The sequence below is a fragment of the Gorilla gorilla genome, chromosome 16, assembly GCF_029281585.2.
Source record: "Gorilla gorilla gorilla isolate KB3781 chromosome 16, NHGRI_mGorGor1-v2.1_pri, whole genome shotgun sequence".
NCBI classification, from domain to species: Eukaryota; Metazoa; Chordata; class Mammalia; order Primates; family Hominidae; genus Gorilla; species Gorilla gorilla.
The window spans coordinates 52,516,055-52,768,772 of NC_073240.2; the positions used below are offsets into that span (position 1 = coordinate 52,516,055).

At 41.9% G+C, this 252,718-nt stretch overlaps 4 protein-coding genes, 1 long non-coding RNA gene, 1 other non-coding gene and 1 pseudogene across 9 annotated transcripts; 4 read left to right on the top strand and 3 right to left on the bottom strand.

Annotated features, from left to right (window-relative positions):
- Window positions 1-475: 475 nt before the first annotated feature.
- On the top strand, window positions 476-65,392 carry TMOD2 (tropomodulin 2). Its single transcript, XM_004056185.5, has 10 exons — window positions 476-904; window positions 15,559-15,753; window positions 17,453-17,609; window positions 22,920-23,042; window positions 26,143-26,229; window positions 30,236-30,366; window positions 31,931-32,038; window positions 47,677-47,820; window positions 55,849-55,993; window positions 57,892-65,392. Exons 2-10 carry the CDS (start codon window positions 15,628-15,630, stop codon window positions 57,924-57,926), a joined length of 1,056 nt encoding a protein of 351 aa, XP_004056233.1. The 5' UTR covers window positions 476-904; window positions 15,559-15,627; the 3' UTR covers window positions 57,927-65,392.
- Window positions 65,393-79,071: 13,679 nt separating this feature from the next.
- Window positions 79,072-164,756, top strand: TMOD3 (tropomodulin 3). Its single transcript, XM_019010835.4, has 10 exons — window positions 79,072-79,306; window positions 115,682-115,881; window positions 122,112-122,268; window positions 140,518-140,640; window positions 141,984-142,073; window positions 146,745-146,875; window positions 149,353-149,460; window positions 153,085-153,228; window positions 154,812-154,956; window positions 161,468-164,756. Exons 2-10 carry the CDS (start codon window positions 115,756-115,758, stop codon window positions 161,500-161,502), a joined length of 1,059 nt encoding a protein of 352 aa, XP_018866380.2. The 5' UTR covers window positions 79,072-79,306; window positions 115,682-115,755; the 3' UTR covers window positions 161,503-164,756.
- Window positions 112,056-114,161, bottom strand: LOC109023360 (U3 small nucleolar RNA-associated protein 6 homolog; annotated as a pseudogene).
- On the top strand, window positions 159,898-160,001 carry LOC115931002 (U6 spliceosomal RNA). Its single transcript, XR_004067577.1, has one exon. It is a non-coding gene; the product is annotated as a U6 spliceosomal RNA (small nuclear RNA).
- Window positions 164,757-170,067: 5,311 nt separating the features above from the next.
- LOC101140352 (RNA polymerase-associated protein LEO1) lies at window positions 170,068-187,768 on the bottom strand. 2 transcript variants are annotated; one of them, XM_055363056.2, is made up of 9 exons: window positions 187,130-187,768; window positions 181,643-181,737; window positions 180,458-180,603; window positions 179,336-179,420; window positions 177,911-178,005; window positions 176,881-177,015; window positions 175,186-175,324; window positions 173,845-174,037; window positions 170,068-170,248 (listed from the first exon to the last, which is right to left on the bottom strand). In XM_055363056.2, exons 2-9 carry the CDS (start codon window positions 181,721-181,723, stop codon window positions 170,187-170,189), a joined length of 936 nt encoding a protein of 311 aa, XP_055219031.1. In that variant the 5' UTR covers window positions 181,724-181,737; window positions 187,130-187,768; the 3' UTR covers window positions 170,068-170,186. The 2 variants fall into 2 exon arrangements, with proteins under 2 accessions (XP_055219031.1, XP_055219032.1); XM_055363057.2 differs by having other exon boundaries at window positions 173,854-174,037; window positions 187,130-187,767.
- Window positions 180,530-182,487, top strand: LOC134757246 (uncharacterized). Its single transcript, XR_010130987.1, has 2 exons — window positions 180,530-180,612; window positions 182,144-182,487. It is a non-coding gene; the product is annotated as an uncharacterized lncRNA (long non-coding RNA).
- Window positions 187,769-189,127: 1,359 nt separating the features above from the next.
- On the bottom strand, window positions 189,128-223,076 carry LEO1 (LEO1 homolog, Paf1/RNA polymerase II complex component). Of its 3 annotated transcripts, XM_055363054.2 has the most exons (13): window positions 222,750-223,009; window positions 216,818-217,573; window positions 213,456-213,560; window positions 211,704-211,798; window positions 210,961-211,106; window positions 209,814-209,898; window positions 205,543-205,637; window positions 204,181-204,315; window positions 202,898-203,033; window positions 200,872-201,058; window positions 198,366-198,463; window positions 192,590-192,687; window positions 189,291-189,363 (listed from the first exon to the last, which is right to left on the bottom strand). In XM_055363054.2, exons 1-13 carry the CDS (start codon window positions 222,805-222,807, stop codon window positions 189,291-189,293), a joined length of 2,067 nt encoding a protein of 688 aa, XP_055219029.1. In that variant the 5' UTR covers window positions 222,808-223,009. The 3 variants fall into 3 exon arrangements, with proteins under 3 accessions (XP_055219027.1, XP_055219029.1, XP_055219026.1); XM_055363052.2 differs by lacking the exon at window positions 192,590-192,687 and having other exon boundaries at window positions 189,128-189,363; window positions 222,750-223,076; XM_055363051.2 differs by having other exon boundaries at window positions 189,308-192,687; window positions 222,750-223,008.
- Between the last annotated feature and the right edge of the window lie 29,642 nt (window positions 223,077-252,718).

Below are 252,718 nucleotides of genomic sequence, written 5' to 3' on the forward strand. Positions count from 1 at the left end.
TATATTCAGGGATGAAGTGAACGGGCTCAACGACTAACAAAACCAGTGGATTTTAACATTTACCCAGCCCAGCGAGGTCCAACTATCTTTAGGTTAGCACGACATATAGGACTTTCCCGGCCCAAGAACTCCCTCGGAACCCCCAAGGAAGGAACTTTCACTGAGTATGCACTAAGTGCCAGATCCTAAGTGCTATGGGTCGCTTAATCCTCACAACACTTTTTCAGGCTTGAAGCCTGTTTTACAGATGAGGACGCGAAGGCTCAGACAGGCTAAGTTGTCCGGTCTCACCTCAGTGAAGCCGCCACTGCGCTTGGGCTCTCCAGCTCCTCACGCCATCACACTAGAGCTTTGCTAACCTCCACCTCTCTTACCTCCTTCCCTCCCTAGGCTGCCAACCCAACTACTCTCTCCTCCCACGCCCCCGCCCAGCCAGGAAAACCTGGGGCGGGCGGGGTCTGTCTGAGACCGCTCTCAACGTGGCTTCCGTGTCAGGATGCTCGCTCACAGGAATGCTCATCACAGGCTTGAAAGCCTTTGCCATCCACGCTCTCCGGAGCCCCGAGCGTCTCCAGAGAGCCTTCCCAGGCTTCTCCCCGACCCAGGTGCTTCCTCCCTTGCAGAGCTGTGGCGGGGTTCAGACCCCGATTCCGGGAGGGGACACCTGTCGGGGAAGGGCGGGGCTGGGGGACTGCGGGGCCGCGGCGAGGCTCAGCCGGGAACTACGCTTCCCAGCCTGCTCCGCTGCAGCCGCGCGCCCCGGCGCCGCGCCCGGCCGGGAGCCGCCTGTTGATCGCCGCGCTCGCCCCGGCCACGGCGCCGCCCCTGTTCTCCCGGCCCCGCTCCACCGGGGCTGACGGACTGACGGCCAGCACAGCCGGCTCCGGGATGAGCGCACGGACGGGTGAGCGCCCCGGGGGGCGGGTGGGGCCTGTTCTGGACAGCCGGTGTCTGCAGCCCCCGGGCCCGCAGCGCGGTGGCCGCCGTGCCCTCCCTGCCCGCGGGAGGATGCTCCGCGACACGGGCGCTCGGCCGGGCGGGCGTGCAGAGCCGGGCCGCCTCTCGCCTCTCGCCTCCCGGCCCGGTCGGCTGCGCGGGGAGACCAGGCGCTGCGCCCGGGCGGGAGGCGCCCTCCGGGGTGTGAGTCCCGCGCCCTGCACTGCGGTGCCGCAGCCTCTGCAGCCCGCTGGGCCGCAGCGGGGAGGGCGCGGTCTCCTGTCCTCCCGGGGCTGCGGGGCTGTGTTCTTCCACTCCGGGCTTTGTTCCCCCACTTTTCCCCTTCCTGTGCATGTTTGATGAGCTCCTGGAGCGGTATGCATCTCCCTGCCTCGTTCAGCAGGCGATGGGGAGGGGTGGACTGGCCGGCGTCTTTCCTGAGATCGCTGGAGCTGTCACTCGCAGGGCGTTTCAGCCTCCCAGTAAGCGGCCTCGTGCGGATCCTCGAGAACCTTATTATTATTATTATTACTTTTCTGGTTAAAGTAATGGTAGTATGTGCTCCCTTGAGGCTTCCTAAATGTTCCCTGTTGACCTGCGGAAATGAAGGTGGATTTTTAAAACAGTAATAAAAGGCTCCTAATGGGAATTTTTAGAGTATTCAGAGGTAGGAAGGTGATGCAGTCACAATGCAAATTAGCAGTGAAGGAGGCCGTGCTTGCTGCAGCTTCGTCTGTGCCCATTACATATCTGAATCACGAGGCATTTAGGACGGGAATGAAAAGAAGATCGGGGGAGGTGTTTTAAAAACCAGGTTCTCCTCTTAGCTTGACCATTCAGGAGCTGAGGGACCCGGGCAAGTCCCTCCACCTCTCTGGGCCTCTGCATATAAAGGGGCGTTTGGGCTAAATGATTTGTAAACCTCTGTTCTTCCAAGATTCTCCCCTCTCAGGGAACTGAAAAGATGAGAGTGTTTCTGTTTAACAGCACTACAAAAAGCCTAATTGTGACAACAAGCGCCTCTGCCCTAGTGAGGAGGAAAGATTTTTCAGAGCTTCAGCAATCTGATTTTTTTTTAAAGATAAAACTGATTTTCTCGATCGACTCTCTTCAGTCTAACCCAATAAATACGCATTGCAATCATTTTAATTTTTGTAAGGTACTGTACATTGGTGGGCAACAAAATGATGGGGTTTGTTTTTGTCTTTAATTTGCTGAAGGTGAAGTGGTGGGATCAGCAGATAAAGGATTAGTGGCTCCCTAGGGCTGGGCACGAGTGGTCAAATGTGGTCAGCATGGAGGTCGGGGAGGAAGCCCCAGCAAGAAGTAACCAGAATGTATATACACAGAAAAGAGAAGATGCGTACTGATGGATCATTGTTTGAAAAAGAAATATGCAATAGAAGGAATGAGAGAATCAGGAACTCGGCGCTCTGCAAACCTAACATATCAGTTGAATAAGGCAAGGACTTACCAACTGGTCCAAAACCTTTGAGTGAAAGGTGGTTGGGGAATAGGATTTTCATATTATTTCAAAGTATCTCACCACAGGTTACTCTGGGAAAATTTGTCCTTACAATGGAGAAATTAGGAGGTCACCACTGGAACCAAATGACCAAGTTTAGCAGCATCTACTGTGAGTCTCCCGTTGTGAAGCAATAAGGAGGCATAATTTCACCTCTGTAGTGTTCCTGCAAAAAGACTTGGCGATGGGGCAGAGCAAATGGGAGCAACTATTGTAGGTTAAAATACTCAAGTGATACAATAGTGAATTGGGATGTGTGAACTTTGAAGCCTAGACGAGAAAAAAAAAGCTATAAAAGACAATTTGGAGATAGTTGGGGATGTTTGAATATGGAATGCATGTTAGATGATATTATGGAATTGGTGTTAATTTTCTTAGGTGCAATAATAGTTCATTCTTGTGGTTACATAGACCAGACAATCCTTATTCTTTGGAGATGTGGATATTGGAGGTGAAGTGTCATGACATCTGCAACTTTCAGCTGTGTCAGAAAAAACAAAAAGGATAGGGGTAGCAGAACAAGTTCAGGAACGTAGCAAATGTGGCAGAATGATGACGGTTGGTGAATCAAGAAGAAAACAAATGTTTATTGTACTATTCTTTTAACTTTTGTATAGATTTGAACTTTAAGAAATGGGGGAAGTCAATAAAATAAATAAGTAAATAAAGAGAAAGTGTTGTAGAAGACGGGGGTGGTTCGTGACAAACAGCTGCAGTGAATCTGTGGGGAATTTCTTGGCTTCACCTTCCCAAAATTGAAATCACCTATTGGAGGTATGAGTTGGGGGGGGTGGGGGGTTGGTGTTCCCATTTTTGGTTTATCTTGGCTACTCTCAATCATTTATGCTTAAGATACCCCATCCTCTAGCTTCAACTTCAAAGTATTAGTAATTCCCCATACCTAAGAAATTCTAGCCCTACCCAAGAACCATCCCGAAAGTGCTGTCCCTTTCCTCTCTGTGTCCGAGATCTGTGTCAGTGTGTAAGGAAGTTTGAGAACATAGGCAGTGGTTCATTTTATTTTGGGTTAGGGTAGTGTTGGGGGAAAAATGATTTAGCTTTGTGATAGGATAGAAGTTTTGGGGTTTCCTCTCATTCCCTTGTGTGTAAATCATATACAACCAAATGTTTTCCTTATAGACTTTAAGTGGTTCAAAGAGGTTCTTAGAAGGCATGTGCAGAAGAGACTTCCTGTTACCAGACCACAAAAACAGAATCAACTCTTACAACACTTAATCTCTTACACGGAATCCCTTGCTGCAAAGATATTTTTGCTTTACCTGGATTATATGTGTTTATGTATACATGAAAATACTAATTTAAGGTATACATATTTACTTGCATGAATGTCTGTGTGTACTTGTGAATCTCTCAGTCAGTATTCCCCAAAATACATAAAATGTTAATGGGTTACAAGAAAAAGAAATTGCCTAGCCAGATGTGGAAAACACTAAACAAAGCTGGACAAGTTGGTTTATTCTTGACTTTTCAGAGCCTTTCATGGGTTAATGATCATTGTATATGGGGATGTAAATGGGGTGGGAATGTCCATAGGATGTGATATGTAATGTTTCCCAAACTGTGTGCAAAAATAAAAAATGAAAAATATCTTGAGGGGCTATCGTTACATGGAACCACCTTTGAGAAACTGCCTTTAATGCATTTTTGAGTGAAAGGTCAGGACATATGATTAAATGTGTAAGTTGTAAGTATTTGTGCTTCACATTACCTACAGATTAGGATTCAAATTTCAGTTTCTGGTTTTAATGGATCATAACAGTTTGACTCCAGTCCACTTTTTCATCCTAAATTTCCCAACTTTCTTCCTATAAATTCTCCTGCTTAGTCCTTTGTTGTATACTATGAACCATTTTTATTTTCAGCACACCAAAAAGTCAATTCTACGTAACTTTAAGGCTTCATGGTTGTGTAAAATGAGATGCGCTCTTCTGCTGTGGCTCTTCCATGGACTGAAATAGCCACCTTTCCTCCCAAAGCCATTTTGAGTTCCTTGGCCTTGGTCCCATGTTTCAGCACAACCTTCCTTAAAGCTGAGATTTCTTGCTATTTCTGCTTTTATGATTTGCCATCCTGTTTTGGCATCAAGGCTGCCCCACTAATTACCTCTTTCACATGTGTCATCACTATTCCTAGGTTCCCCTGGTGAGAGCTAGGTAGGGTGGGGATGAGAAAGTCAACTCCAGGACTGTGAGTGGCAGGAGCTCACGAAACAGGGCACAAGGCCAGCCATGCCAAGCGTGGACATGAGGAGAAAGGAGACAAGCTGGGGCACAAGCCCTAAGAAAGGACCAGGAGGTCCCTCATCAGAGTGGTTAGAGGAGTGTGGAGTCCAGTGAGCTGGGCTGCTATTCAAGCGGTGTGCATGGGGACAACTGTCCTCATTGTTGATAAACAACCATTCTGACTGGGCAGTGTCCCTTCTATACCAGTTGCTAAATGTTTTGCACATCATCTAGGTAAGCACTCACAAGTCAGGGTACATACAGCATCCATAAGTCATTACAAAGCCTGGATCAAAACCTAGCTGGTATAAAATGCCAAAGAAAGAGACAAGATGAGTGAGTCAAAGACCACATAAGCAAGCAGAAGAAAGGAGGGCACATGAATCGAAGGACAAAAAGCAGGAAACCCGGTGCCAATCAGGAAGATAGAAGAAGCCCATAAGTTCCCAAAGGCAAGAGGAAGGACGTGGTTAAAAGCAACAGGCAGTTAAAAACCAGAAAGGCGCAGATCTCCAAGTGGAAGGCAAGGAGATAAATAGAGGTCAAGCAACAGGAACTCCTCTAAAAACAGAAAAGAAGGCCAAACACAGGGACAAGACAACAGCGGGAAATAGGACCCGCCATGAGAATTAGAAACCAAGAGGCAGGCTGGGCAGACAGCAAGACTTTTTGGCTTTTTGACGGCTTCCTACCCAGGTGGAAATCTATCTCATAGCTTGGCTAGCTTACACTATGGTGGCTTTCTACACCTGGCAACGCTGACCCGCAGCTCTTACAGGTTTTGCCTCTTTATATTCAGCAGATCTTGATGGGAAAACGGAGGGAAAGAACACCTAAAACACGAGATTATTCCACAACCAAAGACAAAAGAGAAATAGCTTTGACTGAGGGCTTGCGCTTGCTAGACACTGTGCCTAATATGTACATGGTCACCTTAAGTGTCACCTCAGCCTTCTGAGATAAGCACTGTTCTTTGTGTGTTTTACTGAGGAAGGACCAGAGGTTTGGAGAGGTTGTCACTGCACACATATCTGCACCATCAGACCTTGGGTTGGTTAACTCCAAGGCCCGTGCTTTTAGTCTTCTGTGTTCTTCTAACCTTGGAAAGGAGCAGTCACTAGTGGGCACCTTGTTTTTCAAGTATAATTTAATCTTTGGCAAGTTTGTGTTGTAAGATTGGGAAATACGAGCTCTGCATTCTAGTAAGATCTGTTCCTCTTTCCTCTTTCAGCTTGTTCCTTCCCATTGCCGTACCATATTTCTGACTGAGACTTCTTATCCCGCCTCATTCTGTCCTTCATCCTCTGCAAGTATTTCCCAGAATATGTAGAAGTCTTTTAGTTGTTTAAAATAAAACAAACTGAACTGGCCCATCTTCAAATAGCTACATTACCAAACAGGCGGTTGCTGTGTTATATTTGCCCAGCAGCCAGAAATGAATTAAATATCTAAGATCAATTCATGTTTTGTTGGAGGATACATTGATATGCAGATTCTCTTCTAATTTACTAGTTTTAGAAAATGTGGATTTGGTTCTGGTGAAAATCGGTGCAGTAGTTGTTTAAAATTATGAAATATTGAAGACATATTAAAAAGAATAAAGAGGGCTGAGCATGGTGGCTCACGCCTGTAATCCCAGCACTTTGGGATGCCAAGGCAGGTGGATCACCTGTGATCAGGAGCTCGAGACCAGCCTGGCCAACATGGTGAAACCCCGTCTCTACTAAAAATACAAAAATTAGCTGGGCGTGGTGGCGGGCACCTGTAGTCCCAGCTTCTCGGGAGGCTGAGGCAGGAGAATGGCGTGAACCTGGGAGGCAGAGCTTGCAGTGAACAGAGATCGCACCACTGCACTCCAGCCTGGGCGACACAGCGAGACTCCGTCTCAAAAAAAAAAAAAAAAAGCCATACTCCTTATTTTCCTTCCCAAGGCTTGTATATTTGGATAATAGGAAGAGTTATTTAAGGGCCCAAGTCATGCTTCCATCAGCTCAAGTCTTTAATCCTACTTTCCGTTTTCCTAACTGGCTCCTGTACTTGCCCACCAGGACTCCTGGAAGCCTTGTTAGGCATTTGCTTCACTCCAGCATGTACATTAGCATCGTATTGCATGTTAAATGCTTGCCATGGGACAGACACACCACTGGAGGGGAGGCTGTAGCAGTGCTTTGCTAACTTCCCACGGCAGCACTGCTAACAGGACGGAAGACAAATGGGAGCCCTTGGGCAGCCTTGGTGGGGGCAAAAGCAGACCAGCCATGAGCTGGAAAAGCTTTGATTTGACTTTAAAAGCTATGAGAATACTGCATTCTTCTCCACAGTATTTCTATATTTGCTTTTTAAAAATACAGCCTGGGCAATGTAGCGAGACCCTATCTCTACAAAAAATTTAAAAACTAGCTGAGTATAGTGGCACATACCTGTAGTCTCAGCTGGGGTCAAGGGAGGTGGGGGGAATATTGAGGCAAGAGGTTCACTTAAGCTCAGGAGTACAAGGCTGCAGTGAGCTATGATCACATCATTGCACTCCAGCCTGGGGAACAGAGTGAGACCCTATTTCTAATAATAGTAATAATAATAATAATAACTAGCTTTTCCCCAAATCTTCAGATCAAAGTTGTGCTCCAGGAGGATGCAAGTTTTTTTTTTTCTCCTCTGACTTTGAGATCCCCTGGTACATTGACACAACATAGGCAATTTGTTTTAACAGCTACTGTTACATAGTATTAACATGTTATTTTAATTAATTAATGTATTTTCCTACTGAAGTATGACATGGCACTTATTTTCTGGGAGTTTGTAGTGTAGCTGGAGAGAGAACCATACATGCAACATACATGAAAAGATAGCAAGATACATCAAATTGGTGATGTAGGCATACAAATTTAGAGGAAGGGGCAACTTCTGTGGGCTTAGATGATCTCAGAAAGCTCCATCACAGGGAGAGGAAGCAGCGGATAGAGTGGAATGAGCTCTGGACCTGCGGGTTCATTTGAACTCATTTCTTTCACATGACCTTTGTTACACAATATTTATTGGATACCTACTTAAGATCAAGAACTGTGCTGGGAGTCAGGATTTTATCAGTGAATAAAACTCATACAGTCCCCCTCTCTCACAGAGATTAGCAAGGAAAATAGAGATAAAGCAAGTAGTTGTAATAAAGCCAAGAACAGATGTGATTAAAGGGGTAGCGTGGAGATGGGGAGTGACCCAGACCTTGTCTCCAGGTCCAAACAAGGCTTCCCTGAAGAAGTGAAGCTTGCATGAGACCAGGGGATGAGTAGGACAGCAGTCAGCCAGAGGGGAGTGGTGTGAGAGTGTTCTGAGCAGAGAGAACAACATAAGGCATGATCCAGGCATTGGAATTGGGCCAGGAGGCTGGAGCCAGGAGGAGATGGGGAGTGCAGCACAGGATGAGGCTGATGAAGATGACAGAAGACAGACTGAATTTGAACCTTATCCTCAAGGCAGCAGAAGCCACTGGAGGATTTTAAGTAATTGGAGAAGAGTTGTTTAACTCTGTGCTCACTTTGGCCATTTGTATGGCGAATGGATCAGGAAGGGATAGGGCTGAATGTGGACAATGCAGATGAGTGAAGTGGGTGGATTCTCAACACGTTTAGGTAAGGACAGGATTTGGTGATTGATGGCTGGAAAAGAGACGAGAGAGAGAAGATGTTAAGGATGGCTCCCTGGTTTTTCGGCCAATTTCCTGAAATGGGAGATTCTGGAGGAGGAAAGATGATGAGAGCACTTCTGACATATTTGAGGTGTCTGAGGCAGCCAAGGAGAGATGTGGATTAGGCAGATGGAAATGTAGGGCCTAACCCTCAGGAAAAAAGTCTAGGATGAAGATACAAATTTTGGAATCTCCTGGATATATATTATAATTAAAATTTTGGAGGCAGATGAGTTCCTCCAGAGAGAATATGTAGTATGGAAATAGAAGAATTTATAAGATGAGACCTTGAAGAATGCCAGTATTTAAGGTGGAGGAAGAAGAATTGCTAAAAGAGACCAAAAAGAAGTGGCCAGAGAAATAGAAGAAAAACCATCTATGTTGCTGGATTGAGCAATCTTTAAGGACTCTCTCAGCTCTGACATTCTGTGGTCCTGTAGAACTGGGATCTGAGCCAGGTCTCAAGAGCAGAGCGCATAGATAGGCCGTGAGAATAGAGAGCAGCATTCCAAGTAATATTAATGTATCAGCCAGCATCCCAACAAGAAACAGGGGATACACTCAAACTGAGTAACTCGAGAAAAATTTAATAAAGAGGCTATTTACAAAGATGGGGGGAGGATTTAGGGAATCCAACAAGGCGGAACTCTGGCACCAGCTGCACAAGGACCCCTTACCACCCAAGGCCTGAGGCCAGCCAGGGGCAGGCAGCTGTATGGAGAGGGCTGCCTCTTGGGAGATGTGACCTTCTGGACCCAATCTCCCCCTCCCCTGCTCTCCAGTTTCCTGCTAGTGCCTACTGTGGGCCAAACAGAAGCCAGACAGAAAGGGAACCCATTGATACAGTCTAAATAGATCATCTTCCTGGAGCACAGAGCAGCAGGGGAATGGATGTGGAGGTGCAAACAGAAGACAGCCAGAACAATCATCCTGGAAAACGGAAGTATTTGGTAAGAGGGTGTGTTCATTCCCTATTGCTGCTGTAACAAATTAGCATAAATCCAGTGGCTTAAAACAATGCAAATTTATTCTTACTTTTATGGAAGTTAGAAGTCTGAAACACATGTCACTGGGCTAAAATCAAGGTGTCACAGGACTGTATTCCTTTCTGAAGGCCCTAGGGGAGAATCCATGTCCTTGCCCTTCCCAGCCTCCAGAGGCTGCCCACATCCCTTGGCTCATGGCCCCTTCCACCATCTTCAAAGCAAAAAAATTGCATGACACTGACTCTTCTGCCTTCCTCTTCCATCTTTTAAGAGTCCTTTGGATTACATTGGCACACCCAGATCATCCAAAATGGTCTTTCTATTTTTAAGTCCTTAATCTGGGCTGGGCGTGGTGGCTCACGCCTATAATCTCAGCACTTTGGGAGGCCGAAGTGAGTGGATCACTTGAGATCAGGTGCTCAAGACCAGCCTGGGCAACATGGTGAAACCCCATCTCTACTAAAAATACAAAAAATTAGCTGGGTATGGTGGTGCATGCCTGTAATCGCAGCTACTCTGGAGGCTGAGGCAGGAGAATTGCTTGAACCCGGGAGGTAGAGGTTGCAGTGAGCCGAGGTCGTGCCATTGCACTCCAGCCTGGGCAATAACAGCAAAACTCTATCTCAAAAAAAGAAAAAAAAAATCCTTAATCCTTAATCTAATCACAACTCATTTGTTTTGCCATGTAAAGTACATATAGATGTGAGGAATAGGAGGAGGACATATTTAGGTGGCCATGATTCTGCCTACCACAGAGAGCAAATAAGCCATTTTAGCTGAAGTGGGCTCCCCAGGAAAGTAACGAGAGAGAAAACAGGAAGTGCAGGTTAAAGCCAAATCATGGGAGCTTTGGAGCTAGATTGTCTGGATTTCATTCTGTGGACAAGAGGGAGCCATTGTAAGTTCTTAACCAGGGAAGTGGCTTGTTAGCAGTGTTGAGAAAAATGATCCAGTTATAGTGTTCTGGGTAGCTTACGGGGAAAAACAGAAATCTTTCAAGATGCAATCAGAGTAGTGCAGGTATGAAGGAACAAAAGGCTGAAACAAGAGTGAAAAGAAGGGGTGGTGTGAGAACTGTTGTGCAATAAGGACCTGCAGGAGGTGCTGACCGGCTGGACTCAGAAAAAAAAGTGGGAGAGTCTGAAGCTGGTCTGAGTGTTGGGAGTGTCTGACTGGTAGATTAATCTAGACAGCAACTCTGTTTAGAGAAAAATTGGGAGTTTAGGTTTAGATAGAGAATCCAGCAATAGAAATCCAAATAGAGGCTGGGCACTGTGGCTCATGCCTGTAATTCCAGCACTTTGGGAGGCTGAGGCAGGAGGATTGCTTGAGCCCAGGAATTCAAGACCAGCCTGGGCAATATAGTAAGACCTCATCTCTGCAAAAAAGAAAAAAAAATTTAATTAGCTGGGCATGGTGATACGCACCTGTAGACCCAGCTACTCGAGGGACTGAAGCAGGAAGATCATTTGAGCCCAGGAATTGGAGGCTGCAGTTAGCTATGATCAAGCCAGCCTGGGCAACAGAGTGAGACCCTGTCTTTAAAAAAAAAAAAAATTCAAATAGAATCTTATAAACTCTAAGATACCATTGATTGTAAAACTCTCCAGTATTTTATGTATCACTAAGAAAAAAAGGCTGGCAATCAAAATATAACATGTTTTCTTAAAAATACAAATTTTTGGCCGGGCACAGTGGCTCATGCCTGTAATCCCAGCACTTTGGGAGGCCGAAACGGGCAGATCACGAGGTCAGGAGATCGAGACCATCCTGGCTAACACGGTGAAACCCTGTCTCTACTAAAAATACAAAAAAAATTATCCGGGCGTGGTGGCGGACACCTGTAGTCCCAGCTACTCAGGAGGCTGAGGCAGGAGAATGGCATGAACCTGGGAGGTGGAGCTTTCAGTGAGCCAAGATTGCGCCACTGCACTCCAGCCTGGGTGAGAGTGTGAGACTCCGTCTCAAAAAAAAAAAAAAAAATACAAATTTTTGGCTGGGCACAGTGGCTCATACCTGTAATTCCAGCACTTTGGTATGCCAGGCTGGGAGGATTGTTTGAAGACTGGAGTTGGAGACCAGCCTGGACAACATAGTGAGATCCTGTATCTTCAAAAAATAAAAAAAAAAATAGCCGGGCATGGTGGTGCACACCTGTAGTCCTAGCTACTTAGGAGACTGATGTGGGAGAATCGCTTGAGCCCAAGAGGTCAAGGCTACAATGAGTTGTAATGACATACAACTGAACTCAAGCCTGGGCAACAGAGTGAGACCGTGTCTCAAAAAATAATAATAATTTTTACTTTATTGAAGGAGCTGTTTTCAACTTCCACATCGGTTTTTTGAAATCTTTTTTACTGAAGTGTAAATGACATACAATAAAGTGCACATATTTCAAGTGTACAGTTTGATAAGGTTTGATATATGCATGTATGTGTGAAACCATCACCACAATCAAGGTAGTAAACATATGCAACATCCCCAAAAGGTTCCCCATGCCCCTATGTCATTCCTCTCATCAGCCCCTCCCACCTCTCTCCCATGCCTAAGCAACTGTGATTTCTTTCTGTCATATAAATTAGTTTATGTGTTCTAAAATTTTAGATAAATGGAATCCTGCAGTATACATTCTTTTTGGTCTTCTTTCTCTCATTATAATTATTTTGAGGTTCATCCATGTTTTTGTGTACATCAATAGTTCATTCCCTTTTATTGCTGAGAAGTATTCCATTATGTGGATACATGACAATTTGTTTATTTTTATTTATTTATTTAGGGACAGGGTCTTACTCTGTTGCCCAGGCTGGAGTGCAGTGGTGCAATCATAGCTCACTGCATCCTCGACCTCCTGGCTGAAGCAATTCTCCCACCCCAACCTCCTGAATAACTGGGACTACAGGCATGTGCCACCATGCCCAGCTAATTTTTAAAAAATATTGTAGAAATGGGGTCTCACTGTGTTGCCCAGGCTGGTCTCAAATTCCTGGGCTCAAGAAATCCTCCTGCCTCAGCCTCCCAAAACATTGGGACTACAGGCATGAGCCACTGCACCTGGTCACAATTTGTTTTTTATTCATTTACTATCATTCAGATTGTTTTCAATTTTTGGCAATTACAAATAAATGTGCTATGAATATACATGGATTTTTAAAATCATATATCTCTCCTGTGCATACATAAAAAGGGGAAATGTAAGTGAAATGCATTCATTAGTTGATATTCTTAAAACTTCTTCACACTCAGAGTCCAACATTTTAGATCACTATTTTACTTATCCATATCTGGTTCTTTTCCACATAATAGTTTCCTCTGTGCCATCGAGTGGTAATTTTAAAAATCTGTAAAAAAACAAAACTAAAACTAAAAGCCATTGAACTGGGCACTTAAACTCACTCTGTAATTATGTGGAACTATCCTAATCTGGACCTCTCTTTGGGAGTGCTGCTAAACATACCTGCATTGCCACCTCCCCACGATTGTCTGCTTTCTAAATTTTAAAAGAGTATTCCACAGTTGTCCCTGGGATTTCCTTCCAAGACCTTTACATCCACTCTGCTAGTTTTGAAGCTGGTGCTTTTGATATGTAGGTATATACAAGCAATGACAAGTACATTTTTACTGCTGCTGGGACAACAGTAATTGTAGGACACCATCAATTCTAAGACACATCTCAATTTCAGAATGTTAAATGTGGCAAAGTATGCATTTTAGAATCCATTAAGTAGGGTGTTTCAACCAATTCATTTGATGGATAAGGGCCTGGAAGATGCCATCCTTGTCCTGTGTGATGCAGTAAGTTAGTGGTAGCTGGCACCAGAACAAAGTGTATAGGATCCAATTGGTTTCTCTGACTTTAGTAGGATTTTTGTTTATTTACTAGAATATAGTCATTAAAGCTTTAAAAAAAAAAAAGGAGGGCTGGGAGACCTCATCTCTACAAAAAAAAATTAAAAATTAGCTAGGCATTGTGGCACATGCCTGTAGTCCCGGGCGTGGTGGTGCACACTTGTAATCCCAGCTACTCCAGAGGTTGAGGTGGGAGGATCACTTGAGCCCAGGAGCTGGAGGTTGCAGTGAGCCGAGATGGTACCACTGCATTCCAGCCTGGACAACAGAGGGAGACCCTATCTCTAAATTAATAAATAAGAAGGTGAGCTAATGGAAAAGAACGTTTCATTGCATGTGAAAGGGGTATCGACACAGAAACCACAAACCTGAACATTGTGAGCCGTTGAATTCACAAAGGAAAGGGAACACTATTCCAATAGCCCTTAAGAGGCCCACCTGCAGCCAGTCTCGTTCCATGCCAACTCATTCTTCATTCTTATGATTTGAACTCATAAAAAAAAGATTGGTGTGCTCAGATCACTCCCCTACTTTAAGAAGCTGTGGTGGCTTGCCATTCCCAACAGAATAAAGTTCAGGTCCCTTAGCAAGGCGCAGAAGGAAGGCCCTTCACAGATGTCCCATCCTCGTCTTTAGTTCTTTCCTCTCCCTTCCTCCATGAATCTCCCTCTGTAGCCATGCCGCCTGCTCTACCAGTATATCATTTACTGTCTTATCCTGTACCTCTTTGTGCTGTTCCCTTTTCCTAGAATGACACTTGCCCATTCATGTCCACCTTATGACCTCTTCCTTCAATGTTCAAACACAGCCTCTTTTTCAGTTTCCCCTCAAACTTCCCCCACTTACTCAGTGATTATTTCCCCATGTGTTTTCAAACCTACTTTTTACATTATGTCTAATACTTACGGCATTATTGCTGTTTGTGTGAGAGTCTCACTAAGCTGTGATCTTGGGGAGAGGGGGCATTTTGATAAATATAATTTTTTTTTTGAGACAGTCTCACTCTGTCACCCAGGCTGGAGTGCAGTGATGCCATCTCAGCACTGCAACCTCTGCCTCCCGGGTTCAAGCAATTCTCCTGCCTCAGCCTCCCGACTAGCTGGGACTACAGGCACATGCCACCACACCCAGCTAATTTTTGTATTTTTAGTAGAGATGGGGTTTCACCATATTGGTCAGGCTGGTCTCAAACTCCTGACCTCAGGTGATCCACCTGCCTTGGCCTCCCAAAGTGCTGGGATTACAGGCATGAGCCAACGTGCCTGGCCTCCTCATGTGTTTTTAAACCTACTTTATACGTTACGTCTAATACTTATGACATTATTGCTATTTGTGTGCCTGTCTCACTAAGCTGTGATCTTCTTGGGGAAAGGAGGCATATCTTGTTTATCTTTGTATTTCTGTTTGCTAGAACTATGCCTGGCAAATAGTAGGTATATAACAAATATTTATTGGCCTGGAAGATGTGATTGGTGGTAATACCTCCTAAGGAGAAACACAGTCAGTGAAGTACATTACTGTTTCCTGAATGCGTATTATCTTTCTAAGGAAGATCTGTAGAATCCTCTGCAAGGAGAAAGGGATTGAGTAAAAATTGCATTTTGGGTGAATATTTAGAAGTGAGGTGGTATAAAAAATAAGGGTTGAGAGAAGAACGGTCTGGGGATATAAAGAATGAATACGTAGAACAAAAAGGAAATGGGACTAGAAATAGAATGGAAAACAAAGCAAGGAGAAAAATAGAGAGAGTGATCATGTGGCCAGGATTTTAGAATCGCACTTAGTTTAATTGCAGGGGAGTTACTGGACAATGCTTTCTCACATAGACGTTCCAAACTCTCGTTCCTGAATGAATCCCATTTTGTATTCTTCACATCACTCTCTCCCTGAAAAGACACAAGTATGCTTCTTACAACTGCCTTACAATTAGTGCATTGTTCTCCCCTGTTTTTCTATGGAGAGCCAGGGAAGGCAGAGTAGTATAATGGAAAAGCACCCACTATGCTGGGAATCAGAAGGCGGGGCTCACCCATCCCAGCTCTGTGACCTCGAGCAAGGCACTAGGCCACTTTCACCTCAGAATTGTCATCTATAAAATGGGAATGATAATATCGTCACGGGCTTCCTCACAGGATTGTTGTAAAGATCAAAATAAGTGAAATATGTGAAAACACTTTGTAAGCTGTCAGGTTGCTCTGCAAATGAAGGGAATATTACCTTTTTGTTGAATTATTCATTCAATACAGTAGGCTCCATTGGAGGCATACTTCTGTCTCCTGTTAATAAGTCCTGTTTACAGAACGGAGATTCTTTTTTATTGTGTTTCTTTTTTATTAACAGTATTCTGAAGTCTCAGGAAACTGGACCATTTAAATGTGCATGGCCCATGAGAAAGGCTTATAAGAAGCCATGGCACTCCCCTTTCAAAAAGAGCTGGAGAAATACAAGAACATTGATGAAGATGAGCTTCTTGGCAAACTCTCAGAAGAGGAACTGAAACAGTTGGAAAATGTTCTAGATGACCTAGATCCTGAGGTTAGTGACATGGAACTGAAGCAGAGTGGTTAATGATAGTATGGATAAATGGCATGGCTTGGTCCTTAAACAATGGTAGAAATCCCTTAGCTCAGAATGCACATTTTCTTTTCTTCCTCTGATTGGTTCTGGGTCACCTGTGTTTACAAATTCATAGAGAACCTCATAGCCATTACAGTGTGATACAGCAAATGTATTTCTCAAAAACCAGCCCAATGTAAATGGGGGGAAATATTTTCCGTTGGTTGAGAAAGGACTAGTCTGGTTTAGGGGAAAAAGAAGGAAAGAGGAAAAGAGAGCAAATCTTACTGAGTTTTTTCTGAGTCATATATTTCTCTGGGCACAGAAGCCCTTGAGGTAAACTTTATTAACCCCTAGACATGGAGAGGTAATTTATATAAGATTCCACACTGGTAAGTGTCAGAGATGGTATTTAAACCAGGTTTTTAGGCCCAAATGCAGAATTTTTTTTTTTTTTGAGACAGTCTCACTCTGTCACCCAGGCTGGAGTGCCGTGGCAAGATCTCGGCTCACTGCAACCTCTGCCTCTCAGATTCAAGCGATTCTCCTACCTCAGCCTCCCAAGTAGCTGGGATTATAGACACATGCCACCATGCCTGGCTGATTTTTATATTTTTAGTAGAGATGGGGTTTCGCCAGGTTGGCCATGTTGGTCTCGAATTCCTGACCTCAGGTGATCTGCCCACCTCAGCCTCCCAAAGTACTGGGATTATAGGCCTAAGCCACCACACCCGGCCCCAAACGCAGATTTTTAAAAATAACTCATTTCTTTCAAATGCACAAATAATATGAACTCTTTGATGAACTTATAACAAAGAATAGATTAGACTGACTATAATCATGATACCAAGTTCATTTCAATGGAGTTTCTAATGTTTTTATGAGTTCTTGAAAAGCTAAGTCGCTTGTTGTATTGTTTGATTAGCAATCACTTTCTTCAGACCTGCTGGTATGATCTTAAACTTAGAATTAGCAGTACTTTTATAAAAAAAGATATGCTGGAAATTGCTCCGTGTAATTTTTTAAATAAAAAGTCAATTACGGTTAAAAAAAAAAAAAAGAATCAGAGCCATCCAAAATAGTGATTTTACCATAAATAAAAATGTAACTAAAACAAAATTATGTATATGGTATTCTGATATGTCAGATACTTTGGATATGGTATTTACTTTTAAAAATACAGATATTCTGTTGTTGTTTTTTTAACTTAAGGAAGGAATCTGAAAGCTTTATCAAGCAGGCATTAACATCGTCGTAGTATTTACTTATCAGCTTTACTGCTTCTGCAGGAGAGGGGTTCCCCATGTCAGCTCCTTGTTAGAGTCTCATGTTTCTGCCTGGGAGCACCTTGGGTGCAGCCCTAGCCAAACCTAAGTATGATCTACAAGGAAAGAGGTCTTTTGCCTCAATGTTTTAGGAGGCAGCTTCAGAAACTCAGAGGCTGCTCTAGCCATCTATGTGCTGCTTGAGCTCATTGGGAGACCCCTCTCAGCACTGAACATTATAACAAGTAGGGCCTCAGAGGCGTCCCAGAGCCCCCAGCCCTCAGCTCACATGCACATTCTGCATAGGTATCCTTCCTGCGTCCCCAGCACATAGTGAATGGGGGTGGAAGAGGAAGTAGCAAAGTACAGGCCAGCAGACATCTTCCTTCCTGCTCACACCTCTTTCTTGTCAGAGTGCCATGCTACCAGCTGGATTTCGACAGAAAGACCAGACACAGAAGGCAGCCACCGGCCCCTTTGACCGCGAGCACCTCCTCATGTACCTGGAGAAGGAGGCTTTGGAACAGAAAGACAGAGAGGACTTTGTGCCCTTCACTGGAGAAAAGAAAGGTAAGGACCACAGGCAGAGCATCTTGGAACAGAGGTTCTCTCTTTTTTTTTTTTTTTTTTTTTTTTTTTGGAACAGAGGCACTCTTAATTAAGATTACCTCTTTTTATTTTATTGTCGTGGAGGGTCAAGCAAGGAACTGTCCCAGACATGGGAAATAAGCCCATGAACTGGATTCAGTATTTATTTTATTGTCGTGGAGGGTCAAGCAAGGGAACTGTCTGGGAAATGGGAAATAAGCCCATGAACTAGATTCAGTATTTATTTTATTGTCGTGGAGGGTCAAGCAAGGGAACTGTCCCGGAAACGGGAAATAAGCCCATGAACTGGATTCAGTATTTATTTTATTGTCATGGAGGGTCAAGCAAGGGAACTGTCCGGGAAATGGGAAATAAGCCCATGAACTGGATTCAGTATTTATTTTATTGTCGTGGAGGGTCAAGCAAGGGAACTGTCCCTGAAATGGGAAGTAAGCCCATGAACTGGATTCAGTGTTAAAAAGAATCATGGCTGCTAGACACACGTCATTCTACATTGGGCCAAACCCATAAGATGTGTAACACCAAGAGTGAACCCTAATGGAAACTGTGGACATTGGGTGATAATGATGTGTCCATGATGGTTCATCAGTTGTAGTATATGTATCGCTATGGTATAGGATGCCATTAGTCAGGGGAGGATGAGTTGGGGAGAGTACATTGAAAGAAAAAAGAAACATGATCAAATATGTAGGCTAACTGCTTATGGTGTGATGGTTCTCAAATTAGTTTAGTGAAAACATCTCGAACCCCAAAGAAAGTTTTGAAAATGTGAGGCGGTGTCATGCCTGAGAGTTTCCTAGGCACTGGTGTGTTTCTCTTAGCCTGGTGCTTTACCAACTTCAGAAGTCCCTCAAGGCCTTCTGCTCCATGTCCAGGATGGCTCTGGCACTGCATCCCTAACCTTAGAGGCTACTATTAAAGTCTAGTGCAGTCATTCATGCATCCATCATCTACTGAGTGCCTCCTCTGTGCAGAGGCTTGTGGCCAGATGCTAGAACCACAGGCAAATAAGACCCTGCCCTGCCCTCAAGGAGCTTGTAGTGAGAGAAACAGGATGACAGAGCTAGGAAGGCTGTGAGAAGCAAGGAGTTGTTTTTCCATGCCAGGATTGAGCTCTGAGCCAAGAATAGGAAACCCTCCTCCTTAGCTCCCGACCCTGTGCTCCCCTTGGGAGGAAGAGTGACTATCAGTAGCCTGTCCAGCTTCCCCAGCTATAGACAGTGACTTGAGCCCAAAGATTCTAATGGAATTATTGATAACCTCACAGCAACTACAATCTTTTTATAATACAAATCAGATCATGTCGGCTGGGCGCAGTGGCTCACACCTGTAATTTCTGCACTTTGGGAGGCTGAGGCAGAAGGATCACTTGAGCCCAGGAGTTCAAGACCAGCCTGGGAAACATGGCAAAACCCCATCTCTAAAAAAATACAAAAATTAGCTGAGCATGATGGTGCACCCGTGTTCCCAGTTACTTAGGAGCTGATATGGGAGGAATGCTTGAACCCAGGAGGTCAAAGCTGCAGTGAGCCGTGATCATACCACTGCACTACAGCTTGGGCAACAGAGTGGAACCCTGTCTCAAAATAAATAAACAAACAAACAAACCAAATCTTGGCATTTCCCTTCTTAAAGTCTCAAATCCTTACTGTGGTCTTTAAAGTAGATATAGCCTCCATCCAGCTCTCTACCTGCATCTGGCCTTCCCTTGCTAATCCTCAGCCCCCACTGTCTTCATTCACTTCCCTGAACCTGCTGAGTTCTTTTCCTCTCTCAGGCTGGTCTTCTCATGTACTCTTCCTTCTGACGCATGTCCCCATTTTTCACATCCTAAGGGTCTCAGCTTAAATTTCAGGGCCTCGGGCTTTCTCTGACCTCTCTTCTCTCTATCATGACAGCTGCTTATTGCTTTCACAGCACTGTAACAATGTTCATCACTTTACTTACTTTGGTTTTTGCATGTTTCCATGTGATAGGGTCTTTTTTTTATCCCGGCACAGCAACTGGCATGGGAGGCACTTGATAAACATGGGTTCAAGTGAATGGCATCTCAGAAATCTGTACTGCAGCAGTAGGAGCAGGAGCATCCAGCTCCTAGTTGGCATGAGGCAGAGTGCTACTGCCTTGTCTCACATAATGCCGAGGCTGCCCTCTGTATTGTGCACATTCAGTGGATCACGCATCATTGAGAATGTCATTAAGAAAGTAAAATTGGGCCACATGCAATGGCTCACACCTGTAATCCCAGCACTTTGGGAGGCTGAGGTGGAAGGATCCCATGAACCCAGGAGTTCAAGATTGCCATGAGCTATGATCCTGCCACTGCACTCCAGCCTGGGTGATAAAGTGGATCCTGTCTCCAAAAAAATAATAAATAAATAAATAATAGTGAACAGTGACAAACCAGGCAAATAATCAAGGATTGCTGTGAAAATATGGATCTGTTCCTATAGCAACATAGTTGCTATTGGACTAATTTAATTGTGAAAAAAATTATAATGTCAAAGCTTCAATAAAGTCCCAATTAACATCAAGTAGTGACAGCATAATAAGTTGAAAGCTGTTATCTTTTGTTCTTAGTGTAGAGGTCTGAGGAGTGGCTATGGTAAATTATCTCATGATCAAGATTAATCTCCAGATGGTTGGTGGGGGAGTTAGGAACGTAGGAGCTGTCTGAGTAATAGAGATATAAAAGGGGTATACGGTTGCATAGTGTAGCTTAGGAGAAGGTTGAGAAGTAGCACAACTGAATAAAGTGAGCAGGGAGCAAGTTTTCTAATCAGAGCAGCAGAGCAGAGTGAAGAGTATGCAGGGGCCCCAGAAGGACCAGTGAACCACCCAGGAGCAGCGGGAGGCTGCTATGAGGTCCTCAAGAGAGGCTGCACAACCACAGTTCTGAACACTATGTGCTGGCGCACCTCAGGTTCCTGGGCTACATTTTACTCTGGTGCAGAGTTTTGCTTAGAACTTGTTATTTGGTTGGACCTCCAGGAATGGATCTGCATCAGCAGTTCTCCTGAATACCAATAGCTGTGTACTTCGTGTTTAGTACCAGGAAAGAGGAACTTAGAAAAATCCTATATTAGGTTGGGCATGCCTGTAATCCCAGCACTTTGGGAGGCCAAGGCAGGAGGATTACTTGAGCCCAGAAGGTCAAGGTTACAGTGAGTTATGATTGCACCACTGCACTCCAGCCTGGGTGACAGAGTGAGACCCTGTCTTTAAAAACAAACAAAGAAAGAAAGAAATCTTATTTTGACTCTAGACCTAAGATCATCTTGGCCAGAAAGAAAATGTTTCAGGCCATAGACGCTAGGAATGTTAAGTCTGAGATGAGCCCCAGTATTTGAGATGTTATTGATTAGTTGATTTCTTTTTCCATTTTCTATCTTCTGGCCATCCTCCTAATTTGTTTCCCAGTGTATTTTCCTTCTTTCTGAGAAATTTGGCAGCTAAAGTGATTCCAAGGCAGGAAGTAGGATGCATGTCAGTGATAACGACCTTGTTGCCAGGATGCCCCAGACTGAAGACAAGCAGTGCCTTTCTTTCCTGTCTTTGGAGTGCCCAGCTCTGACACACTCCTGTTTGCTTATCCAGCCATTTAACAATATGGTAAAACAGGAAATACACAGACCTTGTAATCGGGGAAGTCTCCTGGAGAGTTCTCATGCAGGAGGGTTATTGACTTTGGGTTGGACCCTTTCCTTTCCCATAGGAGTGGGATAAACCAGGCTAGCAAAGGAGACCTGGAGAGAACTTGGGTCCCAATGGGCTGAAACTGGAGTGAGATGAGCCTTTAGGGAACTCTACAGATCAAAATGGAAGAGAACAATTTCAAAGATTATGCCCCAAAAGTCAGAGCAGCTTCAAAAAAGAGAGAAACCAAGAGTCAAAAGCTGGGAAGAATTAGAAAGGAATATGAATGCTCTGGGGTGTTTTGATCATGGCTCTAGAATGTCCCTGGTGCACGTGTGGGATGTGGATGTGTTGGCCTGGCTCGAAGTTAGGAGCAGGAACTGTGCCATCCTCCTGGGTATAGCAGTGTTATTTCATCAGTACAGAAGTTTGAGCTGGGAGTTAGGGAATAGATATCAGCATTTTCAGAAGTGAGCAGGGGACAAAATAAATGGAATCTTGCTGATAGGATGAAATGGGAGATGGTGGCAGAGGATGCATCTGTGGGAAGCACAGAATGCCTTGCTGCTCACAGAACCCCACTAGCTCTGAGTATAGTGACCCTGATTTTTCCTTACAATCATGCCTGCTTTGGAGACTCTAGAGAGGTGGCTATGTCCCCAGGTCACTACACTAGCCCACCTGACCCCAGATATGGCATGCTAGTTGTCTGCATTCCCAATTTAGAGGGAGCACTCCAGGGGATCGCCAGTTTGTTACTCAGGAACCCCTGGTGCTGTTTAGATGAATCTGCTCCTAATATTTGCAGGGTCCAAGGCAAGTATACAAATAGAAGCCCACATGCCACATTTTCCAAATATTTAAAAGCTAACAAATCATTAAAATATGTTGTATCCTCCTTTAGATATACCTAGAAGGCCAGTATTCTTGGACTTCCAAGAGTTCCATGCAGGGATATTGATCTGTCCCACACTGCCAGGGCCTCAAACACACATGTTGGACACCCAAGCCCACATATCCAAGCTTCATCCAGGCTCCCCCACAAATAGCCTCCCCTTGACCTGAGGGTACACACCCAGCAGCATGACCTGCCTTCTGGAGGATAGACATGGGAAGGGGCTTGTGGAGGCCCTAGAGGCAGGCTCAGGGCTCTTTGGGCAAGGCATTCCAGGGTCCTAGGTACCTGAAGTGTGGTCTAGAAAGTGGCCTATATGCTGGATGGGCATATCCCTTTGGCCTCATGGTTCCTCCCCTGGAGGGGAGAGGTACAGCCACAGGAAGACTAGTATGGGGTTCTCTAAAGTGCACGACTCAGGGCAGGGCCTCTCCTGCCCAGACCCAAGGGCAGTACTGCCGATAGGAGAGGGGTAGAAGCCACCATTTCCCTCTGTGTTTAAGGACTGTAGTCTCAAATCTCTGTGTGGAAGAATGCAGGATTCCTCCTCCAGTGTTCCTTCCCTCTAACAGTGACTTATTGCTGTTGGTACCATCCTGGCAATCCAGGAATCTCAGTTGGATATGAACTGGCTTAATTATATGGGTCTCAATGGCCAGAACTGCATTCTCTGCTCAGTCTACTTACCCTACCAATAAGGCAGTAGTACTCAATATTTTTGTTTTTCTTCTGATTTAAAGGGAGAGTCTTTATCCCTAAAGAAAAGCCTATAGAAACTCGTAAAGAAGAAAAAGTGACCCTTGACCCAGAACTGGAAGAAGCTTTGGCCAGTGCCTCTGACACCGAACTCTATGATCTTGCAGGTTAGTCCTGAACTCTGGGAACTTTCCTGTCTGGCTCTATGATCTCCGAGCATGCACTGGCACCCATGGCAGCAGGCTTTGAGCTTCTCTTAGGTAGGAGAATGACAGGTTGACACAAGGCATTATGGAGCTGTAAGTCTTGATGCAGGTGACTTAACCTCTCTGAGCAAATGTTATTTTGCTCTATTTCAGCAGCAAATAATACCCATCTCACAAAACTCAAGAGTTACTGTGAGAAATTAAAGCAAACAAGTATGAAGGAGTGTTGAGAATTTAAAGAATAAAACAACAGCTCTTTTGCTTTCTAAGGAGCTTTCACATTTGGCATTTTATCATCACAACATTTCTATAAAGTTCTTGTTCTTCCCACAGTCATTGTTCCATTTTGATTCAGAAAACACTAAGAAGTCCATTAGCCTTCTAGTCTTAACGATAGCAACATGATAATAATTATTATTATTTAAAATGCAGATAGAAAAAGGTCAAAGAGTACAAAAGAATGTGTAATGAAAAGTAAGTCTCTCGACCTTAATTACCTAGGCCCACTCCCATGTCTTGTACAGCCTTCGAGAAAGATTTTCTGCATCTACCAGTAGATTTATACATTAGATCTTCCTTCTACATACACAGGGTTATTAGATGACCACAGGATAGAGGTGCTTTAAAAACCAGTCCACAGCTTTAGCAAGAATTTTTATTCCATTGGAAGACATAGAATAATCACCTCTTTCCTCCCAGGAGAACCAGCCTTATTCTAAAATGTACCAGCCACCCCAATTGCATTTTCATTCCTTCTGTGATGATGTCAGGAAGTTCCCATGTTTGTGAACTTAATATTGACCATATTGACCACTGCAGGAGTTGAGGCGATGGCGTCACCTGGTAAAGAAGGTGTTTTGCACCCACTGGTCTTAGCCCTGGGGTTGCTGTGGAGGGATCCTGTTATGGCTACTGCTCCTCCCAGGGGTTGCCTCATGGTCTCTACCAGAATTGCCCAGAGGGAGAATGCGGGGCTGAACTTGAATTCCCAGGTAATGCCTTGAGAAAGGAAAAAGAGAAAAACACCAATTATTTGGAAGATACTAGATCCTGAAATTCATACAGTAAAACCAGAGAGAGAATCCAAATAGAAAACTGTCCTCGTTCATCCTTACTCAGCTTCCCTCCCTCGTCCTGTGTTCCCTAGGAATTCAGAAGGGAGCCTGGCTGGGGCTGTTGGCAGCATCGTTAGGGTGGGCCCTTCTGGAAGATTGAAGGCAGCCCCATGGGCAGATGGGCTGGCAGCCATTGAGTTTTAGATAAGAAAGAGTGTCGGCATATTGCCCATGTTATTGTGGCAGATAGAGAGCAGACAGAAAGTTCTTCAAGGGAGTGGTAGTTGACCTGCAAAACAGCGCCTCTTTACACTGGCTGGGTGTCAGTGTGGTCACCATCCAGAGTCTAGTTCCCAGCCCTAAACTGTGGGAGCTCTGGACTGGAAATTTGATCTTATCAGTATATATAGAAGCAGTCAGATTGGAGCAAAGTGGTGGGAACTGATCCATTAGCCTATTTCACAGATAACAGATAAAAATGAAAACCTGGCAATGGGAGCCAAATTATAATTAGAAGTTACTTGGTGAGCATAGGGCCAGAGCAAGAAGATATGTTTGTTGTATAGCCTCAGTGTTTATCAAATGGGACACCTTCTCCTTCTCCTGTCCCCGCTTCACAGAGACACAGTGACAAATTCTTTTTTTTTTTTTTTTTTTTTTTTGAGACGGCGTCTCACTCTGTCACCCAGGCTGGAGTACAGTGGCGCAATCTCGGCTCACTGCAACCTGCGCCTCCCGAGTTCAAGCGATTCTTCTGCCTCAGCCTCCCAAGTAGCTGGGATTACAGGTGCCCGCCACCACGCCCAGCTAATTTTTCTATTTTTTGTAGAGACGGGGCTTCGCCATGTTGGCCAGGATGGTCTCGATTTGTTGACCTCGTGATCCGCCCACCTCTGCCTCCCAAAGTGCTGAAATTACAGGCATGAGCCATCGCACCCGGCCCACAGTGACAAATTCTTATTTATTTAACAAGAATTTGTAAAGCACTTAGAATAGTGCCTGACACATAGAAAGTCATTTAATCTTGGTAATAAAGTATAATTATTATCCCTGTTTTACAGATGAGGAAACGGAGACTCGGGCATTTAACAACTTCCCAAGTCACACAGTTTAACGTGGTCAGAGTCAGGATTCTTGACTGCTCCCAAGTCCCCCTCTTCACCGGGTCCTTGCTGGCTCTGACCATTTGCCCTTCCTTGTGCTGTGCCAGCTGCCTCCCTCCTTCAATATGTAGCTTACAGTAGAGCTGATAAGCATCTCAGAGGCACTCCTCTGCCACCTGTCAACAGATTATTATCCCTTCTGGGATCCTTCTTCAGGTGGCCAGTATCACCTGGAATTTTATTAGCAAAGGGAAATCTGCGTAGCAGTTGCAGGTTCAGTCAGCCCCTCATTCATTCTTCCCCAGTGTTGTTTCCTGCATTCTATGCTGCCTCCTGGTGCAAGTTCTGTGTAATACAGGAAGCCGAAAATCTCAGTACGCTTAGCTGACCTTTTCTTTGCTGATGTTGCTTTTTTTCCCCCACGCTGGCATGCTCTAGAGACAATTATATTTGGTACTAAGAGATGAGGAGGCTGACATTGAAAGAGGCCTCTGGAAAAATATATGCAGTAATCTATATAATGTTAGATCTTAAAAACCCTTAGTCTCAGTCCCCCCTTCTCATTTTACAGATGAGAAAACTGAAAGGTTGAGTCTATTTAACTAGGAGGTCTAGGCAGATTTTCGGTAAATTGTGGCCGTAACTAGGCCACTGTTCCTCAGATCCTGAATGATTCTACATGTGGAGATGTAGAAAGACAGGAAGATTACTGGTGGTCTTGAAAGGAGGTTTTTGTAAGTGTATTTAACGCTATACATGTACCACACACTGTGCAAGGAAAGAGGACTCAGGGACTTATCTTTATGATGTAAAGAATTGTTCTTCAAGGGGCAGATTAACAATGTGGACATCCTAATGTGCTTCTCCAAACTTAATGCTCATTTGTTGACTGTCTGTTTTTAGCTGTCCTTGGAGTACACAATTTGCTCAACAATCCAAAGTTCGATGAAGAAACAGCCAACAATAAAGGTGGCAAAGGACCTGTCAGAAGTAAGTTGATGTGCAATCTGTGGTTTTGTAAAGCTTTGGAGCCTCCAGAGTTGCTGGTAGGAGAGAGGCCTGTTGAGTCTTGCAGGCTTTACACTCTGTCATTTTGCTAGGATCACTGGGCTTTGAGCAATCAAACCAGAACAGAGCAGCTGACAATGAGAGCTCCATCTGGCGGTGAAACTAGTACAAATCAGTGTGTGTTGCCCAGAACACTTTCTTGGTAGGTCTGTTTAGTCAGAAGATGAAATTGTTGATATATGGGTCTGCATTAAATGGTATAATCCATATTCATGAAAAAAATTGCTGATATAAGACTGCTTGGTCATCACAAAATGCAGCGTTTCCTGTTCCTAAGGATGTTTTAATCAACTATAGTAGCTTAAATAAGTTCCCTTCTCTATTTGAGTGTCTTTTTGTCTCAATAATAGATGCTTGTCATTAGAATTTGAATGCCCATTTCCCTCAGAGGGCATGAAAGACACGCTGGCATGGACTTACGTGCACAGGACATTCCACACCACTATCTTCTATGTCAACGTTTCCTATAGACGTGTACAATTAATTAGACTTTTTTATTCATTCATTCATCAGTCATCCACTAAATACCTACTATGTGTCAGGAATGTTCTAGGCTTAGGTACAAAGATGAAAATGGTCCCTGCCCCACAACCAAAAAAGAGAATTTTAGACCAATATCCTTGATGAACATTGATGCAAAAATCCTCAATAAAATACTGGCAAACCGAATCCAGCAGCACATCAAAAAGCTTATCCACCATGATCAAGTGGGCTTCATCCCTGGGATGCAAGGAAACAACAGGTGCTGGAGAGGATGTGGAGAAATAGGAACACTTTTACACTGTTCGTGGGACTGTAAACTAGTTCAACCATTGTGGAAGTCAGTGTGGCGATTCCTCAGGGATCTAGAACTAGAAATACCATTTGACCCAGCCATCCCATTACTGGGTATATACCCAAAGGACTATAAATCATGCTGCTATAAAGACACATGCACACATATGTTTATTGCGGCACTATTCACAATAGCAAAGACTTGGAACCAAGCCAAATGTCCAACAGTGATAGACTGGATTAAGAAAATATGGCACATATACACCATGGAATACTATGCAGCCATAACAAATGATGAGTTCATGTCCTTTGTAGGGACATGGATGAAATTGGAAATCATCATTCTCAGTAAACTATCTCAAGGACAAAAAACCAAACACTGCATCTTCTCACTCATAGATGGGAATTGAACAATGAGAACACATGGACATAGGAAGGGGAACATCACACTCTGGGGACTGTTGTGGGGTGGGGGGAGGGGGGAGGGATAGCATTAGGAGATATACCTAATGCTAAATGACGAGTTAATGGGTGCAGCACACCAGCATGGCACATGTATACATATGTAACTAACCTGCACAATGTGCACATGTACCCTAAAACTTAAAGTATAATAATAATAAAAAATTAAAAATTTAAAAAATTTAAAAAAAGAAAATGGTCCCTGCCCAAGGGGATTTATCTGTCCAGGGTAAGGAAGGACCGATAACCAGATCATTTCAGTACAGTGTGATCCATGTGCTTTGAAAACTCATAGAAAATTACAGCTTTTTTTTTTTTTCTTGAGACGGAGTCTTGCTCTGTCACCCAGGCTGGAGTGCAGTGGCACAATCTCGGCTCACTGCAACCTCCACCTCCTGGGCTCAAGCGATTCTCCTGCCTCAGCCTCTTGAGTAGCTGGGACTATAGGCATGTGCCAGCACACCCAACTAATTTTTAGGATTACAGCTTTTCTTAGGTTAATTTTATTTTATTCACTTTAATAGAGACTTGGGAGATGCTTTCTAATCTCAGTAGCATATATATGAAATATTATTTATAGTGGTAATTTAGACACACAATGAGCAATATTCCTTTTATTTTTTGAGATAGAGGCTTGCTCTGTTGCCCAGGCTGGAGTGCAATGGTGCAATCATAACTTATTGCAGCCTCCAGCTCCTGGACTCAAGCAATCCTTCCACTCAGCCTTCTGAGTAGCTGGGACTACAGGTGCATGCCACCACACTCAGTTAATTATTTTTATTGTTATTTTGTAGAGACAGGATCTTGCTATGTTGCTTAGTCTGGCCTTTCTTGTTATGCATATGGATAAAAAATGCTCATCCTTTTTAGCTTCAGCATCAAAGGGTAACGTTCTGACAATGTTTCCTATTAACAATCTGGTGCATAACCTTCTGGACGTTTATACATACACATACAAATATTAACTTGTCTTCTAATTATGGCCTCTTATCAGTACTTATAGGTTTCCTTCATTCTTTTAATGAGTAGATAACTTTTTTTTTTTCTTGAGACAGAGTCTCGCTCTGTTGCCCAGGCTGGAGTGCAGTGGCACGATCTCAGCTCACTGCAAGCTCTGCCTCCCTGGTTCATGCCATTCTTCTGCCTCAGCCTCCCCAGCAGCTGGGACTACAGGCACCCACCACCACGCCCGGCTAATTTTTTTTTGTATTTTTAGTAGAGACGGGATTTCATCCTGTTAGCCAGGATGGTCTCGATCTCCTGACCTTGTGATCTGCCCGCCTTGGCCTCCCAAAATGAGTAGATAACTTTCTTAATGGATAGATAATGAAGATACTTTTTTTTTTGGAGACAGGGTCTCATTCTGTTGCCCAGGCTGAAATCCAATGTCACTACCAAGGCTCACTGCAGCCTCAAACTCCTGGGATCAAGGGATTCTCCCACCTCAGTCCCCTGAGCAGCTAGGACTACAGGCATGAACCATTACACCTGGCTAATTTTTAAAATTTATTGTAGAGGCTGGGTCTCACTATGTTGCCCAGCCTGGTCTCAAACTCCCGGCCTCAAGAAACTCTCTTGCTTCAGTCCCCCAAAGTGCTGGGATTATAGGTGTGAGCCACCATGCCTGGCTCCTGAATAGATTCTTTTAATGAATAGACAATGAGTTGTTACATGATAATGCTATACTTTATTTACCCATTTTCATATTGATGGACATTTTGTTTATCATGTTTTGCTGTCACAAGTAATATATCAGGGAACAGGGAACACCCTTGAATATATATCTTTAAGTATCTGTGCTATTTTTGTAGGTAAGACTTCTAGATATAGAATTGCTGGGTCATAGAACATGCACATCTTAAATTGCGATAGATAATGCCAAATTACTCTCCCAAAACATTTGCATCAGATCACATTCCCACTTATAGAGAAGTATGAAGATGCTTTTTTCTCCACATTGTTGCCAACTCCAAATGTTACCTTGTTTCACACTTGTTTGCTAATGAAATGGTATCTCATTTCTTTATTTTGGAGCTTAGTTACTTTTTATATTTTTTGGTTGAGTGACAGATTCTTCTGAGCGTATTATTGGTTCATTTTTAATTGGGTCACCTTATTGATTTGTAGGAGCTTTGTGTATATTGGGATATTAATCCTTTGTGTCTCTGTTAACTATTTTTGAGAATTCTTCCATTCTTCTTTTTTATTCCTTTCTCTCCCCATGCCTTCCTTAAAACTAAAGCTCCATAATAGAACTCAGAGGAGGGTAGGGTATAATCAAGAGGCCAGAAGGGTATTAAAGTTTGGGAAATGAAGACTTATTGTGGTGTCTGATTTGTATCTCAGATCCTGTAGTCTAGTTAGTATAGTCTGACAGATGTCCATATGGAGCAGCAATAACGGCCCATGGATATTTTGAAAGTTGGAGTTTGCTGCAGGGTCTCCTGAACTTTGGGTCCATGCAGTGTTAGCCCCAGGGAATTCTCATTGCAGTTGAGAAACAACAGCCTTCCAAGCTGTGACTCAGAGCTATACCACTCCCATGCTTGCTTAGCTGAGAATACACCTACTGTCATTGCTATTAAAGTGTTATTGGAATCAGCATACGAAAGAAATGTCATTTTTTGGGAAGTTGCCACTGATTTTGATAGGAGAGACTTTGCATTTTTTAAAATGAAAACTTGTGTTTTAGATGTTGTCAAAGGTGAAAAAGTAAAGCCGGTATTTGAGGAACCACCAAATCCCACAAATGTGGAAATAAGCCTGCAGCAGATGAAAGCCAATGATCCTAGCTTGCAAGAAGTCAACCTCAACAACATTAAGGTATTTCATTGTGATTATCATCAGTCAGTTAATTTATCATGAGGTCAGAAAACTTACCAGAGATGACCTATTGCTTGTTTTCACACCTGTTTGCAGTTCTTTGTAGTCACTGAGTTGGAGTCAAGGTATCCTATTCAAAAGAAGTGGGTTTTGGAAAACAGTGATTTATATAATTATTTGAAAAGAATCACCATACCTGAGTTAAGCATAGTACATTAGTTATATCTATTGCTGAGTAACAAATTACTCCAAAACTTAGAGGCTTCAAACAACAGACATTTATTATTTCACACACAATTTTTCAGTGTCAGGAATCTGGTAGTGGCTAGCTGGATAGTGTGGCTCAGGGTCTCAAATGAGGTGGTAGTGAAGTTGTCATCCAGGGCTGCAGTACCAGGCTTGCCTGGGGCAGGAGGATCCAATTCCAAGATGGCGGATTCATGCGGCTGTTGGCAAGAGGCCTCCATTTCTCACCATGTGGCTCCCCAGAGCGAGTGATCCAAGACAGAAAGATGAGAAAGCAGGAAGCCACAATACCTGTTATGACCTGGTTTCTGAAGTCACATGTTGTCACTTCCACTTTATTCAATTTGATAATAAGTCATGCCACTCTCAAAGGGAAAGAGTAGGGGGGAGAGAGAGAGAGAGAGAGAGTGTGTGTGTGTGTGTGTGTGTCTGTGTGTGTGTAAACATTACCTGAAGTCTCTTTTGTGTATTCTTTTGGGGCCAATTCTTAGCATTTAATAATAACCAACTTTTATTGAGTACTTACTATGTGCCATGTCCTTTACTAAATACTTGGAATTTATTATCTCATTTAATTATTAGTTGGACTTAAAGAGTTGTTAACGTCATAGAGTTAGCCTGTAGTGCAGCCAGGACTCTTCTCCACTTCTAACTGCACCCCACATTGTCTCCTTCCCCAGTGGTCATTACTGTGCTAAATGATCTAGAAAAAGGACTACAAAGATGAATAAGATTTATTCAGTCTTTACTCTGAAAACAATTATACTAGGAGAAAAACACTAAACAGATAATTATAACATGATGTGGTGAGCCACCAAATGTCATTGAATTGCAAGAAAGAAAAATTTTAATGCTACCTAGGAGATCCAGTAAACAAAGGAGATGATATTACATCTGAGTCTTGAAAGAGAAAAGGACAAAAGGAATTTCCAGGCTAAGGGGAAAGCATATATAAAGGTCTGAAAAAGATAAAGACTGTGGTATATTAAAACAGTGGCAAATATGTCAGTCTGGCTAGAATACAGAGTGAAAAATAAAAAGAGGGAAGTATAGTATGTGCATACTTTCTTGGTTAGGGAAAACAGAAAGACGACACTCAGAGGTACCATAGTGGTAGTTTAGATTCCCCTATTGGACACTAAGTGGTGCTGTTGGCTCAGGATAGCTTGGTTGCTGAAGGCTAGGTAATGACCCTCATTTAGAAGGGATATCGTGTATATATCTACACATATCTGGTATTTAAAGGTTGTGGGTTCTTACCTTGGCAAGAGTGTGCCGTACAATGGTTCATCAACTAGCCATGTCTTCTCTGTCTTAGAACATTCCAATTCCAACCCTGAGGGAATTTGCAAAGGCTCTGGAGACCAACACTCACGTGAAGAAGTTCAGCCTGGCCGCAACTCGCAGCAATGACCCTGTGGCCATTGTGAGTAAAATTCTTAGAAATATAACATGAAGTTATTTAATTCACTGGAGGCTCTATTTACTTTGTTTCATTAGCTAACAATTTTTTAGATCTGGAAAACTTACATTCTACACAGTTAATGAGCAAAATTATAGTTACAATGCAATAGTTAAACTTCAGAACTGAACTGTCAGATGCTTTAAGTTATCTGGAATTTTGTCAGCATTACAGTTTTCAGAGAAAGAAACGAGATAAGTTTGGCATTTAACTAACTGAATATTTAGAGTTTGTTCTGTGCTTAGGATACATTTTCTAAAACTTTCGCATCTACAGTCATTGGATATTATGACCCTAAAGCCCTTCAGGAATTAGGCATCTATAGAAATATTGAAGTAGCTGGGTGCGGTAGCTCATGCCTGTAATCCCAGCACTTTGAGAGGCCGAGGTCGGTGGATCATGAGGTCAGGGGTTCGAGACCAGCCTGGCCAATATGGTGAAACCCCATCTCTACTAAAAATACAAGAACTAGCTGGGCATGGTGGCACATGCCTGTAGTCCCAGCTACTTAGGAGACTGAGGCGGAAGAATCACTTGAACCCGGGAGGCGGAGGTTGCAGTGAGCCGAGATCATGCCACTGCACTGTAGCCTGGGCAACAGAGGGAGACTCTGTCTCAAAAAAAAAAAAGAAAAGAAAAATTAAAGTATATTTTAATCTTTGAAATGGATTAATATGTGTCTAAAATATCTTAGACAACAAAATCAGGAAACATTCTGTGTTTGACACCAGAATGTGAAAAAAATAGCCAGCCAGGTGTGGTAACGTACACCTCTGGTCCCAGCGACTTAGGAGGCTGAGGTGAGACAATTGCTTGAGCCCAGGAGTTCTAGGCTGCAGTGAGCTATGATTGCACCTCTGCACTCCAGTCTGGGCAATAGAACGAGATGATAGATAGATAGATAGATAGATAGATAGATAGATAGATAGATAGATAGATAAAAGAAAAATAGCCAACTAAAAGTTCTATTCTTCCTATGCATTTTAGATAATTTAGCCAAATAAGGAAGCCCCTTGTCCCAGGTAAATACTTATACCATCACTATCATGATTTTTATTCTTCCTATCAATAGCCAATTAGTAACTCCTCCTATTAATAGCTACTTTATTGAGGAATTAGTAAATGCCAGTGCTGATCTTCGTGCTTTCCATGCAGCATCTCATCCATTTGTCACTGTAATACTATGAGGTATATACTATTATTAGTTCCAACTTTAACAAATGAGAAAACAGCTTCAGAGAGGTTAAGTAAGCTATCCAAGGTAATACAACCAGTAAATGGCAAAGCCAGAATTCACTACCAAGTCTTTCTGGTTCTATAGCCAGGAAGCTTAACCATCAAGCTATGCTAGATTTACACACAATGCCTGGCTGTCATACATTTGCTAAAATATGTCACTTATCAAAAGCCTGGGCATCAGCCTGTTGTTCTATGGCATTTAATGCTCAGCCCTTGAATCGAGTTAGAAAAACGCAAGTTGTCTGGACTTGATGGTTTGATTTAAAGTAACATGTCTTTTGGAAGATCTAAAATAGCATTTAAAACAGATGACATGAAAGTAGTGACTACCTATCATGGTCCTGGCACAGAATAGATGTTTGAAAAGTACTTGTTAAATAAATGAATGATCATAACCTCCAACCTCTAGCAATAGAGAATATTTCTATGGTGATCACAGCAAACTTGAAATAAGCACTCATGTAAAAGAGGAACCAGGCTACAAAAATCAATGTTTTTACCAGCAGTTATTACATATATAAATTCGTAGATTGAAAGCAGTTTTGAATCTGAAACCTATCATTAAAATAGAAAGATGGCAGAACTAGATAATTGGTAAGGTGAAATGAGCAGTTTAAGGATTCTTATCTCTGTATGATTTTGTACTATTTCTGCCTTTTAATAGATTTTTTTCAGTAAAGCAAAAATATTCACAATATACTTTGTATGTAAATGAATAAAGGGATAAAGAAATGATTTGTCACTTCTGTTTAATATATTATTTCGAGTAAAATTGCAGGGCTGGGGTTAGTTCATAATCAACTCTCAACACTACTGGTAAATAATCTAACTCCTATTCTAGACCAAATAAATAACTTACTAAGTGGATTAAATAAATTCCAAATATAATAATCACTTTGATGCTGTTTTTAATGCAACAACTATGTGTTGAATGCCTATCATGTGAAAAGCACTACACTAGGAGCTGGATTTTTTGGGTAACACTTTTCAGGCAAATTTGACCTTTTGTAACTTGCTTTTTAAAGAATACTTTATTTGGTAACTAATGTTGGCAAAGGTGTGGAGAAAGGGGAACACTTGTATACTGGTGGTAGGAATGTAGAGTAGTACAGCCATTATGGGAAACAGTATGGAGGTTCCTCAAAAAACTGAAATTAGAACTACATGTGATCCAGCAATCCCACTGCTGGGTATATATCTAAGAGAAAGGAAACCAGTATATTGAAGAGATATCTGCCCTCCCGTGTTTACTGCAGCACTGTTGACAACAGTCAAGATATGGAATCAACCTAAATGTTCATCAGCAGATGAATGGATGCCGGGTGTGGTGGCTCACGCCTGTAATCCCAGCACTTTGGGAGGCCAAGGCAGGCAGATCACAAGGTCAGGAGATCCAGACCATCCTGGCTAACACAGTGAAACCCTGTCTCTACTAAAAATACAAAAAATTAGCCGGGTGTGATGGCAGACACCTGTAGTCCCAGCTACTCGGGAGACTGAGGCGGGGGAATGGCGTGAACCCAGGAGGTGGAGCTTGCAGTGAGCAGAGATCGCGCCACTGCACTCCAGCCTGGGCAACACAGTGAGACTCTGTCTCAAAAAAAAAAAAAAAAAGATGAATGGATGAAGAAAATGTGTTATATATATACACACTGAAATATTATTCAGCCATAAAAAAGAATGAAATCCTGTCATTTTCAGCACCATGGATGGGATTGGAGGTCATTGTGTTAAGTGAAACAAGTCAAGCACAAAAAAATAAATATAGCATGTTTTCACTTACATGTAGGAACTAAAAAAAAAAGTGGTTCTCATGGAGGTAAAGAGTAGAATGGTGGTTACTAAAGCCTGGGAAGGGAAGGGAGTAGGGACAAAGAGAAATTGGTTAAGAGGTACAAAAATACAGTTAGTTAGAAGGAATAAGTTCTTGTATTCAATAATTTATTATAAATTTCAAAATAGCTAGAAGAGAAGAATTGTAATGTTCCCAACACAAAGATAAACCTTTGAGGTGATGGCTATTCCAATTACTCCAATTTGATCACTGCAAACACATTGTATAAAGGTATCAAAATATTACATATACCCCCAAAAATATGTACAACTATTATTTATCAATAAAACATTTTAAATTTAACATTTAATTTAAACATTTTTAATTTATTTGGTATAGTCATAGTACAGTCTATAAAAAATAGAGGGACCACAGGAAGATATACATATATATACATATATATATATATTCATTTATATGGATACAGTTTTCAAAATATGATTTTGCTACTGTTTTCTGAAGAGCATCACTCCTAATAGAAATTTTTCGCTTGTCCTTCATTCCAATTCTAAGATGTGGTACACCACCCTCTTCCCCTCCTCACTCCCCGAATCCCCCCTTCTCAAGGGTAAACTGAGAAGAGAGAGGCAGAACCAAGGGAAAGAAGTGATGATTTTAGGAAAGGTTTTCTTCGTTGTCACTGTGCCTGGGTGATGTTTTATTGGGAGTCCTGGCAGAAAGTCTCCATTTTTAGCATTCAAACATGAGATGAAAAGGCGTTTCTTGGTGGATGACATTTGTGGACCTCAAACCTTATTCTGCTTTCATGTTATAAATTATTATTCTGATATATTTTTAGAATCAGTGAAGCCCTGTGCGATTGGCATCCGTTTAGACATGTCCCCATTTAAGGCTGTTTTGCATTCAATCAGAAAACATATTTTGGGGTTTGTGGTGAACACAAGCCGTTTTACAGATGAGGCAGCTGAGACTCAAAGAAGTTGAATGCTGAACTAAGATTACACCACATGTGGCCAAGCCAGGATGCAAATGTAAGTCACCTGTGATTGAGTTTAGTTTACTGTGCCCCAAGCACTTTCATATAACCACATCTATAGCAACTGAGTATTCAAATGGAATTTGTCCCCACTGAATGCCAATAACAGGGCCCAAATATATTTAAAATGCTACTGTTATTTACAATGAGGCCACATAAAAATCAAGAGTTTAGGACAGCACTGTTTATTGGAAATAAAACGTGAGAGGTCACTTCCAAGATGGCCGAATAGGAACAGCTCTAGTCTACAGCTCCCAGTGAGATCGACGCAGAAGATGGGTGATTTCTGCATTTCCAACTGAGGTATCTCGTTCATCTCACTGGGACTGGTTGGACAGTGGGTGCAGCCCATGGAGGGTGAGCTGAAGCAGGGTGGGGCATCGCCTCACCTGGGAAGGGGTTGGAGTTGGGGGATTTCCCTTTCCTAGCCAAGAGAAGCCATGAGTGACTGTATCTGGAGGAGCAGTAAACTCCTGCCCAAATACCGCACTTTTCCCACAGTCTTCGCAACCAGCAGACCAGGAGATTCCCTCCTGTGCCTGGCTCGGCAGGTCCCACGCCCACAGAGCCTTGCTCACTGCTAGCACAGCAGTCTGAGATCCACCTGGGATGCTACAGCTTGGCGGGGGGAGGGGCATCTGCCATTGCTGAGGCTTGAGTTGGCATTTCTGTGCTCACAGTGTAAACAAAGCGGCAGGGAAGCTCGAACTGGGCGGGGCCCACCACAGCTCAGGAAGGCCTACTGCCTCTCTAGATTCCACCTCTGGGGGCAGGGCATATCTGAACAAAAGGCAGCAGACAGCTTCTCCAGACTTAAACGTCCCTGCCTGACAGCTCTGAAGAGAGCAGTGCTTCTCCCAGCATGGCGTTTGAGCTCCGATAACAGACAGACTGCCTCTGCAAGTGGGTCCCTGACCCCCGTGTAGCCTGACTGGGAGACACCTCCCAGTAGGGGCCGACAGACACCTCGTACAGGTGGGTGTCCCTCTGGGACAAAGCTTCCAGAGGAGGGATCAGACAGCAATATTTGCTCTTCTGCAGCCTCTGCTGGTGATACCCAGGAAAACAGGGTCTGGACTGGACCTCCAGCAAACTCCAACAGACGTGCAGCTGAGAGGCCTGTCTGTTAGAAGGAAAACTAACAGAATGGAATAGCATCAACATCAACAATAAGCACATCCACACCAAAACCCATCCATAGGTCACCAACATCAAAGACCAAAGGTAGCTAAAACCACAAAGATGGGGAGAAACCAGAGCAGAAAGGCGGAAAATTCCCAAAACCAGAACGCCTCATCTCCAAAGGAACACAACTGCTCACCAGCAAGGGAACAAAACTGGACAGAGAATGAGTTTGACGAGCTGACAGAAGTAGGCTTCAGAAGGTCGGTAATAACAAACTTCTCTGAGCAAAAGGAGCATGTTCTAACCCATTGCAAGGAAGCTAAAAACATTGAAAAAAGGTTAGACGAATGGCTAAATAGAATAACCAGTATAGAGAAGAGCTTAAACAACCTGATGGAGCTGAAAACCACAGTACAAGAACTTTGTAACTGAAAACCACAGTACAAGAACTTCGTAAAGCATACACAAGCTTCAATAGCTGATTTGATCAAGTGGAAGAAAGGATAACAGTGATTGAAGTTCAAATTAATGGAGTAAAGTGAGAAGACAAGATTAGAGAAAGAAAAGTGAAAAGAAACGAACAAAGCCTCCAAGAAATATGGGACTGTGTGAAAAGACCAAATCTACGTTTGATTGGTGTACCTGAAAGTGACAGGAAGAATGGAACCAAGTTAGAAAATACTCTTCAGGATATTATCCAAGAGAACTTTCGTAACCTAGCAAGGCAGGCCAATTTTCAAATTCAGGAAATACAGAGAACACCACAAAGATACTCCTCGAGAAGAGCAACCCCAAGACACATAATTGTCAGATTCACCAAGGTTGAAATGAAGGAAAAAGTGTTAAGGGCAGCCAGAGAGAAAGGTTGGGTTAACCACAAAGGGAAGTCCATCAGACTAACAGCGGATCTCTCAAGTCAGAAGAGTGGGGGCCAATATTCAGCATTCTTAAAGAAAAAAATTTTCAGCGCAGAATTTCATATCCAGCCAAACTAAGCTTCGTAAGTGGAGGAGAAATAATATCCTTTACAGACAAGCAAATGCTAAGAGATTTTGTCACCACCAGGCCTGCCTTACAAGAGCTCCTGAAGGAAGCACTAAACATGGATAGGAACAACCAGTACCAGCCACTGCAAAAACATGCCAAATTGTAAAGACCATCAACGCTATGAAGAAACTACATCAATTAATGGGCAAAATAACCAGCTAGCATCATAATGACAGGATCGAATTCACATATAACAATATTAGCCTTAAATGTAAATGGGCTAAATGCCCCAATTAAAAGACACAGACTGGCAAATTGGATAAAGAGTCAAGACCCATCAGTGTGCTGTACCCAGGAGACCCATCTCACGTACAAAGACACACATAGGCTCAAAATAAAGGGATGGAGGAAGATCTACCAAGCAAATGGAAAGTAAAAAAAGCAGGGGTTGCAATCCTGGTCTCTGATAAAACAGACTTTAAACTAACAAAGATCAAAAGAGACAAAGAAGGGCATTACATAATGGTAAAGGGATCAATTCAACAAGAAGAGCTAACTATGCTAAATATATATGCACCCAATACAGGAGCACCCAGATTCATAAAGCAAGTTCTTAGAGACCTACAAAGAGACTTAGACTCCCACACGATAATAATGGGAGACTTTAACACCTCACTGTCAATATTAGACAGATCAATGAGACAGAAAATTAACAAGGATATCCAGGACTTGAACTCAGCTCTGGACCAAGTGGACCTAATAGACATCTGCAGAACTCTCCACCCGAAATCAACAGAATATACATTCTTCTCAGCACCACATTGCACTTATTCTAAAATTGACCACATAATTGGAAGTAAAACACTCCTCAGCAAATGTAAAAGAACAGAAATCACAACAAACTGTCTCTCAGACTACAGTGCAACCAAATTAGAACTCAGGATTAAGAACTCACTCAAAACTGCACAACTACGTGGAAACTGAACAACCTGCTCCTGAATGACTACTGGGTAAATAACAAAATGAAGGCAGAAATAAAGATGTCCTTTGAAACCAATGAGAACAAAGACACAGCGTACCAGAATCTCTGGGACACATTTAAAGCAGTGTTTAGAGGGAAATTTATAACACTAAATGCTCACAAGAGAAAGCAGGAGAAATCTAAAATCGACACCCTAACATCACAATTAAAAGAACTAGAGAAGCAAGAGCAAATATATTCAAAAGCTAGCAGAAAACAAGAAATAACTAAGATCAGAGAAGAACTGAAGGAGATAGAGACACAAAAAACTCTTCAAAAAATCAATGAATCCAGGAGCTGGTTTTTTTAAAAGATCAACAAAATAGATAGACCACTAGCAAGACCAACAAAGAAGAAAAGAGAGAAGAATCAAATAGACGCAATAAAAAATGATAAAGGGGATATCACCACTGATCCCACAGAAATACAAACTATCATCAGAGAATACTATAAACACCTCTATGCAAATTAACTAGAAAATCTAGACAAAATGGATAAATTCCTGGACACATACACCCTCCCAAGACTAAACCAGGAAGAAGTTGAATCTCTGAATAGACCAATAACAGGTCCTGAAATTGAGGTAATAATTAATAGCCTACCAGTCAAAAAGAGTCCAGGACCAGACCGATTTACAGCCGAATTCTACCAGAGGTACAAAAAGGAGCTGGTATCATTCCTTCTGAAACTATTCCAAGCAATAGAAAAAGATGGAATTCTCCCTAACTCATTTTATGAGGCTAGCATCATCCTGATTCCAAAACCTGGCAGAGACACAACAAAAAAAGAGAATGTTTAAGCCAGTAATGATGAACATTGATGTGAAAATCCTCAATAAAATACTGGCAAACCGAATCCAGCAGCACATCAAAAAGCTTCCACTATGATTAAGTCACCTTCATCCCTGGGATGCAAGGGTGGTTCAACATACGCAAATCAATAAACATAATCCATCACATAAACAGAACCAACTACAAAAACCACATGATTATCTCAATAGATGCAGAAAAGGCTTTCAACAAAATTCAACAGCCTTTCATGCTATAAACTCTCAATCAACTAGGTATTGATGGAACGTATCTCAACATAATAAGAGCTGTTTATGACAAACCCACAGCCAATATTATACTGAATGGGCAAAAACTGGAAGCATTCCCTTTGAAAACCGGCACAAGACAAGGATGCCCTCTCTCACCACTCCTATTCAACATAGTATTGGAAGTTCTGGCCAGGACAATCAGGCAACAGAAAGCAATAAAGGGTATTCAAATAGGAATAGAGGAAGTCAAATTGTCTCTGTTTGCATATAACATGATTGTATATTTAGAAAACCCCATCGTCTCAGCCCAAAATCTCCTTAAGCTGATAAGCAACTTCAGCAAAGTCTCAGGATATAAAATCAATGTGCAAAAATCACAAACATTTCTATACACCAAGAACAAACAGAGAGCCGAATCATGAGTGAACTCTCATTCACAATTGCTACAAAGAGAATAAAATACCTAGGAATAGAACTTACAAGGGATGTGAAGGACCTCTTTAAGGAGAGCTACAAACCACTGCTCAAGGAAATAAGAGAGAGAGTACACAAACAAATGAAAAAACATTCCATGCTCATGGATAGGAAGAATCAATATCATGAAAATGGCCACACTGCCCAAAGTAATTTGTAGATTCAACACTATCCCCATCCAGCTACTGCTGACTTTCTTCACAGAATTGGAAAAAACTGCTTTAAACTTCATATGGAACCAAAAAAGAGCCTGCATAGCCAAGACAATCCTGGGCAAGAAGAACGAAGCTGGAGGCATCACGCTACCTGACTTCAAACTTTACTATAAGGCTACAGTAACCAAAACAGCATGGTACTGATACCAAAACAGATACATAGACCAACAGAACAGAACGGATGCCTCAGAAATAACACCACACATCTACAACCATCTGATCTTTGACAAACCTGACACACACAAGCAATGGGGAAAAGATTCCCTATTTAATAAATGCTCTTGGGAAAACTGGCTAGCCATATGCAGAAAACTGAAACTGGACCCTTTCCTTACAGCTTATACAAAAATAAACTCAAGATGGATCAAAGACTTAAATGTAAGACCTAGGACCACAAAAATCCTAGAAGAAAACCTGGGCAATACCATTCAGGACATAGGCATGGGCAAAGACTTCATGTCTAAAACACCAAAAGCAATGGCAACGCAACAAAAGCCAAAATTGACAAGTGGGATCTAATTAAACTGAAGAGGTTCTGCACAGCAAAAGAAATTATCATCAGAGTGAACAGGCAACCCACAGAATGGGAGAAAAAAATTTGCAATCTATCCATCTGACAAAGGGCTAATATCCAGAATCGACAAGGAACTTAAACAAATTTACAAGAAAAAAGCAAACAATCCCATCAAAAAATGGGCAAAGGATATGAACAGACACTTCTCAAAAGAAGACATTTATGCAGCCAACAGACATATGAAAAAATGCTCATCATCACTGGTCATCAGAGAAATGCAAATCAAAACCACAATGAGATACCATCTCATGCCAGTTAGAATGGCAATCATTAAAAAGTCAGGAAACAACAGATGCTGGAGAGGTTGTGGAAAAATAGGAACGCTTTTACACTGTTGGTGGGAGTGTAAATTAGTTCAACCATTGTGGAAGACAGTGTGGCAATTCCTGAAGGATCTAGAACTAGAAATACCATTTGACCTAGCAATCTAATAACTGGACATATACCCAAACGATTATAAATCATTCTGCTATAAAGACACATGCACACATATGTTTATCGCGGCACTATTCACAATAGTAAAGACTTGGAACCAAGCCAAATGCCCATCAATGATAGACTGGATAAAGAAAATGTAGCACATATACACCATGGAATACTATGCAGCCATAAAAAAGGATTAGTTCATATCCTTTGCAGGGATATGAATGAAGCTGGAAACTATCATTCTCAGCAAACCATCACAAGATCAGAAAACCAAACACCACATGTTCTCACTCATAAGTGGGAGTTGAACAATGAGAACACATGGACACAGGGAGGGGAACATCACACACCGGGGCCTGTGGAGGGTGGGGTGCTAGGGGAGGGATAACATTAGGAGAAATACCTAATGTAGGTGACGGGTTGATGGGTGCAGCAAACCACCATGGCAAGTGTATACCTATGTAACAAGACTGCGCATTCTGCACATGTAACCCAGAACTTAAAGTATAAAAAAAAAGAAAAAAAGAAAACATGAGCCACAAATGGAAGCCCCATGTATAAATTTAAATTATTTAGTAGCCACATTAAAAAAAATACGTAGTAGACAAAATTAATTTTAGTAGTAAATAGATGCTCCTTGACTTACCATGGGGTTATGTCCAGATAAAACTATTGTAAATTGAAAATCTTTATCTGAACATAGCCTCATCATAAGTCAAGGAGCATACTGAATGAGTATCACTTTCACATCATGGTAAATTCCAAAAATGGAAAGTGGAACCATCGTAAGTCAGGGACTCTCTGTATTGTATTTAAACCAATATATCCAAAATGTAATTTGAAAATATAATGAGGTATTTTGCATTCTTTTTTTCATACTACATCTTTGAAATCCAGTGTGTTTTATGTTTGCAGCACATTTCAAATCAGACTAGCCAGTTTTCAAGGGCTCAGTAGCCACATTTCTTATGGCTACCATTTGGCCAGTGCAGAAATTTGCATTTCCATACAATCCTATAAAGTACAGACAGCAAACCCTTCTCTTTAAAGATGTATTTCTACTGTACTTCAATTACATTTAAAACATCTAGTCTTTGTTTTACTAATGTTATTATTCCCAGCACATGTAATATGCTCAAATATTTGCTGAACTGAAGTGAACCTGGGCCTACAGCCCAGTATTGTGTTTGGCTGGCTCGCCCCTGTTTTGTTCAGCACAAGAAAGTGTTTTCTCAAGTTTAAAAGAAATTGGCAAGATCCTGGCAACTCGCCAGGAGGTCCTGCAACTTTCTGTAAAGGCCTAATTGCTCTGACATTTTGTTGTTCTAATAATGAGAGTAAATCCCAAAGCTTGGAGAGTCCAAAAGGAAGTCCTGGTGCATCCCTCTCTGGTGATCAGATTAAAATGTATAGATTTAATTTTAATTAAGGACCTAGCACAGAATAAATGCACTTTAATTTACATGGTATGCAATAGTGTAAATCCAAATTCTTGAGCTTTCTTTGCAGTACAAGCAACTGCCTGACCCAGATACAGGATTATTCTTCTAGTCCAGTGGTTCTCAACCTAGGGCAATTTTGCCCTCCAGGGGACAATAGGCAGCATCTGGAGATATTTCTGGTTGTCATGATGGGGAGGAGTGCTGTTGACATCTAGTGAGTCTCAGAGGCCAGAGATACTACTAAATATCCTTCAATACACAGGACAGCCTCCCACAACAAAGAATTCTTTGGCCCCAAGTGTCAGTCATGCTGAGATTAAATAACCCTGTTCTCATCCAATATTGGGACTTCTCGTCTTCCTTCTTCCTGTCTTTTCCACTGTAAAAACAATTAAAATAGTTCAGAACTTTTTTGTTGTACTCCCCAGAAGCAATCACTATTAGCAGTTTGTTTTTCATTCTTCTAGATGTTGTCTTTATGACTTTAATTAAAGTGGTTACTGGCTCATGCCTCTAATCCCAGCACTTTGGGAGGCCGAGGCAGGAGGATCACTTAAAGCCAGGAGTTCGAGACCAGCCTGGGCAACATAGAGAGACCTGTTTCTACACCAAAAAAGAAAAAAAAAAAGTGGTTGTCAATCCTAACTGCACATTATTCACCTGGAGAGCTCTTCAGAAATGCAGATGGCCATTCCACAGCCTCAGAGATTCCGATTTAATTCATCTGGGGTAAATTTTTTAAAGCTCCCAGGCCATTCTAATGTGTGGTCAATGTAGAAAACCACTAATATACAGAAATTTATATTTCTCATTTATCATCTTAGAAAATTTTTTATTCTCTATTATAAAAGATGAGGGTAGTTCTATACTTAATTTTCCATTCCTCCTTTCTCTTCCACTTCCAAATTGTAGATATTCCATTATCTTCACACATTTGAGCTTTATACATTTTATGTAATTATATTCTGTGTTTGTATATAGATTGATTCCAAAAATTAACCTATTAGCAGCATTTACAATTATATGACTTATATAAATATAAATCTCCATTCTTATGGGCCTTACAATCTAGTGACTAGTGCTGACCTGATTTTTGATCCTTTGCAGGTAACTTATTTTTCCTTGCTAGAAATTTTTAGTACTCTCTTTCCTCTTGGAATTCTGAAATTTCACTTATCTGTTCACTTAAGAGTCATTTTGGTCCGGGCGCGGTGGCTCACGCCTGTAATCCCAGCACTTTGGGAGGCCAGGGCTAGTGGATCACCTGAGGTCAGGAGTTCGAGACCAGCCTGGCCAACATGGTGAAACCCCGTCTCTACTACAAGTATATAAAAAAAATTAGCTAGGCGTGGTGGCCCATGCCTGTAGTCCCAGCAACTCGGGAGGCTGGGGCAGGAGAATTGCTTGAACCAGGAGATGGAGGTTACAGTGAGCCGACACAGTGCCACTGTACTCCAGCCTGGGCAACATGTCAAGTGAGACTTTGCCTCAAAAAGAAAAAAAGTTTTTTTTATTCATTCTGCTAAGTGTCTAGTTATTTCTTTCAGATAAAGATCCATAACTTTCTCCATCTCTGGGAAATTTATTTTTCCTCCTTAATTATTTGATAACTTCTTCCCTTCTGTTTTCTTTCTTTCTTTCTTTCTTTCTTTCTTTTTTTTATCCTTCTGGAACTCTTCTTAGATGAATGTTGAATCTCTGCATCTTTCATCCACATCTCAAGGTTTTCTCATAGTTTCTATCTTCATCTTTTTGCTGTGTATCCTTGGAAATATCCTCAGTGTTATCTTCTAGATCACCAACATGGTCTTCAGCCATGCTTATTTTGTAATTCTAGATGCCTATTATTTTCTTTTATTTCAATGTAGTTTTTTTAAATGTTCAAAATGTTTTTCTTTTCTCTCTCTCTCTCCGCCGCCCCCCACCCCCCGCCCGACTTTTTCTCTCTTTCTTTCCTTTTCTTTTTCTTGTGGGGCAGGGAGGAAAATAATACATAATTAGAATTTTTAAATTTGTGTCTGTTTCTTCTATGGCATATTGACCTGCTTGGTCAACTTTATTCTTTCATGATGTTGGTTTTCTTAAAATGTCTGGCAATTATTGGTTCCCTGTTTATATTTTTGAATGGAGAGCAAGGTTGGTTTGTATAATCCAGGATCATTTCTCCTGCAGTTGTATCTATCTGTTTTACCAACAGACCTCTCCCTTAAAAAGGAGGCCCCTTTATTTTTCTCCATTTGTCACCATCTGATAAGCTATATATTTTATTTATTAATTTATTGACTCTGCCCTCTTGCTCAAATATAAGCCTCTCTGAGGACAAGGATTTTTGTTTTCTCTTACTGCTAGAGCACAGTAGAAGCCTGACAAATAGTCTTTTTTGAATGTATGAGTGAGAGCTTTTTTTCAGCAGCAGGTGTGCTGACCTGCCACCTTCTCTGCAGTGTGTGTATAAGGAGCTCACAGGCAGCCTGAGAGTCCCCTGCAATCGCTACAGTTAGGAAGACTTCATTCTGGGAGGGGCACCTTTCAATGTATAGTAGTCCCCTTATCTGCAGAGGTTTCAGTGGATACCTGAAACCACAGATAGTACCAAACCCGATATGTGCTATGTCTTTTCCTATACTACACACCTATAATAATGTTTAATTTTTAAACTAGGCACAGTAAGAGATTAACAACAATAACTAATAATAAACAATTATAATAACAATATGCTGTTATAGAAGCTGTGTGAATATGGTCTCTCTCAAATATCTTACTGTACTATCCTCCTCCCTCTTGTGATGACATGAGATGGTAAAATGCCTGTATGATGAGATGAAGTGAGGTGAATGACATAGGCAAGGGGACTGCGTTAGGCTACTGTTGCCCTTCTGACCATTTGTCAGAAGGAGGATCATCTGCCTCCAGTGATCCTGGCTCATCCAGCCATGACGATGTCAATGGTTGGATGTCAAAAGCAGACAGTGTCATTGGTTCATAGGCAGGGACAGCACGGAGATGCTGGACAAAGAGATGATTCACCTCCTGGGCGACATAGACCACAAGATTTCATCATACCACTCAGAACAGCATGCAATTTAAAACTTATGAATTGTTTATTTCTGGGGTTGTCCATTTAATGTTTTCCCACTGCGGTTGACAGCAGGTAACTGAAACCGCAGATTGCAGGGAGTACTGTACTTCATTCCTGGCAGAGCTGCCTTTCCCATTTTCCCCCAACACTGTACTGGTGTGAAGGTCTGGAGGCGCCTCCGTTTCCGCACTGCTTCTGTCACAGGTCGCAGCACCTTCACCAGAGGCTCTTCCTGGGAGACTTCATTGATAGTTGTGCTGGCAGCTGCTCTTTTTCCTGGAAGGTGCTGGGAGGGATAGTATACTCTCCATCTGCCCTAGCTGTTCCATCTGTTCCTAAGGTGGTTCTTTAAGGAATTGCCCCAAATGGGACCTATCTCTAGCAGCTCAGGCAACAACTTGCTTGTGCTAATTTATCTGTGAATCTTTCTATTTTCTGTATTTCAGCAATTTCTCAAGATAATGGCCTTTCGTTTTGTTTTGTTTTCTTGCACTGTGAGAATTCCAGTCTCTTAAAAATTATATTATTTCTTCCTGGTGGTGGGAAACTCTGGGAGTAAAGAGAGCCGGCAGGTGCACATGTGCAGTCCGCTGTCTCAAACTGGAGTCTCCCATGGGTTTGCCACCCTCAGTGGTGATTTTGTTCCAAAAGTTATCTTTTAAAAATTCTGATTTATAGGTGATCTGAAATAATATAACTAAATCACTAGTTTCCAAGTGCTAGTCAATGGTAAAGTTTTTTTTTTAATTAATTCATAGTAAAGGAAAAAAACTGGGTTTTCTGGGATTATGTCCTTTCTACCTTTTTTCTAATGTTAAAATGTGTCTTCTCAAAAAAAAAAAACAGATAGTAGTGGTTTTTTTTTTTAATGTCTCTACTTAACAAAAAAAATCAGTAATCCTATGTCAGTATCTTTTTTAAAAATAGTTTTTGCAAGTGTGTGAAATTTATGTCTAGACTGCTGGACCGAAATATTTTAATTGTGGTTTTAAACTGTATCTTTGTTACTTGGAGGTGAAAGTATGATTTGATGAAGGTTTTCTTTAAGTGCTAGAAAACATCTGTATTTAATTTGGGAGTGAGGGGTTTAGTAAATTAATCTTTAGAAATTCTAACTTAATTCTAAGTTTTTTTCTTTTTGCATCATAAGGCTTTTGCAGACATGCTGAAAGTAAACAAGACCTTGACAAGTCTAAACATAGAATCCAATTTTATCACTGGAACTGGGATCCTGGCCCTGGTAGAGGCACTGAAAGAAAATGACACCTTGACAGAAATCAAGATTGACAACCAGGTAAGGAAGGCCAGAGAATAGGCAAAGCCAACTCACAGGGTGTGCAGTGAGTGGGGGAAATGCCACAAGGAATGAGTTAAAAGACACAGTTCTGTGTATGACTCAATTTGATGTACTGGATTTCCTGTAAGTTTTAGAACCATTTCTGGCCCATGGAGGATGTGCAGAAGAGCATGTTACTAATCAAACAATGTACAGTGGGGCAGCCTGGGACATAAAGAGCCATCTACCCCACAACCCTAGGCTAGTCAGGCTCCAGAAGAGAAAGTGAGGAGGTGGTTGCAGAGGTGTTGACAGCTGCTTTATTCAGTCTCATCATTGTTGCCTTTTGGCATGTATCTCTGCCCTGTACTATCCCAGCCTTACTTTTGCTTCTCACTGGGACTGTTGCTAACAGAGAAAGCAGGGTGGCCGTGGCCAAAGATTCAGATTTCTTTTCCTTGGCTGAAGACTTCTAGAACCAAAAGAGCAGATGCAGGCTCCTGCAGTCTGATGCTGGCTGCAGAGAGCCTATTTAAAGGAATCAGGGTTCTAGAAGATGGTCTGGCTTAGAGTAGCAGGCCACACCCATGAGATTGTGGTCTGATCACAGTCTCATTGATCATGACCACAGCATTTCTCAGGTTCCCATCTGCAGCCAAAGCAAGGTGGTTTTCCCTAGAGCCACCTCTTCCTGCCTGGCGACCTCTTTTTCCCAGCATCAGCCTGCAGTGCCTTCCGAGTTGCTCTGCTGGCTTCAGCTGACTCCTGCCCACAGACAGCAACTCTCAGTGATCAGCCATGATGTAGAGCCCTGCTCCTCTGGCCATGGGGAAGGGTCTGTGATGGGGTTCCAGACACTATATCTTGAAAAGAAAGGGCCCTGGAAAGGAGAGACCAAGGAGACTTGTGGTATGAGCATTCGTTCCCCTGTGGGATGGTGGGAGAGACAGTTGGGGAAGTGACTGCTCAGAGCATCCTTTGCATGTCTGGGGGCCATCTCTGGGAAATTTCCTGGTCCAGACCCTCTAAGATCTGATAAAGCTGCAGAGTGCCATCCAGGACTGTTGCCTAACCCTGGAAACCCTCAACAGTTCCTATGGAGGCTCTATTCTCTCTGTCTTTGCTAACCAGGACAAGCAGACTGTTTTCAGTGCAGGCCCTCTGGCCCTGGACTAATGATGTTTGTTGCCAGGGGAACACAGAAAGCCCACTAGGAGAGAGGAGCTTTTACATTCTCATCCCGCCAGAAGGAATGTGCCACCAAAACAGCTTTCCTAGACACAGAGACGTGGAGGCAGCACCCCAGGGGATGTGCCACACAGGGCCCCGCACACTCAGGAAGTTCGATGCTGTGTATCCTAGCATATGTCCAGCTGCTAGTAAATTAGAAAGTGGCATCAGGGTGTGGGGGAGTAAGGAAACAAGCCAGAGAGAAATATGAAGGGAGAGAACAGAATTGATCACTCAGGGATATTTGTTGAATAGACTCATATCAGGAAGAAGCTAAGTGGGCACTTAGTAAATATTTCCAGGGAAACTAACACAGAAGTGGATACCCTGTTTCAAAGTATGTTTAACTTTGTTTACGGATTTAGGCCATTGTGAAACCCCATATCTGAAATAATATCACACACTCTGTCCCTAGTTCCTTACAAGATACCACCTAGCTAAGGTTGCCACATAAAATACAGTTAAATTTGGCTTTCAGATAAATGATGTATAAATTTTAGCATGTGTCATCAAATATATGGGATACCTTATACTATACTAAAAAAATTATTTGTTGTTTATCAGAAAGTCAAACTTAACTGGGTGTCCTGTATTTTTATTTGCTAAACCTGGCAACTCTATGCCTAATATTGAGTTAGAATTAGCCTAGAATGAGCTAGAATTGTGAAAATTTAGAATAGAGCAGCTTTTGACAATGCATGTAAAGAAGACCCTGAAGTACAGCCTGTAATCCCAGCACTTTGGGAGGCCGAGGCGGGCAGATCACCTGAGGTCAGGAATTTGAGACCAGCCTGGCCAACATGATGAAATCCCATATCTGCCAAAAAATTCAAAAATTACCCAGGCGTGGTGGCACACGCCTGTAATCCCAGCTACTGGGGAGGCTGAGGCGTGAGAATCACTTGAACCCAGGAGGCAGAGATTGCAGTCAGCCAAGATCATGCCACTGCACTCCAGCCTGGGTGACAGAGCAAGACCGTGTCTCAAAAAAAAAAAAACAAAAACCCTGAAGTACAAAGAATTTGCTCCCTAAAATCCCCTCTAAATCAACCTCATCACCCCTCCTCAGCCATCTAGGAATGGATTTGTGTAGTTTTTCAACTTTAGTATTTCATTTTGCTTCTGAAATGGCTTCTCTTTATTTCTTTTTTTTGTTTGTTTTTTGTTTGTTTGTTTGTTTTGAGACAAGGTCTCACTCTATGGCCCAGGCTAGAGTACAGTGATGCAATGTGGTCTCACTGCAATCTCCACCTCTCTGGCTCAAGTGATCCTCCCACTTCAGCCTTCTGAGTAACTGGGACTACAGGCACACACTACCATGCCCAGCTAATTTTTAAATTTTTGTAGAGACAGGGTCTCACTATATTTCCCAGGTTGTTCTCAAACTCCTGGGTTCAAGCCATACTCCTGCCTCAGCCTCCCAAAGTGCTGGGATTACAGGCATGAGCCCCACCACGCCTAGCCTGGCTTCTCTTTATTTGTATATGACAAGGAGGATTAAGATTTTCTAGAGAGGCTGGGTGTGGTGGCTCACACCTGTAATCCCAGTGCATTGCAAGAATGAGACAGGAGGATCACCTGAGCCCAGGAATTCCAGGGTGCAGTCAGTTATGGATGTGTCACTGCATTCCACCTTGGACAACAGAGCTAGACCCTGTATATTCATTCTCTCTCTCTCTCTCTCTCTCACACACACACACACACACACACACACACACACACACACACACACACACACACACACACCCTGTCTCTCTCTCTCTCTAAGAAAAGAGTTTCTAGAGGAATTGGAAAAAATTATTTGCTTTACTTGAGAAATGAGGGAATTCGGGGTCAAAACTTGTCTTGCATCGAAATTGTGTTCATTGACTCATAGACTGTTAGAAGTAACCTCAGTTTCCTTATCTATCTAATGAGGGGTTTGAAATAAAATAATCTGTAAGACAGTTTCCTCAGGCAGAACCAGAAGCCAAGACCAATTTAACAGCACAGCAATGGGCAGCTGCACCGAAACGAAGGCCTGCTGAGAATCCACCACTGGGGGCAGGCTGCTGTGGCTAGGCTCCAGGTCAACGTGCAGTGATTTAATCAGGTGCCCCCATGGGAAGAACAATCAGTGATGCATATTAAAGAAACAGATGGGGAACTGCTAAATAAATTTGAGTAGATGAAAGAGGTCACTTAGAAAAACACAGAAGGCGATTTGAAGATATGCTTAAACATTTGTTTCTATTTTTCCCCCTTTGTGTTTGGTGACTTAAAATATAAAAAGAGGCTGGGCCTCTAGTCCCAGCTACTTAGGAGGCTGAGGCAGGAGAATCCCTTGAGCCCAGGAATTCGAGTCCAGCCTGGGCAACATAGCAAGACCTCATCTTTAAAACATATATATAATATAATATAACATAACATAATAAAAGTTATATAATTTAATACACTACATACTTAGATAATTTAAGTATATATAAAGACTGTATACCCAAATTATAAGAAATTTTGATGCCCATCTATTGTCCTGGGTTTATGTAAGACCTCAAATCCAAAAAAGATGCAGGCTGAGGAAGAAACATAGTGTATGTTACATTGATTCCTCCCCTTTTTTATATGCCCCCCAATTTAATTTTCTTCAGATTCTAAGTCTTTTATGTAGCTATTAGGATCTCCTTCCTCCCCCTCAAAAAAACAAAAATAAAGCTATTATTCTATTATTAATATTTCCTATTTTTGATTCCAGATTATATTAATGGTTTAAGTTAACATAAAAGCAGAGTTGGTGTTTCTGTTTCACTACTTTCCAGAATGTCATCCAAGATTCATTACAAAATAGAGAAAACCCTAAAGAAATTACAGTTGATGTCTATATAATAAATAGAACATTCAAATCAAGGATGAGTAAGTGTGGATTTGTCTTTTATTGCAAAACAAAGCAGCTGTAAGGATGCTGAGCAGAATTTAAACTACTAGGAAAATAGCCAGCTACTTGGAGAGGAGGGACTCAGATACTTGGGAATATAGGTGATTTGGGGTAACTTTTGACCACTGCATTAACACTGCAAGTTATCCAAGTCCAGGACTCAAATGCTCCGGGGGCACAAGCCGTAGTAGTGGCAGCCCTAACCTTAGCTCAGGGCTCATCCCTTGATATGGTCCCACTCTTCTAAACTATGTCATTTGCTAAAGTTGCTCATGAAACTCTGAGGTCAGCATCTCTTACTTTTTTGCTGCCACTCCCTCCCATTTACTCAAAATGCTTAGAGCGTTAATCTCTACCATAATTATTATTGTCTAACTGGAAATACCACATTGTGTTAAGTTCTTGAGGAGAGACTTGTTTGAGGGGTTGCTGGATGACAAGAAAGAGAGAAGCAAAGAGATAAGCCTTAAACTTGCTTGGGACGCAAGAGTTCCTCCATAAACTTTTCTTCTTCATCCACTCCATACTTAAATTTTCCAAATTTAAAAGGTATATGTTTTTAACTTATTACAAAGTAATCAAGATTTTATGATACTGGCACAAAAATATACTAGCAGAGCAATAAAGCAGATTCAAACCAGGGAAGAATGAAATAAAAGATGGTGGGATAATTTGCTAGCATTTTGGAACAAAATTAAATTGGGTCTCTATATCTTCTTTTTTTTTTTTTTTTTTCTTTTTGAGGTGGAGTTTCACTCCTGTCACCCAGGCTGGAGTGCAATGGCGCCATCTCGGCTCACTGCAACCTCCGCCTCCCAGGTTCAAGCGATTCTCCTGCCTCAGCCTCCCGAGCAGCTGGGATTACAGGCGCGTGCCACCATCCCCTGCTAATTTGCATATTTTTAGTAGAGACAGAATTTCACCATGTTCACCAGGTTGGTCTCGAACTCCTGACCTCAAGTGATCCGCCTGCCTCTGCCTCCCAAAGTGCTGGGATTATAGGCGTGAGCCACCATGCCTGGCCCTATCTTCATTCTTATGTTAAAATTCATTCCAGATGAAATGAAGATTTAAACATTAAAATATATTAAATCATAAACCAAATGGAAGAAATCAGGAAGAGTAGAGGGGCTTCCTAAACATGATATCTAGAAGATTGATAAATTTGACCATATGAAAATGAAGAAAAGTCCTGATAGTGATCAAAAAGAAAGTCAAAAGACAAACAGAGCAAAATGTTTTCAGCACATTTGACAAAGGGCTAATTTCCTAACATACAAGAAACCTACGAATCAAGTTAAAAAACTCAAAATACAGGAACCGTAAGCTGATAGGAAAATGGGCAAATGGCATGGATTGGTAGTTCCTGAGAAAAAAGAAATATAAACCTGTAAGAAAATTCATTGTTCTTATTCATCATTTGACAAATGCAAATTAAGGCAGTAAATAAATATAAAAGAAATATAAATTTTCACCAACAGTATAGACAAAGATTAAAAAGGTTAGTAGTATCTTATTTGGCTAGGGTAGGGAAAGCAGTAACACTCATACAGTTAGCAAGAATAAAAGCTGTCATAACCTTTGACAATAAGTCAATAATATATCAGAATTCGAAACATGCTTGCCATCTGACCCAGCTATAATTTGTCCTACAGGCATACTTGCAGAAATGCCCCAAGATGCACTGGGGGAGGGAAGCTCACTGCAGTTTTGTTTGGAATAGTGGAAATAGAATGTGATGTAACAGTAAGTCACTAAGGCCTGGCTAAATACACTATGATCCATCACTGCAATGGGATTTGGCATAGTTCTTTATATGGATGAGGTAAATGTATATTTACCAACATGAAAAGATATCCTTAATGTTAGATGAAAAATAAAAACACACTTCAAAACAGTATGCTAGTATAATCCATTAATGTGAAAAAAAGCATAGATGTACAAGTGATTGTGCAGATACGTGAATGCATAGAAAATGTTTAGAACACTACATACTGCATGCCAGTCTGGCTTTCTCTGTGGGGAATGGGGATGTTGGAGTAAGGAGACTTGCATATTTTATATACATTTTAATTTGTGTTTTCTAAACAAGCCTGTACTTTTTTTTTTTTTTTTTTTGAGATGGAGTCTACTCTGTCACCCAGGCTGGAGTGCAGTGGCACAATCTCAGCTCACTGCAACCTCCGCCTCCCAGGTTCAAGCAATTCTCCTGCCTCAGCCTCCTGAGTAGCTGGGACTACAGGTGCCTGCCACCACACCCAGCTAGTTTTTGTACTTTTAGTAGAGACAGAGTTTTGCCATATTGGCCAGGCTGGTTTCGAACACCTGACCTCATGATCCGCCCGTCTCAGCCTTCCAAAGTGCTGGGATTACAGGCATGTGAGCCACTGCGCCTAGCCTTATTTTTTAAAATGTGATGACTGTGTTATGAAAAAATATACTTTGTCCCTTAAATTAAATTGTAAATTCCCATATTTAAATGCCCCATTTGTTTTTGTTTTTTGAGACAGGGTCTCACTCTATCACCCGTAGGCTGGAGTGCAGTGGCGCGATCTTGGCCCACTGCAACCTCCGCCTCCTAGATTCTAGTGATTCTCCTGCCTCAGCCTCCCAAGTAGCTGGGACTACATTTGCATGCCACCATGCCCAGCAAATTTTTTGTATTTTTAGTAGAAACGGGGTTTCACCGTGTTGCCCGGGCTGGTCTCAAACTCCTGACCTCAAGTGATCCATCTGCCTCGGCCTCCCAAAGTGCTGGGATTACAGGCGGCAGCCACGGTGCCCGGCCTCCCTATTAAAAAAAAAGAAAAAAAAAACCTCTATTTTTTATTTTTTCATTAGTTTATGTCTCAAACAAAAAAATCTTTTCCCACCAACTTAAACAAGTTGGAGATTTTTTTGTAGTCCAGGAACCCCCTTCAGAGTTTGCTGATTTCATCCAAACGTGTACATGGTTCAAACCACAATAAAGCTGCTCAGAATCACCTAGCAAGATTCTGCTGAGAGACAACAGCCCATAGGTTGAGATGTTTAATTATCATTGGATATGGATCCCAGAATTAAAAAATTATATTTGATAGCACAAATATAATGTGTGCATAACACAGTGACAATAGAGTTACTATAGTCAACAATAACATTGTGCATTTTAAAATCAAAAAGTAGAATTTGATTGATTGTAACACAAAGAAAGGATAAATGCTTGAAGTGATGGATACCCCATTTACCCTGATGTGATTATTATGCATTGTATGCCTGGGTCATAATATCTCATGTACCCCATAAATATTATATACCTATGTATCCACAAAAGTCAAAAATAAAAACATTTTATAAAAAAGAAGAAAAAGTATTGGAAATGAATAAAGGTAATGGTTGTACAATATTGTGATTGTACTATATGCCACTGAATTGTGCACTTTAAAATGGCAAAATTTTATGTGTATTTTACCACCATAAGTAAGTAAGAATTCCCAAAGTAAAAAGTAAAAAATAAAATAAAAATTTAGTAATTGGATTGGCTGCTACAAAATTGTTTCATTATTTTTTAAACACCCTTTGTTTAAACCACAGATACTGGGATGAATTCAAAACACCAAATATTAGTTTTGCTTTCATTTTAATTCTGGAATTATCCTTTCCTTCATAAACAATTTGCTTAGTTTTTTTCAGCTGCAGGACACCAGCAAACTCAGCTATCTGTCTGTTGGATTTTGCTTCTAGACAAGGAGCAGGACTCAAATGACTGTGAGAGAAAACATCTCAAGTGACGCTGTCCCTTTCAGTTTGAGACCTTTGCCTCTTTGCCTTTTTGTCCAGCAAGTAGCCTTGTCTTTTTCCTGTGCAAGTAACTGTTTCCTCTTCCATCTTGGTCATCCTGTGCATGTGTCTGCACCTGCAACCAGAGGCAGCAGTTGGGAACAGCTGTAGAGATGGAAATTGCCCAGATGCTGGAGGAGAATTCAAGGATCCTCAAGTTTGGATACCAGTTTACCAAGCAAGGGCCACGAACAAGGGTGGCAGCTGCCATCACAAAGAATAATGACCTGGGTAAATGAGCCATAATATTTGCTGTTAACAATTAGAAGAGCATGAGCATTCACTTCTCCACTTCAGACGCAACATCTCACAGATACCATTCCACTGGCCTCTGATGTCACTCACTTCTTCATATAAGACACATTATTATAATACATGGTCATGGGAGTCTTTGTGGTCCTCGCAGTGTTAAATTTCATCATAGCATTTTCTCAAAAAAGAAGTTTGTTCTATTTTCCAGGCAGTCTTTGATTTTTGCTTGATTTCTTTTGTGTATTTGTTTCTCTTTTACTTACATGTAATCTCCTTCTGTTTTTATCTGCACCAGAAAATGGGCACAAGGACACTGAGATTCCAAATTATGTTTGACTTCTGACTGCTTTGGTACTTAGTTCTAAATCTGGATATGTCTGATACTTTGGCACTTTACATGTGATATAAACATGGAGCTACATTATGAAGTTTAAACTCACAGGTCGCCTTTTCAGTTAGCCCCTTCAGTTTTTCGTGTGGCCACTTGTTGCTGAGGATCCCTGGCATTTCTTCTGTTAGGATGAGGTGGGGCATGTCCTGATCAACCATAGCAAAGAAGAAAGGAACTGGGAAAGCTTGGTCTGAGGATATCCCAGCCACCTGGAGCAGCCTGGCAAAAGGACACCCAGGAGCAGACATCCATTTGGCAAGTGGTCAGTCAGTCAATAGCAGGCTTCAATCCCCAGTTTGAGGTTCAGGGACAGAATGCCAGATCTTGGATGGAGGAACTGGGCAAGGCGTTCCACCAGGTACAGTGCTGGCCTCAAGGAGGACTCAGATGGCAGGCAAGATAGAAGCTAAAGGTTAGAACGGGAAGGGGCAAATAAAGGTTAGTGTCCAATTCCTTGTCCAGACAGTCTTTGCCAAGACCCTGAGGCATAGGAAAGGTGCAGTGTGTGGCATCAGGAAGCTGGCTGGACACGTGACAGTGCTTACCTAGGGGGTGCACAGGGTGAGGCCAAGGGACAGACAGGCAAATAGGGATTTGGGGAAGAGTGGAAGCAGCAGTCAGAAGGCACCTAGGAAAAGCACATTGGGTCCACAACCAAACAATATAGAGACCAAAGGAAAATAGGCAAAATGAGAGGTCTGAAGAAAATGGACAGGGCAGGCTACGTCCAAGAAGCAGCAACTGTGGGCAAGAGCCTAGGCAGGAGCTAGGCTATTTAAAGTGGAGAGTTAGAGCAAGACCACAGCCAGGGCACCTTTTTGCCAAATCCAAGAAAGTTCAAATAGCCCTCTTCCCAGTGACCAGGAGAGCCTGCAGTTGGGAGAGTGAAAGGTGGAAGAAGAGGGTTGCAGGAACTGGGAAACGGCAGTCTCAGCAACTTCTTCGGTTCTAAACATCAGGTTAAAAGAACATTAATCTCTGAGTTTGCTTGCCAAGTGAATCACACCTTCCTGTAGGTTGATATTTAGAAGTTTTTATTTAGAAGAGTTTTAGAAACTTTGAACTATTTGCAGCTCCTTCCAGACTTCATCCCATAATCAGAATTAAAAGATTGTGATTGTGTTGACCTGAAGAGTTAGTTAAAGCCAGTTGGTGACAGAGTTGCAAGTGCCGTGGATAAACGGCCATGAAAATAGTCAAAGTGCACTGTTTCACGGGTCTCTTCTGGAATTTCTATCCCATAGAAATTCAAAGGTTCTAACACTCGAGTACCCAACTATCAGACATATCTGTATTTAAATGTAGATTCCACCAGACACTGGATGATTTTATCATTTCCATTGATTGTCATGGTTAAGTATTAAAATTTAAGATAACTGTATCCTCAAGTGTGTGAGATTGTCATCTTATGTGATTAATGTCGTTTATCTGGAATTTAAGGAATATCCCTTCAATTTGTCTTTTTGTTCCTTTCTTTCTTACCTAGTTCGTAAGAAGAGAGTTGAAGCAGACCGAAGGTAAACTTCCTTGAGGAGAAGTGAAGTTTCACTGTGGTATGGCCATTGAAAAACAAAAACTCTTCTTCTTCCCCATCAGGACCATTTTATCAAAGTTCGTTCATTTCCGTTAACCACATAACTAATAATTTAATTGTTATTCTTTTTTAGCACTACTTATTTATCTTGGATTTTGTAATATATACAATTGTTTTATTTGCTCATGGGCACTTCTGGCAACTTGACAAATGGACCGATGCAGATTTTAGAGAGTGACGACATGGAAAATGAATTTAACCACTTTCTTATTGGGTTGTCTTGCTTTCTTACATGAACCTGTTTTTTTAATCACTGAAAGGAATTTAGTGTATAATATGTGTTTGTAACTGTGATTATGATAGAGGCCTATCTCTGTTTACATGCATAGCTTTGAGTTAGGCTAAATACATCAGAAGTGTTCCACTGACCACATAAGAAGTTAGTATTGCCAATCTTTCACTGCATGTGAAAATGTGACCAACTTAGCACAAATTCTCTCTTAGTTCCAGAAAAATCAGTAAATGCACATGCCCTGTTGATTGGAGATCAGCAGTGTCATCTTCATAAAGCAAGACAACATTATGACACTTTAAAACAGTAGCAAAGAAGTCTATTTATTAACCCACAAATGTAGCATCAAGCCAGACTCACAGGTAGCAAAATGAATTACACACCTACTTTTACTGACTATTCAACATAAATTGAATCTTTAACATGACTTTAAAGGCTATTTACAAAGCTGTTTTAAAGTTTTTCAAACATGATAGAAATTTTCTAAATTTTAGTAAGAGAGAAGCTTTTAAAACAGTACATTCCTGAATAAAACAACAATATTGTATCTTAATCAAGGCTGTCTGATGCAGATGATTGCATTTTTTGGCAAATTTTAGAAGCATTTATTGCTTTGTCTTTAGTGTAACAAGATCACAGGATTAAATATAAACATTCAGGTTAATTATCTAGATTTTTGTCCACAGTATATGATCCATCCAGACATTTGCAAACGTCAGGAGAAAAATGTGAATTATTTATCCAGATGCATGTTATCTCAAGGACAAAGCCTGTGAAAGTACAACTGAGATGGTTGCATTGTAGTATGCATTAATCTTTCAATGTAGTGGTATAAAAATGCAATGCTAAACTAATGAAGCAGGTGACTGCAGCCTTTGGCTCAAGCTCACAACTCTGATAACTGTCAGTGCCTGAGGTTGTGATTGGTGACATTCTGACACTGCCCAAGGCAACTCACCCTCTATTCCTCCTTTCTCCCCTCCCTTTCTTCCAATTCATTGTCTTTTTTTTCCTCTTTTCTCTGTAATTTGTTACTAAACAAATTCCAGAATTTGTTTAGTAGCTGAGTGTTCCTGAGTTGCCTAGTAGCAATAAAACAAGTGAGTAGGAAAATAATTAATATATTATTCTATTTAGCTTGTAAAACACATGGAATCTGTTTAAGATAGCCCTTGTAAAATTGAACATTTATGTGTATTGTAAGTACCCACATCTGTGTCTCTGAAGTCCTTTGAAACATCTCATTATCTTGAAATTTTTTTAATGTTTGAGAACACCATAAGCAGAATATTCTAACACCTTTGGCCCCTAAAAATCCTTTAATTAGTTTATGGCTTCATCTCCTTATCTATTTAAAAAACATAGTAAATAATGTTTTATGGTTTTCAGTCTGATTTTTCCTTCCCTTTCACCCATTTAGGTGTGATGTGTTGGAGTCAACTTGTACAGGCTTGCCAACTGTTATATTTTCAAGAATTTTGCAAACTGGTTGTTCAGTACAGCCATTATTTAAAATTAAATGATGTGCACTTACATTTGAATGAATTATATTAAGGACAGAAGTAACAAATACTATGCTCAAAAATCTTACATTTTACTATTTTCTAACCTCTTAGATTATTTACATCTAGTAGGTATGTATGTAGAAATATTACCAAATAGTGTGCTACTGAACGTATCCTCTCAACTCCATGTTCACTACCTTCTTGTTACTACAGTGGCTTGAAATTGGCCATGGTAGAAATATTTACACCACAGAAATTAGCAATATGTAAGAAATTGGGGTTTTCTCCCCCTCCAGATTGCTGGTTGATAAACATTCATCAGCACACCACTGGGTGAAATTATACATTTTTTTATACATATTTTTTGCTTATCATGTTGCCAAAGGGAAGAACATTTCTCTTAGATGTCTTTTCTCCTCTTTGGATTTGTTACAAACCTGTTTAAGTGCTGAGTCCCTGACCTGCCTCTCCAAGTAAGCCTTTTTCCTTTTTTTTTTTTTTTTTTCTTACTCTCATTCTTGCCTTGACTCTTAAAATCCTGGACCCTATAGAGCATTCCTTGCAGCCCCACAGTGCTGTGGGCTGGGGGCTAAAGCAGTTCTTGGCAAACTCTGCCAGAAAGCAAGAAAAAAAAATCAGAATTCAATCATGGCTCTTTCTTTTGTACAAGCAGTTGTTGATAGTATTAAAGCAAGATAATGGGACATTATCAAAAATATAGCACTGTTTTTACCTTATAAAATAGTTGGGTTGCATGCAACAGAGTCTATGAAATCAAATGTTTTTTACTAATCAGTTTGTTTTCTTATTACCTGTGTTTTTAAAGTGGCTTGAAAGGTGGCATTTCCATGAGTGTGCACATATTGATGATAACCCTTAGAAAAACATACACTTGAGGAGCCTATCCATCATTTAATTAGCCTAGGACTTCTTCTCCCTCTCTGCCCAAAGTGTGGAAGTGGTAGCTCTTTCATGATCATGGGCACAGTTAATCCTTTGCTATTCATTGTGATGGGGCATAATGTATATAAAATATTTTTCTATGTATTTGTTTTGCCAGATACTGTGTTGAGATATTTGGCAATATCTGGATAACTGATTGAAGGGAGATAACTTCTCCCCAGGCCTATCTCCCTCCCCCTTTTAGAGTTGTGCAGGTCCACTTTAAGTGTAAAATCACTCACCTGGACTTGTGGGCTTGTATCACCAACATCTATTATGGCATATGTAGATGACATTTAGGAGAAAAACCTTAGAAGTCTAGAAATCATATGATTAGTTCAGCACTGCAGCTCCCCATCTGCTTATAGTGTATAACTGGAAGCTCTTTCATCCTCATCAGCATGATTAAATGACTTAGTTTCTTTCATCTTTGGAGGGTATAATGTAAATAAGTGTCGTGTGTGTATGTGTGTGTGTACTGTCAGATATCTAACTAGGTATTTGGCTACATCTGGACAACTGATTGAAGGGAGATGCTCTCTCCCCAGTCCTCTTCCCTTGTCCTTTTTAGAATTGCTGCACGCCCAGGTTAAATATGAAATTACTCCCTAGACTTTGCAGTTTATGTTACCAACCACCACATTTTATAGCTATGTAGAGGATGACTCTTAGGAAATAAATATTAGAAGCCTAGAAATCATTTAGTTGTTCTAGCACCAAATCTATCCATTTGCCTGATGTATTTAACATTCCATCCTCATCAACATGATGAAGCCCCTTTCTTCCATCTTTGTAGGGCACATTGTATATAAATATTTTGTACATAAAGATCATCAAATACCATGATGAGGTATTTGGCTTCATCTGGAAAATTGACTGGAGGGAGATGCTGTCTCCCAGCCCTGCTTCCCTCGTCCCTGTCCAAGTTGCTGCAGGCCCAGGTTAGAAGATTACCAACCTGGAGCGGCATGCAGTTCATCTTACAATAAAAGCCCATTCATTTAAAAACTCAGAAATCATCCCAGTGCCTGTACTCCTCAAACCAATTTCCCTAAGGGAAGACTGGCACACCAGCCCAAAGAGCAGGTGCTTCTCTTCCAACAGAAACATGGCCCCTGACAGGGCACCAGCATTAGGGAAACCAATGTCCTCCGAATAGCTGCCATGAGAACATTTCAGATGCTCAAACTGAAAATTCTTAAAACCAATATTAAGCATCAGCATGCTTTAAGTGTAAGATAGCCCTTTGGAATTTACAAACACATGTGCAGCTATTTCCTTGTTCACAGATATGATGTACTCAGCCCCCTCCTAGGCACTACGAAGAAGACAGAGGAAGCATAAAAATTCTGGACTAATATAATTTTATATGTGTTTCTGAGATTGGGGAGTAGACTGAGTGCCTTTTTTACGAAGAAGATCCCATATTTAATTCAAGTATTTATAGCATCAGCAAAAATGGGCAGAGGGCGGGAAGTTGAGAACACTAGGTTCTGTGCTATGTTACCTGTATTCAGTAGAACTGTTTCTGGAGTCAGGTTTTAAGTCATGATCCTGAAGCTTCCTTCCCCTCTTCCACTAATGATGCAATAATAGCTGTTTTCATTTTAACGAGCAGAGAACTAAGAGGAAAGGTCCTAGCTCTGCCTTCCACTCGCAGCTTCCCTTTACCTCCTCTTATTGCTTTCATCTCAAATATCCCTGCTACTCAACCAATCCTAAAGCTAAAGTACTGAGATGCACACAAAGGAAAGGTGTGAGAGTGCTTGGAAGCATCCAGCTGAGCCCACTGGATGAAAATCAGACGATAGGGCCTCCTGTTGTAATATACTAGCCAGAGAAAAGCGCCAAGAACTTCAGGGATATTATTCACTGCTTTCTTGCTCCCTAACCCTAGATCAGATTGGATTTTACTTTGTAGTTCAGGAGTTAAGAAGTCAAATTGCTGACCAAGGTGGGGAAGGATGATGGAAATTAAAGGTTTACATTTGTTTAATGGCAGAACTGAGATTTGCTCAGCTTATCTCTTTCCCATTTGTCTGTAATAGCAATGACTGAATAATCAGTAGACCAATGGAAGAGGAGTTGCAAGTTTAAATTTGTAACCTGACTCTGGGTTCTGTTCTAGGAATAGTGCATGTTTTAGAGGCTTTGCCAGTTGGGATACATTGTTGACTTGGGGGAGGATGAAGGAGAGAACTGATGACCTAGACATAGAAAAGAGTAATTAACTAACTAGATGTTCTTCTGATCTCTTCCATGGTAGACATTCTGAGCACATTGGCCCAGTTAGTTGGTATGGTGAAGGGGCACCGTACTAACAGATTTGGAGACTGAAACCTAATCCCATCACCAACACTTAGCAGGTATATGATCATGGGCAATTCATTCAATTGCCTGCCAATTATAGACTATATAGGGGGAAGAGCACTGGATTTGGAGTCAAGAAACCTGGACACTTGGCTCCACACTTCCTTAGCTGGGTAACTTTGGGCAAACCACTTGGTCTCTCAAGCCTAAGGTTCTTCAGCTATAAAATGGGAATAATACTTCACTAACTACCTCACAGAGTTGTGGTAAGAATATAATCAGATAACTGGATAAAAACACTATATAAACTGGAAAGTGCCGTACAAATGTGAGAGATCAGTTTTATTATCAAATCACTGTTTTCCACTGCCTCTTGAATCGGTTTTATTCTAACCAACCGTTACATCTTCCTCATCTTTTGGAGTATGGGTAATTGAGGCTTGGGTGTGTCATCAGGGACTGGAGTTATTTCAGCTCCCACGTAGAGGTGGGAGAGGTTGTTGATGGGGCAGTGGAAGTTAGATACCAGCGATGTATATGGTAGGACATTTTCCTGGGTCACTTTGACAGTACCTTGGGAAATTGTCAATCCTTGCAGAGGGCCTAGGCTGGGCACAAGGGAGAAAGCGAACAGTTGACTAAGAATTGAGGGGAGGGTCTGGAGCGCTACTGCCCTCCTGTCATTGCTGTGGGTGGGAGAGGCTAAGACTTCAGGTTTGACTGGAGGCCTAGGAGAGAAGAGTGTCCTTAGGGTTTCAAGAATTTTAATGCCTAGCAGCTGAGTAACAGGCATTAGTTCTGATAGATAGTGAAGGGGAGAAAGTGCCACCTGTTGTGAGATCACCTCTCCAGGGCAGCAGCTGCCTCGTTATCTATCACCAGCAACCTTAGCCCTGGTCAGTAATATTTCTGCTAAGAGAGGTTTTGAAGCATGGCCTCCAACAACTTTCATAAGCCCTTGGAGGTAGGACTGTGTCTCATCCATCTTCGTATCTTCAGTACCATCTTGTAAGGTGCCTTGTACATAGTAGGTGCTTAATGAACAAATGTTGCTTGAATTTAGCTGTCGTCCAGCCCCACAGAGTTATGCTCCATTTGCCACCATGTGATATCTTTGAGAAACAATAGTGATTTGGATGCCAGCTCTATGTGACTTTGGGCAAGACTTTCCATCTATCTTGTCTTCATTTCATCTGTAAAATGAAGTGAGTAGATTCGATGCTCCCTAAAGTCCCTTCCAGCTCCAATACTTGACAAGCTTGTGATTCTAAATCGTTTCCGTTGCCTCTGAACATGGGTGAGTAATGCCTCCACTGCAGCTGTTTCTCTCCAGGAGGCTTTGTTCAGAGGAGGTCTGACTATTGCACAGCCAGTTTTTTCTTCCTCTTCAGCAGTTCTTTACTGTCTTCAGAATAGTTCTGGATGAGCGGCCTTTTCTGAAAGGATATTTAAAAATATATACTATTTAGGCTGGGCCCAGTGGCTCATGCCTGTAATCCCAGCACTTTGGGAGGCGAAGGTGGGTGGATCACCTGAGGTCAGGAGTTCAAGACCAGCCTGGCCAACATGGTGAAACCCCGTCTCTACTAAAAATACAGAAATTAGCTGGGCCCTGTGGCAAGAGCCTGTAATCCCAGCTACTGGGGAGGCTGAGGCAGGAAAATCGCTTGAACCCAGGAGGTGGAGGTTGTAGTGAGCCGAGATCACACCACTGCACTCCAGCCTGGGTGACAAGAACGAAACTCCATCTCAGAAAATAAAATGAAATAAAATAAAATATATACTATCTTGCTCCTCAGAACCAGTGGGGAAGAAGAGGGAAGGCAAAGAAAGAAACTGAGCATAGTAAACACAGCATTTTTTTGTAGGCTCTTATTTAAAATGTGTGTGTGTGTTTGTTTCTGAGTAAGTATTGACTGGGAAAAAGAGAGAAGTCAATCAAAAGTATACTGTGCAATTGAGAGAGGCTGGCCCAAGATTTAAAACTTCCTGTGGGTAATCTAACTGTGAGTAGATAGGAATCGGCCATATGGTGAAATGAGATCAATAGGAAATGTGCTTTTTGAGGAAATTTTATTTTAGTACCAAATGTTGCCAGTGACAATCTTCAGTTAAGAAGTAAGTTATTCTGACCTAAAATTCTTATCTCTGCCACTTTGGTTTAAAAACAAAAACCCTTATATACATGGAATAGTTATATTTTAATTAAGCATTTATCTTAGTTTTCATCTGTTCAAATAAAATGAATAAGCAGCATTTTTCATTGCACTTAAAAATGTAAAATACCTGCATGCCACTAATCTGTAACATTTTACCAGTTCAGATGCCTGTAATGTGTGACTTTATGTGTGTCTGTGTTGTTTTGAAGAGAATAAAGGAAATAATACTTTGCAAACTGTTTAAACAAGTGTGTAAACTTCTATTGGCAACATTTATTGGGCTAAGCAGTTATTGAAAACTCCACAGTTTTATTTTCCATTTGAAACTTCAATCAAATCAAGACTATTATATTCATTAGGGAATTAAAGACTAATTTGCTTTTTAAATGTGAAGTTGAACACTGTGTGGAAAGTAAATGTGTGATAAAGCAAAATGTATAAAGTATGAAATATTATACTTTTACCCTGGATAATTATTCAGGACCCCAGTTGGCCCAAATAGGTGCAATTTTTAATCCTTTGAAATTAGCCAGCCAGACCTAATGCTAAGGTAAATGTAAACTGTTTTAATTAAGATCTTTCTGCTTTCGAAGGTATAATGTATCTATTTCTGTCAGGAATGATATTTCCAAATGAAAATGTAAAGAACATTGGGAATTAATAAACTTTCCTTTCAAAGTAAAAGTAAAGACTGGTTTTATATGGCTAATTTTTAGACAGTGTTTCTTTAAAACAAATGGTTGGCATCATGTTCTTAGATGAGCACATTTGCAGAAAACTATTAAATGCCCTTATTATGAAGAAACAAGACAACTGCAAGTAGCCATAACAGAGAGAAATAACTTGCTATCAAACAAAAATGAACACATTTGGCTAAATAGTTAAAAATTGGTTAGAATGAATGGGAACAGGAATACAGAAAGCCCAAACAGGTTGACTATTTTACCCTGAATTTTTTACACTAACCTTGGATTTACATTATTATTCTTTTTAAAGCTCTTCTGATAATTTGTAATACTGAACACTAAAAATGATGAAGTTATGTTGTAAAGGTTTGACCCTGGAAAAACAGGAAAAACTGTTCTTCCTGCCCTTCTGCTGAACTCTGTCCCAACTCTTTGACCCTTGGATTTCAGTTTAGACTGATAAGGTTCAACTGAGAAACATAAAGGGCCAGTGTCTAATTTCTGTATTTGCTGTTTCACACCTTCTCTTGGACAAGAAAGTATAGTAATTATTTTGTTTAAAAGATTCTCCCTTTCAGCCTATTGGATTATAATGAATAGAGTGGTTACAAGTGTGCACCCTGGGGTCACACCTGCCTGGTTCAGATCTCACTTCCATTAGTTATACGAATTTGTGCAAATTACCAAGCCCCAGCTTCATCTGTAAAGTAGTAACAATTATAGCATTTTTCACGGTAGTACTATTATGCAGATTAATGTGTAAAAACACTTAGAACAGTGTCCGAGATATAGAAGGCACTTAGAATTTTTAAATTCTAACGTAAATAAATATCTATGTGAAACAGGAAATGTTCCCTTGTCCCCCTTGCAGGGCATGCGACAGGGGGAGTTGCTCGCTTCTTCAGTGCCCCGCTGCTCAAATGTCTAGGGGAGCATACAGACAGGCAGGCTGTGGAGCTCTGACCCCACGGCAGCGTCTAGGGGTGAATGTTTACAGCTGAAGCCCCAGTGGGCGTGTTGCAGGGTGCTTTCTTAGTTTGCCGTCTATAGGCGGCTTGTGTTAACCACTCAATTAGAACTTATTACCTTGCCTCAAGGACAGAGGGCTTTCTGTATCCTGGGTTCTTGCCTTGGTGTGCCGGAAGAATTGGATCACAAGTGGGCTTGGAGAATGAGTGCAAACTTATTGAGTGGAAGTAGCTCTCCACAGATGGGTGAGCCAGAGGGAGATGGTTTTCCCTTGGAGTTCTGGCCGCTTGGCCGGCTCTCCTCCGACTGCCCTGGCCAAACTCCACCTCATCCCACTGGTGGATGGCCGCATGGCCTGCCTGATGCATGTCAGTGTATTCTTCCACCAATGTGCTCTCCTCAGTGGCCTATCTACAGCCAGCCACTTGTATCTTCTTCCACCAACCCTCTCCTAAGTCCAGCCGCCTGTGTCTCAGCCTTGCCAGTGTCTCAGGTTTTTATAGGCCCAGGATGGGGGCGCGGCGGGCCATGGTGGTCTTGGGAAATGCAACATTTGGGCGGGAAGGCAGGAGTGCCTGTCCTCACCTAGGTCCGTGGGGGTGGACCCCTAGCCAGAGACCACACCGACCTCTGCCCAGCACTTCCCTAACCCCATTCCGTATCATTTAAAGGGACTACACTCTTCCCTTCCCAGCACTCCTGTATCACATGGATATTAACGCCAACAAAGCTCTCCATTTTATGCCAACAATGTCAAGAATTTAAACAGGATCGAGTGAATCTTACTCATTTTTAAATTTCTACTGACCATTCCCCTCTAGCACACAGGCCCTCCCCCATCACTCCAAGAACTGAATACAAATAAGAGAACTGATGCAGGCGTTACTCCTGACCCACCTTCTCATTAGCTCAGTCCTGGTGATTTCCCTCATGTTTCCCTTGTTTAGGCTTGCTCTGCCTTGTGGGTATCCTCTTTTGGATTTGCCCATTTGGCTTCTGGAGTGACTCCTTGAATTTCACATCTGTTTTGTGTTAGACTTGACTTTGTTATGGACCAACCTCTCTCAGCTTGATAACTCAGCCTTTTTTTATGGCTTTCAGAAGTAGTACCCTGTGTCCCCTCTTCTCTGGTTACCAACCCACTGCCTGCCTACTCCCAGCAGTCGGGGAACACAATCAGATACCATGGCCTCTGGCAAATGTCCCACACATCCAAGGACCTCACTAGAACTAGATGTTTGTGTGCTTGCATGAGATTGGGCTATGCTTCCGGCCCCACCAATCTAAGAAGGGAGATTATGTAGGAAAGTCAGGCAGGCGTATGACTCAAAATGTGTGGTGGTGGGGAGGAGATTCTACAAACTGTGGACCACTGGTATATAAATCCAGAGCAAAATTTTAGAAAAGTGTATTCTCCACTTTAGTGGTTTGTAAGCAGTTGGAAGTGAAGCAGTGACCTCTAAAAGCCAGCACAGATTCACTTAAAATAATTGATATGAAATCTTGAGAGCAAAGTCAAAAAACACACTGTGTTTGGATTACAGCAAGACATTTGACAAAGCCTCACAGCATCCTTGAGAAATACGGGCTACGTAACAGAGAGTGGCTAACTAGTTTTGTTCTTTTGTTTGTTTTTTTTGTTTTTGTTTTTGTTTTTTTAGATGGAGTCTGGTTTACACCTGTTTTATTGGCATCTCTTCTGGTTTACTGGTTATCTTGATTTTTTTTTTGGGGGGGGTGGAGTTTCACTCTGGCACCCAGGCTGGAGTGCAGTGGCGCCATCTCGGCTCACTGCAACCTCCGCCTCCTGGGTTCAAGAGATTCTCCTGCTTCAGCCTCCTGAGTAGCTAGGATTACAGGCGGCTGTCACCACGCTCGTCTAATTTTTGTATTTTTAGTAGAGATGAGGTTTCACCATGTAGGCCAGGCTGGTCTCAAACTCCTGACTTTAGGTGATCCGCCCATCTTGGCATCCCAAGGTGCTGGGATTACAGGCGTGAGCCACCGCACCTGGCCCAATGTGGCTAACTAGTTAAATGACTGGTTTAGACAACTGATCATAAGTAAATGCTAATGGATGGATTAATTTTGACCAGGTCTTAGTAGCCACCACAAAGCTCTTTCCTAGACATGTCTTGTTTAGCAGTTGATCGTGTGTGATACTGATAGAACGCTGATGAGGTATTCAGCTGATAGGCACTGGGAGGGACGAGGAATACTTTGATAGGTTCAAAAATATAGGGACAGGCCAAAGTATAAGTCTGTATCTAATTGGATAAAATTTAATAGATGTAATAGTACACTTTTTTACTTTTAATTTTAAAAATCAACTTAAAAAGTAGCATGAGGAGAATATAACTCAACTGCCATCTGTGTGGAGAAAGACTTTGATGTTTTAGTTTATTAAAAGCTTAATGTGGATACACACATGGAGCAATAAATTAAATCATGCCACCAGAGAAAATCACCTTCACTAAAAGGAAGACAGGAAGGAAGGAAAGAAGGAAAAGAAGACCATAAAGTAACTAGAAAACAACAAAATGGCAGGAGTAAGTCCTTACTTAGCAATAATAACATTGAATATAAATGGACTAAACTCCCCAGTAAAAAGACATACTATCTTTTTATTGGGCTGAATAACATTTTTAAAAAAGACTGACTGATCTGTTGCATACAGGTAACGCTTTACCTTTAAAGATACACATAGGCTGAAAATGAAGGGATGGAAAAAGATATTTCATGCTAATGGAAACCAAAAAAGAACAGAAGTCACTATACTTGTATCAGACAAAATAGAGTTCATGACAAAACTGTAAGAAGAGACAAAGAAGGTCATTATATAATGATAAAGGGGTCAATTCAGCAAGAGGATATAACAATTTTAAATACATGTGCCCCCAGTACTGGAGCACCCAGATATACAAAGCAAATATTATTAGAACTAAAGAGAAAGAGAGAGAGACCTCAATGCAATAATAGCTGGGGACTTCAACACCCCACTTTCAGCATTGGACCCATCTTCCAGAGAGAAAATCAACAAAGAAACATTGGACTTAATCTGCTCTATAGGCCAAATGGACCTAAGAGATATTTACAGAACATTTTATCCAAGAACTGCCGAATACACATTCTTCGCAGCATATGGATCATTCTCAGGTATAGATGCTTTGTCACAAAACAAGTCTTAATATATTTTTAAAAATTGTGATAATATCAGGCATCTTCTCTGACCACAATGGAATAAAACTAAAAATCAATAGCAAGAGGAATTTTAGAAACTATACAAATACACGGAAATTAAACAATATGCTCCTGAATGACCAGTGGGTCAATAAAGAAATCAGAAAGAAAATTGAAAAATTTTCTTGAAACAAATGATGATGGAAACAGAACATACACTGTATCCTGTGGGATACAGTGAAAGCATTACCAAGAAGGAAGTTTATAGTGTCTACATCAAAAGAAGAAGAAAAACTTCAAATAAATAATGAGGCATCTTAAAGGACTATAAAAACAAGAGCAAGCCGAACCCAAAGTTAGTGGAAGAAAAGAAATAATAAAGATCAGAGCACAAATAAATGAAACTGAAATGAAGAAAATAACATAAAAGATCAATGAAACAAAAAGTTGGTGTTTTGAAAAGATTAGAAAAATTGACAAACCATTACCCAGACTAAGAAAAAAAAAAAGAAGACCCAAATAAATAAAATCAGAAATGGAAAGGGAGACACTACAACTTATACTACAAAAATTCAAAGGATCATTAGTAGCTACTATGAGCAACTATGTGCAAATTAATTGGGAACCTAGAGGAAATGAATAAATTCCTAGACACATAAACCTATCAAGATTGTACCATGAAGAAATCTAAAGTGTGACCAGACCAATAACAAGTAACGAGATTGAAGACATAATAAGTCTCCCAGTAAAGAAAAGCCCAAGACCTGATGGCTTCACTGCTGAATTCCACCAAACATTTAAAGAAGAACTAATACCAATTCTACTCAAACTGCTCCAAAATAATAGAAGAGAAGGGAATACAAACTCATTCTACAAGTCCAGTATTACCCTGAGACCAAAACTAGACAAAGACACATCAAAAAAAGAAAATTACAGACCAGTGTCTCTGATTAATATTGATGCGAAAATCCTCAACAAAATACTAGCAAACTGCATTCAACAAGACATTTAAAAGATCATTCTTCATGACCAAGTAGAATTTATCCCTGGAATGCAAGGATGGTTCAACATACACAAATCAGGCCAAGACTGGTGGCTCACGCCTGTAATCCCAGCACTTTGGGAGCCTGGACAACAAGGTGGAACCCTGTCTCTACCAAAAAACAAAAAATTAGCCAGGCATGGTGGTGTGCACCCGTGGTCTCAGCTCTTAAGGAGGCTGAGGTGAAAGAATCGCTTGAGCCTAGGAGGTAGAAGTTCCAATGAGCCAAGATTGTGGTACTGCATTCCAACCTGGGTGACTGAGCAAGAATCTCACTCAAACAAACAAAAACAAAAAACAAAAAAAACCCACCAGAAATCAATCAATGTAATACACCGTATCAACAGAGTGAAGGACATAAACCATATGATCATTTCAATTGATGCTAAAAAAAATTGATAAAATTCAATGTCCCTCCATAATAAAAACCCTCAAAAAACTGAGTATACTTTGGGAGGCCAAGGTGGGTGGATTACGAGGTCAGGAGATTTGAGACCATCCTGGCTAACACAGTGAAACCCCATCTGTACTAAAAAATACAAAAAAATTAGCCAGGTGTGGTGGCAGGCACCTGTAGTCCCAGCTACTCAGGAGGCTGAGGCAGGAGAATGGTGTGAACCTGGGAGGCGGAGCTTGCAGTGAGCTGAGATCACACCACTGTACTCCAGCCTGGGCAACAGAGCGAGACTCCATCTCAAAAAAAAAAAACAAAACTGGGTATAAAAGGAACATACCTCAACATAATAAAAACCATATGTGACAGACCCACAGATAGTTTCATACTGAATGGGAAAAAATTAACTCTTTCCTCTAAGATCTGGAACAAGACAAGGATGCCCACTTTCACCACTGTTATTCAACATAGTACTGGAAGTTCTAGCTAGAGCAATCAGAGAGGAGAAATAAATAAAGAGCATCCAAATTAGAATAGAAGAAATCAAATTATCCTTGTTTGCAGATGACATAATCTTACATTTGGAAACACCTAAAGATGCCATCAAACAACTATTAGAACTGATAAAAAAAATTCTGTAAAGTTGCAGGAAACAAAGTCAACATATAAAAATCAGTAGCATTTCTATATGCCAACAATGAACAACCTGAAAAAGAAATTTAAAAAGTAATCCCCTGATGGTGCTTTTCATGTTCTAGTAATGCATGCATTTTGGCCCAGCCTCCTGATACCACAAGTTTCTTTTATGTACTTAGGCTCACTTATGGATGCATCACTTTAAAAGCCAGGAATTTAGGAAAGGTTCATAACATTTTTATAGAACCTTAAGCTTTTTGAAGGGTAAACACTTGTAAAACTTCTCTAAAGAACTGGTTGGGTGCGATGGCTCAAACATATAATCCTAGCACTTTGGGAGGTCATGGTGGGTGGGTCACTTGAAGTCAGTAGTTTGAGATCAGCCTGACCAACATGTTGAAACCCTGTGTCTACTAAAAATACAAAAAAATTAGCTGGGCGTGGTGTTGCACGCCTGTAGTCCCAGCTACTCGGGAGGCTGAGGCAGGAGAATCACTTGAACCCGGGAGGCAGAGGTTGCAGTGAGCCAAGATCGCGCCACTGCACTCCAGCCTGGGCAACAGAGTGAGATTTCATCTAAAAACAAACAAACAAACAAACAAACAAACAAACAAATTAAAAACTTAAGGAGGATAAAAATGAAGAGAGTTTAGTTAATGAGTACAAAAATACACTTGGAATAAGTTTTAGTGGTTCAACAGCACAGTAGGGTGACTGTAGTTGTCAATAATGTATTGCATATTTCAAAATAGCTGGAAGAGATTTGAAATGTTCTCAACACAAAGAAATAATCAATGTTTGAGACGATGACCAATTACCCTGGTTTGATTATTACACGTTGTATCATGTAGCAAAATATCACATGTACTCCCATGCATATGTACAATTATAATGTATCAATAAGAATTTAGTAAAAGACAAAAAGAAACAATTATTTAAGACTTTTAAGCAAATAGGAAAATAAGCTGACAATTACTACAAATATCAAGAAGGAATCCATTGGCTAGGTAACCTAGAAAAAACAATATATTGTTTTCGAGCCAATAAATGTTTATAAAAAATTCAAATAATACAAGGAGGCCAGGCGCGGTGGCTCACACCTGTAATCCCAGCACTTTGGGAGGCCGAGGCTGGAGGATCACTTGAGGTCAGGAGTTTAAGATCAGCCTGGCCAATATGGCAAAACCCTGTCTCTACTAAAAATACAAAAATAAGTCAGGTGTGGCGGTGCACGTCTGTAGTCCCAGCTACTCAGGAGGCTGAGGCAGGAGAATCGCTTGAACCCGGGAGGTGGAGGTTGCAGTGAGCCAAGATCGTGCCATTGCACTCCAGCCTGGGCAACAGAGTGAGACTCTGTCTCAAAAACAAATAATAATAATAAATAAAGATAAATAAAAACAAGGAAAAGTAAGCAGAAGTTAAATCATATCACAACTCTGGTCTTGGTAGAAGGGTTTGGGGCATCTAGCATTTATCATTTAAAGACCTGAATTTAATTCTTATTTAATTCCATTTATGACAGGGATCATATTCATTCACTCACCTGAGCTGAAATTTGGCTTTCTGTAGTGACTGTAGGAGAGTCTAACAATGGACAGCACTGGGAATTTATTGCTTCTATAGTAAATGTTAAACTGAACAGTTTTAGCACTAACATTTTTAATATTATTAAAATAATATTAAAATTTGGGGATAATATTTTAGGTTTGTGTGTATATCCCAGAAGTTTATTCTTTAATAGTGATGTTTGTCATCAACTTTGGCTTCAGCTGAAGAGTGACTTATTTTTTGGCCCTTTTGGCATTTGGCTGAAATGTGTATTCAGTGCACTTCTAATGGAGCCATAATGGGGTATGAAAATATGGGAAAGGCAAAATTAATTCCAGCTGATGCCATTAGTGAAGGTTGAGTGGGGAACAGACATTTGAGATGGACAATGAAACATGAGGAGGCTTCTAACAGGCAGAGATGGGTTATAGAAAACAGGGCATTTGAGGCCAAAAAGTGTGCTTGAATCTTTCCTGTAAAACTGTATGCACACAGGCGTGGTGGCTCATGCCTGTAATCCCAGCACTTTGGGAGGTCAAGGAAGGCAGATCACCCGAGGTCACGAGTTTGAGACCAGCCTGGCCAACATGGTGAAACCCTGTCTCTACTAAAAATACAAAAATTAGCCAGGCATGGTTGTGCACACCTGGAATCCCAGCTACTTGGGAGGCTGAGGCAGGAGAATGGTGTGAACCCAGGAGGCAGAGCTTGCAGTGAGCCAAGATCACGCCACTGCACTCCAGCCTGGGTGACAGAGAGAGACTCCATCTCAAAAAAAACAAAAACAAAAACAAAAAAACTGGTATGTACCCAGCCATGATGTTTGTCTTCTGTGATTCCTACCTCCCACTGCTTCCATAGGATTCCTACCTCCAAGCTTCCATAATGAAATCCTTACCTTTTCGTTTCAAATTTTTGTCTTTAGTTTTTCTCAGCTCTCCTATAAATACACATTTTTACATAACATACACACAAAATATGCTTACATATACCAAAGTAACTATTTCCTAAAGGAACTCTTTGATAACAAGAAAAGTGTTGCTGTTATTAATTAGCATATGATGATTCAGTGTGACATGCTTTCTGAGTTATTCTGGCTGGAAGTTTAGAGATAACACTAATTAGAGCTTGTAATATTAACACGTAAAGTAGAGTTGAAGTGTCATTTTATCAATCACTTTCACTCTAACCAAACCCTGAACACTAATGGGAACAATACTCTGTCCCTTGTTCAAATATTTTACCTGAAGGCCTCAGATTTGTTCTCTGTAGTGTGTTAGCGTGTTGAACTTCAACTGTTTTCCATTACTTGAAGTGGGTTAAATGCAGAAGGTTGGGGGTGCCATACCACTTCTAGTTCAGATCATCATGTTTCTTTGATTAGGCACTATAGTAGTCAGCCTTTGCTAAGTAAGTCTATAGTAACAAACGAACCTAAACCTCAGTTTCCTCTTCGCTCACATTATATATTATGTCAGCTAGTGGCTGAGGCTCTGATCCATGTAATTTCTTATTCTAGAACCCAGGCAGAAGGACCAGCCTCTATTCAGAACTTGTCTCTCTTGGTGGAGGGAAAGAGCAGGCACACTAGTAGAGAAAGGCAGTGACTCTTAAAGCTTCCACCCAGAACTGTCGGATTGTCCCTTCCACTTATATTTTATTGACCAAAGCAAGATTCATGTTTCTAAACTTTGTGATTACAATATGACATTTAACCGAAGAGAGGAGGAAAATCCCATCATGGGATCATAGCCAAGCCTGGAATGCCTGCGGGGCAGCACTGGAAGTCACATAGTAGTGGGCAAGCCTGTCTATTCCTCTAAAGGAGAGCAAATATGTGGGAACAATATTTCAATCTACCACAGGCATTTAGTGGGCTTACCTTTTCACTTATTTATGTAAATATAATTTCCATGTTTTTCCTGTTTGTTTTCCTCCAAGAATTATGTTTCCAACTCTAAGGGAATAGTGGCAACCCTAAATTATAGCCTTTTTAAAAGAGAGCTCTGTCTCTATTTCAGGACTTTCACAGGATCTTATTCTCCTGTGTAGTCAACCCTCTTGCAGCTGGTGTTTACATCCGAATCAGGTCACTGGCTGGCATTTACAGGTGAACCTTCTGGGTCTGTGTCCCAAGAGGAGAGTAGGAGAGAGAGGGAAGAACGCAACATTCATTTATTTACAAATATTTATTGAATACTTTCTGTGTGCAGGCAGTATTGTGGATGCTAAGGATGGAGGAGTAAACAAAGCAAAGCTTGTTGAGCTTCCACTAAGGAAACAAGCAATATGAAGCTATGTGGTAAAAGTGCTATGACGACAAGTAAAGAAAGGAGAGAATGACAGGGTAAGGTGATAAGAGGAAGACTTTCAGAGATAACATTTGAGCAGAACCTTCATTAAAATGAGGGCATGAGCTAGAAGCATCTGGGAGGAAAATCATTCTCCTGCATAGCATAAAGACTCTGAGATGGGGAGAAACTTGGCAGGATTAAGAAACCTCAGGGAGGCCAGTATGACTAGAGCAGTATCAGAGAGAATATGTGGTAGGAAACAAAACAATCATATACAGATTTGTAGAGGTGTTAATTATGGATTTTATTCTAAATGTGATGGAAGCCATGAATGGTTTGGAGCAAGATGGTGATATGATCTGATTTGCTTTTAAAAGATCATTCTTGGCTGGGAGTGGTAGCTCACGCGTGTAATCCCAGCACTTTGGGAGACCAAAGTGGGCAGATCATCTGAGGTCAGGAGTTCAAGACCAGCCTAGCCAACATGGCGAAACCCCGTCTCTACTAAAAAAATACAAAAATTAGCCGGGTGTGGTGGGGTGGGGGGCCTGTAATCTCAGCTACTAGGGAGGCTGAGGCAGGCAGAATTGCTTGAACCCCGGAGGCAGAGGTTGCAGTGAGCAGAGATCACGCCACTGCACTCCAGCCTGGGCGACAGACAGAGACTCCATCTCAAAAAAAAAAAAGTCATTCTGGCTGCTAATATAGAGAATGTTATAGCAAAGGAGTGGAAGAAGTGAGGAAGGTTCTACCTCTTCAGTGCTATCCAATACTAAGGTATTATTCTTAACATCTCTGGCCCCATATGTGGTATTTAATGTGCACGGATTTAAAAGATTCATGTTTATAAGCTTTGTGATAAAAATATGATAATGTATGCCTCAAGAAAGGAAAAAATCCACCATCAAATTGCATTATTTTAGAAAAAGGAACTAAAATAAGATGTATACATTTGTTAGGAAAAATTTGAAATGAATAGCGAAAATATATTTAATATTTGCCTAACAGCCCATATTGGAAGGTGAGAGAGGAAAAGTGTAATAGATTAAGTCAGTCAGACACTGAATTAAAAAGTCTCTCTGACCAAAGCAAAAGAAGCCATATTGCAGAGGAAAGTCCTTCTTAAAATAAACCATATCAGCTGGGTATGGTGTTGCATGTCTATAATTTCAGTACTTTGGGAGGCCACGGTGGGAGGGTCCCTTGAGCCCAGGAGTTCAAGACGAGCCTGGGCAACATAGGGAGACCCTGTCTCTACAAAAAAAAAAAATTAAAAAAAATTAGCTGGGTGTGGTGGCATATGCTTGTAGTCCCAGCTGCTCAGGCTACTCAGGAGGCTGAGGTTGGAGGATTGCTTGAGCCCAGGAGGTCAAGGCTGCAGTGAGCCATGATGGCGCCACTTCACTACAGCCTGGGTGACAGAATGAGATTGTCTCAAAAAAAAAAAATTGTTGAGATTTAGGAGACACATCAGTCTGATCAGCAGTGGAAATCACATTAGAATTTGACTCAAGAGAACTGTGTCTCATCTCTGGATCTCCAATTACTGGCTCTGGGACCTTATACAAATTACTTAACTTTTCTGAGTCTTCATTTTCTTATCTATAGAAATGGAGGATACCAGTTTATTCTTTATAGAGTTTTGAGGACTAGATTAGTTTTGAGGATTAGATGAGATATTACAAATGAAGTGCTGGCCCAGTGGTTGGTATGTATTATAAGTATAAACATTCTTATGAACCTGAATTCTGTAGGAAATTGCTCTCAGAAAGCTGTTATCTCCAAGAGATTGACCCAAAGATGGTATAGAAAATAAAATGCGATGGCCACATGATTGAGTGTTGACTGTCCTCTAAGTATTTGCAATTGAGAAGGGTTTTTTCCTGGCCAGGCACGGTGGCTCACGCCTGTAATCCCAGCACTTTGGGAGGCCAAGGTGGGCAGATCATGAGGTCAAGTGTTCAAGACCAGAATGGCCAACATGGTGAAAACCCATCTCTACTAGGACTACAAAAATTAGCCGGGTGTGGTGGCGCGTGCCTGTAATCCCAGCTACTTGGGAGGCTGAGACAAGAGAATCAATTAAACCCGGGAGGCAGAGGTTGCAGTGAGCCGAGATCACACCACTGCACTTTAGCCTGGGCGGCAGAACAAGACTCTGTCTTGGAAAAAAAAAAAAGGAAGGGTTTTTTTCCCTTAAAAACCTAAACCATCAGTGATCTCCATTGCTGAAATTAGTGGGTGCCAGTTGCATGAAATTCCAGGATGTTTATCTAACCTAGGGTGCTCCCTCCTCTGAGGGGAAGAAGTAGATGCCAGGAGAGGTTTAAATCATGAAGTGGCTCGCACACTGGGTGTAGCTGGAATGTACCTCAAGCAGGCACGTCAGTCCACTTCTTTGGCTGCATTTTTGAAAGGTGTGTCAAAGTTTAGCATTACTCCTGGGGATGGTCTACTCCTGAAGAGCAGGCCAGGAAAATTCCCAGTAAGTGACTAAATGAATAAATGGAAAAATGTCGCAGTTCCCTCTCCTCAGAGCCTCGCACAAAAGGTAGCCATTACATAGGCCACTGTCAAACAGTCCTCTGAGAGATTCCCACACTCTTCCTCTTCCCTCTAGACTACCCATCTGCCCCAATCCCCCCCTTGAGCAGCCTATTCTGTTTTTTCTCCCACTACAGCGGCCAGCCCCACCGCCTGGTGTAGAGCTTGAAGATGGAAAGGGAAGATAGGATGGGCAGAAACTGCCCTGCAATAGCTACATCATCCCCGGTTGCATACCTAAGAAAACCACTAAGGTCACCACACCCTGGAGGTGACATTCGCATGATTTATGCCTCTCTTGGGCTTTAGATTTTATTCCTTTACTTTTCTATAACTCTGTCATGACCAGTTTAAAGGCCCCAATGTCATGTCCTCGCATTAACAACCAAGGCTACAATGCAAGCCCTGCCGTGTGCGCTTCTTTACAAAAGGTCAAAGTAAAAAGGAAATCTATACCAAAGAGCCTCTAGATACTATTTCCAGCTTCGGGGAAGTAGATAGTAGGTACTTCCACGGGTGGAGAACATTGTCTTAGACTGGGATAAGGGTTGGTGTTCGCAGTCCCCTTCCTACGTTCTGTCCATTGTAAAGACCAGGGTCAGCGTTGAGCCTCGCCCTTCTTGCTAGAACTACAACTCCCAGGATGCCCCGCGGCACGGGAGTGCGCACGCGCGTCGGAGGCGAAGGAGGAACCCACCGCACCTACAGGGCGGTCGAGTGAGGGAGCTGCTGGCGGGTGGGTCTGGCAACTCTTTGGGAGGCCGACGCGGGCGGACCGGCGGGTTCTGGGAACCGAGCCTCGGCTTGCGGCCGGCAGTTTCCGTGGGTCTGTGAAGAGGTCGGCGGCCCCTGCGGGCGCCAGTCAGGTAAGCCCAGCCCGGTGCTTTCCAGGAAGTCCGTCTGCGGGCGCGGGTAGGGAGTCGCACCGGCCATGGTGGCTGAGGAGGGAGAGGTTGCTGCCCGCCGGCCGCCCGACTCCAGGCTCCTTCCCGACGGGTCCGTCTCGGGGAGCAGGGGTGCGCGGGGGCTGCTTCTGCGCGAACGGCCCGGGCGGGGGACGTGGGGCGCGCTGGGCGTCGCCCGCCGGTCTAGGCGCCGCCCGCCGGTCAGGGCGCGCGAACCCGGCGTTCCCAGTGAATCACCCGCGGCCCGGGCGCCCGGGTTCGGGACCGGCCCCCTCCCCTCCCGCTGAGTCGCGGCCGAGCTGGCTCCCTGCACCCCACCCAGCGTCGCCGGGACACGATCACACCGAGATGGCACCGAGCCTCCTTCAAAGGCTTCGGCTTGTTGAAAGTGGGGCGGCGGAGTGGGGCAGCCAAAACTTAGGGCACACCCTTTTTGTGATTGAAATGTGGCTGCCCTTGCATTCACCGGTTTGATCTGTCTGCTCTTAGAATTAAGTTCCTAGCTCCCAGGCAGCACAGCTGGATCCGGCTGGGAAGTTTGTGTGTTAGTTTGTTTTGAGGACGTGACTGTGTCGTTATATTTTTGCTTGCGGGGGATGGTGTGTTTCCTCCGCAAGCCTGCATTCTGATTATAAACAGAAATGGGAAACAGCCACAGTTTCTTTCTTTCTTTTTAATGTTTAGTTAAGAATCGCATTTCCAACTTGCCCTTGGCCTCTGTTAAAACCAAAAGTCATCTGGCAATGAACACTGCAGTAAAACTTACCCCAGGAGGCCATACTTCAACAGGAAATAAGCCTGTGGAGATTTAAGTTAGTTATGTGCAGCCTTCCTTGGTTTGTAACATTGTCATGCAGCTCATGTCTCCTCTCCTTTTCTGAGAAACCTTCAGATTAATTTTTCTGGCAGATTAAATTGATTAATTGGCCCGTCAATAATATATTAGGCTTGGAAAAATAGCTTTGCCAAGCCTCATTTACTCTTGCTAGTTTCTTCTTCCTAGGCACCTTTTCACCTTTAAGAGTCTGCAATCATAATAGTTACAGTCCCCTTTCTTACACATTCCTACGAAAGGAACAAAACGAATTAAAATGTCCCAATATATTTTAATTCTTTGAGCTTTCTTTGCTTTTGCAACTCTCAGAAATTGTAGTTTGCTGATCTTTAAAATTAGGTTGTTGGACCAGATGACCCCCGAGATTATTCTGCCCCTAAATATCTCTGGTTTTTAAAAGTTCATTTATTTTGCTCATTCAGGAAACACTGGCGATATGAATTCCAAGTCCTATGCTAGACATGAGAAAGAGCAAACATGAGTTCTTGAGAATGCTGTAGACCTACTGCTCAATTTTATTTAATCATATTTTTTATGACTAATTCCTAAATTTTGTGGTATATCCAATATGCCAACCTACATTGTAATTAATAACTTCATCTGAAATTAAATAGGTACAGGTCAAATCCCATTCAAAGATTTTTCGTGTCTTAATTACTGGCCCATTGAAACAAAACAGGTTTGGTACAACAGAAAGGCCCTGAATGGTGGAGGGCAGTCTTTTCGAACACTTTAGCATGCATAATTCGTTCAGGATATTGTAGGTTTGAAGTAGAGTCCAAAGTCTATATGTCTGATGGGTGATGCTGTCAGAGACCACACTTTGAATGTCAAGTGTGGGGAGGTAATTTTAGAGGTATTTTCAGGTGTTTTTAATGGCAATTTAAATACTGGTACTGATAACTGATATTAGATACATTATTGATGGCTTTTTCAACTCTCAGTTTTTTAAAATACTGTAGTCCTATGAACTCTAACAAGAACAATTGTCTTCATAAGTTTTTCTCTTTCTTTCCTTTTCCTTTCTCTTTGCTAGTTTTTCTTTTTTCTCTTTGCTTTTTTTTCTCTCCTCCTCTTCCTTCCTTAATTGTTTTCATTCATATTAATTTGGCAATTCATGAATTCAAGTATGTGTCTTGCCCCATTCTGTATTCTGTACAAAGCAATGTTTCAGGCTCCTGGTGAATATGTATAAGACATGAGGCCAGGGCCGGACCTGGTGGCTCACACCTGTAATCCCAGCACTTTGGGAGGCCAAGGTAGGAGGATTGCTTGAACCCAGGTGTTTGAAATCAGCCTGGGCAACATAGCAAGACCCTGTCTCTACAAAATAAAATAGATTAGCCAGGTGTAGTGGTGATGCCTGTAGTCCTAGCTACTCAGGAGGCTGAGGCAGGAGGATTGCTTGAGCCCAGGAGTTTGAGGTTACAGTGAGAGACAATGATTGTGCCACTGCACTCCAGCCTGCGTGACAGAGTAAGTAAGACCCTGTCTATCTAAAAAAAGAAATTTTATATATATATATATATGAATGACATGGTTCCTGTCTAGGACCTTATTCTCTTTGGGATTAGGCAGATATACTTATGTATAGTCCACAGCACTTGTAAGAGCCACCTGTAGGGAATGAAAACGTGGTAGATATTCAGGAGAGATATTTTCCAGTTGCAGGAGTGGGGAACAACTAAAGTCAATATTTTTTTCCATTCACTGGTCATCTCTTTCCCCAGGCTATACTGTCTATACTGTTTGAATGTATGTGACATATCTACATAGAGTATAGTGGAATTCTGTAAATTTATTTTATTTGGAACCTGAGATGAGCCAGATACATGAACATAATTAGAACCGGATGTGGTGGCACGCTTCTGTAGTACCAGCCACTTGGGAGACTGAGGCAGGAGTACCACTTGAGCCCAAAAGTTCCAGGACAGCCTGGGCAACATAGCAAGACCCTATCTCAAAAACTAAAACAAAAGAGAAAATCAATTATATCTGAGCAATATCACAGGGAGGATGAGAGGCTTTGCGGATAAAAATATACCTGGATGGAGGGAGAAAGATAAAGAGGAGGATCCAGTAAACAGTAGAGGAAAAAAAGGCTTTTAGTAAGGTTTTCTGGTGTCAGTCTGATGTATACTGATATTTAGGCTGTGTTGTAGCTGGCAAACTACTCTTCACGCTTTTCAGTTGCTCTTAACTTTAATATGCATGAGCTCTCTCGATTAGAATAGATGAGGAGGGCATTATTCTCTAGGCCGTGTGGCTAAAGTGCTGTCATCCCTTGGTCATTGATAGTCCTTGCTGACATTTGATTTACATGCAGTTTTATGTCAGATCCTTTAAAATCACAAATATATGGAGAGAAAAATGGTATAGACAATAGAAAATTCTACTGGGCCTATAACTGGTCCATTAAGTGCTTATTTAAATTGTAAACAATCAAATTTAATTTGGTGTTTATAAAAAATTATGTATGTGAACATACATTCTTGTATCTATATGTGTCTGTAATCCATTAGCTTATTTACAATGATCAAAGAATAGAAGTGTGAATAAATCAGAACGGCACATGATTGAAAATGCTGTGTAACTGAAGATGCATTTGTGTAGTCTTGAGGAATTTCATTTGAAACAAAATTGTTAGTCTATATCTTGAGGCACATTGCTACTTTGTATTTTTATTGATATATAATTAACATTCAATAAAATGCACATAATATCCAGTTCAAGGAGTTCTGACAATTGTATACACTGTAACTTCTACAAAAATCAGATAGAAAACATTTTTTTAAGTCACCCTAGAAAGTTCCCTCACCCACCTTCCTCCAAAGGCAATCACTTCCTGACTCCATAGATTTCTGACACTACAGAGATTTTTTGACTTGTCTTGGACTTCGCATAAATGGAGTCATACAGCATGTGCTTTTTTTGTGTTTGGCTTCTTTCATGTAAGAAAGATTCATCTATGTTGTTGGCAAGTATCAGTGGTTTGTCCTTTTAAGTTGTTGAATAGTATTCCATTGTACGAATATACCCCAATTTATATTTTCTCCTTGATGCATATTTGGAATAAGATTGTTATGAACATACTTTTACAAGTTTCTTGATAAATACCTAGGAGCAGAGTTACTGAGTCATAGGGTATGTGTATGTTTAACTTTATTAAAAATCTGCCAAACAGTTCTCCAAAGTGGTTTATACTGAGTTCTACTTGCTCGATATTTTTAGTGTTGCCAGTGTTTAGTGTTGTCAGCCTTTTCAATTTTAGTCACACTACAGGATGTATGGTTGTACCTCATTATGGTTTTAATTTACATTTTTCTGATGATTAAGAATGTTGAGTGCTTTATCATATGTTAATTGGCTATGCAGTATCTTTTTGTGAATTGTTTGTTCAAGTCTTACCTAGTCTTTCATTGGGTCATTCATCTTTTTATTGTTTGTAGGAGCTCTTTATATATTCACGGTACAAGTTCTTTGTCACATATATAGATAGATGTGTTGACAGTTTTTTTATACAGTCTGTCCCTTGTCTACTTTCTCAATGATATTGTGATGAGCAGAAATTTTTAATTTTTATAAAGTCTGTTTTATCAATTTTTTGTATTATGGCTAGTGTTTTTGTCCTGACCAATAAATTTTTACCAGTGCCCAGGATTGCAAAGAAAGCTTTTTCTTCTAGAAACTTTATTTTTCTAAGTTTTTCATTTGAGTCTGTGATTGATCTCAAAGTAATTATTATTGTGTTACGATATAAGATAGGAGTTTGGGTTCATTTTCCCCCTATATAGATATCTAGTTGTTCCAGCAACATAGGTTTAAGAAAAACTTTCCTTTCTCGGCCAGGCACAGTGGCTCACACCTGTAATCCCAGCGCTTTGGGAGACCAAGGCAGGCAGATCATTTGAGCCCAGGAGTTTGAGACCAGTCTGGGCAACCTGACAAAACCCCATTTCTACTAAAAATACAAAAATTAGCCGGAAGTACTGGCATGCACCTATAATCCCAGCTACCTGGGGGGCTGAGGCAGGAGGATCATCTGAGGGAGGTGGAGGCTACAGTGAGCTGTTATCGTGCCACTGCACTCCAGCCTGAGTGACAGAGTAAGACCCTGTCTCAAGACAAAACAGAACACACCTCTTTTTTGTTTGTTTTTCTCCATTAGATTGACTTGGCATCTTAGCACGTCAGCTGAGCTACTTTGCATTTTAGTTGTGCTTATATTGTCAGTTTCTTAAGCACGGACCCTGACCTTAAAAATAAAATGTTTATGCTCCTCTCCCAGATTGGGACTTGACTGAGATTGATCCAGGGCTAGTTACCATGTATTTCCTGATGGAAGAATGTTAAGTATGAATTTGAATTTTAAATGGCTTTTCTGTGGGTCGAGTTAATGGAGACAACCTCATTTTAGAAGCAATTGCATCTTCCTTATAAAATAGGCAGATGTTTAGAATGAAGGAGATGTAAGCAAGGAAAGATCACCTAGGACTCCAACATAGCAAGCTATAGGGAGCTTAATATTTCTTGTTTATTGGCTTGATCTAAATAGATGCAATTATATATAAGCCATGTGTTTTAGTTTCCATCTTTTTCTGTTTTGTTTTGTTTTGAGACAGAGTCTCAATTTGTCACCCAGTTTGGAGTGCAATAGTGTGATCTTGGCTCACTGCAGCCTCGACCTCCTGGGCTCAAGCAGTCCGTCAGCCTCAGCCTCTCAAGTATTAATAGCTGGGACTACAGGCATGCACCACCATAACTGGCTAATTTTTGTATGTTTAGTAGAGATGGAGTTTCATCATGTTTCCCAGGCTGTCTTTGAACTCCTGAGCTCAAGCAATCTGTTCACCTTGGCATCCCAAAGTGCTGGGATTACAGGCGTGAGCCACCACACCCAGCCTTAGTTTCCATGTTTCTACTCCATTGTCTATTCCAATCCTTTGTGATGCAATTTCTGAATTTGCCTTGGAACAATTTTTAGGGAGACAGTTTGGTTATTTTTTTCTTCTAAGTTTATTTGCTGATAATACACTAAGTTGATAACATTATTTTAAAAAGAATGTCACCCCAACCTCATTATTCTTATGTAGCTATTTTTACTTTTCCTCATTTCTTTCCAGGCCTGATTCATTCTCATACATATTTTTATATGATTGTAATCATAGTGTGCATATTGTTTTTTGTTCAGAGATTGAGTTGTAACTAGTGAATGCTGTCTCCCTTAGGTAGATCACCCTTGTTAGTAAAGACAAAGATTAGAGATGGAGAAAAGACAACTGGGGACTTACCAGTGAGGAGTCTTGAATCCTAAAGCTTAACTAAAATAGAAGCAGAAAAAAGCTAAGATTTTCAAAGACAGGATTACCTTTCTGTGGAAATGCAGGACAACTTTGGTTTCCTTATTCATTCCTTCCCCCTCTCTCTAATATATAACAGCTTTAGTGAGATATAATTCACACACCATACAATTCACCCATTTAAAGTGTACAATTCAGTGGATTTTGCTACAATCAGAATTGTAGAACGATCACCACCATTTTAGAACATTTTCATCACACTAGAAATAAACCCCTTACCATTAGCAGTTACTACCTAATTCCTCCCAATTCCCCCGTGTCTCCCCCACCCAGCCCTAGGCAACCACTAATCTACTCTCTCTTAAGATTTGCCTATTCTGGACATCTCATATAAATGGAATCATATAATATGTCGTATTTTGTGCCTGGCTTCTTTCACCCTTATACTACTCTTAAGAATTCGTTTTCACGCCTATAATCCCAGCACCTTGGGAGGCTGAGGCGGGTGGATCACGAGGTCAGGAGATCGAGACCATCCTGGCCAACATGGTGAAACCCCGTCTCTACTAAAAATACAAAAATTAGCCAGGTATGTTGGCACACACCTGTAGTCCCAGCTACCCGGGAGGCTGAGGCAGGAGAATCGCTTGAACCTGGGAGGTGGAGGTTGCAGTGAGCCGAGATCACGCCACTGCACTCCAGCCTGGTGACAGAGTGATACTCCGTCTCAAAAAAAAAGAAAAAAGAAAAAAGAAAAATACTGAAATACAGTCAAGGTTCCTCCTGAGATGTGCACCCTTTTTGAGCTATAAAGATATCCACTCCCTCAGGTATATATGTTCAACACCTGCACCCATTCACTAAGGAAGGAACACAAACACACTAAGACAAACTTACAAACTAAGGTAACATATACAGTGATGATAACCCCCTACAAATAAACACTTTCATATCTGGGCATAACTAAGCATGAACATCATGATAAGTACATACAAGTGAACACAGTTCCTGAAGTGTTTGTGAGAAAGTGAATAAAAATATGGTAAACTAGAAGAAAATGAGGGCTGGGTGTGATATATATATATATAGACTTGTAGGTAAGAAGATTGTTGCATTTCCTTAACCACAGCATAGCAATTCTTTTGAGCAGGATATTATTAGTAATACTTATACAGTAGGGGATTTCCATCCATGTGGAAAATTACAACCAACAAAATATTTTCATTCCCTGGGTGTGGTGTTAAAACTTTGATGAGGAGTTAAGGAATATTCAGAAGAAGCCCCTCAAATGTATATGAGTCTGGCTTATATTCAGGCAGCCCTTACCCTGAGGCAAACGTGACAAGATATGATACAACCCCCAAGATTTATTTTCATTCATGGTGGGCTATAATTAACCCAGGTTAATACTCTTAGGGAACTATTCTTTTTTTTTTTTTTCCTCTTTAATATGCCCACTTGAGTGCTAGACCAGCTGAGGAGTTGGGGATCTAATTTCACTGGAAATACCAATAAATATGTGATGATTTCAAAGTCATGCCCACCCCCCTTTTGTTTTTCTCCTGTTGTCCCTAAGATTTGCAGTTTCTTGGTGAAAAATTACAGAACCCTACACAGCAATGGACCAAGGCAGATGTGTAGGATTTCACCTCTGCAAGGCTTTCCGGGCAGGTGGGCTCTTCTGTTAGTCCTCAGCACACCCTCTGTGCTTGCCTTTCCTCTGCCACTTTTCTTGAACCCCCATTATTATTCCTTGTCAAGTCATCTCACTTCCTGCTTTCCTTAGACATTGGCCAGCATTCCAAGTGATATAGTGTGCCCTCCACCAGAGAATAGCTGGCACTGCTTTAAGCCCCTTAGCCTTCCCTCCTACCTCAGAAGAAACTGTTTCCTCTTTTCTTCTCCCACTGCCTGAATCTGGTATAGCACACAAGGGGAGCCTCTGCAGAAATATTACTTGAACTGGTCCCTGAAAGATGTGAAAGGATTTGAACATGAGAAAGAGTGCAAAAGGACATTTCCTGTGTAATGAACCATGTGATGTAAGGGCTGCAGGCGGAAGAGCATGGAGGCGTACTTACTTCTGTGTAACACAGGGTGTGTGAAGATCGCTCCTTTCCCTTTACTTTTCTTCTTCTTGCCCTGGCTTCCCTCCCAGCTCCAACCTTTTTCAGCCTGTGCTTTGATCTCTTTGCTTAGTATATACTTCTCCACCCCTCTCTGTCTAGCTAATTCTGTCCCTCCCTGACCACCCACAGTGATCTCTGAATTTCTGTACACTAATAGCCAGTACCATTCTTTTGGCAGTTAATTATATATTTTCTTGAAAAAAAACAAAAAGCACTTTATGTGCATGTCTCATTTTCCCAAATAGAGTATGTTAGTCAAGGTGTTTAGGTCTCCGGGAACACAAACCCATTTAAGCTATCTTGCTAGATGGTATGGTGGCAGAGCTGGGAGTTGTACTGCGTTACTGTTGTAAGGCCGCTGAGGTCCGTGAAATGACCTACAGCTGGAACCCAGAGCAGACACTTTGAAAGTCTCTGTCCTCTCTCTGCTTGTAGGGCTCTCTTTGGCTTCTTTCTGTGCCTCTGCTCCATTTTAGGATATTAATTTTAATTTTTAAAAAATAGTATGCATTACTGTGTAATTTATCTTGACTGCTGAGCTTTTTTGCACCCTACTAAATCCTGAGGCACCCTGAGGCAGGTGCCTCCTTTCCTTCTTTCCTGTAGCCCCAGCCCTGCTTCATTCTCTTCCCTGCAGACTGACCTTCTGTGCTTTCCCCTTAGCTTCAGCTTCAAGGTGACTAGCTTGTTATGGTAGTGCCTCCAGACTTGGTGATACCTTATGTCTCAACTTGAGTTTTGTCTCCCAGCTTTCCAGATTTCTGGAGAAGAATTGAATTTGATCCGTCCTGGTTAGATTGAGAGTGGTGACCCCTGTACCAAACAGCTGTGAAAGATGGGGCATTGTTATGTTGTTTCTTTGGCTGTATATTTCACAGGGACTGGAATAAGGGGTGGGTCCCCCCACACAAGGAGGTTTGGGGTTGTTCATCTCAAAACATGCTTATTTTGGTGTCAGAAGGAAGTGACCATGCCTTCTCTTTTTTGGTATGTTCCCTGCATCTGGCAGATTGACAGCTAAGAAATAGGTGTATCTCTCTTTTTTTTTTTTTTTTTTTTTCATTTTGTTTGAGACTGGGTCTCACTCTATTGCCTAGGCTGGAGTGCAGGTGTGATCATAGGTCCCTGCAACCTCCGCCTCCCAGGCTCAAGCAATCCTCCCACCTTAGCTGCCCAAGTAGCTGGAACTAAAGGCACGTGCCACCATGCCTGGCTAATTTTTTGTAATTTTTATAGAGATGGGGTCTCTTTATGTTGCCCAGGCTAGTCTCAAACTCCTGGGCTCAAGCAGTCCTCCTGCCTTGGCCTCCCAAATTGCTGGGATTACAGAGGTGAGCCACCACACTCAGTCTTCTCTTATTTGGTGTCTTTTTATTCCTATGACTTGCCATTTGACCATTAGGATTAACTTTTAGGTATAATAGTCAATTCAGATCAATTTTTTTTTTTCGAGACAGGCTTTCGCTGTCATCCAGGCTGGTGTGCAGGTGTGATCATAGCTCACTGCAGCCTTGAACTCCTGAGCTCAAACGATCCTCCTGCCTCAGTCTCCCAAGTAGCTGGGACTACAATTTGTACACCACCACACCTGGCTAATTTTGCTAGTGAGCAATATTTTTAATACTTAAAATGAATTACTAAAATTTGTGTTATCATTTGGAAATTTTCTAATTTTATAGCAGATTAAATATTTTTTAAACATTTGTTTTTGAAATTTGTTTCTCAGTTCAGAAAGAATAGGGGAGTAGAATATTGATAATCAAAGAGTGACAATACAGTACAACTTTACTGACTCTGCTCCCAGCCCCATTAGGATATGATAAAACCAAGTTCTCACATCATTGATCTCAGTGCTTACTGAGTCCCCTTATATTACTTTATTTTATGTTAATTTAGTGTCTACCATGTTGCAGGCACTATATTAGGGGCTGATAATGTAAAAATAGGTCCTTGCCCTCAAAGTGCTCACAATCTATGGTGGAGATAGATTGTGGTCTCTCTGTCAGAGACATGGAGACTGATTATGGTCTGGTGAGATAAATGTTGATAGAAGTGTGGGCAAAGTGGTAGGCTAGCACCTCTCTTCTGTTGTTTTCTTTGTGTACATCGATCTCTCACTCTTCTGTATTCTCTTTAGTCTCCAACTCTCTCAGTCTCTTCGCTTAATTGCTTATGTTATGTGGATCAGAGTATAGTATGAATAATATCTCATTTACTTAATGTGAACTAATGAAGTGTTCCTTAAAAATGAAGATAATATTTAATGAAGATAATGACTGTTAGCTAACATTGATCACACGCTCTGCTTTAGGTACTGTTCTAAGTGATGTATATATGTTATCCTCATTTAACAAATTAACATATCAATCCCATGAGATGGTTACTCTTATTATTCTTATTTTACGGATGAGAAAACAGAGGAACAAAACAATAGTTCAATATCTTGCCCAAGGTTATAAAGTTAGCAAGAAGTTGAAATCTTTTTTGTAAGTTATTTTAAATGTCATTTTTAAAATAAGATGTAATAATTTCTCCTGCCCTTCTTAAATGGAGTCCCTGATGCTTAATTTAGCCAAAATGATGTGGGAAATATCGACTTTAGAATTCATTTTTTTGCATCATTTATTGTACCGTGCTATTGAATTGCCTTCTGAGATTGTTGACGTTTATAGGCTCTTAGAAACTGCATTAAATTGTCCCACACTTTTGTGTTTTGGTTACTTGGTAGCTTTTCCTTTTCTTTTATCTCCAGCTGTGGCTTCTTGCTATCACCTAATATCACTTAATTTGCTTCTGTTAATGTGTAGTGTCTAGTATCATAAAACTAAAAACATGGCAAAAATTGAGTATTTTTTAGAGGAAGTGTGATATTGTGTAAAACGTATGGCTTTTAGGGTCAGGTTCAAATCTCACATCCACTACTGAAAAGTACATATCCTTGAGCAGGCTCTTAGCCTTTCTGAGCCTCAGTTTCTTCATCTGTAAATTGGAGATAGAACTATTTTGCAAGGTTATTATGAGGAGATTTGTATGATAAAGTGCCTGGCATATAACAGGTATACAAACAAAAATTGATTCCTTTCTTTTTCACTTCCTTATAATATGATATGGGACATGATCCCTTTATTCTGAGAGACTAAAGTAAAAAATGAAAGAAATGTTTTCCTATGATGTAATTAAGATATAACCAGTTTTATTCTATCACTAAAGGTAATAATTGATAGTTGTTGTCATAAGTGTTAATTTCAGATATATTATCCTGAACTCCTGTTTTGGGTCCTTCTAAGCTCTCAGCAACCTCCTCTCTTTTCCTGCATTATTTTCTTTTACTTGTATGTGGCTCCCTTGATTTCTCTCGTTTGATATTAAAGGAAAAATGTCCTTTAGCCCCCTTCTAAAGAACCTATCCCAAAGCAGGCCTTATGTCCTGGAGACTGTGAACCAAGCTTCTTGGCCAATAGCAATGATTTCAAAGACTTCCCTTCTTTCATCAGTTCTGCTTTCTTCAGTTATCACCAGTCTTAAGTATTAATTTGTTTTTCTTTCTGCCTCCACCCACTCCCATTTCTTCTTTCTCTGAAACTATCCCCAATCGCCAGTGGCTGTATGGTTCTCATTATTTCAGTAGTTTTTTATGGTTTGGAGTTTTTTAAATTATTATTTTGAGATGGAGTCTCATTCTATCACACAGGCTGGAGTGCGGTGGCACGATCTTGGCTCACTGCAACCTCCACCTCCTGCGTTCAAGCGATTCTCCTACCCCAGCTTCGTGAGTTGCTGGGATTACAGGCATGGGCCACCACGCCTGGCTAATTTTTTTTTATGTACTTGTAGTAGAGACGGGGTTTCACCATGTTGGCCAGGCTGGTCTCAAACTCCTGACCTCAAGTGATCCACCCACCTTGGCCTCCCAAAGTGCTGGGATTACAGGCGTGAGCCACTGTGCCTGGCCTGGTTTGGCTTTTTATTATATGTTTGTGTGTATTTTTCAGAGGCTATATTGTGGTAGTTCTTATCATTTATAGTGAACTCTCCTGTCTTAACATCATGAGGCATTTCTGCTTCTGTGCCAGAGGTTTTGTGCCTGCTATCTTGAAACTGCCAATTAAAACCTAGTGAATACCCCTCTCCCCTCACTTTACTGGACTGCATGCTGCTTCTCCATAGACGAATACCCTAGCTCATGTCACCAGATTACTTTTTTAAAAAACAATTTTATCAAGGCATAATTTATATACCGTCAACTTTACGTATACAGCTTGATGATACCAAATTACTTTTCCTAGCAAGCCCTCTTCAGTGCTGTCTGTGGTGTGTAAGTCATCTTGCCCTTTCTCTTTGTGTTCCAAAAATTGCTTATGGTGGGTTGTGTGGATGTTGATTGTGGCTGCTGTGTGGTTACTTACAAGTGCCCTGTCTGTTGGTTATTTTTCAGCTATTCATTCTGAATATCATAGTACTTCATTAGGCATGAGGTTTTCTACATTTAGGGCCTAAGGTCAAGGTAGTGGGGCAGTGTCATTTTCTTGAAGAATTGACTCTCTTTTGCCCTACTATTGACTGAGTTCATGCTTTTATCCCACCTCATGAGAATTATACCCTAACTCCAGGAGTTACCAAATCTCTTTTTGAGTGGTATTACATTCCCCACCTCCCTCATGAAGTACAAAATACGTTATGCAAATTTTAGGCTTGTGCCTCTTGAAAAACCTATTGTAACTACTACTCCCTTTCAATCTGAAAATTAATCATGATAATAAAGCTTGATGTATCTCCAGGCCCCTGACGTTGATTAGAGTAATACCAGTGGTATCTCTAAGTCAGAAGTGTGCTGTGTCTCTGAAGGTGCATATAAATGCCTTCACCATGTAAGAGTGAGGCATGGTCCATTGAGGAGCATTCATTCTTACCAGCTGGGGCACCATACTCATGACTCAGTGGTGAGCAGTGGGGCTAGATGGTATGCCATACCTGGAGCACTGCTGATCTTGAGAGGAGGAAAAAGAGTAGTCAGAGTTGGAAGAGCTAGAAAGGCTTTGGAGAGGACAGACTTCAGCTAGTCTTTGAATTGTGCAGCGTGTGGATAAGATAGAGAGGTGAAATTCGGGCCTGGGGTAAAAAGGATTGTTTAAGAAGAGTGACATCATTGTGGGAAACAAATGAGGCGGCCAGCTGAAGATGAACTTTGGATATCTGTGAGGCCCTGAGGAATCTAGCCTGATTAAAGCAGAGGATTCCTAGTGATTCTTAGAGCAAGTAGGAAGGGGGGTTTTATCAAAATCACCCGAGAAACTGTCAAACTACAAACACCTAACAAGAAACATTTCTAAGTAAAGGAGTAAAATGTTAAAAGCAGTGTTTTAGGTGACTGTAGGCAAGATACAGATGTTAGAGCAGGAAAACAGGAGCTTAGAGTCAGTTTGCTTGTCTAGAGCCTGGTCTGACAGAGGGCTTAGTAAAGCAGTATTTTTTACTTCCTCTCTTTATGAGGTTCCAGAAATTTCTCTAGGTGCTAGAACCTTTCCTGGGAAGGGGCAGGGCTCAGAGACATAGGGCTTTGAAGAGCCTGCATAGGACTTTAGAAAGTTGTTTCTCTTGGCCGGGCGCGGTGGCTCACGCCTGTAATCCCAGCACTTTGGGAGGCCGAGGCGGGCGGATCACGAGGTCAGGAGATCGAGACCATCCTGGCTAACACAGTGAAACCCCGTCTCTACTAAAAAATACAAAAAATTAGCCGGGCGTGGTGGCGGGCGCCTGTAGTCCCAGCTACGCGGGAGGCTGAGGCAGGAGAATGGCGTGAACCCGGGAGGCGGAGCTTGCAGTGAGCCGAGATCGCGCCACTGCACTCCAGCCTGGGCGACAGAGCGAGACTCCGTCTCAAAAAAAAAAAAGAAAGTTGTTTCTCTTGATGTTTCCTTAGGGAAAAGGTTTTGAGAAAACATACCCCAAAACTGGCCTCAATCCCAGTTTCAGGATTTCAATTAAATAGGGCCTTTGTTCCAAAGCTGTGGAACTTGGGAGAATATATAATTACATATTTCTTAAAATGAGCTTTGCTATTGGTTTCGCAGATTGCTAGTTTTTTTTTTTAATGGCATTCTGAAATTCTAATATGACTGTATGATGGCCGATGGTTCTTATTTTGTTTTTTCTACCAAAGCACTTCTTGCTGTTACCTGAGTGTGGCATGCATAATTCTAAAGTCAGGGATAATATTTGTTATTTTTCCATATACAGCATCAAAATGCAACAAATGATTGAATTGTCCTTTAAATTAAAAATAAAATTAATAAATGCACATGGTACAAAACTCCTGGGGTCCTCCTGGATATATAGCAAACACTGAGTGAACCCTCTCCCTTGTATCCTCAGCTAACTAGTTTATCTCTGGTTCTTGTGGATCCTTCCAGAGTTATTCTCAAGCACTTATTTTTAAAAGTTGATTGTTTAGATTTGGAAGGACCTTGGAGGTCTTTTGTTTACCAGTAGACTTTCTTGAGGTACTAGAAAAAAGTGGGTCACAGTTGAGGAATAGATGTAAATGAATGATGGGGGGAGGAGATCCCTCCGAAACTCCTTAAAATATCACCTTCTGCGGTTAAAGCCTTTATGAAACCTGTTTCCCAAAGGCCTCTTTCCTAAATTCCAAGTCAATTTTTCTAACCTATTTTTTCTTATTCTGAAGTCTTTTTTCTAATATCTTTCAGTACTGTTCTCCTCTTGAAAGACTTGGTTATAAAATTTAATTAAAGAGAGGCAGTAGTTAAATACTGTTAAATTTATTTTAATAAGAGGAAAGGAAATAAAGACCAAGGCAGAAATGAATGTGCTACTTTAGTATTCTTACTACATTGACAGAATTTATATTTAATTTTGTGATTGAAACTTTTTTGCATTAATTCCTATGATTTATGATTTGTAGGGAATTCATGTTTTCATGGAAACATGTCTAACTTTATTATGGAAATCAATGTGAAAATAGAAAATTAGCTGTATAAGTTTGCTTTATTTGGTGAGTTTTCAGGAAAGCATTTATTAATATGGTCATACTACTGTAACTTTTTTTTGCCTCTGCTACTTAACAACATTGGCTCATGCTTGACTTCATTATTTACTTTGTTCATTTTTTAAGTCTATCTGGTTCTGGTTTTTCAAGTCACTTTCCTGCAGTATTTCACCTTTTGTATGTACATATCTAGCATGATTCAGCTTTCATATTTTTCCTTTTTACTTATACATTGTTCACCTTGGCAGTGATGAGGGCAAGTCAGTATTTTTTTCCCCCAAGATTGGGTTAAATGGTGTTTCCTTAAAATCATAGACAATTAGAATTAGAAGAGACCTGAGTCCATCAGGCTCAGGGATGAAATGACTAGGTTTCAACCTTTGCCAAGTCTCATCTACTGTTAGTAGCTGCCTAAGGACTGAGGGAGGATCTGTGCTCAGTGAAAAAAAGGCTGTTTGATTTGCCGTGTTTGTCATGGACGTGGAAGAGCCACCTGTCAGAACCAGGACTATATTTTAGCTATTCTTCATCTAGCCCAGGAAACTAAGAAGAGATTAAAGTCAGAACCCCTAAGTCCATAGATCCGCTCACCCTCAGTCTGATACTGGGAGCTAACTAAGTGCTAGACTTTTTCTCCTGAAGAATTTTGGTTCCAGCCAGGCACAGTGACTCACATGTGTAATTCCGTACTTTGGGAGGCTGAGGTGGGAACATCACTTGAGCTCAGGATTTTAGACCAGCCTGGGCAACATAGTGAGACCTCATCTCTACAAAAAAAAAATTTTTTTTAACTCTCGTATATTTTAATGTCAAAATTACTAGTGGGAATATAAAAATGATGCAGCCACTTTGGAAAAGAGTTTAGCAGTTTCGCAAAATGTTAAAACAGGGAGTTACCATATGATCCAGCAATTCCACTCCTAGGTATAGACCCAGGAGAAATTAAAACATATGTCCATACAAAAATGTATATACATGAATGTTCATAGCAGCATTATTCATAATAGCCAAAAAGCAGAAACAGCCCAGATGTCCAACTGGTGAATAAACAAAAAGTGGTATATCCATACAATGGGATATTATTTCATAATAAAAAGGAATGAAGTATTGATACATTCTATAATATGAATAAATCTTGAAAACATTATGCTAAAGAAGCCAGATTTAAGAGCCCTCATATTGTATAATGCTATTTACATAAAATATCCAGAATAGACAAATTTATATAGACAGAAAGTAGATGATGGCCAGTAGTGACACATGCCTAAAACCTCCGTACTTTGAGAGGCCAAGGCAGGGGGCATGCTGCAGGCCAGGAGTGCGAGACCAACCTGGTTAACATGAGACCCTGTCTCTACATTAAAAAAAAAAAAAAAAAAAAAAGGAAAGTAGATTAGTGGTTGCCTAAGGCTGGAGATGAGAAAAGGAAAACTGAATGCTAACAGGCATGAGATTTTTTAAGGGTGATGAACATTTTTTTTTTTTTGAGATAGGATCTCACTCTGTTGCCCAAGCTGGAGTGTAGTGGCACAATCTCGGCTCACTGCAACCTCTGCCTTCCGGGTTCAAGCGATTCTCCTGCCTCAGCCTCCTAAGTAGCTGGGACTGTAGGCACGCACCACCATGCCCTGCTAAATTTTGTATGTCTTTGGTAGAGACGAGGCTTCACTGTGTTGGCCAGGCTGGTCTCAAACTCCTGGCCTCAAGTGATCCACTCACCTCGGCCTCCCAAAGTGCTGGGATTACAGGCATGAGCCACACACGGCCCAGGTGATGCAAATATTCTAAGATTAGATTGTTGGGATGGCTGTAAAGCTATGTAAATATACTCAAAACCATTGAATGGTATACTTAAAATGGGTAAATTTTACGATGTGCCACTTACATCTCAGTAAAGCTTTTTAAAAAAATGAATCCTCAGACTAGCAACACTATAAATATATCCATTGAAAATAATTACAAGATCAGACAACCTTCATGAAATAGGTTTCTACTCACGATTCATTAAACAAATAATAATAAGAAGAATGATTTTTTTTTTTTAATTGATCACTCTTGGGTGTTTCTCGCAGAGGGGGATTTGGCAGGGTCATAGGACAATAGTGGAGGGAAGGTCAGCAGATAAACAAGTGAACAAAGGTCTCTGGTTTTCCTAGGCAGAAGACTCTGCGGCCTTTTTTTTTTTTTTTTGCAGTGTTTGTGTCCCTGGGTACTTGAGATTAGGGAGTGGTGATGACTCTTAACGAGCATGCTGCCTTCAAGCATCTGTTTAACAAAGCACATCTTGCACCGCCCTTAATCCATTTAACCCTGAGTGGACACAGCACATGTTTCAGAGAGCACCGGGTTGGGGGTAAGGTCATAGATCAACAGCATCCCAAGGCAGAAGAATTTTTCTTAGTGCAGAACAAAATGGAGTCTCCTATGTCTACTTCTTTCTACGCAGACACAGCAACAATCTGATTTCTCTATCTTTTCCCCACATTTCCCCCTTTTCTATTCGACAAAACCGCCATCGTCATCATGGCCCGCTCTCAATGAGCTGTTGGGTACACCTCCCAGACGGGGTGGCGGCCAGGCAGAGGGGCTCCTCACTTCCCAGACGGGGCGGCCGGGCAGAGGCGCCCCCACCTCCCGGATGGGGCGGCTGGCCGGGCGGGGGCTGCCCCCCCACCTCCTGGACGGGGCGGCTGCCGGGCGGAGACGCTCCTCACTTCCCAGACAGGGCGGCTGCCGGGCGGAGGGGCTCCTCAGTTCTCAGATGGGGCGGCTGCCGGGCGGAGGGGCTCCTCACTTCTCAGACGGGGCGGCCAGGCAGAGACACTCCTCACTTCCCAGACGGGGTCGCTGCCGGGCAGAGGCGCTCCTCACATCCCAGATGGGGCGGCAGGGCAGAGGCGCTCCCCACATCTCAGATGATGGGTGGCCGGGCAGAGAAGCTCCTCACTTCCTAGACGGGATGGCGGCCGGGAAGAGGCGCTCCTCACTTCCCAGACTGGGCAGCTGGGCAGAGGGGCTCCTCACATCCCAGATGATGGGCGGCCAGGCAGAGACGCTCCTCACTTCCCAGACGGGGTGGCGGCCGGGCAGAGGTCTTGGCACTTTGGGAGGCCAAGGCAGGCGGCTGGGAGGTGGAGGTTGTAACGAGCCGAGATCACGCCACTGCACTCCAGCCTGGGCAACATTGAGCACTGAGTGAACGAGACTCCGTCTGCAATACCGGCACCTCGGGAGGCCGACGCTGGCAGATCACTCGCGGTTAGGAGCTGGAGACCAGCCCGGCCAACACAGCGAAACCCCGTCTCCACCAAAAAAACACGAAAACCAGTCAGGCGTGGCGGCGCGCGCCTGCAATCGCAGGCACTGGGCAGGCTGAGGCAGGAGAATCAGGCAGGGAGGTTGCAGTGAGCGGAGATGGCAGCTGCACAGTCCAGCTTCGGCTGGGCATCAGAGGGAGACTGTGGAAAGAGAGGGAGAGGGAGACCGTGGGGAGAGGGAGGGGGGAGCGGGAGGCTCTACAAAAAATTTAAAAATTAGTTGGGCATGGTTGGCACACACTTGTTGTCCCAGCTACTCAGTGAGCTGAGGTGGGAGAATCGCTTGAGCCCAGAAGGTCGAGGCTGCAGTGAGCTGTCATCACTCCAGCCTGGGTGATAGTGGGAGACTCTGTCTCAAAAAATAAAACAAGAAAAGAATTTTGGTTTCCTCTGGGTTTTGTTTGTTTTTCCTCCTCTGGTGATAATTGAATCCTATTAATTACATAGGTTTGTCACAGTTTGTTATAGAGCTTGGAGAAGGATTTCGGAGTAATCAATCAAGGAGTCAGAAGGTACAGAAAATTCTCCTTATTCTAGCAAAGAAAGGGAGCTTCAGTTATATAATCTAGCTAAAATTAAAAACTTTTAAAAATCTATTTTTAAGACTGAAGATTTTTCCATTAAAATTTAAAAGTACACTACTGACTGAGCGCAGTGGCTCACACCTGTTATCCCAGCACTTTGGGAGGCCGAGGCAGATGGATTACTTGAGCCCAGGAGTTTGAGACCAGCCTGGGCAACATGGTAAAACCCCATTTCTACAAAAAAAAAAAAAAAAAAAAAAATACAAAAATAAAAATTAGCCAGACGTAGTGGCACGCACCTATTGTCCCAGCTACTTGAGAGGCTGAAGTGAGAGGATTGCTTGAGCCCAGGAGTTTGAGGCTGCCATGAGCCATGTTCATGCCACAACACTTTAGCCTGGGTAACAGGCTCAAAAAGAAAACAACAACAACAACAACAAAAAAGACAAATCTAGTTTGAAGCCCAGGAAATTTGGAAGGATTGAAACTGAGGAAAAATAATACCTTTTGTTCACTGCGTAACATTCAACTTGCTCTCAGCATGATTTCTTTTAGACCTGGCCTAGTTTATTTTAGGTTTTATGTGTTCTTCAATGCTTACTAACTTGGTGGATTAAGAAAATTCTTGCAAGAGGAAGAATGAGTCATGGTGATACTTCCCTTTGGGGGAGAGAAAGAAAACTCTCAGATTAATCTCACCATTATGCACTTGGCATGGATTCAGCATTTTGATTGATGGCTGAGCATTGATAAATCTTTCCCTGTAAGCCACTTCATATCATATTTGGTTTTGTTCACAGTAGGACTGGTAGAAGTCTCTTTTTCAGTTAACCAGCAGAGATAAAGAACTCTGTAACCTTATTACCGTCAGAGACTTGTTCGTATGATGTCATTTCTTTTTTTTAAAGATATTTTGAGTTTGCAACAACTGGGAAAAAACATTTCCCAGTCTACCCAGTCTATTAAACAAACAAACCGAAAAATTAAAAACTGAAAAACATTTGGTGCTGAGAAACTGGGTATGCTAAGGGTGTGGCTATTTTGGCATCCATCTTTGGTATGCACAGAGTGGGTTCCTCTTTGACCTTGCCCTGTGTCTCTGGTGCTGCAGCTCCACTAAGAAGAAGAAAAAGGGAAGGTGGGACAGAACTGGGAGCTGGTTTGCTACTATTCGTCAGAAAAGGAAGTGGGGCACCTACAAGAGAGCCACAAAGTCTCTCAGCAGGGTCTTGTTGAAAGATTGTTTTTGAAGTGGTATGAATAACCTGTCAAGTATTTTCTTGTAATAATCAAAGAACTGATCTGGCTACTTTCTACTTTAAGGTAGTCCTCCGTGATCTGCTTCTAATTACATCTCTTCTTTATTCTAGCCCTAACAAGTTTTTCTGCACTGCCTTCAGATTTCAAACTATTTTCTCTGCAATCTATAAATTTCATTTTTTAAAATGCAAGATGGCATTGGTAGCAATGGCAGGAAAGACAGGGCTACTTAGGTTGATTAGTTTCCATGGGACTTTTACACAGAATAATCAACCACTATTTTTTCAAACTACTGTGTGCAAAGCAGCTATCTCACTGAGCTGTGCTAATATCTGAGTCAACAAACCGTAGCATCCTCAAAATGCCACAAAAATTATTAAAATACTGTCTTTTAAGCTTCATTATATAGAAGAGTCAGTGAACCAAACATAAGGATAAATTTAGCATCCAGTGTATTTCCTTTAAAAAAGTCTTAGGCATGGTGGCTCACGTTTATAATTCCAGCACTTTGAGGGTCTGAAGCAGGAGGATCACTTGAAGCCAAGAGACCAGTCTGGGCAAAGCAAGACCCCATCTCTATCCTCCTCCATTTGCTATCAGAGTAATGTACATTATATACAACTAAAATAAAATGGACATTTTTTGGAAGGTAAATATGTGTGCCAATACAGTGCTTTGAGCGTGGTGGGTATTGCTACGGTTTGAATGTCTGTACCTTCCTAAAATTCATATGCTGAAACCTAATCACCAATATGATGGTATTAGGAGGTGGGGCCTTTGAGAGGTGAGTAGGTTGTGAGGATAGAGCCTTCATGAGTAGGATTCGTGCCATTATAAAAGAGGCCCTAGAGAGCTGCCTTGCATTTCCATGATTTCAGGACACAGCTCCATCTGTGAATCAGAAAGTGGGCTCGCACCTGACTCTGAATCTGCTGGTGTCTTATTGGACTTCTCAGCCTCTGGAAATTGTGAGAAATAAATTGCTGTGATTTACAAGCTACCTAGTTTATGGTATTTTGTTATAGCAGCCTAAATGGGCTAAGACAGACATTGAATATATTCTTTGTTTATAATTAGTGTTATTTAGAATTATAAGCTTATAAAAAGGAAAAGACCTTATGAGAGTCTTGAAACTCCTTTGCCTTTGAGGAATCTGCCACATTGTCCCTGACAGATATTCATACTCAGCCTCAACAATCCCAAGAATACATAGATGACTGTCTTTACCTTAGCCTTCTCCATCAAAGGGAATGTTCTTCAAACCAGCAGAGATGAAACTCAACCTTAACATTAAATAGAAGAGTATTTTGATGTTTTGAATGTTAAAATCTCCAGCCAGAGACAACTTATTGTTACATTATTTCCAGATTAATTTTGAACCATGTCCAAACAGAAAAGGGAATGTCAATTTGAATTTTTTTAATTGAAGTAAATTGAAGCAGATACTTGGGAAATTGTTGGCTAGTGAACCGTATCTACTTCAAAAGATTACATGGATATTCATCCAAAGGGAATATTTTGATCCTAACTACTATTATCTAATATGTGTCAACACTGAAATAGTTTTATTTAAAAGTAAACATATATAATCACCAAAAGTTTTCTTCAGCATGAAAGGATATGACTGCCAGTCAATATCTGAAACAAAGGCAAAGCTGAATTTAATGCTTACTATAATAAGGGAGAGCAATGCTGGCTAGACACAGTTTCTCTAAGAAGAGCAGGCCAATTTCTTATTTTGGGAATTGTGGAATTCAGGGATTGGCAAACTTTCTGAGGCTGTAGTGGGTTAACATAATCTGTAGAAGTATGACTATGATTGGCTGGCACTCAGAGGAGTGTTTATTGGAGTATGTTCCCGATCAGCTTCTTTCAGAAGTTGGGAAGCTATTGCAATAGCCCAGATAAGAGGAGATAATGGCTTGGACCAGAGTGGAAGGAAGCAGTGGAGATGGTAAAGACATGACTTTTAAAGGTAAAACCAGCAAGATTTGCTGGGTGGATCATGTATGGAGTGTGAGAGAAATCAAAGTTGACTCCAAGATTTTTGGCCTGAGTGACTAAAGAATGGTGTTGCTGTTTATTACATGGGGAAAACATGGCAAGAGCAGGTATGGGGGAGAAAATTAGGAGTCTGTTTTGTATGTTTACATTTGAGAAACCTGTTAGCCATCCAAGTGGAGATTTTACATGGATAGTTATTTGCAAGTATGGAATTCAGGAGAGAGGTCCAGATTGGAGATACCAATTTAAAAGTTATCAGTGTATGAAATCACCAAGGCAGTGAGTATAGAAAGAGAAGCTGTCCAAGGAACTAAGTACTGGGGGCACTCCAACATTTGAAGATGAGGAAGATGAGGAGGAACCAGCAGAGGAGAATGAGATGGGGCAGTCAGGGACGAAGGACCAAGAAAAAATGATGTCCCCAAAGCCAAGTGAGGAAAGTGTTTTATGGCCAGACACTGTGTCTAATAGGTCTCGTAAGATGTGGACTAAGGTGGCTCCTGCCTGTAATCCCAGCACTTTGGGAGGCCATGGCAGGTGGATCACCTTAGGTCAGGAGTTCAAGGCCAGACTGGCCAACATGGTGAAACCTCATCTCTTCCAAAAATACAAAAAAAATTAGCCAGGCATGGTGGCTCACACCTGTAATCCCAGCTACTCGGGAGGCTGAAGAAGGAAAATCGCTTGAACTCAGGAGGTGGAGGTTGCAGTGAGCCGAGATCACACCACTGCATGCCAGCCTGGGTGACAGAACGAGACTCTGTCTCAAAAAAAAAAAAAAAAAAAAGATGAGGACTGAAAATTGACAGTTGGATTTAGCACTGTGCTGGCAAGATCAGTTTGGGTGGAGTGAGTGGTGGGGATGAAAGCCAGATGGGAGAATATTTGAGACAATAAGAGGGAGAGGACTCGGGTTACCAAATATAGACAATTGTTTTAAGTTTGGCTGTAAAGTGGAGCCAAGAAGTAGGGTAGTGTCTGTAGAGGGATGTGAAGTAGAAGGAGAGTTTATATGTTTTTTATTTGAGGTATGTATTACAGTCTGTGTGCTAATGGGCATGGTCCAGTAGAAAAAGAACACAATTACTGGATAATTGTGCTCTTGTATAAATGTATACTGGAACCCTTGTATAAATGAGCAGGGATGGGATCTGGTTCCAAGAGGCAGGATTCGCCTTAGGTAAGAGACTGGACAGTTTATCCATAATAGCAAGAGGGAAGGTAGAGTGTATGGGTACAGGTGTGGCAGGTTTGTCGATATGATGGGAACTCAGATGTCATTTTATGATTGCTTCTGTATTCTCAGTGAAATATTAAGGTAAGGTCATCAGAGAGTGAGGGGTAGGCAGTATTGAAGGTCTGAGAAAAAAGAAGTAGAAAAAAGTCATCTAAGAGAGTAGGAGAGTGACTGGACTAGGATTTGAAATACTAGAATATTAGAATTATTAGGCAGTACTCTTTGACATTAGTGGTGATACATTTTAAATGTAGCCAGTCAGTTCATGTATTTTTTTCTCCAGCTTCATCTGCCACCCTGGTGCTGGTGAGGAGTAGGAAGAGTTAGGTTTTTTGTTTGTTTGTTTGTTTGAGACGGAGTATCGCTCTGTCACCCAGGCTGGAGTGCAGTGGCGCGATCTCGGCTCACTGTAACCTCTGCCTCCTGGGTTCAAGCGATTTTCCTGCCTCAGCCTCCTCAGCTGGGATTATAGGCATGTGCCACCACGCTCAGCTAATTTTTGTATTTTTAGGAGAGACAGGGGTTTCACCATGTTGGTCAAGCTGGTCTCGAACTCTTGACCTTGTAATTCGCCAACCTTGGCCTCCCAAAGTGTACAGGCATGAGCCACCACACTCGGCCGGAAGAGTTAGTTTTAACCAGATGTGGAGTTTTGCCAGAGGAGTTCCAGAGAGACAGGGTCAAAGATGTTGAGAGTTATGGAGGGGCACACTTACTGGTAAGGATAAGGACTGCTGGGGGGTGATAACCATGGGGATGTGGAGCTGAGGTAAGCTGAGGACTGGGCTGTGAGAAGAAAGAAGGTCAGGGAACTCAGAGTAAGGGGATCATCACTACGGTTCCTGGGTGCCAGATTCATGACTCTTCAGCAGTTTGACCAGTAAGCATTGAAAATCTTGGAAAGAAAATAAGAAACAGCAATTGTGTAAAAAATTTTTAAGGCATTACAAGTTATTTGCTTGTTTCACTTTTTAGAGTCAATCTTTTGCAAAAAATGATACCAGAAATGGCATTAACAAAAAGACATGTCCTTTGGTTTAGACTGTGAATATGTTTAAGGACAGCCAGCAAATGTTTTATTTAGTAACTTTTGATTGGTTGATTTTGTTTAGTTAGTTGATTATCATTATTATGGGTTTGTTCATAAACTGTCATATTAGGACCATTCACAATGTGGATCTCAAAACAGATTACGATGAAAATATCAACCAAGAAACTCTTTTTAAAGCAGGCTTAGAAATACAGGTGGCATAGGGCAGTGTTCAGCTCCTCAGGAAAAAAAATAGGTGTGCAATAAGAAATATTATTAAATACTAACTGAAATTGACTTAGAAGTCATCCTTTGTGCAGCTCGTGTTTTTATCCCCTACAGCCAACTGCTGTGTTTCCAAAACATATCACGTTTATCTACTCTCCATCTCCACAGCCACAACTCTAGGCAAAGCTGCCATCATTTCTCACCTAGATTGCAGCTATTAGCGTAGTCCTAGGCTGAGAGAGCTGCTTAGAGACCTTAGGTCCTAGCTCAAAAGTCATCTTTCAGAACAGTCTTTCTGAACCACTTAAGTTAGCCTTCCTGATCCTCCCCACCTCCTTTGCTTTAAGTTTTCTTCCTTATAGTACTTATTGCTGTCTCATATTACCTTCTTCCTTTATTAATTGGTTTTTGTCTGTATGCCACTTTAAAAATAGGGCATGGAACTTGTCTGTCTTGTATACTGCTTATGCCTGTTGTCTAGAACAAGTAATTCATGGCGTAGGAAATGTTCAAAAATATATGTCAAAAGAACAGTAAGTATATTGAAAAACAAATATTCATCTGGGAATCTTGAGATCAAAAAAATTCTCTGATCTGGTGGGTTGTGGAGATTGAGCACCCAGGGATCCTAGGAGAAGCCAGTGAGGAAAAGACAGCATAACAGTCTTAAGCCTAGCGCAACTGAAGAGAAGGCCTCCAGCACCTGAAGTGGAGTTAACCTGAGGCCTGGTGTCTCCTGAAGAGGAAACTCATTTGGTTACCTAAAAAAAAAAAAATCAAATTTTCATTTAATTTCAGAGATGACTGATGAGCAGATATTTTTGTTTTGTTTTTAGCTGGGGGAGATTAGACAGCAGAGAACTCTGAATACTAAGCTCAAATGAGTTGATAGGGAAGAAAAGGTGAAGAAGGGGCTGCAAAGGAGCAACAGAAGTATCAAAAATTCATTTTCAACCTCCCCTTTAGTTGTGATAAGGGGATTAGAGTTTGGGAGCAAGAGGATACTAGGTAGCTGGAGGAGAAAGAGGGAACTACCAAAGAAGGGAAAGCAGAGATTGATGTGTGATCCAAGTATATCAAATTTGTGTTAGCTATGTACTGTACCTGGCGATGGCAGCCCAGTGAGGAATGAGATCTGGGAGAGATTCTCTGCTCTTCAAGAGCTTTACAGTGTCTAGTGAGAGAGACAGGTGAAAGACTAACTCCAATACAGCATAATTGTTGGTTTGAAGTAAGTTTGAGGGGTGTCTTTATGGAGTAGCTGGCCAGCCAGCTCTGGGATAGGATTTCAGGTGATGGCCCACAGCTTTATCTTTACAGAGACACAATTTCAATCAACTGGTAGGTGTCTAATCTCTTAAAAACTGGCATGTAGCAACCATACTCATAAAAAAGACTTATACGTAAGCCAAAATATCAATTTATTAATATCTAGTGAGGAAAGCTACATGAATAGCTGAATTTTAATTAGAAGATATCTTGGTGAACATTGAGAAGAATAAGAGGAAATAATTGGATGATGAAATATTGCCTTCTTTATTGTTTATTTATTTTTAAGACAGAGTCTCACTCTGTCACCCAGGCTGGAGTGCAGTGGTGCAATCATGGCTGACTGCAGCCTGGACCTCTTGGGTTCAAGTGATCCTCTCACCTCAGCCTCCTACTAGCTGGGCCTACAGACGTGGGCCATCTTGCCTGGCTAGTTTTTTGTATTTTGTAGAGATGGGGGTCTCACTATGTTGCCCAGGCCCGTCTCAAACTCCTGGACTTAAGCGATCCTCCCTACTTGGCTTCCCAAAGTGCTGGGATGACAGGCGTGAGCCACTGCACCTGGACTTTCTTTAGTTATGGTACTGTCATTTTATATATCTGATTTTCTAGGAAACACTCTTACCATTTTATGTCAGTATTTTCAGTTACACCCTTAAGTTTTGAAGTTACCGATGTACATACAACCTGTGGTTATAATGGATATATATATAAAGATAATAGCAACAACAGTTTGGCCATGATGTCTTATGCCGGTAGTCCTACCTACTCAGGAGGCTGAGGAGGAGGGATCACTTGAACCTAAGAGTCTGAGGCTGCGCCACTGCACTCTGGCCTGACAGAGCAAGTCACTGTCTCTTAAAAAAAAAAAAAAAAAAGATAATGGCAACATCATTAAGGAAATCATTAATTTTGCCTGGGTGTGAGAATGGAGACCAGGGAAATTTTCAGGGAAGATAGGACATTTTCAGCTAGGTCTTGAAGAATATGTGAGGTTCAGTTGAGGATAGAGGTAGATGGGAATGAATGCATTTTTTCTAGAGAGAGGGAACATAATAAGCAAAGGAATAGAGAGGCCTAAAGTTTGTGGCGTGTTTGGAGTATAAGCTATGTGATGGGGAGCAGTCCGAGATAATATAGGAAAACTAGCTAGTCAGGACGAGCTTCTGAACTGTGTATCTTATGCTGAGGAGATTGGACTTTCTCTTGTAGGTCAGGGATGGGCAAACTTTTTCTGTAAAGGGCCAAATAGTAAATATTTTAGCTCTGCAAGCCATCTGGTCTCTGTTGCAATCACTCAGCTCTGTCATTGTAGCACAAAAGCAGCCATAGGCAATACATAAATGAATGAACGTGAATGTGTTCAAATAAAACATTTACAAAGACAGGCAGCAGGCCGAATTTGGCTGCCTGTAGTTTGCCTAACCCTGTTGTGGGTAATATGAGTTATATAAGGCTTTTGGACTAGAGAGCAATATGATCACATGTATGTATTAAAGAGAGAACAGATAAGAATCTGAAAACTCTGAGCCCGCCCTATGGAAATGGTGGTGAGATGGAGGTTAACAACTCATAGAGTATCTCTCTGAATCATATGATTCTACATTTTAACAAATATAGTCAGTGTCGATACCTTACTCCCTACACAAATATAAAGCTTGAAGAAAATAAGTGGAAATTGGTTGAACAGAGTAGAACATTGCTTTTCAAACTTATATATAGATCCCTTTTAAAGGAAAAAAGCTGTCGGGCCTCCTAGTGTTAATTGACAATCAAAACAAAGCAGTTCTCCCAGGTGCTGGTGCAATGATAAATATAAATGTAAATATGGCAACTGAAATCCCACAGCATTGCTTCTTTTTAAGTGATCCAGAGGATCTAGAATATGGCTATTAATTTTTAGAAATTATTCTTATAGAAAACTAAAATTTAAAACTCTTAGCAAAATGAGATTGCTGAGATTCCATTAAAAAATTAGCATGGTCCTGGAAGTCCAGTGTGAAAAATAAGGATTCTAGAAATAAGTGATAAATGAAAAGGAAGATGGTAAATGGAAGAAGACTTGGCCAAAAATATAACCAGGAGTTTCTTGATGTCCTTAAGTATAACCTCCACTAGCTGAAGTTCAGTGAAGCAGTGGGTGAGTGGAAAGAAGAAAAGCAACAGCACCCATAGACTTTGGGAAATATTTAAACAAAGTTCTTCAGCCTTCGAAGACTTTTGAGTTAAACAGAATACACTCTGCCACACAGTATGAGATGTAGTTGTCAGAACTGATGAGGGGAGCACTCTAGAGCAGTAGATCTCAAAGTATAGTTCCTGACCAGCAGCATCAGCACCACCTGGCAGCTTATTAGAAATGCAGATTATCTGCCCACCCCAGACCTACTCAATCAAGAAACACTGGGGGTGGGCCCAGGAATCTGTGTTTTAGCAGGCCCACCAGGAGATTATGATGCACTCAAAAGCAGGAGAAACACTGCTGTAAAAAGTGAGTTAAGAAGGAAAATAGTCTGAACATATCAGAATTCCAAATTAAAAATTCTTAAGCTTTGCCTAACTTACCTGGCAGAACTTGCTTATTTACAAAAAGTTGTGTTTTTCTTAAATGATCGTGAGAATGTTATGCTTTGAAAACCAATTCCCATATTCTTGTACAATGCAAATTGTTTTTTACTTTTATATGAAATACATTTTACATTAGCTTAGAGATTAAAAGAAAAGTTTCTGTAGACAAAGTGTAGATTTAAAGTACTTTTCTAGCACACTGGTTTCACCTCTTCATCATTCAGAATTTGTTCCTCTTCTAGAAGACAGATGTCAAAGGACAAGCAAGAGAGACATGTCATCCCAGAACAGAAAGAAAAGCAAAGCACTCCTTCCAGAACTTCCCTTCCTAAGCAGTTTCTGAGCTCCTGCTGGCACTTGGAACATTGTCAGTATACAAATGTTCCTCAATAAAGGATGAGAGTTGAGAGGGAAGGTAAAATCAAGTTAGAGAATCTGATAATGGGAACATCTGAGGAAAGAATGCTAGTAGTGGCCAGGTGTGGTGGGTAGCTCACGCCTGTAACCCCAGCAATTTAGGAGGTCGAGGCAGGCAGATCACTTGATTCTAGGAGTTTAAGACCAGCCTGGGCGACATGGTGAAACACTGTCTCTACAAAAAATACAAATTAGTTGGGTGTGGTGGCACATGCCTGCATTCCCAGCTACCTGGTAGGCTGAGGTGGGAGGATAGCTTGAGCCCAGGAAGCAGAGGCTGCAGTGAGCCGTCATTGCACCACTGTACTCCAGCCTGGGTAACAGAATGAGACCTTGTCTTAAAAAACAAAAACAAACAAACAAAAAGTGATAAGTTTTGAGCATCATTAGATAGGATGAGCAACAGTTATTTGCTTTTTATTGAAGCAGAATTGAAACTTCGAACTTTGGTGTATTACCCAGAAGTTCTTGCCTCATGGCAAAATTCTATAATCTGAATCTGAAGGAAATTCATTTTTCATTGCTTTGGAAAGGAAAACCTAGCTAAAGAAGTAAACTTTTTTAAAAATGAAAAATACTTAGAAACGTTTTCCACTAGGATATACTATGATAAACTTGATAAGACTTGAAAAAAAAATGGAAGAGATTTGTTACATACAACCAACAAAGAATATATTAAGGGCATTTTTTTTAATGGGCAAAAGATTCTTCACACAATAAGGAACACATTGGCCAATGAATATATGAAAAGATGCTCAACCTCATCATAATTCAGCAAAATGCAAATTAAAACCACAGTGAAATACCACCAGAATGGCCAAAAATAAATACTCTGATAATACCAACAATGAGCAAGGATGAGGAGCAATGTGAATTGTCATGTGCTGAATCTGCTGGGAATGTTAATTCATGCAATCACTTTGAAAATAGTTTGGGATTAACTAATCAAGTTCAGTATAAGCATACCCTTTCCCCAGCAATTCCATTCCTAGATTTGAAGGTCAGAGAAACTCTCACACATGTGTACCAGGAAATAGGTAACAAGATTGTTTATAGCAGAGAAATAGAGGGGAGAGACTATAAGCAACTTAAATGTTCATTTATATGATAGAATAGTATATAGAAATGAAAAGAAAGTAGTATAGCTCTATGCATCAACTCAAAACAATGAACAACATTAAATGAAAAAAGCAAGTCACAGAAGGGTGCATACTCTGCGTGTCTGTTTACGTAACATGCAAGAAAAGGGGCAGATCTAAAACTGTTGAGGGTATGTACAAATAAGGCAAAACTCTGAAGGAAAGCAAGAGAATGATTAATTCAAAATCTGGTAGAGTGGCTACTTTTGGAAGAGGAGATGCAACTAGAGAAGTGAATATGAGGGTATTAGTAATGTTTTCTCTTTTATGCTGGGCAGGGTGTTCATGGTTTTTCATTTTATTCTTTAAGCAATACTGTAAACAAGCTTGTGTAGTAGATTTTACTTTGGGATTAGGAGAAGCAATGTATTGGAGTAAGCTATTTAGTCTCTCCGTGGAATGTAGAATGTCATGTTCCAACTTTACAGAACCTGGGTGGCATATAGCATTGCCTGCCTTTGCCCCTGATATCTCATTCCTATCGTATTGCCTATTAGAGTGCCCTGTTAGAATGATCATTGAATTTATGACCCATACTAGGACATTCTTGAAAGTAAAGTAAGGGATGCATAAAATAATTAAAGTTATATCTATGTATATTTTAAAGTATTCATTGAGAAAATTGGAGGCCGGGCACGGTGGCTCACGCCTGTAATCCCAGCACTTTGGGAGGCCGAGGTGGGCGGATCACGAGGTCAGGAGATCGAGACCACGGTGAAACCCCATCTCTACTAAAAATACAAAAAATTAGCCGGGCGCAGTGGCGGGCGCCTGTAGTCCCAGCTACTCGGGAGGCTGAGGCAGGAGAATGGCGTGAACCCGGGAGGCGGAGCTTGCAGTGAGCCGAGATTGCACCACTGCACTCCAGCCTGGGCGACAGAGCGAGACTCCGTCTCAAAAAAAAAAAAAAAAAAAAAAAAAAGAGAAAATTGGCTTATGTATTGAAAATTTCAAAAATGTATTAAAGCACATTAAAAACTTTTAAAATAGTAATTATCCAAACATTAAAAAAAAGCATGAATTAAATTTTTCTTGGTACATATTTATATACTTTTATCAGTTTCTTACCGTTATCTGTCTGAAATACCACGTCATTGATATTTTTATAAAGGGAAAATTTTTTTAAGTGGTGTTATTTTTAATTTTTGTCCCTTAAATTTTTACCTTCTTCAAAATTACATTTTATGGCTAATATATTGGAAAGTGATGATATCTTCCATTGAATCTTATCTGAAGACTGTATTATTTTTAATGGAGAAAATATACTGTAAATATACTTGTAAGCTTGCTTATTTATTTATTTATTTATTTATTTATTTATTTATTTATTTTTAGAGACAGGATCTCACCTTGTTGCCCAGTCTGGAGTGCAGTGACACAACCATAGCTCACTGCAGCCTCAAACTTCTGGGCTCAAGCGATCCTTCTACCTCACCCTCCCAAGTAGCTAGGACTACAGGTGTGTGCCGCCATGCCCAGCTATTTTTTTTAAAGTTTATATAGAGATGAGGTCTCACTGTGTTGCCCAGGCTAGTTTCAAACTCCTGGGCTCAAGTGATCCTCCTACCTCAGCCTCCCAAAGTGTTGGGATTACAGGCATGAGCCACTGTGCCTGGCCAAACTTGCTATCTTAAAGTTGGAGGTAGAAAATGGAGGCTTAACAAACAGTAATGACAATGATAATAATTTGCTTAAAAAAAAAAAAATTCAAGATAACCAGTAAACCAGAAGAGGTGCCAATAAAACAGGTATACACCAGACCTGTTTTGGGCAGTTACACAAGTTGCCTGCAATGTAGTATCTGCATAAGCAAATTCTGTTCATTTGCTTGTGTTTTTTTTTCCCTATGATTACAGGATGTTTTTACTTTTTTCAACACACTATTCTATTTCCTCTATATTTTCCAGAACAAATGCATACCATGTATCTTTTACAATGAGAATAAACCAACAAAACTGTACTTTCTCCTTCATTTTAACTGGCTCCTAGCTAGATTAGAGATACTCATACTTGAACTGGGATAGTAAGTAAAACCCAGTCGTATGCTTTCCATGTATTCTGGAAAACATTTAGGACCTATGGTAGGTCTGGCCTCAACATCTCAACATTAAATCAGCAGTTCTCTTTCCTGGAATTAGAGATTCGTGCATCAAGCTGAGCATGGTGTCCTGCGCCTATAATCCCAGCTACTCGGGAGTCTGAGGCAGGAGGGTCACTTGAATCCAGGAGTTCAAGACCAGCCAGGACAAGACCCTGTCTCAATCATAAAATCTTTTTTTAAATTTTTTAAAAAATTAACAAGTTAATATAAAATTAAAGTGTGTCTTGAAATCAGACAGCCATCTTGTCTGCCATCGCTGAACAAATTACAAAAAATGGACTCATAATACATATTTGCCCACAGGGCTTGCAATACTGTTTCACAAAGATGGCTGTATTCTTCCTCTTCACAAACGGCCAGTCTGATGCATAGCATGTTTAGCTACAGATGCCTCTGCTGACTCTCCCTGCAACATTTTCATTGCTCGCCAGTAGATCTGTCTGCAGTTTTCAGGTCTACCAAGGGTGTGGTTCAATGGTTCCTTGATACAATCCACCCAAAGATCAGAATCTACAGATCCAAACTCTCTCAAAGCCCTCTCATAATATTCTCTTATGTTCACCATCTTGCAGGATTCTTGCTGTTTTCAAACTGAATCATTTTCCTGAAAAAGTCAACTGAAAATGGATGGCTGTTCTGTAAACTTTTATACACAGCTCTGGCTTTTTTGTAGCCACCATGTTGATAAGCCCAATCCAAGTACTTATCCTTCAGGGTTACTGAGTTGGCACCTGTGACAGCTAAGAGAGCTTTCTTAAAGATTGCCTTGGTGTCTTCTTGGCTTATGGCACCTTCACTCCACTCTGCCAAGAAGTCTACAATGGTAGACAAACCTGGAGTTTCAGGTGCACAGAGTCTTCCTCAAAAAGCATGGCTATGTCAGGGCTCTTTGAGTCAATCAGCACATGCACCTTCATCTGCCACATTGTCCCAGAGTCTCTATAAACAGTTCAGTCCCAGCTACTGCTACCTCTAGAGCTTTCCTCGGGAAGTTATGGCACAGCAACAACTCAAGTCAACTGCTTGTATTGGAATTCTGGCAGAAGCTTGAGTTCATGTGCCCTTCTGAATGCAGTCATGGTTCTTTCCAACCTCTTCCCTCTGAGGAACCCACTATTTGTCTTCTTAGTAAATCTTTCCAAGCAAAAGGTGATATAACACTTCCACATGGCCTCCCTTGGCAGTCTTCACTGCCTCTTCATATACGGCACAGCATCTCTCCTCCTTCTGGCCCTCCTCTGCTTTGTCTTATTTCGTTGTAGGCTGTAGGCTGCTCTTCTCCCGTCTGTGACTCGATCTCTAATTCTCACCTAGCCGCGTAATCCCAAGTGAGAAGATCATCTGTGTGTAGAGCCTGAGGGTCATCATAAATTTCTTTTTGTAGACCTTTGGCAAAGTCAAATTGCTGTGCAGTTGAAAGCAGTGACACATGAAATTCTGCACCTTAAATTATGCTTACAGAATTTTCATAGATGATCCATGCCAATTTGCCCTTAAGGATTTCTTCAGAATAATCAGGATTCTCCACATCCATGTTAGCTTTTTCAAATTCTTGCTTTTCCTTCCTCAGTTTTTCAGCATGCATCAGCCCCATCCTAAAGTAGTCTTGATAAAGTTTTGGGCCCTCTGGATGAAAGTGCAGTGCCCAAAGAAATAGTTGCCTTGCACTTTCTGAAGACAAGCAGTCTTCCATTTCCCATTTGGCTGCCATAATCCACAAAGCTGGCTTGTTGGAATGAATGGCCAACATGGCAGAGAATACCTTGCTAAGTTGAGTTTTAGTAGCCCATTTCTTACAAAAAACTACATAGGAGGCCAGGCGCGGTGGCTCATGCCTGTAATCCCAGCACTTTGGGAGGCCGAGGCGGGTGGATCACCTGAGGTCAGGAGTTGGAGACCAGCCTGACCAACAAGGTGAAACCCCGTCTCTACTAAAAATACAAAAATTAGCCGGGCCTGGTGGCAGGCGCCTGTAGTCCCAGCCACTCAGGAGGCTGAGACAGGAGAATTGCATGAACCCAGGAGGCAGAGGTTGCAGTGAGCCGAGGTCATGCCACTGCGCTCCAGCCTAGGCGACGGAGCAAGACTCCGTCTCAAAAAACAAACAAAAACCTACATAGGAGAGCCAAAGTTGAACATCATCTTTCCTCTTTGCTGAGGCACTTCAGAAAACACCTTGTACCTGGTGTACAATAGAATTCTCAGTCTCATCCTTCTTAAATGAATATCCAATGTGTGTTCTTCTCTGGATCTGTTCGAAAAGATTAATTTCATGTTGAACATAATTGATAAAGTCGTCCTTGAAAAGGGCTCTTCCCTGGATTCTGTACTGTAGATCAGAAGCCTTCTTATTGATAGCCTTAATCTCTGCATGACTGAACAGTCCAATGTGCTCTAGCTGTTCCAATTCAGGGAGCTGATCTTCTTTGTGTTCCTGAATTATCTCTGCCATGAGGCCCGAACTCTACAACCCCATGGGAGCTTCTCAACCGCGAACACGTGCAGGAAGCTCCCCCATTTGCTTGTTGTTGGACCTAAGGTGGTTGCTAGTCAAATTGCTGTCAGACTCCTGTGGTGAGCCTGCCTTTCTAAACAGTTTGAACATTTCCATTCATGGGAGATGGAAACACATCAAAGGAGCCTTAAAATGTTACTGGTTTGCAGAAAAAACATACTAAAATATTAAGCTGAGAAAACTTGAGGGAAGGGGTAGTAAAGGAAATGTATCAAACTGAAGTACTGAGCATTTTGCAGTCAAGAAAAACTTAACCAAATCACTAAGTCTAAAGTGTATTTATTTCCATAGGTACTAGGTACTTTTTTTTTTTTTTTTTTTTGAGACAAGGTCTTGCTGCGTCACCCAGGCTAGAGTGTAAAGGCACGATCTTGGCGCACTGCAACCTCTGCCTCCTGGGCTGAAGCCATCCTCCCATCTCAGCCTCCTGAGTAGCTGGGACCGCAGGTGTATACCACCACACCTGGCTGATGTTTTGTATTTTTCACCATGTTGCCCAGGCTGCTCTTAAACTCCTGAGCTCAAGCGATTCACCTGCCTCGGCCTCCCAACGTTCTGGGATTACAGATGTGAGTCACTGCATCTGGCCCAGTACTAGGTATATTTTATGAGACAGACAGTTCATACATATGACTGGAATATACAGAAATCCTTGGTTTCGCCTTTCCTATAGGACAGTCCTGCCGAATCAGCAGATGATTAGCTCTTTGATATATGCCAACTTCTGTGTCTCTAGAGCTACTATTAACCTGCTTGTTGATTAACCTCGTGGCTGCCTGGGAGAGACCGCACAGTAAGGAAATGATGATGGTCCCTTCCCACAGTCAGACCCTCCCACCAACCTTGTCAGTCAGTGGATGACATATCCCAGCATGATTTTGAGTATTTTACTCAATCATCTTCAGAATGCTATATTTTTTTCCTTTAAAAACACCTCAGAAAAATATTTTCAAATGCATCTTTTCAAAAGAATATTTTTCCTAGTGGCAAGAGACCACTCCTGTCATGTGGAATGTATTGCTATCCCCCCATATTAATACTGAGTCATATTGTTCTCCTTAACAATATATAGTAAAACAAATGTGCCTTAAACATATTGTGCTGAAGCAGAGTACTCTGGTAAAATAATTTGAAAGCTATTGATGGAAAATCTTTTATTTTGACACATAATTTCTTTCCCCCTAAAATTTAATTATTAGAAATTCTAAATTCTATCAAGTGGCTGCCTTAATGGATTTGAATTTTGTTTTATCTTTTCCCTCTTTTTTCCTGGTTGATTTTTTTTTTCTCAACACAAGGCAAAAGGCATTGAATGATTCATAAACAAGAATAGTATGTGATATATGATCAAAGAATATATGACACATGGAAATTACATTTCACTTAACCTGAGAATTAGATCTAAGTAGGTGGAGATGACTTACTATTTAAAATGTATTTGTTTCTTCTCTCCATAGCTTTAAGAAAAAGTAGAGATCACTTCTGACTGTACTGAACAGCAAAAATTAAGTGACTTGCTGCACTGCACATCATGGCACTGCCATTCCGTAAGGACTTAGAAAAGTACAAAGACCTTGATGAAGATGAGCTCCTTGGGAATCTGTCAGAAACAGAACTGAAACAACTGGAAACTGTTTTGGATGATCTTGACCCCGAGGTAGGTGCTAGCTGATGAAGAGAAATGAAATAACTTTTCAAATTCTTTGAAACTCAGTAGCTGCCTTTGAGCTTTTCCATGACTTTTCTCTGGCACCTTCCACCCTCTCCTCCTCTTTATCCAAATCAAGTTGCTTTTGGCTTCCTCTCCAGTTCCCCACTTCTGCCTCCATATGTTTAATGACATGACCGTCCTAAACTACTTCAGTATCCTTGTTTTCAAACATCTCCTGCAATTTTTTCCTCCTCTAAGAAATTTTTCTCCTCTGTGCAGGAAGGGATATTTTTAGTACAATGCAGCAGATGGTTACCTTTTTGATACACACCACCCTCTGTTTCTTCAGAGCTTCTATGCCAGGTGGCTCCAGTGTAGAATGCCTCTAAAAGATTCTTCATGACCCTAAATCTAATTGTTCCCTTTCTGAAAGATGCTGACCAAATTGATTACATTTCCAGACATTGGTAGAATAGATCTAAGTAACTTCTTGGCAATACAGCAGTCCACTGTGGGGCAGACATGAATATATGTATGTAAGCTTTAACTTGCAAGGTGGATGTTGTTTGTCTTATAAATTACACAAGGCTAAGATAGACACCCATGACCCTTGAATTGTTATTCCCTGATATGTTGGAGGACGGGCAGTGAGGGAAGAGCCTGAAGGTCGTGAAGGTAATGGTTGTTTGCTAGGCTTCTTTTCTTTACCACATTTCTTTATGCCAAGACGTTGATTTTAAGTATCCTCTAAGGACTGAGATGGAGTTCATTTTATAACGTTGTTGTTACTGGATGATGTACCTATACCATAGATCAAATCCCTTAACCATAATTACTATTATAAGGATAAGTTCCCAGAACATCTCATTGGAGGGGGATTACTCAGGATAACAATGCTGTTTTTATCACATCGCAGCAATATCTTCTGTAGGCAGTTCAATCTATTAGACCTATTTGAATCAAATGTTTTAGAACTGGAAAAAGTGGCTGGGTGCTTACGCCTATAATCGCAGCACTTTGGGAGGCCGAGGCGGGTGGATCACTTGAGGCCAGGAGTTCGAGACCAGCCTGGCCAACATAGTGAACCCCGTCTCTACTAAATATACAAAAATTAGCTGGGCATAGTGGTGCGCACATGTAGCCCCAGGCTACTTGGGAAGCGGAGGTATGAGAATTGCTTGAGCCAGAGAGGTGGAAGTTGCAGTGAGCCAAAATTGCACCACTGTACTCCAGCTTGGGTGACAGAACAAGACTTATCTCAAAAAAAAAAAAAAAAAGAACTGGAAAAAGCATAAGACTTTATCTAGTCCCTAGGCCAGGTTCCTCAATCTTGACAGTATTTACTTTTGAGGTTGGATAATTTGTTGTAGGGGGGCCGTTCTGTGCCTTGGAGGGATGTTTAACAACATCCCTGACCAGTAGCACACTCCTCCTGTTTTAAAATGTCCTAGGATGTTGTTTTAATCAGGTTTGGTAATGGATGACAGACACTGAAACTACTGCCTTGAAAGAAGAGTTTATTACTTACAGTTCCAAGAGTAGGAGGCACAGCATGCCACACAGAGGCACATGGGGAAGCACCTAGATTGGTCAGGAGGCAAAAGGATCAAGGAACAAGCATGGTCCAGAGCCTTTATTGTGGTTCAATGGGAATGAATGGGTGAGTCAGGATAGGCAAGTTTGAACAAGTTTAGGACTAGATAGTTTGAATAATTTGAACAGGCTCAGGGCTATGTAACTAGTCTCTAGTTGTCCAGTATCTGGCTCTGGGTGATTTAGGGGGAGGGGAAATACTGGCTTGGTAAGTGAGCGTTAGATAAAAAAGAGGTGGTTAGGAGAATTGGTTGGTTTGCGTATGAAAGGTGTGCTCCGAGGGAGGTTGGTGGGGATAGTGCACTCTCTAGCCAGCGCTGGAAGGAGTGGTCTCTCCAGGATTAGCAAGGCCCCAAGATGTCAAAGCATCATAAAACTCAGAAAATAAAAAACATGACTTTTTTTTAGAGCCCAGTTCTCACTCTGTTCCTCAGGCAAGAGTGAAGTGGTGCAGTGATAGCTCACTGCAGCCTCGAACTTCTGGGCTCAAGCGATCCTCCCACCTCAGCCTCCTATGTAGCTAGGACTACAGGCAAGCACCACTATACCCAGCTAATTACTTTTTTAAATTTTTTGTAGAGACAGGGTCTCGTTATGTTACCCAGACTGAAAAACATAATACCCTCCCCCTGAGTTGACAACCAAAAATGTCTCCAGACATTGTCAAATGTCCTCTAGGGGACAAAAACACTACTGGTTCAGAAACATTGATCTAGTTCATGCCCTCTGTTTTACAGATGGAAAACAGAAATTAGGTAACTTGCCTCAGTTATTACAATTAGGGAAAGAGCTGGGACTAGATCCCTCACTGCCTGATTGATACCTGGCAGTCTAGCAGTCTTTCTGTTAAACCACATTGAGTCTCCTCCCAACTCATGCACTATGGTATCAGTCTGAAATCTGATGGCTAATTTTTTATTTGTAAATCCATGGCCTGCTTCTTGTGTGGGGAGGCTTGAGTAACCTCTGAATGTATTTTGCAAACTCCCCAACCCCAGTCGTAACTCCTCTAACCTCAATACTGTTAGTTGAGACTAGGAGAACAGTGATGTTTATTGACAGCATCTGTTTGTTGGGTGACGTGTTTTTGGAAAGCGTTCTGGTAAAGAACCAGGTAAGAAAAGAGGTCAAGGGTAGTAGCAGCTACTTCAGCCAAAGAAACACCACTGTAACTTACAAAGTCTCAGGAAGTAGGTCGAAGGTGTGTGTGGTACCTTATTATATTTTGGAGGACTGTTTTACTGTCCTGCTGTATTCAGTGTACATGTTTGCTAACTCACTGAGTTTTTGCCAAAAAAAAAAAATATATATATATATATATATATATATATATGTATATATATCTCTCTCTCCAGAAGACAGCCAGCCTAGGAAGAGCTTTTTCCCCCCCAAGGCTAGGAATCTATTTTACAGCAAAATTGCACTGCAAGAGAGAAACGTGTCATTTTTAGTGACGATCATATTAAAGAAAATTTTCATCTGAAAAGTAATTATGATCTATTAGCTTACTTGATTAGAATATATTTCTAATGAAGCTTGGTTCATGGGTTTATAGTCTCTAAAACCAGCTAGCTTCATTTAGATTGTGGTTAGACTGTTTTTGGCCGGGTGTAGTGGCTCACACCTGTAATCCTAGCATTTTGGGAGGCCAAGGAGGGAGATTTGCTTAAGAGCAGGAGTTCCAGACCATCCTGGGCAACGTAGCAAGACCTTGCCTCTACAAAAAATTTTAAAAATTAGCCAGGGGCATGGTGGTGCATACCTGTAGTTCCAGTTACTCCAGAGGCCTAGGCAGGAAGATTGCTTAAGCCCAGGAGTTCAAGGTTGCAGCAAGCTGTGATCGCACCACTGTACTCCAGCCTGAGCAATAGAGCAAGACCCTGTCTCCCCCCGAAAAAAAAAAAGGAAAGAAAAAAAAAGGCTTTCTAAGGAGCCAGACCAAAAAAAAAAAAGAAAGAAAAAAAAGGCTTTCTAGCAAGCCAGGATTTCAGCTATCATATTTAAGACTGTGTGTGTCACATGGGCTTGAGCAGGCAGGTAGAGTAGTGCAAATTCTATTACCACCACCATGAAATAGCAATATATACATCTATGCATTAATGATGGAGAAGGAAAGTAACTTTTTATTAATTTGCCTTAATGAGAATCTTTCTTTAAAAGCATTCTAACACCTTTATTCAGTAAATATTTGGGGGCAACTTGTAGACCCCAGGTACTATGCTAGGCTTAGAAATACAAGAATGAGCAAAACAAATGTGGTCTTTGCCCTCATGACGCAGGCTGGTAGGAATAGGAGCAGTTCGACATTAACCAAATAGTCATACCATATTAAAAGAATGGTAAGTGCTACACACTGTAAGAGCTTGTGATGAGAGGTTAAGAAAAGCTTCCCTGGGGGAATGGAGCTACAATCTGAAAAATGAGTTGCAAAAAGGGATAGGCAGAGCATTCCAGGGAAGGGAGACCACACACATAGAGGCCTGGTGGTAGAAGGAAGTATATGGCAAGTACAAGAGAGAAAAAAAAGTCCAGTGTGACTGGAATGGAGAGGGTGTGTGAGATGAGGCTAGGGTGACAGACTGAGGGGCTGGTGGTGAAGGATAAAAAATATCACGCAACTGATCCAGTTGGGAAGCTAATGTAACAGTCTCAGCAAGCTTAGATCATAGTTTCGACCAAAGTAATAATGTTGGAGATGGGAAAAAGATGAATGAGTTCTTCAGGAGGTAAAAATGAGTAGGACTTGCAGGTCAATTGGAAATGGATTCTTCATGTGTAATTTCTCTCATGATTTCTAAGTCTAAAGGTAGAAATCTTATGTTTCTTTTTTATGTTTCCATAAACAATTTTGTATTACAGAAACATACTTGGTACAAAGTTAGGAATGTTTCGGCTTTACAGTTCAGCATTCTGTGTAGTAGGTACCATTACATAAAGGGTAACACAGAGGTGAATTTTATGAAAATTATTATGTATCTCAACAAATGACCACAGTTAAAGTGCTGTATTTCCTAGTTACAAATTGAATATTTTCTATTACTATTGCCCATATAAGATTACCCTTTATAATGAAAAATTGTCTTATACCACCCATGAAATTCAGCGTCACTGCCAATATTGGGAGGTTTTGCAAAAGAGAGCTGGCCCTTTTGTGTGATTTCTCTGGCTGCCTCCCATTTTCAAAGCAAAGATATACCCAGAAATGTGAGACAAGGCAGTATCACCTCTTTGGCTTTTGACAAGCAAAAGGACGGTACTCACTTTGTCCAGTCAGCCCTTGTGTTTACTGGGCTTAGTAAAAATTAAGGGACTACAGGAGACAACTTTAATCCATCACCTTCCACTCCACCTCCCTCAACTCTAAGTCAGTCCATGCGCTCAAAAAGGCTGTACCCGTGTGGAAACCCAGGAACTCTTGCTGTGAGTATGTCAGGGGTCCCTTGGGGCATGTGAAACAATGATAGTGATTGTAGCAAGTACATCCTAGTGGTCATGTATATACGTACGCATACACACAGAAGTGGAACATCTCACGTTGTGTTTAAACTGAAGTAAACATTAATCTGATATTCTACTGTATGGTATATATGTTTTAATCATGAAGAAGTCCGTACAATGAAATGGAAGTCATGAAGGAATATAATGTACAGAGTCATTTAAAACTCTGTTGTAATAGAATTATTCTCTGTACATATATATACACTGAGCAGTTATTAAGCATTAATAAAACTTTTTAAAAAAAGTTTCAAGTTCAGGGATACATGTGCAGGTTTCATTACGTAGGTAAACTTGTGTCATGGGGGTTTGTTGTGCAGATTATTTCATCACTAATACCTGTTAATTATTTTTCCTGATCCTCTACCTCCTCCCACCCTCCACCCTCCTCTATGCTCCAATATGTGTGCTTTATATGTCCTTGTGTTCTCATCACTTAGCTCTATATGTGTGCTCTATATGTCCGTGTGTTCTCATCATTAACTCCCACTTATGTAAGTAAGAAGATGAGTTATGTGGTTAATAAAACTTTTTTATTAGTATCCCAGAACACTTAAAAACTAAAGATTGTTTCCTGCTAGTAGAATCCTCTCTGAAGAAAATGTTCTATTAGAAAACGTATGCCAGGCGCGGTGGCTTACACCTGTAATCCCAACACTTTGCGGGGCCGAGGAGGGCAGATCATCGGAAGTCAGGAACTCCAGACTAGTCTGGCCAACATGGCAAAATCCCGTCTCTACCCAAAACGCAAAAATTAGCTGGGCGTGGTGGCAGGCGCCTGTAATCCCAGCTACTTGGGAGTCTGAGGCATGATAATTGCTTGAACCCAGGAGGCAGAGGTTGCAGTGAGCTGAGATCATGCCACTGCACTGCAGCTTTGGGGATAGAAGGAGACTGTCTCCAAAAAGAAAAGAAACTGTACTAATGTATGTGCCTATTTTAATAATAATGTAAGTGAATTCTACCTAATAAAAAAGAAGTTTCATGTTTGGAGCAATTGTACATTGCTGTCCTAAAATCCTGCAATGAAGTGTTTAGTGCCTGTATCACATTCCAGTCTGTAATTCTTTTTTATATGGGTAATCTTCGGAAGCATATAGCATTAGCATTCTTATTGGTCATACTGGCTGATTCATTCTCTCTGGCAGAATGCCCTTCTGCCTGCAGGGTTCCGGCAGAAGAACCAGACATCAAAGTCCACCACAGGGCCATTTGATAGAGAGCATCTCCTTTCATATCTGGAGAAAGAAGCATTGGAGCATAAAGACAGGGAAGACTATGTGCCCTACACTGGAGAAAAAAAAGGTAAGCCCCAGAATTTTAAAGTCATTATGTGGTAACACTTGATTTTTCTTTTTATAGGTGGGTGTGGAGAAAATCATATTTTTAGAGGTACATCATTGGTAGCCTTAAATATATGATACTGTTGACTTAGACATTTATTGGTTTAGATACTTTATTTACATTTTTCATCAACTTGGTCAATAAGTTTCTTCTTAATGATGTTAGTGAGGTTTTATTACACAATGATTTTGAATAACATTCTTTAATTCTCTACTATAACAGATCTAAAAGTGTATTGAAGGAAACTTAAAATTCAGTGGTAGATTACAGAGTACAAATGACGTTAAGGCATCTATTCTAACTGCATTCTTTAAAGTGGAATGCCATAAAACAATTCATGCCATATTTTCAAAGACCCTTTTAAAAAGCTATTCTATACCCATCATTATTAATTCATGGTTATGATTGCTAATGCTTCATAATCAGTAGTTTTAGGAAATTTTTCTAGTCCAAGTCTCCCCCATTTAAGTGTTTGAGCTTATGTATTCTCAGTGGCGCCTGAGTACGGCTGTGGTTGTTTTTTTGTTTGTTTGTTTGTTTTTTTGAGACGGAGTCTTGCTCTGTTGCCCAGGCAGGAGTGCAATGGTGCAACCTCGCCTCACTGCAACCTCCGCGTCCCGGGTTCAAGTGATTCTCCTGCCTCAGCCTCCTTAGTAGCTGGGATTACAGGCGCGCACCAGCATGTCTGGCTAATTTTTGTATTTTTAGTAGAGATGGGGTTTCACAGTGTTGGCCAGGCTGGTCTCGAACTCCTGACCTCAAGTGATCCACCCACCTAGGCCTCCTAAAGTTCTGGGATTACAGGCGTGAGCCACTGCACCCAGCCACAGCTGTGTTTTTAAAAGTTCTATATATAATAATACTTAAATGAAACAGGATAAGTTTTTCAGCTTTCCAAACAGGTCAGAATACAGGTTGGCCTAAAAAGCCAAATTCTACGTTCACTCTTACTTGGAATACTGTGTATAGAATACTGGGGAATGGTGGCAGCAGTTGCAGAGCTGAAGATCAGCTCTTGCAGGCACCATTTTTATGTCTGAATTCATATTAGTCCAGGCAGGAAGAATGGGACTTGGGCTTTTTATTTGAGAAAGAGGCCCTTCTCAATCATTTTGGCCAGAACTGTGTCACATGGCTACCCCTTAGCTGCAAGGGAAGCAAGAAAGTTCATTTTAGCACTCCAGCTTCTATAGTAGAGGAAGGCTTGTGAATGGCTATTGAGTAGGTAAGCCGTAAGCTCTGCACCTGACTTTTCTAAAATTATCCATCACCCCAGCCCCTGTGCTTTTTCTTTAGAGTCGTCTTCCTCTTCGTCTCTTGTTAAGGATCACTATCTTTGTTATTTAAGTTAGTCAGGGTTCTCCAGAAAGACAGAACCAACAGGATGTGAGGGGAGAGAAAAGTTTATTTTAAGGAGGCTTTTTAAATTCAAAATCTAGCAGGCTGGAGACCCAGGGAAGATTTACTATTCTTGTCCAAAGGCAGTCTAGTGGCAGAATTTCTTCCTACTTTGGGGAGATAAATCTTTGTTCTTTTAAGGCCTTCAACTGATTAAATGAGGCCCACCCACATTATGGAGGTTAATTGGCTTTACTTAGAGTCCGCTGATTTAAATTTTAATCTCATCCAAAGAAAAGGCAAAAAACAAAAAACCTTCATGAAAACATTTAGAACAATGTTTGAGAAAATAGCTGGGCACCACAGCCCAGCCAAATTGACACATAAAACTAACCATCACACTGCTGTTACAGGTGGGAATGTCATGTCCCTCAGGTGTTTGGGGCCAGAAAAAGAGTTCAAAACCAATGCAGAGTTTTGAAGTGTGGAGAATCATAAAGACAGGCAGAGGCATCTCTTCCTTTTTATTTGTCAAAGAAAACTACTGGTTATATTTTCTCTGTGCAGCCATACATATGTCAGTGTTTATGGCTTTAATCCTGCTTAAATAGAAGAACATAATTTTATGAGAAAAAATACTGGTTGATCACCTTCTGTTATTCTGCGTGTTTCAGGTGGACCCTGGGGATATAATTTGGAAAGGAATGGAGGTAGAAACAAAGGGAGAGATGTGAGAAAAAGAGATGTCAGAAAAAAACTATGGAATTTGAGGATAAGAAGGAGGAAAAATAAGAGACCTGAAAGAAAGCTGCATTTGTCCCAGGCTAACCCCGGAAGCTTCCTAATATGCCCTTGTTTCATAATCTCCAGTTACCTAGGAAAATATCTTGGAGGATTAGAGGAAATAGGAAAGAAAGCAGAGAAGAATTGTGGAAAATAAGAAAATACAAGAGGGGGAAAAGGATAGAGGTGAGGAATATGGGTGACATAGGAAAAAGTGCTGTATCCTCAACTATGGTAGAATATCTTTGTCCTCCTATGTATCTTTTAAAATTTTTACTTCTTACTTTAGGTTTTAGATGGGTAAGAATAAATGGAAGTAGTTGAACAAGTAATTTTACATTCACAATCAGTGGTTTCTCTTTATAATACATTCGGTATTTTTACTGCCTCTTTTAGCTACATATGTCTATTAAATATTGTTTATGGGCAGCTCTGATGCAGTGATTAAGATGATAGCATTTTTTTTAATAATGAACTTTTTGTTACTCACAGAAAATGCACAGATCATCTATATGTAGCTCAGTGAGTTATAAAATAAACACACCATGTAATTACCATTCAGGTAACGATAACATCAGCAGCCGGACGCGGTAGCTCAACGCCTGTAATCCCAGCATTTTGGGAGGCGGAGGCAGGCGGATCTCTTGAGGTCAGGAGCTTGAGACCAGCCTGGCCAACATGGTGAAACCCCGTCTCTACTAAAAATACAAAATAGCTGGACGTGGTGGCATGCACCTGTAATCCTAGCTACTCAGGAGGCTGAGGTAGGGGAATCCCTTGAACTCAGGAGGCGGAGGTTGCAGTGAGCCAAGATTGCTCTACTGCACTCCAGCCTGGGCGACAGAGTCGAGACCCTGTCTCAAAAAAAAAAAAAGATAACATCAGCACCCACTGAAGACCCTATCATGCTCCTTCCCAGTCACTTTTCCCTTTCTTGTGAAAGGTAATTACCAACATAGTGTCTAATAAAATAGTTAGTTCTGTCTGTTTTGAACTTTATATCGATGGAAACATACATTCCGGGCATCTGGCATGCCTATGTCGTATATTTTTTGTGAGGACCAAATTTGTTTTTTTTTTTTTTTGGTTTGGTTTTTAGAGATGAGGACTCACTCTCTTGTTGCCCAGGCTGGAATGCAGTGGCACTGCAACCTGGGACTCCTGGGCTCAAGCGATTCTTCCACCTTAGCCTCTAGAGTAGCTAGGACTACAGGCATATGCCCCCACACCCACCTGAGGACCAGATTTATTAATGGGTACACTGAAATCACTGCAAAGGATCATATGGGAGATGATTACCGAACAAGAGATTTTCATTCTCTGTCATGGAGGAGCGGTCCAGAACAACCATGGGATGAATTTGTGAGTTTCATTAATCTATCTGATGGAAGCACATACTATCAGATGTGGTAGAATCAAGCCTTATAAGCCATGTCACAGTACCATGGACCTGAAGGAGGGCAAATTCCTCTTCAACAATCAAGCAACTTTGGCTGTAAAGCTCTGCTTTGAAATATAGCAAAAAGCCACCTGTAGTGTTCTGAAATCCACCCTAGACTCTCATCTTTAAAGCAGTTAGCTTTAGTTATCCTTAGTCACGAATATGCCTTCCTTTCTCTTCATCTCATCTCCAGGATCCTGATCACATTCCAGAAGGTCCTCAGAGTAATTCATCTATGTCTTATTAGAATACTTCCCATCAACCTAAATGTTAATCTCTGTAGCTCCAGAAATCCAGAAGCTTGTTTTTTAAAGATAGCTCTCCTGTGACTCTGCCCTGAACACCTGGGTTGAGTCTCAGATTTTTTACTTAATAGCTTATTTTAGTGGAGATAGACTTTCAGATTGAGGATGCTTTCCCAGGCAATAGAGGTTTTCCTCGTTCTTCATAAAAGTTTGCAAACCTACCTCTATTGAGAAACAAAGGCATTTTACTTTTTTGGTACATTTAGATTAGTTAGAATCCATAAGATGTTCTCTTGGTCTCTAAATGATTTTTTCATTCAAAGATGACTGGCCTCAGGGTGCAGTACCTAATGGCAATATTAGCCTTCTGAGCAGGGAATGTTGTAGCAGTGTCATTCAGTTCTTTGAACTCTTTCCAAGTCATATGCCAAAATCACATAGTGAGCTCTCATTGTAAATTAATTATTTTAAAGGATCTATCAGATGACTGCTTAATTTTTTTTTTTTTGGAGATGGAATCTTACTCTGTTACCCAGACCGGAGTGCAGTGGCCTGCCACCACACCTGGCTAATTTTTGTATTTTTAGTAGAGACGGGGTTTCGCCATGTTGGTCAGGCTGGTCTCGAACTCCTGACCTCAGGTGATCTGTCTGCCTTGGCCTCCCAAAGTGCTGGGATTACAGGTGGAGCCACTGCACCTGGCCGACTGCTTAATTTTTTCAAAAGCAAAAACTTGGGAACCACTAAAAGGATTACTTACCTAGTCATTAGACTATTTTCTTATATTCTGAGACTGACAATTAATTATACTTCTTATTTTTTCACTTAAAGGCAGACTCTGTTTCTGGAGCCAGAATTACACATAACTGGCCAGGACAGGAGGGAATCCTCATAAAACCAAAAATTTCACATTTTAGGGTTTTTCCTTTTGACCAATATAAAAGTAAATATTCATGCCAAATTTTATTTTCTAGATTGCTAAAAAATGTTTTTTAGAAACCTGATAGACTAAGGACACTTAAGAGTTATTATATGTAAATCCATTAATAATTTCACCTCATGATTTGTGAAATGATTATATGTTTTACAGAATTGAAAGCATATGTCAATATATGAAAAGAAGAAAGTAATCCTAATTAAGTGAAGCTCAAGGCCTTATGTCTTACATGCATTTAGGGGAGTATTTTGTCCTATACTGGTGAATATTTTACTTTTTACCTCTTCCTCCTTAAAATTTTGCAGAATGTATAACTGAGACATAGGCCAGCACAGGAGTGAAAGAGAGTATTCATCCAGCTCATTCTCGTTTGGAGAATGGTGAAAATTCTCAGTGCTGATTATTAGTTCTCATCATATTTTTACACAGCATGCATATTCTGTCTCAAAGATAGATAAGGCATAGAACCTTGCCATGAATTTATCACTTGAAGAAATACTGTGTCCCAGTCTTCAGTATTTTTTACTACCTGTCATTTTGTTTTGTTTTACTGGGGACTCCTCCTCTCTATTGCTGGTATCATGCTCCGCCCTTACCTAGACTAAGAATTTTTTTTCCCTGTGTTACTTCACGGATGGACCAGAGCCATGGCTGCACCTTATATCCTATGCAGAGATGTGCATTCTGATTCTGTTTGAGCTGCTGACTCACCCGGTATGGGCTCCTCCCTGCCTTGCACCGCACTCCTTTTCTTCCTGCTGGGCCTTGGGGTACAGCCATTTATGCTTTTTGGTTGTTGTTTTCTCTTTTCCTATCCTGAGAATGGAATGCCCTTGTGTTCTTTCCCAAGAATTCCACATGCCCCTCCCTGCTTTTCTAAAGGTAAATTTAACCCAGTTGCCTTAAACTAAGGACTTCCCATATGCTGTCCAAGTTATTTATTCACAGTTATGTTAGCTTTCCAGAAAACCTCCTCTTTCTCACCTTTCTGAGTATGTGATTTCTTTGGAGGAAAGACAGACCTGATCCCTTAGTAAACCAGAAAGATCATGATTATAAACCTGCCTACATCAAGAGGATTACATAACCACCACTGGGCAATTGGTTTCCGCTAAGTCCAAAGGTAAAAACTGGCTTTTATTTTTGTAATCATATTGTATGAATCCTAAATGTCCCTTGTAGATCTCTGAAAAGTGGTCTTCCCGGGCACTGAAGCTGATATTTGAAATGGGCTATTTACATTAGTCATGCAGATGCTGGCATCTCCTTTTCAGACCGGTCATGCAATATCATTTGAGTGATTCACTGTTAACTCCTTTGGGGTGAGGAGTTAGCCAGATGGATGGCTTGTTACTCATGTTAACCAGTTTCATGGGGAACATTTCCTGGATAACTACACCCACTCTGGATAGTTCCTTTCCTCCAGCATTTCTCCATATGATTTACATACCATAAAGTACTGCCTTTTTTTTTTTTTTTTTCTGAGACAGAGTCTTGCTCTGTCACCCAGGCTGGAATGCAGTGGCGCGATCTCGGTTCACTGCAAGTTCCGCCTCGTGGGTTCACGCCATTCACCTGCCTCAGCCTCCCAAGTAACTGGGACTACAGGCAGCCGCCACCATGCCCAGCTAATTTTTTTTTGTACTTTTAGTAGAGACAGGGTTTCACCGTGTTAGCCAGGATGTTCTCCATCTCCTGACCTCGTGATCCACCCACCTTGGCCTCCCAAAGTGCTGGGATTACAGGTGTGAGTCACCGTGCCCGGCCTAAAGTACTGCTTTTAGTTGTTTCAGAATGTTGTACTCTGAGGCTTTGTTGCTACTTGTTTTTAGGATTGTTATGTCCCCTTGATGAATTGTCCCTTTTGTTATAATGAAATGACCTTTATCTCTGGTAATATTCTTTGCTATAAAACCTACTTTGCCTGATGTTAACAGAGCCTATCTTTCTTTCTTTTGATTAGTTGTCATGGTATATCTTTTCTATTTGTCCTGTCTGTTCTTTGATGTTGTTGTTGTTTGTAAGAGACAGGGTCTTGCTCTTTTGTCCAGACTGGAGAGCGGTGGCATGATCACAGCTCACTGCAGCCTCAAAATCTTGGGCTCAGGTGATTCTTCTGCCTCACCCTCCTAAGTAGTTGAGACTACAGACATGTGCTACCACACCTGGCTAATTTTTAAAATTCTTTTTAGAGGCGGGTCTTGCTATGTTGTTCTCAAATGCTTGGCCTCAAGCAATCCTCCCACCCACCTCAGCCCCCTGAGTACCTGGGATTACAGGTGTGAGACAGTGCACCCAGTGCTTTTTTTTTTTGAGATGGAGTCTCGCTCTGTTTCCTAGGCTGGAGTGCAGTGGCGTGATCTCGGCTCACTGCAGGCTCCACCCCCCGGGTTCACGCCATTCTCCTGCCTCAGCCTCCCGAGTAGCTGGGACCACAGGTGCCTGCCACCTCGCCCGGCTAATTTTTTGTATTTTTAGTAGAGACGGGGTTTCACCGTGTAAGCCAGGATGGTCTCGATCTCCTGACCTCGTGATCCACCTGCCTCAGCCTCCCAAAGTGCTAGGATTACAGGCGTGAGCCACCGCACCCGGCCCCAGAGCTTTTTTTTTAAAAAAAATCTTCCGGCCAGGCATGATGGCTCACACCTGTAATTGCGGCACTGTGGGAGGATCACTTGAGGTCAGGAGTTGCAGACCAGCTTGGGCAACACAGTGAGACCGTGCCTCTACTAAAAATGAAAAAAAGTTAGCTGGATGCGGTGGTGTATGCCTGTAGTTCCAGTTACTCCGGAGGCTGAGGTGGGAGGATGGCTTGAGCCTACGAGTTCATTGCTGCAGTGATCCATGCTCATGCCACTGTGCTCCACCCTGGGCATCAGAGCGAGACTCTGTCTCAAAAAAAATAAAGAAAAAGTCTTCTATGCCTCTACTTCACTTTTTGAACATATATAATATAATTATAGTAATTTTTAATGTCCTTACTTGCCAATTTTATCATCTATCATTGTTAAGTCAATTTTGATAGACCGATTTTTTTTCTTCTTCTGGATCAAATTTTCCTGTTTCTTTGCATGTTTGTAATTGTTTATTAGGTATCAAACATATTAACTTTCCAGTGCTGGATGTATTGATATACCTATAAATATTCTTGAGTTTCATTCAGGGGTGCAATTAAGTTACTTGGAAACAGTTTGATTCTTTAGAGTCTTGCTTTTAAGATTTGTTAGGTGGGCCAGGCGCGGTGGCTCACGCCTGTAATCCCAACACTTTGGGAGGCCGAGGCGGGTGGATCACGAGGTCAGCAGTTCGATACCAGCCTGACCAACATGGTGAAACCCCGTCTCTACTAAAAATACAAAAAAATTAGCGGGGTGTGGTGGCGGGCACCTGTAATCCCAGCTACTAGGGAGGCTGAGACAGGAGAATCTCTTGAAACCGGAAGATGAAGGTTGCAGTGAGCCGAGATTGCACCACTGCACTCTAGCCTGGGCAATGAGAGCAAAACTCTGTCTTAAAAAAAAAAAAAAAAAAAAAAAAGATTTGTTAGGTGGGACTAGAGCAGTGTTCAGTCTAGGGCTAATTATTTCCCCAATACTGAGGCAAGACCCTTCTGAGTTCCCTACTCAATTGTGAGCCTTGTGAATTGTGAGTTTTTCCAGTCTGGCTGGTGGGAACAGGTTCTATTCCCAGCTCTGCATGAACATGGGCATTATTACCTCTAAGCTTTCAGAAGTTTTTTTTTTTCCCTTGGTTCAAGGTAGTTCCTCACATACATGTACCAGTCGGTGCTATGCTGAACACTCAGTGTGACCCTCTGTACAACTCCTGGGCTCCCTCTCTGTGCAGCTCCCTCCTTTCTGGTTGCCTGTCCTTCAAACACTGGCTGCCTTGGTTTTTTTGGACCTCAGCTGTGTCTGCAGCTCAGCATTCACCAGGCTCTGCCTGAATTTCTGCTCCCTGATCTGCAGCCTGGAACCTTTCTCCAGACAATAAGCTAGGTAATCACAGGGCTCACCTCTGTTTTTCCCATATCATAGGGATCACTGTCCTTTGTTGCTTGATGGCCAGCGTCTTGAAAACTGTTGTTTCTGGCCAGGTATGGTAACTGATGCCTGTAATCCGAGCCCTTTGGGAGGCTGAGGCAGGAGGATTGCTTGAGGCCAAAGAGTTCAAGACCAACCTGGCCAACATAACAAGAACCATCTCTTTAAAAAAAAAAAAAAAAAAATATATATATATATATGTATGTATGTATGTGTGTGTGTGTGTGTGTGTGTGTGTGTGTGTGTGTGTGTGTTTATAAAACTTGTTTCATATATTTTGTCGATTTTAATTGTTTCAGGCATGTGGGTAAACTCTGTCCTTATTACCCCATCTTGACATAGGAACCTCCAGAATAGGATTCAGTTGCTGTTCTATTTCCCTGTTAAAGTATTAACTCCCAAAAGTGAAGGATCTCTTGTTTTGTTTTCCTTATGGCGTCTTTCTAGTTCATTGTCTAGTATATACAAACTCACTAAACATTTGTTAACTAAGCATTTATTGGTGACCATGTTGCAGCATGAAGCAGGTGTTGTGTGTATCATTGGATCAAAACAAAAACGTCTTTCTAGGCTGTGTCCCCTCATTCTTTAGTTTGATTGGTTTGAGGTTTTTGTGCTGCTTGTCAAACAACATATCACAAAGCCTCTTGGAGATTATAGTGGAGTAGTGTCCTTCAATCTTTTCTGGAACAAGGCAGTTTATAAACAAACAGTAAAGTTAGCTAGGGCCTTTCAACTCTGTAGGAATGAAGTAACCAAGAGCCATCTCTGTTTCTTGTTATTATATTTTTTATATACTCAGCAAGGGTGGGAGCTATGACTAAGATAATTCTTAACATTTGTTGCAGCTGTAACTTGGTATCAGAGCAAAAGAGACAAGGACTAGTAAAGAAAGGTCCTGGCAATGGAATTGTTAACATGGATCACAGTATTTCTTACTGATTTTGTGACAATAACAAGGATCTTGGCACAGGATATTTCCTTTTTCTTGGAATACACATGGGTTTGGATAAGTGCCATACATTTAAATTACTGTTATATGAATTCTTATCTCAATGTCTTCCATTTCCTTAGCTGCTGTTTTGTAGTTGCAGAAACATTGCTAAACTGTTTCAACACTCTTAGCAACCAAGGGTCAGCCTTATTTTTGTTTGTTTTGTGTAACTTGGGGGTGGCGGATGTATCATTTCATACTTATCCGAGAGTTTTTTTTTCTGATCTCATCATTGTTTATAGTTTCCTACTAGGTAAAGAATTATAATTTCAATTTTTAAAAATTTGAGTTTTGGATTTTGCTATCTTAAATAAGGAAATTACAGTCATTTAGATAGAATGCTGTCTACTGAAAGGTAAAAATGTTTTCTCAGACATTATGTTATTTTAAAAAATGGAAGTAGTAAAAGTCATAAATCTGGATTTTTTATTTTTGACCATATTTCAAGCAGAAGAAAAAATTAGATCAACTCAGGATAACTCATCTTCATCTTTTAGGGACTGATATTATACAGATTAGTGGTTTACCAACCTAAATGAGTAAGAATTAGAATCACCTTTGGAGCTTTTTCAAAAATACTCATGACTAACCAGTCTTCATTCTCTGAGTTTAAGGAACACTGACAGAGATACTTGGGACTATGTGGTCTTTAGTCTTCCTAGGTTGCTAGTTTGTTTTGGCAATCTCTTTCTCTCTCTCTCTCTCTGTTTAGTCTTCCTAGGTTGCTAGTTTGTTTTGGCAATCTCTGTCTCTCTCTCTCTCTCTCTCTCTCACACACACACACACACACACACACACGCACGCAGAAGAAATTCTAGGAGCAACAAGAATAAGGAATTAATGTGTGTCTATTATGTTTGTCATCCTGCAAGACATTGAGAGCACAAACCAAACTAACCATTATAAGGGAGATCTATTGAATTTAACAACATCTCATAGTCACTAAGATTTTAAAATCTAATTGATGTTGATATAAGACTAATTTAAATTAATACATGTTTAGAAAGGTATTTTATGTCATATGAAATTATTCCAGCAGTTTGCTACTTACATGTTTCTCGGGAAACAGCTGATTTTGATTAAGAAGTACAAATATACTGTATCTGGCTCAATTTGTCTCAGAAAATTATCTTTTTTTAATCTTCACATTTCAGGGAACCAAATATAAATTTACTGAAGACCAAAAAACCCATACTAATAAGTCAGCTCCTTAGTGGTTTTTGTAAACATCTTTATTAGTAAAGGTGATATAATTCCCATATCATAAAATTTATCAATTTAAGGCATGTAATTCAATATTCATTAGTACATTGATAGAATTATGCAACCATCACCACAATCTTAAGTTTAGAACGTTTTTGGAACCCCAGAAAGAAACCCTGTGGACGTTAGCAGTAAGCCTTCATCCCCATTCCATTCCCTAGCCCTTGACAACCACTAAGCAACTTTCTTTCTTTCTGGATTTGCCTAGTCTAGATATTTCTTATAAACAGAATCATACAATATGTATTTGTGGTTGGCTTCTTTCACTTAGCATAAGGTTTTGGAGTTTCATCTTGTTACAGTGTGTGTCAATACTTCATTCTTTTTTATGGCTGAATAATATTTTATTGTGGATACCACATTTTGTTTATCTGTTTCTCAGTTAATGGACATGTGGGTTGTTGCCACTTTTTAGCTGTTGTGAATATGCTGCTATGAACATTTTTATACAAGTTGTTATATAGACATATGTTTTTATTTCTCATGGGTATGTGCCTGATAGAATTGCTGGATCATAAGGTAACTATTTTTTAACAAATTGAGAAACTGCCAAACTGTTTTCCAAAGTGGCTGCAGTATTGTACCTTCTCACCAGTAATGTACCAGGGTTGAAATTTATCCACATGCTTGCCAACACTTGTCTGTTTTATTGTAGCCATCTTAGTGGGTGTGAAGTAATATCACATTGTGGTTTTGATTTGCATTTCCCTAATAACTAATGATACTGAGTATTTTTTCATGTATTGTTAGACTACTGTATATTTGTTTGCTTTTTGGAAATGGAATCTTGCTATGCAGCCCAGGCTGGACTCGAACTTCTGGGCTCAAACAATCCTCCTACGTCAACTGGCCGAGTAGCTGAGATTACAAATGTGCACCACCATGCCCAGCTATACATATTCTTTGTAGAAATGTCTCTTCAAATCTTCGCTTACTTTTAAACTGGGTTGTCCTTTTATTATTGATTGGCAAGCATTCCTTATATATTCTGGATAAAAATTTCTTGCCAGATATATGGCTCAAAAATGTTTTTCCTATTCAGCAGATTGTCTTTTCACTTTCTTGATGGTATAGTTTGCCCCACAAAAGTTTTTAATTTTGATGTAGTACAGTTTATCTGTGTTTCTTTTGTTACTTACACTTTTGGTGTCATATCTAAAAACCATTGCCTAATTCAAGGTCACAGAGATACAATCTTTCTTTCTTTCTTTCTTTTTTTTTTTTTTTTTTTTGAGACAGAGTTTTTGCTCTTGTTGCCCGGGCTGGAGTGCAATGGCACAATCTCCGCTCACTGCAACCTCCCCCTCCTGGGTTCAAGCGATTCTCCTGCCTCAGACTCCCGAGTAGCTGGGATTACAGGCATGCACCACCATGCCCAGCTAATTTTTTTGTATTTCTGGTAGAGACGGGGTTTCTCCATGTTGGTCAGGCTGGCCTCGAACTCCTGACCTTAGGTGATCCGCCTACCTTGGCCTCCCAAGAAGATATAATCTTATGTTTTTTCCTAAGAGTTTTATAGTTTAGCCCATACATTTAGGGTTTTGTTTTTATTTTATTTATTTATTTTGAGATGGAGTCTTGCTCTGTCGCCCAGGCTGGAGTACAGTGGCGCAATCTCAGCTCACTGCAACCTCCGCCTCCCAGGTTCAAGCGATTCTCCTGCCTCAGCCTCCCGAGTAGCTGGGATTACAGGCATATGCCACCACAACAGGCTAATTTTTGTATTTTTATTAGAGGCGTGGTGTCACCTTGTTGGCCAGGCTGGTCTCGATCTCCTAACCTCAGGTGATCCATCCACCTCCACCTCCCAACGTGCTGGGATTACAGGCGTGAGTCACCATGCCCAGCCTATTTAGGTTTATAATCTATTTTGAGTATGATGTGAGGTAAGGATTCAGCTTTGCATATGAGGGCCAGGAGTGGTGGCTCACACCTGTAATCCCAGCACTTTGGGAGGCCGAGGCAGGTGGATCACTTGAGGTCAGGAGTTTAAGACCAGCCTGACCAACATGGCAAAACCCCGTCTACTAGTAGTCCCAGCTACTTGGGAGGCTGAGGTACAAGAATCGCTTGAACCCAGGAGGCAGAGGTTGCATGGAGCTGAGATTGTACCACTGCACTCCAGCCTGGGTGACCGAGTGAGAGACTGTCTCAAAAGAAAAAAACCAAAAACAAAAAACTTTGCATGTGATTGTGCAGTTGTCGTAGTACCATTTGTTGAAACACTGTTCTTTCTCCATTGAATTGTTTTGGTATTCCTGTAGAAAAATCAGTTGACCATAAGTATAAGGGTTTATTTCTGGATTTTTGGTTATATTCTATTGATCTAAATGTCTTTCTAGTCCACCAACACCGTTTTGATTATAGTAGCTTTGCATTAAATTTTAACATTGGGAAGTGCAAGTCTTACAACTGTGTTCTTGGCTATTCTGGGTTTCCATGTGAATTTTAGGATCAGCTTGTCACCTTCTATAAAAAAAAAAACTGAGATTTTGAAAGGGATTGTATAAATCTATAAATTAATTTGCTGAGAGCCCCTTAAGTTCTGTATTCGTAATGCTAAACTTAGGTCCTTCCTAGTTTATCCCTTCTTACAAAATTAATTTCCTTACTTCCACTTTTCTATAACTAAGCTTTGTATATATGCATTAAAAGATAACTTATTACAGTGTATTAGTGTTCAACTAACCTGGAAGAAAATATGAAGTAATTACTTTTTGTATTTTAAAAAATACAATATTGTACAAGCTAAATACCTCTATAGCAAAAATCTCTACATACAGAAAAATTATATAAAGAGGAATGCCAGAAGAGGTGCCAAGCTATGTCAGAACTCTATGAAATCAAGCAAAATTCTATATGACAGAAAAATTTTTCTAGGTCCTTGGAAGTTTTGTTTTGCCTTATTGATTTTTCTGCTGAGATTCATTTTGTATTTGTAAGCATTAGCAAAAATTTATATATGGGGGGAAATTAGATACGAATAATGCCTCTTAAGGAATGTGGATAAGGATTATAAAAAAATAAGCATCTTAGATTTTTATGATGCTTTAGATTCCATCGGTCCCTCAAATAAGACATGGGCAGCTATTTGATAGCTTGTTTAGTTTTTTTTTAGTTAGCAAGTAAAAATTGTGTTGTTTATAGTGTATAACTTTTTTTTACATGTACACAGTGTGGAATAGCTAAATTAAATTTGACATACATATTAGCTCACATACTGATCATTTTTTGTGGCAAGTAGCTTGTATAGTTTTGTTTAGTCAGTGAATACCATAATCCAGTTGCTGTCAACCTTGGCTGCTATGCATCAGAATCCCTGGAGAGCTTTAAAAAATTCAGCTGCCCATGCAGCATACAAGATTAACTAAACCAGCATCTCTGGAGTGGGGCTTGGACATGAGAATTTTTTAAAGCTCTCACAGTGAAGCCACTGTGCATATAACATTTAGAACTACTGCCATACACAGTTGAAAATACTGGTAGATTGAGCTCAGGAAAATGTAATTATCCTGAAATGGCAATTAAAATTATGCCCCCCTGAAATGTATACCACTTTAATTGTAATCTCAACCACTATGAAAAGTATGGAATTATCAGGACATAATGATTTGGATTTGTCTTTACCTGTGAGCCAATAATAAAAGATTAATCACCATAATTCCAAAATTTGATACTAAGATCGATGGGCATTTGTTTGGGGGAAGAAGTCTGTTGCTAAAATAAATCAAGTTTGTAAGCCACCAGTTAATTGGAAAAAACACTGAAGCCCTGGCCTTAAGAGTTTGGCAACCTGTGTTCTAGTATTAGCTCTGCTGTGTGACTTTGAGCCCATGTATTTAAATTACACTTTATGAAATGGGGCCATTGGACTGAAGGTGATCACCAAATTGTTTATTCAGCAAATTGGATTACCTGTTGTGTTCTAGGCAAGGATGCAGGGATGAACAGAACATAGAGCATCCCCTTGAAAAGCATGCAAAAGGCAAACACATGTGCAGAATGTCTAAGTGTAGCTATAGTGAAATATTTGGGGGATTAAGGGAATACAGAAGTACTTTATTTGATTTCAGTTTGGGACAGACACTATAGTTGCCCATTGAACAACCATTCACAGATGCTTGCTTTCCTAGCCACCCTTGCCGCTGGGCCATAGACCAGAGGAAAAATCTGCAGGGCAGAATTTCTTGTAAAAGTTGACAATTTTGAGGCTGGTCCAAGTGCAGTAGTGTTTACAGCTAATTGATCACAGTTACAGATTTCTTTGTTCCATCTCTACTCCCACTGCTTCACTTGACTAGCCTTAAAAAAAAAAAAAAAAGTTGGCAATTGAGAAAGTACTCCTTCCTGTTCTGGCTTTATTGTTTGGGGACATAATACTTGGTGCTATAAAGGTCATCTTGAGACTGTGAAGGCCTAAGAACAAAGGCCTCCACACTGAGAATGGCCAAAGAGAAAAACAAAGGAACCTGGATCCTTGATGTCAACAGTGAGCTGCTAAACCAACCCTAGAACCACCTTCCTGTGGGCTTATTAAGTGAGATAATAAAACTTCATGTTGTTTGAACTCTTATTGCTTTAAGAGTGGTCTGTGGATCGGCATCATCTGGAAGTCTGGTTAGAAATGCAGAAACTCAGACCCCAGTCAGACCTGCTGCATCAGCATCTACACTTATAATAAGATCCCCTGGTGACTAACATGCACATCAGAGCTTTTGAAGCACCAGTTTAAACCAACTTTAATTGGGTATTCTGTTCTATGCAAGCTTAGTAACCCAAGTTGTGTGAGTACATCTTGTTTGGTCAGCTAGTGCTGCAGTTTATAATTATTATCATTTTTCCATTCCTTTCATATTTTCAATCTTGCATGGAACATACGGTCATAAACATGATTTTCATATGATAAAGTCTTTAGGTTTCTAGAGTAACTAATTTCTTTTCTTTTCTTTCTTTTTTTTTTTTTTTTTAGTATTTATTGATCATTCTTGGGTGTCTCTCGGAGAGGGGGACTTGGCAGGGTCATAGGACAATAGTGGAGGGAAGGTCAGCAGACAAACATGTGAACAAGGGTCTCTGGTTTTCCTAGACAGAGGACCCTGCGGCCTTCCGCAGTGTTTGTGTCCCTGGGTACTTGAGATTAGGGAGTGGTGATGACTCTCAACGAGCATGCTGCCTTCAAGCATCTGTTTAACAAAGCACATCTTGCACCGCCCTTAATCCATTTAACCCTGAGTGGACACAGCACATGTTTCAGAGAGCACGGGGTTGTGGGCAAGGCTATAGATTAACAGCATCCCAAGGCAGAAGAATTTCCCCCAGTACAGAACAAAATGTCCACCTCTTTCTACACAGACACAGCAACAATCCGATTTCTCCTTCTTTTCCCCACATTTCCCCCTTTTCTATTCGACAAAACCGCCATCGTCATCATGGCCTGTTCTCAATGAGCTGCTGGGTACACCTCCCAGACGGGGTGGCGGCCGGGCAGAAGAGGGGCTCCCCACTTCCCAGACGGGGCGGCCGGGCAGAGGCGCCCCCCACCTCCCAGACGGGGTGGCTACCGGCCGGGGACTGCCCCCCACCTCCTGAACGGGGTGGCTGGCCGGGCGGGGGCTGCCCCCCACCTCCCTCCCAGACGGGGCGGCTGGCCGGGCGGAGGGGCTCCTCATTTCTCAGATGGGGCGGCCGGGCAGAGACTCTCCTCACCTCCCAGACGGGGTGGCGGTCGGGCAGAGACGCTCCTCAGTTCCCAGACGGGATGGCAGCCGGGAAGAGGCGCTCCTCACTTCCCAGACTGGGCGGCTGGGCAGAGGGGCTCCTCACATCCCAGACGATGGGCGGCCAGGCAGAGACGCTCCTCACTTCCCAGACGGGATGGCGGCTGGGCAGAGGCTGCAATCTCGGCACTTTGGGAGGCCAAGGCAGGCGGCTGGGAGGTGGAGGTTGTAACGAGCCGAGATCACGCCACTGCTCTCCAGCCTGGGCAACATTGAGCACTGAGTGAGCGAGACTCCGTCTGCAATCCCGGCACCTCAGGAGGCCAAGGTGGGCAGATCACTGGCGGCCAGGAGCTGGAGACCAGCCTGGCCAACACAGCGAAACCCCGTCTCCACCAAAGAATACAAAAACCAGTCAGGCATGGCGGCGCGCTCCCGCATTCCCAGGCACTGGGCAGGCTGAGGCAGGAGAATCAGGCAGGGAGGGTGCAGTGAGCCGAGATGGCGGCAGTACAGTCCAGCCTTGGCTCGGCATCAGAGGGAGACGGTGGAGAGAGAGGGAGAGGGAGAGGGAGACCGTGGAGAGAGGGAGAGGGAGAGGGCTAGAGTAACTAGTTTCTTAATAGCTAACCTTGTTCGTGTACATTGAGGCTTAGAGGAATAATGACCAAAAATTTCAGAATACCACTCAGGACATAGAAATTTGTTTGCAATCAGAATTTGAATTTCTAGAATCATAATTGTCTCTGCTATCCCCCATGTGACAATAACAGTTTGTTGCTTAATAATAAGAAATTGGGGCCAGGTGTGGTAGCTCACATCTGTAATCCTAGCACTTTGGGAGGCCAAGGCGGGTGGATCACCTCAGGTCAGGAGTTTGAGACCAGCCTGGCCAACATGGCAAAACCCTGTCTCTACTAAAAATACAAAAATTAGCTGGGTGTGGTGGTGCACGCCTGTAGTCCCAGCTACTCAGGAGGCTGAGAGGCAGAAGAATCACTTGAACCCAGGAGGCGGAGGTTGCAATGAGCCAAGATCACGCCACTACACTGCAGCCTGGGCGACAGAGTGAGACTCCATCTCAAAAAAAAAAAAAAGGAAATTGGATTCTGTTTTTTTTTTTAATCTCTTTAAAGTTTTATAGGTTTTTTGTTTATTCCTTCATTTATTGATTGATTCAGTATTTGTAAAGCAACTCGCAATTACTCTAAAAAGAGCCCATTTTTATTTCCACAGATGAAAAATTTCTCAGTTGACCTTTTCTTTCCAACTTTTACAGCCAAAATATTACACTGGAAACTTAAAAATCTATGTCAGAGATAAAACAAAATTACTGTCGATGTTAATCTTTTCCTTCGGGTTCAGTTGTACATGCTTTGGTTACAAGGATAAAATGGTAATGAGTTGATAGCAGTAGTAATGGAATTAACAAAGTGCTTTATTTTACAGGGAAAATATTTATCCCCAAACAGAAACCTGTACAGACTTTTACAGAAGAAAAAGTGTCTCTTGATCCAGAATTAGAAGAAGCTTTGACAAGTGCTTCTGATACAGAATTGTGTGACCTCGCAGGTATCACCTAAAACAAGTTAATTTGTGAATAAGTGTGGGGTGGAGTGGGAAATACCAACACATACCTATATACATTATACAAATGTTTGCTTTACCTAGCAAGTACTGTTAAATCAGTAACCACATATTTGGCTTTATATTTTACACGGTAAAGCTGACATAAAGAGTTTCATTTCTCTAAATACTCTCAATAGCAAAATGTTTATATTAAGAAAATGTATTGTATTGTTCGACATCTTTTCCCATGTTGTGATATTTGAAAGTCTTTCTAAAAATCTTTCATCACCTGGTGCTCAGCTAGAAGCTGTCCTATCTGAACACCGAAAAAGAGTCTTCAAAGTCAACCGCTGACCTACTTTATCAGAAGACCGAGAGATGAGTAACGAGAAAGTAGATTGAAACAGTCAGTCCTGAGCTATACTCACCACCTTCCCAACTTTTCTGAAGTGTATATGAAACACTCCAAATGTCTCTATTATTTTCATTATTGTCAATTTCTTATCTAGACCAGTATCTTCCCCTCCCTACCCATGTACAATCTACTTTCCTAGATAGAAAAGTGTGATGCATGGGGAGTTCTTCAGACCAAATAACCCCAAGAACTAATAAATTTGAATGTAGCACTGATGGTTCTTTGGGAAGGACCTTGGAAAGGGACAAGCCAAGGTGTGATGCCACAGCCACAGCAGGAGTCTTACGGGTTGAGGGACTGAAGACTGACAGATCTGTAAACAGTACATTCACCAGAGTGGAATGAGCCAAGGACATCCTCTGACTTCTGCCTTATTTGTGCAAAAGAGCATCAAAAACTAAAACCAAATTTATTTTTCCTCCTAAGTGTCATTTTTGAAGGGTGTTCATATTCTTACATACGAGAACCTAATACTTTAGTATTCTACTCTTAACTACAGTCCAAATGTAAATTAATGACATGAGATTAACACACATTAAAATATGAAGGTTAAGTTAAAAATCTGCTTTTTGTCATATTATGTTCCTAGAAACCTTGTGAAATTAATGAACGGCAAAAATAGATCATTTCCATTTTCTCTCTTAGCCACTAGATGGAGCTAAGCATAGATTTATGTTGAGGATTAGGCTGCCTCCAACTCTGAATTTGGAAATGTGGGGAAATGTAAATTTAGAAATGTGGGGGAAAATAATGAGTATTGAGGAGAATGAGATTATAGGTGATTTTTAATCATTTTGTTCTTCTGTGTGGGTGTGTGATCTGTAATTTATTGGAAAAGGTCCAGAGAATATTAAAATTATTGATAGAAATTTTTAGTTGTAAAACTCTTCATGTTTAAAACAATAAAAACTTTCTTTTTCTGTATTTATAGCAATTCTTGGGATGCACAATTTGATAACGAATACACAGTTCTGTAATATAATGGGAAGTAGTAATGGTGTAGACCAAGAACATTTTTCAAGTGAGTACTTAAAATGCTTTGTGAATTCTAATCCTTTATTAAATATATTTTGTTTTCGCCTTGTGTCAGCTTAAGTATTCACATACTAGATGTTATATATATGTACTTGAAACCTGACATTTCAGTTTGGTGGTATTAACCAAGAAAGCCATTGAAAATAGAGTATTAAGTATTTTGTGCTTAATGGGTCAGCAAATGTAATAAGAACCACTCTACCTCACTAAATAATGCTAAACAGTATAAAAGCTAGTCCAACTTGGTTTTGTTGACATTTTATTATCACTACTACTAATTTTCAAGAAATACATGACAATACTTACAAAGAAATTACATTATAAAATCAGATTCAGGAGATACCACAAAACTATTCAGCCCCTAAACCTTTCAGTCTGATGTGAAGTATTATATAGCCTAAAGCAAAGCTTTTCAGAAACTCATTTATAGGGGCCAGGTGTGGTGGGTCATGACTGTAATTTCATTTTCTGAGGCTGAGGCAGGAGGATCGTTTGAGTCCAGGAGTTCAAGACCAGCATTGGAAACGTAGACCCCCATCTCTAAAAAATTTTAAAAATTAGCTGGGCATGGTGGCACATGTCTCTAGTCTCAGCTACTTGGGAGGCTGAGGGGAGGATGGCTTGAGCCCAGGAGCTTGAGGCTGCAGTGAGCTGTGATCACACTACTGCATTCAAGCCTGGGCAACAGTGCAAGACCCTATCTCAAAAAATAAATTCATGTATAGGGTGTTCTTAAATTAGCAAGGTGATACATGCCTTTGTAGCACATTTAAACAGTACATAAGTATTTATGGGAAGAGGTAAAAGTGTCTCTGTCTCCAGCCGTCATGCCCTCTACTTCCCCAAACACCACCTACCCTGTTCACAATTTTGTATATACCCTTCCAGACTTTGCACTGTTTATACTAATGTATACATATTATACATAGTCTCTTGTTTTTTTTTACAAAAAATCGATTATACTGTAAATATTTACTGCAACTTAATTTTTCAATAATAATTCTATTAGCTATTTTTTTTTTTTTTTTTTTGGAAACGGAGTCTTGCTCTGTCACCCAGGCTGGAGTGCAGTGGTACCATCTTGGCTCACTGCAACCTCCGCCTCTCAGGTTCAAGCGCTTCTCCTGCCTTAGCCACCTGAGTATCTAGGATTTGACAGGTGCATGCCACCTTGTCCAGCTAATTTTTTTTTTTTTTTTTTTTAGTAGAGATGGGGTTTTGCCATGTTGGCCAGGCTGGTCTCGAACTCCTGACCTCAGGTGATCTGCCCACCTCAGCCTCCCAAAGTGCTGGGATTACAGGCATGAGCCACTGTGCCTGGCCAACTGTTTTTGAATGCTTACTGTGGGCCATGTTGTGTAGACAGCTCTTGGATGTGGAGTACTCTTATTAGCCCTCACAACAGTTCTATGAAATAGATATTATTATTTTTAATTTGCATGTGAGAAAGCTGACATTTTAAAATAATTGGGTAACCTCAATATTTTACACAAAGTCAGTGGTAAGGATTTTAACCCGTGTTATATAGTGTATCACTTAGCAGTCGACCGTGTTTTCTAGTTAATATGTATACATCTACATCATTCAGACATGTGTATAACATTCCTTTCACGATGTTTTGTAATTTGACCATCCCCCTTCTCATTTTTAAGTTTTTATTGTAGAAATGTTCAAACACACATAAAAGAAGAGAGAATAATATATTCATTACCCAGTTTCAGCTGTTTTTAACATTTGCCAGCCTTGTTTTATTCATCTTCTGTCTCCCTTCCTAACCCTTCTACTTTTTTTCCTGAAGTATTTTAAAGCAAACCCTGTTCATTTGTATTACATCACCTATAAATATTTCCATATGTGTGTCTCACAAATAAAGGCTTTTCTTTTAATGTAATCATGATGCCATCATCAAACTTAAAAATTAACAGTATTTTCTTCATATCATGTAATACCCAGTCTGTGTCCAGATTTCCTCTGTTCTCTCCAAAATGTCGTTTCATGATTGGCTCAAAAAACGTTACACGCTGCATTTGATTGTTTGTCTTTTTAGTCTCCCTTAATTTCTTAACAGTTCTCCTCCCCAACCTCTTTCCTTTTTTTTTTTTTTTTTTTCTGTGCCATTTATTTTTTAAGAAACTGGGTTTATTTTTCGTAGAATTTTCCACATTCTGGATTTGGCTGATTTCAACCTTATGGTATCATTTTATGTTTTTCTATCACCTATGTTTCTGTAAACTGTTAGTTCTAGTGGCTTGATGAGATGCAGGTGCAGGTCCCTTTTGGCAAGAATGCTTCATGGGTGGTGACTGAATCATATTAAGAAGCTTATGAAGTCTAATTCTTCCTCTTTGGGGGAATGAGATTGATCACAGGGTTCAAATGTAGGCAGCCTGACCCATCCTTTTTAAGTTTCCCATTAACCTTTTGCTTAATAATTCCTGCATCCCATTGACTGGATTCATTATTTCATTAAGGGGCAAGGCTCTTAAGATTTCTCTCCCCATTCCATCTTTCCCCACTCCACAGGATGTGTGGAACGGGGAAAGAAATCTTTAGGTTTTATAAAATTAGAACTATTCAATTTTCTATTCAATGAGGAAGTTCTTCCCTAGCTATCTTGAAGACTACCTTGCTGAACTTAAGTGAGAGGGAGCCCACTCTCTGTTGTTTAGCAGAGCTTCATTAGGAAGCTTTTCCTTGTCTTTAACCAAGTTCTGCTTCTTGGCAATCTATACTTGTTCTAACCCAGCCTTTCAGAACAGCACTAAATTTGTCTCTTCTCAACTTCTACAGGGTAAATCTGAAAACAGCTAGCATAACTTCTTTTAATAGGTACTTCTCCAGACTAAATATATTCAGATTTTTCACCTGACCTCGGGAAAGTAATTTTCAAACCTTCATCTAAGTTGATCTCCTCAAGATGCTGTGTGTGTGTGTGATATTTGAAAGTAACAAGGTACTCTTAGAGGGAATTTATTGGATAATCAGTGCACCCTGTCTCAAGATGAGTTTTGCTGCTAAAATCTAGAGGAAGGCAGGAAGGAAAAAAGCCAGATAGTAGTCCATTTTGAACCCGGTCAGTCTTCCCATGTCAATTGCTCTTACTCTTTTGTGCTCATTCATTCGTTTGTGAGCCTTTTGTGGTCTTTGACTTGAATGACCACAAAAAAGTAATGTTTTCCCCAGAAAATGTATCCATAAAAGTTTACCTATTATAGGTGTTCGTAGACCTCCACACACATGCATCAGAGCACAGTGATCTCTTTAAAGGGCTCAAGGATTTCAGGTCCTTTGTCGTTCACATCTGAAGCATCATATTCTGTGTGGGTAGCTGAGGTAAAGATTAGGGAGTGAGAGTGAGGGAGGGCAGTAAATTTTGGAGCCTCTGTCTCAGTAGCTCTTCTGTGTACCTTTACCTCCTCTCCCTCTCTGCTCCTTATTCCTACCCTCTTTCCTATTCCTTCTTTCTCGCAGAAAATTCTCCCCACTTTCCCACTGCAGAGTACTCCTCGTGGGAGGAAGAGGTAATGTGCCCTCCCATCACCTTATTCTTCTCATTTAGGCTATATTTCTTTAAGTCTGTGATTCTTACTGCCTTTATGCCAATTATCAGTCAAATTTCAAAGAAACGATGAGATGCTAGATTTTATCATACTCTTATCTTAAATTTTGCCAGAAACAAATGGCATCATCAACTTGTGCTATCAAATATATTTGAGTGGTAAAAATATCTTGTAATATACTAAGACAATGAAAATATTCATTTTTGAAGACTGATACATGGCAAACAAATTAAATGTTGAATATGTTTGGTATTTATATGCAGTAAAATTTTATTTGGGTGCTTTAAATATGTGTCAAGGCCAGGCGCAGTGGCTCCTGCCTGTAATCCCAGCACTTTGGGAGGCCAAGGCAGGCAGAGCACTTGAGGTCAGGAGTTCAAGACCAACCTGGCCAATATGATGAAACCCATCTCTACTAAAAATACAAAAATTAGCCAGGCATGGTGACACACGCCTGTATTCCCAGCTACTTGGGAGGCTGAGGCAGGAGAGTTGCTTGAACGTGGGAGGAGGAGGTCGCAGTGAGCCAAGATCGCGCCACTGCACTCCAGCCTGGGCGGTAGAGTAAGACTCCATCTCAAAAAAAAAAAAAAAAAAAAAAAAAACTAAATAAATAAATATGTGTCAACACATAAAGGATCTTTTCAGAATTGTGGGGATGGAACTTTTAAATCTGTCCCCTTGAATAAATATGTGTGTATGAGAGAGAGAGAAAGAGATGTTACCAAGTCAATTATCTGCATCCACTGTAATAGTATCAACTCCAGGCTGAGCACAGTGGCTCATGCCTGTAATCCCAGCACTTTGGGAGGCTGAGGCGGGCGGATCACGAGGTCAGGAGATAGAGACCATCCTGGCTGACATGGTGAAACCCCGTCTCTACTAAGAATACAAAAAATTAGCTGGGCGTGGTGGCGGGCACCTGTAGTCCCAGCTACTCAGGAGGCTGAGGCAGGAGAATGGCGTGAACCCGGGAGGCGGAGCTTGCAGTGAGCCGAGATCATGCCACTGCGCTCCGGCCTGGGCGAAAGTGCGAGACTCCGTCTCAGAAAAAAAAAAATGGTATCAAATCCTGCTCTTTTCATTTATCACTGCAGATGTAGTCAAAGGTGAAAAGATTCTTCCGGTATTCGATGAGCCACCAAATCCAACCAACGTAGAAGAGAGTTTGAAGAGAATTAAAGAAAATGATGCTCATCTTGTTGAAGTTAATTTGAATAATATAAAGGTAAGTGTGCTAATCAGAGTGGTTTTGTATTGCTTTGAGTCAGTTGAACCTAGGATGAGAGCTGGGCAGTTGATAAAATAGTCTAATTCTTTCTACTTTAAGGTAAAGTTTTTGCTCTTACCAGTATGCTAACGTAGGTTTCTTCATATTTTAGATATTGAAGTATTATGGTATTGTATTTTCTAACTTGCTTTTTGAAAAATTTATCATCTAAAAATGTAAACCCTACAAACTGTCAGAATAAATCTCTCAGGTTTTCTAAATACTGCCCACTTCTAAGAACATTTAGCCTCTTGGGTCTTGCTTTTTTAAAATTCGGTTCCTTAGCCAGGTATGGTGGTGCATGCCTGTAATCCCAGCTACTTGGGAGACTGAGGCTGGAGGATGGCTTGAGCCCAAAAGTTTGAGACCAGCCTGGGCAACATAGTGAGACCTGCCACTGTCCCATCTCAAAAAATAAAATAAAACCTGTTTTTTGAGGTAAAATTTAAACATGGTAAAATTCTCCCTTTTAGTGTCCAGTTCTATGAATTTTGACAGGTGCATACAATTTTGTACAACCACCATTACACTCAAGATATAGAATATATCTGTCACCGCAAAAGTTCTCTCATACCACTTTGTAGTCATTCTCTGACCCCCAGCTCTAGTCCCTGACAACCACTGACCTATTTTCTTTCCCTATTATTTTGCCTTCTCCAGAATATCATATAAATGGAATCCTATAGTATGTAGCCTTTTGGGTCTGGCTTCTTAGCATAATACATTTGAGATTCATTCATGGTGAGTGTGTCAGATACGCTGCAGTTTGTTTATCTGTTCATCAGTTGGAAGACATGTGGGTTCCTTCCAGTTTGGGATGTTTATTAATACAGCCACTATATACTTTCACACACAGGTTTTTGTGTGAACATGTTTTAAATTCTCTTGAGTAAACACCTAGGAATAGGCTTTCTGGGATCTTATTTTGAGTTTTAAACAATGCAACTCTACCTTGGAGTAAGGAAAGAAGAAATTAGGAGGACATGGGGTAATTAATTACCAAAAAGTAAACTCAAATTATCTAGATATTAGCCATTGTGTAATGGCTTCATTATAAATTCCTCATTTTAAAACTTGATTTTTTTGAAGTCGAGGACAAGGGGAGGAGAGCATCTGGAAATCTCAAGCCTAGGGAAGGAAGCTTCTGTGCTCCTCTAGGGAGTGATCCTTCCTGTGAGTAGAGGAAGGAAAGCCTCAGAGAAAGCTTATATTCATAGTTCATTACTAACTTTGTTTTTTTTTTTTTTGAGACAGAGTCTTGCTCTGTTGCCCAGGCTGGAGTGCAGTGGTGCGATCTTGGCTCACTGCAACCTCTGCCCCACCCCAGGTTCAAGCAATTCTTGTGTCTCAGCCTCCTGAATACCTGGGATTACAGGCATCCACCACCACACCTGGCTAATTTTTGTATTTTTAGTAGAGATGGGGTTTCACCATGTTGGCCAGGCTGGTTTTGAACTCCTGACCTCAAGTGATTCGCCCACCTTGGCCTCCCAAAGTGCTGGGATTACAGGTGTGAGCCACTGCGCCCGGCCTATTTTTAGTTTTTTTAATTTGGTCCCTGTGTATCCCTTTCTCTAAATAAACAGTAATCATCTGAAAATAACCAGGCTAGGGGGAATTGAAGTCTCAAGATACTACTGAGAGAAACCAGCATCTTCAATACTTTATTTTCTCTCCTTCAAGTAGTGTAGGGTTAATCTCTCTTAGTGCTTTGTAGCTTAAACTAAGTGACTGAGAACAGTCTGTCTGCCTCAGGAATCGTACTCATCAGAGATGGACTCCTTCATTTCTTTCCTTGTAGAAAAGTAAATCCACTTTTATTTTCATATAAAAAGAATAATGAAGGCTGGGCGCAGTGACTCATGCCTGTAATCCCAGCACTTTGGGAGGCCGAGGAGGGTGGATCACCTGAGGTCAGGAGTTCGGGACCAGCCTGACCAACATGATGAAACCCCATCTCTCCTAAAAATACAAAATTAGCCGGACCTCGTGGTGCATGCCTGTAATCTCAGCTACTTGGGAGGCTGAGGCAGGAGGGTTGCTTAAACCTGGGAGATAGAGGTTGCAGTGAGCTGAGATTGCGCCGTTGCACTCCAACCTGGGCAACAAGAGCAAAACTCTGTCTCAAAATACATAAATAAATAAAAGGAATAATGAAAGGTGAGAATAATGAGAATTTTTTTTAACCTAAATGCTAGAGAAATGGTGATATGTGCTCTGCTCTGAGTCAGTAGTTTATGCAAATGCTCCATCATAGATAAGTCAGATAATTATGGAGGAAGCTGCATTATTTGTTTTCATTTGTAGACTAATTCTTAGGTGTTTGTATAATTTCTGAATACATTTTAAAGCAAAAAAATCATATATTTGATTAATGGAAACTAAATATAATGAAAATTGAAATGTAATGATGTTTTATGTTATTGTCTTTCAAGAATATCCCAATTCCAACCCTAAAAGATTTTGCAAAGGCTTTGGAAACCAACACACATGTGAAATGTTTCAGTCTTGCAGCCACCCGGAGCAATGACCCTGTTGCTACTGTAAGTAAGCTACTTGAGAATATCAAAATTATGACATACCCAGGGTGTGTTACAGTGGTGATTTTTATGAACAAGATTTACCCCTTTTTTATAGTTAATGTTTTAGCTCACTATTAGGCAGTATATGACTTACCAGCTTTTTGTGTTTATTTTTTCCTGTATTTCCTTCCTATGAATTTTTCCCCCTCCCAGCTTCCCCCTCCTTCCTATGAATTTTTTAAAACATAAATGGAATCACGTAGTATATGCTGTTCTGCAACTTGATTTTTCACTCTGCAGTTTATCTTTAAAGTTTTGTTGTATCAATACATAGGGATCTACCACATTATTTTAACATCTTCAGAGGATTCCATTTATGGATCCTTAGTGGTGGATTTTTGTTAAATGCTTTTGCTGTGTCTCTTGAGATGCTCATATGGTTTTTGTCCTTTATTCTGTCAATGTGATGATTTGATTGACTTTTATATGTTGAACCAACCTTTCATTCCTGAGATAAATCCTACTTGATCATGGTATAAACCTTTTGTTTCATTGGCTTTGAGAATATCACTCACTCCCTTGGGGGCTTCCCTTACCTCAGTGGACATTCCTTCTCAAAGCCCTGTACTGGTTTCTCCATATCTCTTCAACTTCTAAATATTGGAATGGCCCAGAACATGGTCCTTCTTTTCTCAGTCTACACTGACTTTCTGGGTAATCTCAGAAATATATATATTATCTTCATATACTTGCTGATGACTCCCAGTGTTATTATCTACAGTTTGTATCTCTCTCCTGAACTCCGTATTCATGTCCAGCTACCTCCTCAGCAGCTTTACTTGGATGTCTAATGGACATCTTACATGTAAGTCCTCAAACTCCTGACTTCCATCCTGTGCCTGCTTTTCTCTGCTGTTTTCTATCTTACTAAATGCAATTTCAATCTTTCATTGCTCAGGCAAACAAAAAAAAAAATTTTTTTTTTTTTTTTTTTTTGAGACAACGTCTCACTCTGTTGCCCCGGCTAGAGTGCAGTGGCACAACCTCGGCTCACTGCAACCTCCACCTCCTGGGTTCAAGCGATTCTCCTTCAGCCTCCTGAGTAGCTGGGATTACAGGCATGCGCCACCACGCCTGGCTAATTTTTGTATTTATAGTAGAGATGTGGTTTCACCATATTGGCCAGGCTGGTCTCGAGCTCCTGACCTTGTGATCCGCCCACCTCGACCTCCCAAAGTGCTAGGATTACAGGCGTGAGCCACCACGCCGAGCAAAAAAAAAAAAAAAAAAAAAAATTTAATGGAATCATTCTCGACATCCCTTTCTTGCAACTTAAACCTACCTTTGGCCCTATCTTCAAAATATTTCAGAATCCAACCACTTCTCACCATTTTCACAACTACCACCTTGACCCAAGCCACCATCTTTTCCCACCTGGATTATTGCAACAGCCTCCTAATTGGGTTACCTTCATCTATTTTACCTACCCCAAAGTCAGTTCTTTACATAGCACCAAGAGTGATTCTTTTAAAACTTAAGTTAAATGACCTCATTCCTATTCGGAGAACCCTCTAGCAGCTTCCCATCTCATTAAGAGTAAAAATAAAAATCTTTCAGTGGCCTTATAAGGCTTCACATGAGTGGACCTCATCTCATTTACTTGCCCTTTCTTTCATTCTACTCTAGCCGTACAGCCTTCTTCAACATGCCATGTGGACTCCCAAATCAGGGCCTGTACATTTGTTCCTTCTGCCTTGAACTTTCTTCCTAAAATAATCCACTTAGCTTCGTCTTATCACTTGGACCCTTTGCTCAAATGTCAACTTCTAGTTGAGGCTTTTCCTGACCGTGCTATATAAAATACCAACCCCATTCCCACCCCCAGTATTCCCCGTCTACCCTATTGTGCCTTTTTTCTTTTTACCCTCTAACATTCCACTTTGCTTACTTTTATTATCTGTGTCCCTCCCCAGCTAGAATGAACATTCTGCCAGGCAGGGACCAATATGTTTTATCTCTGAATCTCTAGGACAGTGCTAATCAAATAATAGACCATCAGTAATATTTGAATACATGTATGGATAAGGGATTTGTTCCAGGTCACATAGCTAGTTGTTGCTAATAGAAAGGACAAGTATGTAGATACCAGCCACAGTTTTTTTAGTATCTCTACGCCCTATTGCCTTTCCTTTAACTTTAAGCTTGGTCTTACCCATATTTTCTGTAGTTTAACCTTGCTTTTGATCCCTCTAAGGGGCTGTTTTATATAAACTCATGATCATTCTTCTTTTTTCTCTCTCTTTTCCTTCCCCTCCTTCCTTCCCTTCTTCTCTCTTCCTACCTCTGTCTCTTTTTCTTTCCTTCCCAGTCTCCCTCTTTCTATTTTCACTTGTAGGCTTCTGTTAATTAATCAATATGGTACTTATTAAGCACTGAGTCAAATGTCTAACACTGTACTGTATCCTATGAGAAATGAAACAGAAGCAGATTGAAGACATACCATTACTTGAGGAATTTAATATTTTATTAGCCCCTTCTTCTCAATGGCCTTTGTGCTCTTCTGGTTCTGGTTATCTGTGTTCTTTTCTGGCCTTCTGCCTTGACCATTTCTTTTGGCCCCTGCCTTGGAAATTAGTACATAATTTACCCTCATTTTGGCTTCACATGATCCAGCTACAGCAAGACCCAAATAAGAAAAGATGTTACAGGGACATTGATGAAGTTGGTCTAACACAGAAACTGAAAGAGTGAGAGAGACAGAAGAAAGAAGCATGAAGTAGGGAATGAGGAGTAGAGAATGTCACCAACGGGGAATTACATGTGACCAAAAAATCTAAAGATTATGACTGGGTACATATGAAAAATAGGTACAGTCCAGGTGTAGTGGCTCACACCTGTAATCCCAGCACTTTGGGAAGCCGAGGTGGGTGGATTGCTTGAGCCCAGGAGTTTGAGACCAGCCTGGGCAACATGGTGAAACCCCATCTCTACAAAAAATACAAAAATTAGCCAGGCATGGTGGCACACAACTGTAATCTCAGCTACTCAGGAAGCTGAGGTGGGAAGATCAATTGAGCCCAGGAGGCAGAGGTTGCAGTGAGCTGTGATCATGCCACTGCACTCCAGCCTGGGTGACAGGGCAAGACCCTGTCTCAAAAAAAAAAAAAAGAAAGAAAGAAAAGTAGATACAGTCATCCATGGGTTCAACCAACTTCAGATCAAAAATATTTGAAAAAAATTCTATGAATTTCCAAAAGCAAAATCTGAATTTGCTGTATGCCAGGTACTATGTTGAATCCACAAAAATGAAGTGATGTGTAGGCATTGTATTAGGTATATTAAGTAACCTAGAGGTAATGAAAAGTGTACAGGAGCATGTGTGCAGGTTATATGCAAATACTATGCCATTTTATATAAGGCACTTGAGCATCTGAAGATTTTGGTATCTGCAGATGGTCCTGGAATCAACCCCCAACAAATACTGAGGGACAACTGTACATGTGAGAGCTATGGGCTACTGTGTCAAACTGAAACAACTAATGACAAACATTAAGGCAGTTATGTTAATTATTATTTATGGCATGTACAATATGTAGTAGGTACTGTATCAAATTTTAATCTCTTAATATTTTCTCTAATTTCTAGGCTTTTGCAGAAATGCTGAAAGTGAACAAAACTTTGAAGAGCTTAAATGTGGAGTCCAACTTTATCACAGGAGTTGGGATTCTGGCACTGATTGATGCGTTAAGAGATAATGAAACCCTGGCAGAGGTCAAGATTGACAATCAGGTCAATATTCTACAATAATAACGTCGAGGAAGCTACAGCCCACGCTGCTGTGTAGGGCTTGGCGACTCCGGATGGGGATGGGAGGCGGGCTGTCAGGGATCCCTGTTGGAAGATGCTGGGCTGAAAGGAGAGCTGACATTTGGGGTATCTAGAATATTAACTCAATGTATATAACAGTGTATACAATGTAAAGGTGTATACTCTCCCTAGATCATTTTAAGAGAATTTAGATGGCTATCTAGTTTGAACTGAGAGGACTCTTACATGTGACCTAGTCCACCTTCCAATTTTTCAGCTCTGTGCTGGCAAGGTCCACATTGTAGGGTTTTTGTAAAAGACAGAGAGATACATGTTAGAAATGTTTCCATCCAGAGTAGCTATTAATTTTTTTATTTGAAAAAATATTTGTTAAATGTCTCCTTCAGTCCTTCAAAGTAAATACATTTTGTAAACTCTGAAGGTGGAAAAGAGGATTATGTCTTAAAATTTAACCCAGTGCTTCTTAATCCATGTTTTTCATTTTTTTATTGAGATATAATTACATACAGTAAAATTCATTTTCTTAAAGTATACAGCTAAATGGTTTTTAGTATATTTGTAGAGTTTTGCAGCCATTACCACTAATTCCAGAACATTTTCATTACCCCAAAAAGAAACCCCATACCCATTAGCAGTCACTCCCTATTCACCCCTCTCACCAGGCTCTGGCAATCACTCATCCACTTTCTGTTTCTTAGGATTTGCCTATTCTGGACAGCTTATATCTGTGGAATCAAACAATATTTGATCTTTTTGTGCCTGGCTTCTTTCACCTGGCATAATGTTCTGGAGGTTCATCTGTATTGTAGCATACATCAGGACCTCATTCTTTTATGACTGAATAATATTCTATTCCATTTGGGGTGTGTCCACATACGGGACACTAGAAATAATGCTGCTGTGAACATTCATTACAAACTCCAACATGGACATAGATTTTCATTTCTCTTCAGTATATAGCTAGGAGTGTATTGCTGGGTCACATGGTAACTCTATGTTTAACTTTTTGAGCAGCAGCCAGTTTTCCACAGTAGCTGTACCATTTTACATTCCTCCCAGCAATGTCCCCATTTTTCCACATTCTTGCCAACACTTGTTATTATCTATCTTTTTTATTATACTTATCCTAGTGGGTATGAAGTGATATGTCCTTATAGTAATTCACACTTTTTTGAGGTCTATATGATCATATTACTGAACTTTAAAAAGTTTTGTGTGTGTGTGTGTGTGTGTGTGTGTGTGTGTGTGTGTGTGTGTGTGTGTGTATAAAGTTCCAGTGAGGCTGTGGTGATGATTGGGTCAATGGGTAAAATCCCCTTCCTGTGACAAACATTTCATAGCTTTAAGTGACCAGTTTTCTACAACAAACAATTTGTTCTCAGTTGCAAATCAGTCCTTGGAACTACTGAACTATGTATATGTTGTAGGAATTGGGAACATTTAAAGAGATCAAAGAATCAGCATGTGCCTGAATGTCTTAATTTACCTTGATAAGTATTTTGATCTAGTTTATTAATATTGTTCTTTTTTTCTAATTACTCCAGAGGCAGCAGTTGGGGACAGCTGTAGAATTGGAAATGGCCAAGATGCTCGAGGAAAATACAAATATCCTTAAATTTGGATATCAGTTTACACAGCAGGGACCACGAACCAGAGCAGCTAATGCTATAACAAAAAACAATGACTTAGGTAAGACATAGTATCGATCAAGTTTCTGAGTTCTATCACAAGCTAACGTATTGGGGAAACTTCTTTCCCTCTTAAGAATAAATTCTAACAGAGAAGTTATTTGGCCTTTGTTTCTAAAATCTGCATGGTCCTTTATATACTGATTGAATTCAAGTTCAATTAAAGTGAGGTTGTGATGATTCGGTCAGTGGGTAAAATCAGCTTCCTGTGACAAGCGTATTTCATAGTTTTAAGTGACCAGTTTTCTACAACAAACAATTTGTTCTCAGTTACAGATCAGTCCTTGGAACTATTGAAACAAAGGTTTCAACATTATCGGAAAGTTTTTTGCCCTTTTAATCAAGCAGACCCAGATAGAAATTCAATTTTATATGATAGAATGTGGAATATAGAAATATGTAAAATAGAGAATAATTATATTTCTCACCCAGGTTTTTTGTTGTTGATTTTTTTTTTTTTTTTGAGACGGAGCCTCGCTGTGTTGCGAGGCAGGAGTGCAGTGGCGCCATCTCGGCACACTGCAACCTCCGCCTCCCAGGTTCAAGTGATTCTCCTCCCTCAGCCTCCCGAGTAGCTGGGACTACAGGCGTGCGTGCCATGCCCAGCTAATTTTTGTATTTTTTTTTTTTTTTTTTGAGACAGAGTCTTGCTCTGTTGCCCAGGCTGGAGTGCAGTGGCACGATCTCGGCTCACTGCAAGCCCCGCCTTCCGGGTTCACGCCATTCTCCTGCCTCAGCCTCCTGAGTAGCTGGGGCTACAGGCACCCGCCACCTCGCCCGGCTAATTTTTTTTGTATTTTTAGTAGAGACAGGGTTTCACCGTGTTAGCCAGGATGGTCTCGATCTGACCTCATGATCCACCCGCCTCGGCCTCCCAAAGTGCTGGGATTACAAGCGTGAGCCACCGCGCCCGGCCAATTTTTGTATTTTTAGTAGAAATGGGGTTTCACCATGTTGGCCAGGGTGGTCTCACTCTCTTGACCTCACGGTCTGCCGGCCTCGGCCTCCCGAAGTGCTGGGATTACAGGCGTGAGCCACCGCACCTGGGCCCTCACCCAGGTTTTATAGTCTGGTATGTACGTGTTTGCTCGTCTTCCTAAAAGGACTGTTGTGGAACTGTCTTCTCACTGCATACATCTAGGTCAGTAATCTCTCATTCTCCTATGGTTCCTATTTAATTGCTTGAGGCTTGTGGCTTCTGTTTGAAATAGACTTTCCAGCCAAGGCTGAATTAAAGAATATGGTACTTAGAATTTTATTTCTACATGTTTCCAAAAGTTGACTCTTTTAAATTAGGATGTTTGCCATTGAAGTATTTTTAAAGATGCCTCTTATGCAAGAAGTAAAACAAGACTTCTCAAAAGGAGTGACATTTCAACGTGTTGCCATTCTCTTAAGCTTCAGCCATATTTGAGTTCACATTCTGTAAAAGTTTCTGGAGCAGGAAAAAATAGCACTTCATTTCTTTAATCCAGATCACGTGGAAAATATTAGCTCAAACTCTTTCTGTCCTTTGTATGACTGTGGTTTCCCAGAGGAGATGTTAGCTGCTTGCTTTTGAAAATAGAAAATTGGTGTGTTTTGGTGTATTGTTGATTCCAAATGTAGTTTGCAAAGTCATGCTAATTGTTTTAGTATTGCTTCACTAGTTAGCTTCTATTTTTTCCTTCAGGCATTTAATTTGGCTTCTTAGAGCAGCGTTTTAAGAGAACTTCGTAAAGAAGTTCTAGCTGGACTTCATAAATAATTGGAAAGCTTTAAAAACACATAGATTATTGGCTTAAAATGGCTTTCTTCACCCCAGAAAGATGGTTGACCAGGGCCTCAAGACCATCACATAACCCTACTTTGATGGATAATGAAGCCAAGTGCTCTATTGAATGTTTACTATGTTCTCATTAGTGCGCTACACAGCCACGAGGTACAGATACTGTTGTTCTCCTGTTATGCAGGATAAGTTGAGGCTCAAAGAAGTTAACTAACTTGCCAAAAAACACACTACAGAAAAGTGACAGAGCGAGTTTCCTTAGAGGTTCTGATTTAGTCTGTGATGGGATTTGGGTTGTAGGCATTTCACACTCAGAAACCCTGGCTGGTTTCTCCAGTGTTGAGTGGATATTTGAGTTTCTGAGTTCATCATTGTTATACATCTTAAGCAGGTGTGCCCCATATGTCCTCTACTTATCACAGCATTTGTCCCATTTTTTAAATTGCCTTTTACTCAGAAAACTAATTATATGTAGTAGTCTTACTTCCAAAGACTATATGCTTTTTGAGGGCAGGGACTATGTTGTTGGCAGGGGCCATGTCCGACTATTGAATCCCAACTCTTTTAAAACCATGCCTGACACACAATAGGTACTTAAGAAAACTGGATTAAGTGAATAAATAAGTGGTAGAATTTGAACTCTCTCAAAGTTATAATTTTCTGGTACCTAAATAGCCATAAACTAAGCCAGAAGTATCCTCCATTTTTCCTCTCCTTGGAAACTACCTTAACAAGCCCCAACCAGCTCTGTTACTTACCTCCCTCCAGGAGGCAGGTGATTCCAGCAGCTGTCCCTCCAGGAGCTGTACAGTGAATGTCTATAAACGTCACGGCAGGGGCGCTGACCTTTGCAAGGCTTCAGCAGTTGTGCTTTTTTGTGAAGCCTGTTTTGGTAGACACTTTGCCTGCATTTCTGTAAGAAAAGAAATGTCCAGTGTTAGAGTGAGGGAGATTTGGGCAAATGCAAGATGGGGTGTGGGGGGTGCAAATGAAAACCATTTCCTAGGCTGCTTTATGTTGTTTCTGAGCAATTGAATAGCCGTGCACAGTGGTGTGTGATAGAGGAAGAGAAGACCATGTTGAAGAAGCTGTGTTCTGACCCAAAGCAGAAGCAAGAGAAAGCAAGCAGCTTTGTTCCTGGAACTCTCTAGACTCCCAGTTACACTGTTTCATTCTGATCCAAACTAGATTTTCAAACGTGAGTCTCATGCATGAAATGACAATAAGCACATTCCTGGATAGGGCAATTATAGATAAAAGCTCAAATTTGAGAGCAAGCAAGTTATTTATATGCTGATGGCAGCCTGTGGATTTTAAGAACTGACTCTTATATCATGATGCTGGCTCCTGAATAAACTTTCAATGAGTACTTGTTGTTTAAAGCTAACATTTAAAAAGTGGTATCAGCAGATTGAGGCCGGGTGCAGTGGCTCACGCCTGTAATCCAAGCACTTTGAGAGACCCAGGTGGGTGGATCACCTGAGGTCAGGAGTTTGAGACCAGCCTGGCCAACATGGTGAAACTAAAAATACAAAAATTAGCCAGGTGTGGTGGCAGGTACCTGTAATCCTAGCTACTCGGGAGGGTGAGGCATGAGAATTGGTTGAACCCGGGAGGCGGAGGTTGCAGTGAGCCGAGGTTGCACCACAGTACTCCAGCCTGGGCTATAGAGTGAGACTTTGTCTAAAAAAAAAAAAAGTGATATCAATAAATTTAAGAGGGAGTGTTGGTAGAATACACTGAAATTACATGGTTAAAGAACTTTGATTTATTTGGATTTTATGCAGAAGGCATTAGAGAGCCATTAGAGGCCACCGAATACATGGTTAAGATACTTCAAAAACAAAAACTGCTCTTATTGCTCTATTAGAGTTAGAAAATGAAGTTAGTTAGGACATTCGCAATTAACTAATGGTGGCGTATTGACAACTTATATCAGTGGAGTGTGTTTTGGTAAGAAATTGGACCAGATCCAAAGAATTGTTAATAGGGCAAAATTTATAAGCCTGCCATCTAGAGGATGAGCTGAGGAATTGCTGGAAGGTAACAAGTGAGCACCAGGTGAGAAAGAGGGGTCAGAAATGGCCCGTTGCCCCATTGTCCTCTGTTGTGCACACAGTGGCAGCAACCTCTCATTCTTCCGCTCGGCTTAACTTTTTTTCAGCTGTATACTCTGACCTCTGCCTAATAGATAAAGATTGAAAAGCCTGAAGACCATGTTTTCTGACATATTGGTCTCAGCAGCCTGATATGTACTAACTCAAAAGAGATAATCAAAGAACAAGACTTGAAACTTGTACAGAATCTGCTGGGCATATAGTTCTTTTTCACCTTGTAGATGGGGCTTTATCAGATCTTTGAGTTCTGATTTTGATAACATCGTTCCCTCTCTCATTGTTTTCTTAGTCTCAGCTATTCATTGAAATAATTCTACCTGCTCTCCATCTCTCCAGCTAAGAAGTGTCACAGCTGTAACAGCAAAGAGGTTCTATGGTATACATGCCATATTCTATTTACCTTTGAGTCTCACATTACTGTCTTTACACTAGTTAACTGCATATTCCATTTTCTAGACCTTTTTTGTTTGCTGCACTCTGTCCTGTAGATCTTTTCTATAACATGCATTTTAGTATCTGAAGTGGTATGCCAGTAACATCCAAACCCTGCTGCAATTCAAAATTTTCTTTGAAATGTTCTACCCTAAAGAATTATCTGGGCTGGGCGCGGTGGCTCACGCCTGTAATGCCAGCACTTTGGGAGGCTGAGGCGGGCTGATCACCTGAGGTCAGGAGTTCGAGACCAGCCTCAACATGGAAAAACCCCGTCTCTACTTTAAAAAGTACAAAATTAGCCAGGTGTGGTGTTGCATGCCTGTAATCCCAGCTACTCGGGAGGCTGAGGCAGGAGAATTGCTTGAACCTGGGTGGTGGAGGTTGCGGTGAGCCGAGATCGCGCCATTGCACTCCAGCCTGGGCAACAAGAGCGAAACTCCGTCTCAAAAAAAAAAAAAGAATTATCTGAAGTTTGCCTTTCAGACATTTCTATATTTTTCAGAGATCTATATACATGATTTGATATTTGAGGGCTCAAGTCTCCATTTAGTTTTTTTTCTTAATACTTCAGTGAACACATGAAACTTGTCTTTGTTAGCATGGATTAAAATTAGAGTCGGTTGCTTGCTTTGACAGCGCATACACTAAAATTGGAATGATACAGAGAAGATGAGCATGTCCCCTTGCAAGGATGACACACACATTCATGAAGCAATCCCTATTTTTATTGAGTTCTGGCAAAAAATAAATAAAATAAACTTAAGAGTCAGGCGAACTTAATTAGATAAGTATAAAAATGTTCGTGGGAACCTGATACTTCAGTCCTGGTTTTATTTTCAAGCAAGCACCCAGCCTGTGGCTGAACAAGATTTTATATACGTCATCTGAACGTATGGTCTTATCTATTAAAGGCTGACAAACAGAAGTCAGCAGTCAGAATAGCACAAGAGCAGAGTGTCTATGGCCTGGCCAGGACACCAGGTGCACCTGTTGGCTTCTAGTTCCTCTGTCAAACAGCCAATTTAGGCCAAAATACACACTACAGAAGTGACAGAGCCATGATTCACTCTATTTGTCACCAACTCTGGAACCTGTGGTTTTTGTCCTCTCTAGGAGCTGGCCACAATGCTGAGAGCCCTGAATTGGTGGCACTCAGTGAATGCTCTCTAGTGGCTGATAGGTGAGAGTGCAGGTAGCAAGATCTGAAGTTGAAGACCTTGTTCTGCTACTAGAGAACACCCCTGAGTAGTTTGGCATCACCAGTCCAGGAAGAGGCTGGTAGTCTCAGATACATACATGTACCGTTCTTTGCTGCAAAAGCTGAGCTGGTTGACTGGCCACTTAGGCAGCCAAAGTTTACGGTAGCCAGAAGTGACCACACCATATTACCAGGGTCTGAGATTTTCATTACTTTGTATTTGTTGTTTTATCAGACCCTGAACTGGTTTATATTACAGGAGACAAAAGAAGGAAAATTCAGAAAGCAGTAGCAAATCACTTACCTATAAAAATGACAGAAATGTTTTTGGTATATTCTTTTACAGCCTAAGGAAATACATTGTAGTGTCTAATCAGGAGAGCATGCAAATAGTTACTTTTAATATGTTCTAACCCCAGCTGCCTGAATGTCACTTCAAAATTTAACACACTAATTTATTAGCTGTTTTTTAAAACCTGAGTATGTACTTTTTCAGTAAACAAATGACTTGGGCTGGGCGCAGTGGCTCACACCTGTAATCCCAGCACTTTGGGATGCTGAGGCGGGCAGATCACTTGAGCTCAGGAGTCCAAGACCAGCCTAGGCAAGATAGTGAGACCTAATGTCTGTTTTATTAATAAATTACAAAGTTAAAAATAAACAAAAACAAATGACTTGTAGGTGATTGCTGACCATTCTGTTTTAGATTTCTAGTGCTGCTGCTGTGTAAGCACAGCTATGAGTCATTGAGCTTAGGGCATGTAATTCTTTTGTTGAAACCCCTTGGTTCTCAACAAGTAAATGACAGTGGTGAATGATGGGAAGTAGGTTTTTTTTTTTTTTTTTAAATTAGTGGTCATGTGAACTGGAAATGGACATTTCAATTTTGTAAAACTTATAACTGGATTATGCAGAAACTTGCTTGTTATAAGCAAGTTACCATTGTAAAAACTAATAGAGATTTCTAACATAGTTTCTTTTATTTTTCTCATAGTGCGTAAGAGACGAGTTGAAGGAGATCACCAGTAAGTCTGCCAAGGTGTAATCTTTGGAAGACTTCAGAAGATCACCAAGGGCTCATGTTGGTGACATCATGTAAAATTTTCCTGGGTAGAAGGGAAAAGACTGGAAAAATTTTTTTAGTGACATGCATTTTTTTTTTAGTTGTTATCAAATTGTAAAATCAGTAATGTGATATTTTATATTCTGAAACATTTCTACTTTCTGCTAAAATCAATTTTAATTTAGTTTAATTGAATGATTTATGATGAATCTTGGGCCAAAAAATACAATTGTAAAAAATTTCACAGGTCATTTGTGTAGAATAATTTGAACATTGTGAGGACCAATCTTTTTTAAATCAAAAGGGATGTTGCTGGTATCAGAATTGTTATTGCTTCATTTAGACATAAAACACTTAAGTGTTTTCTTCACTCCGTGACCTGGAGAGTTTTCCATTTTTAAAAATACATGAACTTGGCAAGGGTGTGATTTTTCTTTATCAAGAGAACAAAATGCCAGAATGTTAAAACAGTTAACTCAAAATCTGGTCATCTGTGTAGGAGCTAAAGCAGGTCTCCAGGGAGAGAGGGTGGTCGTCTGTGCATTCCAGGTTACTGCACTTGTCTGATGTGACATAGCAACACCCAGGTTTTCTTAAAACAAAGTCATCAGCTTTGCCAGGTTACATACTTTATTTAAAAGTATAGTGAGGTCGAAGTTCATTCCAGTGTTTCATTTTAATAATGTGGGCATTATTAAATTTTTGTGGAAGCTAATAGTAAAACATAAAAGCTGTTTTCACCACCTCCCTCCCCACCCCCCAAAAAAGGCGTACAGCCAACTCTTAGTTATTTAGGGTAAGAGAAAAAAGAAAACTGTTAAACAGTGAAATCAAAGATAATAAATATGATAGATTTCCAGTATGAGGCACTTGCAAAACAGTCGTTTAAACTGATGGTTACTGTAAGTCAGTTGGAAGCTGGCATGTATGTAAATTACTTGGTGTTACACCATATCCGAAGAAGTTCCTATGTGCAGTGCCGAATTGCATAAACAGTATTTAATCACTGCTACAAATCTTCCAGCCAAGAAGGAAAACTGCTATTCTTCATAAATCTGATTTTTAGTATATGCTTCCTTTCATCTTATACTTTTATCCATATTTATAAAAGTCATTTCTATAATAAAAGCAGTCTTTCTTGCTCAAAGTGTTAAGGTGAACCATTGAATAGAGTACTGTGGTCGGGAGACTGACTTGAGACTGCAGAGCTGATGCTGGGTAGAGGGTCTGGACTTGTATTCATGTTCTGTCTCAGGGCAGCTCCTGGAGCAGGAGATGGCAGAGGCATTTACAGCTGCAGAAAACAGGGAGGAATGGAATCTGAGGTAACCCTGGCCTCAAAATTCAGGCCTGGGTGTATCATTTACAGAGATTTTTCTGAAGGGAAAAGTCTCATTTCTGAGGAAGGCAAGGTGGCTAATCATTATTAATTTTTTTTTAAACTTTTTGGGCCGGGCGCGGTGGCTCACGCTTGTAATCCCAGCACTTTTGGGAAGCCAAAGTGGGTGGATCACTTAAGGTCAGGAGTTCAAGACCAGCCTGGCCAACATGGTGAAACCCTGTCTCTACTAAAAATCAAAAAAGTAGCCAGGTGTGGTGGTGCACACCTGTAATCCCAGCTACTCGGGAGGCTGAGGCAGGAGAATTGCTTGAACCTGGCAGATGGAGGTTGCAGTGAGCCGAGATCGTACCACTGCACTGCAGTCTGGGTGACAAAGCAAGACTCTGTCTCAAAAAACAAACAAACAAACTTTTTGAAATTGAATTGCAATATGTCTGCTACTTTGGCTTGGGCTGGACAGTTTATCTAATAAGCAAGGCAGCTTCTTGTGTGCTATGGTAATAAGCCTTCTTAACAGGCTAAGCTTCCCTCTTAAGAACTGTGGTGTTTCTCTGTTTTTTTTTTTGTTTTGGTTTGTTTTGGGTTTTTTGTTTTGGTTTGTTTTGTTTTTTAAATCAGTATCCAATGTTTTATAGGGGCCAAAGATTAACTTTGCACTATTCCCTGTCAGTTAAAGGCCACTGATATTTTTCTAAGTTAGCAAGGCTCACTTGCTTGCTTTCTTGCCTCCCTTGCCTCCATCCCTCTCCCTTCCTACCTTGTCTATTTACCTATTTCTCTCCCTCCCTCTCTTCTCTCTTTTTTTTTCCCCACATATGCAGCTTTTTGATTGTACTTGATTTTATAGAGACTGCACAGTTCCAGCAAGATTGGGAGTCAGGCATGGAGCAGGCATCTCAGGCTACCAGAAAGAATTGGTCACCTAGACTTTCAGTCAGGCATCCTCATTTGCATTGTCCTGTAAGTCAATCAGTTGATAAATAGTTCTCCCTTCATCCCTTAAGTTTTGTTTTTGTTTTTGTTTTTAATATAGGCAAGTGGGACTCTACCTAGAATTTTGCATCATACTTATGGGTAATATCTTTTTCATGTATTATTTATCAAAGTATGAAGTTGAGTATTTTGCTTGTACCATTTCCATTCTGCATTATAGTAGTTCATTGTATAACTGAAAGAAATGATTTCTTCATAAGTGACATTAAATATGAACATTCATCCAATTGAATTTACAAAATCTTTCCAAAATTATAAGGGAGAAAAATCGGGTTTACTTTAATCTTTAAAAATCTGGACCTCTTAGTAACTTTCAGTATTTCTAAATTGCTCTAAAATTTTATAATAAATAGATTAGGGTTTTGCAATAGTCTTAATTTTTAAGCCAAAGGTTTTCTGAGACCTTAGGTTTTGTAGTCTAACCAGCTTATCTGGTTATTTAAAAGAATATTCTTTGTGTTTTTAAATTGCTATTTTTAAAAAAGCTTTTTATTACCCATTTTATAAAATGTTATACTCATATTTGTCTGAATTTTTCCAGTATTCCTACATGAAATTGTATGTATTAAAAACTCAATATTAGTGGCAAATATTAATACTATTAAAATGGATTTTGGTGCTATATTCTTGTAGCTAAAGCCTAGTAGAATTCTCAAGAATAGGTGAAATACACTTTCAAAGTTGCCTGTCATTTAAAAGACCAAATAAGCATTTTGTATTAAATAAATTAGCAGATGGTTAGAGACTTCAAGGAGAGTTAGCTTGGTCATTTAATTGCGACTTCATTTTATTTGATTGAAATAACCCACATCCTTGCTTTGTATAAGATATGCACTCTGGAGAAGTTACATGTAAATAGAATTCCATAAATTGTTTTCCAGTTGACTGAGTATCTGTTGTGTTTTTGTTTAAAAAGAGGATTCCATGACATAATAAAAATTATTTTAAAAAATGTTTTGGGCCGGGTGCGGTGGCTCACGCTTGTAATCCTAGCACTTTGGGAGGCCGAGGCGGGCGGATCACCTGAGGTCAGGAGTTCGAGACCAGCCTGACCAACATGGAGAAACCCTGTCTCTACTAAAAATACAAAATTAGCCAGGCGTGGTGGTGCACACCTGTGATCTCAGCTACTCAGGAGGCTGAGGCAGGAGAATCGCTAGAACCTGGGAGGCGGAGATTGCAGTTAGCTGAGGTCGCGCCATTGCACTCCAGCATGGGCAACAAGAGTGAAACTCCGTCTCAAAAAAAAAAAAAAAAAAAAAGAGCTATACTTTTAGTACTTTGGGAGACCAAGCAGGGAGGATTACTTGAGCCCAGGAGTTTGAGACCACCATGGACAACATAGCAAGACCCCATCTTTACAAAAAATTTAAAAATTAGCCAGACACCTATAGTACCAGCTACTTAGGAGTCTAAAGTGGGAGAATTGCTTGAGCCTGGGAGGTTGAAGCAGCAGTGAGCTTTGATCATGCCACTGCATTCCAGCCTGGGTAACAGAGTGAGACTCTGTCTCAAAAAAACAAAACACAACAAAAAAATGGGTTTTTTTGTTGTTGTTTTTGTCTTTTACTTAGGACATCTGCTCTAGAGGCTAGATAAAAATAGATTGTAATGGCCGGGTGCAGTGGCTCACACTTGTAATCCCAGCACTGTGGAGGCTGAGGTGGGCGGATCACTTGAGGTCAGGAGTACGAGACCAGTCTGGCCAACATGGCGAAACCCCATCTCTACTAAAAATACAAAAAATTAGTTGGGCGTGGTGATGCGCACCTGTAATTCTAGCTACTCGGGAGCCTAAGGCAGGAGAATCACTTGAACCTGGGATGCAGAGGTTGCAGTGAGCCGAGATCGTGACATTGCACTCCAGCCTGGGTGACAGGGTGAGACTCCATCTCAAAAAAATATATATATTAAGAAATACCACCAGCAGTGTTTTGCTAACATAGCTGTAACAAATTATTAAATTCTTTTTTTTTTTTTTAAGATGGAGGTTCACTCTTGTCGCCCAGGCTGGAGTGCAATGGCACGATCTCAGCTCACTGCAACCTCCGCCTCCTGGGTTCAAATGATTCTCCTGCCTCAGCCTCCTGGGTAGCTGGGACTACAGGTGCCCGCCACCACGCCTGACTAATTTTTGTATTTTCAGTAGAGACGGAGTTTCACCATCTTGGCCAGGCTGGTCTCGAACCCCTGACCTCGTAATCCACCCGCCTCGGCCTCCCAAAGTGCTGGGATTACAGGTGTTTGCCACCGCGCCCAGCCCAAATTATTACATTCTTAAGACAGACACCTCTTAGAATCTATATATATGAGGTTTTACTCCCTTTTCTACACTCAGTATGTTTTAATTGGTGCAAAGCAATTAATTGGCCTAAAATGTTTCAAATATTATAGTCTATACATTCAGAGAGTAAGGTTTAAGAATGAATTATTGGTGCTTCTTGGTGGGTGTATATAGCAGTTTTTAGAAGTTTAAATTTCACCTCTACTCAGAAAGATAAGCTTTTGATTCAGTGGTTTCAAATTTTTAGATCAATCCATTTAAGAATTGTTTTTTCCAATGTATACACACGTATAACATAAAAATTTTTGTAATTTCAAATGTCTTTTTTTCAGTTTTTTGGATGAATTATTATATTTGGTTTCAGTTACATTTAAAAGCTTGAAAATTACCTTTGTAACAATCATTTGAATATCATTCATTGTCACATGAAATCAGGTATTTACGTTTTTTTCTAATGCTAAAATATCCAACATTGTAATTGCCCTATTTTTCCATTTTTATAAGTATAAAAGCAATGAATTTTAACACTGATATTTAAATAATACAAAATATTATCCAAATTCATAACAGCACAGTGAAGTTTCTTTTGAAGACTATGTACTAGAAGCATTTAGAACTTACCAATATATACTGGGATAAATCATTTCAATAAAGTTTATCAAATATTCTGTAAACTTGGACTTTTTGAAAAAGCACATAATCCCTTTAGTTCTTAAGTTCTAAAATTCATTCCTTACATCCTTCTTCAAGAAAAAGTTTATCAGTTTCCCTGAGTTATTCAGTCCTACCTGTTATGGACTGAATGTTTGTATCCACACCCGCCCCCCCACCCCAAATTCACATGTTGAAGCCCTAACCTCCAATGTGATGGTATTTGGAGATGGGGCCTTTGGAAGGTAATTAAGGCTAGATAGGGTCACAAGGTTGGTCACCTTATGATGGCATTTGTGTTCTTATACAAAGAGACAGGAGACTCTCTCCATCATGTGAAGATACAGCAAAACAGCAGCTGTCTGCAAGCCAGGAAGGGAACCCTCACCAGGAACCAAACCATGATCTCGGACTTTCCAGCCTCTAGGAACGTAAGCAATAAATTTCTGTTATTTAAGCCACCCAGTCTATGGTATCTTGTTAGGACAATCTGACCTGACTAAATACCACCATATTAAGTTGAATCATATAAAATTAGTTATAATAGTTGAACACTTTTACTCATAAAAATAGTAATTTCCTAAGGTTCAACCTAATATCATCAGTACTAGGTCCTGTCTGTTCATAAAATTGAATTGAGTTGACAAATACGAAAAGAGCAGGGTCGGACAGGTGCGGTGGCTCACGCCTGTAATCCCAGCACTTTGGGAGGCCGAGGCAGGCAGATCACCTGAGGTGAGGAGTTCAAGACCAGCCTGGCCAACATGGTGAAACTCTGTCTCTACTAAAAATACAAAAATTAGGCAGGCATGGTGGCGCATGCCTGTAGTCCCAGCTACTCAGGAGGTTGAGGCAGGAGAATAACTTGAAACCAGGAGGTGAAGGTTGCAGTGAGCTGAAATCGCACCACTGCACTCCAGCCTGGGCAATAGAGTGAGACTCTGTCTCAAAAAAAAAAAAAAAAAAAAAAGAGCAGGGTCCTGTGATACAGTACACTCTGAACCTGATGGGAACCAGTCCTTCTAATAAACTAGAGATGGCTTTTACAGTAAAGCAAAGACATCTCTTATCAATCACCTATATCCATGAATCAAAAGAGAAAACCAGGTCAGGCATGATGGCTCACACCTATAATCACAGCATTTTGGGAGGTTGAGGTGGGCAGATCACCTGAGGTCAGGAATTTGAGACTAGCCTGGCCAACATGGCAAAACCCCATCTCTAATAAAAATACAAAAATTAGCCGGGTGTAATGGCACACGCCTGTAATCCCAGGTACTCAGGAGGCTGAGGCATGAGAATCGCTTGAACCTGGGAGGCAGAGGCTACAATGAACTGAGATCACCACTGTGCTCCAGCCTGGGCAACAGAGCAAGACCCTTCTCAAAAAAAAAAAAAAAAAAAAAAAAAAAAAAAAAAAAGGCTGGGCTCAGAGGCTCACACCTGTAATCCCAACACTTTGGGAGGCCAAGGTGGGCGGATCACCTGAGGTCAGGAGTTCAAGACCAGCCTGGCCAACATGGCAAAACCCCGTCTCTACTAAAACTACAAAAATTAGGTGCATTGGCGGGTGTCCATAATTCCAGCTACTCCGGAGGCTGAGACAGGAGAATCGCTTGAGCCCAGGAGGCAGAGGTTGCAGTGAGCTGAGATCACGCCACTGTACTCCAGCCTAGGTGACAGGGTGAGACTCCATCTCAAAAAAAAAAAAAGAGAAAACCAGGGAAATGTGTAATGGGTTTGAGGAAACTTAAGGATAAAGGTTAAATAATTTAAAGTTTTCAGAGTTTTCCTAACTTAGGGGAATAAAGAAATTGACCTGGAATCTTTAATGTCGTTCTGCCTTCTGAGAATGGCTGTTGAGCTTCACATTCGTGTACAGGAAGCCTCAATGCATGTTCCCTTTGGTGAGTCAGGGAGACTCAGGTGCTTGAATTGTGAGCTGCTCCCCTGAGTTCAAGAGGACTTGAGTGCCAGGGACTGGCTGTGAGGCAACAGTGCCCTCACCATGTCCTCTAAAGCAGTCCAACTAAAAATGCTCAGCCTGGTGCTACCACTGCTCTTATAAGTACCAAATAGTGGGAGTGGCTTGAAAATTTGTGAGTCCAAAATTTCCAAACATTTTTTTCCTTCAACTTTAAGCTTTCCTGCATGGTCTGCAAAGGTTGAGGGCTTGTAGATCCCAACCCAGTCCCCCAGCTCCTGTCCTGTTCACAGACATACCAGATCCTCAAGGCCAACCCCTTAGAAAGAATACCTGAGGTTACAATTGTTGTGCTAGTACCCTTCATTGTTCTGAATGAGTCTCTCAATTCTCCTTTAGAAGCTAGTGCTAATTATGAATGTGTTTAATATACAAGCACGAAATTATGCTGTAAAAGTATAAAAGGGAAGGAAATAGAATTGTAAAATGGGGTTTTCGGCACAGTGAAATGGGCTTTTTTTTTCCTCTTTGATCATTTCTACTTAACAAAACATTTTAAAATATTTATCTAGTATTCAACTCTCAGAGGTAGAGAAATATAAACATTGAATTGAAGGATTTGTGTGGTCAAATCTAAAGCCCACCTAGTTCAAGAAACTGATGTCAGAGAAGGGACTGCCCAACATAACAGCATTTGTTTGTTCATTCAGTAAATAGTTTTTAGGTTCTATTATATTCCAGCTATTGTAGCAATCACAAAACTAGAAATCAAGTCCGGTATTTTGTTTCCCATTGCCCTTTTCCCTAAACCTAATGGTGCCTGTTTGTCTCAGGTAGATATTTTGGGTATCTGTCTCCATAAGGTCACTGAAGTATTAGCCCAGCATTGTGATCACTGTGCATGGAAGATCCTAACCCTTGTCTCAGAAAATCTTACTTGTTTACTTAAGTAAAAGCCTTGTACAGAGGTCTTAAGCTCTTTAAACCTCAGCTTCCACATCTATAAAAGGGGTATAACAGCACCTGCCCTAATGATTAGGAGTGGTCAGGCCCATAGCTCTGGTTAAGTACCAGGTATCCAGTGAGCTCTCCCTGCTGTACCTGCTCTTCCAAGAGCACAGTGCCATATGGGAGATGGAATTAATGCCATACTAAGGGGACTGCAGAGCACAGAAAGGCCCCAAACCCAGCTAGGCAGGCCAGAGGACATCCTGGAGGAGGCCACAACTGAGCCAAACTTAACAGCAGGAATGCACTAAAACCTAAGATCCACCCACAGTAAACAGTTAACAAAATCCTCCTCTTTGGGAAAAAATGGATTTTCTAACGTCGTGGACTTGCTTTTGAAAACTTTTTATTCACAACTAGGATTATGCAAAAGCAACTCAACTTCAATTAAAACAAGTCATTTCATAATTGTTTTAAAACAAACTATTGAATACAATGAGTGCACATTTTAGGGCTTTATATCATCTTCTTCCTCTTCATGCTCTGCTTTCCTCTTTCTGGAAGGTTTACCTGAATAAATATGAGAGGTAAGACATAAAACTCAATATAAAATGTTTCTGGAAATTTTATCTAAAATGGTTCTGACCTGACAGTGAGGGAGCCAGCCCTTCACGTTAGAGCCCAGTTTCTCCACCCTTGGTAGCCAATGTGTGTCCCCACAGACACTGCCTAGATCAGGCAACTGAACCTAGGTTTCCCCTGGGCAGTGGTCAGGGCTGAAGGGACACTTACTTTTTTTTTTTTTTTTTTTTTGAGACAGAGTTTTGCTCATTTCCCAGATTAGAGTGCAGTGGCACGATCTCGGCTCACTGCAACCTCCATGTCCTGGGTTCGAGCAGTTCTCCTGCCTCAGCCTCCCAAATAGCTGGGATTCTAGGCATGCACCACCATGCCCGGCTAATTTTTGTATTTTTAGTAGAGATGGGTTTTCACCATGTTGGCCAGGCTGGTCTCGAACTCCTGACCTCAGGTGATCCGCCTGCCTCAGCCTCCCAAAGTGCTGGGATTACAGGCATGAACCACTGCACCCGGCCTACATAGCATTTATATTGTATTATAAGTAATCTAGAGAAAATTTTTTGTTTTCAGACAGGGTCTTGCTCTGTTGCCCATGCTGGAATGCAGTGGCATGATTACAGCTCACTGCAGCCTCGACCTCCTAGGTTCCATTGATCCTCCTGCCTAAGCTTCCTAAGTAGCTGGGATTACCTGTGCTCAGCTAATTTTTTATTTTATTTTATTTTATTTTATTTTATTTTATTTTATTTTTGTTGTTGTTGTTGTTGTAGAGCTGGGGGTCTAATCTTGATCTCAGGCTGGGCTCAAACGATCCGCCCGCCTCAGCCTCCCAAAGTGCCGGGCTCCCAAAGCACCCAGCCTACAGATGATTTAAAGCATAGCTTATATGCAAATGTTAAACTATCTTATATAAGCAACTTGAGCACTTGTGGATTTTGGTATCCTCTGAGTCCTGGAACCAATCTACCATGGATACTGAGGGACAACTGTGTGTTGTGTAGAGAGAGGAAAAAATAAATGAAAACACAGTGACCAGTGTTGTCACTGCAGTGTTTTTCCTGTCTGTATCTCCAGAACCTAGAACACAGCATGTGTTCAGAAAACATTGAATGAATTAATATGGCCAATGGGCAATACCATAGTGATTCTCTTATATAATTAATACTTAAGGCCAGGCACGGTGGCTCACACCTGTAATCCCCACACTTTGGGAGGCCAAGACAGGCAGATCACTTGAGGCCCAAGAGTTCGAGACCAGCCTGGCCAACATGGCAAAACCCCATCTCTTCTAAAGATACAAAAAAAAAAAAAAATTAGCCGGGCATGGCGGTGCATGCCTGTAATTTCAGTTACTCAAGTGGCTGAGGCACAAGAATTGCTTGAACCTGGGAGGTGGAGGTTGCAGTGAGCCAAGACTGTGCCACTGACTCTAGCCTGGGCAACATAGCAAGACTGTCTCAAAATAAAATAAATAAATAAATAAATAAAAGACATAAAATGTATTTGTACTTGTGATCTTATAAAAGGAAGAGAAAAACAAAGGAAAATATTTGTATAACAAATGAGATAACCCCTCAACTATTACATTGAAATAAAGACACCCAGTTTTAAGCCAGGCACCACAGCTCACGCCTGTAATCCCAGCACTTTGGGAGGCCAAGGTGGAAGGATTGCTAGAGGCCAGGAGTTCGAGACCAGCCTGAGCAACATAGTGAGACCCCCTATCTCTACAAACCATTTTAAAAATTAGCCAAGCATGGTGGTGCACGCGTGTCGTTACAGCTACTCAGAAGGCTTTGGCAGGAGGATCACTTGAACCCATGAGATCGAGGCTGCAGTGAGCCATGATCATGCCACTGCATTCCAGCCTGGGCAACAGAGCAAGACCCTGTCTTAAAAATAAAATAAAATTAAAGGCTGGGCATAGTGGTGTCTCATGCCTGTAATCCCAGTACTTTGGGAGGCTGAGGCAGGAGGATCACTTGAGGTCAGGAGTTTGAGACCAGCCTGGCTAACATGGTGAAACCCCATCGCTACTAAAAAATACCAAAATTAGCCAGCCTTGGTGGCAGGCGCCTGTAATCCCAGCTACTTGGGAGGCTGAGGCAGGAGAATCACATGAACCTGGGAGGTGGAGGTTGCAGTGAGCCGAGATTGTGCCACTGTACTCCACCCTGGGCGACAGAGTGAGAGTCCATCTCAAAAAAAATAAATAAATTTTAAAAGACACCCAGTTTCCCACAATGAACATGGTAGATCACCCCTTGCTCTACCCACATGAAGCAATTCGTAGTTCTGTAGCCGAGACTTGATATCTCAGGCCCTGCACCTTTCTTTACAGGCCTTTCCATCTTCCTAGAGTGCCTAACCTGGCCTGTGTGCTTGCAAGCTTCTGCTCCTTCTTCAATACCCAGCAGAGACTTCCTCCTCCATGCAGCCTTCCAAGACCCACCCGAGTACAGGTATCAGACCTTTGGGCCACTCCTAGTCCTACTGCTGCATTTATCTCACTGGATTTCAGTCAAGTGTGTAGACAGCTAATTTGTGCATGCCTGGTCTGTGAGCTCTGTTCCCAGCAGCTGGCTCCTGAGTACAGGGTAAACTCAGAATTGAATACATTTGGTCTTACTTCATCACTACTGAGTTTTTTTGCTCTCACTAATCTTTGAGTCTTATCTTCTGACCCCTCATCAGTGTCTGAGGAATAGATGCTGGCTTGTTCCTCTGAAAGCAAAGGAATTTTAGACATGGGATTCACCTTCAAAGATGGTTTATTTCTCAATGTTTCTTCTGCCAAATATTGTTACTTCCTACTGTACATTTTTCCTGAAGGAGTCAACTTTCTTTAAAAGTTTCAGTGGGAAGGTAAGTAGAACTTTCAGACATGCTGAAATGACTAGATTTGAGAGATTTTGTTCTCAGAGAGGTTATTTGATCACTTTTAAATACGCACACATCAGTTTTAAGAACTGTGAAGCTTAAATATTGGGTCTTTAATTATACAAGCAGAGGAACTGCCTTATATACATTTCCCTCCACAAGGACATAAATTGTTTAATTGATTTTATTTGGAGGATGCCATATTTTCCTTTTTCTTTTTCTTTCTTTCTTTCTTTTTTTTTTTTTTTTTTTGAGACAAAGTTTGCTCTTGTTGCCCAGGTTGGAGTGCAGTGGTGCAGTCTTGGCCCACTGCAACCTCCACCTCCTGGGTACAAGCGATTCTCCTGTCTCAGCCTCCCGAGTAGCTGGGATTACAGGGGTCCACCACCATGCCTGGCTAATTTTTTTGTTTTTAGTACAGACGGGGTTTCACCATGTTGGCCAGGCTGGTCTTGAGCTCCTGACCTCAGGTGATCCGCCTGCCTTGGCCTCCCAAAGTGCTGCGATTACAGGCATGAGCCACTGTGCCCGGCCAGTTGCCATATTTTCACAGCTAATCTTTTCTGTGGGGGAGTAGCCCTAAGAAAAACAAAAACAAAAAGGCCTTCGTACTTTTGTCCTCAGTAAATAGTAGGACAAGGACTAAGAGCTCGCCAGAGGAAAAGCAGGCACTGCCACCCTGAAATGATGAAATGTGACCTCCATACCTGACTCACCTTGGAGTTCACCTTGATAATAGTTTTTAATAGCAGCCAGGCTGAAGGTGTCCTTGCCTTCCTCCTCCGCACTGTCACTGCCAGGGTCCTGGTAGGAGACACTTGGCCACTCCTGGTAGCGCTTCTCCCGCAGATGGATTGCCTGAGACTCCCGTTGAGTGGAAGCCCTCAAGCGTTCTTCTTTCTGTAAAAAAGCAAATAACCTCTTCAGCCTAAAACAGAAACTTGTGCCCTCTTGCATCTACTTTTACCATAAAGAACACATAATACCTAGTCCAGGATAACAGCTGTCCCATGTGTCTTTGGGGTACCATCTTCCCCATCACACCTCTGTTATTCCACGTGGATCCATTGGTTTGCAGGTGTGAAGGCAATGCAAGGGTGAAGAGGCAGAAGGGGCCAGGTGTGGTTCACGCCTGTAATCCCAGCACTCTGGGAGGCCGAGGCGGGCAGATCACTTGAGGTCAGGAGTTCGAGACCAGCCTGGGCAACATGGCAAAACCCCATCTCCACCAAAATATGCAAAAATTAGATGGAGGCAGTGGCGCACGCCTGTAGTCCTCAGCTACTTGGGCGGCTGAGGCAGGAGAATCATTTGAACTTGGGAGGCAGAGGTTGCAGTGAGCCAGGATCATGCCACTGTAGTCCAGCCTGGGCAACAGAGTGAGACTCCGTCTCAAAAAGAAGCAGCAGAAGGGTGCCCTGACACTAACCGGCTCGATTGGCATTGGCACAGGCCTGTCCTCCAGAGCCTTGCTGGTGTTCTGTTGGCACAGGCCTGTCCTCCAGAGCTATGCTCGTGTTCTGTGCTGCCACTTGGCCCAGAGAGAAGCATCCCACCCGAACTGACCTCCTGGAGCAGCAGAGGCTGTTTCTGTTCATCCCTGAGCCACAACCACCTGACCTGCCCAGGCTCCACTAAACTCCCATGGCTCCCAGATATTCCTGTCCTGACCCCTCAACCCAGAGCTCCCCATAGCTCCAGTGACAGAAGGGGGAGGCCTTACTAGGGGACAGTTCTTGAGCCACAAGGTAGACTTCATTTTTTTAAATCTGCCTGGCATTTCACACATTGGGGTTCACAATGTATGTTTGTGAAAGGTTACTTTTTTTAAATCATCAGTTTTCTAGATTTCAGAGTCCTTTGTTTGGTTGTCTCACCAGCAGCCATTGACATTACTGTGGTTAACTACACACTTAGAAGGTTAAGCTGGTTCCCTGATAACTGCAAGAAATAAAACAGCAGTGGCAATAAGAAATGGTGAATTAATGTTCTGGAAAACATAGGTCTTACTACCCCAAATGTCCCAGGATAAAGCTTAGCAAACATACCTTCTTCATCACTTCTGTGTGTTGGCCTTCAGGATCACGACCCGCCATTGGTAAGATTCTAATTTTCTGTGTCTTTGAACTTCTATTAGCAAGTGGCAGGGTCATCTTTCTGTATGTGGCACTGTCTCTAGAGTGAGGTCTGCCAGGAAGTGGACAAAAATGTCTCACTGGTTACTAAGAACATTTGGAGGCAAGCATACTGACAGCAAAAACACCCGGGGACGAGGACCTCACACTCAGCAGACAGAGGAGGCAGGATCACAGTTCTTCCTTCTTCAGCCTCCTGAGAAGCTCCTCCCTCTGCCCCACCTCCTGGGGAAAGCTGACTGGGCTAAAGTGGGAGTGCAGTGGAAGTGAGGAGAGGCAGGTGGCAACGTCAGTCTTTTACAAAGAACATCCCCGATTGCAGTCAGAGGAGAAGAGAAGGAATATGAAATCTCACTTTCCAGAGAGAGATGCAGATGCCAGAAGGGACAATTAGAGAACTAACAATGAGTCTCTTCATCTGGAAAAAATTGGAAGTCAAAGCAAGGAGGCAGGTCACAGTAGCAGCAGGGGCCTTATAACAGCCCAGGGGGATAATACAGCTAGACCAGGAGTCCTGGGGCGGAAAGAAATGTCTTCCTGACTACAGGAAGGCAGCTTTTAATTACGTGTATCAGAGGGGAGGAGAATGATCCTTAGGGGAGTCTCTGGAAGAGAGAGCATGGCTACAGAGAGACGGGACGTCCAGAATGAGATGGTGCCAGGCAGTCAAATATTATCGCAGTGTGGAGCACAGGGGACAGTGAAAAAAAGCAAGCTCAGAATCACACGTCTTTTAGGATGCTATTCTAGGAGAGATGATTAAGAGACTGGATTGAGCACCACTCACCACTTGTGCCAGGTCTCTGTGTGATGTTCTGTGTGTTATTTGAATTCATTGATACAACATCCGTGTGCAGTAGATGTTGTTATTGCAATTTTATAGATAAGGAAGCTGGAAATTAGTGTGATTGCAACCCTTCCTCAAAAACCTCAGAGCTGTCCTTATTTATAGTCTATAAAAAGACCAACAGATTTACTGAATATGATTTATATACTATAACATCCATTCATTTAAGTATACAACTAAACAGTTTTACAACCATGACCCCTATCTGATTTTAGAAAACTTCCACGTCCCCCAAAAGAGCGCTTGTCTTTTAAGTACTCCACCTCTGGAGGAAACCCTACTCCTAATCAACAGTACTGTGTCCTTCAGAGGGAAGGCATGGAGAAGGGGCCACAACGATGAGCTTAGCTGGCCCCAGTATCTGACTGCTTAGGCACAGGCTGCAGCAGCCTCAGGCGAATGGAGAGCCCATCCTGCAGGGTCTGTTGCCGGCACACACCAACACCATTCTGATGATGGCCTAGCTTCCCAGGTCAATTTCACTCCAGGGAAAGGACCTGCTGAGCAGCAGAGCTGCAAGGACAAATCCTGCAGGCTTCTTACCAAGTATACTGATCAATGTGGATTAACATACCTACATTCTGGGCTATAATCACTCTCCTGGGAATTCTGATAGGATGAACTGGTTCCCTGACAAATAGCAGCTTGGAGTAAACTTGAAAAAGGTGTATGAGAACCAGACCATGGTCCAGGGGTGAGTTGTCCTATCTCTACTTTGTTGCTCCTTAAATGCAAGTAGTCATGTCGGTGTGAATAGTTACCTAAAGGTAAGTTTGGATTTAAAGACGGCTTGTCCCTGTAGACCAGTGTCTTCTCTTATAAACAGGTGGATGTAATTGCCCAGCAGCGGGGCTTTGTACACATCAAACACTTCATTGCCTAAATGCAGGGACATGCTGGAAATGAGAAATAGTTCAAATATTAGGGTGGATATTTAATGAGTCCTATGGCTTCCATTCTGCCCTGTGAGCTTTGCTTAAAATAGTGTGGAACTGCTAGATCCTGTCCTCATACTGAATTCATAGGAAAAGCAGAAAAGATGCTGTAAATAACCCGTCTCCTTCCAAAGTAAAAAGTGGTAAAAATCTATCCTCTTTTTAACTTGAAATATATTTGTTTTGTAATTTTATAAATCTCTACCACTTCATTAGCAAAGCAGAAACAAGTTTTCAAAAATATCAATTTGTCATGTCTGATATCTCACCAATGGGAGCTACCTTTAGTCTTCCACATCAGTAAGGTAGACACAATGGCTTTTGTCACATCTTCAGTTCATTTCTGAAGTCTCCACCAGCACAGCTATAAGACCTCCACCCTATTTACTTCTCTCAGGTTTCCTAGGTAATTCCAGAGACCTAGATTTTTGTAAATCCTTTAGTGAAAATGACCCCAGGCTGGGCGCAGTGGCTCACTCCTGTAATCCCAGCACTTTGGGAGGCCAAGGAAGGCGGATCACCTGAGGTTAGGAGTTTGAGACCAGCATAGCCAACATGGTGAAACCCCGTCTCTACTGAAAATACAAAAATTAGTTGGGCGTGGTGGCACATGCCTGTAATCCCAGCTACTCATGAGGCTGAGGCAGAATAATTGAGCCCAGGAGACGGAGGTTGCAGTGAGCCAAGATTGCGCCACTGCACTCTAGCACTCCAGCCTGACAGAGCAAGAGTCTGTCTCAAAAAAAAAAAAAGAAGAAAAGAAAATGACCCCAAAAGAAGTTTCTACAAAGAAAACCTCACTCATCCCAGGCCTCCCTCTTGGTATGTCAGTATTTTTCAGGCATTTTATGCTCACCTTCTGTCTGACCACTTGACCATCCGAGCATTGCTTTCTTTAATTTTATTTCCTTCTTTATCCCGGCGTATCCTCCATCTTATAGTATTTTCTACCTGGTTAAAAACCCAGAGGCATTGGTTAGTTAAACCAGTTTAGCTAACTAAATGTTCTTCTTTCTTCAAGTGATTTATAATCATGTGTAAAGACTTGATAGGTAATGATAGAAGAAGCTTACAAAAACTAACTGATTCAGCAAAACTGAAACCTACCTGCTACAAATACCTAGAGATGTTGGTTAAACTAACCAGACATTTTCTTTAAATCTTTTCTGAGCTCCAGTTCATAGCAGTGGAAGCAGGAGCTAAGTAGGACGCAGGCCAGAGGTGTTATCAAACAAAACACATGAAGAACTCCAAAGGAGAGAGCATGAGGCTTAGGGTCCACATGAGGCAGAGAGTTTAAAATGAGACCTCTGCCTATGGCAGGGCCACTTGAAGATGAACCCAATGAAAGAAGGGCTAAAAAGTGCCCCCATTCACCTAGTGAGACAGGGAAGCTCTGGGCATGAAATTACAATTTTTTAAAAAGAATAAACAACTAATTAACAAAAAATTAAAACATGAGATTGGTGCTTTGCCCCGTTTTTGAGTCTAAATTTATTCTACCCATATGGTGAACTCCAAGTCACAAAAGTAACAACAACAATTTCCCCTGCCCAATGATACCACTGGGGCCTCTGGTAGAAACTCATAGGAAATCCTGTAGCCAGGTGTGGTGGTGTGCACCTGTAGTCCCAGCTACTCAGGAGGCTGAGGTGGGAAGATCACTTGAGCCCAGGAGGTTGAGACCATTCTGGGCAAAACAGTGAGGCCCATCTCAAAAACAAAAACAAAAACAAAAAAAACCCACAAAAGTTTTAAATTAAAAAAAAAAAAATTGTTTTAAAGGAAACCCCCTTAAGGAAGAACAACATGCCTGTGAAAGCAGTTGGTAGTGCTTTGCCGTCCCAGGCCTTCAAGAGGGAAGCACCTAATGACAAGGTCTCTTTTGTGCATAGTTTGAATATCCATGAAGAATGGAGACATTTCTGTTGTGGGAAATTGCCAGGATCCACCCACTGTAAAATGTGGAGGCAATTCCATATACCTTATTATTATTTATCCTGAAGGAAGTAGCTAACAATTTTCAAAAATTTTTATCTTTACTTATGTCAAAAAAAGCATAACTGCAACCAAAAGAAGAAAGCGACAATTCTACAGGGACAAAAAAGGGCACATACCTCCTCCCGTAAAAATATTCTGAAAAGGTGTTTAATTCCTAGGTCTAAAGAGCTATTGAACAAGAATCATAAGAGGATTTCCCAAGCTCAAGTCTCAAGTTTTCATCCCTGCTTTACTTCATAAAAGGAAAAACGTAAAAAAGGAATAAAGTGTAGGATGGTACCTTTAATTTTAACCTGATTCTGTCTTCCTCGTCAAGCACTTTCTCATCTTCAAATTCATCTTCATAAAACTGAGGATCAAAAGGTCTAAAAATTGTGTTTTTAACATCATGTTAGCCATATTTAGTAAGGAATATGATTAATATTATATTTAATCATCCCTACAATGTGCCTCATGTGTTTCCAAAAATCACAGTAGACAAATAACTTCATGTAAACCTTCAAAGAAGTATGCAAATTACCATGCTTTCTGAAATTTGTCTCTAAAACATATTGCCCGAAATGAAATTCAAATGCAACTAACAATTCAAAATGTTATTTGATGAAATATGTCTTCCAAAGTATAGGCAACATGTCTTATTGTCTTCCCTTATTTTTTAAGAAAATGTGTTAAGCACAAGAGCTTGCATGCATGTACCTTAGTGAATCATACCCACTGACACTATTTTGTAGTACAAAATAATTGTCTTTTCTAGATTCGCAATGGATTTTGCATTAAACATTTGTAATTTTTTTTTTTTTTAGACAGAGTCTCACTCTGTTACCCAGGCTGGAGTGCAGTGGCAGAATCTCGGCTCACTGCAACCTCCATCTGCTGGATTTAAGAGGTTCTTACGCCTCAGCCTCCCAAGTAGTTGGGATTACAGGCGTGCGCCACCACACCTGGCTAATTTTTGTATTTTTAGTAGAGACAGGGTTTCACCATTTTGCCCAGGCTGGTCTCAAACTTCTGACCTCAAGTGATCTGCCCACCTCAGCCTCCCAAAGTGGTGGGATTACAGGCGTGAGCCACCGCACCTGGCCAGAACATTTGTGACTTCTCTAGCAGACTTTCTCACTCTTGTTTTCTGATTTGTCAGCTTTATACTAGTGAAAAACACCTTCATCCATTGTGATCTGTTTATGTAAAAGAAAGTGCCAAAATGCTAGAAAAATTATTAGCATTAAAATTCTCTCTCACCAGTGATTCATTTTTCTACCACAGCACATCCTAGATTTATAGTTTTCAAAATTATATGAGAAATTTCCCATCTTTGTGATTAGTCAACTCATGACAAATAAGAAAAAATATTTATTCTACGCATTTTTTTAAATATCTTGAAAATTTTAATCAGTCCTCTTACTTGGGTTCTATACTGAGAAACTTGGGTAGTTTAACAAAATACAATTCATTTCCTAAATCAGAGTTGATACTGGGAATTTCTTCTTCTATTATGGTTTCAGAAATTGGCTCTTCCTCCTGCTGGTCCTGAGGCACTCCATGTTCATCCTAAGAAAGGTATCAGAATGTGAGAGCTTGAAGACATTAGAAATGTGCTAGCTTTACTTATCCTGCACTAGGCAGATGCAGGTTTGACGGGAAGTAAATTTTTTTTTTGATATGGAGTTTTCACTCTGTCGCCCAGGCTGGAGTGCAGAGGCATGATCTCGGCTCGCTGCAACCTCCGTCTCCCGGGTTCAAACCATTCTCCTGCCTCAGCCTCCTGAGTAGCTGGGATTACAGGCCCGTGCCACCAAGCCTGGCTAATTTCTGTATTTTTAGTAGAGACGGGGTTTCACCATGTTAGTCAAGCTGGTCTCAAACTCCTGACCTCAGGTGATGTGCCCACCTTGGCCTCCCAAAGTGCTGGGATTATAGGCGTGAGCCACCACCCCTGGCCGGGAAGTAAATTTACACTCCACTTTAGGGATAAAACAGTCAGCAACTCTTCCAAGCTTCTCCCTAAAACCTCACCTCATGCCTACAAAAAAGCAAAACAGGCTGGGCGCGGATTACTGGCTCACGCCTGTAATCTTAGAGACTTCGTCTCAAAAAAAAAAAAAAAAGAAAGGAAGACAAAACAAAACAAATAAAACACAGGAAAACAAGATCTGTTAGCCAACATTAGTAGAAAAAAGTATCTATTTTATTGACTTTTGCATAATATATTCAGCAACAGAAGTATGAAATTATTCACCCCATCAATACTAGACAACTATTAAAATCAGAGAATATCAGCATAGCTCATGCTTCTTGTCATAGGCTTGAATAAGAAAAAACTTTAAATCAAAGGTTTTTATATTATATATTAATTATATTTTTATATTATTTTATATTAGTCTAGCCCCTAAAGTTTGGCATCACCCTTATTCTGGGTGGTTCCTTCTGTGCCTTCTTATATCCAGAAATTCCCAGTATAGCTAAGAAAGTCAGATGTTCAGCTATCCACGTCCTCTCTCAACATGAGAAAGAAAGACTCATCAGCCTCTGAAGCTTTCTTTTTTAGCTTTGAATAATGGGATTGGTTGATATTGGTGATTGTACTTACAACCAGCTGTCCTGGAATAGGTGGTTGATTGCCCTCGTCACTCTCAGACGAAACGTCGTCTATATCTCCAAACAGATCCATGGTCCCACTAGGATCTTCGGTGTTGGGGGGAAATGCACAGTATTAATTTTTCCAACTAAAGTTCTTTACACAGTTAGTTCTTGGTCCACCACTTCAACATAGTCCAAAGATTCAAAGCCAAATCTCCACTAAACCAACCTCAAACTGGCTCCCTAAGCCAGGTTCTCAGAAGCTTAACTAACTAGCGTGTCTTTGGAGAAAGGAGGAGGCAGAGTTGGTGGGTGAAAGGTAATCACTGTGGCAGCCAGCTTTCAAGGTTCCTGCCCATCCTAGTGATTCCTGCCTCTGGTTTCCATGCCCTTGTGTGGTCTCCTCCAACACTGTGTCATGATTGATCTATGTGATCAACAGAATACAACCTCTATTCGAGATGAGGCTATGAAAGACACTGGCTTTTCTGTCTTGCTCTTTCTGTCTTAGGTCACTTGCTCTGGGGAAAGCCACCTGCCATGCCGTGAGGACATTCAAACTGCCTATGGAGAGGTCCACATAGTGAAAAACTAAGGCCCCTGCCAAAACCCATGTGAGCCATCTTGGAAACAGATCCTTCAGCCCTAGGCAAGCCCTTAGATAATGTAGTGCCAGCCAACATCTTGACAGCAGCCTGCAAGAGACTCTGAGTTAGAAACAACCAGCAAAGCCATTCCTGAATTCCTAATCCTCAGAATCAGCATGATAATAGTAAATGCTTATTGTAAGTGCTGAGTTTGAGAGTGATTTGTTTTTAGGTTTTTTCTTTTCTTTTTTTTTTTTTTTTTTTTTTTGAGACAGAGTCTCACTCCGTCAACCAGGCTAGAGTACAATGGTGCGATCTCGGCTCACTGCAACCTCCGCCTCCCAGGTTCAAGCAATTCTTCTGCCTCAGCCTCCCAAGTAGCTGGGACTATAGACACACACCACCACGCCCGGCTAATTTTTGAATTTTTAGTAGAGACAGGGTTTCACCATGTTGGTCAGGCTGATCTGAAACTATTGTCTTCAAGTGATCCACCCGCCATGGCCTCCCAAAGTGCTGGGATTACAGGTTTGAGCCACTATGCCCGACCAGTTCTTTAGAGAAGTTTTACTAGTGTCAACCCTTTAAAAAGCTTAAGGTTCTATAAAAATGTTACGAACCTTTCCTAAATTCCTGGCTTTTAAAAGTGATGCATCCATAAGTGAGCCTAAGTACACAAACTTGTGGCATCAGGAGCCAGGGCCAAAATGTGTGCATTACTAGAACATGAAAAGCACCATTGGTTAGGGCTATCTTCCTAGTTACAATGTCTGAGTCATGGCCAGATGTGGTGGCTCATGCCTGTAATCCCAGCACTCTGGGAGGCTGAGGGGGGTGGATCACCAGAGGTCAGGAGTTGAGACCAGGCTGGTCAACATGGCGAAACCCTGTCTTTACCAAACTTACAAAAATTAGGCAGGCGTAGTGGCACATGCCTGTAATCCCAGCTACTCAGGAGGCTGAGGCATGAGAATTGCTTGAACCCAGGAGGTGGAGGTTGCAGTGATCCGAGATGCAGAGCAAGACTCCGTCTCGAAAAAAAAAAAAATTGCAAGTCAGTAAGTTAGTGAACAGCTAGATGCATAATTTGTACAATTTTATAAAGTTTAAGAAAAAGACATTTGCAATGGAGTTATGCTGACTCTTTTCCCTTGTTTGAATCCCCCAAACTGTCACAAAGTATATTTGATGGTAGCTTTGATTGTGATTGTGGCTCTCTAACAAAGACATCTGTTAACCAACACCTGCCAGGGCTCCCGGCTGAAATATGTAGCAACAAAGGAGCAAAATTCTGAACCAAAACAGAAAGAGTGCTTAACAGCATTTGACAACAGTGCTGCTCAGGACCAGCCCAACACTGAATGTATCTGCACTGTGCAGAAATGTTCATAGAAGCCTATGTTGTCCATATTTATCCACAATTGTGTCATATCTTTATTTATTTTTTATTTTATTTTTTTTTGAGATGGTGTCTCACTCTGTCACCCAGGCTGGAGTGCAGTGGCACGATCTTGGCTCACTGCAAGCTCCACCTCCTGGGTTCAAGCAGTTCTCCTGCCTCAGCCTCCGTAGCAGCTGGGATTACAGGCACCTGCCACCACACCCAGCTAATTTTTGTGTTTTTAGTAGAGACGGGGTTTCACCATGTTGACCAGGCTGGTCCTGAACTGCTGGCCTCAAGTAATCCGCCTTCCTTGGCCTCCCAAAGTGCTGGGATTACAGGTGTGAGCCACCACACCCAGCCTAATTTGTGTCAAATCTTAAATCATTTGGCAAAGTACACATGAGCACATAGTATTTCATTCAGTTGGAGTTTCTTGGGTGTTTTAAGGTATTTGCAGTTGCTGCCCCTTTCTTGAACTCTGAGTACTAGAATCTTTTTAATTCTCAATATGAGTGGAGCTTTTTAGCTATAAATTAAATGGGAACTTGGCCTGCATAGCCACTGTGTATGGCCCAGAGCTGAGCAGACAGCCATAGTCATTTTATTATTTGCATATTGGGGACTAAACAAATGAATAAATAAGTTGAGGATATTTGAAACCAGGCTTTTTGCTTTTGGAGAAGGGGACAGAAGAGGCAATTCAGTAGGAGTCTGTATTAAGGGAGTCTGAGCCACCTAAACAAGAAACCTTCTCATGCCTTCTGGACCTCACTGGGCCGAGACGATAGATTGGTAAAAGACTGCCATACATATGCCCAATCTTACGGCTTCCTGGGACAGAAAATGCCCAGTTCATTCTGAGAAGCTCAGCCTGTGTAGTTACTTGATGTTCCATGATTAAGTGTTAAAAGGGCCTGTCTAGGCCGGGTGCGGTGGCTCTCGCCTGTAATCCCAGCACTTTGGGAGGCCGAGGCGGGTGGATCACAAGGTCAGGAGATTGAGACCATCCTGGCTAACATGGTGAAACCCCGTCTCTACTAAGAAAATACAAAAAAATTAGCCGGGTATGGTGGCAGGTGCCTGTAGTCCCAGCTACTCGGCAGGCTGAGGCAGAAGAATGGTGTGAACTCGGGAGGCAGAGCTTGCAGTGAGCCGAGATCACACCACTGCACTCCAGCCTGGGGGATAGAGCAAGACTCCGTCTCAAAAAAAAAAAAAGGGGGGGACTGTCTACAAAAGAGGACATGGGTATGTTTCAAATCCCTAGAGACCTGTACTCAGTTCTCTTGCTGATTCTAACCACAGGGTTCAGACAGCAGTGATATTTGCCACAGACACACTGAGCATTATCAGATATGCTGGGTTATTAGGCCAAAGTGGAAGAGCAGTTTGCTCTGTAGCCTGGAATTACTGCAGAACAGTCTCTTATTCTGGTCCTCACTTAAAACAGGTAGCATCTCTGCCTTACTTGGCAAAAGGTCAAAGTAGCATAATGAAATAAAGTGTACGTTGGCTCCTAAATCCAGAAAGATCCACCAAACATTCTTTTGCACTGGTAGGTGGTTTAAGGTACAGCACCTTATCCTTCATTTTGGAGGGGCTATCCAGACATGCTCCAGACCATTAGTCCCCCAGAAACTTCACTGAGGTGGCATGCCCCTAAATTTTTATGGGGATTATCTCCCACTCTCTGGTTTGCACGCCGATTACTAAGGCATCTAAAGTACAGTTATTTCCTACTCATCAGATCAGATACCATCAGCATAATGTCATCGATGCAGTGAACCAGTGTGACATGGGGAACATAAAGATGGTCACGATTTTTACAGACTCCATATGCAAAGTATTATAGGTAAGTCCATGTAGCTGTGAGGCAAGACTGTTGCCTCAGACAAAAGGGGCTTCATTGGTCTAATAAGGGGTACCATTGGTCTAAAAAGTAAAAGCAAACTGTTTCTATTTGTCATTATATATTAATATGGAGGGGAAAAAAGCATTTGCCCAGGCTGGTCTTGAACTCCTGACCTCAGGTGATCCACCCACCTCGGCCTCCCAAAGTGCTGGGATTATAGGCGTGAGCCACCACACCTGGCCCTGCCTACAGCTTTTGAAGGATACGTGTCCTCCTCTGCTTAATAATATATTTCTCACAATCCTAGTGACCCAGCCTGGGTGAGAGTGAGACGTCTCAAAAAAAAAAAAAAAAAAAAAAAAAAAAAAAAAGCAGCTACTAGTATAGTCATTATTTGATTCGGTGTAAGATAACCAGTCATTTCCAAGATCAATCTGCCGATAGGCCATACAGGTGAGCTAAATTAGGGATGTGGCCGGGTGCGGCGGCTCATGCCTGTAATCCCAGCACTTTGGGAGGCTGAGGCAGGCAAATCACCTGAGGTCAGGAGTTCTAGAGCAGCTTGGCCAACATGGTGAAACCCTCCCTCTACTAAAAATATAAAAAAACTAGCCAGGCATGGTAGCGTGTGTCTGTAATCCCAGCTACTCGGGAAGCTGAGCCAGGAGAATCACTTGAACCTGGGAGGCGGAAGTTGCAGTGGGCTGAGATCGCACCACTGCACTTCAGGCTGGGCGATGCAGCGAGACTCCGTCTCAAAAATAAGTAAATAAGGAGCGAGATTCTGTCTCATAAATAAATAAATAAAATAATGAATAAATAAATGGGGGATATAAGAGGTCTCATCACCTCTGCTTCTTTCAAGTCTTTGATGGTATCATTCATCTTTGCAATTCCCCCAAGCATGCAGTGTTGTTTTTGCTTTATTATCCTGGTGAGAAAAATAAGTTCCAGGGGCTTCCACTTGGTCGTTTCTACTTTAATGGTGCTTCATGGATCAGAAGACAATGTGGGGAATCTCTCAGTTGACAAAATATATCTACTCCAATCGTATATTTAAGAACTGGGGAAACAACCACAAGGTGGGTCAGTAAATCTGGAGGGCATACTGTGAGTTGAACTTGGGCTAAAACTCCATCTATCACCTGACCACTGTCAGTCTCCACTTTGTATTTAGTGGAGTGTTTTAGGTTCTAGGAGTGAGCATCAACTGAGCCAGCATCTAGTAATCCCCCAATTCTGGGTATTTCCTTTCCCCAGTTTGTAGTCTACTCTAGTAAATGAGATAATCTGACTCATTGTGATACCAATGGACACCATGGGCTACCAGCATCCCCCTTCTCATTGGTGGGGAGCTCAGAACTGCACTCAAACCCACACCAACCCCTAAACTCCATCTTTGAGGATTCGTTTCCTTGACCACCTAGTCAGGTTCTAGTCAGGAAACAGAAAACACACCAGTTGTCTGTACAGATAGAATATTTTAAAGTTCAATTCGGTTTAAAGTTGTGGACTAGGTTATTGAAAGTATAAAAAGAGGAACTCTAAGGGTTCACAGAGATAGCATATGCAAAGAACAGCTTCCACCTGTGGGGCTGAGGGAACATAGGGACGAGGGAGGATTATAAAAACTTAAACACTTACATAAAGGGCCCCCTGGAGCTTAACTCATACCTGAGGAAAAGCTGCTGCCCAGCTGGTCCGGATGTCTCTCAGGGGAGAAAATGAAGCTGGCTCTCCAAGTGCTGGCAAAACTGCAAACTGGACTCTGCAGCTGCAGAAAGGCTCTGCCTCTGCTGAGGTGAAGAAGTGTTGGTGGGTCCTCTCACAGAAAATGCAAGTCAACAGGAAGCCCCCCAGAAAGTTCCATAAGCAAACAGGAAGGAGCAATCCCTTCTTAGTTCTCCAGGCTTCCAGTCTTCCTTTGGCGCCCCCTAATAGGGGGCAGCTGGTGAAGCTCAAATCTGGTTTGTGGACTCCTGGCCCCAGCACCACCATGCCAGGTACAGAAGAGTAGGTTTGGAGACAAGACAAGAGCTTAACAACTGACACAGGTGTCTACTGGTAAAATGTTTAACACAAACACACAAAATTGTGTTGCCTTGGAGAGACTGGAGTCAGAATGAAGGCTCTTAAAAACCAGGTAGAGGAGTTTCCATTTGATTAGCCAGGAAATAGCTGGCACTGAAGATTTCTGAGTTAGGAAAGTGACATGATGATGACTTAGGCCTCCCCTCTCTTGATGTCACTTTTCTTTCTCTATAACCAGGCTTCAGGGTAAGCCTCCCACAACTACCACTCCCAGTTTGGACTAATAGCACCAGGAAGAAAGAAGAGTAAAAGTAGAGGCTGTCAGTAAGGACAAGATTAGTGTATGCAGAAGAGCTCCACAGAGAAGGCAAATATGTGTGTGGTGGATTTCAAACATACCTGCAAATCCTTTGCCATTCTTCCCATCAAGAGGAATCAAATTCCCCTCCCTCTGTATTTTTTGTTTTTTAAGACAGAGTCTCACTCTTGTCGCCCAGGCTGGAGTGCAGTGGCAGGATCTCAGCTCACTGCAACCTCCGCCTCCCAGGTTCAAACAATTCTCCTGCCTCAGCCTCCCGAGTAGCTAGGATTACAGCCAGGTGCCACCATGCCCGGCTAATTTTGTATTTTTAGTAGAGATAGGGTTTCACCGTGTTAGCCAGGATGGTCTCGATCTCCTGACCTCAGGTGATGTCTACCTTGGCATCCCAAAGTACTAGGATTACAGGCATGAGCCGCTGCGCCCGGCCCAGATCCCATCTTTATTTAAAATTTTGACATTTTGTTCATTATGGATTTTTTGACATTAATTTTGAATACAATATTTTAAAAATTATATTACAACAATATTTATCATTGTTATCATTGTGGATCGAATAGTGACCTACGCCCCCCACCCCCCACCGAATCCATGTCTACCCACAACTTCAGTATGTGACCTTATTTGGAAACAGAGAATTTTGCACATGTAATTAGTTAAGATGATATCACACCAGATTAGAGTTGGCCCTAAATCCAATGAATGGTGTCCTTACGAACAGAGGGAGATCTGGAGATACTGAGACCCAGAACAGAGACACAAGGAAGGTCATGTGAAGACAGAGGCAGAGACTGAAGTCATACTGTCAAAAGCCACAGATTAGCAGGAACTACCAGAAACTGAGAGGCAAGGAAGGATCCCTGCCAAGAATCTTCAGAGGCAGCATGGCCCTCCCACACCTTGATTTTGGACTCCAAGTCTCCAGAATTGTGAGAGAATCTCAGCCTGGCCCAGAAGGCTTCTTTGTGGGGAATGAGAGGAAGGGGGTTGAGAGAGCAGCAGGAATTCACTGAGACCTAAGACTTTGTTTAAAGCATTAACAAAATCAGTTTGCTTTGGGAAAAGTAGATTTTTTTTTTTTTTTTGAGACAGAGTCTTGCTCTATCGCCAGGCTGGAGTGCAGTGGCGCGATCTCGGCTAACTGCAACCTCTGCCTCCCAGGTTCAACCAATTCCCCCGCCTCAGCCTCCCAAGTAGCTGCGACTACAGGCACCCGCCACCACGACCTTGTGATCCACCCACCTTGGCCTCCCGATATGCTGGGATTACAGGCGTGAGCCACCGCACCTGGCCGGAAAAGTAGATTTCTTAAACACAGAGACTTGCTTTTAAATTGTTTTATTACAATTAAAATTACACAAAAGCAAATTGATTCATTTCAATCAAAATAACTCATGTTTACATATTTATAACTGTACAATAAAATATATAAAATGTTTTCATATTTCATACTTCAATCATCATCTTCTTCCTCTTCATCACTGATCACATACTTCTTATGCTTTTTATTTGCTTTATCATCATCTTCTGCTTTTCTCTTTCCGGAAGGTTCACCTTCCTAAACAGATACAATTTTTACAAATCTACAAGTCAATAAAGAACATTTTTAGGATGGTTTATCAAAAGTAGCTATGAGCTGAATGACCCTCTGACAACTCAAAGTAACGGTTCCTGCAGATTGTGAGGGAGATTGTGAGGTGTCAGCAACTGTGAACTAATCTCTCACAGGGAAACCTTTGAACACAGAGTAGGATGTGCAGGAAACTGGAGACAGGATTTGCCACAGAAGGGGCGGGGTTCTCCCGAGGAAGTTCTGCCTGTCTAACCACTGGTCCTGTCAGGATATTTTTACCATGATCAGGTAATTTCTCAAATTTTTTTTCTCTGCCTCCTCAGCATTTCACTTCATTATCTAAAATTCAGTATTTTAAAGACTGTTGATTTGGTTTTTTTTGGAACAATTTGTTTCAATGCATTAAAAACATCATAAAGGTTTTTAAGAAAATATTTGATGACATTAAAGGGCATCTATAAACAAGTTGCCACTGTTTAAAATCATTCTGTACAAACGTTCTAACAGAAACAAATAATTTAGGAAGTTATCTAAAAAACATTTTTTACAGATAGAATTTGAACATGTCAGTATCTAAATATCAAATACTGATTAAAACAAACTGACACTAAATGGGATGGGCCGGGCATGATGGCTCATGCCTGTAATCCCAGCACTTTGGGAGGCCAAAGGGGGTGGATCACCTCAGGTCAGGAGTTTGAGACCAGACTGGCCAACATGGCAAAACTCCATCTCTACTAAAAATACAAAAATTAGCCAGGTGTGGTGGTGCACGCCTGTAATCCCAGCTACTCGAGAGACTGAGGCAGGAGAATCACTTGAACCCGGGAGGCGAAGGTTGCAGTAAGCTGAGATCGCACCACTATACTCCAGCCTGGGCAACAGAGCAAGCAAGACTCCATCTCAAAAATAAATAAATAAATAAAAATTAAAAATTAAATGGGATGAACAAATGGTTTGAAGGTTGAAGTTAGGGAAAGCCAGACATCTTGCTGCTGTGACCACAGGCTGCTAGATGGAGAATGCAACCTGGTATGCCCACTTTTTTCTGATGGTTCTCATGGCTGGCCCTCTGACAGACAAGATAGCATCTCACACTTGTTTCCTGCCTTATTATCCCAAATACATTCCCACAGACCTGAAAGGCCATAGAATTCAAAGGGGGGAAGTTATGAATCCACAGTAAGGGATTTAGAGAAGTGCTCCTCCTCCATTTACTTCCCAGCTGACAGCAGTGAAATACCTAAACAGCAGTATTGAAAGATGGACCCTACCCCCAAGAAGGGACAAGAGCCCCTCCTTTCTACTCTGCAGGCTAGAGCAAACCCAAATACTCCCAGCCCCACAGGCAAAGAGCACATTCAATCACACTACTTGTCTTTTAATTTTCAAAGGAAAAATCTTAAAACATTTTACATGCAATCACTATTTTTTGGTAACCTTCCAAAAGTGAGCCTTGGTGTGTTTGTCTTTTCAGCTCTAAAATCCTTTAATGAGATGAAATTTCAATCACTAAAACAACTAGCATGGTAATTCTAAAAGATGGTACAGCCTGTCCTAAAGGCCCCTGGACAGCAGCAGCCAGGAGATGGCCAGGGCTCTCCCAAAGACGTCTCACTGGCACCAGTCCTAATCCATCCTGTGGAGTAAGAAGCTGTGAAATTCTGCTTTAGAAAGCCTGCCAAGGACCGGCCGGGCGCGATGGCTCACCCCTGTAATCCCAGCACTTTGGGAGGCCAAGGCGGGCAGATCACGAGGTCAGGAGTTTGAAACCAGCCTGACCAAGACGGTGAAACCCCATCTCTACTAAAAATACAAAAAATTAGCCAGGCATGGTGGCGCATGCCTGTAATCCCAGCTACTCAGGAGGCTGAGGTAGGAGAATCACTTGAACCCGGGAGGTGGAGGTTGCAGTGGGCAGAAATCACACCACTGCTCTCCAGCCTGGGCGACAGAGGGAGACTCCGTATCAAAAAAAAAAAAAAAAAAAGGTTGGGCGTGGTGGCTCACGCCTGTAATCCCAGCACTTTGGGAGGCCGAGGTGGGCAGATCACGAGGTCAGGAGTTCAAGACCAGCCCAACCAACATGGTGAAACCCCATCTCTACTAAAACTACAAAAAAATTAGCCAGGCATGATGGCGGGCACCTGTAATCCCAGCTACTTGGGAGGCTGAGGTAAGGGAATTGCTTAAACCCGGGAGATGGAGGTTGCAGTGAGCTGAGACCACACCACCACACTCCAGCCTGGGCGACAGAGCGAGACTCCGTCTCAAAAAAAAAAAAAAAAAGGCCTGCCAAGGACTGACTTCTCTGGCAGCTACACATAAGCACAGAAAAACACAGCAAAGGGAATGGGTGCAGTGGCTCATGCCTGTAAACCCAGGGCTTTGGGAGGCCAAAGTGGGAGGATCACTTGAGGCCAGGAGTTTGAGTGAGACCAACCTGGGCAACATGGTAAGACATTTTGTCTTTACCAAAAAAAAAATTATAATTGCTACAAAAAAAATTTTTTTAATAAAATAAATAATAAGGCCGCATGTGGTGGCTCGTGCCTATAATCCTAGCACTTCGGGAGGCTGAGGCGGGCAGATCACTTGAGGTCAGGAGTTAGAGACCTGCCTGGCCAACATGGTGAAACCCTGTCTCTACTAAACATACAAAAATTAGCCAGGCATGGATTTGGAGGCTGAGGCAGGAGAATCACTTGAACCCAGGAGGCAGAGTTTGCAGTGAGCTGAGATCGCAGCGCTGCACTCCAGTCTGGGCAATAGAGCAAGACTCCATCTCAAACAAACAAATAAATAAATAAATAAGCAAGCCAGCCAGCCAGCCAGCCATCACACAGAGCAAAGGTGTATAGTTCCTCAGACTCCCAGGACTTAGAAAGGTGAGAGAATCCTTCAGGATGACTTCATTTTGTGAAATTACACATGTGGGATGCTGCCTTACTGAACATAACTGCAACAGATCCCAGTGTCATATATAAATGCAGTAAATGACAAAAATATTTTTATTAAGTCTAAAAGAAAGCTTGCTAATACAGTCATGAATGCAGGTCCCTGTAGATACAGAAAAAGACAGTCCACAGTTGTGAAGATAAGGCAGGGTTGTCAAAGGGGAAATGGAGTCTCAAGAGGGAGAGCTGGAGAAAGAGACACAGAGGGGAGGCTGCCTGACACCACATACTGAGTAATCCTTCACAGAACGTACCTGTTTTGTCTAAGAAAGCTGAGGGTTGGCCTTGATACCTCTCCTTTCCACTGTCTCCATGTTTCTTTCAGCTTGGGTCTTTCCCTTTTCCCAGACTCCTGGAGAACAGAGTACCAGCACACACTTTCTCCCCCTACCTATTTATCTAGATCTTTGAGGTAATTTAGATTTTGTAAAGTTTTAACTACTTAAAAAAATGAGGGAGAATAAAAAGCTCTCTTTTACATTTTTCTTCTTTTTGGTAACTCAGACTCTGTTGGAAAAGGGAAAATAGTATTTCTTGTTCAGCTACTACATATTGTGTTACTTTCAAATCTGTTGTTTTTAATACTGTAATGCAACATTTTTACAAGACAGCGAGTATAAACTCCATTGATCAGATGAGGAAATAGAAATATGAGATGACTGGCCCAAGGCCACACAAGTGGGAAAGGGTAGCACCAAAATCGATGCAGTTCACTCTAATATAGACTAGCCCTTGCCCCCATTTCAAGGCATGCTATGATGATAATGGTGTTCTCTGGACTGGGGACCTGGGGTCTGAAAACTCCCCTTAATCTCAGAGGCATACCTAGGCTCCTGGTGTTTGGGTGGGCTTTAGTGTGCAAAGCACAGAGAGGGACTTAGAAGAGGAATGCTCCCATTCCTTATTCCATTGTAACCCATTACCAGGACTCAAACTAGGGTACCATGAAGAGGCAGTGGCAGGGGTTGAGAGGTCCAGACGGAAGTAAAATTTTTGTTGTCAGGGAAGGAAAGGGAAGAGTGCAGGAAGACCTGAAAGAGAGTATTTGGGTAAGGGAGGTAGAGGGTGGTTCCTGTAACAGCTAGGTGGCCATTCCCAAGAGGCATTTTTAAGTCAGGCAGTATAGGTTTGCAACTGCCCAGCCTAGAAGAAGGCTATCTGATGGATCACTTAAAAAAAAAAAATCACTTCTGAGAATACTAGGAATAAACAAACAGAAGTCCCATGACACTTCTCAATTTTCATTCACAGTTTCTACTTGCCAAGAAAAAAATAGCATCTGCTTAGATGAGGACTCACGTTTGCCAACAGTTCAGCACTGTAAATGCATCATTAAGATGTTGCCTCATCTAATTTAAAACAAATATGTTGCAGAACAATGAAACAAATTTTGGCCAGGCGCGGTGGCTTATGCCTGTAATCCCAGCACTTTGAGAGGCCGAGGCGGGTGGATCACCTGATGTCAGGAGTTCCAAACCAGCCCGACCAACATGGCAAAACCCTGTCTCTACTAAAAATACAAAAATTAGCTGGGCGTGGTGGCAGGTGCCTATACTCCCAACTACTAGGAAGGCTGAGGCAGGAGAATTGCTTTAACCCAGGAGGTGGAGGTTGCAGTGAGCCAAGATGGCACCACTGCAATCCAGCCTGAGCAACAGAATGAGACTTTGTCTCAAAAAACAAAAAACAAAAAAACCAACAAACAAATTTTGTCTAGTGCCAGGCACAGTGGCTCACGCCTGTAATCCCAGCACTCTGGGTGGTCAAGGTGAGAGGATGCCTTGAGCTCAGGAGTTTGAGACCAGCTTGGGCAACAAAGTGAGACCCTCTGTGTATAAAAAATAGGCTGGGCGTGGTGGCTCACACCTGTAATCCCAGCACTTTGGGAGACCAATGCGGGCAGATCATGAGGTCAGCAGTTCGAGACCAGCCTGGCCAACATAGTGAAACCCCATGTCTACTAAAAATACAAAAAATTAGCCAGGCGTGGTGGCGGGCACCTGTAATCCCAGATACTTGGGAGGCTGAAGCAGGAGAATCGCTTGAACTCGGGAGGCGGAAGTTGCAGTGAGCCAAGATCGCGCCACTGCACTCCAGCCTGGGCGACAGTGCGAAAATCCATCTCAAAAATAAATAAATAAATAAAATAAAATAAATTTAAAAATAGGCTAGGCACAGTGGCTCACACCTGTAATCCCAGCACTTTGGGAGGCCGAGGCAGGTGAATCACAAGGTCAGGAGTTCGAGACCAGCCTGGCCAACATGGTGAAACCCCGTCTCTACTAAAAGTACAAAAATTAGCCAGGCATGGTGGCATGCACCTGTAATCCCAGCTACTTGGGAGGCTAAGGCAGGAGAATCGCTTAAACCTGGGAGGTGGAGGTGGCAGTGAGCCGAGATCCCGCCACCGCACCCCTGCCTGGGCAACAGAATGAGACCCTGTCTCAAAAAAGAAAGAAAGAAAGAAAGAAAGTCATGATAACAATGTATTATCAAGAGAGAATATCACTAAAGTGAGAGAAATGATTAAAAAAAAAAAAAAAAAGGGGACCAAATGGGAATTCTTACACTGAAAGGCTAACTGAACTGAAATGTGACCAGAACGGCACAATAGTAGATTTGAACTAGGATCAGCAGACTTGATGGATCGACAGAGATTATGCAATCTGAAGAACGGAGAAAACAGAATGAAGAAAAATGAAAAGAGTCCCAGAGAAATGCGAGACACCACTAAACACACCAACATACACCTAATGGGAATGGCAGGAGAGGACAGAAAAAATATTAAATGAAACAGTGACTGAAAACTTCCCAGATTTGTTGAAAAACATTACCCTACACATCCAAGAAGCTCAACAAATTGCAAGTAGAATAAATGCAAAGAGAACCACATGCAGATACATCACAGTAAAAATGCTGAAAGACAGAAAACTTCCTGAAAGCAGCTACAGAAAAATGACTTGTCACATGCAAGGGAATTTCAAGACGATAAAGAGCTGGCTTCTCATCAGAACAATGGAGGGCAGAAGGCAGAGGATGGCATATTCAAAGTGCCAAAAGAAATCACCATTAGAAAGCTCATTTTTCAATAATAATAATGGAAGCCAAAAATCTCCTGAAAGAAAATTGCCCTAAAATTGTACAACCACTGAAAATGTTTCAAGAGGGTAAAATATATTTCAGATAAAGATACCAAAGAAGAAAATAGCAATTTCAGCTACATAGCTTTACAAAGGTACCAGTTAGGGTAAAGGATAGAAATAAGAATTTTTTAAAAATTATAATTTTTAATTGCTAATAATCATGCTGTCTGGTACATTACTGATTTACTCCTGAATGATACTTAAGGGAAGTCCTTATCTTAGACAGTTTAGGCCTACTTGTCAGAGAACAAACTGAAATGGTCAACAGTCTGTTTCCATGTGCCTTTTAAAAATTCCAATTTCATCACATTTTGAAATAGTAATGATATCTTCATAATATAAATATTTATATACTTTTCATATATACTATGTGTAATAAAACTTTATATTAATTTATACACATGATATGATATAAAATTTTAACTTTACAGCAACGCTGAGAGAAAAATGAGGTTCAGAAAAGCCAGACATTTAAGATAAAAGATTTCAGTGGTAGAAGCAGGATTCCAACCTAGGTAGTCTTTTAAGACTCCAAAGCCTCTACTCTCTCAGCTCTGCTATGCTACCTTGATCTATAGATACCTGTGAAACAGGTAAGGTCATTATTTCACAGGCACAATCAACATACTCTCAACAAAGCAGTCAGTGATCCTACTAAGAGTTAAATCATATCTTCTCTCCTCTGCTGAAAACTTCCAATGAAAACCACTCAGAATAAAAAACCAAAATAAAACAGTCCATCGCAGGGGCTTATGCCTGTAATCCCAGCACTTTGGGAAGTTGAGGCAGGCACACTGCTTGAGCCCAGGAATTTGGGACCAGCCTGGGCAACATGCTGAAACCCCATCTCTACAAAAAATACAAAAAAAAAAAAAAAAGCCTTACAAATGGTGTGAGGCCCTAGGTGACCTGGCCCTATCATATTTCTGCCCTCTTCCTCTCACTCACAAGGCTCCAGCTTCAGCCTCTGTGCTTCACACATGCCAGGCAGGTTCCCACCTCAGGGCCCTATGCACTTCCTAATTCTGCATGCAACACTCTCCAGAGAGCTGAACAGTTCACTGTCACTACCTTCAGATGTTTACTCAAAGATCACCATTCCAGTGAGGGCTTCCCTGAACAGCATTTCTAAAAGTATAACATCCCAACTCCCAAGACCCCCCAGAGCATTCTCTATATCGTTTTCCTGCATAATTTGTCTCCTTATCACTTTTCACCATCTGTTATACCATATATAGTATTTTACTTTATATAGTATTTCACTGGTATAATGAAAACTTTAAATTTCTCAGTATCTCCACATCACCCAGTGGGATGTTAAATACTCACTGGGGTGTTAAGAAAAAGAGGCCAGGCGCACTGGCTCACGCCTGTAATCCCAGCACTTTGGGAGGCTGAGGCAGGCAGATCACAAGGTCAGGAGATCGAGACCATCCTAGCTAACACAGGGAAACCCCATCCCTACTAAAAATACAAAAAATTAGCCAGGCATGGTAGCGGGCGCCTGTAGTCCCAGCTACTCGGGAGGCTGAGGCAGGAAAATGGCATGAACCCAGGAGGCGGAGCTTGCAGTGAACCGAGATCATGCCACTGCACTCCAGCCTGGGCAACAGAGCAAGACTCTGTCTTAAAAAAAGAAAAAGGAAAAGAAAAATTCTCAGGGCCTATTCTCTTATAATATGAAAAGGATGCTGTTTAAAAATAAGATAAAATATTTTTAAATTATCTTGAAATAATTTATGTCAATAATAAATGAAAATTTATTTCAATTTATTAAATTACTCAATACAATTTCAAATACTTTTTGAGATGGAGTTTTACTCCTGTTGCCCAGGCTGGAGCACAATGGCGCGATCTCGGCTCACTGCAACTTCCACCTCCCAGGTTCAGGCAATTCTCCTGCCTCAGTCTCCCGAGGCTGAGAGTAGCTGGGATTACAGGCATGCGCCACCACGCCCTGCTAATTTGTATTTTTAGTAGATACGAGGTTTCTCCATGTTGGTCAGGCTAGTCTCGAACTCCCAACCTCAGGTGATCTGCTTGCCTCGGCCTCCCAAAGTGCTGGGATTACAGCCATGAGCCACCACGCCCGGCCAAATACTGTTTCATCTAAATAAAAAGAAAATAGGTTTTCCCAACATAAGAATGAATTATTTTCTTTTTTTTTTTTGAGACAGGGTCTCACTCTTTTGCCTAAGCTGGAGTGCAGTGGTGCAATCATGTCTCACTGCAGCCTCAAGCAGTCCTCCCACCTCAAGACTCTGGTAGCTGAGACTACAGGCACGCACCACTACATCCAGCTAATTTTTGTATTTTTTTGGAGAGATGGGGTCTCCCTATGTTGCCCAGTCTAGTCTCAAACTCCTGAGCTCAAGCAATCTGCCTGCCTAGGCCTCCCAAAATACTGGGATTACAGGCATGAGCCACTGCATCCAACCAAGAATGAATTATTTTCCTAATAAAAAAAAAAATACTGAGAATTTTTACAAAAAGGAGATACACCCTCTGGTCTACCACACTGAATGATCTGTCATTCTCTCTTGGATTAGCCTTGGTATGTCAGGGACCTGCACCTTTTCTTCCAGGCCTTTCCATCTATCCGGAGTGACCTACCAGAGACAGGACAGTTTGACCAGCAAGCTTCTGATCACTCTTTAACACCCAGCAAGAAGTCTTATCCTCCATGCAGCCTTCTAAGACCTCTCTAAGCACAGGTATCAGATCCTCCTCTGGATCACTCTGTCTTGTTACTGCATTTATCTCACTGGATTTCAGTGAAGTGTGTAGACAACTAATTTGTGCCTGCCTGATCTGTGAGCTCTTCATTCAAAGCAGTTGGCTCCTGAGTACAGGATAAACCCCTAGAATTGAATAAATTTGGTCTTACCTCATCACTGGTAAGTTTCTTTGCTTTGAGTAATCTTTGAGCTTTATCTTCTTCTGATCCCTCATCACTGTCTGATGAATAGATTCTGGCTCGTTCCTCTGAAAGCAAAAGTATAGATTGTGAGTCACTTTTTTTTTTTTCTGAGACAGGGTCTTGCTTTGAGGCCCAGGCTGGAGTGCAGTGGCACAATCATGGCTCACTGCACCTTGACCTCCTGGGCTTAGGTGATCCTCCTGCCTCAGCCTCCCAAGTAGGTGGGACCACAGGTGTGCACTACCTACCCATGCCCAGCTGATTTTTTTTTCCTTTTAGTGGAGATGAAGTCTTGCCATGTCGCCCAGGCTGGTCTTGAACTTCCTAAAATCAAGCAATCCTCCTTCTTCAGCCCCCTAAAGTGCTGGGATTATAGGCGTGAGCCACTGTGTCCAACTGTGAGTAGCTTTCAAAGACAGTGACCTATTCATTCGTAAATGTTTTCTTCTGATAAATATCTTTAGTTCCCTCTGTATATTTCCTCCCAGGGGCACCAAATAATTTTAAAGTTTTTGATTTAAAGATAAGTATAAATTTTAGGTATGCTGAAATGAAGCAGACTTACCCTCTCAAAATACAAAAACCTGACCACTTTTAAAGATCAAAAAGGTTTGTGTGCAAGGTGTCTAAAAAGGCAAGATACCCTACTCTTCCGAAGTCAACTATTAAAGCCTGAGACATTCTTCCACCAGTAACAGTTAATTCCAAAATGAGTTTGGAGGTAAAGAAAGAAAGTGGTTTCCTGGTCCTGTAAAGACCGTTTGTTGCCAGGCAGACCTTTCAAAGAGAGATGTAGAGGGGCGCCCATCTGCTCCACTGCCCAAGCCCAGGTGAACCTCTGGGTGGAATAAAAGTCGAGGACTTTAGACCAAGCCCCTCCCGTCAAAACCCAAAGCCTTCCCTTTGTCGCCACACCTTGCCTATCTGATTACTGTATGGAACTGAGCACTACTAGACTCGTGTGCTGGATTTTTAATCTCTGGTGACCTGAATGTTACATACCTCTCTCTCTTAAAGCATCCTTGGATTTTTAAAGTTTTTATTTAATTTTGTGTGGTTTATTTCCACACAATTGGATCTTTTTCTATGGGAAATCAGCATTGACAAAAAAGAAAGGGTCTCTGTACTGTGGTCCCCAAATAAATAATAGGTAGGTAATATGTAACAGGTAACCAGACAAATGCAGTCACTATAAGAAAAGGAGAAATGAGTTTCATGGGACAGTCAGAGAAAAATAAATTTGGGTGTTTTAAAAATTTACTTGTTATATGCCAGGCTCTGGGCTAAGTACTTTAAATGTATTATATTATGTAATCTTCAAAACAACCTTATGTTCTAACTACCATTATTAACAGGTTGTTTTTGTCACAATGAGGTAACAGAAGTTAAGGGAGACTATGTAACTCTTCAAAAGTTATACAACTAAAAAGTGGCAGGACTCAGATGAGAGCGGGCAGGGTCAGAAGGCCAGCCAGGTCTTCTTAGTTCGCTTTTCACCATGTCGTCTTGCTACTGGCTTGGGGGAACCCCTGGGTAAGAACCAGGTGGATGCAGAGTCACAGCTGGGACAGATGTCTCGGAAGTCAGATGACTTTGGTTTAAGAACTGACCAGTTAGCAACTACGTGCCTTTGGGCAAGTTAGTCAACCTCTCAAAGTCTCAGTTTCCTCAATAAAAACAAGGAAATAAGAGCAACTAGATCATAATGTTGTTATGAAAATCAAATAGGATGCATGTCAAGTGCTGAGCATTTGCCTGAAATTCAGTATGTGTGGAAAAAACGTTAACCATCAGAAATCAGTGATACTTGTGAAAGGATGAAATATGCAAAAGTAAATCTAAGAGAAATGTAGAAGAATGAAAGAAAATATCACATAATTTCTGAATAGTTTAATTTCTTGATTCCCAATTAGGTAATAAAAAAGGTTGACAAAAGTTCCAATATAACTGGCAAATTCTCAAGTCAGAAAGCAAAAGCTCAAGGGATAAAACCCAAAGTAGGAACAACAGCAGTTCCTACCTTTCAAGCTCACCTGAATGAACTAGGTCACTCATGACAACTGGTTCTTTAAAAATAAAATGTCCGGGCCAGGCACAGTGGCTCCTGCCTGTAATCCCAGTACTTTGGGAGGCCAAGGCGGGCAGATCACTTGAGGTCAGGAGTTTGAGACCAGCCTGGCCAACATGGTGAAACCCCGTCTCTACTAAAAATACAAAAATTAGCCAGGTGTGGTGGCGTACACCTGTAATCCCAGCTACTCGGGAGGCTGAGGCAGGAGAATCGCTTGAACCTGGGAGGCAGAGGTTGCAGTGAGCCGAGATCACACCACTGCACTCCAGCCTGGGTGACAGAGTGAGACTCCGTCTCAAAAAAAAAAAAAAGTCCAGTGACTTGGCAGCCGGATTACATCTAATGCCAAGATGAAGTCCAGAATCCCGAAATGATGAAATGTAATTTCCATACACGACTCACCTCGAATGCCCCCTTTATATCGGTTTTTAATGGCAGCCAAGCTGATGGACTCCTCGCCTTCCTCCTCCTCATCGTATCGATCAGGTTCCAGGTAACTGGCGCTCAGCCCCCGCTGGTGCTGTTTCTCTCTCATTCGGCGCTGCTGAGATTCCCTACGTATGGAAGCCCTCAAACGTTCTTCTTCTTTCTATAAAGAAGCAAATAACCTCTTTAACCTAAAAAGGAGCTACTTTTGTGCCCACTTGAACCCACTTTTATTACAAATAGCATGTAATGTCTGGTCCAGATAACAGCTGTGCCGTGTGTGTTCCCCATCACACCTCTGTGGCTCCACATGGACCCTCTGGTTTGGTTTGCAGGAGCAAAGGCAACACAAGGGTAAAGCGGCAGAAGGGAGCCCTGACACTAACCAGTCCAACTGGCATTGGCACAGGTGTGTCCTCGGGAGCTGTGCTGGTGTTCTGTGCTGCCACTTAACCCAGAGAGAAGCAACCCACCTGAGAAACCCCATTCATGCCCAGCAGAAACCTAAACTGACTCCCTGGAGCAGCAGTGGCTGTTCCTGTTCATGAACCACAGACAACTGATCTGCCCCAGCTCTACCAAACTCCCATAGTTCCCAGATATTCTGGTCCCAGCCCCTCAGCCCCTCAACCCAGAGAGCTCCTCACGGCTCCTGATGACAGGTTGGGGAGCGTCCTAGAGCCACAAGGTAGACCTTTCATTTCCTTTGCACTGCCTAGCATTCTGCGCCTTGATGTTAAACCAGGTTGGGGGTAGGGGTGGTGCTGGAGTAGGTTTCAGGGATATTCTGGGATTTCTTTGAAGGTCTTCCTCATCCGGTTGCTCTGTATTATCATATACAACTCCAATTATATTGCTAGAAATTCTATGGAACAGATTGTTTTAATAGTGTGTGGCTGTACGGAGGTTAGAGTAAAAATCACTGTCAGTAGTACAGGGACTAAGAACAAACCAGCTGACTCCTTGTCTACATTTTCACAGGAGCTGGGGACATGGAGGAGGGTGTGAGGAGATGCTCAAAGTGGTTCAAGAGCTTCTCCAATAATGCTGAGACTGGAATCTGCAGGTTCCTCCAGTTCCCTTAGCCTGTACAGAAAAGGTAGGGAAATGGAACAAGCCCAGCTCCAAAGCAAATGCCCCTATATACCACTAGGTTAGGTACTGCTATTAGATCTGGTTTATTCTGTCTCCATGAACAAATACAGGATGGAAGAAAAAGCAAGGGCTCAGAGCCAAACCTTCAGCAGAGCCTGACCATAAGATTTGTAAGAAAGGCCCTGAGGCAACTGGACTGTCTTAGCCTCACCATGCCCTGCTTCACTAAACAACGTAATCACAAGAGGCAGGGTGGGCAAAGGCCAAAATCTAGTAGGGATTAGAGAAGATGGAGAGGAGAAATGATGAGCCTGTACCACTGCATATGGCTTCTCAAATCAAGTGCTGCAGGAAAGGCCAATAGCCAATACGAGCACATGCTCTATCGATTAGGTACAATGCCCCAAATAAACTTGTGCCTAATTAACAGCTGGGTCAAATTTGAAAATATACCAGGTAGAATGTTACAAATTGACCTTAAAAACTCATAAGCTCGTCTTATTCTTTACCAGAGTCTACTTTAGGCACTCTCTCATTCAAACTCCTGGCCTATTCTCTATTTTACACTACTCTCTAGTATCTCCACTGACTTCTGACATGGATTCTAAACCACACATAGATGACTTAATGATCTTTGAACTTATACATGAAAATTCAGATATTTCAATCACCGGTTTGTTGCTGAACTCTCAGGGCCTGGTGAAGAGAGAACCTGAGCCCTGTTTCTGTTTTACTATCATTGCCACGTCACCCATTGTTTGGCAAATGCTGAGGAAATGAATCCAGCTCCCTATTCATGTCAGTTGGAAGAGGAAAAGGTAGGCCAATAAGAGATGACGAACAAGCATTTTGGGAAATACTTGCCTAATATACCAAAGAATCCCAGGATAACGCTTAGCAAACATACCTTAATCATTTCTGTGCGTTGGCATTCAGGATCACGACCAGCCATTGGCAAGATTCTAATCTTCTGTGTCTTTGAACACCTATCTGCAAGTGACAGAGTCATCTTTCTATGTGTGGCACTGTCCGTAGAGTGAGGTCTGCCAGGAAATAAACGAAGAGCATCTCACTGTTTACCAAATACATTTGTGAGCCAGTGATACCCACGTCACAGAAGTAAGAGCCCAGTGACCATTTCCTAGTCACCTGAAAAAATAGGCAGAGACAGTCGACTGAATATACCAAGGTGGAAGATTGTGAGTTTTCTTCATTCTGTGGCTCACTGAGACATTCTTATTCCACAAATGAAAAACAGAAGGTTGGAGTAAAAAAGATTGTATGGCATGATCACCTTCTAGAAGCAATAAATGGATACGCTCAAGCAGCATTAATTAGATACTACAGGTTGGTGCAAAAGTAATTGAGGTTTTTGCCATTACTTTTAATTAATATTAATATATTAATATTATTAATATAATTATCCTATTTTATAGCTTTAGGAAACTGAGGCAAAAAGAAGTTAAGAAAGTGGCACAAGGTCACACAAGTAGAAATGGAATTCAAATATGAGTCTAACTGATCCCAAAGCCTGTATGTTGACCTTTATAATTTCAAAAAGTAAATCATAACCAACATTATTGTGCCCCCTCTAAAGATAAGCATTACCCAAAGAGGATGGTCTGCTTACAATCAAGAAAGAGAGGCATGAACATCTCAGTGCAGCACCTACTCAGTCTAGAGAAGGAAAGTGCCCTCACCAGCTGAGTATTCCAGTCCTCTTGGGAGACACACCTCTGCAGTGGTATTAGATGCTGGGGCCTACGGCACTGAGATGGCCCGTCTCACGCTGACCAACTCGCTGGCTTTCCTTCGATTACATGCACAACAACCTCTAGTTATTAGTCTCCCAGGTCAACTTTACTAAAAAAAAAGGACACACTGGCTAGCAGACACATGTATTTTAGGCCTCTTGGCAGTTATAATAACCACTGGAATTAATACATTGACATTCTGGTTTACCTAACAGTCTCTTGTAAGTCTGGTTAGCATGACCTGGTTCCCTAAGAAACAGCAACTTTTAGTGTATTTGACAAAATAACCTTTGAACCTTCAGACCTATGCACAAGATCTTGGTTCTTGCTGAATCATACCGTGGGGTTACATCAATCAGGTGGCAGGCATTACAGAAACATCTATGTTTCACTGCTTTTACCATAAGAAATAATACATAATAATAATAACAGTTACCTGAAGGTGAGTTTCGTTTTAAAGACTGCTTGTCCCTGTAGACCAGTACCTTGTCTTATAAAAAGATGATTGTGGTCGCCCTGCAGTGGGGCTTTGTACACATCAAACACTTCATTGCCTAAATGCAGGGACATGCTGGAAAGAGAAACATTTCATATATTAAAGTCATAAAGCTTTCACTCTACCATCTTACTTCACTTAAAGGTGATTCAGGCTGGGCACAGTGGCCCACACGTGTAATCCCAGCACTTTGGGACACCGAGGCAGGCGGATCACGAGGTCAGGAGTTTGAGACAAGGCTGGCCAACATGGTGAAACCCCATCTCTGGTAAAAATACAAAAATCAGCTAGGCATGGAGGCGCACCCCTGTAGTCCCAGCCTTCGGGAGGCTGAGACAGGATAACTGCTTGAACCCGGGAAGTGGAGGTTGCAGTGAGCCAAGATCGTGCCACTGCACTCCAGCCTGGGCGACAGGACAAGACTCCATCTCAAGGAAAAAAAAAAAGCAAAACAAAACAGGTGATTCAACTGCTGCTCTCTCTTTTTACATAGAATTTAGATGGAACGAAAATAAGAAGTCATAATGAGAAAAACTGATGGACTACAAAGAAGTAACACATGCTGGGATGTTTACCAGGCTCTACTACATTCCCAGTGAAGGGCAATTTTTTTAAAATGTCAATTTGTGGCTGGGCACGGTGGTTGATGCCTGTAATCCCAGCACTTTGGGAGGTGGGAGGATCACTTGAGCCCAGGAGTTCAAGACCAGCCTAAGCAACATATGGAGAACTGTGTCTATGAAATTTTTTCTTTTTTTTTTTTTTTTGAGACGGCATCTAGTTCTGTTTCCCAGGCTGGAGTGCAGTGGCGCGATCTCGGCTTACTGCAACCTCCGCCTCCCGGGTTCAAGGAATTCTCTGCCTCAGCCTCCTGAGTAGCTGGGATTACAGGCGTCCGCCACCACACCCGGCTAATTTTTAGTAAAGACGGGGTTTCACCGTCTTGGCCAGGCTGGTCTTGAACTCCTGACCTCGTGATCCACCCACCTCGGCCTCCCAAAGTGCTGGGATTACAGGCGTGAGCCACCGTGCCCGGCTCTTTTTTTTTTTTTTTAATAATCCATGCAGGGTGGAGCACATCAAGTAGTCCCAGCTACTTGGGAGATGGGAGGATCACTTAGGACTAGGAGTCTGAGGCTCCACTGAGCTGTTATCATGTCACTACACTCCAACATGGGCAACAGAGTGAGACCCCATTTCTAAAACTAATAATAATAAATTTAAAAATAAAAAGTATTTCAAAACTTGATCCCTCTGACCCGTTCTGGGTATGTCAATACCCTTCAGGCGTTTTGTGCTCACCTTCCATCTGACCACTTGACTATCCGAGCATTGCTTTCTTTAATTTCATTTCCTTCTTCATCTCGGCGTATCCTCCATCTTATAGTATTTTCTACCTGTTTCACAACACAAGTACTTTAGAAAATTATAGTTTAAATGACTCTATGCATCTTGTTTTTCCTCAAGAGGCACATAATCACAGAATAAGCTTACAGAGGTGACAGATGTATGTGTGGCAGGAGGATGAACAACACTGAAACCCTCTTTAATCACCTAGAGATGTTGGATAAATTAAAAGCAGGAGAAAAAATATGCTTAAGTGAATTTCTGAGCTCCTAGAATCATAATCATAGAGAAAGCTTAGAGCATTTAAGCAGATGGCAGATACTAAATGTACACTAACCCCGAGATGTGTTAAGACAGTAAGAATTACAAGGGACAGGCGATAAAACTTGAGTCCATGTGAGGCAGAAATTTTTTTTTTTTTTTTTTTTTGAGACGGAGTCTTGCTCTGTCGCCCAGGCTGGAGTGCAGTGGCACAGTCTTGGCTCACTGCAAGCTCCGCCTCCCGGGTTCACGCCATTCTCCTGCCTCAGCCTCCTCAGTAGCTGGGATTACAGGTGCCCACCTCCAAGCCCAGCTAATTTTTTCATATTTTTTAGTAGAGACAGGGTATCACCGTGTTAGCCAGGATGGTCTCGATCTCCTGACCTCATGATCCGCCCGCCTGGGCCTCCCAAAGTGCTGGGATACAGGCGTGAGCCACCACGCCCGGCCGATGCAGAAATTTTGAAGTGAAACCCCTGTATAAAGCAAGTTCTCTCACAGAGCTAAAAACTCCATTAAAATGAGACCAAAAACTCTGCCTATTGGCACAGAGAGATAAACTTCCCATATATGAATAAGGATAAATAAGTGCCCTATCAAAATGAAAACCCCAGATTTCAATAGGTTTAGAGCCTAACTATCTTACCTGCATGGTGGGGAAACACCAGACAGAGTTGGCAAATGAAAACCACTGTTACTGAAATTAAAGTCAGTGGGATCTCCAGGAAAACATGGCATGCTAAATGCATACAGTTTATCACTGCTGCCTCCTGGAAACCCACTAAAATGACAATGAAGAGTAAAAACAGGACATACAAGGATAGAAAGAATGAGAATGAAGCTGGCAACAGACAGAAGCCAACAATGTGAAAAGTGCCAATGCCAAGACCATGCTTCCCTCTGCCTCTTCCCCCAGTGTCAATCCTAAACACAGCTGCTCCCAGTCCCACGGAGATCGTCTGGATCTCCACTCCTTTAGCTGCAAATGTCTGTGCAGCTGGGTCCTAATGATTCCCCCTTCCAGTTTTTCCCCTTTCCCTATTTATTCCTCACAAATAGCTATAAAGTATGCTGATTGAATAACTCCATCATATTCATGAATTAAACATGATGTCATACCTGAAATTTGTTTCAGAATAGTCTGGGGAAGCTGGGGTGGGGAATATGTAGATGACAAAAGATTGTTAACTTGACAACTGTTGAAGTGGGTCATGGGCACATGAAAGAGTTCATTATATTGTTTTTAATACATTGGTGTATGTTTGAAATTTTCAGATTGAAAACAAAACAATCTGTCACTATTCCTGTCTTCCATCTCATACAATAGGTTGGCCACATATAAATACACAAATACGCCAGGCACAGGGCTCACACCTGTAATCCCAGCACTTTGGGAGGCCGAGGCAGGCAGATCACCTGAGGTCAGAAGTTCAAGACCTACCTGGCCAACACAGTGAAACCCCATCTCTGCTAAAAATATACAAAAATTACCCGGGCATGGTGGCATGTACCTGTAATTCCAGCTACTCGGGAGGCTGAGGCTGGAGAATTGCTTGAACCCGGGAGGCGGAGGTTGCAGTAAGCTGAGATTGCGCCACTGCATTCCAGCCTGGGCGATGACAGAGCAAGACTCCATCTCAAAAAAAAAAAAAAAAAAAAAACCCACAAATAGGCCATTATTAATTGAGAAGCCGTTCTAAAAAATGCTTTCTATTAAATAAAGTGATTCAAATAGTAATGATGCTTTAATAGGACACATTGCTAGGTCTTAACCTATCAGGATGAAGGACACATAATAGTATTTCTGAAGACAGGGGACCTCAGAGAGGTGCATAAGCTGTACCTGGTTCCCTGGTTCCTTGTTCTTAAAGAATTAACTACACCATGCTTTAAGACTGGTCAGCGTAGTCTTAAACATCACTCAAGAAAATAAGGGTCCAGGGTTATTTCCTATCACACACCAAGGTTTTAAGACAACAGTTTATGTTAAATACCAACATTTTGTAGTCTGATGCACTGAAATTTTAGGGTAAAATACATATTTATAAATTTTTTTGGCGGGGGGAGACAGGGTCTCACTGTGCTGCACAGGCTGGATTCAATGGCACAATCACAGCTCACTGCAGCCTCAAACTCCTGGGCTCAAGCAATCCTCCCGCCTCAGCCTCCTGGAGTAGCTGTGACTACGGGCATGCGCCATCTCTGCTGGCTAATTTTTTTTTATTTTTAGTAGAGACAAGGTCTTGCTCTGTTGCTCAGGCTGGTCTGAAACTCCTGGCCAGTCTTCTCACCTCGGCCTCCCAAGGTACTGGAATTACAGGTATGAGGCACCATGCCCGGCCTTTGAAGTCTGATACCCATACTAGAATCTGGTATCACATGGTCTAAAAATATAATAGATATATTGATACTAGCTGTAGCATCATGACAGAAAGTAAGAAAAAGGAAAAAGACAAAATTAAATAAATTGATAAAAAGTGAATAAATAAGGAACTACTATATTAGTTTATATGTATATGACAGGAAACAATGAAAAGTAGTAGAATTAAAGCCAGAGGCACTAAAACAACCATGAAAAATTCATACTGCTAAGCCTAAATCAATACATCCATATGTCCCAAAGAAATAATATTAACAGATGGGCTAATAAACAGATGAGTAGATGGGTGGTGGAGGGAGGACAGAAAAAAAAAATAGTGTAAGCAGTATATCTGTTGACTGTGTGATCTTGAACAAATTATTGGCATCTGTTTATCTCAGTTTTCTTATTTGATTTGCATTTCCATTAAGAGGAGTAGTGAAGTCTCACTGAAAAGCTTTTGGATAGAAACCATCTTATATCAAGGTTATTTAGGTAGTTGTTAATATACCACATTGAAGAGATGGTACTATTAAAAATATAAAAATTCAGTGCCTAAAAAATGCCAGACTATCCCTTTCTAACAATTTAATAAGGTACCAAGGCCAGGCGTGGTGGCTCACACCTGTAATCCCAGCTCTTTGGGAGGCCGAGGTGGGTGGATCACCTGAGGTCAGGAGTTCGAGACCAACCTGGCCAACATCGTGAAACCCTGTCTCTACTAAAAATACAAAAATTAGCTGGGCACGGTGGTGCATGCCTGTAGTCTCAGCTACTTGGGAGGCTGAGGCAGAAGAATCACCTGAAGCCAGGAGGCAGAGGTTGCAGTGAGCTGAGATCATGCCACTGCCCTCCAGCGTGGGCGACAGAGTGATGCTCCTTCTCAAAAAAAATATATAAATACCCACTAGAAAATAAGAAATTTACAAGAAATCCTTCGGATTTAAAAACTGAAAATGCATAATTCCAGTTTCAGTATCATGCATTCAACCACCTCTTGTTCCCTTGTACAACTCAATTCTAAAATGTCTACTTGGCCAAGTGCAGTAGCAATCACGCCTGTAATCCCAGCAATTTGGGAGGTCAAGGCAGGAGGATCACTTGAGTTCAGAAGTTCAAGATCAACCTGGGCAACACAGCAAGACCTCATCTCTACAGAAAAAAAAAAAAAGGCTGGGCATGGTGGCATGTTTTCTGTAGTCCCAGCTACTCAGGAGGCTGAGATGGGAAGATCACTTGAACCCAGGAAATTGAGGCTGCCAAGAGCTGTGTTTGTGCCGCTGTACTCCAGCCTGAACAACAGAGCAAGATCGTGTCTCAAAATAAAAAGATGAAACTTCTGCTGAACCTACATCCTCCTTACTTAAAAGATTAGAGGCCCTCCTTCGATAGCGTGACCAGATGGTACAAGGTATCAAAGAGAAGCATTAATGGGAATTTAGTACAATAAAATTCTCTCCTAATAGTCAACAAAAGCAATCAAAAGAACACAGCCATATAGTGAAGTGTTAGGTAAAAAAATCACTTTCAAAAGCTCAAGTTTCAAGTTAGTATCTCCAGGTTTTACTTTATAAAAGAAAAAAAAGGAAAAAGCATGAAATGGTACCTTTAATTTTAACCTGGTTCTACCTTCTTCATCCAGCATTTCTTCATCTTCAAATTCATCTTCATAATACTGAGGATCAAAAGGTCTACAAATTGTTTTCCAAATAAACTATTAATCATATTTTATAAAGAATATTACTGCTATGTAATAACATCTCTATTAATAAACACCATTATATCAAAAAATCATAATATAATTTAAAAAATCATAATGATCAATATCTTCATGCTTAAATTCAAGGAGGTAGTAATTGTACTTTTTTTTTTTTTTTGAGACCGAGCTTTGCTCTTGTTGCCCAGGCTGGAGTGCAATGGCACGATCTCGGCTCACCACAACCTCCGCCTCCCGGGTTCAAGCGATTCTCCTGCCTCAGCCTCCCGAGTAGCTGGGAGTACAGGAATGCGCCACCATGCCTGGCTAATTTTGTATTTTTAGTAGAGACAGGGTGTTTCTCCATGTTGGTCAGGCTGGTCTCAGACTCCTGACCTCAGGTGATCCGCCCTCCTCGGCCTCCCAAAGTGCTGGGATTATAGGTGTGAACCACCACACCCGGCCAGTAATTTTACTTCTTAAAATTTGTTGTTAATACATATTGCTTGAAATAAAGTACAAGCAAGGGTAAATATTCAAAATATCCTTTCTTCTTCTTATGTAACTCTGCCAAAGAATAGGCAACATATGCTCTAGCTTTCCACATCATTGTGCCTGTGGAAAAAAATTTTTAAAAGCACAAGAGCTTGAGTAAACTTAGTAAATAATACCTATCAAACACTGTCTAATTGTCCAAAACCATTACCTTTTCTAGACCAACAATAGCTGCTACAGTGGACACTGGCATTTCTCTAGCAAATTTCATCACTTTCAATTTCAGCCTTTTCAGGGTTGTACTAATTTAAAAAATACCTTGAAGACTTGTGGTGTCTGTTAATTCATAAGAAAGTATCAAACTGCTAAAAACAATCATAGCATTAAAAGCCTCCCTTACCAATACATATTTTTTCTATCTCAGGATGTGCTTGACTAATTTTTTCAGAGATACACGATCAATTTTCCATTTTTGTGATTTGTCAACTCAATGCGAAAGAAAAATAAACATTCTATGTATTTCTACTCAACATCCTGAAAAAACTTTAACTGATTTCCTTACCTGGGCTCTACACTGAGAAAGTTGGGCAGTTTAACAAAATATAAGTCGTTTCCTAAATCAGTGTTTACTTTGGGTATTTCTACTTCTATTCTGGTCTCAGGAATTGGCTCCTCTTCCTGTTGATCCTGAGGCAATCCATTTTCATCCTAGTGAAAGAATCGGAAGTTTGGAGCTTGACAGGACCTTAGAAATGGCTTCCTTCAACCTCCACACTTTAATTACTCTGGGGTGCAAGAAACATAATTAGATATCACTTTAGGACTAAAGAAGTCCCCAGTCCCCATCCCAACCCACCTACACACAAAATGGAAAACGATCAATTTGGGTACCTCAGTACAAAAAACTATCTCCTTTATGATAAATCTGTCTTCCAAATACTCATCAACAAAAGTGTGAAATTAACACTTCAATAGGAAGTCACTCTATCAATTAAAACCAGAGAAGATTATCAACATAGCAGACACTTCTTGGCATGAGCAAGAAAAACATTCAAGTCAATGGTTCTCAAATCACAAGTCCTCACAGTTCAGTCCCCTAAGGCATGACACCAACCTCATGTTTGGCAGTTATTTCCGCTCCCCCTAATAACCAAGAGTTCCCTACATAATGAAGAAAGTCATCTGTTCATGGTATTTTCATACTAGAATTCAGTTATCAACTTCCTTTCCTGGAATAAGGGAGACTCTTCACCTTTGAAACTTTATGCTTGGCCTTGAATAAGTTCATGTTACTAACTGACTTACAACAGGCTGTCCTGGAGTAGGTGGTTTGTCTTCTCCATCGCTCCCTGAAGAGATATCATCTGCACCTCCAAATAAATCCATGGTTTCACTATTATCTTCAATGCAGAAGGAAAAAGGCATTAGTGTTACTATCTGTAACTAAGGTTCTTCACAGCTGATCACTTCAACACATTCCCAAGGTTTCTGGACCAGCATCAGAAAACCACCAAAAACATAATACTGAGCCTGGCTCTCAAAGACCCAACCAGAGAGTGTGGGGAGAGGGAAGGGGGCAAATCTAGTGAAAGGCAAGCTGCACAGGAGGCACTTATTTCTCCTTTCATCTTCACCATCCTTGTTCTCCCACTTTCCTTTATTATACCCCAGGAGACCAAATGTTTCCTACAGTCTAGATGCTCAAACTTGGGGCTGAAGCACTCCACAGACACCTATTTTCCATAAGTCTATCCCAGATTCAAAATTACAGTCCAGGCACAGTGGTTCATGCCTGTAATCCCAGCACTTTGGGAGGCCAAGGTGGGTGGATCACTTAAGGTCAGGAGTTTGACACCAGCCTGACCAACATGGTGAAACCCCGTCTCTACTAAAAATACAAAAATTAGCTAGGCTTGGTGACGGGTGCCTGTAATCCCAGCTACTTGGTAGGCTGAGACAGGAGAAAGGAAGCTGCCACACCCGGCGGTAGAACTCCTTTCATCCTTCCAACTTATAATACCAGGTGGTGGTGGTGGTGGTGGTGGTGGTTGCTGTTGTTGTTGTTTTGAGACAGAGTCTCACTGTTGTTGCTCAGGCTGGAGTGCAGTGGTGCGACCTTGGCTCACTGCAACCTCTGCCTCCCGAGCACAAGCGATTCTCGTGCCTCAGCCTCCCAAGTAGCTGGGACTACAGATGCACACCACCTCGCCCCGCTAATGTTTTGTATTTTTAGTACAGACAGGGCTTCACCATGTTGGCCAAGCTGGTCTTGAACTCCTGGCCTCCAGCGATCCACCCACCTTGGCCTCCCAAAGTGCTGGGATTACAGGCGTGAGCCACCACACCCAGCCAACACTGGGTTTTTATGAGCTCTTCATCTAACTCACAGCTCAAAGAATCAGTTTTTTCATCTGTTAAGAACTTAGGAACAAAACACCGAGACTGTCATTATTCAAAGTGAAGAATGGACACTGTAACCTTCATCCCAATAAGAAGGTCAGCCCCCTAATAATGAATTCACTCTAACTATAAACAGACTGGGCGCAGTGATTCACGCCTGTAATCCCAGCACTTTGGGAGGCTGAGGTGGGTGGAACACTTGAGATCAGGAGTTCGAGACCAACCTGGCCAACACAGTGAAACCCCACCTCTACTAAAAATACAAAAAATTTAGCCAGGCATGGTGGTACGTTCCTGTAATTCCAGCTACTCAGGAGGCTGAGGGAGGAGAATTGCTTGAACCCAGGAGGCAGCAGTTGCAATAAGCTAAGCTTGCACCACTGCACTCCAGCGTGGGTGACAGAGCAAGACTCCGTCTCTTAAAAAAAAAAAAAAAAAAAAAAAAAAAAACTACAAAGAGGCAGGTTCTTCTTCAACTAATTAAGCATGAGCAGCTTCTCACAGCTATATAACTTCTCTGAGTACACTGAGCGTATCCACATTCTTATTCTGTGGGTCTGGCGATCTGGGGTAAACACACTCAGGGTTAGAAATGCACTACAGTTAAATACAGAAAGAGGTATGGAAATATACATATATATATAATAATAGGGGTACCTTTTGGCACCTCAGTGTCACTATCCGCTTCTGAATCAGATGCAATCGCATTCTTGCGTTTGATTCGTAAAACTTCATCTTCACTATCACTGCCTCTTGCAGATTCTATAAGGGTAGAATTAGAAGTTCTGCATAATCAGTCGCATTAGTTGAATTTTGTGTTTTAAAAGCAATATTGGAGATAAACAAAGTGTGATACAATGGACTACTACTCAGCAATAAACAGGAATGAACTGCTGATACATGTAACCAATTGGATGAATCAAAAATGCTATATGCCAAGTTAAAGAGGCCAATCTGAAAGACTACATACTTACTGTATAACTCTATTTATATGACATTTCCAAAAAGCCAAAAGTATAGTGACAGAAAAGACCAGTAGGTGCCAGGGTTTAGGGGTAGCAGAAAGATAAGACTCAAAAGGGATAGCATAAGGGAGTTTGTCAGTGTGACAGCGATTCTGCATCCTGAGTGTGGTGGTGGTTAGACAAATCTGTAGATATGTTAACATGAATAGAGCTATACATGCAGAACGCGCCCCCCCCAAAAAAATTAACTCTAGTATGTGTTAATTTAAAAAACAGAATTCTTAAAATAAATACTGGTGCCAGTTGTGGTGGCTCATGCCTGTAATCCCAGCACTTTGAGAGGACGAGGTGGGTGGATCATTTGAGGTCAGGAATTCAAGACCAGCCTGGCCAACATGGTGAAACCCATCTCTACTACAAATACAAAAATTAGCCGGGTGTGGTGGCGCGTACCTGTAGTCCCAGCTACTCAGGAGGCTGAGGCAAGAGAATCACTTGAACCTGGGAGACTGATGTTGCAGTGAGCCGAGATCGCACCACTGCACTCTAGCCTGGGTGATAGAGCGAGACTGTCTCAAATAAATAAATACACTGGCTTTGCAAGTACAAAAACTTGGTAGAAATGAGAAAAGTAGCACTAAAACTTATCAAATTTACATAAGACAAATTTCAGGGAAAAAAGGTAAAAAGATTAGAAAGGAACTGACAAATATATCATTATTTCTAGAAGGGCCAATTATTTACGTAAAAACATCACAAAAATCAACAGAACCACTGTTGAACTAGTAAGAGATAAGCAGAATGACCAGCTACAAGGTTCCCTACTATGACTCTGCCCTTGACTTGGTCTGCTAGTATTTGGGATGTAGTACATGAGCCTTAAAGATTCTTTCTGGTAACAGTAAAAACAGCCCTACTTTCGGCCAGGCATGGTGGCTCTTGCCTGTAATCCCAGCACTTTGGGAGGCCAAGGTGGGCAGATCACCTGAGATCAGGAGTTCGAGACCAGCCAGGCCAACATGGGGAAACTTCCTCTCTACTACAAATACAAAAATTAGCTGGGTGTGGTGGTGCACACCTTTAATCCCAGCTACTCAGGAGGCTGAGGCAGAAGAATTGCTTGAACCCAGGAGGTGGAGGTTGCAGTGAGCCAAGATGGTGCCACTGCACTCCAGCCTGGATGACAGAGACTCCGTCTCAAAAAAAAAAAAAAAAAAGATGAGTGGCCGGGCGCAGTGACTCACGCCTGTAATCCCAGCACTTTGGGAGGCTGAAGCAGGCGGATCACGAGGTCAGGAGATCGAGACCATCCTGGCTAACACGGTGAAACCCTGTCTCTACTAAAAATACAAAAAATTAGCCGGGCGTGGTGGCGGGTGCCTGTAGTCCCAGCTACTCGGGAGGCTGAGGCAGGAGAATGGCGTGAACCCAGGAGGCGGAGCTTGCAGTGAGCCGAGATTGTGCCACTACACTCCAGCCTGGGAGACAGAGCGAGACTCCATCTCAAAAAAAAAAAAAAGATGAGTTCATGTCCTTTGCAGGGACATGAGGGACATGGATGAAGCTGGAAACCATCATTCTCAGCAAACTATCACAAGGACAGAAAACCAAACACATGTTCTCACTCATAGGTGGGAACTGAGTAATGAAAACACTTGGACACAGGGCAGGGAACATCACACACCGGGGCCTGTCATGGGGTGGGGGGCAGGGGGAGGGATAGCATTAGGAGAAATGCCTAATGTAAATGAAGAGTTGATGGGTGCAGCACACCAACATGGCACATGTATACCTACGTAACAAACCTGCACGTTGTGCACATGTACCCTAGAACTTAAAGTGTTTAAAAAAAAAAAAAAAAAAAAAAAAAAACCTCTACTCTGAATTAGTTATTGAAAACTTACTGCAGTCCCATAGTCTACACAGATCTATATTCATCTCTGGAAATATGCTGCCCTCCTCTTCTAATAACACCAAGATGTGGTTTCTGAATCCTGTCCTGTGAGGTGTGTGTTAGATGCCCTCATATTTAAGCTAAGAAGATAGGATCAAAATATAATTAATATAATCAATCACCTATGGAAATGAAGCAATCCAGGTATTTCAGGAAGACTTCAACCCAATTGAGGTAACTTTTATATAATACAAAGAAATATGATCTCTAATTTTTTATACATTCTATATGAAGAATGTGTTAACTTGAGCAGAATAGTCTAAATGGCAATGATAAAAGCAGGTCCAGGAACCAAAGTTCAGGTGTATGCCTCCTGTAGTCTTTAGGGAATGAGTGCTGTAACCCAAGCTCGTCTCTGTAGGGTGAGGATACACACATCAATCTGTCTTGGCTCAGTAACACTGTCCATTGAGATCACCCAGCCATGTTTGCACTTTCTACATATTATACTCCCTGGGCAACCTCCTGATTATTATAATTTGCCATCCATGCTAGATTTGCCCCCGGGGAAAAATATGGGGTGATAAGGGAAAAATAACTGATCCTCTTGAAACAATTTTGCAATTCAATTTTATACATTAATATCTTGTAAATTTGACTAGTTTGAGTAAACTCCTTAGAGCTTGACCATCTCTGGATCAAATTTTGGATCTCAAAAAGCTGAGCTGCAGCAATGGTGCCCACATCTCAGTACAGCTACTCTGTGGGGACATTTCAATGGTATGGTTTTTTTCCCCAGGCTAATCTGTTCTCTCACATGAGGCATGCTCTTCAGTTATCCACAGAAATGGAATCAACTTAACTCATTATCAGCTCTTCTTACACCATATCCCTCCCTCTAAGACTCAATTTTAAGTCCTCTTTAAATTGTTTTCCCCCAGACCTATCCATTAACAAATGGAAGGGAAAGCAGTAAGAAAGAATAAGTGGATTAGAAAGATTTAAAAGAAGCAAAACGTATTCTAGAGTTAGAAAAGTTTGAAAGGGAGGGGACAGAAGAGAAAAAACAGGGTAATAAAGATGGGAATGAAGACTAAATGGGTCCCTGCTGTATCTGAATGCTTCTTTCTGAGCCATTCTGGTTCTCATAAATGTATTACCTGATTTATGATCCTGTTCCTCTTCATCATCTGAATGCCTGTGTTCTTCATCTGAGGCCTGTGGCCTTTCATCATCAGAATTTTGCATTTTCTCTTCATCAGACAGCTGTGGTTGTTCTTCATCATCAGAATTCTGTTTCTCATCATCATTATCAGAAGCTACCGGCCGTTCATCATCAGAATTAGCCTTTTCCTCCTCAGATAGCTGTTGTCTCTCATCATCGGAAAGCTGAGGCCTCTCATCATCATCTGTGTTCTGCATTTTCTCATCATCGTCAGAATTCTGCAGCTTATCTTCATCAGATCCTTGTGCCCTCTCCTCATCGTCAGAATTTTGTATCTTTTCATCATCTGACTGGTCACTTTTATCTTCTCTGCCCCATTTTTCATCATCTGAATGTGCTTTTTCAGAACCTTCTGCTTCTGAATGATGGCTCCCTCCATCCGATCTATGACCTTCGTCTTCATCATCATTAGGGGCTTCTGATCCACTGTGCTGATCTACATCTGAGGGGTCATTGTCCTCATGGTCAGAACGCTCAGAAGCTTCTGATCTATTGTCTGATCTTTCAGAGTGATTATCACTACCACTATGATGTGAAGCTCCCTCGTCCTCACTGTCATCTCCAAACAGTTCCTTATTACTTGGTTGTCCTGAATCACCTCTTTCATCCTGATCACTTTCACTTCCAGAGGCATTACTGCCAGAGGCAGCATTCTCTTGATCAGAATCTGAGTCAGATCCAGAATCAGAATCTATGGGGTCATATAAACATAGGATAACATAAGCAAAAAAAGGCAGAGTAAGGCAGTCCCAAAGTCCATCCCAACATAAAAGCAATGAAGAAACTGGCAAAAACTGTTAGAATTAACATTCTAAGGCCCGGTGCAGTGGCTCACGCCTGTAATCCCAGCACTTTGGGAAGCCGAGGCAGGCAGATCACCTGAGGTCAGGAGTTCGAGACCAGCCTGACAAAGATGGCGAAACCCTGTCTCTGCTAAAAATACAAAATTTAGCCAGGCATGGTTGTGCATGCCTGTAATCCCAGCTACTCAGGAGGCTGAGACAGGAGAATCACTTGAACCCGGGAGGCAGAAGTTGCAGTGAGCGGAGATCAAGCCACTGCACTCCAGCCTGGGCGACAGAGTGAGACTCTGTCTCAAAAAAAAAAAAGAAAAAGAAAATACATTTACTAAAATCAAAGAGTCACTAGAGGGGCTCAACCAAAGATTTGAGCAGGAAAAAGAAAGAATCAGTAAACTTGAAGATACCTCAATTCGACTGTCCAATCTGAGAAACAGAAAGAAAAAAGAATAAAGAGAAATGAACAGAGCCTAGAAGATTTATGGGACACCTTAAGTTATACCAATGTATGCATAATGGAGTCTCAGAAGAAGAGAAATGAGCAGAAAAAGATTCTTAAATAATAGCTGAAGCCAGGCATGGTGGTTCACACCTGTAATCCCAGCACTTTGGGAGGCCAAGGCGGGCAGATCGCTTGAGGTCAGGAGTTCGAGACCAGCCTGGCCAACATGGCAAAACCCCATCTCTACTAAAAATACAAAAGTTAGCCAGGTATGGTGGCGCAAGCCTGTAATCCCAGCTACTTGAGAGGCTGAAACAGGAAAATCGCTTGAATCCAGGAGGTGGAGGTTGCAGTGAGCCGAGACCACACCACTGCCCTCTAGCCTGAGTGACAAAGCGAGACTCTGTCTCAAAAGAATAAATAAATGATAGCTGAAAAACTCCAAATTTATGAAAAATATAGATCTACACATCCAACAAGTTCAACAAATGACAAGTAGGATAAACTTACAGAGGTTCACACCTAGAAACATTGCTATCAGACTGTCAAAGACAAAGAAACAATTCCAAAAACGGGCAAAAGAGAAGCAGTTCATCCCATATGAGGAACCCTCAATAAGAGTAACAGCTGATTTTTCATCAGAAACCAAGGAATCCCAGAGCCATCCATAAGAGGACACATTCAAAGTGCTAAAAAGAAAGACTGTCAACCAAGAATTTTACATTCAGTAAAATTATGCTTCAAAAACTAAGGCGATATGGAAGACAAAAGAAAACATAAATTGGACTTCCACAAAATGAAAAACTTTTGTGCAGCAAAGGACGTTATTAAGAAAGTAGGCCCGGTGCAGTGGCTCACGCCTGTAATCCCAACGCTTTGGGAAGCCGAGGTGGCTGGATCACCTGAGGTCAGGAGTTTGAGATCAGCCTGGCCAACATGGTGAAACCCCATCTCTACTAAAAATACAAAAATTAGCCAGGCATGGTGGCTTACGCCTGTAAGCCCACTACTTGGGAGGCTGAGGCAGGAGACTCGCTTGAACCCAGGAGATGGGAGGTTGCAGTGAGCCAAGATCATAGCACTGCACTCCAGCCTGGGCAACAGACCAAGACTCCATCTCAAATAAATAAATAAATAAATAAATAAATAATATTGCTAAGTTAAGTTCAAAACTGGTTAATGTCTTAGAGGACAATAAAATCTTTTGGCTGGGTGCGGTGGCTCATGCCTGTAATCTCAGCACTCTAGGAGCTCAAGGTGGGAAGATCACCTGAGGTCAGGAGTTCCAGACCAGCCTGACCAACATGGTGAAACCCTGTCTACTAAAAATACAAAAATTAGCTGGGCATGGGGGCACACGCCTGTAATCCCAGCTACTGGGAATAATAAGGCATAAGAATCCCTTAAACCTAGGAAGCGGAGGTTGCAGTGAGCCGAGATCGTGCCACTGCATGAAAGGGGAGACTCTGTCTCAAAAAAAAAAAAAAAGTAAGTGAAGGCCGGGCGCAGTGGCTCACGCCTGTAATCCCAGCACTTTGGGAGGCTGAGGTGGGTGGATCACGAGGTCAGGAGTTTGAGAACAGCCTGGCCAATATGGTGAAACCCCATCTCTACTAAAAATACAAAAATTAGCCAGGCGTGGTGGTGCATGCCTGTAGTCCCAGCTACTTGGGAGGCTGAAGCAGAATAATCACTTGAACCTGGAAGGCGGAGGTTGCTGTAAGCCGAGACTGTGCCACCACACTCCAGCCTGGGCGACAGAGCAAGACTCCGTCTCAAAAAAAAAAGGAAAGTGAAAAAACAACCTACAGAATGGAAGAAAATATTCGCAAACCATGTATCTGATAAGTGTCTTTATCCAAAATATACAAAGAACATTTATAACTCAACAATAAAACCAATTTCTTTGTGTTTTTTTGTTCGTTTGTTTTCTTGGAGACAGAGTCTCGCTCTATCCTTCAGGCTGGAGTACAGTGGTGCGATCTTCGCTCACTGCAACCTCTGCCTCCCTCAAGCTATTCTCCTACCTCAGCCTCCCAAGTTTATGGGCACACGCCACCACACCTGGCTAATTTTTTTGTATTTTTAGTAGAGATAGGGTTTCACCATGTTGGCCAGGCTGGTCTCGAACTCCTGACCTCAGGTGATCCACCCACCTCAGCCCCCTAAAGTGCTGGGATTACAGGCGTGAGCCACTGTGCCCGGCCTAAAACCAATTTTTTTAAAACAGAGGACTTGAATAGACATTTCTCCAAACAAAGTTACACAAATGGCTAATAAATACATGAAAAGATGTTCAACGGCTGGGCGCAGTGGCTCACACCTGTAATCCCAGCACTGTGAGAGGCCGAGGCAGGCAGATCACCTGAGGTCAGGAGTTTGAGACCAGCCTGGCCAAAATGGCAAAACCTCATGTCTACTAAAAATACAAAAATTAGCAGGGTGTGGTGGCAGGCGCCTGTAATCCCAGCTATTCGGGAGGCTAAGGGAGGAGAATCACTTGAACCCAGGAGGCAAAGGCAGTAGAATCGCTTGAACCTAGCACTTTGAGAGGCCGAGGCAGGCGGATCACCTGAGGTCAGGAGTTTGGGACCAGCCTGGCCAACATGACAAAACTTCATCTCTACTTAAAATACAAAAATTAGTAGGGTATGGTGGCGGGTGCCTGTAATCACAGCTACTCGGGAGGTTAAGGCAGGAGAATTGCTTGAACCCGGAGGCGGAGGTTGCAGTGAGCCAAGATTGTACCACTGCACTGCAGCCTGGGAGACAGACTGAGACTCCGTCAAAAGAAAAAAAAAAAAAAAAAAAAAAAAAGATGTTCAACATCATTAGCCTTTGGGAAAGTGTAAACTGAAACCACAATGAGACACCACTTGATAACATCAAAGATGGCTATTTTAGAAACAAATAAAAAATTAAAATAACTGTTGGCAAAGATGTGGGGAAAGGGAACCCTGGTGCATTGCTGGTGGTAATGTAAAATGGCTCAACCACTATGGAAAACAGTTTGGCTGCTCCTCAAAATATTAAAGAATTACCATATGACTCTGCACTCCTACATAATACCCTCCTCCCAAACATGTACATGAATTTATTTCTTTTTTTGGAGACAGAGTCTCACTTTATCACCCAGGTTGAAGTGAAGTGATGCAATCTCAGCTCACTGCCAACCTCTGTCTCCTGGGTTCAAGTGATTCTCATGCCTCAGCCTCCTGAGTACCTGGGACTACAGGCATGCACCACACCTGGCTAACAGTTTGTATTTTTAGTAGAGACAGGGTTTCACCATGTTGCCCAGGCTGGTCTTCAACTCCTGAGCTCAGGCAAATCCGCCTGCCTGAACCAGGAATGTTTACAGTAGCACTATTCAAACAACCCAATGTCCATCAACAGATAAATGGATTAACAAATTTAGGGTATGCGCATTCAATGGAATATTATTAAGTCATTAAAAATGAATAAAGTACTGATGCGTGCTACAATGCCTTGAAGACATTATGCTAAGTAAAAGAAGCCAGACACAAAAGACCACAATGCATGATTCAATTTATATGAAATTCCCAGAACAGATAAGTACAGAAACAATAGCAGACAGGGGTTGGAGGAAGGAGCATATGGGGAGTAAGTGCTTTATAAACACAGTGTTTTATTTGGGGGTGATGAAAATAACAACTAGATATATGTTGTCTACAAGAGACTCACTTTACTTGGAGCCTAGAGGGTTGCAAGAATTCTGAACTTGGTCTTGGGTTCTTTCTCACTTCAAATAGCTCCTATTCATATTTCAAGTGCCCGTAGTCTCAACTACTTGGAGGCTGAGGCAGAAGGATGGCTTGAGCCCAGAAGTTCAAGGCCAACCTGAGCAACACAGTGAGACCCTGTCTCTAAAAAAGTAAACTTTAAAAAAACACCCACAATCCTGTGCCAGAAATAACTTCCAAGCACCATGCACATACACTAATTCATTCATTTCATCAACAAATCCTTCATTCCTCCTCTCCGCACACAGACCCCATGCACTCCCCAATCTAACATCACAGACTCCGGAAATTCTGGAGTTTCTGCACAAGCTCTTAGAGAACACATTCTCTCCTATGTGAAACATCTATCTGTAACCCCATCCCATTATCCGTCCCAGACTCCTCATCCAGACATCTCAAGCTCCCTATCACACCATGCTCTGGTTTCATTCAAGACGGCATTCTGAGGCCCTCTGTAAATTCGCCCACCCCATCCCATATTCCTGCATTCATTTCCATTCATTCAAAAACAGCCCTTACTCTGCGCTGGCCTGTGCAAGGCAAGGCGGAACAGGACTCCAACGTTCCTACCCGCGCTGCGCAGGCTCGCCTGCACCTCCACCCATGCCCCGCGCCCCCTTCGCTCCACAAGCTCCCAGGAACCGTCTGCTCCACCGACACCCAGAGCCTCGAGGCGCAGACTGTCTGACTCTCCATCCTGCCCGCCGGAGGAGGATGGCACCTCCGGGAGTGCAGGGGGCGCTGAGGCAGGAGTGGAGGAAACGCCACCTCTTGCCCGCGGCGCTGGAGCCTCCACGGTTGTCCGGCTCCCACAGCGGAAGGCCTGCCACGCACCCATCCTCCGAAGCCCACCGAACCCACCTTTACGCTCAGCTTCGCTGTCGGCGTCGCTCCCGAAGAGATCCTCCATATCCGCCATTATCGCTCACGTCCGCTGCTGCCTCGGTTAGGGGCAGCTCCCGGCCTCTCTTTACGGCACGGAACCACTGAAACACGACAGTGTCGCAAAGATTCGCCGAAGACACTCCTTTCCTTATGTGACCTAGTTTTCGTTCGCCCAGTGAACCTGTCCTCTCCTAGGTATGCATGGTATATAAGCCCGGCCATTTCGTCAATATCTGTTATTTGCCAGGATTCTTACCAGGGGGCGGGGGAGTCCTGCGTTCGGGTGTGGGTGCAGATGCGGATGGGGTGGGCGGTGACTGGCGCTCCCTGGGGAAGGGCCTCTGGCTGGATTAAACCTATCGCGAGTCAGGACTGAAGCCCTGTGTTTCTTACTGAGCAGCTACTCTCCAGTTACTTCATCCGAAACCCCCTTACCCTCTTAAAAATTGTTGACGCGAAAGAGCTTTTGTTTACGTGTGGTACAGGTATTGATATTTACTGTATTCTTACTAATACGGTAATAAATTTTTAAGTTACTAATTCATTTAAAAATAATATACATGTCAACAAACAGCTTTTTTAAGCTTTAAATGACCATTTTTTTGGCCGGGCGCGGTCGCTCACGCCTGTAATCCCAGCACTTTGGGAGGCCGAGGCGGGCGGATTGCCTGAGCTCCTGAGTTTGCGACCAGCCTGGGCAACACGGTGAAACTCCGTCTCTACTAAAATACAAAAAATTAGCTGGGTGTGGTGGCGGGCGCCTGTAGTCCCAGCTACTCGGGAGGCTGAGGAATTAGAATTGCTTGAACCCGGACAGTGGGGGTTGCTGTGAGCTGAGATCGCGCCACCGCACTCCAGCCTGGACGACTGAGCGAGACTCCATCTCAAAAAATAAAATAAATAAATAAATAAAAAGACCACTATTTTCTAAAAAATATTTAGGCCAGGTGCGGTGGCTTACTCCTGTAATCCCAGCTCTTTGGGAGACCGAGGCGGGCAGATCACCTGAGGTCAGGAGTTCGAGACCAGCCTGGCCAACATGGTGAAACCCTGTCTCTACTAAAAATACAAAATTTAGCCGGGCATGGTGGCACATGACTGTAATCCCAGCTACTCGGGAGGCTGAGGCAGGAGAATCACTTGAAACCTGGGAGGTAGAGGTCTCAGTGAGCCGAGATTGTGCCGTTGCACTCCAGCCTGGAGACAGAGTGAAACTGCATCTCAAAAAAAAAATTTTAGAAGAGTGGAACTGTTTTAGTTTTGAAAATATCTTTAATGCCTAGCTTAAAAGAAGACGTCTGAATTATCATACCTGTTTCTACAATCTGTTGAGAAATGTAGTTGAAGCACATGAAGAAAATCTGGTCTTGCACAAATACGTTTGTAATTGGAAAAGGGAGGCCCTCTCAGGGCTCTCTCAGGTCCCCTGAAAGAGTCTCCATCCAACCACAGCTTTGGAGCAGTGATTCTCAAACATAGATTTTCCTTCCTACTTTGGTTTGAATGTCCTCTCCAAAACTCATGTTGAAATTTAATTGCCATTGTGAAGGTATTAAGAGGTGGGACTTTTAAGAGGTGATTAGGTCATGAAGGGTCTGCCCTCCCATGTGGATTAATGTCATTATCACGGGAGTGGGTTAGTTATTGCAGGAGTGGTCTCCTAATAAAAGAATAAGTTTGGGCCGGGCGAGGTGGCTCACGCCTGTAATCCCAGCACTTTGGGAGGCCGAGGCGGGTGGATCACGAGGTCAGGAGATCGAGACCATCCTGGCTAACACGGTGAAACCCCGTCTCTACTAAAATACAAAAAATCAGCCGGGCGTGGTTGTGGGCGCCTGTAGTCCCAGCTGCTCGGGAGGATGAGGCAGGAGAATGGCGTGAACCCAGGAGGCGGAGCTTGCAGTGAGCCGAGATCGCGCCACTGCACTCCAGCCTGGGCACGAGACTCCATCTCAAAAAAAATAATAATAAAATAAAATAATTAAAAATAAAAACATTAGCCAGGCATGATGGCATGCATTTGTAGCCCTAGCTACTCAGGAAACTGAGAATGGAGGATCACTTGATCCCAGGAGTTGGAGGCTGCAGTGAGCTATGATCACGCCACTTCACTCTAGCCTGAGTGACAGAGTAAGGCTCTGTTTCTTAGAAGAAAAAGTGAGAAAAGAGTACATCCTGTGTTACATTACCTAATTAGGCCATTATGAGAGTTTTGGTCTTGGACAAGCAACAATGAATATCTAGTTTGGAGATTATATGATATATATTTTTGTAGTAAACTTCAGTGCTTAACAGGGTCCAAATGGGTGGGACTGGGTATGTAATCATCAATCCTAGAGCTTTTGTGTATGAAGCGGATGTTGCAAGAGAAGGTATATAGATAACCTGAAAACTATCTGGAATACTGGAAAAACAAGTATTCCATTTGACAGTGATTCAGTTTCATTTTCATTTAGAATACTGTCCCTGAAAAGTACTTTGATTAAATTTATTTCCTTTTGATACAGTGTCTCACTCTGTTGCCTAGGCTGGAGTGCAGTGGCCCCATCATAGCTCACTGCAGCCTCAAACTCCTGGCCTCAAGAGGTCCTCCTGCCTCGGCCTCCTAACACGTTGGGATTACAAGTATGGGCCACAGTGTCTGGCTAAATCTTAATAAATTGAATTACAGCTTGGTCTGGTGAATCACCGTGTCCATATTCCTGGCTAGCAGAATAAACGTGTTTTTCCCATATGAATAGTATAAAACAAATAACTTCTGACTCTTGGACAGATTTTTTTGTTTATGTTTTGGCTACACTTTTTTTTTTTAAACAGAGTTTCGCTCTTGTTGCCCAGGCTGGAGTACAATGGCGTGATCTCAGCTCACTGCAACCTCCACCTCCCGGGTTCCAGTGATTCTCCTGCCTCAGCCTTCTGAGTAGCTGGGATTACAGGCATGCGCCACCACATCCGGTTAATTTTGTATTTTTAGTAGAGATGGGATTTCATCATGTTAGTCAGGCTGGTCTCAAACTCCTGACCTCAGGTGATCCGTCCGCCTTGGCCTCCCAAAGTGATGGAATTACAGGCCTGAGCCACTGCGCCCAGGCTTGTCTTGGCTCCACTTTATGCTGACCATTGCTCTTCTACTCATTATCTTTCTTCATAAAGGATATAATACATGAGATTGGACTTAAGGTAAATCAATCACAATCATTTTGCAGTATTTCTTACCTGAGGTTATCACTTTGATTGAAGTTTATTTTATTTTTAATACTTTTTTAAAAACTTAAAAAAAATAGAAACAAGGTCTCACTATGTTGCCTAGACTGGTCTTGAATTCCTGGCCTCAAGTGATCCTCGTGTCTTGGCCTCCAAAAGTGTTGGAATTACAGGTGTAAGCCACTACACCCAGTTTGATTGAAGTTTACAGTGCTAAATAACTTCATTTACCCCCAGAGATGGAGAATTTAATCCTATTTGGTTTGTGTTCAACTAATTTAACTTTGAATGTTAAGATGATCTTGACAGGCCAGGCATGGTGGCTCACCCCTGTAATCCCAGCACTTTGGGAGGCCGAGGCGGGTGGATCATGAGGTCAGGAGATCGAGACCATCCTGGCTAACACAGTGACCCCATCTCTACTAAAAATATTTTTTAAAAAATTAGCAGGGCATGGTGGCGGGCACCTGTAGTCCCAGCTACTGGGGAGGCTGAGGCAGGAGAATGGCGTGAACCCGGGAGGCGGAGCTTGCAGTGAGCCGAGATCGCGCCACTGCACTCCAGACTAGGAGACAGAGCGAGACTCCGTCTCAAAAAAAAAAAAAAAAAAAAAAAAAGATGATCTTGACATTTGTTCCCAGGAATGGAGAATTTCTTTTTTTTTCCCCCTTGCAAGACAGAGTCTTGCTCTGTCACCCAGGCTGGAGTGCCGTGGCATGACCTTGACTCACTGCAACCTCCACCTCCCAGCTTCAAGTGATTCTCCTGTCTCAGCCTCCCAAGTAGCTGGGACTATAGGCATGCACCACCATGCCCAGCTAATTTTTGTATTTTTAGTAAAGACAGGGTTTCACCATGTTGGCCAGGCTGGTCTTGAATTCCTGACCTCAGGTGATCCATCCACCTCAACCTCCCAAAGTGCTGGGATTACTGGCGTGAGCCACCGCACCAGGCCTGAGAATTTCATCTATTAGGTGTGTGATTAAATAAAACAACTCCAGAGTAGCTTTATCTTCGTTCTTTCAGTTTTTGAAAGAACGTTCTGCTTTCATAAGGTGAAGCTAGATCCTCAGAATAATATCTTTTTAGACACCATAGAACCCAAAGAACAAAGATTCAATGAGGTTGAGTACATAACACAATACAATTAATGTATCATCGCAAACATTTTTACAAGGTAATCCAAAAAATACTCAACAGGCCGGGCGCGGTGGCTCACGCCTGTAATCCCAGCACTTTGGGAGGCCAAGGCAGGTGGATCACGAGGTCAAGAGATCAAGACCATCCTGGCCAACATGGTGAAACCCCATTTCTACTAAAAATACAAAAATTGGCCAGGCGCGGTGGCTCACGCTTGTAATGCCAGCACTTTGGAAGGCCAAGGCAGGTGGATCACGAGGTCAAGAGATCAAGACCATCCTGGCCAACATGGTGAAACCTCGTCTCTACTAAAAATACAAAAATTAGCTGGGTGGGGTGGCATGCACCTGTAGTCCCAGCTACTCAGGAGGCTGAGGCAGGAGAATCGCTTGAATCTGGGAGGCGGAGGTTGCAGTGAGCCAAGATCGCGCCACTGCACTCAAGCCTGGAGACAGAGCAAGACTCCGTCTAAAAAAAAAAAAAAAAGTATAAAATATATACTTACACCAAATCACACAAAAAGGAATATATGTTTTTAAATTTGTGTAACACCTTAATGACTTAGAGGAAAAATAACAGATTAAACAGAATATATTCACTGAAAATTCACTCCATTTATGGTAAACTGCCACTCCACAGGAGGATCATGTGGCTTTTCTGAGCACTTTGTGGAAGGAGTTGGCCTTTAGAAGGGAACAGGCTGATCTGAATTAAAGAGAGCAAGAGAGGAACCTTGTAGTTTCTCTCTATAGCAGTAAGTAAATACTCAGCTGATTTCTTGGAAGACACATGATATTCACTAACAGTCTGCCTTTACTGGATTCCTTACTGAATTACTGAATTAGGGTCCCACAATGGGTGCTATAGGGATATAAAAATAATAACAAACATATTTCTTCATATAAAAGAGTTTGGGGGGCTGGACGCGGTGGCTCACGCCTGTAATCCCAGCACTTTGGGAGGCCGAGGCAGGCTGATCATGAGGTCAGGAAAGCGAGACCATCCTGGCTAACATGGTGAAACCCCGCCTCTACTAAAAATACAAAAAATTAGCTGGGCGTGGTGGCACATGCCTGTAGTCCCAGCTACTCGGGAGGCTGAGGCAGGAGAATCGCTTGAACCCGGGAGACAGAGGTTGCAGTGAGCCGAGATCGTGCCACTGCACTCCAGCCTGGGTGACAAAGCAAGACTCCATCTCAAAGAAAAAAAAAAAAAGAAGTTAATTATAAACTATGTAGAGGTACTAAAAATTGAAAGCCAGACAATGATCAGTGAAGATGGGGGTTAGTCAGGAAAGGTTTCTTAGGAAGATTCAAACTATATCAATGAAGTAACCAGAGGGAACCCAGTTATTGAGACATAAAATTGAGCAGAACCTAAAACTCAAACAAGCAACATTGACCAGCTTATCAAATTCATTCCCTGATTTACTATAAAATTTCAGAACACTGGGGATTAAAAAAAAAATTCTAAAAGTTTCTAGAGAGAAAAATCTGCTGGCATATGAAGAATCTGGAATTAAAATGTTGTCAGATTTCTAAACAATTCTGAAAGTTAGAACTATGTGGAATTGTCTTTAAAATCCTGAAGGAGGCCGGGTGTGGTGGCTCACACCTGTAATCTCAGCACGTTGGGAGGCCGAGGCAGGCAGATCATGAAGTCAGGAGTTCAAGACCAGCCTGACCAAAATGGTGAAACCCCATCTCTACTAAAAATACAAAAATTAGCGGGGCTTGGCGGTCGCACTCCTGTAATCTCAGCTACTCAGGAAGCTGAAGCAGGAGAATCGCTTCAACCCGGGAGGCGGAGGATGCAGGAGCCTAGATTGCGCCACTGCTCTCCAGCCTGGGAGATAGAGCAAGACTCTGTCTCAAAAAAATAAATTAATAAAATAAAATTCTGAAGGAAAATTATCCATCCTAGAATTATTATTATTATTTTTGGGGGGAGGGGGATGGAGTCTCTCTCTGTTGCCCAGGCTGGAGTGCAGTGGTACGATCTTGGCTCACTGCAACCTCTGCCTCCCAGGTTCTATAATTCTCCTGCCTCAGCCTCCCGAGTAGCTGGGATTACAGGTGCACACCGCCACGCCTGGCTAATTTTTTGTATTTTGGTAGAGACGGGGTTTCACCATATTGTCCAGGCTGGTCTCGAGCTCCTGAGCTCAGGCAATCCATCCACCTTGGCCTCACTAAGTGCTAGGATTACAGACGTGAGCCACTGCGCCCGGCCGATCCATCTTAGAATTCTGTACTCACCAAACTATCATTAAATAAAGGAAAGAGTAATGGTATCCGAAGGAAACTAGCCTCTATGTATGCAGTGCAACTACCCTGAGGCTCCATGCTGTGAAAAAGCCCAAAGGAGGCCACACAGGGAGACCAAATGAAGAGAGATGCCAGGCCAACTCCCATCTCTTATCGCCCTCCTACAGTTCCTACTCCAGCCTCCATTTATTTTGTTGTTGTTGTTTTGTTTTGTTTGAGACAAAGTCTCCCTCTGTCACCCAGGCTGGAGTTCAAGTGGTGTGATTACAGCTCACTGCAGCCTTGAACTCCTGGGCTCAACTGATCCTCCCACCTCAGCCTCCTGAGTAGCCGGGATTACAGGCATGTGCCACTGTACCTGGCTAACTTTTTATTTTTTGTAGAGACAGGGTCTCACTACGTTGCTCAGAATGACCTCGAACTCCTGGCCTCAAGTGATCCTCCCACCTTGGCCTCCTAAAGTACTGGGATTATAGGAACAAGACACCATACCTGGCCCCAGCCACCATTTGGATGCCACCTCAGTGAAGGAGCCCAGGCCACAAGTGCCCAGCTGAGCCTTTCCTCAATTGTCTCAGAGTAACCAGGAGACCATAAATGGGTGCTGTGGCATAGTACACTAAGTTTTGAGGTATTTTGTTATGCAGCCTTAGCAACTGGAAAGCTTGCTCAAATATTTTACAGTCTATGAATTGTCCACCAAAATGAGGTGGTCCACTAAACCAAGGAAGAGGAAAGCTGTTGAGGTAGGAAGACCAACAATGGAAAGAAGCAAAAGGAATTACTGATGACAGTTTAATTTTTTTTTTTTTTTGTAACAGAGTCCTGCTCTGTCGCCCAAGCTGGAGTACAGTGGTGTAATTTCAGCTCACTGCAGCCTCCGTCTCCTGGGTTCAAGTGATTCTCCTGCCTCAGCCTCCCGACTAGCTGGGATTAGAGGCACACACCACCATACCCAGCTAATTTTTTGTATTTTTAGTAGAGACAGGGTTTTGGGATGTTGGCCAGGCTGGTCTCAAACTCCTGACCTCAGGTGATCCACCCACCTTGGCCTCCCAGTATGCTGGGATTCCAGGCGTGAGCCACCATGCCCAGATTTCAAAAAGGTAATACAGTATCTAAACTCTATTACCACACCCAGCAGGGGCTGACCAGCATCCTATAATCTAAATTTCTATAGTAAAATGTATGAAAATTCAAGCTAAGAATGATAAAGTTTCAATATGTTTAGATCAGTTTGGGTCAGCATTTGCCACCAAAATGAGTTATGAAAGAACTCTCAATTTCAGAGATTTTTTTGGGGGGTTACCTTATAACCCCATTAAAAAAATAAAACAAGAAAAAAACTTTTAAAAGAAAACAATTTCAGAGATTTTTGGATTTCAGAATTTTGAAAAAGGGATTGTGGACTAGAACTAACTTATTCCATTTTCACAACAACCCTATAACATAGATTACATTACATTCCTCCCATTTTACATGTCAAGAATTTGAAGGGGCCAAGCATGGTGGTTCACACCCATAACCCCAACACTTTGGGAGGCCAAGGTGGGCAGATCGTTTGAGTCCAGGAGTTCAAGACCAGCCTGGGCAACATAGTGAGACCTGGTCACAAAAAAATTAGCCAGGAATAGTGGCTCACCCCTGTAGTCCCAGCTACTTGGGAGGCTGAGGCATGAGGATCATTTGAGGCTGGGAAGTCAAGGCTGCAGTGAGCCATGATCATGCCACTGCACCCCAGCCGGGGTGACAGAGTGAGATGTTGAAAAAAAAAAAGAGAGAAAGGAAGGAAGGAAGGGAGGGAGGGAGGGAAGGAAGAGAAGGAAGGAAGGAAGGAGGGAAAAGAGAAAGAAGGAAAGAAGAAAGAAAGAAAAAAGAAAGAAAAAGAAGGAAGGAAGGAAGAAAAGAAAGAGAAAGAAAGAAAGGGAGAAGGAAGAACAGAGAAGCTAAGAAACTTTGCCCTAAGCTACACAGCTAAGAAGACTTGCTCAGACATAATAACATAAACATATTTTCAGTTTAGTAGGATTATTTGACTTTTAAAACTTAACACCACACACTAATAATTTTAGTAAAGAATATTTTATTTCCAAGATACATGGTAAGGAGGAGGAAAAAACATTCTGAATAATATTTATATAAAGCTACCATTAAAATTTAAATATAGGCTGGGCATGGTGGCTCATGCCTGTAATCCTAGCACTTTGGGAGGCCAAGGTGGGCGGATTACTTGAGCTTAGGAGTTTGAGACCAACTTGGGAAATAAGGCGAAACCCCATCACTACGAAAAATACTAAAATTAACTGGATGTGGTGACATGTGCCTGTAGTCCCAGCTACTTGGGAGACTGAGATGGGAGGATCACTTGAGCCTGGGAGGTCGAGAGTATAATGAGGCAGAGATTGCGCCACTGCACTCCAGCCTGGGTGACAAAGTGAGACCCTGTCTCCAAAAAATAAAAGTAAAAAAATGTGAATATGTGTGTGTGTCTAGCATGTAAACAGAGAGACTGTCGCTGGAAGACTGCATCAGAAGCTGGACCCAGTGCTTGCCTCCAAGAGAAGGAGCTAGAGAACTGGAGGAGAGAAGAGAAACATTACTTTTCACTCTGTACCTTTTGAATTTTGTACCAAATGAGCATATTCAAAATTAAAATTAGAAGTAGAAGGGCCGGGCGCGGTGGCTCACATCTGTAATCCCAGTGCTTTGGGAGGCTGAGGTGGGCAGATCACCTGAGGTCAGGAGTTCAAGGCTAACCTGGCCGACATGGCGAAACCCCATCTCTACTAAAAATACAAAAACTAGCCGGGTGTGGTGGCGGGCACCTGTAATCCCAGCTACTTGGGAGGCTGAGGCAGGAGAATCACTTGAACCTGGGAGGCAGATGTTGTGGTGAGCCGAGACCACTCCATTGCACTCCAGCCTGGGTGACAAGAACAAAACTGTCTTAAAAAAAAAAAGAAAAAAAAATGTGGATACCAAAATGTCAGTAGTGTTTAGTTAACTCTGGATGCTGAGATTGTATTTTTTTGTTCATTTTAATATTTTCTAGGGTTTCCACAATGAACATGTATTTGTTTTAGAATAAGCAGGAAAAAACCTTTGTTTAGGTAGCACATCCTTTGTTGAACTACAATTTTCCTACCAGTTTGGTATCTAGGATGCATAATACATCATAAACTGGCCATCACATTAGTTGCCTCAAGTATTTTTTTGTGTGTTTGGATCTATTTACCAGTTGGAATTACAGAAGCTATTTTTTTTAGACAGAGTCTTGCTCTGTTGCCCAGACTGGAGTGCAGTGGCAGAATCTTGGCTCACTGCAACCTCCACCTCCTGGGTTCAAGCGACTCTCCTGCCTCAGCCTCCCGAGTAGCTGGGACTACAGGCGCATAGCACCACGCCCAGCTAAATTTTATATTTTTTAGTAGAGATGGGGTTTCACCATGTTGGCCAGGTTAGCCTTGAACTCCTGACCTCAGGTGGTCCACCCACCTCAGCCTCCCAGAGTGTTGGGATTACAGGCATGAGCCACCGCACCCAGCCACAAAAGCTATTTCACCATAGAGCTGATTACTTCATGGAAGCATTTGCAGGGTATCCAGAAAAAGACAGAAAACATACTTACCATAATTAAATGTAAGCTGTTTTCTAAAATGATAGCAAACCCCTTTCCTCCACCACCATTAATCTAACTTGCTTTTATAAGATTCAAGTGTCATCTCCAAAGCACTAGTATATAAATTACTCCCTGTACAAATGAGAGTTTGGACATGCAAATATAAGCTTGGAAAAGGTTCCAATATGCTTCCTATGAAAATTCAGACTTATCGGCCCGGCGCGGTGGCTCATGCCTGTAATCCCAGCACTTTGGGAGGCCGAGGCCAGCGGATCACGAGGTCAGGAGATCAAGACCATCCTGGCTAACACGGTGAAACCCCGTCTCTACTAAAAATACAAAAAATTAGCCGCGTGTGGGGGCGGGCGCCTGTAGTCCCAGCTACTCTGGAGGCTGAGGCAGGAGAATGGCATGAACGGGAGGCCGAAGCTTGCAGTGAGCCGAGATCGCGCCACTGCAGTCCAGCCTGGGTGACAAAGCGAGACTCCATCTCAAAAAAAAAAAAAGAAAAAGAAAAAAAAGAAAATTCAGACTTATGTGAAGAACAAAAGAACAGAATAAAGGTAATGAGTCAGAAATTATTTCTTAGGACAGAAGCAAAGTTTGTCCTTTTGGAACCTTTTAAATATAGGGTTGAGTTTAGGAACCCGCTTCCTGGAATAGATAGACTTTAGACTCCTTCCTGAAGCTTGAGGGTTACCAGAGAGCTATGTCCTGAAAAGACCTTTGCAGCAGGCAGGATGAGGTCAGCGTACTCAACACCAGAGCAGGAACAACTACTGGAGGAAAGAATCAGGAGGAACAAAGAAAGGAGGATGGGGTACGGAGGGTGCTGTGGGTGTTAGTGGAGGAAGCTGAATAAGAAAAACGATATGCAGAAAATATATCAAAGAAACTGAAAATGAGAAGTATAAGGAAGGAAAGAAAGGATGGAAAAAATAGATTAAGAATACAAAGGGAAAGGAGTGACAGAAGGGGATGGAAAAATAATTTTTTAAGGCACATAATAAAATAGTACTGAGGTGGGGAAATATTGAAACAAAAATGTGAAAACATCCCAACAGCACAAACACAGAGACAAGAGAGAAACATCAGGAAATGTAGACTTCCCTGCCAACCAAAATTTTACAAATAGAAAGGAACCACTAGAACAGATCCGGCTCAAACACAAAGCAAAACTGAAAATTTCACTTTACAGCAAAACTGCTCTGATTAGATCTTTCACTGGATTTCCTTATTCAACTGGCTGATTTAGAATCGTGTGAGAACACAGCATAACTGAAGAGATACTGTCTCGTCGGCGGGTGGGGACTGCTGGCACGCAGGCTGCATCTGGCCCTCAGTATATTTCATCTTACCCACAGAGGACTACCGAGAGGCGATAATGCTGAATTTCATGCTTGCAATGGCAAAAAAGCATTGCAGTATTAACATCCTTAACAGTAATATGGCAAAAGGCCACAAGATGGTGATGCTATACCCTAAAGAGATCTCAATCATATGTAAAATGAGGTACACACACATACACACTCACACGTACACCATACACTTACTAATTTTTCTTTAGCAAGAAATTGTCGTGTGTGGTGGTGGTGGTGAAGGAGATCTTAGAGAAGAGGAGACTTGAAGAATACTGCCTTTAGATAGCAATCAAAACACATGATAAAATGAGGCAGTGTTTTTTCGTGTTTTTCCCAAGTAAAAAAAAAAAAAAGTATTTTTCAGACTAGAAAACACTAAGAAAATATTTTTCAACTATAGGCACTCTGATTTGTATGCATCTGCTGATAAAGTAATCATTTATGTAAAGTAACTGTTACCTTTTAAGGAAATTTTTAAATTTTTTCTTGGGCTTCATAAGATGAAATTTCCCTAAAGAGTCCAGTGAAGATTTTACTTCCTTGACTGCAGTTTATTTCCTTACTGAATGAGGAAATGACAGGCAGGATTAATTCCTTTCTTTAAATGGGTGTGACATTTTAGGTTAATCATGATTCATAGTGATGTATGGATAAGTTTAACTTTCAGATGTGCAAACACACATGTACACACTTTTTATCTGCTACTTAACACAGAATCAAAATTTGGGTAGGGAAATGGGTTAGAATCCTGGGCCTAAAATGTCAGAAAGAAGTAACTAATAGGAAAACAGCCAAAAAAATCCCAGGGTCATAAATTTCTATTTGCAAAAACAATATTAACCTTTAGAATTTTTTTTTTAGGTTGGGCGCGGTGCCTCATGCCTGTAATCCCAGCACTTTGGGAGGCCAAGGCGGGCAGATCACCTGAGATCGGGAGTTCGAGACCAGCCTGACCAACATGGAGAAACCCCATATCTACTAAAAATACAAAATTAGCTGGAAGTGGTGGCCTGTAATCCCAGCTACTCAGAGGCTGAGGCAGGAGAATCACTTGGACCCAGGAGGCGGAGGATGCAGTGAGCAGAGATCACGCCATTGCACTCCAGCCTGGGCAACAACAGCGAAACTCCATCTCAAAACAAACAACCAAAAAACGACAACAAAAAAAAAAACAGGACAACAGGGCTGATGTGGTGGCTCTTGCTTGGAATCCCAGCACTTTGGGAGGCCTAGGTGGGTGGATTGCTTGAGCCCAGCAGTTGGAGACCAGCCTGGGCAACATACCAAGACACTGTCTGTATAAAAAAATTTAAAAATTAGCTGGCATGGCACATGCCTGTAGTCCCAGCTACTTTGGAGGTTGAGGTGGGAGGATCACTTGAGCCTGGGAGGTTGAGGATGCCGTGAGCCATGATCATGCCACTGCACTCCAGCCTAGGTGACAGAGCAAGATGTTAATAATAATTATTACTAAAATAATAATAAGACAGCCTTTTGAAAGGGCAATTTGGTATTATCTATCTAAACTGTAAATGGCTATACTCTTTGATTAAATATTTCCATGTCTAAGTTCAAGGCTGCAGTGAACTATGATTATGCCACTTCACTCTAGTCTGAGTGAAAGAGGAAGATACTGTCTCGTTAAAAAAAAAAAAAATCCAGTCTAGAAATTGATGTTAAGAAAGTAATTTGACAGATGTACAAATATATGAAAAAAAAATCACTAAAACTTTGTTTATAATAGCCAGAAATTGGAACCCATCAAAACACCCATCAATAGAGAATTGTTCAAATAAATTATAATGATGCAGTTACACAGTGGAATACTAAGTAGCAAATAAAAAGGATTAGGTTGATGAATGTGTATTGAAGAAAGGAGCATCATATATTGTTGAATCACTAAAGCCAGGAAACTGGCTGTTTTCTATGTTTTCAGAAACAAATTTTTTTCTGAGATGGAGTCTCGCTCTGTCGCCCAGGCTGGAGTGCAGTGGCACAATCTCGGCTCACTGCAAGCTCCGCCTCCCGGGTTCACGCCATTCTCCTGCCTCAGCCGCCCGACTAGCTGGGACTACAGGCGCCTGCCACCACGCCGGCTAATTTTTTTTTTTGTATTTTTAGTACAGACAGGGTTTCACCGTGTTAGCCAGGATGGTCTTGATCTCCTGACGTCGTGAGCCGCCCGCCTCAGCCTCCCAAAGTGCTGGGATTACAGGCGTGAGCCACCGTGCCCGGCTAGAAACAAATATTTAAATATGCAGTAAATGTCTAGGAGGATGTGTACAGTGATGCGCTAGTAAAAGCTTAACAACCAGTTCTCCGGGGGCGAAAAAAAGCCCTGATGTGTGGTGTTTGCTAATTTCATGGTGCAAATATTCCTGCCATGGCTGATTTCAAGCTGTCAATGTATAGTTATTGTACACACTTGGGAAGAGATCTACGCAATCAGCTTAAATGGGCTAGTGCAGGCAGGATGCAGCACAGCTCTATATCTCTGGGAGGTGAGATTATGGGAAGACTGTCATTTTCCACTTTATATACTTCTGTGAGTTTGTTTTGTTTTTTGTTTCGCACTTTTGCAATGAAATTGTATCACTACTATAATCACAAGAAGAATAAAAATATTAACTTAAAAACCAAAGATTTTTAAAAGACTGTTCAAAGTCAAGGGAAGATGCTTATAACATATTGCCAGGCAAAAATTGTTGGCTGGGTGTGGTGGCTCACAACTTTGGAAGGATGAGGTGGGAGGATCACTTGAGCCCAGGAGTTCTAGACCACACTGGGGAACATAGTGAGACCCAATCTCTATATGAAATGTTTTTAATTAGCTGGGTGTGGTGGCATGCACCTGTAGTCCCAACTACTCAGGAGGCTGAGGCAGGAGGAGTGCTTTAGTCCAGGAGTTCCAGGCTACCATGAGCCACAGTCACACAACTGCACTCCAGCCTGGGTGACAGAGTGAGACCCCATCTTTAATAAATAAAATAAAATATTGTATATCATGGTCAGGCACGGTGGCTCACATCTACAATCCCAACACTTTGGGAGGCCGAGGTGGGCAGATCACTTGAGGTCAGAAGTTTGAGACCAGCCCGACCAACATGGCGAAACCCCATGTCTATTAAAAATACAAAAATCAGCTGGGTGTGGTGGCGCATGCTTGTAATCCCAGCTACTCAGGAGGCTGAGGCAGAAGAATTTCTTGAACCTGGGAGATGGAGGTTGCAGTGAGCTGAGATTGCACCATTGCACTCCAGCCTGGGTGACAGAGCGACACTGTCTCAAAAAAAAAAAAAAAAAAAAAACCCGGCCAGGCGCAGTGCCTCACGCCTGTAATCCTAACACTTTGGGAGGCGGAGGCGGGCAGATCACAAGGTCAGGACATCAAGACCATCCTGGCTAACACGGTGAAACCCCGTCTTTACTAAAAATACAAAAAATTAGCCCGGCGTGGTCGTAGGCGCCTGTAGTCCCAGCTACTCGGGAGGCTGAGGCAGGCGAATAGCGTGAACCCGGGAGGCGGAGCTTGCAGTGAGCCGAGATCGCTCCACTGCACTCCAGCCTGGGCGACAGAGTGAGACTCCGTCTCAAAAAAAAAAAACAAAAAACGACAAAAAAATTGTATATCACTGTATTAGTCTGTTCTCACACTATTATAAAGAACTACCCAAGACTGGGTAATTTATGAAGAAAAGAGGTTTAATTGACTTCACAGTTCTGCAGGCTGTACAGGAAGCATGGCTGGGAGGCCTCAGGAAACTTACAATCATGAGGGAGAAGCCGAAAAAGTGAAGGGGGAAGTGCTGCATACTTTTAAACAACCAGATTTCATGAGAACTTACTAACTGTCGTGAGAACAGCAAGAAGAAAATCCACTCCCATGATCCAATCACCTCCTATCAGGTCCCCACCAACATTGGGGATTACAATTCAACATGAGATTTGGGTGGGGACACAGAACCAAACCATATCAGTCACAAAGCAGTATTTTGGATTATCCCAATTTTGTTTTTTTTAAAAGTATATGTATGTTCATACGGTTGCACAAGAAAATGTCTGAAAGGAAATAAGCCAAAATGTACATGGTGTTTGCAGCTGAGTGACAGAATTTTGGGTGATTTTTATTTTTTGTTTGACTTTTCAATATTTTCCATGTTTTCTACAAATGCTTTTATAATTATGTAATGCTTTTGTAATAAAAAAAGACATCGTTATATTCAAAATACCATTTTAGCCTCGCTGTCACTGCTTAGGAAGCAATTTCTTCCCTTTTCAGCCACTAGTACCATAATTAGAGCATATGACTATCTTAAAATGTGGATGAATTCACTCTTTTATATTTTCCCCTCTCAAAGGTGAAAGAACGAATTCTGTTTTCATTTATGTGGCCCAAGATCTTGAAATAATAGAAAAAAGTTCTCAATCCCCAATTCCATCAGCTGCTGCTATAGTCCCTACCCATATTTTTGCCCAGACTATTATGACAGCCCTTTACTCCCTCTGTTGCCATTTCTCCCCTCAGTACAGCTCAAAATGAAATAGAAAGGATTAGGGACATCTATGTGTGTGTTGCCAAAAGATAATCATCTTAAAATATGGCTTCTATTTAATTTTGCTCAAAGTCTTTAATGGCAGTTTGCAAAAAAAGTATTTACAGAATGATTCCACTGCTGTAATATTTATAAAAACATATTACCATATGCACAGAAAAAATCTGGACTATTTCAACTTGTTAGCAAAGCTTTTCTCTGGGAGTACTGGAGATTATGGGAGAATTTTGCATTCTAATTTTTATGTTTCTGAAATGTTTTAAGAAAAGTCTAGATTACTTTTATAATGCAAAAAGAAGTCGAACTGAGGAGGGAATTCTTAACCAAATTTCCACTGCCCCAAGAATAAAATCTGAAGTCCTCTCCTTTTGTTCAGATGCCTACCTTTAAAATCCACCTATTCAGGCTGGGCACTGTGGCTCCCGCCTGTAATCCCAGCACTTTGGGAGGCCAAGGCGGCAGATCACTTGAGGTCAGGAGTTCAAGACCAGCCTGGCCAACATGGTGAAACGTCGTCTCTACTAAAAATACAAAAATTAACCGGGCATGGTGGCGTGCACCTGTAGTCCCAGCTACTTGGGAGGCTGAGGTGGGAGAATTGCTTGAACCTAGCGTGGGGTCGGTGGGGAGCAGAGGTTACAGTGAGCTGAGACTGCACCACTGCACTCCAGCCTGGGCGATAGAGTGAGACTCTGCCTCAAAAAAAAAAAAATCTACATACTCAGTAAAACCAACCCAGTACCCTCCAGTCCCCTCACAGATTATCCACTTTCCTGAATTTTTACTGCTCTTTCTTGACTTTGGCACTTACTTGTATATTTGATCACACATTGGCTCATAGTATTTTTTTTTTTTTTTTGAGATGGAGTTTCGCTCTTACCACCCAGGCTGGAGTGCAATGGTGCGATCTTGGCTCACTGCAACCTCCTCCTCCCGGGTTCAAGTGATTCTCCTGCCTCAGCTTCTGGAATAGCTGGGATTACAGGCGCACGCCACCACACCTGGCTAATTTTTGTATTTTTAGTAGAGACAGAGTTTCCTCATGTTGGCCAGGCTGTTCTTGAACTCCTGACCTCAGGTGATCTGCCCGCCTTGGCCTCCCAAAGTGCTAGGATTACAGGCGTGTGGCTCATAGTACTATGTAAACTGTTTCCCAAATAATTTACAGATGTGTAAGGATGAAGTTTATGTTTATTTTTTATGTTTCTCCAAGGTACCTAAACAATTTCAGACCCATAGCTGATGGCCACTAAATGTTTATTAAATTGCTTTGAAATCCAACATCTAAGGAAACTGAAAAGAATATGAAAGGTTTTTTCTTAGAGATACCCACAGAGAAAACCTATTAGGAAAAAAAGAAAGAATAAAATGGGAGTTTTAATACATATATAGGCTAAAAAAGGAAAGGAGAAAAAGAAAAGACAGAAACATTTGAGAAATGAGATACTGTATTAGTTTCCTGCATTTGTTATATAAGCCACCATAACAAATTACAGCAAACTTGGTGGCTTTAGAGCAACAGAAATGAGCCAGGAGTGGTGGCTCACGCTTGTACTCCCAGCACTTTGGGAGGCCACGGCGGGTGGGTCACAAGGGCAGGAGTTCAAGACCAGCCTGGCCAACATGGTGAAACCCTGTCTCTACTAAAAATACAAAAATTAGCCGGGTGTGGTGGCAGGCGCCTGTAGTCCCAGCTACTCGGGAGGCTGAGGCAGGGGAATTGCTTGAACCCAGGAGGCAGAGGTTGCAATGAGCCAAGGCCACACCATTGCACTCCAGCTTGGGCAACAGAGTGAGACTCTGGGCAAAAAAAAAAAAAAAAAAAAATACACACACACACACACACACACACAAAACCAGAAATGTATTCCTTTGCAGTTCTAGAGACCAGAAGTTAGTTCATCAGTATCACTGGGTCAAATAAAGGTGTCAGCAGGGCTGTGATCCCTCCAGAGGCTCTGGAATAAGTTAATTGCCTCCTTCAGCCTCTGGTGGCTATTGGGCACTCCTTGGCTTGTGGAGTGCTCAAATCCCTGCATCTATGGTCACATTGCCTTCTCCTCGTCTATCAAATTTCCCTTTGCCTCCGTCTTCTAAGGACATATGTAATTCCAGTTAGGGCCCACCAAATAATACAGGATAATCACTCCATCTCAAAATCCATAATTTTTTTTTTTTTTTTTTTTGAGATGGAGTCTCGCTCTGTTGCCTAGGCTGGAGTACAATGGCATGATCTTGGCTCACTGTAACCTCTGCTTTCCGGGTTCAAGCAATTCTCCCACCTCAGCCTCCCAAGTAGCTGCGATTATAGGCACCCGCCATCATGCCCTGCTAATTTTTGTATTTTTGTAGAGACCGGATTTCAACATGTTAGCCAGGCTGGTCTTGAACTCCTGACATCAGTTGATCCGCCCGCCTCAGCTTCCCAAAGTGCTGAGATTACAGGCACCCGGCCTCAAAATCCACAATGTAACATCCATTTTTGCCATATATGGTAACAGTCACAGATTCCAGGGATTAAGACATGGATAGCTTTTGGGGGGATATAAATAGCCTACCACAGGCAATTGCCAGTAAGAGTTTCTGTTAATACACAGGACAGCTTCTTCATGGTCCCCAACCCTTCTTTCTTCACTCAGTTCTTTCTATTTCAAGGCTCCTTATATGAACAGAAGCTTAAAATATTTATTATTTTTTATTTTTTTAGAGACAGGATCTCGCTCTGTTGCCCAGGCTGGAGTGCAATGGGGCAATCACTACTCACTGTAACCTCAACCCCCTGGGCTCAAGCAGTCCTCCTGCCTCAGCCTCCCAACTAGCTAGGACTACAGGCATGTGCCACCATACCTGGCTAATTTTTATTTTTTATTTTTGTAGGGAAAGGGTCTCTCTATGTTGCCCAGGCTGGTCTCGAATGCTTGGCCTCGAGCGATTCTCCCACCTCAGCTTCCTGAATTGGTGGGATTACAGGCATGAGCCATCACACCGAGTTTAAAATTATTTAAACTGCCAACTTGAATAATTTGTCTAGCAATGTCTAGCAGGCTACTAGAGACAAATACAAGTCTAAAAGCAGTAGAACCAAGCATGAGGAAAAGAACACCAAAAGTCCATTGTTTTGGCTACTAAACACAGCAAGATTAATAGGAACAGCCTGAACAAGTGAAGCACTCTAAAACTAATCTGGTGAAATCATTCATTGCACATCTGTGGTGTGCTGTTATCCTAAGGCTTGTGAGAAGGATACAAAGAAGTTAGTTAGAAGACACCTCTGAGTCAAAGTGTTTACTGTCTAATGATTCCTTTTCCACTAAAGAGTTAATAGGGAAAAAAATACAACAAAGTAGCCTAGATTTTTGATAATGCCCAGCTTTGGAACAGATTATGCAAATCCATGCTAAGACCAACACAAAAGAAGCAGGTTGATCTCCTGCTGTAGTTACATAATTGCTATGGGCAGTGAGAAATTGGGGCCATCTCTCTGCAGATAAAAATATGATTGCATTCAATATGCAAAGTAGTGCATATATTGTAGCGAAAAAGAGAAAATGTCAATATTTCATTACTTTAAAAGTTAGAATGGTATATGATTTGGGCAGGATAAAAATATGGGCGTATGGCCGGGCGCAGTGGCTCATGCCTGTAATCCCAGTGCTTTCGGAGGCCGAGGCAGGCGGATCACCTGAGGTTGGGAGTTCGAGACCAGCCTGACCAACATGGAGAAACCCTGTCTCTACTAAAAATACAAAATTAGGCCAGGCGCGGTGATTCACGCCTGTAATCCCAGCATTTTGGGAGGCCAAGGCAGGCGGATCACGAGATCAGGAGATCGAGACCATTCTGGCTAACACAGTGAAATCCTGTCTCTACTAAAAATACAAAAACAAAATTAGCCAGGCATGGTGGCGGGCACCTGTAGTCCCGGCTAGTCGGGAGGCTGAGGCGGGAGAATGGCATGAACTCGGGAGGCGGAGCTTGCAGTGAGCCGAGATCGGGCCACTCCACTGCAGCCTGGGCGACAGAGCAAGACTCTGTCTCAAAACAAACAAACAAACAAACAAACAAAATTAGCCAGGTGTGAGGGTACATGCCTGTAATCCCAGCTACTCAGGAGGCTGAGGTAGGAGAATCACTTGAACCTGGGAAGAGGAGGTTGCTGTGACCCGGCATTGCACCACTGCACTCCAGCCTGGGCAACAAGAGCGAAATTCCATCTCAAAAAGAAATATATATATACACACACACACACACACACACACACACACACATATATGTATATGTATGTATGTACATATATATGTGTATATATGTATGTATATATAGGCTTACATAGGCAAATATGAATTTATGTTGAGACTAGATTTTATCTCTTGGTACTAATATAACCCGAGGCATCATGTTGGCAAAAAGACAAACACCTTCACTTTGCTGTCCTTTAGATGAGAAAAGTAAACACCTTTCTCTTCTATGAGATAGAAAATTTAGGTCTCATGCCAGAAAGGACTACTAGGAAGTTGAATTGTTCTGGAAAGTGTATCACATAACGAGAAATTAATACAAAGTATATAAACTTTTATTACATAACTCGACAAATGTATTTAGAGCCTCTACTGTGTGCAAGGCCTCCAGGGAGTGAAGACATGAAAAAGAAATGGTACCAGTCTCCAGGGAACTAGTTTCTAGTTTCCTAAGAATGGTAATTAGAATATTAATCAGAAAAGGCTATGTCATAGATACATACACAGTTCTCTGAGGGTCTAGGGTTGCCGACATCGGCAAAGGCTTTAGGTAGGACACAGTGTCTGAAGTGTGACTTGAATGATATGTAGGTCAAAGGACCTGTGGAGATGCAGTGGGAGGATGGGCCAGGTAGAAGAATCCGGCACAGAACTTGGAGAACAGCTTGGAGCACATTTGAGGATAAGTGAATAATCCATTCTTACTGAGATCTGGGTTTATATAGCTTTAGGACATTTGAAGTATCTTTGTATAGGAAAAAGTCTAGGAGAAAATTCGAGGCAACTAAGTATTTATTTATCTATTATTTTTTGGAGACTGGGTCTCGCTCTGTCACCCAGGCTGGAGTGCAGTGGCTTGATCACAGTTCACTGCAGCCTCGACATCCCAGGCTCCAGTGATCCTCCCACCTCAGACTCCTGAGTAGCTGGGGCTATAAGTGCACACCACCAGGCTTGGCTCGTTGTTTGTATTTTTTGTAGAGACAGGGTTTTGCCATGTTGCACAGGCTGGTCTTGAACTCCTGGTCTCAAGTGATCTGCGTATCTCAGCCTCCCAAAGTGGTGGGCTCACAGGCGTAAGCCACCACACCCGGCTGTCCCTCATTATATATATATATATATATTTTTTTTTTTTTTTTTTGAGACAGAGTCTCGCACTCTAGCCCAGGCTGGAGTGCAGTGGTGCGATCTCGGCTCACTGCAAGCTCCGCCTCCCGGGTTCACACCATTCTCCTGCCTCAGCCTCCCAGGTAGCTGGAACTACAGGTGCCCGCCACCACATCCGGCTAATTTTTTGCATTTTTTTAAGTAGAGACGGGGTTTCACCATGTTAGCCAGGATGGTCTCGATCTTCTGACCTTGTGATCCGCCCACCTCGGCCTCCCAAAGAGCTGGGATTACAAGCGTGAGCCACCACGCACAGCCAAGCTGTCCCCCATTTTAGATGCCAATCAGAAGTCCCAGGTTCTGACCTGTACTTCTGACCCACCAGCTATAAAGTGGAGTTTCCATGACTCTCTCCTTGGGTTCAATTAGTTTGCTAGAGTGGCTCAAAGACTCAGGGAAATGCTTTTTACTTATGTTTACCCATTTATCGCCTAAAGAATATTACAAAGGATACGGATGGATGAACAGTCAGATGGAGGAGATGCATAGGGCAAGGTATGGAAGAAGGGGTGTAGGACTTCCATGCCGCCTCTGGGAGCACCTCCCTCCAGGAACCTCCACGTGTTCACTTATCTGGAAGCTCTCCAAATCCTGTCCCTTTGGGTTTTTATGGGGGCTTCATTATGTAGGCATGGCTGACGAGATCATCGGTCTTTGCTGGTCAGCTCAACCTTCAGCCTCTCTCCCCTCCCTGGAGGTCTATGGTTGGTGGGAGGGTAAAATTTCTAACCCTCCAATCACATGGTTGGTTCCCCTGGCAACCACCCCCCTTCTGAGGCTATTCAGGAGTGTACCAAAAGTTATCTCATTAGAAAAAGATGCACCAATCACAGGAATTTCCAAGGATGTTTAGGAGCTCTGTATCATATGCACCTGTCACTCAGGAAATTACACAAGTCTTGGGAGCTCTGAGTCAGGAACCAAGGTCAAAGACCAAATATTAGAACAAAAGATCCTCCTAGCACCACTATTGCTCAGGAAATTAGAAGGGTTTTAGGAGCGCTACATCAGGAACTGCAAATGAAGATCAAAATATATACCTTACAATGTCACAGACAGACCCAGGAGATTGTTTACAAATGGAAGGATTGATTAAATAAGTCATCATATTAAGGATAACAGGAATCAAGTTTCTCACTGGCAGAAATGGAGTTACATATATGGAAAGTGAAAAAACTAGAAGAATTATTTGGTGTTGGATTAGAAAGGTATTAGTGTAAATTCATAATTTTAAATATAGATAGATGGATGTAGAAATAAATATAGATGTAAATGTGTGTATATGTAAAAGTTTATATATATAAATGCTCACATATATGTACACACATACATATATTTCATATATTCCCTAGCTCTGTCCACAAAAAGGGCCTGAGAACAGTGACACCTAACAGCAATGCGTACACATAATGCCCAGATCTTGGTTTCTCTTTTCTTTCTTTTCTTTTTTCTTTCTTTTTTTTTTTTTTTTTTTTGAAATGAGGTCTCACTGTGTTGCTCAGGCTAGTCTCAAACTCCTGGACTGAAGAATCCTCTGCCTCTCTTTCCCAAGTAGCTGGGATTACCGGAACACACCACCATGCCCAGCTTAGCTCTCGGTTTCTTTTTATTTATTTATTTATTTATACCTTTTTTGAGACAGAGTTTTGCTCTTGTCACCCAGGCTGGAGCGCAATGGCGCGATCTTGGCTCACTGAAACCTCTGCCTCCTGGGTTCAAGCGATTCTCCTGCCTCAGCCTCCCAAGTAGCTGGGATTACAGGCATTCGCCAACACGCCTGGCTAATTTTGTATTTTTAGTAGAGACGGGGTTTCTCTATATTGGTCAGACTGGTCTCGAACTCCGAACCTCAGGTGATCTGCCCACATCACCCTCCTAAAGTGCTGGGATTACAGGTGTGAGCCACCGCGCCTGGCCAGCTCTTGGTTTCTAAATACCATTCTCCACCAAAAGGAACCAGGGCCCCTTGGAGAATGGCTGATTCCCAGGCTGAGGCATATGCTGGACATGGTGGCTCATACCAGAGGCTGAGACAGAGGATTGCTTGAACCCAGGAATTTCAGACTAGATTACAGGCCATTTATTTTTATAGAATGTCTTTCAATTTAGGTTCGTCTGAGGTTTCATCATGATTATCACTGTGGTAAGCAATAATCATGCCACTGTACTCCAGCCTGGGCAACAGAGCAAGACCCAGTATCTAAAAAAAAAGATTTTTTTTAAAACTGGAAGTTTGATGAGGAATGGAATATTTACATAGCTTCAAGGTATTCCTCACAAAATACCTAAGTACAAAGAGAAAAAGAGTAACTTTACAGTGGAAAAGTCTGGAAGACACCATGTTATTCAAGTGATCAAAATCAGCCACATCAGTGATGAGACAAATTGACATCATGCTATTGGAAGAACACAGTGTCGCTTCTCTGATTGTTCTGCCAAAGGTGCATGAATCTAATCATGATAAAACCTCAGACAAGCCTACATGGAAAGACATTCTATAAAAATAAATGGCCTGTAATCTAGAAAAGTATCAAAGTCATAGAAGTAAAAGAGTCTAAGGAACCATTCAAGATTGAAGAAGACGGAAGACCTATAATAACTAAATACAACCATCATTTCTGAACATTGCTGATTGTGATGATTGTGCTGGAGGAATATGCTTATTAGTAAGAAATACTAAAGTATTTGGGCATGATGGGGCATTTTCACAGTTTAAGATTTGCAAGAAGTCTCTGAGTCAGAGTTTAGTGTCCAGGGTGTTTGCTAGGGAGTGTCTTTGGGATCAACACCTGTGCCAGGGCAGAGGAGGAAGCAGGCTTAGACAGAAGGAAAAGTAAACTGTATGTAAGGAAGGCCCAGCAGCCTCAGCTGACCTCATGAGGAGCTCTGGAGCTACAGCGACCCTTGGGCATTGTCCCAAACCAGCCTGAAAGGGCTAGACTTTCAAATTATACCTTGATCAGCTGCTGGATGCAGACTGTTCCCAAAAGGGCATGAGCTTGGGTGAGGTTGCTTTCTGCAGCTGTAGGAGTTGATGACTGATTGCTGTCTGCTGACAGTACTCTAAGTAGAAGGGACAAGAAGTCCTTCCATAAAGGGAAGCTCAGTGGCTTCATCTCTGTTTTCATTCTTGTGCTGCTTTCACATCCACTTCTTCATATATGTTTGAGTAGTAACTCCTGCAAGATTTATGATAGGCCTCTCTCCCTGGGGAAACTTAGAAAAGGAAGACTTATAGGACAAACTATAGCTGCCTCCGCTATAGTTGGTCCTGGGGCCACAATCAAAACTTACAGGCTTTCTAGGCCAGGCGTGGTGGCTCATGCCTGTAATCCCAGCACTGTGGGAGGCCGAGGTGAGTGGGTCACTTGAGGTCAGGAATTTGAGAATATCCTGCCCAACATGGTGAAACCCTGTCTCTACTAAAAATACAAAAATTAGCCAGGCATGGTGGCGCACGCCTATAGTCCCAGCTACTCAGGAGGCTGAGGCAGGAGAATCGCTTAAACCAGGGAGGCAGAGGTGGCAGTGAGCTAAGATCACAGCACTACACTCCAGCCTGGGCTACAGAGTGAGATTCCGTTTCAAAAAAAAAAAAGAAAGAAGGAAAGAAAGAAACAAAAAAATAACTTACAGGCTTTCTAAATTCCTCTCATCCTCAGCTACCACCACTTTCAGCCTTGGTAACTTACCTGGGTAGGCGATTTAGATTCCCATCTCAGAGAGGTCTGAGTTCCTGGTCACCAGGCCTTTCTAAGGACAGAGTTGCTGTATTATCCATTTACCTTCACAACAAGGCAAGGGAATAACAACAAGAGGCATTCAAGCAGATCCTCAGAGCACTGAAACATTTTTCCTTCCCCTTATTGTATAACAGAAGAAGACCTAACCTCTTCTGATGACCAGGGTCAATACCCCCATCAAGATTGTTGGTCTACTTCTAGCCTGCTTGTCTCTGGATTCTAGGAGTCTTCAATGCCCTAGATGCCCAGATGGCAGCTTTTGCTAGTAATTCAGAGACTTCGGCTGTGTCCCCTGGTGGAAATATTCCCCTTTTATTTATTTATTTATTTATGTATGTATTTATTATTTTTTTGAGACAGAGTCTTGCTCTGTAACCCAGGCTGGAGTGCAGTGGCGCAATCTTGGCTCACTGCAACCTCCACCTCTTGGATTCAAGCGATTCTCCTGCCTCAGCCTCCCGAATAGCTGGAATTACAGGCATGTGCCACCATGCCCAGATAATTTTTGTATTTTTAGTATAAACGAGGTTTCACCATATTGGCCAGGATAGTCTCAAACTCCTGGCCTCAAGCAATCCACCTGTCTGGGCCTCCCAAAGCACTAAGACTACAAGCATGAGCCACGGCGCCCGGCCTCCTCCTCCTTCTTCTTGACAAAGTGTCATTCTATTTCCCAGGCTGGAGTGCAGTGGCACGACCATAGATCACTGCAGCCTGCAACTCCTGGGCTCAAATGATCCTCCTGCCTCAGCCTCCCAAGTAGCTAGGACTATAGGTATGTGCCACTGCACCCAACTAAGTTTTTTTAGTTTCTTATAGTGACATAGTCTCCCTATGGTCTGGAACTCCTAACCTCAAGTGATCCTCCTGCCTTAGCCTCCCAGAGTGCTGGGATTACAGGTGTGAATGACCATGCCAGGAAAAAAAATTTTTTTTTTGAGACGAAGTCTCACTCTGTTGCCCAAGCTGGAGTGCAGTGGCACAATCTCAGGTCACTGCAACCTCCGCCTCCCAGGTTCAAGCAATTCTCCTGCCTCAGCCTCCTGAGTAGCTGGGATTACAGGCGCCCGCCACTACACCCAGCTAGTTTTCTTGTATTTTTAGTAGAGAATGGGTTTCACCATGTTGGCCAGGCTGGTCTTGAACTCTTGACCTCGTGATTCACCCACCTCGGCCTCCCAAAGTGCTGGGATTACAGTGAGCTACTGTGCCTAGCAATTTTTTTTTCTTTTGAGACAGAGTCTTGCTTTGTCACCTAGGATGGAGTGCAGTGGCATAATCTTGGCTCACTGTGACCTCTGCCTCCCGGGTTCAAATGATTCTCCTGCCTCAGCCTCCTAAGTAGCTGGGATTATAGACATGTGCCACCACACCCAGATAATTTGCGTATTTTTAGTAGACAGGGTTTCACCACGTTGGCCAGGCTGGTCTCGAATTCCTGACCTCAAGTGATCTACCCGCCTTGGCCTCCCAGAGTGCTAGAATTGTAGGCATGAACCACCTTGCCCGGCCCAGGCAAATTTTTAAAGTTATTTTCTTTTTTTTTTCTTTTTTTTTTTTTTTTTTTGAGATGGAGTTTCGCTCTTGTTGCCCAGGCTGAAATGCAATGGCGTGATCTCGGCTCACTGCAAACTCTGCCTCCTGGGTTCAAGCGATTCTCCTGCCTCAGCCTCTTGAGTAGCCGGTATTACAGATGCCCGCCACCACACCCAGCTAATTTTTTGTATTTTTGGTAGAGACAGGGTTTCGCCATGTTGCCTAGGCTGGTCTCAAACTCCTGACCTCTGGCGATCCACCCACGTCAGCCTCCCAAAGTGCTGGGATTACAGGTGTGAGCCACCACGCCCAGCCTTTAAAGTTATTTTCCTTCTTTCTTTCCTTCCTTCCTTTCCCTTCCTTCCTTCCTTCCTTCCTTCCTTCCTTCCTTCCTTCCTTCCTTCCTTTCTTTCTTTCTTTCTTTCTTTCTTTCTTTCTTTCTTTCTTTCTTTCTTTCTGAGACAAAGTCTCGCTCTGTCACCAGGCTGCAGTGCAGTGGCATGTTCTCAGCTCACTGCAACCTCCACCTCCCGTGTTCAAGCAATTCTCCCGCCTCAGCCTCCCGAGTAGCTGGGACTACGGGCACATGCCACCACGCCCAGCTAATTTTTGTATTTTTAGTAGAGACGGGGTTTCACCATGTTGGCCAGGATGGTCGCGATTGCCTGACCTCGTAATCCACCCGCCTCGGACTCCCAAGGTGCTGAGATTACAGGCGTGAGCAACTGCGCCCAGCCTAAAGTTATTTTCTTAGTGATGGCACAATCTCGGCTCACTGCAACCCCCACCTCCCGAGTTCAAGTGATTTTTGTGCCTCAGCCTCCCAAGTAGCTGGGATTACAGGCGCCCACCACCACAGCTGGCTAATTTTTGTATTTTTAGTAGAGACGGAGTTTCATCATGTTGGCCAGGCTGGTCTTGAATTCCTGACCTCAGGTGATCCACCGGCCTCAGCCTCATAAAGTGCTGGGATTACAGGCATGAGCCACCGCACCTGGCCTTTTTTTTTTTTTTTTTTTTTTGCCTTCTCTTTTTTTTGAGGCAGAGTCTCACTCTATTGCCCAGGCTGGAATGTAGTGGTGTGATCTCAGCTCACTGCAACCTCTGTCTCCAGGTTCAAGAGATTCTCCTGCCTCGGCCTCCCAAGAAGCTGGAATTACAGGCGTGCGCCACCATGTCTGGTTAATTTTTTTTTTTTTTTTTTTTTTTTTGAGACGGAGTCTCGCTCTGCCGCCCAGGCTGGAGTGCAGTGGCGCGATCTCGGCCCACTGCAAGCTCCGCCTCCCGGGTTCACGCCATTCTCCTGCCTCAGCCGCCAGAGTAGCTGGGACTACAGGCACCTGCCACCACGCCTGGCTAATTTTTTGTATTTTTAGTAGAGACGGGGTTTCACTGTGTTAGTCAGGATGGTCTTGATCTCCTGACCTCATGATCTGCCCGCCTTGGCCTCCCAAAGTGCTGGGATTACAGGCAGGAGCCACCGCGCCCGGCCTTTTTTTGTTTTTTAAGATGGAGTCTCACTCTGTTGCCCAGGCTGGAGTGCAGTGGCACCAGGCACCACCTCGGCTCACTGCAGCCTCCACCTCCCGGGTTCAAGCGATTCTCCTGCCTCAGCCTCCAGAGTAGCTGAGACTACAGGTGGGCCCCACCACGCCTGGCTAATTTTTTTGTGTTTTTAGTAGAGACAGAGTTTCACCATGTTGGCCGGGCTGGTCTTGAGCACCTGACCTCAAGTGGTCCACCCGCCCTCAGCCTCCCAAAGTGCTGGGATTATAGGTGTGAGCCACCGCGCCCAGCCTCCATTTTTAACATTATAACCATTTAAGTGGGTATAAAGTGATATCTCATTGTAGGTTTGATTTACATTTCCTTAATGACCAATCATGGTGATCATCTTTTCATGTGCTTATTTTCCATTTGTATATCTTCTTTGGAGAAATGTCTATCAAATCCTTTGCCTATTGTAAAAGTGAGTTATTTATTTTATTATTATTGAGTGAAGAGTTTTTTATATATTCTGGCTAGTAGACTCTTATCAGATATATTATTGGCAAATATTTTCTCCCATGCTTTGGGTTGTTTTTTAACTTTCCTTTTTTTAAGGTTTCCTTTTTATTTTAGTTTCCCTCTTTTTATTTTATTTATTTATGTATTTATTTTATTTTTGAGACAGGGTCTGGCTCTGTCGTCCAGGCTGGAATGCAGTGGTGCGAACACAGCTCACTTCAACCTCCACCTCCTGGGCCTAAGCCAGCCTCCCATCTCAGCCTCGTGAATAGCTAGGACTACAGGTGCATGCCACCATGCCTGGCTAATTTTTGTATTTTCTGTAGAGACAGGGTTTCACCATGTTGCCTAGGCTGGTTTTGAACTCCTGAGCTCAGGTAATCTGCCTGTCTTGGCCTCCTAAAGTGCTGGGATTACAGGCGTGAGCCACCATGCCTGACCTATATTTATTTATTGAGACGGGATCTCATCCTGTTGCCAGGCTGGAGTGCAGTGCTGCAATCACAGCTTACTGCAGCCCGGACTTCCCAGCTCAAGTGATCTTCCTGCTTTCACCTCCCCTGTAGCTGAGACCACAAGGGCGTGCCACCGTACCTGGCTAATTTTGTTTTTTTTTAAGAGATTGGATCTCTCTGTGTTGCCCAGGGTTGTCTCAAGCTCTTGGGCTCAAGCTGTCCTCCTGCCTCAGCCTCCCAAAGTATTGGCACTACAGGCGTGAGCCACTGTACCTGGCCTCGTTTTCACTTTCCTGATGGGGTCTTCTGAAGCACAAAAGTTTTTCATTTATATGAAGTCCAAGTTACCTATTTTTCTTTGGTTGCCTGTGCTGTTGGTGTCGTGTCTAAGAACCCATTGCCTAATTTAAGTTTTCTTCTAGGAGTTTTGTAGTATTAGCTCTTGCATTGACCCATTTTGTGTTAAATTTTAGTGTACTATATGAGATAAGGTCCACTTTCATTTTTTTGCATGTGGCTATTCTTTTCTCATATAATTGTTCTGGCACTTTAAAAAACTTTTCAATAGCTGGGCACAGTGGTTCACGCCTGTAATCCCAGCACTTTGGGAGGCTGAGGCAGGCAGATCGCAACTTCAGGAGTTTGAGACCAGCCT

What these genes read in the sequence shown, in the direction of transcription:
- TMOD3 (XM_019010835.4), top strand. Translation starts at nt 115,756, where the DNA reads ATGGCACTGCCATTCCGTAAGGACTTAGAAAAGTACAAAGACCTTGAT. An exon ending in AGAATTGTGTGACCTCGCAG is followed by an intron (nt 140,641 to 141,983) that starts GTATCACCTAAA and finishes CTGTATTTATAG; the next exon opens with CAATTCTTGGGATGCACAAT. An exon ending in TTAATTTGAATAATATAAAG is followed by an intron (nt 146,876 to 149,352) that starts GTAAGTGTGCTA and finishes TTGTCTTTCAAG; the next exon opens with AATATCCCAATTCCAACCCT.
- TMOD2 (XM_004056185.5), top strand. Translation starts at nt 15,628, where the DNA reads ATGGCACTCCCCTTTCAAAAAGAGCTGGAGAAATACAAGAACATTGAT. An exon ending in AAATCAAGATTGACAACCAG is followed by an intron (nt 47,821 to 55,848) that starts GTAAGGAAGGCC and finishes ACCTGCAACCAG; the next exon opens with AGGCAGCAGTTGGGAACAGC. An exon ending in CACAAAGAATAATGACCTGG is followed by an intron (nt 55,994 to 57,891) that starts GTAAATGAGCCA and finishes TTTCTTACCTAG; the next exon opens with TTCGTAAGAAGAGAGTTGAA.
- LEO1 (XM_055363054.2), bottom strand. Translation starts at nt 222,807, where the DNA reads ATGGCGGATATGGAGGATCTCTTCGGGAGCGACGCCGACAGCGAAGCT. An exon ending in CTACTCCAGGACAGCCTGTT is followed by an intron (nt 211,107 to 211,703) that starts GTAAGTCAGTTA and finishes TTCTTTCACTAG; the next exon opens with GATGAAAATGGATTGCCTCA. An exon ending in TTTCTCAGTGTAGAGCCCAG is followed by an intron (nt 209,899 to 210,960) that starts GTAAGGAAATCA and finishes AACAATTTGTAG; the next exon opens with ACCTTTTGATCCTCAGTATT.
- LOC101140352 (XM_055363056.2), bottom strand. Translation starts at nt 181,723, where the DNA reads ATGGATCTGTTTGGAGATATAGACGACGTTTCGTCTGAGAGTGACGAG. An exon ending in CTATTCCAGGACAGCTGGTT is followed by an intron (nt 180,604 to 181,642) that starts GTAAGTACAATC and finishes TACCTTTCTTAG; the next exon opens with GATGAACATGGAGTGCCTCA. An exon ending in TGAACTCCAAGGTGAGTCAG is followed by an intron (nt 170,249 to 173,844) that starts GTATGGAGGTCA and finishes ATATTTATTCAG; the next exon opens with GTAAACCTTCCAGAAAGAGG.